This window comes from Xyrauchen texanus, chromosome 11 (genome assembly GCF_025860055.1).
Source record: "Xyrauchen texanus isolate HMW12.3.18 chromosome 11, RBS_HiC_50CHRs, whole genome shotgun sequence".
Lineage (NCBI taxonomy): Eukaryota > Metazoa > Chordata > Actinopteri > Cypriniformes > Catostomidae > Xyrauchen > Xyrauchen texanus.
Window position 1 is genome coordinate 15,745,082 of NC_068286.1, and position 266,808 is coordinate 16,011,889.

Consider the following 266,808-nt stretch of genomic DNA (forward strand, 5'->3'; position numbering starts at 1 on the left):
CCAGGGCCAAAAACTTGGTTCTGCACAGGCCCCAAAAGTTTGCTGGTCTCTACGCAGTAATTGATTATGTCAGGGGATGAGGGAGGGATAATGTTTCGTCACCATGGTAAAGTTTACCAAACAACAACAGTAGCTACCCTCTATAACAACAATACATAAACAATAAATTATCAGACATCAAAAGCACAACGAAACAAGCGCTCTACTTGCGATGTGGTATTTACGAAGATCCGAGATAAACTTGAGAGATTGCAAAGGAAAAAATACTCTACGAGAATTAACTCTACAGCAAAAAATTATGCACGTTGTCTTCAATTGACCAAATCATAAACAAATTGAAAAACACATAACTGAGTACAGGGACCATAAGAAGGACATAAGCAAAAGCAACAGTGGACGGATCAACAATGTTTTGGACTCGGACACCGACCAGGTCGAGATAAACAGTGATTTGCCGGTGTCCTCAGCGGATCTCAGTAAGTTGTTATATTTCCCAACTTTGTTAGCTTTTCTAACACTGTTTTCATCTTATTTTGTGCATTGTTTTTTTCTGTAAGGGGATTTTTGACCAGCTACTCACTAAGCAAATTAAGCCATAGTTCATACAATAAAATGTAATTACATTATCTGTCGTCTTTAGCATTGATGTCGTCTCTGACAATCTTGTTGAGCAATGTAATAACACTGGATTGCATTAATCCGTTTTTTTAAAAGTGTCCTCAAAAACAAGAGGAAAAGCTGTATGCATACACACTGTGAAGCACCATATTTGTTTATGTTTGTGGTTGTCACGTGAAACTAATATTGAGATAGTAACCCGTTACATCACCGAAAACGGCACGAGAACCATCACTACTTTGCTGGAAAATGGCTATCAGTGTACTGTTGAGCTGAGAACCAAAAGAGACTGTTCTCAGTTCAGTGTACTGTTTGGAGAGCTGTCACTACTCACAACTGAGTAACTGTACTGTTGAGCTGAGAACCGATGTGACCAGATCGTCATACATTGATAAGACGGTCATCATACAATTAAGTTATAAACATATTTCCAGTATGTTTTTTTTAATACTTTTTGCTGCTCAACAAAATACATCAGTAACACACATTTTGCTCCCATTAATCACATGGCTCACGCATGCTCCATTTATTTTTTCCACTCAGTGTTGACTCGAGACGCGAAATGATTCAGTCAGATTTGGTGAACTGGTTCAACTCATTCACTGAAAAGAACCGGTTCAAATGAGAGATTCGTTCACGAACTAGACATCACTAAACAGTAGGGATGGGTGATACCACTTATTTTCTTTTCGATCCAATACCAAGTACTTTTAGGCCAGTATCGCCGATATTGATACCAATAGCAATACCTCTAATAAATAAAATTGTTATGAAATTTTTGGATAAAATTAGTAACTTCAATTATTATTTTTATTATTTTTTATATTTATAGGCCTAAACAGAACATTAATAGGCTACTTTATAAGTCTCATATAAAAACTTAAAATTGACCATAGATATTATTATATGGTTACTATTACTAAAACCAATTTACAATATGGATACTACAGTAATGCTGTAGCAAAACCAAGGTTAACTACGGTGGCCCAGTAGTGCACAACACAACGAAATTCAAAAAGCAAACATAAGTTCACAACACAACGGAAACAAGCCACAACACAACGCAAAAAAGCCGCAACACAACGAAATAGCCACAACACAATGGAAATGATCCCGACAACTAGGGGGCAGCGTCGGCACTAAAAAGCCGATATTTCCTCAGGAGATTTTATTTTCAAATTATTATATAGGCCTAAAGGCGCACACATTCATTTTGACTGTCTGATCAGCCTCACGTTCTGTTCCTGTCAATCATACACAAGGTGTCAACCAATTATACGGCATGAGGGAGGGGCCGAGCCATCACACACTCACACACACACACACACACACACACACACACACACACACACACACACACACACACACACACACACAGCGTCAAACTCGGAGGAGAGGAGAGGAAAAACACATGTGAAAACAAAGCAAAAGCAGGAAAATGAGTCGGAAGCACAGCAGCATTTGGAACCACTTTAATGATGTGGACAATGTTAAAGCACAGTGTAGAATTTGCCAAAACAAAATATCGCGATAAAGCCGGTTCTACGTACAACCTACACCGGCATATGCTGAACTGTGCACCCAACTGTGAAGCTAGCGGAGCTTCGAGAAACAGCTTTTTCTTTAATATGGGTTCTATTATGTTCAGATTGTATTTGTTTTGAATGTTGTTTCTATACATTAAAAAGTTCTAATGCAAATGCTTAATAGTATTATTTTTTCATAACAAATCAATGCATTTTTAAAGAAATTGTGATACATTGCGAATATGATTTCATTTAATAATTGAATTAGAATTGTTTTCACACCTATCATAGAGAAAACATTTTTTTTTTAAAGAGCCGTTTGTGAGCCAAAAGAGCCGGCTCTTTTCAGTGAGCTGAGTCAAACGAGCCGACTCACGAAAAAGAGCCGGATTACCCATCACTAATCCAGACCGCCAGCGATAACGCATGGGAGATTGAGAGCAATTTACCGTTTCCGGAGACCACCTGTCCCCCTAGTGGTCGGGAGCATTTCCGTTGTGTTGTGGCTATTCCGTTGTGTTGTGGCTATTCCGTTGTGTTGTGGCTATTTCGTTGTGTTGTGGCTTGTTTCCGTTGTGTTGCGGCTTTTTTGCGTTGTGTTGTGGCTTGTTTCCATTGTGTTGTGAACTTATGTTTGCTTTTTGAATTTCGTTGTGTTGTGCACTACTGGGCCACCGTAGTTAACTATATCAAAACCTTGCTTTCTGCCAAAAAGCAAAGAAAAAACATGGTTACTACAGTCATGGTTAATACAATGTTACTACAGTAAATCCATGAGCAGTTTTATTTAGGGTATCATTTATTAACGAGGATTACAAATCATTATCAATGTTTTAATCACTCTGAATTTAAATAAACCTGTAATAATGGTCACACAAGTCCATTATAATACATGCCATGTCGAGGTTTGTCATCACTTGGTGTGAATAACTCCAGATGCTGTTTTTCTGTCATTATCTCAGGAAAGCACTGCTCCCTCTTTGAACGAGCATGACTGAAAGGGTTGGAGCTGTCAAACTGCATGTGAAAATGAGCGGAAGAAAATATTGTTCCCGTGTCATGCAACAATTCGCTCATAAAATTATTATTTTCCACTTCGACACTTATGAGATGCATTAATATTAATGTTATCTGAATAATAAGATTACTAGTTAAAAAAAAAACCTTCAGAATCTATATAGTTTTTATAACTATTATAAAAAGTCCTCAGAAATAATAAACAATTGTGATTGTCCCATCCTGGCCAGCACTGAGAAAAGTAACATGTACAACATGATACCATTGTCTACTTGAGGGGATTGTGCAAAATTAGCTGGGTGACACCACCTCGTATAATGGAGGGGAACTATATTTATATATACACTATACTATATATATATATATATATATATATATATATATATATATATATATATATATATATATATATATATATATATACAAGAACAGACACAAGATTGGGGGGACAAGTGGCCCCCTTCATACATTGGGTGTCCACCCCCTCCACCCCAATTCTATGCCAATGCATAGAAGGAATCATGATACTGAATATTGACAGGAAATGCAATTTCTCTTTCACTCTCTTTTTCTCTCTCATTCCTTTCAAACCGCAGAGTTAACAGATGCCCACGGTTGGCAGTGGCTCTCTTGATGCTTGTAAATAGACTCAACCCATCTGCACTGTGCATAAGCACCAGCAACAATCAGCCCTCTGCAGATACAAGATCAGCTCTGGGTTTAGGAACCAGCAATGAGAATTAATGCTTTTTCTGACTGGTGCAAATCAGTAATTAACTGTAGCGAGCATGTGGTGCAGCTGGATCTTTCCCTTTACAGCCAGAAATAATGTGAAAACAGATCAATTATGTCAGCTCTGTTGACCCAGGTTAAAATATTTGAAAACAGAAGTCAGTCCTACTGCAAAAACCAGTAGCATGCTAGTTAGCAGTGGCATCATGAACCAATTTTATGAATATATATATACATATATATATATATATATTTTTTTTTTAAGAGGGCACCAAGTTCAGCCACCGCAAACCCCCAAACCTCCAGCTCTCCAGAAACAGTATCACACTCACTTTTAATAAAAACAAAGGGGCCAGCATAAACACAACTATGCCCACAACTGCTTCAGCTCAACATAGAGTGATAACATGTAGCCTATCTCTGAATGAGGCAAATACTGTAAATATTGTATTCTGTGTTCAGTGAAAGTAATAGCTAATAAAACTATGATTTAACTGTATAAAATGGTGTGTAATTTCTCCATAAAATTGATTAATCGTGAATAGAACTAAACGTGAAAAGCCTTAATGTGAAATCACTCACTTATTCCCTATTCCCTATATAGTGATAGATTGCCACACAACGTACTATATAGGGAACAGGTAGCAGACCAGCCCAGACTGTGCTTAGGGGCACTGAATAAATAAAAACTACTGTAAATGAAGACTGATTAAATTTATCATTGTGAGATGGTCAATGGCACGCAGCACCCGCGAAAAGATAAAATATTTTCTTCTTTCGCAGTGTGTGCCGTAAGCATTCATGCAGGACTAAGCGGCTGAGGTCTTGTGAATGAGCTAGAAAAGTGCCGCCACCTTGATCAACAGACATTCTTTTTTACATACAATAGTTATTTAATTTAATTACCGAAGGTACAAAAATGTATGTGCCCCCTCAGTGTTAACTGGCATGAGTCATTTTCTAGTTAGTGCTGGTTTAATGCAGGTCTAGCTGCTGGACAAGCTTAGCCATGCATTTCACAAGCAAAACCAGGACTGTTCAGCAAACCTGTTTGGAAACAAGTGTTATGACACTTCACCTTTAAAAAATGTACCATGCAGTACAATATAAAATTAAAGAGTCCCTATAAGAGGACAGGGAGGGAATTGTTTTCTGCAACAAATTTGAATTCCCACACATTCGTTTTGCATTCCCTTGCAATTGTTTGTATTCCCTTACAAAAAGTGTTGAGCTCCCTAACAATATTTCCCGTTCCCTCACAATAAGTTCTAGGTTCTGTCAGAATTATTTTGGGCACCATCGCAACAGCTTTATCATCTCTTTAACAATGGAATTACTAGGGAGACCGGGTTGCTCAGCAAGTATTGACGCTGACTACCACACCTGGAACCGCAAGTTCAAATCCAGGGCATGCTGAGTGACTCCAGCCAGGTCTCCTAAGCAAACAAATTGCCCCAGTTGCTAGGGAGGGTAGAGTCACAAGGAGTAACCTCCTCGTGGTTGCTATAATGTGGTTCTCACTATCGGTGGGGCACGTGGTGAGTAGTGCATGGATGCTGTGGAATATAGTGTGAAGCCACCACACACGCTATGTCTTCACGGTAACGTGCTCAACAAGCCACGTAATAAGATGCAGAGGCAACTGAGGTTCGTCCTCTGCCACCCGGATTGAGGTGTCACTACGCCACCACAAACTATTAGAAACCATGTTATTTTGGTAGGAACTATGGTTTTAACCAGTACATGTACCAAAAATTAACCATGGTCTTAATTTATTAAATCTGTATTAACAATGGTTCCCCTTCTGTCACTCACTCGACGCTGTGTCGATTGTAGTGACACAAGGGGCTTCTTTTGGAGCCTCGGATACCTCTGAATATGAAAAAGGCCAATGCCGCCTTTGCGTTGTCCTTGATGCGGCAGATATCTCTCCTCTTCTGACAGCCATAGGCGCTGTCTTGTGTGTCTGGGTCGCAATCACACCAAGGCAGCATTTGTGGATTGTTCATGTACTCATTGCGAGAACCTGACCATGGCCTTGTTGCGGTCGCGGCTTTCCTTTCTTAAAGAAAATGCCACTCCAGCCCGGTTTCGGCGAGTAAATGCCACTCCGCCCCCCCCAGCATGCTCGATTGCATCCATTCGGGCTCGCCTTTAGACCGGCCCGCCTTACGGCCAGTCTGACCATTGTGTCCTTGAGCAAGGCACTTTACTCCAGGTTGCTCCAGGGGGATTGTCCCTGTAATTAGGGCTCTGTAAGTTGCTTTGGATAAAAGCGTCTGCCAAATGCATAAATGTAAATGTAAAGTGGCACCTGTTCGCAAATTGGTGTTCTTCCCGATTTGAAGACCTGCAGAGTTGCGCAGTCGGATCAGTGCTCTCATTCCTACAGGGAAAGCAGGAGGGGCGGCTGTCCCCCTCCACCTTGAAGGTATATGTTGCCACTATAGCGGCCCACCGTAATGCGGTGGACGGTAAGTCCCTAGGAAAGCACAACCTGATCATCAGGTTTAAGAGGCGCCCGGAGGCTGAACCCTACCAGGCCATGCCTGTTCCCCTCATGGGATCTCTCCATGGTCCTTACGGGCCTTCAGTGAACCCACTTAGAGCCTATAGAATCAGTTGAGCTAAGTGCCCTCTCCCAGAAGACGGCCCTCCTGATTGCGTTCACTTCCATCAAGAGGGTTGGAGACCTGCAAGCATTCTCTGTCAGTGACACTTGACTGGAGTTTGGTCCGGCAGATACTCATGTCATCCTAAGACCACGACCGGGCTACATGCCCAAGGTTCCTACGACCCCCTTTAGGAACCAGGTAGTGAACTTGCAAGCGCTGCCCAGGGAGGAGGCAGACCCAGCATTATCATTGCTATGTCCAGTATGTGTTTTGTGTACCTATTTGGACCACACACAGAGCTTTAGACCCTCTATGCAGCTCTTTGTTTGCTTTGGTGGACAATGGAAAGGGAACGCTGTCTCATAACAGAGACTTGCCCACTGGGTAGTCGACGCCATCGCATTGGCCTATCAGACCCAGGCCATGCCCACCCCCTTGCGGGTTTGAGCACATTCTAAAAGAAGTGTGGCATCCTCGTTGGCACTGACCAACGGCACCTCTCTAGCAGACATCTGAAGAGCAGCAGGCTGGGCGAAGCCCAATACCTTTGCGAGATTCTACAATCTCTGGGTTGAGTCGGTCTTGACCCATGTTTTGTCAGGCCAAGCATGTAGAACTCGGTAACACAGGACAACTGACCGGGTGTACCGCTTGCTCTAGCACCTTTCCCTTCACTGAGGTGATCACGTGCGCTGTTTCTCCCAGGAGAGTCCACTAAACTCGCGCTCCCTGGATGTCTTTTCCTCCCTAGCCCTCTGGTCTGTGAATTCAGCAGATGAATTCCTGACCAGACCCACTACGGGTACTAATTACTCTGTACTGGAATAGGTGCTCCACAGGGTTCGCCTTCATGGATTAATCCCCCCTTGTGTATTTTTTGCGGTACGGTTCCCCTACCGGCGGACCTGCTTCTTCCTTGGGCAATCCCCTCTGTCCCCCGGTGGCTGTGTTTGTAGCAACTCCTCCCTCTCAGAAGGTAGCATCTACCACCGCGCCACTTCCACATGTGGCCTAAAAACCCATGTGAGGTATTCGCTACATTTAACCTCCCTCCAGCCTGGGCAGGTGGTGGTCTCCGCGGGGTCTTTTCCCCCTGAAAGAATAGGAGTCGGAAAAGAACGCCTTCCCCAATGTGTGTTATAGCTACATGGCCCCAGCCTCATCTAACACTTAGGGATGCACCGAAATGAAAATTCTGGGCCGAAACCGAAACCGAAAATCCAGGATGCACTTGGCCGAAAACCGAAACCGAAATTTTTATCTATTTAAAAAAAAAAACAATTCATGAAATTAATGAAAAAGTATAAATTAATACAATTATACACAACATTTTGTGTATAATTGTATTAATTTTATACTTTTTCATTAATTTCATGAATTTAATTAATCTGAATTGAAAAACTACAAACCAATAAAATAAATCACACTTTTATTGAAAGTAGCACACCAAAATTGGACAAAAAATATATTAAAACTATATTAAATATTCTTCTTCTTTCAGTTCTGTAAAAATCTAATTTTACAGATTTTATTAACAATTATCCAAATAATTTAAAGTTTTAGAAAACTATTTTATGCAAAACAAGAGTCAAGAAATGAACTTAGCTAACATCTTTCAAAACGTTTAAATATGCAACAGTAATTTGAATTAAAACAACAGGCAGAACACAGAATAGAGCATTGATCTATATATATAATTATATATTATAGATATATATCGATCAGTGGAATAGAGGCCCTCTGCCATTCTGTTTATGTAAACGTATGTACACTTTAAGTGAAAATGATTGTGCAAAACAACAGTGCAAAACAGCAGTAATTGAACTAAATCCAACCTCAACTGTAAACGACAGATGTATCCTCAAGTGAAGAACAAGTGTAATGTAATTGCTATTCACATCTTATTGGACCGCTTTCTATTTAACTACAAGTGACAGGTTTCTCTTCAAGAACAAAAGTTGCTAAACGTTCTGACAGTCTCTCCTGTCAGAAAGCTCATCAAGAACATGAGATGCTGCACTGAACAGTCTCTCACTCTCTGTGCTGGTGCTTGGGCAGATAAATACCTGTGCGCAATCCGCGCAAGCAATGGAAAGCCGTCTTTGTTTATGCGCCCGTAGTCAAGGGGATTGTCGCTTCTGGCGTAGTTCAGCTATTTTCCTGTAGAATCTCTTGCTGTATTCTGTATATATATATAGGCCTATCTTGAAAGTTCTGCTGAATAAACACTGCAGATCGCAAATTTGATGTCCTTATCAGAAACTTTGAAGAATTTCCACACCGCTGACATGATCGGCCTTTGTTTGGTAGCGCTGTGATAAGGGCTAGATCGATCCAGATTGAAATCTGAGCACTGAGGGGCGGGGCGAGGAGGTATATATTTTCGGCTCATATTTTCAGCCTTTTTTCTCTTTCAGCCGAAAACCGAAAGTGCTGAAAGTGCCATTTTCGGCCGAAAATTTTCGGTGGCCGAAATTTCGGTGCATCCCTACTAACACTCTATGAGGAGAAACATAGAGAAAAGGAAAACCCCCTGTTCCCTGATGGAGGGAACAGACATTGTGTCCCCCTTGCCACAATACTATACCAAGCCGCTGTAATGGCCGAACCTTGTTCTCGGCTCCTCAGTGCAGAACCTGACTGAACAGAGGCACATCCCACCTATTATATCCGTATGTCTGGGGGCAGACCATGCAAATTCTGTTTGCCAATTTGGCATTGACCTTTTTCATATTCCTCTCTCCCGGATGAGCTTAATACATTTTATGCTCATTCGAGGACAATAACACCGTCCTCGTGGAGAGAGCACTCATGGCTGATGCTACAGATGATGTTCACTCTCCGTCTCTGTTGCGGATGTAACCTGATCCTTCCGACGGGTGAACATCCATAAAGCCACGGGTCCAGACGGCATTCCGGGCCACGTCATCAGAGCATGCGCGAACCAGCTGGCTGGTGTTTTTACGGACATTTTCAACCTGTCCCTCTCCCTGTCTGTAGTCCCCAGATGCTTCAAAACATCAACCATTGTGCCTGTACCGAAGACTGGTGCCCTGTTGCTCTGACCCCCATCATCAGCAAATGCTTTGATAGGCTAATCATAGATCACATCTGCTCTGTATTGCCCACGTCTTTGGAACCATTGCAGTTTGGCTACCGCAACAACCACTCCACTGATGATGCCATTGCATCTATAATAAACACTGCTCTCTCCCACTTGGAAAAAAGGAACACATATGTGAGAATGCTGTTTGTAGACTACAGCTCAGCATTCAACACCATAGTGCCCTCCAAGCTTGATGTGAAACTCCGGCCTCTGGGCTTAAACAGCTCGCTGTGCAGCTGGATCCTGGACTTCCTGTCAGGCAGATGTCAGGTGGTTAGAATGGGCAGCAACATCTCCTCATCACTGCCCCTTAACTCCGGAGCCCCGCAGGGCTGTGTTCTCAGCCCACTCCTCTATTCCCTGTACACACATGACTGTGGCAACACATAGCTCCAATGCCATCATTAAGTTTGCTGATGATATGACGGTGGTAGGTCTGATCACTGACAATGATGAAAGCCTACAGAGAGGAGGTGCACACTCTGACACACTGGTGTCAGGAGCACAACCTCTCCCTCAACGTCAGTAAAACCAAGGAGCTTGTGATGGACTTCAGGAAGAAAGACAGAGAACACAGCCCCATCACCATTAATGGGGCACAGGTGGAGAGAGTCAGCAGTTTCAAGTTCCTCGGTGTCCACATCACTGAGGCACTCTCATGGTCCGTCCACACTGAGCCCATTGTGAAGAAGGCTCACCAGCGCCTCTTCTTCCTGAGACGGATGAGGAAGTTTGGAATGAATCACCACATCCTCACACGGTTCTACACCAGTACTGTAGATAGCATCCTGACTGGCTGCATCACTGCCTGGTATGGCAATAGCACCACCCACAACCGCAAAGCCCTGCAAAGGGTGGTGCGAACTGCCAGACACATCATCAGAGGTGAGCTTCCCTCCCTCCAGGACATATATAACAGGCTGTGTGTGAAAAAAGCTCAGAGGATCATCAGAGACTCCAGCCACCCGATTCATGGGCTGCTCTCACTGCTACCATCAGGCAGGCGGTATCGCAGCATCAGGACCGCACCAGCCAACTACATGACAGCTTTTCACCCAAGCAATCAGACTTTTGAACATTTGATCTCTCACGATCAATAACCAGCACTGCACTTTATTAATCTTATATCTCACACTGGACTGTCAAATATATTCTCTTCAACACAACTACTGTATATATATTTTTTATAAACTCTTTAATTATTTTTGTATATAATACTATAATACTGTATATATACTATATATATTTATTTTTTATTGTATGTTTATTCTATATTGTGTGTATTGTTTACTGTACATTGTATATAATTATTGTGTTGTGTAAGTATGTGTACATTTGATATGTAAATTGTGTTGTGTAAATATGTTGTTTATTGTAATTGGTATATGTCTCATCACTGTCATGACTGCTATGTTGCTCAGAACTGCACACAAGACTTTCTACTACTGTTGCAATTGTGTACATGGTAGTGTGACAATAAAGTGATTTGATTTGATTTGAAACATGAGGGTTTAAATACATGGACAAGTGTAACAAGAAAACCAATGAACAGACAGAACTTTAAACAAGATAACTAGACTTATGAATTTAAACCAATGACAAACTAGAACCAATAAAGAGTTAACAAGACAATAAACCAATGAAAACAAGACACATGAACATGATGATATCACATGACCAGGTAACACATGACTATAAAACAGGAAATCATCTGATATGAAACACAATACTTGAACAAAATCAAATTAAATAATGTTGCAGGCCACCACACTAGCAATAATATGCTAACATAGTGAATCCAGACTGAAGGGCACATCAGGGAGTCAAGGTGCCGCCATGCCCACGTTTTGGTCACCAAGCCAGGGGAAGAGGAGGAAGCACTGAACCTGGCTCCAGTACTTTGAGGCGTGACATCCAGCCGAGGTACAATCTGCCTACACTGCAAAACGATGCAGTAGAAGTACACTCAATACACAGAGGACATGTTCCAAATGACTTCCCTTCTGTGTAGTGCACAAAATCTCTCTAGATGGTTAACTGAAGATTCCGAGACAAGAATCGCAAATCGGTAAATGGGCTGCTTTCTTGCACGATGACACACACAAATGCACAAAAGGCCAGTTATTAGTCAGATGAAGTGATGTAAGAGTCTTTCAAGCTCCCTTAATCTCTCAGAACATAAATATGACTGGGTTATTTTCTGCCATCATAAAAACTCCAATGAAGAGCACCTGCCTGATATCCCCTCAAATGGACTCCTACTGCATTTTTTTACTGGTGGTAAAAAGGTTGGACAGAGACTATTACAGAGAGGGAGCCAACATAACTGTCTATTTGGATTGATAATGTGTTTAGTTTAATGATACTAGTACCTCTTCAAACTAACAGGTAAAAAAATTACATTTCACTATTTGTTCTGCACTAAAGAAAGAAAGTCATATGGGTTTGGAACAACAAAATTGTGAGTAATTGATGACATACTGTAATTTTTGGCTGAACTATCCCTTTAAGGATTGGATTTATGGTGAAACTAGTTCCTAATCACTTGAGAATAGCCTACTTACAGTAGGTCATCAATCACCCAAGCTACACAATACACTAAATGTACATAAATGGCCCCCTGAGTCTGATGATATTTTAGTAAATTTAGTGAATTTAGTGTATTTATATTCTCATGATATGAACATTATATTTTTATATGAATGTGTGAGAGAGAATTTGGGAGGATTGGCCCTGGAGAGGCTTCAGGAAGGGGAGTGTTAGGCGTTGTTGTGGCGACTCTACAGGAAGAAGCTGTCGTCTTGGTGGAGTGCCAGGTCAGTCTATGCAGATGGTCGTTATGGCATCATGACGTCATCTTCTTCTACCGACAGGACCTCCACCCATAACTTCACATGCAATACACAAATATAAACACAGACACATACACAATAAGAGCTCTAAAAGGATAGTTCACCCAAAAGTGATTTATTTACTCACCCTAATGCAAGGTGTGTATGACCTTCTTCCTTCAGCAGAACACATTTAAAATGTGCATTTGTATGCTTATCCTGGATGTATCAACCAAAAGAAAAACATACGATTACATCCGTAACATGCCAATGCAAATTCGTCACACAAGAGCCTAATTGAACTTAGCGCTCTCGTGAATGCGTACACTGCTGATGACTGGAAGCAAAGGTTTATAGTTAAAAGTACTTTTTTCGCACCAAAAGTGATCGTAATGCTTTAGAAGACATTAATTTAACCACTTAACCGAGTCTTATGGATGACATTTATGCTGACTGTTTGTGATTTTTGGAGCATCAAAGCTCTGATCACTATCCACTTGCAATATAAGGACCTTCTGAGCTAAGACATTTTTCTGCTTTTCTTCAAATGTGTTCTTCTGAAGAAAGAAAGTCATATAAACCTGGGATGGCATGAGGGTGAGTTACATAACCAGTTACATCTACATGCTTGTTCTAGTGTGATCAAATTGTGCGGTAGCTCAACTGATTGAGCGTTGCAATTGTGATGCAAAGGCACAAATCCTAAAGAGCATGTGTGTCGGCACGTGAGCCAAAAGTGCCATAGAAGCTTCACAAAATGCCTTTTCTTATTTCAGCAATTGTGTTTTTCATCTCACATTTGCTATTAAGACACTATCAGTTAAGGTAAGGTTTAAGGTGTAAGGTTTAGGTTAGGTAGGCATTAACCTTTAAAATCTCACTTGTTTGGGAGAACATTTAACTCGCTTTAAGCACCACAATGTGGACATTTCACCTAAGAACTGCTGCGATACATGCTCCACTTCTGTCCCTCACTCGACGTTGTGTCAATGTAGTGACACTATGGGTCACTCTTGGGAACCCCAAACACATCCAATCTTTGAAAAAAGGCCAATGAGAATTGGAGAGTGGAATTTGCATGCCAATTCTCTTACAGGTATAAAAGGAGCTGGAATGCGGCCACTCATTCAGATTTTTTCTTTGGAGCCAAGCGGTTGTGTGTCAGCGAGTTGAATCCCACTGCCGGTCCATTCACCTCTAAACGAAGAAGCGTATGCTGCTGGATATAAGGCGCATTCCAGCAGCTTTCTCTCCTGGGTGCATCGACAGCACTAAGAGAGTATATAATCCTGACAAAAGAGTATATTTTCTCTATAAGAGCAAAACACATTGATCATCTTTTTAAAGATGCCTTTCTTTGTGTAGTTCCTGGATGCGGTCGTTATCTCTCCGACTGCAACGGGCGCTGCTTCACGTGTCTGGGCAGTGATCATGTTGAGGCAGCATTCGTAGATGGTTCATGTTCTCATTGCGAGAACATGACCATGGCAATGTTGCGGTTGCAGCTTTCCTTCCACGGGAAAGCCACTCCAGACGCCCTCACACGACGCACCTTCTACCTACGGGTACAAGGCCGTCTCGGCTGGTGCTGGAGGCCGCGGTCTCACCGGGTAAACCCCTGCGGACCTCCCATTCCCTAGTATGCTCGTTTTCTGGTACGCTCGGCTGGTTCAATGGCCGCGGTCTCACCGGGTAAACCCTGGTACGGGTTTGCTGGTACGCTGGGCTGGTTCAATGACCGCGGTCTCACCGGGTAAACCCCTGCAGACCTCCCATTCCCTAGTACACTCATTTGCCCCCGTTGAGCTCCGAGATGAGACCAGCTCGTCTCACGACCAGCTTAACGTCAAGCTTAAGAAGCAGATGGAGGCGATACAAAGCATCTTGCCTTGGCAAGGCGCAAGATTCCATACACCGTCTGCTCGTCGAGGGCATCCCCCTGTGGCCGGTCGAAAGCCCAGGCGGCTCTGAAACAGCCTGAGCTCAGTCCTTGGCCCCAGCGTAGAGCGCCCCCACAGGACGCGGACTTCCCCTGCCTCAAGGCCTGGCACTAGGACCCCAAGGAAGCTTCCTAAGCAGCCCTGAGATGGATGACCCAGACAGCGAGATGTTCACCGGAACCCTGGTGCTGGTATCCAGACCACTCCATTCCCAGCTGGAGGGCCGGGAGGGAAATCATGTGTTCCCTTTTGTTTTGTGTTCTCTGCATCCCGAACAGGCTGTGGTACACAAATTTTCAAAGAACGGTTTCTTCACAGCCACTGGTTAGGAACGCTGTTATCACGGCAACCGGCACCAAGCACCTGCGGCCTGGACGCCATGAATGCGTGCCCCCCCGCCTTCGTGCAGCCACCTGCACCACACACTTGGTTCGTGGCGGTAGACCTGAAGGATGCATACTTTCACATCTCGGTTTTACCTCGTCATAGATCCTTCCTACGGTTTGCTTTCGATGGTCGGGCATACCAGTACAAGGTCCTCCCCTTCAGCCTGTCCCCTCGTGTCTTCATGAAAGTCGCAGAGGCAGCTCTTGCCCTGTTAAGGGAAGTGGGCATCCACATACTCAAATAGATTTAGTCTCCATGATAGTGCACCTCACGAGTGAGTGCATGCAGTCGGTGCTGAACTGCCTGAAGTCAAAATGGTTTCAGAGGCTCCTGGGACATATGACGTCCTCGGCAACGGCCGCACCGCTCGGGTTCATGCATATGAGACCACTCCAGCACTGGCTTCAGACTCGAGTCATGAGATGGCACGGCGCCACGGCACACATCACGTAGCCATCGCGCCAATCAGCCGCCACTTCTTCAGCTATTACAGTAAGTGTCCAGCCACATTGTGGTTATGACAGACGCCTCCAATCTAGGCTAGGGCACCGTGTGCAATGGGAACACAGCTGCTGGTTCCTGGACAGGACCACGATTGTATTAGCACATCAACAGCCTCATGTTGTTGGAGGTACTGCTTGCCCTGTGGAGGCTTTTGCCATTGATCCAAGGTAAGCGCGTGTTGGTCTGGCCGGACTATGAGCGAACCCTGACGGCCTGTTTATTGTTGCCAGAGATTTCAACCATGCGAATCTCAAGACAGTGCTCCCTAAATTCCATCAGTATGTGGACTTTGCAACGAGAGGGGCGAACATGCTTGATCTTGTTTACACAATCATCCCAGGCACGTACCTGGTGGAGCCCCGCCCCCACCTCGGCTACTCAGACCACATCTCTGTTATGCTAATACTGTTTTGAGTGTACTGACTGGCAAATGTTCAGGGAGGCTGCAACATATGATGACTCTACCAACTTGGAGGAATACACAGCATCAGTGACCAGCTACATCAGCAAGTGCATTGATGATGTCACCTTCTCCAAGACCATCACCACACGCTCCAACCAGAAACCGTAGATGACTGTGGAGGTGCGTGTGCTGCTGAGGTCCCGAGACTCTGACTTCAGTGCAGGCGACAAGGCTGCCCTAAGAACAGCGAGGGCCAAACTGTCCCGAGCCATCAGACAGGCAAAGCGCGCACACGCCCAGAGAATCCACAGTCACTTACAGGACAGCATTGACACACGGCGCATGTGGCAGGACATCCAGGCCATCACCAACAACAGGACAACATCAGTTGCCTGTGACAAAAATGCCTCCCTTCCAGATGTGCTGAATGACTTCTACGCTAGGTTTGAAGCACAGAACAACGTGGTGGCGAGGAAGACCACCCCTCCTCCCAACGACCAGGTGCTCTGTCTTACCACGGCTGATGTGAGGAAAACTCTACATAGACTCAACCCACGGAAGGCTGCTGGACCAGACAACATTCCTGGCAGAGTGCTCAGAGGATGTGCAGACCAGCTGGCAGATGTTCTTACTGACATCTTCAAGATCTCTCTGAGCAGCGCCGTCATTCCAACGTGCTTCAAGGCAACCCCATGCCAAAGAATTCTTCAGTGTCCTGCCTCAATGACTACCGCCCCGTCGCACTCACACCCATCATCATGAAGTGCTTCGAGAGGCTCATCATGAGGCACATTAAGACCCAGCTGCCCCCCTCACTAGACCCACTGCAGTTCACGCATCGTCCAAACCGTTCTACAGACGACGCCATCGCCAACACCCTCCATCTGGCCCTCACCCACCTAGATAAAAAGGACTCATACATTCGAATGCTGTTCATAGACTTCAGCTCAGCATTCAATACAATAATTCAACCTTTGAACCCTGGATGCCTTCTACCTATCCCTGTGGCTCATGAATTCAGCAGGGTTCACAGCCAGAGCCACTATGGGTACTAATATGTCCTCTAATAGGATAAGTGCTACACAGGTGTCGACTACTCCGGTAACCCCCTGTGATGTATTTCCTGCGGTATGGACTCCCTGTCAGCAGACCCGCATCTCCCTTGGGCAGAGCTTTCTTTGCTATGGTCGCTGTGTTTGTAGAGCTCCTCCCCTTCGAGGCAGAACCTACCACCTCTTCCATGTGCGGCAGGTTAGCCCACATGTCATATTGCCCTTTGGGCAGGATGTGGTCTCCACAGGTCTTTCCCCCTGAAAGAATAGGAAAGGAAATTAATCCACACCAGTCAGAAAACCGATTGGAGGGGGGCCTGCTGGATATGTTCTGTACTGGGCCCAATAATTTCTAACTGCAGCCCTGCTCACAGGAAATGAACTCAATAGGGAAAATCAAGAACAGTTGAAATACTCTTAGGTATCTGTCAAAATAGTGCAGAGTTGCAGAGCTGGTGAAAACTAAAGTCTACAAAAGTCTATAAAATACAATAAGAGATGGCCACTGTGCCTTTTATGGCCACATAACGTGTTAGCTTTAGCAGTTACATATGCATTTAGCACCATCAATGCAGAATCTAAACAAATCAAATTACACATTATCTTCTATATATTACTTTTAATAACCATAGAGTTAAAAAAGCTTATTTTACTGATCTCATATAGATTCTATTATGAGGAATGTAGTCATTAATAATGTATTTTAATTAATAATGTATCTCATTGGTCAATGTTTTACATGGAGTAGCCTGCATCTCATATTTAAATAATCCCCTAAATATCAGCCCCAGTGGATTGGGAGGTTTCTAAATGTTCGTGAACAACATAGGCCTGCTGTTGCTCAGTTGTTTCAACCTTCCTTCTAGTTCTGAGGGTTAGATTTAGGAGGTTATCAATGTACTTAATCAGATATGCTGTGCATTTCATGTCACATCCATTCAAAGAATTATGTGTAAGAACGCAGTTGCAAAGTTGCTCACACACGGCTGTAGTTTCTGCTTCAGCCTCTGGTGTCTGGAAATTTGGAAATAATAGACTGATTTCAGCAGACAAAACATTCAACCTCATGCCACCGATTTGGTTCAGCTTAAACAGCAAGACTTCTGTAGTCAACCAGCTTCACAAAAAAAAAAAAGAGCATGCTGGTGAACAACATGGCTATGCTGGTACACCAACTAGACCAGCACTAACCAGCATAAACCAGCCTGAACATTCATGGAAATCCAAGCTGGTATATGCTGGTTACTTTTTGAAGAGAACCTTACACATCAGAGCAGTTTAGCTATATCTAAACCTACCCACTAATCAGTCAATGTAGCTTTAGTGAGCTCTATAAATTACATTCTTAGAAGTTAATCTTTGCTTAATTACCTGTAGTTTCACATTCCATAGTACAATTAATTCTTCTCACCTCATCTCTTGTCCAACATTCTTTCTGTCTAAACTCCCAGTTTCTCCAGTTCACCTTGTTCCATTCTTTTATTTTCATTTGCAGACTCCAGTCTATCTTTCCTAGCTTTTTTTCTTTAGTTCCTTAATCTTCATTCTTTTAGTATCTATCTAGTCTCAATCCATCTGTCTGTGCTCACTCATCATTTGGCTTAATCCAGCAGGTGTGCTGTAATGAGCAAAGCCCTTTAAAACACACAGACAAATGTACAAGCACACATTGCTTGTTTTAACCCAGAGAGTGATGATGCTGTAAATATCCCAGAACATTGACAGAGGAAGACCCAAAAGCGTATTTAATTTAACATTGATTTGAAGATAAATTAGAGCTAAGAAAATGTTTTGAAATCTTATTTTGCACATGATTTCATAATGAACACATGCACACACACTCTTAGAAATATACAAATACCATATACATCATAAGTCAGATTTAGTAGACACATTGAAATAAATCGTTACTAGTCTAGATGTTAGAAAACTAAAACGTCTCTGTCATTAGGAACATCTTCGGGTTCCATCTGTACATACTGTGAAACATTCACAGGAGCTAACCCAAGATTGTATTCAATTTCAAAGAGTGATCTGAAGATGAATTATAATGAAAAAAGATTTGCATTATGCTTTCACAAAGCGTACCGTGCACATGCAAAACCTTTTTGGCACTTTGTTTTTATCTCCATATAATAATTTCACAAAGACACACACAGAAACATATACATAACCAGATACATCCTTAGTAAGTTGTCATTTAGTAGATACTTTAAGAGAAAACTAGTCTAGACTAGAATAATCTAGATCTAACCTTATAATTGGCTCTTGTTTGATCTTCAATTGATTTGATCTCTTAGAGTTCAGTTGGGCATATGACCCACATGCGTTTGCTATGTGCTTCTAACAAAATAGTGTTTACATCAGACAAGTGGTTGCTGTTATCAAAAGTATCTCAACTATTCACTTGTTGTGAACTATTGTGTTCACGCTAAAAAAAAAATGCATGGATTACAACTGATCCTGAGCAAATGTGGACACACTTGCATTCGTTGGGGAAATTTAATCTGAGCAGAATGTGCTTGTGTGAGTCCTGACTGCAATTTTCCATCTTCTAAAATGATCGACTAATCACAAGGGTTTTCACTGCTTATCACTAATCAGTAACCTTGGCACAGTCTTGCTATTGTGTGTTTACATATATTTGAATGAGAATTGTATGTGTACACATAGGGTATACTTATACTCTTATACTTATATGTACACATAATTATTATTATTTATTTTTTGTGGTCGTAAATCGAACAAATAATTTTACATATAGAAATGCATGAATAGATTGTGTGGAAATTAATAGTTGTGAGTGAGTCTGTGTCTTTCTTACTGTGAATTTCATGTTGCTAATGGAATTGGCTTTAAAATATTTAACAGATCCCCACTGGTCTAAGTATGTGTGTGAAAGTGAGTGTGTTGTGTGTTTAGTTACATATTTTCCCATATTTTGAAAAATTATGTTGGATCTTTTGACTTGATTGAGATTTATTCAAAGCAAAATTCTTGGTTTGAGTCCAGTAAAATCTCATAAAAAAGTAATTTAAGCTACCCTCTTCTGGCATGGTCAAACGTCTGCAATGCTTGGTGGGGGTTGGTGTCAGGCACTCCATTTCATGTTTTAGGAAGAACTAAAAGTGTTACAGTGTTACAGCTTTACATAGAGTTTCTGTTCCATCCACCTTAAATTTCTGTCACTCTTTTACCATTTAATTCAATATGTCAATATAAACCTGCAAAGTTCTTTTTCCAATAAACTGGCACTTAAAGGTTGTACATTGCTCAAAATATATAGGGCCCATTGAATGTCTGAACAAATCAAACTTCAATGATTTCACAGAACTGATGAATTGTATAATGTAATATGCAAACTTCTTAAAATAAAGCAATATAATGCTTGATCATTGGGTATCCAAAAGGTAGTCCAAGACCCTGAAAATTGTTACTCAGCATGACTAGGCAAAAGTAAATAACAGTAATCAAGGACTGGGTGTATAAACAAACAGTGAGATCATGTTCTTGTAAACTGTTTGGTGTGCCTATGTTACATATAATACCATCAGCTTAGACACCTAAAGACAGAACATTTAAATCTCTGTGAGCACCTGGTGTACACAAAACACCTGGTTGCTACATAACAATGCTAATTGCACCAGACTGACCAAACTGCTATTAGTGGTTTGGACAGTCATTACTGTGATTGCAGACATAGTTGTGACACGAACAAGTAAACACATTTGTCAAATTTATGTAATTTTGTGCAGGTTTTCAAAATTAGATTTTAATAGCTTTCATTAAGATTTGTGAGTGGAAGTCTTTGGTACAGATCTGCTATTTTTTCAAATCTGGGAAGCTCTTGTTTTGACCATTCTATCACAGAGTTATATGCATGTGGGGAAATTGGGTTCATGGGACCTGTTTCGCGCATTTCATTCTCTTTAATTAGTATGATTAGCACAAGCATGCTTGAGTTCCTTTGTCAGGGTGACAAAAAGATGCATAAATCTGTTCTTTTGGGAAAAAAGGAATGCCTCTGTTTGTGTGTTTCGAGGAAAGGTTGTCGTTCCTGTAATCAAACTATGGCAAAAACCCTAGACAGATACAGAAGAGCTCATATGTCTCATGTGAGCTTTCTCCTTTTCATACTGTACATGATAATTGTAGGAGAAATGCAAGCTCAGAAAGTCATCCTGAGCTTTAGTAAAAATATACAGTATGATTTCTTCTTCATATCTGCTAACTATAGCAGTATTGCACTATATACTATACTGTATATATTTGCTACATGGATCTATGCATTCCTATGATTAAAGAACTTAGCACCTAGGGTTGTGTTAAAAGTAAATGCAGAATTATTTTAATTAAAGTCTTCTTAAAGGTACAGAATTTTCTTGTTAGGTGACTGCATTCTTTGAAACTTCATACACAGTAAGGCCTGTGTAGCCTTATTTTTCCAAAGTCTTTGAAATGAATTTCCATGTGACCAACAGGAGACCACAGTAATAAAAAGCAGTAATAAAATAAAGATTTATGGTACATTTAAAATTAAACTATGCTTATACATTTGTTAGAAAATGTAAAAAATAACTTAACAAAATTACTTTTTATGGTTTAAAGTACCTTATTTTACCATTCACTTTACCTCGTCAACAATAACACCATTCAGATGAGCCAGAAACCTTGGAGTTATTTTGACGATCAGTTGAACTTCACAGAACACATTGCAAGAACAACCCATTCATGCACATTTGCTCTGTACAACATCAGCGAGATCCTTGCAATCTGAGCATGCTACACAACTCCTTGTCCAGGCTCTTGTTATATCTAGCCTGGACTACTGCAATGCTCTTCTGGCAGGACTTCCTACATGTACAGTCAAACCTCTGCAGCTGATCCAGAACTTGGCAGCACAAGTGGTCTTCAACAAGTCCAAGAGAGCACGTCTTGCCTCTCTTTATCAAACTGTACTGGTTGCCAATTGTTGCTTGCATCAAGTTCAAAGCATTGATGCCCACTTACAGAACAACCACTGGCTTCGCATTCCACTATTTTTGCTCGATACTTCAAAGTCTATGTCTTATGTCTACGTGCCCTCCAGAAGCTTCAATTGGCGGATGAGCGGTGCCTCATGGTGCCATCTCACAGAGGCACAAAATCACTTTCCCAGACCTTCACTTCAACTTTTCCTCACTGGTGGAACAGCCTGCCAATCCCCACCTGAGCAGCTGATTCTCTAGCCACCATCAAGAGGCATCTCTTTCACAAGCACTTGACCCAATCCTAGTAATATAATAACTATCTTCTTTCTTCTCAAAAAATTCTCAATTCATTCTTTCACCACTGTCTTTCTCCTTCTCTAACTCTGAGCAATTTGCAGCTTTGTATTATAGCACTTCTCTTATTACTACCTCCTTAGGATGAATTGCTTCTGTTGTAGAGTTCCTAATTTGAACCTATTTTAAACTCAAAAGAGGCTTCAAATGTATGGAATTGTTCAAATGGGTGAACCTGAAGCACTTTGCCTTCACAATGCATGTGAACCATTCAGAGACTGCTGATATCAGCATATCATGAGCCCTGTATGTTAACACAGAACAACCCTTCACCCCTTTAGCATTTTTCCATCTGGCCAGTTTTAATTTCATGTTGACTTAAAAGATCATTCTGAGTTTTGGAGGATCGATTAGTCAATCATTTCCATTTTGGTTTCCTATGCAAAACAGAATAATTGAGAGCTAAGAAAAGAGCGGTTTAGAGCACAGGCCAATCGTGTGCTTAACTCATTCAGCCTCTGTTCAGCAATGTTTGTTGCAGCCTGCTCTTCTGCCATTGATTCTTCAGCCATGATAATTGAGCAGAGTAATGTGTGTCTTCAAAACTACAGGTCAGAAAATATATACATGCGTTGTCTTTATTTCACTCTAACATTACTTGGTTGTAGAAAAGTTATTGGATACTTAATGCTTACATAACACAATGTAATTTCTTCAATAAATCTATTTTTTTTTTAACATACATTTAACAAAACTGCAATCATTGACAAGGTAACCAGCAATACTTCATTGGTTAACCAGCATAAACCAGCCTGAAATAGATGCATACAGGTCTTAGTTGGTGTTTTGTACAAGGATGACTTAATGTGTGATTTTGTGCTAATTGTCATTCACGGTTATAGTTTGAAGAGCTAGTTTGATGGTCTTAGCTTGTCTCCCAGTCTGGTCACACTGTTCCCCTTCTGTCACTCACTCGACGTTTTGTCAATATAGTGACACTAGCAGTCGCTCTTGGGAGCCCGATTCACTTTCAGATCTTTGAGAAAAGGCCAATGAGAAATTGGCGAGTTGAATTTGCATGCCACTCCTCCCGATAAACGGGTATAAAGGGGAGACCTGTATGCGGATACATTCAGACTTTTTCTTCGGAGCCGAGCGGTTGTATTGACAGCAAGCTGAATACCACTGCCATTCCATTCACCAACTCTATAAGCATTGCTGTTGGATATACGGTGCATTCCTGTGGTACTGTGGTTGTGCTGTTTCATATTGGGACCCCTAGTGCCACTACATCGACACAATGTCGAGTGAGTGACAGAAGGGGAAAATCTCGGGTACTGTCGTAACCTCCGTTCCTGATGGAGGAAACGAGACATTGTGTCACTCTTGCCACAGGCTAAACTGCACCACTGTAATGTACCTTGTATTGGCTCCTCAGTGCAAAACCTGAATGAATCCGCATACTGGTCTCCCTTTTATACCCGTATGTCGGGAGGAATGGCATGCAAATTCAACTAACCAATTTCTCTTTGGCCTTTTTCAAAGATCTGAAGGTGAATTGGGCTCCCAAGAACGACCCCTTGTGTCACTACATCGACACAACGTCTCGTTCCCTCCACCAGGGAATGGAGGTTACAACAGTTTTGGGTTATTTTTCTGCTGCTGAGGCTGGGAGACTAACTAAACTAGATTGGCCTGGCTGGAAGTCTGGCTTAAATCAGCAAAGACCAGCAAACAGCTAAGCCTGTTTTAAGCTTTTTTCCAGTAGGGTATATACTGATTGTATCTTTGCAGATTTAAAGACCTCTGTGAATTGTCCAGATATAGTACCCTTGCAGTTTGAATTTAAGGTTGATGCTAAAGGATGAGAAGAGGCAGAGCAGACCTACAGAGTGCAGTCATGACTGTGCAGAAATGAGGAAACCTACACACCTCCCTCTGTCTTTATGTTAAGAGACTGTGCATGTTAGATGCGTGACTGGGAGTATTTCCATTGATCTAAGGCAAGCCACACACTGCCAGCTCACCTGTCAGGGCTTCTCTACTCTCTTTCTCGTATCTCCCCAGCACTTATGTCTTTCTCGTCTTTTCTCCTCCAACCTATTGTCCTCAAAACTCTCATTAATTCTTCTTGAGAGATCAGGTCCTTTTTTTTAAATACCAAGGGAATGAGTCAGAGATCCCCCACACTTCTTACATGCACACACTGAAACACTCACACAAATGTCAATTACTACACACAGAATTCAGTCAGGAATTCAGTGCAGAGCAGCCTGCAAAAAACACACACAAATCCTACTCAGAGGATGTTTATATACAAATGCCCATATACACAAAACTGTTGTCACATTTTGCTACTCCATGGCTATTCCTCAACAACATATAAACATATTAAAACAGTCAGTATGCAAGTCCACCTTTAACCGCTGTAGATAGTGAGCAAGCAAAAACACTACATTAAACAGCTAGAATGTTCCAATCCACTGCCTCTTGTCTCTGCTCCATTTTTCTTTTTCTCTCTCTTCATGGATAGTCAATCTATCAGCTCCACTGATTATGTGTATCAGCCCGCTAACGGATGGGTGAGCACATAATATATTTACAATGTCTCGCAACATCCCAACATCATAGCAAAGGCAGACTACAACTTCTTTCTCTGTTTTATGGCCCCCTTACATACACATATAATATTTTTATTTTTGCACGTTTTTTATTTATTGGCATAACCATTTCTCCAATTCATTTCTCTAACCTATTCATTCCCAGGAATAAAGAAAAGTAGACAATGCAAGACAAGAAAAGACAATGAGATGAAAATCTTTTCAGTTATAATAGAAATCTTTAGATAAGAGACTCAATAATAGGTTATGAACACACATTGTGGGAATTAGGATCACATTTTATATTTGACAGGTGATTCAAAAATGCTACAGCTGGCAACACATTAGAGGTTGTAAAATAAGCATATGCTTCAAAATGACAACATTAGTCCTCTGTATTTCTAAATATTCCAAATGAATTACTCCATCTCAATTGACATAGTGTACTGTATTTATAATTCTGTGTATGGAGTAACTTTTGGTAATTGGAGTTGAATTGTAAGCTGAATTGTAAGTAAGAATCTACTTTTTAAATGTATGCTTACAGTATACACTTTAGAGTGTCCTTTTAAATGAGTGTTTTGGGGGTAACACAAGATGAGCGCAATCAACAGCATTTGTGGCATAATAATATTTTTTTCCCCCGAATCTATCCATCATTTATTTATTTAAAAAAGAAATAGCACTTTCAATGGAAGTGAACATCAACATTATGCTACAAATACTGTCGTCTGAGATTAACTTGTATTGAACTTGGAACATTCCTTTAAAGGCATTAAAGTAAAGGACATTGCAGAAAGTTCACTTGTTTGACAAACCAAGGCATTTGCTTACATATGGTACAGTTTTATTACTGTGAATCAATTAAAACAAACCAGAGGAATAACAGACTAATAATGAAAAAGAAAAAAAGAGTTGTGCACATAGGCTAAAGGGCAGTTCAATACCAACTACTAGTTGCAGTATTAACCATTCCAGAAAGTACAGAGAGTCCCAGACATTGGTGGACAGGCTATTTATATTCCTAAAAGTTTGAAAGCAATACTTTATTCATTTTTGTCTTAGAATTGCACTGTGGGGCAGAGGTTTACACCAAAGGCATTTCACTCACTCGTTTCTTTGATGATACAAGAGGGCAAATAAACAATTTTCTTGGACACAAGAATATCAAAACTGTTAAGAACTTGTGTGAGATTGAGATTGTAGAAATATTTTATATTTTATAATATTTAATAATCTACAGTGTTTACATAATATATAGTATGAGTCATGCATGTTACAATAGAACAAATTATACTGTATTATGACTTTACTAACAATTTAGAAAACCTTGACTTAATAATGTATCTATGATCAGCCAATTAAAATGCCTTCTAGAGTTATAACAAGGATACGAAGTTCTTGGCGTATTATACAAATAATAAAAGACAGACAGTGTAGAACAATTAATTATATACAATACAAACATGAGAAATTCTGATCTAGATGGCCCAGAGAATCAGGTTTAGAACAGTCTAAGTATTGTTATATAGGGTGTTCACACATATTTTGCCATGACTATATCTAGAGAGAGAGAGAGAGAGAGAGAATAGTGTAAGAATGTATGTGCTTGCAATTCATTTTAGTCACACTCAGCAAACCAGAATGGGCAGCAGCACTTTTTCACAATTACTCTCTCTCTCTCTCTCTCTCTCACACACACACACACACACACACACACACAAGGCCAGACTCCTTATCATCACTTACAGACTGCAGTCAGTACTTCAAGGCCTCACCTGATCCTGTTATTTCTTGGGTCAATGTTAAAGAAGGTCCTCTGTCTGCACACACAAACGCACATGTTTGCTATGGTGTACCTTTCCATCTCTTTCACTGATAAATGTTGCAAGAAAAGAGTGAACAATCTGTGAAAATAAAGCAAGTACAAGTAAGCACAAATGTACACAAAGGATGCTCAGAAACATTTCCTGTACAACAGAGCGCAACAGTGTGTGCCCACTTTTTAGCCACTTTTGTTCTGGAAGTATTTTCCCCATTCATTTCTTCTATAGGGATTTCGTAAAGTACTTCAGAAAGGAGTTCTAAGCTATCAACCCATCCAACCAGGTGAATCACATTACAAACTTTGATTTGAAGCAAAAAAGTTTACATACACCTTAGCCAAATATATTTAAACTTAGTTTTTCACAATTCCTGACATTTAATTGTACAAAACATTCCCTGTCTTAGGTCAGTTAGGATCACTACTTAATTTTAAGAATGTGAAATGTCAGAATAATAGTAGAGAGAATTATTTATTTAAGCTTTTATTTCTTTGATCACATTCCCAGTGGGTCAGAAGTTTACACACACTTTGTTAGTATTTGGTAACATTTCCTTTAAATTGTTTAACTTGGGTCAAATATTTTGGGTAGCCTTCCACAAGCTTCTCACAATAAGTTCCTGGAATTTTGGCCCATTCCTCCAGACAGAACTGGTGTAACTGATTCAGGTTTGTAGGCCTCCTTGCCCGCACATGCTTTTCAGTACTGCCCACAAATTTACTATCAGATTGAGGTCAGGGCTTTGTGAAAGCCACTCCAATACCTTGACTTTGTTGTCCTTAAGCCATTTTGCCACATCTTTGGAGGTATGCTTGGGGGTCATTGTCCATTTGGAAGACCCATTTGCGACCAATCTGTAACTTCCTGGCTGATGTCTTGAAATGTTGCTTCAATATATCCACATAATTTTCTTTCCTCATGATGCCATCTATTTTGAGAAGAGCACCAATCCCTTCTGCAGCAGAGCACCCCTATAACATGTTGCTGCCCCCCCACCCATGCTTCACAGTTGGTGTTCTTCGGCATGCAAGCCTCACCATTTTTTCTCCAAACATAATGATGGTCATTATGGCCAAACAGTTGTTTCATCAGACCAGAGGACATTTCTCAAAGTAAATTCTTTGTCCCCATGTGCACTTGCAAAATGTAGTCTTATGGCAGTTTTGGAGCAGTGGCTTAGGTTATCAATGCTGGGACTTAATCAGGTTAAGAGTCAGGTTAAGTCAATATAGAACTTGTTTTACTGTGGATATAGATACTTGTCTACCGGTTTCCTCCAGCATCTTCACAAGGTCCATTGCTGTTGTTGTCCTAGGGTTGATTAGCACTTGTCGTGCCAAACTACATTCATCTCTAGGAGATGTAGGAGGCATCTGCTTCCTTGAGTGGTATGATGGCTGCATGGTCCCATGGTGTTTATACTTGGATACTATTGTTTGTACAGATGAATATGGTTCCTTCAGGCATTAAAATGCACAGGTACACCTCCAATTGACTCCAATTAGCCTATCAGAAGCTTATTGTCTAATTGCCTAAATACTTCACATCATTTTCTGGAATTTTCCAAGTAACTTAGAAGCACAGTTACCTTTAGTGTATGTAAACTTCTGATCTAATAGAATTGTAATATAGTTAATTAAAAGTTAAACAATCGGTCTGTAAACAATTGTTGGTAAAATTACACAAAGCTCATCATGCACAAAGTAGATGTCCTAAACGACTTGCCAAAACTATAGTTTGCTAATATAAAGTGTATGTAAACTGGCTTCAACTGTATATACTTATAATGCATTTATTTGTTCTTTGGAAAGAACAACACAATAGAAAACAATACAGTATGTAACAAAAATGCTTTAATAACATTTTCCAAACTCCACAGTCTAAAGATTCACTAAAATAGCTCCAATTTGAGTTACATTTTTTCTGATTACCATTTTTTATTGATTAATAGATAACAAAGAAATGCTAAACATATGTACACAGAATCGACATTTAACCCCAACTATTAGCCCTCCCCCTCCCAATCCCCAACCCCACCCTGACCCTCAACAACATCCCTGTGGTCACACATGATTATAGACACACACAAAAAAACAACAACATAAAAACAAAACAAAAATATATAATAATCACACACATTTAAAGCTAAACGTCTCTCTCCACTGCCCCTCCACAAGAGCCCTTCAAAAATGCCAAATAGCTGCCCCATTTCCCGTCAAACGAATCCCAACTCCTCAGCCTTCTACATGACGCTTCCTCGAAAGTCGCCTCCCTCCCCATCTCCATGCACCATTTTTTAAATGAGGGCGCTCCAGCCGACTTCCATCCCCTTAAAACAATTTGTCTGCTGATCATGACACTGGTTATTAGAACCCATTTTTTTTATGTGTTTATCCCTTATATTGATGACCATCCCATCTCCTAAATTACAGAGTCTGGGGCAAAATTTAATTTGAGTGCCCAAACCCTTACACAAAGAACTCTGAACATTCAACCAAAATTCATGAATCTTAACATACCACCAAAAAACTTGGGTTCCATCTTCTGATCGGCATTGCCAGCAGGTGGGTGTGTCTTTAAGACCAAGCCTATACAATCTAGAGGGGGTCCAATAGAATCTATGTAAAATCTTGAATTGCATAAGGCGGACCCTTGCATCTCTAGATGCAGACATCACGTATTTTAGAATCCTAGCCCACACTACCTCATTCAGTACCAAGTTTAAATCTTTCTCCCATAATCTCTTGAGAGAAGTTGAAGCTCCATCCCCCAGACTCTGAATTAACAGGGAGTAATACACTTCTGCCTCATGACCTTTTCCAAAAGTAGTAATCACCACTCCCAGAGTATCTGCCACTTTAGAGAGGTGTATGCTACTTCCAAAAATAATACAGAGCAGGTGGCACAGATGTAAACTGAGATCTGGGAATCCCAAAATGTTGAACCAACTTTTCAAAGGATCTCAACACTCCACTCTCATATAGGTCACAGAGCGTATTAACCTCCCTCACTCCACTCTGACCAGCAGAAAGTGGACTTATTAATACATAATTTTGGGTTCAGCCATATGCTCGAGGCAACATTTAAATAAATGTCCGAATTAAACACTCTGGACACTTTTGCCCATATCGAGTGCAAATGTGAGAAAATGCGGTGCAACTTAACTTTTCCGATTAGTTGGATAGAAAGGCTTTGCGATGACGAAATGGGGGCAAGAACTTGCTGTTCAATACAAAACCAAGGAGCGGCTCTCTCAGGTGGAAGCAACCAATGAGCCAAATGTCTAAGACTGCATGCATAATAATAAAAACAAATCTTCGGTAGGCCTAGCCCACCTTTGTCAATCAGCCTATGCAATTTACTGAAATGTAATCTGGGACGTTTACTGTTCCAAATGAAGGATTTCGCTATGCTATCAAATTGCTTGAAATAAGAGAGGGGTCATCTATATGGAGAGATGGTTGCAGGTAGTTGAATTTTGCAATACAATTGTGGTAGCGGGGGTGTGGTCAAGTGCCCGTCCGGAGAGAGAAGGGGTAAGGGCACTTACACCTGAGCTAAATTATGACCATCACCTGTCTTTCACTCCAGTGAGTATGGGGAGAGCAGATAAAAAAACCACCCTCGCCACCTGCAGAGGGGAAGGAGAGAACGAGTCTAGTGTACAGCGTTGAAATGGGTCGATATTGTGTATTCTGCTGAGTGTTTGCGGAAACTTATGTTTATTTTGAGTGTCATTGGACTGAGTAAAAGCACAGGAAAAGTGAATATGCTGTAACAGGCAGAGGAAATAAACGGCCTTACCTGTCTCACTGTTCCATCTCCTGATTTAAACTTTACACTGGTGCCGAAACCCAGGAACCGTAGTACGCCCCATGGAGTCCTCGCAGTTCTCCGAGATCCTCCAGTCCCTAGCCAGCCTTCACCAGTCTCACCAACAATCCCTGCTTGAGCTTCGCCTGGACCAGGATCGGCACTTCTTCGAGATCCTGCGAGCTCAAACAGAGGAGTGGCATGCGATCCGGAGATTGCTTGGCCAAGAGAGAGCCCCGGCCATGGCCCTGGACGACCGCAGCCCCCTGCCTCCACCCACTCTTCACAAGATGGGGGCGGATGACGACATGGAATCATTCGTAGACCTCTTTGAACGGTCGACTGAGGTCTGGAGCTGGCCGCGTGATCAATGGGTGGCCAAGCTCCTCCCGCTCTTGTCCAGGGAAGCCCAACTTGCTGCCCAACAACTGCCAACTGCTAACCTCCTGGCCTATGACGATTTGAAGAAGGCCATCCTGCAGCGGGTGGGTCGAAGCCTGGAGCAATACCGGCAGCTCTTCCACTCCCTGAAGATGGGGAGGTCCAACCACCCGTTTGCATTTTCCCAGCGGCTCCGATAAGTGTGCCGGAAATGGGAGTGCTAGACCTGGTGTTACTGGTATCTTAGAGCAAAACTCCACACACTGGGGCAACTAACACCGTCGACTGTATGACAGGGGTACTCAGCTAAGGGAATTTACACCGGGAGCTAAGGTACTCGGTATAACTCCCAACATCGAGCTCCAAATTACTCACCAAGTGGCAAGGACCCTTTGGGGTCACACGACGAGTCGGGGAACTCGATTATGAGGTAAAGCGAACCGATAGAGGGGGAGCACGTCAAATATATCACTTCAACCTCCTGAAATTATTGAGGGAGGCGGTACCTGTGACGTTGGCTATGGTAGTTCCGGAGAGGGCGGAGGCAAACACAAAACCTATTCATAACACTCCGGTCACTTGTGGAGACCACCTCTCACCTTATCAGCTCGCAGAGGTTGCCAAGTAGCAACAAGAATTTGCGGATGTGTTCTCCCCTCTACCGGGTCGTACGAACCTCATTCAGCACCACATTGAGACCGAACCGGGAGTGGTGGTATGTAGCCGTCCCTATCGCTTGACCGAGCACAAAAATAAAACCGGAAAGTGCCCCGGCCTGACTTGGGCGGTGGGGGTATGTGGCACTTATAAACTTATGTTTATTTTGAGTTTCATTGGACTGAGTAAAAGCACAGGAAAAGTGCATATGCTGTATCAAGCAGAGGAAATAAATGGCCTTACCTGTCTCACTGTTCCCATCTCCTGATTTAACCTTTACAACTATTTATTTTAATAACATCAACCTTCCCAATCATAGACAAATGTAATGAAGCCCACCTGCCCACACTCCTTGAAAACCTTTAACCTCTAATTAAATCACACAAATACTTAATGCCATGTTTGGGCCACTGGAAGGCACCCAGCTGAAAAGCTGTTACCGGGCAGTATGCCGTCAGAGACAAAGCTTTGGATTTAGCCCAAATAACTCTGTATCCCGAGCAACTAGAAAAGGAATTAATAATACTGTGGAGTCAAGGCATAGATTTAGTAGGGTCGGAGACAAATAATAAAATATCATCTGCATATAGCAAAAGTTTCTGCGCCACACCTCCTGCCACCACCCATGCAAAATCATACTCCTTTCTTATCGCGGCTGCTAATCATTCCAGGGCAAGACAGAACAATTATGGTTAAAGAGGGCAACCATTCCGGGTGCCCCTATCCAGAGTAAATGGTTGGTGGAAGTTTCCCATTATTTAATGATTCCATATAAACTTCTAGCAAAAGTGTAGCAAACTCTGTAGCATAATATCTAAACTCAGTGGCAAAGCTATCTAGCCCTGGAGCTTTGCCTGTAGCCAAGGCCTTAATTACCTTGCCAAGCTCCTCCAAGGTTATCTCAGAATCAAGAGAATTGTTTTGCTCTGCCGTCAGTTTAGGAAGTTCTAATGGTTCCACAAAGTTTCTTATATCCTCATCAGTAGATGAAGACTTGGAACTATAGAGATCAAGATAGAATTCTTTAAAAGCGTTAATGGCTGAGGTAAATATTTCACCACCAGCAGATTTCACTGAGGGAATGGTAGAAAAAGACTCTCTCTGTTTTATATATCTAGCCAGAAGTTTTCCTGCTTTGTCCACAACTCAAAGTATGACTGTCTTGCACTGCATAGCCCAAACGCCACCTTCCGTGACAAAATAGTATTATATCTGTATTTCAAATGGGTCAATGCTCTGAGGCCATCAGACGGCATTCGTCGCTTCAGCTCTGCCTCTGCACTTTTAATATTCCCTTCCAGCTCCATGAGTTCTCATGCTTTGGATTTTTTGGTGAATGAGGCTGTGGCAGCGGGGGCGTGGTCAAGCACCCGTCCGAGAGAAAGCGGTAAGGGCGCTTACGCCTGAGCCAAATTATGTCTGACATGGAAAAGAGTCACCCTGTAGAGTCCTCCCAGTTGGCGGAGGTCCTCCAGTCCCTCGCTACATTACACCAGAACCACCAACAATCCCTGCTTGAGCTCCGGCAGGACCAGGATCGTCGCTTCTTTGAGATTATGCAGGCTCAAGCAGAGGACCAGCATGCCATACGGAGTCTCCTCAACCAGTAGGCCGCTTCAGCCACAGCCGCGACCCCGGACACCCGTTCCACGCTGCCCCCGCCCGTGTTACAGAAGATAGGGAACCCAGAAGCGTTCCTGGATCTTTTTGATCGCACCGCTGAAATTTGGGGCTGGCCACATGACCAATGGGCAGCTCGTCTAGTTCCGCTCTTGTCCGGGGAAGCTCAACTAGCGGCTCAACAACTGCCGGCCACAAACCTCCTGGCATATGCTGACCTCAAGAAGGTAACGGGTAGGTCGGAGCCCGGAAGAAAATCGCCAACTCTTCCGGGGTATGAAGCTGGAAAAGACTGACCACTCATTCACATTTGCCCAATGGCTCCGGGACGCCTGCCGGAGGTGGCTGCCACGACGTCGAGGGACTTATCAACCAGGTGGTACTGGAGCAGTTTATCCAGCACTTGCCCAGGAGAACGGCGGAGTGGGTCTAATGCCACCGCCCGACATCGCTGGAGGCAGCTGTCCAACTTGCGGAGGACCACATGGTGGTGATTCCGAAGGCGGATGAGCCCTCTCTCTCTCCCCTGCCCCTGTGTCTTCCCCTGTTCCCTCCCCCTCCCCTATGGCCTCTCACACTGCTCTCTCCCCAGGGCCTGTCCCTGCCCCGCGCAGGCGTGGAGTGTTCCAGAGACCAACTTCCCGGCCGTGAGAGAACACACCTACCCCTTCCCCATCCTTCAGCCGCTCTCCTCCTCAGGTGGGGGCGCCTGGGCTGGCCTGCTGGAGGTGTGAAGACCCGGACCACTTCCGGAATCAGTGTCCGCTGATGGAGGTGGAGACGGTGGTGCGGGTCTCCGATGTCCCGCAGACTGCCCCCGATTGGGCTGGAGCGTTCTGGATTCCGGTAAGGATTAAGGGGGGTACTTATCAAGCATTGTTGGATACAGGCTGTAATCAGACCACCATCCACCAATGCTTGGTTGAACCCGGGGCTTTGGGCTCAGCTAAAATGGTGAGGGTGAGGTGTGTGCACGGGGATGTTCACAAGTATCCCATGGTGACTTTGGCGATCAAATTCTGGGGAGGGGGGGACATAGTGTGGAGGCAAAGGTTAGTTCCCGCCTCACCCATCCGCTAATCTTGGGTACTGATTGGCCGAGTTTTAGAAATGTATTAGAGGGAATTTGCGTGGATGGGTACTGCATGAAAATGAAGAGATGTGTGATGTGCGACGCTTTTGCAGGGGAGGCGGAGCCGGGGCCATCCTCGGCTGCTCTGAATCGGAATGACGAGGGAAGGGGCGAGGCTATAATTCCCGGAGGGGGACTTCCCCTTGAAGCAGTCGCGGGATGAAACCCTTAAGCACGCTTTTGACCAAGTGAGAGTAATCGATGGTCAAAAACTCCGGCCAGGCATCGCCATTTCATACCCGTATTTTGCGGTTATCAAAGATCGGTTATACAGAGTGACGCAGGACGCTCAAACAAAGGAGGTGACGCAGTTGTTGATTCCACGGAACTGCCAGGAAATGATTTTCCAGGCGGCTCACAATAATCCTATGGCCGGTCACCTAGGGGAAAGGAAGACACTGCTCCGTCTAATAGCCCGTTTCTATTGGCGAGGGAGGAGGCGGCCTCTGTGACGTTGGCTACGGTAGTTCCGGAGAGGGCGGAGCTTGGACCAGAGGTAAACAAAAACTGCAATCTTAACACTCCGGTTACTTGTGGAGATCACCTCTCACCGCGTCAACTCAGAGGTTTCCGAATTACAAAAGGAATTTTCTGCCTGAAAACGGCCTTCTCTACGCCGTTCGGATTACACCAATTTGTGACACTTTCGGTTTGTTTGGGGCACCAGCCACGTCTCAGCACCTCATGGATAGGATCCTCAGACCACACACCACTTATGCTGCTGCCTACTTAGACGATATCATTATTTATAGCAATGATTGGCAGCGGCGCATGCAACATCTGAGGGCCATCCTGAGATCGCTGCGGCGGGTTGGCGCTCATGGCAAACCCTAAGAAGTGCGTGATTGGGCGTGTGGAGGTACGGTATCTGGGGTTCCACTTGGGTCATGGCCAGGTGCGTCCCCAAATTTATAAGACCGCGGCGATTGCGACTTGATCTAGACCCAAGACCAAAAAGGAGGTGAGGCATTTCCTGGGGCTGGCTGGCTATTATAGAAGGTTTGTGCTTAATTTTTCGGATGTCACCAGCCCGCTGACTGACCTCACTAAAAAGGGGGCTCCAGATCCGGTCCAATGGTCGGAGCAGTGCCAACAGGCGTTTACGCGGGTTAAAGCCGCACTTTGTGGGGGGCCACTTCTACATGCACACATGCAATACAAACGGACGCTTCAGACAGAGGGCTGGGGGCCGTACTCTAGCAGGTGGTGGAGGGGGAGGAGCCCCTGGTGCTGTACATCAGCCGGAAGCTCTCCTTGAGGGAGACTAAGTACAGCACCGTAGAGAAGGAGTGTCTGGCCATCAAGTGGGCGGTCCTCACGCTCCGATATTACCTGCTGGGGCGGGCCTTCACCCTCTGCTCTGATCACGCCCCACTCCAATGGCTCCACCGCATGAAGGATACTAACGCCCGGATCACACGTTGGTATCTGGCCCTCCAGCCCTTTAAGTTCAAGGTGGTCCACAGACCGGGGGTGCAGATGGCTGTCGCCGACTTCCTCTCCAGAAATGGGGGGGGGGGTGGTGGGCAGGCCGGATGACGCCCCGGCCTGAGTTGGGTGGTGGGGGTATGTGGCAGCGGGGGCGTGGTCAAGCGCCTGTCTGGGAGAGAAATCGGTGAGGGTGCTTACACCTGAGCCAAATTATGTCTAACATCAGTGTCTAATTTCAGTAAGCATGGGGAGAATGGCATAAAAAGGCAGCAGCCACAGAGCCTCGGGAGAGAGAGCCTTACACCAAAGCCACCAGAAGAAGTTGATGAACTTTTGTATTATAAATTCTAAAAGTGTTTAAATTAAAAGCCTTACCTTGAAGTCAAGAACGCTGTTTCACATGTCATCCTCAGTGGAGATCGTTACAGAGGCATACTGTATGATCCAGCCCCTAAGAACTGCCTTAAGTGCTTCCCAAACCATGCCCAGAGGATACTGAGGACCAGTTGGTCTCCTTATAAACATTGATTTCAGCCTTTAACATTTATTGCAATTCAGGATTTTGCTAAAGGGATATATTAAAGTGCCAGCTATATGATTTTCTTATCTTCAAATGTGGGAACACCTCTAAACTCTCCGGGGTGTGATCTGAGACTAAAATATTTCCAATTGAGCAATCAACAACAGATGAAATGAGGGACTTAGATATATATAAAAAATCTATTCTAAAGTAAATCTTATGGACTGATAAAAAAAATATATAGTCCCTACCAAATGAGTTCAAAAGTCTCCAAATATCTGTAAGACCAAGATTTTTACACATCCTGTGAAGTGTCAATGTTGCTCCAGGGGGCTTGCACAGTTTTGCTTCACTATGATCAAGGACTGAGTTAAAAGATTTTAGTCTCCTCCCAATATTTTATCACGAGGGGTGCCAGCGGCTGACAACATACCTTCAAGATCTCTAAAAAAGCCCTAATCACCAGTGTTATGTGCGTAATTATTAGCCAAAATAAGACTTTGCCCCTGAATTTCTGCAATTGACTTGCTAATTTATCTTTAATCATTTTGAGAGATTTAAATTGTAGATGTTTACTTCCCCACAGGAAGCTGAAAAGAATGGGAAGATATGGGGTGGACATGTTTTCTTTAGTGCTGCTTCAAGTAAGAGCAGGGGAGTCATTACACTAAGAAGTAAACATCTACAATTTAAATCTCTCAAAATGATTAAAGATAAATGTATTTCTTGAAGAAACACTATATCATATTTCTTACGCTTAAGAAGAGAAATAACCTTCGTTCTTTTCATGGGTTGCCCCAACTCATTCACATTCCACATGGAGAGAGAGAGACAATCTGCTCATATTAACATTTGACATTATACACATATGAGAGAAAATTGATTGTACATCAAAAATAAAATTACAAAGAGCATATTCTAACATTAGTGCAACAATCAAACCCCGAACTCCCCCCAGAAGCAAACAAACAGAAAAAAGAAAAATGTGCGCATTAACCCTGCACATGACAGCGTCAACTGGAGTCCATCCCTCTAAACTCAAACAGTCCATGCATGCCTACGAGAGCCCCCACTACAACTTTGTTGTCAGATTGCTCAAGTCCAGTGTTTCTATACAAACTTTGTGTGACAAAGTTACAAAACAACAGATAATCTATATAACAAACTCAAGCCAATAGGCAGAATAAACACAAAGAATGTGTAGATTCATCCACATAACTGTCCTGAAGGTGCGTTATTCCACAAAACAAACTCCAGCTGCTAGGTGGAACCAGCACATAAAACAGAAAGAAATAAAGGAGCTCAGTTTCCTCAGATAATCAAACGAATGCTCAGTGAGCCGGCCTATTCGTCTGCCACATGAGTGCAACAAATGACCTAATCACTCCAATGTCTTTCAAGAAATACTCCACAAAACAAACTCCAGTCAATAGGATGCATAAGCACAAAGAACATGCAGATTCATCCACTAAACAGTCCCAAAGGAGTGTGTGGAGCGGAGAGGGGCGGGACCGGGTCGGAATATCACCCGCCCAGTCCCCAATCGGCCTGATGAGGTGCGAGAGAGAATTACGGGCATGTCCGTCGTGTGTTTATGTTTGAGTTTAATTAAATTATCATTTATATTGACAAGCCGGTTCTCGCCGCCTCCTTGCCCATCCTTATCTGTGTTACATTGGTGCCGAAAGCCCGGGAAGGAGGAGGGATGCCCGTTGCAGATTCCTCGACACTGCCATCCACCCAGGGGAGCACCGCTGCCATCTGCCGGGTGACGGAGTAGGCTGACTGCCCGGATGCGGGGCAAGTGGGGACTGGATACCCCGACCGCCTGGAGCGAGGGAGCCGCTGCCGGGGGCGGAGGAGTGCGCTGCTTTCACCAGAAACGCGGAGGGGTCGAGGGAGACCGCCGTCCGCGAGGGGAGGAGGGAAGAAACTCTCCGACCGCCCGGAGCGGTAGGGCCGCTGCCAGGGGCGGAGGAGTGTCCCCATTTGCTGCCAGAAAAGCAGAGGGCGTTCTGTCCACTGGGGGGGTCGAAGGTTTGACTTCGGTTCGCCCGGGGTTGGAACGGTTGTCGTCCACCTGAGTGTAGAGGAGTGTTCGAGGACCACATGACGGACATGCCCGTAATTCTCTCTCCCTCGAACCATCGTCACCGGCCACCTTTATCCCTTGCGCGCCTCATCAGGCCGATTAGGGACCGGGCGTGCGATATTCCGGCCCCGCCCCCCTCCGCTCCACAGAGTGTTACTCCACAAAACAAACTCCAGCCACTAGATGGAACCAGCACAAAATAAAACAAAAAAGGCACTCAGTTCCTCGAACAGTCAAGTGAATGTTCAGTGAGATGGTCCATTCGGCTACAACGTGAGTACCACAAAATAACTTACTCAGTCCATTGACTTTATAAAGGACATCACTAGCTGGGGACATGTAAATGTTTTAAGGTCATCCTTATTATCTATTATCAATTTGGCCAGGAACGTCAGTGCAAAAGTGACCTTCCATTGATGTAAGTGTTTCTTGCATTACTTGAATCGATCACATTTCTCTCTTGTTGAATTCGCAATGTCTGAGAACAAGAAAATGCTGTGGTTCTTCCAAAAAAGCCTTCCTTTAATCCTCGCCTTGCACAACACAAGATCTTTATCGGATGATCTCAGAAATTTGGCCAGAACTGATCATGGCCTGTCTCCCTCAGTGGATCGCCGAGCCGGAACCCTGCGAGCTTGTTCTATTTCCAGCTTATGGCCTGTTATGTCAAGCAGATTGGCATAGAGCCCATCCAGGAAATTCACCATATCCTGACCCACTTCGGCTTCAGGAATTCCGAAAAATCGGATGTTATTCCGCCGGTTACGGTTCTCCGTGTCCTCCCATTTCTCTCATATACGCTCCAATTCCACCTTTGTCACTAGTGGATTAGCAGGCTGTCTTTTCTCTTAAGATTTGGAATACACATGATTCATGTCAGGGCATCCAGCGCTGCATTGAAAGGCATATGAAAAGCGCATCTTGTTATGCTTTTAGCAGTGGCACCTCCAATGTAAATTGAATTAATCCGAACTGTCCGGTGATCATTAGCTTCAAAAGCTTGGTGGCAATGGGTACAAAGTTGAAATTATATGAAATTATAGTGGAGACATTCAGTCTCCATCCGCCTTGCCGCTGATAATGTAAATTATGCTTACGCCCGTTTCACACATACTCCGTTTGCAGTGCGTATGCGGTGTGTGTATACGGTGTGTGTATACGGTAAAGGAGCAGCACGCGCTATATTGCTTTCACATATGCTGCGTTTGCAGTGCGCTACTGATCCGCAGTTTCTGTGTGCCACAAAATCAAAAATGTGTAAGTCATTTTGATTTTAAATCCAAATGTTAACTTTGACAATGTTTAAGACATTGAAACAGTATGAAAATTAATTTTAATCATTGTGATTCTTTGTTTTACATGTAGTACGAGTTGTTGACAGAAGAAAAGCTATCGCGCTATATCTGTTGCTAAGAAGGAGAAGAATGAGACGCATTTGGGTTCACTCTGTCTTTTTATAGGGTAAAAAAATCATATATGATGGCATTTTGCAACTTTTGGGACTATAATCATACTTTTTTATTTTTCTTGACCCTGTAATTTAGTACGGAGCCCCCGAAGTGACCTGTGCAAAAAAAAATCTAAGAGACTTTCGCGTGCGCACGAGAAACTATCGCGTGCGCACGCGTTACAGTTTCCGGTGTGTGTATAGCTCTTTTCCGATTGTGTCATTGCCATCATTCATTTACTCAAAGATACTGAGAGCATGGATGCGCATGAATTTATAGAGATATATTTTAAACTTGGCCTTCAATACAAAGACATTACTGTCTATGACATTTGTAATACTGTCATGGCTGAGACACGCTTTGATCTTCCAAAGGACACAAATCAAGCAATAGACTTGTACTTGCATTTAACACAAGAACTATCGGAATTCTATAACTACTAGAATGGCCATAGCGGTCATTCTGACCGTTCATACTAGACTGTACCAAATGTCATTTACATTCGAAACTTCTATTGAGGTTTTAGAATGAAGCTTCTAATGTCTGTCGTCATATTTAATGTGTGTCGTCATATTTTATACACACCGGAAACTTGCTGTACACAAAGCAAGGCACGCACATTCTGGGGCAGTCTAGCAGCTAATATATAATATATATAGGCATATGTATTTGTATAGTCTAGCACTATTATATATTACAAAAAAGATTGTATTATGTAGGACTATCTCATGTTCAGCTTAGCTCCATTTGATCCATATTATTCTATTTTATTCAATACATTTTTAGGGTGATGACGCCATAAAATATGACGACAGACATTAGAAGCTTCAATCTAAAACCTCAATAGAAGTTTCGAATGTAAATATGACATGACATTTGGTACAGTCTAGTATGAACGGTCAGAATGACCGCTATGGCCATTCTAGTAGTTATAGAATTCCGGTAGTTCTCGTGTTAAATGCAAGTACAAGTCTATTGCTTGATTAGTGTCCTTTGGAAGATCAAAGCGTGTCTCAGCCATGACAGTATTACAAATGTCATAGACAGTAATGTCTTTGTATTGAAGGCCAAGTTTAAAATATATCTCTATAAAGTCATGCGCATCCATGCTCTCAGTATCTTTGAGTAAATGAATGATGGCAATGACACAATCGGAAAAGAGCTATACACACACCGGGAAACTGTAACGCGTGCGCCACGCGATAGTTTCTCGTGCGCACGCGAAAGTATCTTAGATTTTTTTTTTGCACAGGTTACTTCGGGGGCTCCGTAATTTAGTAACTGTAGAACACATTAACTGAAATGATGCGTATATGATTAAATTATTACAGTTTCTTGTCAATCTATGTCTATTTTAATGTGAACAATGCGCTGCCACTTTAATTCAGCGCGTGCAGTTTGAAAGCTCTAACCTGTTAACATGGGTACGGAAAAAAATACGCACTGCAAACGGAGTATGTGAAACGGGCGTTACACCTGAAAATCACTGGAAAAATTGGCTAGTGTGGCGCCTGCATAAAGTGCCTTTTTTAATAAGGAGTAAAACACACACACACACACACACACACACACACACACACACACACACACAGTCATATCAGTGATCCTTAAAGGTAGCTTTCTTCAAGGTATTTAAGCAACATTGTCAAAATTGTACCATCTGAAATGCATGTGACATCAAATAAACAAGAATGAATTCAGAATTAACCTGAAAGTAATCCAAAAGCAATCAGATTAGATGACTTTATAAAATTATTCAAAGAGATTACATTATTGACTACAATTTCATCATGTAATTTGTAATTTTACCAGATTACATTTTAGAAGCAATCTACCCAACATTACTTCTTTTTTTGCTATATTCTTTTGGAAAGAAAAAGGCATAATGCATCTAAAAAGTGTTAAAAAACAGATAAAAACAAAGGTTAATGATTTTTTTTTTTTTTTTTAACTTTTCCCATTAATTAAATTGTCCTCTACAGTAGCAAAAGCATCTAGTTTGCTTTTGCTATGTTTACTAAAGGAAGTCTGCAATTAGTCCATTAAAACCACAGTTGTGTTCGTTTCTCTAACCTATAATACGCTATTTTAATAGCCACCTCACGCTCCCTTTAGCTCTATACTCTAATAAACGCCGAGTTTCAGATGCAGTACCCTATCCCGCCGGTAAAGCATTATACCGCTCTATCTACAGTACACTACCATCCAGCCCATGTGAAGTCAATTTCGACTCCGCGTCCAGCGGACTAGACTCCGCGCCGTGTTTTCCGCGGAGCTGACGTGCCGCTCGCAGCCTGGTGGCTGCTCTTCGCTCGGCTGTTGTCCTGATATCACTCCGCTAGCATGGAGGAGGGGAGCGCTTGATTATTGTGATGGTGGCAGCTGCTGTACACATCGGCGACAGTAGGATTTCCTCTCCAGTGATCAGGACTTTAAGAAACTGCTCACCTTGTTCGCGCTGTGGGGAGGGTTTCACCGGCCCAGCTAATGAAATGCAAGTTCACGAAACAACTCCGGAGCCTGTTCGCAGCACACGGCAAAACTTTTTTCAAAAGGACAACACAATAAAACGACGGGCTCGCGGCAGCGGTGGTTATGCGTGATGGTTGCGAGTAACATCCGGATGTTTGATGGTGCTCCAGTAGAGGCGAGAGAGTAACAGAGGAAGACAAGCGGGGTGACCCCGTTCGCCTCTCTCGCTCCTACACGGGTCCCGTACGGTTGTTTATAGGTTTGCAAACGGTTGAGACATTATTGAATGGTCGACACGGTGAGCCTCCCGGAGGAGGGAACCCGCCACCGCCGAGTATTTACACTCCTTTAAAAGCTCCTTTCCTACCTATTTTACTCTATCCGTCTCACTGGCGAAGCGGACTCGCGCCCCGATTTGGAGAGGGGAGAGCGCGAGAGACAGGGGGCTTGACAAAGTTCTTCCCAAAGAACCCTGTGTATTCAGGCACAGATGATGGGGGATTTTGCCAGCCCCGCCGCCGTACCAACCGGCGGCGGCATTTGCATTAACAACAGTAACATGAACTTAAACTCTGCCATTAATGCGACGAACAGCAGCAGCACCGGCGGAGGTAACGTGGGCATACCGAAGCACAGCACGGTGGTGGAGCGGCTCCGGCAGCGGATCGAGGGCTGCCGGCGGCACCACGTCAACTGCGAGAGCCGATACCAGCAAGCGCACGCCGAGCAGCTGGAGCTGGACCGCCGGGAGACGGTGAGTCTGTACCATCGGAGTTTAGACCAGCGGGCCAAGAAATCCAACAGCAGCAAACAGCAGAGCAAGCATCAAGACCCCGATTCAACAGCGACCACCGAGCAGAGGAACAGCACTCTGATCGCGGTATGTAGTATTGACCCATCTTTCGTAGTATTGACCCATCTTTCGCCTGCAGTACGCATATAAGTGCCTAGTGTTTTGAGTGAGCACAGCTTATTTAGGTTGCGATCCAAACTTTCGCTCGGCTTATGTGGGTTTGCACTTTCGGAAAAGCATGTCGGAACTGAGACTTTGGTACAATCATAACATGCATAACTTTAGGCCCGCATCCAACGCGAACTTTTGCACGTCCTGTGCGAGAGTGCATTTCGAGTAACTTTGGAGGTGTTAGTTACTTTGCAGCAGTTCAGCCTTTATAAAGTTATGTAGTTGCAAATAGTTGATGTCATTTGATCTCCACCTTCTTTATTAGCCTACTTGTACGTCATGTTTAGAGAACAGTGGTCATGTTCAAGATTAAAGTGTTGTGTAAAGAATCTGAATAGGCATTTATGTTTTGTATTGCGTGATTTAGCAGTTTAACACTGACTTGAATTTCGTCCAACTAGTTTGTTTCTTTACTGAGGCGCTCTGTTTAAACTTTAAAACCCGTATATAAACCGGAGGGTAATAGTGGGGACATTCTTAGTATTACGATATGCATTTCAGGAAGGCACACATATCCCGCCTCCTAGCACTTATTATATCCACACAGAATGTTGTTGATTTGAGAGTTCAAATACCCCAATCGAAAAGTTACTGTCACTGGAATGGACCTGTTCTTGTGTTGTAGATTTAGCCTTTTGTGTCAGGGCGCTTAAATCCTCGTAAAAATGCTAAGTGACTCTAATTTTTAAGTAATGCTCAAAGCTTTAATGGCCGGTGCCGGAGACCTCTCTCTGTGCTATGTGAACATTACTTTCAGCCAGTATATACAGGCAACAAACGCTTTATATCGAAGGCGTTGCGATTTAAAGAGACCGCAGCCCCAGTGCTTTGCTTTCTCTTCCCCACACTAAGCACTGTACTGCAGCTAGGTGGCTGTATCAAGTCGAGTTAGGGTCTGCGTTAAGACCCCACACAACGGCTGTGTCTCAAACATTAGCGAGCTGCCTGCCTATACAGCCTTTTTGTTTTGTTTTTGTCCGAATTTTTAGCGCGAACATAAGCAAATGCTGTCACGGTAGGTAGCTCATTAGGATTTTAGTTGCAGCCAGTTCGCCCAAAAATGAAAATGTTCTCATGACCATTTACTCACCCTCATGCCATCCCATAAGTGTATGACTGACTTCTGCTGAACACAAACAAAGATTTTTAGAAGATATCATCTCTGTTGGTCTATTCAATACAAGTGAATGGTGGCAAGAAATTTGAAGTGCCACTAAGGCAGCATTAAAAGTAACCCGTAAGACTCCAGTGGAGTGGGTGAGAAACATATCAGTATTTAAGTCCTTTTTTACTATAAATTCTCCTCTTTGCCAGTAGGTGGGGATATGCACAACGAAAGCGAATTGCCAAAAACAAAAGAAGAATGTGAAAGTGGATATTGATAGTAAATGGGATTTCAATGTCACCTTCACTTGCCATATCACTTCTTTGGATATAGATAAAACCACCAGAGTCTTATGGATCACGTTTATGCTGCCTTTTTTGAGCTTCAAAATGTTGGTACCCATTCACTTGCATTGAATATACCAGATCTGAGATGTTCTAAAAATCTTAGTTTGTGTTCAGAGGAATAAAGTAAGTCGTACACATCTGGAATGTCATGAGGGTGAGTAAACATTGAAAGCATATTTATTTTAGGTGAACTATTCCTTTCACTAGATCGTCTTAAATGAAAATGAGATATCAATTAAAAACAATGAACACAACAAGAGTTTCAGTCATATATAGGTCTTATTGTAATATTGATTTAAAGTGTGTTATGGCCTGTATATGTTTGAGGTTTTTTGTTTGACCTCATGTCTCATTTTGTATATATAGGCTACATCTACATTAATCTGGATACATATGAAAATTGTGTTTTTGTTTTTGAAACACTCCAGTCACACTGCTGTTTTCAAGCATTTTCTAGATGTTGCTTGTTCACGCTGAAATGTATGAATATGCTTAAGTCCCCTTACTGCGCATGCGAGAAATCACCTGAAATGCAATTGACCTCGTGTTCTGTCTCCGGACTCCAATTCCGAGTGAACTTCCCAGTGCTTTTGAAGGAATGCAATGTGAATGTTGTACAAAGTAGCATTAATCTTTAACAACGCTATCAAAGTGAATATCAGGCACAATAGTGCAGCTATAACACAGGCTGCCATCTTGATTGTTTTGGTTGAATGGATCACATGACTGCATCACATGACAACAAATACATAATCGTTTTCAGATCTGTCTGATTTCACAGTCCACACATGAAGATGGCATTTTCAAATGTATTCACTTGGAGAGCGTTTTCAAAAAGCTCAGTTTTCGCTGACAAAAATTGAGTTTTAGTGTGGACAGAAGGCCAAAACATAGAGAAAAAGATACATTTTCTAACACAAATGTATTAGTATGGACATGGCTATAGATGGGATACAATGAGGTAAAAGGCACTTTTGATTAGCAATTATTTCTACCTCAGGACTTTCCTAAACACCTGTTTGTCACCATGCATGGCAAAACTTTCCTGATACATCTTAATGTCTTTACCTGCAATTTCTAAAATTTGATTGAGATAATAAAATTTAGTAACTTTTAAAATGTTATCTATAGAATCTTTAATAAGTATCTGTACTATATCACTATAAACCTCCAAGTGTTGGGTTAAAGGCCTCTTCGCCACCTTTATTTAAGCAAATAAATATTAATATATATATATATAGTGCTATAATCCTATTATGACATCATTGGAGCATGCAGAACATTGGAACCCCCACCACCCAAATACTGATGTTTATTGGGAGGAAAAAAGGAGTTGTATCCCATAGATTAAATCTTTTTGTTGTCTTTTGTTCCAAATTGCATGTAGGCTGCGTATACAACTGTTTTACCATTAGCTGCAAATCCAGTAATGTGACACACTCCCATTATTTGAGTGGGAAGTAGTTTTTGGAGAAACACTATTTTAGTCTTAGCTTAAAATTTTGTCAATTTGGCAAAATTCAACAATAAATGTTGCTTTGATGCTCTTTAATTCTATGTGTGACAGATCACGTTAGCTACCCATTCACAAGTAGCTGGGTGCAATGCTTACAAAAAAACATGAATGAACATCAGAGGGCATGTTGTAATCATCCAATGTTGAAATTACATGATAAAAATGAATGGGAAATATCTTGTGCTTTGGATCTGCGCCTTTGCACATAAACACACACAAAGTGAAAGGTTTCCTAAGCCACCAATTGGGCCGGTTGCTAGGGTGGGTAGAGTAGTGTTGGGAACCTCATCATGGTCGCTATAATGTGGTTTTTCACTCTCGGTGGGTGTGCGTGGTGAGATGTGCGTGGATGCCGAAGAGAAAAGCGTAAGCCTCAACACGCGCTACGTCTCTGCAGTAATGCGCTCAACAAGCCACGTGATAAAATGCGCAGATTGACGGTCTCTGATGCGGAGGCAACTGAGATTCGTCCTCCGCCACCCGATTTGAGGCAAATCACTAAGCCACCACGAGGACCTATAGCGCATTGGGAATTAGGCATTCCAAATTGGGGAGTAAAAAAACAAGTTGTAAACTTGCAATATTTCGTTAAATGCGATATTTTGTGCAGCCCTATTTTTTTTTTACCAACCTTCATACACTTTGCAACCAGAAAAAGTGTCACATTTAGTCCCATTGTGGCTCCACTCTTTCCTACTACATCATGGTCTAAATCAGTTATTCCAAACCAGGAGTATGTGGGTGCTTGGGAAGATTTCAGTTTTGCTTTGTTAAACTTTTTTAAATAAATAGCAACTTAAATATTTGGGCTGTCAAAGATTAAAATGACTTCTTAAACTACTCGCAAAATTACTAATGACTTAAAGTGAAAACAACATGTCGAAACAAAATAATGTGTGAAATGTGTGGCAGTTTTTTTTTGTTTTTGTGTGGATGAAATTTGTAGCAGCAGGTTATGTGTGTAGATAATGTTTTTCACCACCAGTATAGGTTGTTTGTTTAAAAGTCACTTTAATTGAATTGAAAATAAAAATTCTTAAAATCATATCCTATATAATAAGAGTTAAAAGAAAATGGTTTGAAGTTGAATTGGGACTTATTGATTGGCCTGTGGGAGAACAAAAGACGAAAAAGGTTTGGAAACATTGGTTTAGAGTTTTTGTGGTTGGTGTGTGGGTCGTCACTAAGAGTTTAGGAGGATGTGTGTTTGTCAATTTAGAAGTCAGCTCTCTCCGATAAATGTTTGTCTGCAGGTTTTTGCGGAAATGTGTGTCATGGCAGTGCAGTTCGAAACCCAAGGTGTTGCCAGCTTATTTTAAAGAGATAAAGCAAGGTGCAGCCTTGTAGCTGACTTAAGGTTCAAGACACCGTTTAATGTGCTGATGTAGGGCCACTGGTGTCTCTCTTTGACTATATTACAAGGTCAAAAGAACACATGCAGGATGGATTCCTGCATGGTGGCCCCTGACAGTCTTTTGGTCCATTTATAGCCCTTTCCACCGACATGGTTCAGTGGAAAACTGTCCCTTCCTGGGCCGGTGCGAATTCTCAAACTGTTCTGTGCATTTCCACTGCAGAAAAGGCCATTAAAACCTGGTTACGCACTGGCCCCAAAAGCTTTCTGGTCTCTACGCAGGAACCAGAGGTTTCACGGTATATCACGGTATGAAAATTGACGGTTATAATACTATGCAAATTAGCTTATCTATGGTACTGAGAAATATGCAACAGAGAATATGTACAGAGAATCTCACCTGCGCGTGCACATCTCCTTTCCTTGACAGTCTGTCAGACTCGTCAACTTGCGCCACACACACACACACACATACAGAGAAAATGTCAGAAAAGCGAGGCGAGGGGTCTGACATAAGTGAGTGTGTGTGTGAGTTAAAGCAGTGTCTGTCAATTTGTGGGTCGCAGGTCTATTCGGACTGGGTCGTGGACAGCAGGGAACGAAAAATGACATGGTTCGCTCATTGAAGATATTTCGGCGGCCGCCCAAGTGATAGTCTGTTTAAGACTGCCAAGACATCTAATGATAATCTTGCAATCAGCTAAACGCTTCTCATCTGCACTTTCAAACGAGAGTAACGGAACCAGCTCGCGCTAATGATGTGCTCTTTTCTCTGGCACGTGCGTGCAACAACCTGGCTTGCTTCTTTTTTTTATAATTTTTTTATAAAATCATCAAATTGGTCTCATTAGATTCTTTGGGGTATAGTGAGTCCAACGATATGAAAAATATTGGACGTCTGCCATTTTGAATTTAGTCATAAAATGCTGTATTTTACCAACGACATGGTGTATCGTTACGAAACTCGGTATGTGTCTTTGGCACCATGCTCTGAAGGGACTCCAAACGTTTGGGAACAAATTATAATGCTATTTCTAAAAATGCTAATAGCTAATGACTCCTTTTGCCTACTGTCATGAGACTGTTCTTGATAGATTCCATGGTTCATGCCGAGAACAATGATACAAATTATGTCACGATCAAGCAAACTTCCTGTCTGATGGGAAGTTCGATGAAGTACACACAAGCGAGAGAAAGCGCGGGAGAGAGAACTTCCAGTCGCTTTTGTTGTTGATGTCATCGACTAAAATAATGTCACTTGATGTATGTCCTTGTACTCAAAAACCATGAACAAAACTATGCAACTTAAAAGGAAATGCAACCCAAGATACATTAAATACAGGTTATGGTTTTACTATGGTGGGTTGCCACTTAATTTACAATGTAAATCTGGGTCCTGAAGCAAAACCAGTTGAGAACCACTGAGTTAAAGGTACAGACAGGAGCAGTCTGGCCTCGCTGTTTTGGTTTTTTTACACATACTACCATTAAAAAATGGTTTCAATTATAATAAAGTATGTTTTCAAACAAAATAATAATAATAATTGTGTAATACCATATACCGTGATACAATGAAACCGTGATATTTTCTGAGACCGTTATCGTACCATGAATATTTCATACCGTTGCAACCCTATTCGTCACCGTGGTAAAGTTGACCAAATCATAAACAAATTGAAAAACACTTAAGGGAGTACAAGGACCATAAGAAGGACATAGGCAAAAGCAACAGTGGATGGAGCAATGATGTTTTGGACTCGGACACCGACCAGCCTGCTAACAAACCAGGGCATTGAATTCAGCGAGTATCGCTTGTGATAAGCAGTGAATCGCCGGTGTCCTCAGCAGATCTCAGTAAGTTGTTATATTTACCAACTTTGTTAGCTTTTCTATCACTGTTGTCATCTTATTTTGTGCATTGTTTTGTTCTGTAAGGGGATTTTTGACCAGCTGCTCACTAAGTTTGGAAGATCGTGGCTATCTGTTAAGTAAAACGGTGGGATTCTCAATCAATAATATTATATACTATTGCAAAAATCCAAATAAAGTCATCTGCTACACCAGAGTTAATGATTCAAATGTAACAGTTTACAGAATTTAGCAAGCTAAGCCATAGTTCATACATTATAATATAATTACATTACCTGTCGTCTTTAGCATAGATGTCGCCTCTTAAAATCTTGTTGAGCAATGTAATAACACTGGATTGCATTAATCCGTATGTTTAAATACGTCCTCAAAAACAAGAGGAAAAGCTGTATACAAACACACTGACGCGCCGTGTTTGTTTATGTTTGAGGTAGTTACGTGAAACTACCACGTAAACAGTAACCCATTACGTCACCGTTCGGCTCTCAGGTCAGCGTGGCAGGTTTCCGATAGACTCCAGATTTTCCCGGCCGTGAACCAGCAGAGCACAGGGTCATCACAAGAACCTTCACAATTTCGGTGGAAAAGGGCTATTAGACTTCTCTGTCTGAAAGCTTGATTTTCAGCACAAACTCACTTCTGGACCAAGCTGCAGTTCCTAAAACGTCTTTATATTTTCCTTTTGAGTGTGTTTAGTGCATATGTGTGCACAGTTGAGAAATTTTGAAGGCCAGTCCAGAAGCTGCGTCTATGTTTCAGCTAAGCCGTGCTTGTGGTATCGCATTGTTTTGCAGTGTCTGGGACCAGTGCTCAAGATCTAAATTTAACTCCTGAGTTGGCAGGGTTGCACGAGGTTTGTGACGTCAGACACACCAAGAGCACGGTTCCCACTGTGTAACTTTCTTTCCTTCTGGATGCTATACACAGCTTTGACAGTGTATGATGCATCTTAACTGTGTGTTTGTGTGCAAACATTTCAGTGGTCAGAAAAGCTGCAGTCATTTATTAAAGTAATTTTTTTACATCAAGGAGTTAACTGAAAGCTTGGTATTCTTTTGTGACCCTAGACTTGCCTTAAACAACAAAATCTCCCCTTTTCTAAAGACCTTTTGGAATTATGTTTTAAACCCATAAATTAAGTATTTCTCAGTTTTATTTTACAATAATATTTTTGGCAGATAAACAAGTCCCTCTCTCTGTTGCATGTCATCGTGACTTTCGGTTCCTTTAACGGTTTTCCAGTGTGCAAATTTCTGCCAATGCGGCAGGAACACTGTTCTGAAAGTGTCCTGAAACTGTCCCACTTCTGACTGTACAGCGTAAAACACACAGCTCTACCGGCTGTTTTGAATCTACAGCTCAAAACATACACTCTTCCGGTATAGTTCGATTCCCGAAATAATTATTCGAAGGAGCCGGTTCCTTTGAATTAACAGCGCAAAACATACACTCTTCCGGTATAGTTCGATTCCCGAAATAATTATTCGAAGGAGCCGGTTCCTTTGAATTAACAGCACGAAACATACAGCACTTCCATTTATAGTCTGGTATGTAAAGTAATCTTATACTTATGTGCAAGTTATGAATGTCCAACTCTAAAATAAATAAGAACTGTTGAAATCTCACATGCCTGAAGTACAGCTTGGGCTCCATGACACCGTCTAAACTGTCTCTGGAACTGTTACTGTTTATTAAATGACCTGTGTCTCTATCAAATCAAGCACTACAGTTACTGACTGGTTGTTCCTATGACAATGTATAGTTAAAGATACACGAGTTTTGTTGTAATAAGTGGAACGTTATTAATAATAAATTAATGAAATATTCCAGCACATTTCTTGTTGGTTTAGATTTTATTTAAACTACAGTAGGATCTAATGTTGGATTGTATTTATGTCTCTAACGTCTGTAAAAACACCTTTTACAAGAACTGTATTGAATTTATTTCTGATTTGTTATATCTGCTATGTGGAAATTTGAAATGAGCTCATTATTTGGTAACAGACAGAAGATGGTAGTAAATGCAATAAGAATCACATTTCTCATTTTCAAATAATTATTTAAAAAAAGGTACTAAAAGAATTACTGAAATTATTACTGTAACCGCAAGGAACCATAATCATTAACAGGAATCAGAACCGCAATCGTAAAATTCCTCATGATTCCCCACCCAAATGTTTATTATCGTTTACTCAACCTTATACCATCCCAGGTGTGTGTGACTTTCTTTCATCTGCAGAACATAAATGAAGATTTTTAGAAGAATTTCTCAGCTCTTTTGGTCCATACAATGCAAATGAATGGGTGCCAACATTTTTAAACTCTGCAGGTCCGCACAATGCAAGTGAATAGGTGCCAAAATGTTGACACTAAAAATCATACAAGTCAGCATATAAGTAGTCCATATGACTCCAGTGGTTAAATCAATGTCTCCAGATGTGATTTGATAGGTGTGGGTGAGAAAGAGGTCAATATTTAAGTTTCTGCTCAGTTAGGCTGCACTTCAACTTTCACCACCTTTTTCTGTTTTTGGTGTTTCACATCCTTCTTGCCCTACTGGGCAGGAAGAAGAATTTATAGCAAAAATGACTTTAAATATTAATCTGTCTCTCACCCACACCTATGATATCACTTCAGAAGACATTGATTTAATCCCTGGAGTCATATGGATTACTTTTATGATGCTTTTATGTGCTTTTTGAAGTGTCCATTTGTATTGTATGGACCTACAGAGCTGAAATATTCTTCTAAAAAGTCATACACATCTGGGATGGCATAAGGGTGAGTAAATGATGAGAGAATTTTCATTTTTGGGTGAACTATTCCTTTAAGTACAATTCATTTTAAGGTGCTGCTTTCATTTCAGGCTTCTAAACAATCATAAAAACACATTGTAGTTGTATGTCTGAGATGAATTTCCTACTCAAAAACAATGTCAGACTTGGAGGCACCATTTTTTTTTCTTCTGGTTTTGTCCTTTAACTAACTGCATTTGATATTTGTTTAATCATGAGTGACAAACAGAAACTGATCCAAGACAAATAGATGGGGAAAGTAATGTTGCTTGGTCAGAATGTGGAGTTATATTAAATATACAAATATATACAAAAGAAAATATATATGGCCTCAAGGTCTTAAATTACACCGTTTATAGTTTGCGGAACGTTTGTGCTTAGATTGACTACTCCAAATACATCTCTTCACTACAATGTTGTCCTACCACCGTTACTGGTATTATGACCTCCCATGATCGTTGTTCACACTCTCTGCTGTGTTGTCATTGCAGCACACATGTTCATGCTGGTATGCATGTACACATGTTTGACTGGAATATAGGACAAGGTGTATGTCAACACTGCAGCACACAGTCCACGCAGTGAAATCAATATCGCTGCAAGTGTGATTCCTCGTCACCATCTCTTTTACCCACAAACGCACCACACGGGGTAACTGTAAGAGAGATGATATGCTCAATGGTTGGCTTTAGGTGCTTTTAAAGAGATGGTTTACCCAAAAAATCTAATTCTCTCATAATTTTCTCACCCCAAGTGTGTATGAATTTTCTTTTGCAGAATGCAAACACAGATTTTTAGAAGAATATCTCAGCTCTGTTGGTCCATTCAATTCAAGTGAATGGTGGACAAAACTTTGAAGCTCCAAAATGCACACAAAGGCAGCGTAAAAGTAATCCATACTCAGGTGGATAAATCATATCTTCAGAAATGTTATGATAGGTGTGGGTGAAAAACAGATCGATATTTAAGTCTTGAAGTTTTTCTGTAAAACTTATTTCAAACAGCCCCTCTATGCACGCTTACGAGAGTTATTTTTCTTCTGTATTTTTGCAGATTTGCTTTCTACTTGCTTATCGCCACTTACTGGGCTGTTATGCAAATTTAACTTATTCTTTTCCTTTGCTTTATCCCTCCCTTTTTTCTTTCTCCTCCTTGCCCAGTAGGGGGACGAAGAATGCGAATTGCTAAACAAAACAGAAGAAGAACTCTGTTCTCTTGTTGAACTCTCATAGGAGGGCTGGTGAAGTGCAGACTTATAGTAAAAAAATACAAGGACTTAAATATTTTCAACAGCAAGCCTGATTATTTTTTGAAATCAAGGTCAGATTATGAAAAATGCAACCATTTTCAGCAAAACTAACCATGTTTTTATTTTAATAAATACTACAAATGTAATAGCTATAATGTATTCCCATTCATCCATGTTTTTTTGTTGTGTGCTAGTCATCTCAGCTGTTCAGATGTAAAGACTGATCATGGAAAACTGAAGCCCTTTTTCCTCCTATGTTCCTTATTCTGGGGGAAAAACAGTGATTCATGACTCACTTGACCATCTCTCTTGACCATCTCACGTGACCGTCTTTTATGCTGGATCTCTGAGGACTGATGACACATCATCTTTTCTAAGCTAATTTGAGAGGCCATTCTTTGAGCATCCTATATAAGGTCATGTGATGTGTGCTGGCTCTAGTGTACATTTAACCAGGAAACTGAGGTGAAACGTAGAATGCGGCATGCAAAAATGCATTCTATATAATTTGGTTGAGTTTTCTTTGTGTGCCCGTTCTTGCCAAAAAATGTTTCCTATATTCGCCTTTTTAAGGTGAAGTGAGCTGTTTTTGTTGTTCTAGCATCACCAAACAGCTTCAATTCGGCTTTGTGAAACCTCCCCAATCTGCTATTGGTTAGACAAACTGATAGTCCTGCTCATATCTCATGCCATTGGTTTAACCAGTGTTGCTGTGTCAGGCTTGTCATACAAACAGCAATTATTTGATAGTGCCAATGTTTACACTTTTCAACCTACGAATGGTTTACTTAAAGTTGTTAATGCATATTCAGCTGGGAATGGTGGTAGGATTTTAATATAAAACATGTTTTATTAAGACTTCACCTTTAACAGTGGTTGATCATTGAAGAGAATAGAAAGCCAAATTACCTGTGGTGCAGCTTTGTATGTTTGTGTCTGTTTGAGGACAAACCACTTCATTATTAATGCTTGGAAGTCAGTCTGTGCCTCTGTTTTTCTTTCATACCATATGACAGCGCCAGTTAAATATGGATGAGTGTCATCAGACACACACACGGCTCCTCCGTGGCAAGGTTTCCCACTGCTTTGGCCTTGAGTCACACAGAAACTGGTGCACAGACTCAACGTACACATGGTTAAAATGCATGAATAGATCATCTGCTGTCCTCTGTCTGTGACGTTAGTTTGGAGTTGACCAGGCCGAAACACTCATCAGGAGTCATGAGATGAGTGGCTAGATAGTGTCAGACTTGATCATGATCTTTTACTCAGAATGCCAACACAGAATCTACTATGCATTTGTGTTGAAAGCAACCGTTGGAAGTTATTCATGTTCAGTGGAAGGGAGCTATATGTAGGTGTGGCCAATGAGGGGAGGAAGACCACTTGAAATATGCAGTTTTGTGCCAGTGTCTTGCATGCATTGAAGCCAGTCAATTGCTTAATTTGAATGATCATTCAGACCTATCAGCAGCTCAGCAAGGAAAAATATCGGAATTAAGCAGTGTATGTGGAGGTGGGCATGTGCAAGGAACTGCGTAATGGGTCAGTTATATTGATTGCAGGTGAAAGCAGACAAGTCAAGACAAAGTTTTCGGAGCAGTTTATTGCCGAAAAGACTAGCTTGAACCAGAATAAGGTGGTTTGCTGGTCTTCGCTGGTTTAGCTTATCTACCAGCCTGGCCAGCTGATAAAGCCTAAAGTATACTGTACTTCATTCAGATGTGAACACTAGTAATCTGCATACAGGACATGTGATGCAATTTCGTTATAAGCAGAATTCTCAAGCACTGAAAGTGTTCGGACAGATTTGTCTAACTGCGCATGCGCCTTGACTTATTTGCGCTAATTAGTGGGTCCACAAGGTGGCAACACTCACAATTGAGCCGTTGCTGTCATGGAGAAGCGATAAAAGAGGATCTAATTGCTGCTAAACAACAGGAGACAAAGGTGGAAACAACAACAGTGGATGTGCACGTCAAGAACGCATTTGTGAGGAGGTCAAGAGTTACCTGCATTTGTATAATTTGAGTCCGAAGGAACAAAGACATCTCTATGTCTCTAAACAACTCCCCAAAAAATAGTCAAGTATCTAATTTCAATCATAGCGCGTACATGCTAACTGCCTGTTTAAGCGTGCACAGTCAAATCAAGCATATTTTAAAAAGGTACTGTTCGACTGTACGCCAAGTGTCCGCATCAAAACTGAAGCATACTTTCGGTTAAAGCATCCGAAACCCCTCTTAAACTAGCAAACTAGACGGGGCTGAGCAGTGTAAACCAGCCAACCGTGACCAGCGAAACACCTTAAGGCCCCAAAATGCAGAAAAATGGCCTCTTACATTGAAAGCAAAGTGAATACTCTGTTAGCACCTAAACAATAGGCGGCACTTATCGACAGTCAATTTTTCTCCTGAACAGTAAATGGTGAAACGCACCTTTCAGCTGGTCTGCCCTCTGCCTTTCACTGATCGTTAGAAGAACTACTGATAGTTACTGATAGTTTTAGAACAAATTCTGTAGTGATCAAATCAAAAACGAAAGGAAATTTAAGATGATGTAATGTAAATGTGCTTCTACAAAAAATAATAATTGAAATTTCAAAGCATATGTATAAAATCATGACCCCTCACATTCTTACTATTCCAATCAGTTATCTGAAAGCCACCATGTTAAAATTGCATAACCAGCCATAGACTACTCTGTTAACGTTCTGTTATGTAGAAAATATGTTTTTGAGACATTTGATGCCAAAAAAAAAAAAAAAAAAACATTCTCACTGACTGTTCATTAAACTTCAGCGTTTAATGTCGGTGGGCTAAACAGCTTTCTGTGCTTTTGATAACCAGTGAGAAATAGTGATGAAATTTCACATTTGGTGTGAAAGAGCCTTTAGGCTGGTTTTAACAGGGTTCCAAGCTCAGCCTGTAAACAGCCAACAATCAAAAAACTAAAAGACCAGAATGGTAAGGTTCTTTTGGTGTAAAATCAGCCTACAGGAATAAAGTGGAGTGGGTCTAAATTATGCAAGTGAGTAGATTTTTTAACTCAGTTGAGAGACTCATTACAGCCATGCTCTATTCAGTGAAAATAGTCTTTATTTAGGCAATTGATGTTGAATTTTTTCACTTAGAAAATGAATGGATGTATAAACACACACCCACAAATGCACGTTCTTTGTAGAAACATTTTTGTAAATACTTCTCTTGGAGCTCATACCTATCCATGTACTGTGCAAGCAAGAAAACACACACACACACACACACACTCCACTGTGCATTTAAATGTTCATACTGTTCTATAGATACTGTAAGAACCATTTGTATATGTAAAATGTACAATTGCAGAATTTAGCATACCAGCTTCGACCACCTCAAAATGAACTTTTGCACTGACAGGATTATCTGTAATAGGCTATCTGTACAAAATTAGCTTAGTTCTTGTTGTGTTAGCATTTCACTTCTGCTTAAACCAGACAAAACCACTGTTACATGCTGGACACTACAAAATCAGTTGCTAGCTATATTGATTGAGAACATTGCAAATACAGATTTTTTTGGGGGGAATTCTGCTATTTGTAAAAAGAGTAATATGAGCTGAAAATCATCTTGTTTTACATTCTTACACATTGTTTTTTGTATTGTTTCAGTTTGTGTAATATTCAGCTGTGGTGGTGACAAAAAAAATGCAATGTTTATTATATTTGACTAAAGCCATCTAAGGCACAATTTGGAGATTGTGCAAGTTTGTTCTTGCTTTTTATTTATTGCTTTCTTTTCCAAAGTCTTTCAAACAAACGGATGGAAAAAAATGCTCTGTGTTCTTATTTGACATTTTAGCAGGACCTTTAGACCTTTATCTGACCATTCATGGGCCATCCTTCATTATTCATATAATAAGAGAACATGCAATGTGTGTTTTTCTTTTGAACACATTTGTTTCTTAACCCGTTTCCTTCCTTCCTCTGCCTCTTCCCCATTTTAGAGACCTTCAACATGAATCAGAAACTGAGCACAATCTACGTCTAAAATAACACACTGCAGGTTGTAACTTTTCTAAAGGTTTGGAAAATAGTTTTTTGGATGCAGTGTGTAGAGAGACCATAGATTTAGTTTGAACACATCATGGATCAATAAGTATTATCACGGATGACAAATCTCACAAATTTAATAAACACACACAGACACACAAATGTACTTTAGATGAACTTGTGGCATGGAACAGGCAGATGTTTGCATTATTTGTTACTCAAAAGCTTAATGGACTGTGGTTTGCCCTCTTGCCTCTGTGTTGTCTGGGCCTAATTATCTAATAATCGTAGATGTGCATGTTTGCATGCAGCCGTGCATGCTATTTTATTATGAAATGTTGAATATTGTCCAGCTCTGCAGTCTTTTTATGTAGGTGGTCCAGTATTAGGCTTCAGCTATGTTTTCGATTTATATCCTATCCTCTTGAAGTCATCATCAGAATATGTAACTATCTTTCACCATAATTGAAGTTTGTTGCCCAGAAATTGTTTAAAGTCAGTTTAGCAGCACATAAAAGAAGCAAACACTAATAATTAAGAATTCAATCTGATGCTTGTACATTTTAATGCTTAATACGCTTGGTCAACTGTAAGAGATTTTTATATTGATTTCATTTAAAAGTTTAGCTCTGTGGCACTATCAAACATAGTTCTGTTAGTTTGAGAGGCACGACCACCTCGACACAATACAGGTGAAACCCGAAAAATTTGAATATCGTGCAAAAGTTCATTAATTTCAGTAATTCAACTTAAAAGGTGAAACTAATATATTATATAGACTCATTACAAGCAAAGATATTTCAAGCTTTTATTTGATATAATTTTGATGATTATGGCTTACAGCTTATGAAAACCCCAAATTCAGAATCTCAGAAAATTAGAATATTGTGAAAAGGTTCAGTATTGTAGGCTCAAAGTGTCAAACTCTAATCAGCTAAACACCTGCAAAGGGTTCCTGAGCCTTTAAATGGTCTCTCAGTCTGGTTCAGTTGAATTCACAATCATGGGGAAGACTGCTGACTTGACAGTTGTGCAGAAAACCATCATTGACACCCTCCACAAGGAGGGAAAGCCTCAAAAGGTAATTGCAAAAGAAGTTGGATGTTCTCAAAGTGCTGTATCAAAGCACATTAATAGAAAGTTAAGTGGAAGGGAAAAGTGTGGAAGAAAAAGGTGCACAAGCAGCAGGGATGACCGTAGCCTGGAGAGGATTGTCAGGAAAAGGCCATTCAAATGTGTGGGGAGCTTCACAAGGAGTGGACTGAGGCTGGAGTTACTGCATCAAGAGCCACCACACACAGACGGGTCCTGGACATGGGCTTCAAATGTCAAATGTCTTACCTGGGCTAAAGAAAAAAAGAACTGGTCTGTTGCTCAGTGGTCCAAAGTCCTCTTTTCTGATGAGAGCAAATTTTGCATCTCATTTGGAAACCAAGGTCCCAGAGTCTGGAGGAAGAATGGAGAGGCACACAATCCAAGATGCTTGAAGTCCAGTGTGAAGTTTCCACAGTCTGTGTTGGTTTGGGGAGCCATGTCATCGGCTGGTGTTGGTCCACTGTGCTTTATTAAGTCCAGAGTCAACACAGCCGTCTACCGGGACATTTTAGAGCACTTCATGCTTCCTTCAGCAGACAAGCTTTATGGAGATGCTGACTTCATTTTCCAGCAGGACTTGGCACCTGCCCACACTGCCAAAAGTACCAAAATCTGGTTCAGTGACCATGGTATTACTGTGCTTGATTGGCCAGCAAACTCGCCTGACCTGAACCCCATAGAGAATCTATGGGGCATTGCCAAGAGAAAGATGAGAGACATGAGACCAAACAATGCAGAAGAGCTGAAGGCCGCTATTGAAGCATCTTGATCTTCCATAACACCTCAGCAGTGCCACAGGCTGATAGCATCCATGCCACGCCGCATTGAGGCAGTAATTAATGCAAAAGGGGCCCAACCCAAGTACGGAGTACATATGCATGATTATACTTTTCAGAGGGCCGACATTTCTGTATTTAAAATCCTTTTTTTTTTTATTGATTTCATGTAATATTCAAATTTTCTGACATTCTGAATTTGGGGTTTTCATAAGCTGTAAGTCATAATCATCAAAATTATATCAAATAAAGGCTTGAAATATCTTTGCTTGTAATGAGTCTATATAATATATTAGTTTCACCTTTTAAGTTGAATTACTGAAATTAATGAACTTTTGCACGATATTCACATTTTTCGAGTTTCACCTGTATATTGACTAGTGGTCTACAAATAATGGATTTTGCCGATACCGAAAACTAAGGTGGTAGAAAACGCAGATAACCGATTAATCGGCCGATATTGTTTAAAATTGATCCAGAAATTCGAATAGTAATGAGAAAAAAAAATTACGATTAGTTATAAACAAGCCTGAAGTACATCTCACACAAACACACAAGGGAAAAAACCTACACATTTTTCTAATCATCTAGCCTACAATGCATTGCAATAGTCACTATAAAGTAGACATTGTCATAGAGGTGGGTGATTTGACTGAAATCAGTCTATATATTGGGTAATTCTGTCAGTGAATTAAGTACTTTCAAATATTTCCTCATATATCTTTTTCTCTTTATTTGTAGCTTAATAATAGTCAAAGTACATAAATGCAAAATTTCACATTATGCCAAATTTCAGTCTGATATGTTGTTATTAGAAATTTTCCTTTAGAAATGCGAGATCTTCCCAAAGCAATACAACATATAGAATAATACAGAAGTATAATGATAATAATAATATTAATTCAACTAAAATAAATACTACTTGCAGAAAATAAATATCAAGATTATATGATCACTTCTTGCAAAAAATAATATACAATTATTGCCGAATTAATGCAGAGCGCATTTTTGGCTTTCATAGTATTTTTTGCATGCTTAATTTTGTGATAAAACAAGTTGCTTTAATTACGGGTGATTATCGTTGTGCGACACAGTTTGAATAAAATATTTTTCTGCTCTGTGTTGGGGTTTTGTGAACCTACACCACAGATATCACACTTGTTTTAATAACAAGCTCCTCTTCATTTTGTTGACTTGTTTGGGAGTAGGGCTGGGATAAACGATTATTTTTTAAACGATTAATCTAGCGATTATTTTTTCGATGCATCGATTAATCTAACGATTCATTGTTTCAGTCCGATTCGATTTTGATTAATCGACTTGTGCCAACACCGGTAATACCGGTTTCATCGGGGGTGGGGGTGTATAAAATGTGAAAAAAAAAAAAAAAAACATTTGCCGGGAGTTTGATTGACAGGCGATCTGATCAATCAATCATAATACGCCATTTTTGTCCGACAAAGTAGTCAGGAGAGAGAAGATTAACGTCGGTGGATTTGAATAATGGATTGTAGGCTACTGTACTGACATCTTTCCGCGGTTAAAACAACAGTCCTTCTGATGTAGGCTACATTCATGTTTAGCCTATTTGATGCTATAAATTAACCAAGGAAAAGATGATCGGTTCACGAGCAGCTTTATCTGAGGCAATCTGTCACGACACATTAAAGAGCCACAAAATAGTAGGCCTATTTATGGTTTAATTTTCTTTGAATGGCCAAATTTGAAAGTTGAGACTTTATTAAATGTTACCTGCTTGGTCCTGTCTGTCACGCGTTGTCAGTGTCCTCTATGTATTTTTCACGACATTCATAGCTATAAGCGCATTATTAATAGCTATAAGCGAAAACTTTAGGTGTCGACAACGTATTATAGCCTACTCCAACATCGAGTGCAAAGTGGGGAGTTGAAAAAAAACTTACGGTGCTCTGTCATCTGCAGCTGCTCCCGGGTGGCGCTAGAATGGAAGGCCATCTCCATTTTGCAAAGATGACATATCACGGAATTTTTTCCTTTTAAATTAAATAATTCCCATACTTTAGAGGAACGAGTGCATGCTGCCTTGCACTTCTGATAGTCTGAGGAGCCACTCGTGTTGGCGCCGGCGCCGCCATCTTTGTTTTGGTCTGACGAATCGACGCGCATATTTTGCGTCGACGTATTTTTTGCGTCGACGTCATCGATTACGTCGACGCGTCGTCCCAGCCCTATTTGGGAGTCATCCCGTTCTATGGAGAAGTTTTTTTCCTGGGTCAAAAATGATTAAGTACTGCACGTAATCCCGCTCTGCGCTCTCCTGTAAATGTCAGGAATCCTGCTGGACGCGTTTGCGTACTACAGAGACAGCGCACGTGACGCACAAATGAAACGCATCCAATGAGAAGCATAATAAGCGCTTATAAAATTTTGAAAGCAAGATGAATGTAGTTGAATTTGCTTGGCTGGCCGCTGAATATTTTTTTTTAACTCTGTCCATGTTTCTTAAATTCTTCTTGAATTCTCACTTGAAACCCTGCCCACTGATAGATAAGTCCATGCTGCGCACATGGATATTTACATATCGCAATATACACCATCCATCCAGCCATCCATCTTCAACCGCTTATCCAAAGTCGGGTCGCGGGGGCAGCTGCTCCAGCAGGGGCCCCCAAACTTCCCTATCCCGAGCCACATGAACCAGCTCTGACTGGGGGACCCTGAGGCATTCCCAGGCCAGTGTGGAGATGTAATCTCTCCACCTAGTCCTGGGTCTTCACCGAGGCCTCCTCCCAGCTGGACGTGCCTGAAACACCTCCCTAGGGAGGCGGCCAGGGGGCATCCTTACCAGATGCCCAAACCACCTCAACTGACTCCTTTCAACGCAAAGGAGCAGCGGCTCTACTTCCGAGCTCCTCACGGATGACTGAGCTCCTCACCCTATCTCTAAGGGAGAAGCCCGCCACCCTTCTGAGGAATCCCATTTCGGCCGCTTGTACTCGCGACCTAGTTCTTTCGGTCATGACCCAACCTTCATGACCATAGGTGAGGGTAGGAACAAAGATTGACCAGATCGAGAGCTTTGCCTTTCGACTCAGCTCTCTTTTCGTGACAACAGTGCGATAGAGCGAGTGCAATACCGCCCCCGCTGCCCTGATTCTCCGGCCAACCTCCCGCTCCATTGTCTCCTCACTCGTGAACAAGACCCCGAGGTACTTGAACTCCTTCACTTGGGGCAAAACCTCATTCCCTACCTGGAGTACGCACTCCATCGGTTTCCTGCTGAGAACCATGGCCTCAGATTTAGAGGTGCTAATCCTCATCCCAGCTGCTTCACACTCGACTGCTAAGCGATCCAGTGAGAGCTGAAGGTCATGGGCCGATGATGACATGAAGACAACATCATCTGCAAAAAGCAGCAATGAGATCCCCAACCCACCGAACCGCACACCTTCACCACCCCGACTACGCCTTGATATCCTGTCCATGAATATCACAAACAGGATTGGTGACAAAGCGCAGCCTTGGCGGAGACCAACCCCCACATGGAATGAACTCGACTTCGTGCCGAGGACCCGGACACAGCTCTCGCTTTAGACGTACAGGGATTGGATCGCCCTAAAAAGGGACCCCCCCCCCCCCACCCCGTACTCCCGCAGCACCTCCCACAGTCTCTCCCGAGGGACCCGGTCATACGCCTTCTCCAGATCCACAAAACACATGTAGACCGGATGGGCATACTCCCAGGCCCCCTCCAGGATCCTTGCGAGAGTAAAGATCTGGTCCGTCGTTCCACGGCCAGGACGAAAACCGCATTGTTCCTCTTCAATCCGAGGTTCGACAATCGGCCGAACCCTCCTCTCCAGCACCTTGGAGTAAACTTTACCAGGGAGGCTGAGAAGTGTGATACCCCTGTAGTCTGCACACTCTGATCCCCCTTTTTGAAGAGGGGAACCACCACCCCGTTCTGCCACTCCTTAGGCACTGTCCCAGATTTCCACGCAATGTTGAAGAGGCGTGTCATCCATAACACCCCCTCCACATCCAAAGCTTTCAGCATTTCTGGTCGGATCTCATCAATCCCCGGGGCTTTGCCACTGCGGAGTTGTTTGACTACCTCAGTGACCTCCCCCAGGGAAATAGAATCTGATCCCCCATCATCCTCCGGCTCTGCCTCTACCATAGAGGGCGTGTTGGGAATTAGGAGTTCTTCAAAGTGTTCCATCCCTCGCCCAATAACCTCCTCGGTTGAGGTCAACAGCGTCCCATCTTTGCTGTATACTGCTTGGATGGTTCCCCATTTCCCCCTCCTAAGGTGGCGGACGGTTTTCCAGAAGCACTTTGGATACACAATATAGCAATTTCTCTATCGATTCACACTTTATATCGTTGCCGTGATATATACATTGTCATATCGGCTAATGGATGAGTGGTTATTAACAAAATTTTTGTGTATAGAATCATAATGTGTCTTTTTTATATATATATATATATACACAGCCATTGACCAGCAAAAAAAATAAAAATGGCACTCCATGTCAAAAAAGTTGTCGACCCTTGCTGTACATTGTAAGCAGAATACCTGTATGCTAGTAGTATTTTATTCCAAAAATAGTGATAGTCTGTGCTTGTGTGTCTTGTGTTTTTTTTTATGTTTGTGTCTTTGTCTCAGGGTTTTATAGCTGAACAGTCTAGCTCTGTGGATAAGCTGTGTTGGTTCACATATTGCAATTATACATGTAAGTGGTGCTGATCGTAACATCAGAAACCAGCCTTTCTTTAAATCTGATTTTTTTTTTGTTGCCCTGGTGTGACATCCTAAAACTGAATCAAAGTAAAAAAGTTTTCTCATTTTAAGAGCAAACTGTAGTGTCCCATGGGCTGTGTCGTCTTGTATCTTTGCATGATGCATTGACCCTTTGTGATGCAGGTTACGCTGCACTCGCGGTGCGCCACTGTTGCTGTGCTAGAGGTTTGCTCTTCAGGGAACAGAGCTGCTTTCCAAGCATGCAGAAAAGAGAAAAGTGAAACTGAGCTCACTGCCACTCACACTCATGCATATTTCAAAGCAGTTGCTCCCTTAGAGAAACAAACTACTACACTCCTCCCTCTTTCTCTCATGTTGCCAGGATACAGCTGAGTCTCACACACGTACACATATGTATACACACAAATATACATGTGTGCACAATTGTAGAAGTTAAAATGGGCAAATTCTCTGTCAGGCTTGGTCTATTTTACTGTAACTGATATATCATTTGTTTTAATTATTTTGAACAACCACAAAACTTTAGTACTCATCTTTGGCACATAACTCATCCTGATCCTGAAAGGTGTATTAATTCTGTGTATTGAAACTTAGATTTTTTTCATACAAAACATTCCACAAACTTGCATTGAATGACAAACCCAAGTAGGGGTGGGCGATATGACCAAAACCTTGTATCACAATACATCAAGAATGAAAAAGTTGATTTAAAATTGGTTTATATATTAAATAACCATATTATAATGGCTATTTTTTTTTAAAATCCAGTCATTGAATTAAATACTTTGTAAATGAAAACTACTTCCTTGTATAGGTTTCTCTTTATTTGGAACTTGACAAACATAGTCCGAGAAATTTCTTTTTGTTGGTATTAAAAAGGGGTAATCAACCTTACCACAAGGCAAAATTTCACATTTCAGTCTGAAGTTGACTAGTATTATTATTATAAATTAGGGTTGGGCGATGTCCCATAAATTGGCAGTTGACGATGTTGACAGTAAAACATCGCGATGGACGATGATATCGTCGGTGGGGGGCGGGGGGGGGGCGGGCGAACGACAAAAGGACGACAAAAGGTTTCAGTTCATGGCAAGATTAGCACGGAAATATCTGTGCATATGTGCTACCAGTACTCCATCAGAGCGGGTCTTCAGCACAGCGGGTAGTGTAGTTACTCCAATCCGCAGCTTATTAAAACCAGATAAAGTGAATATGTTGGTATTTCTGGCCAGAAACATCGAAATTTAAACATGGTCTATGGTGAAAGATATTAGATTCTTTACGCATTTTTCGCCATCCGTTGCGGAGCTATTCGATTTTGCATATTATTTTTTAAACGTTCATTTGTGTAGTTCATATGACCACTTTACAATATTTCAATAACATAATTTATTTTGTAGCCTGTGATGAAGTTAATTGTGCTGCTAAGTATAAGTGAAATGTTAATGCCGAGTTTCGGTCTGAGTGTTGTTCCCGTTTTCTTGTTGTTCTTCTATGTTTTAAAAAATGTGTGTTATTCATATTCACCTTGTTTCTTTCATTTGATTTGACATTATGGATTTATGGCCAAGGAAATTTTTCTTTAAAAGTATTAACCAGACAAAAGTTATTTGACGTTCTCTGGTCTGGGTTTATCTTAAACTGCCGCTTCAGTGTATACAAGAGCTATGTGACAATGAGCAAGATTTTCTGAGACACTACAACTACTAATAATTAATTAATAAAGGCTATTTTCTTGTAGCCTACAACATAAAATATTTTAATCTAAATGTACAGTGACATGTAAAAAAAAGACAAGAAGCTAACAATGTCAAGATCAATATTTGTGTAGCCTGCCTGACACGGTATTTTCACAGACTAACACGTCACGTCTCTGGCATATACTACAGTATTTAAAATAGCATATATGCATTAGTTATATTCTCAATTTAATTTACAGAGCAATCCCTGCAAAGTTTTTAGGTTAACTATAGAAGAGACTAGGATTAGTGAGTCACACTAGCAAGACTCGCAAAAGGGGGCGTGGCATCACGATGGTGGCTCTACATCGTGATGTTGGTGAGCCATCACGATGGACGATGATATCGTCCATCGGCACAACCCTATTATAAATCACTTCATTAGGCTCTTAATGGTTTAAGTAATCTCTGTTGCCAATATGTAAATATCTGAAAGCAAAGCCGGTTTGTTTTTTTTTATATCTAACATAATTCAAACTGAATTTTATTAAGGGTGATGTATAGTTTAAAAAAATCTGCATGAGAGATGACACATAATTGTTGGCGCATATCACATTGTTTTAGTTGTTTTCCTCGTCAGTGTTGGTGAGAATGTCTGGCTCTCTTGCCGTTTGAGATGTTTGACTTCCTCAGGTTAAAGGCTTTAAGGTAAAAAAAACTCACGCAAATTTTGAAGTTTGTGCCTCGGTGAAACCGGGTTTAGTGGCGCATGTTGGGCTGCGCTCCATTTCAAATTTGTATCCCCTTTCCTCGGAAACTTCACTCCGTCTTATGGACTCGGAACTCGTCACTGTTTACGGTTGCGCAAGTGTCCACTACTGGTGGAGGATGTGCTTTGTGTTTAACTGGAACACTCTTAACCCTTGATCACTTGGAGCATGTTGAGGGCTGATGCCAATTTGTGGAATTATTTAGTGATATTTGCTCCTGAGAAAACAATGTTTTCAGAGATTGATTTCAGAGGCTTATGTATAAATCTGGTATGTTTAATATTTTTTTCATTAGAATGAATTATTAGAAAGGATTAATCAAGATTTACACAAATGAAAATTTTAACATGACAATGAACACTGTGTAACAATAACTGTGTGATAAACAGTTTAAGGTAGCTGCAAGTGTTATGCTGTTAAATCTCAATGTAACTTTTTTCTAAACTGCTTAATTTACCTCTTCCATCATACAGTAAAGTTGTGTGGGGCTGGGGTTTATGTAGTGCAATTTGCTGTCATGTAACAGTCGAGTTGCATTGTGGGATATGGAGCTGCCTGAAGCATACATCAGAGTAGGCTTGCTCCCTCGGTCAAAATCGAAGGGTTATGGGTCTGTCAACACAAACTTCCCTTGCTCACTTAACAAAGTGGATCGGACTTCCAAAATGGCATTGGGGATTTCCCAGAGGGGATGTGCTTAGGGAAGTTAGCGAGTGGATGTTAAAAGTGAAGTGGAACGGAGTCCTGGACTCAGAGATTGCGTGCAAAAATCACTTGAAACACAGCCGTGTGTGTCTGATGACAAGCATGTTCAGAACGCGAGATTAATGTCACTGAATTTGCTTCAGCGGCCCAAGACTTAGCTTGGGTGGCTGCCAAAAAATAGTTAGTACCTCAAAAGCCCTGTTTCTTAAATTCTCTGTCACACATAAAGACACTTCGCCTTCCTCCATTTCTCAGACAGAGTGTGCACCACGTACATGTGACGTGAAAAGAATAAAGTGCACATTTCTTGCACGGGGTGGCAGTTATTCATAACGCGATACAGATGATAATCCAAAATGTGTTCCGTTTGCCAAATTTGCCCAAAAAAATACACGCATCTCCTTTAACCAATAAATTGGTGGAGTTTTAAAGTGATAGTTCACTCCAAAAGGAAAATTCTGTCATCATTTACTCATCCTCATGTTGTTCCAAACAAATATGGCTTTATTATTTTTGTGGAACACAGAAGGAAATGTTAGGTAGAAGGGATGTCAAATGTACTCGTACTTCGGTACAAATGGATGCTAATATAAAAAAGATGTCACAAGACCAGTGTTTGGCAGCACTAGTTGTACCGACTGGTTGTAGTTCGATACCTACATGGTGTCACAAGTTTCCAAATGCTCACACACTAATTTGATATTTGGGGAAAATATTTAGGTATGATTAATCAAAATATAATTGTGACATGTCCTAGTGTAATTTTTAAACCACGAAAGGCTAGTGTGCATGAGCTGCATGCTTTAAAGGGATAGTTCACACAAAAATGAAAACTCATCATTTACTCACCCTCATGCCATACAAGATTTGTATGACTTTCTTCTGATGAACAAAAATGAAGATTTTTAGAAGAATATCTTAGCTCTGTAGGTCCACACAATGCAAGTAAATGTTGACCAGAACTCCAAAAATGACCAAAAGGCAGCAGTGGTTCAATCCATATCTTCTGAAGCAATATTGTGGGTGCAGGCCCAGACTAAAAAAAATAACATGGGAGCCATTGGCTCATAAATTGAATCATTAAGGACCCAAATGGCTGATTGATTTTCAGATACAAGATAGAAAGCCAAAGAAAATGAAGTCAGCTGATAACCCATCCATCAAAGGTTTAATAAACCCTAAACTTTTCACTATCAATCTCCACCTTTGACCAGCCCAAACCTGTAGGTGGCTGAATGTGAAAGTCACTTCCACGCCAGAATGTGGAAGTGAAAGTGTAGATTTACAGTTAAAAAGTACTTTAATATTGATTTGTTTCTCACCCACACCTATCATATCACTTCAGAAAATATGGATTTAAATGCTAGAGTCTTTTGGATTACTTTTATACTGCCTTTTGAGCCTTCAAAATTCTAGTCACCATTTACTTGGATTGTGAGAATCAACAGAGCTGGAATCTTCTTCTAAAAATCTTAATTTCAGTTCAGCAGAAGAAAGTCATACACATCTGGGATGGCATGAAGATGAGAATTTTCATTTTTCTCTTTAAAAGCATGCAGCAGATGTAGACTAAATATTAATATAATTAAATCTCAGCATTTGCGCATTAATAATAACAATGGGCCAGTTAGCAAAACGTGTGACATGCAAAAATATACGTCAAAATAAAAGCTTGATTCAAAATAAAAGCTATATACCTGAATTTGCAACATATATTACAAATGCATAGTTAAATGTACTATTCACTAATAATAATAATAATAATTGTAATAATATAATTATGATAATTGTAACAACAATAATAATAAATCAATATATAACAAGCATGATTGTTGTTTTACTGAGTAAAAGTTTCTTAAAAGATGTATTGAAGAGAAATTATATTAATTTAAGTTTTAGAAATTAATTTGATTGGACACCATTTTGTTGATGAAAGTAAATTAAAGTAGAATGTAGAACATGGAATTCTAAAAATGGAGTGGTTAAATCCATGTGTTCTGTAGCTTAGCGAGTATTGACGATGACAACCACCCCTGGAGTCGTGAGTTCGAATCCAGGGTGTGCTGAGTGATTCCAGCCAGGTCTCCTAAGCAACCAAATTGGCCTGGTTGCTAGGGAGGGTAGAGTCACATAGGGTAACCACCTCGTTGTTGCTGTAATGTGGTTCTCACTCTCTGTGGGGCTCGTGGTGAGTTGTGCGTGGATGCCGCGATGAATAGCGTGAAGCCTCCACACATGCCATGTCTCCGCGGTAACGCGCTCAACAAGCCACTTGACAAGATGCCCGGATTGACAGTCTCAGATGCAGAGGCAACTGAGAGTCATCCTCCGCCAGCCAGATAGAGGCAAGTCACTACTTGAGCATTCCAAATTGGTGAGAAAATGGAAAAAAAAATCCATGTGTTCAGACACTATATGATACTGTAGGTGTGGGTTAAAAACAGATCAATATTTAAGTAAAAATTTTTTATCATAAATTGTCCTCCCTGCCCATTAGAGGGTGAAATGCATGAAGAATTTGAATCTCCAAAAACAGAAGGTGGAGAAAGTGAAGGAAAATGGACTTAAATATGTATCTGTTTCTCACTCACACATATCCTATCGCTTCAGAAGATATGGATGTAACCACAAGAATCGTCTGGAGTACTTTTGTGTTGCCCTTTTGTGGATTTTGGAGCTTACAAATTTTGGCACCCATTCATTTGCATTGTATTTTTTGGTGATCTAACCCTTTAAAAAGATTACAGTAGGACCTTACTTAAATTTAAGCAATGCATACTTAATTGAGAAAAGAAACGTGCATTTGTTTAATTTATTATTTACACGAATTGTCACTTTTTAAATAGGCTAAAGAGGTCTTTTCAGTTGCACATTACCAAATTAGCATGTCTCTGCTGTGGTAACGAAACTGATATCAAGAATCGTGAAGTTTTTCTGTTATTGTGTAAATTTTGTTATTGTGTCATCACTATTAGGTAAAATGTAGTCCTAGTCATTTTTCACTTTCATATTATGACAAGAAGATGCAATTAAAGTGAATGGTGAAAGAGACTGAACATTGTCCTAACATCTCCTTTTGTGTTAGACAGAAGAAAGTATTATGAGTTTGGAACAATATAAGGGTGATAAAATTTGTTTTTTGGGTGAAATATCTCTTTAAAATGACACCTGCTATGTGGTTTGTGCCATCTTATCCGTCCACAAGTATTTAATGGTTCTCATACTACATTCACTTTGCTGAATTAGTATGTGACATTTTGATATGATTGTTGTTGGATTTCAGGGGATCTTCTTGCAGTTAAAGGCTGATCTCGAGTGTGTTTGTTTATGTTGTGCTCAATGAAAGCCTCTCTTAACTGGTAATGTAACCTTTTGTGCATGTTAGAGACCTTGCATCCTGGTTTTGGTCTAGCTTATCAGCTAAACACTGTAGCCTCTCTCACTCTCTCGCTCATTTTCTCTTTCTGTCTTTCTATCTCATGGAGTTGTCATGGTGACAGTGATGCAGACAGCCGGGAACAACCTGGCTGTCATCTCAGATCTGTCAGTGTGTGTTTTGTAAAAAAGACTAGACTGCTCATTTTAGAGAGAAAATTATGTAATGTCTTCTCTTAAAAAAGAGATCGAGAGAGAGCAAGATCGCAGATTTTTTTTCTGTATGAAAATAAAGTGCCCTTTGTAGAGCTTATGCTGTCATCTGTAGCATTAGGAGGGAGGAAAGGAAATTACTTGTGAAATTTGATTGTGATTATCAATCAAGTAGTGTTGAATATCCCTTGTTGGTGTATATTAAATATATACCCTGGCAGCCAAAAGTTTGGAATAATGTACAGCTCTTATGGAAAGAAATTGGTACTTTTATTTCCAAAGTGACATTCAACTGATCACAATGTATAGTCAGGACATTAATAAGTGGTGGTGGCGTAGTGGGCTAAAGCACATAACTGTTAATCAGAAGGTCGCTGGTTCGATCCCCACGGCCACCACCATTGTGTCCTTGAGTATGGCACTTAACTCCAGGTTGCTCCGGGGAGGATTGTCCCTGTAATAAGTGCACTGTAAGTCGCTTTGGATAAAAGCATCTGCCAAATACATAAATGTAAATGTAATAAGGGGAAAAATTACCATTACAATTTGAAAATAATTTCAGGCTACTTCAAAGATTTCTCATAAAAAAAATCCTCCACATGCAGCAATGACAGCTTTGCAGATCTTTGGCATTCTAGCTTTCAGTTTGTTCAGATACTCGGGTGACATTTCACCCCACACTTTCTGTAGCACTTACCATAGGTGTGGCTGTCTTGTCGGGCATTTCTCACGCACCTTACAGTCTAGATAACCCACAAAAGCTCAATGGGGTTAAGATCCATAACACTCTTTTCCAATTATCTGTTGTGCAATGTCTGTTTCTTTGCCCACTCGAACCTTTTCTTTTTGTTTTTCTATTTCAAAAGAGGCGTCTATTTCTCAAACCAGAGAGTCTGATGTACTTATCCTCTTGTTTAGTTGTATCTGGGCCTTCCACATCTCTTTCAGTCCTTGTTAGAGCCAGTTTTCCTTTGTTTTTGAAGACTGTAGTTTACACCTTTGTATGAAATATTACAATTTTTGGGCAGTTTCAAGCATTGTATAGCCTTCATTCCTCAAAATTGACTGACAAGTTTCTACAGAGAGCTGTTTCTTTTTTTTTTTTGCCATTTTTGACCTAATATTGACCTTAAGACATGCCAGTCTATTGCTTACTGTGGCAACTCAAAAACTAACACAAGGACAATGGTAAGCTTCATTTAATGAACCACATAGCTTTCAACTGTGTTTGATATAATAAGTGATTTTCTAGTACCGAATTTGCAATTTAGCATGATTACTCAAGGAGAAGTGGAGTGATAGCTACTGCCTGTCTAGATTTGATCAAAATTACTTTTTTCAAATAGTGATGGTGGTGTTTTTTTAACATCAGTAATGTCCTGACTTGTGATCAGTTGAATGCCATTTTGGTGAATTAAATACCAATTTCCTTCCGAAACGGCAAAAACTGTACATTTATTACAAACTTTTGGCCACCAGTGTGTACATACATGCATGTAAACATACAGTATATGTACAGTTGAAGTCAGACGTTTACTGTGTCTTTAAGCAGAGTGGAAAATTCCAGAAAATGATGTCAAACCAGAGGATCTTGTTTCTCACAGTCTGAGAGTCCTTTATGTGCTTTTCTGCAAATTCCAAGCAGGCTTTCATGTGTCTTGCACTGAGGAGAGGCTTCTGTCACTCTGCCATAAAGCCCAGATTGGTGGAGTGTTGCATTGATGATTGTCCTTCTGCAAGTTTCTCCCATCACCACACATGATATCTGGATGTGACCATTGGGTTCTTGGTCACCTCTCTTACCAAAGCCCTTCTCCCCTGACTGCTCAGTTTGTCCGGGCGGCCAGCTCTAGGAAGAGTCTTGATTGTTCCAAACTTCCATTTTAGAATTATGGAGGCCACTGTGCTCTTGGGAACCTTCAATGCAACGGAATTAGATCTGTGCCTCGACACAATCCTGTCTCTGAGCTCTGCTGGCAGTTCCTTTGACCTCATGGCTTGGTTTTTGCTCTGATATGCATTTTTAGCTGTGAGAATTTATATAGAGAGGTGTGTGCCTTTCCAAATCAGGTCCAATCAATTGAATTTGCCACAGGTGGACTCCAATCAAAGTGTATAAACATCTCAAAGATGATCCAGAGAAATGAGATTCACCTGAGCTAAATTTCAAGTGTCATAGCAAAGGGTCTGAATACTTATGTCAATGTGATTTTTCATTTTATTATTTTTAATAAATTTGTGATGTTATCAAAAATTTTGTTTTTGCTTTGTCATTATGTGGTATGGAGTGTAGACTGATGTGAAAAAATATTAAAGCATTTTATCATTAAAGCTTGCAACATAACAAAATGTGAAAAACATTTAAGATGTCCAAATACTCTCTGAATGCACTGTATACTGTGTGTATATATATATATAATGTATATGTGTGTATATGTGTGTGTGTGTGTTTTTCTCTTTTTATCACTAACTTACTGTAACACCACTGTGTTTTTATTTACTGTAAGCCTAACCTCTTGCCTTTCATGCTCTCTCTCTCAGAACTGAAATGTTCACTTTGGGGTGGGAAGTAATAAGCAGTAATAAGTCAGCCCCTTTGACGTGTGTGTGTGTGTGTAGGAGGGGGTGTGCTATTGGATAACACTGTCTAAAAATACTTGGCTAATCTGCAAACACGAGGCTAAAAATACATCCTCGGCTAGCTTACGCTCTCAACAGTGTAATAAGGGAAGGCCTTCCTGAAGGAAAGGGAGAGGGGTAGGTTCGGCATAAAGAGAGAGAGTTAGTGAGAGCAGGAAAGATGCTAGATGGGGAGATTTTTTAGAAACCAGAGTGATTTGTGCTTGCTTGTTTGCCTGAGGTGTCATTGCTGTGAGTGGTGGAATAGGCACTTGTTACATTCTAGATGACTTTACTGTAATTCTACACCATGATGTGTAGTCTCTCTTTTAATATAAGGTTGTAATAAACTTGATGTATGATAATATGCCTTTTTATATAAGAAAAATCTTGTTTTAAAATGGTATTAGGTGTATAACATGTCACACTGCAGTGCACTGCTGCCACTGCTTGACGTTTCATGCCAACTATTCTCTTGCAGACCTCAATCTATAGAGAAAAATATGTAAAGCCAAATGGGTTAAGTGATACGTAACTTTTAAACAACCCCACAAACCGTAAAAAATTATGGCTTGAGGGACCACAAAAATGCTTGTCAACTTCCTAGTGTTTTCAGCTGCAATGCAGCTACAGCTAGTAGTCTGGTGCTATTATGTACTTTTAAATAGGGATCAGTAGTGTCTAACGAAATTGTATTAATTTGAACCCAATTCATATTAAGTGTCTTTAACTACATAATTAAATATTTGACTCAATTTCCGTTTTTTTTTTTTTTTTGTTTTTGTTTACATAAATGTTGTTGAATTGTACTTGCGGTACCTGCATTTAATTTCATCTGTAGTTACACTGTTAACCTTACCCCTAAATCTAAATATAACCCTCCCTAATGTGTAACCCTAATCCTTTTCCTAAACCTACCCGTACCTCAAACTCTGTGGCATCAAATGAGACTCTTGTGAGTATTTTGAAGAACATAATGTAGTTACAATAAATGCATTGTATTGTATGCATTTTAATGTTAGTACATACTAGTTAAAGACACTACAGGTTGACCGATAACTAAGGTGGTGGAAAAGGCTGATAACCATTTAATTGGCTGATCATTTTTCAAATTGATTTATACAGTTTATAGAATGTAAAAATGTTGAAGTCTTTCCTTATTATGATGGGCACAGACATTGAGGCTACAATAGTCCGAAATGAAAAAATCCCTGCAGTTAATTGTGCAACCAAAATTGCAATAATAACCAGAACAAAATGAAGATTTTGTGCATAACTCTGGACTTGTATAAACAAGACCCTGGAATACACTTCCTTATTTTAAAATAACGGAGACTTGTTTTTGTTGCAATCCTCTGCATTGAAATACCAATTTTCTTTTATAGCCAACATGCACTAGATTGGCAACTATCAGCATATGTTTTTGCAGATAACTGATAGTTTCAAAAGCAACTATCGGCACCGATTAATCTATAAAACCTATGTATTGGTCTCCCTCTAAAAGACACCTTATATAAAGTGAGACTTTTAAAGACAAAGTGTATTTACTTGGGCCCTGTTTCCAACTGGTTTTAAGATGTGTTTTTAAGATCCAATCACATGTGGTCGGCCAAGACACATTGCTGTTTTCACCTGGTATTACTATGAGTCTCAAACGTATCTCCTTTGATGACTGGATTGGATCCACTTGTGATTTGGATTTCGAGTGGAGGGTCTCGAAATCCAATCACAAGTGCATCCAATCAAGGTCCTTTTAAAGCCACACATAACCGGCAAAGTTTAAACTCTTGTTTTAGCACAGCGGTTGATTGTCTGGTGAGGGGTGACACTTCACGGTTGTCCGGGACGCATACAGGATAGATTACTGTTTACACCTCAAATACGATGTGGTGATTCTGGTCACATGCATTTTTAAGTACATCCAAAATGTGGTTAAAGTGTTCCGATCACAAAACGTTTTGTACCCCTTTTCCACCTGTATTTAGAGTTGACCGCTTGTGATTGGATAAACCAAAAATGCATTTTAATACCAAGATGGAAACAGGGCCATGATTGTGACCTCTCTATATTCCAGTTTAATTATATACATTGCTCAGACTCGTATCCTTGTGAAAGGCCTGAGTGTTTAGTAAATGTGATGTCAATGTTTACTCATACACAAGTTCAGTCAGTTTTGATTGGTTGAGAGCTGTGAAGGTGAGAAAAGGAAATAGATCTCATGGAAAGAGAATGCAGTTGCAAAAGTCATGATTTTGGCATGCTAAAATTCCTAATTATTTCATCATTAAGCACATGGTTTGCTTGTTGCTCAGAGGACGTGTGAGAGAGTGATAGTATGAAGAGGGAAATGGGAGCTATTTAGTTTCCCCCTCAAAAATACTGTATGATTTGACACAATAACAGACCATTAGAACATATTTGGGGCACTATTTTTGTGAGCACTATGCGTAACGACCGTTCGCAACGTCTTATCCAATTTTTGTGAGAAAGCTAATTCTAATCACAATTTTTGTGCCTGCACAAAGCACAAGTGGGCTTGGGTGGGAGTGTTTTTACTATTATGGTTGTATGCATGCAAACTGTGGGTGTATTTTACTGTATGGTAATAAAGGGCACAAATGTACTATTTTCCTGAGAAATAGGTCATAGCGCTAAGAAGTTTGAAAACTATGTCTTAACTCGTTTAAACTCAGTTCCACAATTTGCAGTTTGGAGATTCCACCAGCAGGTGGTAATAAACGTCATGTCCAAACTCTAAAAATATATTGGAATATCAAATTACGTCTGTTATGATCAGAGATGTAGCTGTCTTCTATGAAACAAAAATACATTAGATTTGTGTTAATCTATCAATAGTTCATGGTTTATTTTTCAATTCTTATTATGTCAAACTCAAAATTTACTGGAAGTGCCTGCCGATATATAAACACTGTTAATACTAGCCCTGATTTGTGTGTCAGTAGATAAAAATGATTAATAATAGGCCTACCGGTACTTACATTCTCTGTAATTTAATGGAATGTACATCCAAATCCTGACAAGAATCACATTTTCCATGCGTATAAAATGAGTCATAAAAATATGCCAGACGATCATCAAGGATGCAATTAATGCACAAAAGCACGTCATTTTCAATTCTTCTAAATCATTGCATACAGTTTACATTTACAGTCCTCTTCAAACTTACAAATGTGCTGTCGTCGTTTTTTATCGCTGGTGCTTGAGGGAATTAATTATATATAGGATGCAGATGGTAGAATAACTGGAGAAAACCACCAAAATAAATGGCACTTTGTCCAGCCCATTTGCACGTTGCACGGATTGCGCCTACAGTTAGTGCATGATTTGCACGAAAATACCAAAACTTCTTGGCCATGCCCACTGACTTTGCACTTATGACTTATGGAATAGTGCCGCGCTTAACACTAGAGCTTTTCAAAGCATCAGAAATAGAAATCAAGCAAGCAAAAAAATTTCCTTTTGCTTGCCACGTTTGTGATTGGTTAAGATCTAAAAATGACATGGATGAGATGGCTTTTATATTGCTTTGAGTAACGACACTGTGTTATGCATTTTTTGTCTGTTCGCTTCTTGTTTTGTTTTGTTTGTGCTGTTATCTCTAAAGAAGAGTGGGCGAGAAGTCCCCTTGGCACTTTTCATAAAAAGTTCTTGTCCTTACACTATCTCTTCTAATTACTGTGATGGCGTTAATCCCAGAGAAGGAGGCTGAACTGGGCAACAGGAGTGGCTCCAGGGAAAACATACCTCTGCTTGTATTGCTCTTGAACTGTGGTCAAGTACTAGAGATTTGGTGCTGTCTCCAGCAGTATTTGCAAACTTCTTTGTGAACACTGTATTTATTATAACATTTAAACTGGCCAAATGTGTGATCAGACAGCAGGGCAAGCCAGAAAGCTAATGGGACAGAAGAAATGGCAGACGGTCTAACTTTTTTTCTTTCTAAGACCGACCTCCCAGATGCAGGAAAAAGGACTATATTCCTGCCGCTCATACAGTATGCTCTGGTTAAAACATGCGCGGTAGAGTACATCTGCTAATTAAACTTTTCTTAATACCAGCCTGCTTATGAACTAAATTGCATTTTCATCTATTAATCTGTGGGAAACCTCATCACATTATATAAGTCCTTTATATCTGATCACTTTATATCTGATCACAACATTTATATCAAAATCACTAGTGATTTTGTCTCTGGTTACAGTGTGTTTGGGAAGATGCAAATGACTGTTACATAGCCTTTTGTTTCAAATATGCATATTGCTGTTATAAAGTAGCAATAACAAGAATATAAGAGGCTGTCAATTTTAATTTATTTTGTTATATATGTTAAAGGTGCTATAAGGGATTTCAGCCAGTTTGCTAACTTCTGCCAGACTTATAGGCCCAAACTTCATCCACACACCCTCTGTTCTAAAACACCTCCTTCTAAAGACAAGTAAACAACCCTATGACAGCAAATTGAACACGCAAAGTGACCCTCAGGCGGAAAAGCTTTTTCCTAGAGCCTAGGACTGTCACAGACTCTCATGACATCTATTACAGTGAAATCTCTTGGATTGAAGGGACATTTTATTCATGGTATCCAAAGTATTGCTTAGGACTGGGTATTGATACAGATTTCCCGATTCGATTTTGATTCACAAGATCTCAATTTCCGATTTCAATTTGATTCTATTAAATATCTGCCAATCACAGACTTGAGATGAAGATCAGTCGATTTAGATCGGTGGCCGATCGATCGGTGCTCCCCTAGAATTTATAGTAAAAAAGGACTAGAATATTGATCTGTTTCTCACCGACACCTATCATATTGCTTCTGAAGTCATTGATTTAACCACTGGAGTCTTATGAATTCTGCCTTTTTGTGCTTTTTGGAGCTTCAAAGTCCAAGAAATCATTCACTTGCATTGAATTGATCTACATAGCTGAAATATTCTTCTAGAACTCTTCGTTTGTGTTCAGTTTAAGAAAGAAATACGCATCTGTGTTGCATGTGTGAGTAAATGATGAGGGCATTTTCAATTTTCGGTCAACTATTTCTTTAAGTAAATCTGCAGAAAGTGTGACTCGCTTAACATTTACATTTAATTTGGCAGATGCTTTTATCCACAGCGACTTACAAAAGAGCAAAACATAAGCGAATCATAAGGAGACAGTGGTATGAAAAGTGCCATACTACAAAGTTTCACTATCATCAGATAGTATACAAAACAGATTTAAGCGCAACAAGAATTGTAAAAAAAATTAGTGACTGGTTAAGTGCTCTTGGAAAAGATGTGTTTTTAGCCGGTTTTTTTTAAGATCGAGAGTGAGTCAGCTTCACGGATTGAGTTGGGAAGGTCATTCCACCAACGTGGTATGATGAAACTGAAAGTCCGGGAAAGTGTTTTGGTGCCTCCTCTGTTTTGGTACGACAAGGCGACGTTCCTTAGCCGACCGCAGGCTTCTGGTGGGAACGTAGCTCTGCATACATGTTTTTAGGTATGCTGGAGCAGATCCAGTGACTGTTTTGTATGCCAGCATCAGGGCCTTGAATTTAGTATGTGCATGAACCGGCAGCCAGTGGAGAGAGAAAAAGAGTGGTGTAACATGTGCTCTCTTTGGTTCATTAAAGACCAGATGTGCTGCTGCATTCTGAATCATTTGCAGAGGTCTAATAGCACATGCAGGAAGGCCTGCAATGAGAGCGTTACAGTAGTCCAGTCTAGTTATGACAAGTGACTGAGCGAGCATTTGTGTGGCATGTTCAGAGAGGAAAGGTCTTATCTTCCTGATATGGTAGAGTGTAAATCTACATGATCTTGTAGTCTTTGAGATGTGGTCTGTGAAATTTAGCTCATCATCAATGGTTACCCCTAGATTTCTGACTGTTTTGGAAGGCCACATTTGGAAGGCCACATTAACACATTTTGTGAATGGGTCATATCTTACACAAACGCAAAAACAAAATTAAGCTAAATTATCAAAGATACAAATAATTTTATTTGGAAGTTGCATTAAAAATCCACTTGGATGCAAAATCTGTGGGGAACAGCCCCCATTGTAAAGCAGTGGATTTCTCCACAAATTCTAATCCAGACCAAATATACAACCTCTTTAGCCTTTATTACAGTTAAGATTGCCCCATTTCTCACACTTCCTACAAACATAGCCCACAATTATTGCCTCAGTTTGATGAAATAAAAATGAGCATAGATATGTTTCAAAATGATAGGTTTGTCATCTTGCAGTACCATTAAGTTCTATTTAACAGGAATAGAGTTTTTAGTGCTCTCAATGAGAGGGATGGAGACGGTCTTATTACCAGCAGCTCAGCCGAGCTGAGAACACTTGAGGGCAGTTCAGTTCACGTTTGTTCTTGGGATTCAGTCTTTAATGATGCTTGGTCCTGAGTGGTCTCGTAAGCACAGAAAACCCTCCTTTACGCAAATAGGTGTTAGCAAAGGATTATCAACACTTTATGCTCACTTGAGTGTACAAACTGAATGAAATGCATGCAGTCATGGAAATAACTGAAAGGCAGCTGCACTGAAGGGAAAACCTTATCTGTTCGGCTGAAATTTCAATTGGCCATGAAATTTTAATTGGAAATAAAATATAAAAAATATACAATAAAAATACAATGGCAAACCAACAAAACGAGAACAATAACAACCGTTAACATTGACTGCACATTCATTTTGTGACCAATTTTTTTTGTAACCATCAGTACTTGACACCACTCTCACATACAGTAGATCCAGTGAGATTCTCAAAATGCTCTTGGATTTTCCATTTCTTGCAGAAGGGCCTGGCGACATTACCGACTGGTCATCTTTTTCAAAGAACAAAACTTGGCACTCTTGTATTCCTGTTCCAGAAAAAACATAGCTTGTTCATCTTAGTATGTTTGTGGATTCATTCCCCTGTCAAGCCACGTGGATCTCAAGTTGACCTCATATTCCATCATAACTTTTTCAGGTAGACCCTCACAGAAACAATTACACATCAGCCAGTGACTGAACATGTTACAGAATTAAGTTCCATCAAAACACTCAGGACAATAGTGCTACTTAAAGGAAGATCAATGTGGAACGCATTTATTTAAACTTAGGCAAAATCATCCCCCTTTCATGCCGAATGCAGTGCGAAATTTCCGACAAATGGCTCCTTCACACCAAAAGGGATGTGAATTCTAACCCATAGCACATTCACGCCTTTACAATAGGTGGTGCTGATCAACAGTCATTTTGACTCTGGTACAGCTCAGAATGTAAATTCCTTGCTTGTGTAAATGGTCATAGCATTTCAGCCATAAAAACTCATACATTCTGAAAAAACAAGTATCATTCCAGACATGCCATAGATTGGAAAGAGAGACATATTAAAACTATAAGATGTACTACAATATATTACAAAACATATTAATCCTATATCCATTAAGAACTGCTTCTAACTTGAAGCGCTGACATTTCAATATTTAAAAAGTGGATCTCTCTCTCTTCTCAAATATGCAAAACGTGGAACTGGCTTTTTATGAGTGTACTGTTTTTGTCATGGATCTTACCTACTGTAGGTTAAAGTAGCCTCAGTTGGTTGCCATTTCACAATTAAGGTTACAATTAAGCACTGCTGCCATGGGAAAACTTGGAAACAGTTGGAAATTGTTAATATACAAATTTTTGGTGTATTATTCTTTTTAATATTCTTGGTTTAAAACAAGTTAAGCTTATTTGACAGTATTTGTGTCTATGTTGATTACCACAAAAAATAATTTAGACTCATCCCTCATTTTTATTTATTTATTTATAAAAATATAGAAAGCGAGAATCGAGGTTACAGTGAGGCACTTACAATGGAGGTGAATGGGGCCAATTTTGGAGGGATTAAAGACAGAAATTTGTTGCTTATAGTTTTTTAAAAGCACATATTATTTACATAAATTCTTCTGTTAAAAGTTGTTTATTATTGGATTAGTTAAAAGTTATAATTGGATATAACTTTACACATAACAATTTAGTTAGCGATTGTATCGCGTTAAAATACTTTTAACATATTTTTGCGTCTTGTGGGTTTACTTTTGAAACCGTGAGTATTTTAACATTTACAGATTAGCTCCATTCACATCCATTTTAAGTGCCTCACTGTAAAACAGATTTTGTTTTAATAAAATTCGATATTATTGTTTATGGAATCAATATTATGCCGCAAAATACAGTTGATTGAGTTTAACTTGTTTCAACCTAGAATATTCCTTAAATTCTAAATTTGTCTGCTCCTCCAAAAACTTTTGCAACCTCTGTATGTTACATTTGTCGATGTGCTTTATTGGCAAATTTTTCTGTTGTCAGCATCCATCAGACAATTATTATATGTCCTTTTGTCTTTAGTATATGAACTCTTGGGAAAATGTGTAAAAACTAATTTAAAGGAATATCAGTGTTCAATATAAGCTAAGCTCAATCGACAGCATTTGTGGTATAATGTTGATTACCACAAAAAATTATTTAGCTGGTCACAACTTTTCTTAAAAAAAAAAAAAAAAAAAAAGCTAAACTCGACATGTTTTCATTAATTCGGATACATTTGAAAACAGCGTTTTCATCTCAAAGTGCTCTGTCCACACTAGCATTTTCAAGCATTTCCAAAAGTTGCTCGTTCACACTGAAACGTATGAAAATGCTTAAATCGCGTTACTGCGCATGCAGAAAATCCCCGTTGCATGTATGGTCTGAAACACAATTGTCCTTGTGTACTGCGACGGAACACCAATTCCCAGTAAACTTCCCTTTGCCTTTGAAGGAACGCAATATTCTTTGATCTGTTGACATATAGTAAGTGGTTATTGTACTATAAAAACATATTGTACGTTTCATAACCCAAAACTTAATCCTCACTGCAAAAAGACCATTTGTTGAAACCAAGCTGCCAAAACGACTCGTTCTCTACTTCCTCTTCATTGTGATGTCACAATGTGGTAGACGTTTCCATCTGACTCCATCTGAACACATCAAAGCCTACTTTACCTTGTTACATCCATAGCCCCACCCAGTAAAGTCAAGAGCCAATCATAACAGTGGTCATTAACTGTCAAGTCTTAAAGGAGAAGCAGCACAAAAACAGAGGATTTATGACAGAGGGTCAGAATGAGGCTGGAAAATTATCATGTTTTGCAAATATATGAATATATATTTAAAAAAAACAAAAATTCTCAAATTATAAGTGGACCTTAAGGAACATATTAAAATAACAAAATTGTCTTGTCATGACCCCTTTAAGATTTTAATTTCCATATGGAATATTCGTATCATTCATTAAGTTGTGTAATGTTCAACTAATGACAGTTTGTCCTGACAGAAGCTCAGGACAAACCGAGACCAATGCTAAGGAGATTGAGATCCCTCTCCTTTTGATTCCACGTGTGTACATCTGTGACCTGCACCGTGTGCATGTGTAAGTGTCTGAGGGGTCAGAGAGTGGCATGGCTTGACTGTTGCTGTTTTGTGTGTTTGGAATAGCAGTTATATAATGGGAGTGAGCTTGCACCCACAGACAGTAAGAAGATTACATTGCATGTGTCTCAGACACAGGTCCACTGCTACACACACACACTCTGCCTTCTACTCTAACTGTTTGCAGTCCCAACTCTTGTGCACTGATGCATCACACTTGGACTAGCACTAAAACACTTGTGCGTGCATGCACAAAGTCTGAGTTTATGTAACTCACAAGCCGAATGATCTGCTTCATCTCTCTCATCTCCTCACCTTTACATAGCTTTGAAACTACCAAACACTCTCTTCTCTGATCTCTCATCTCTCTGCATCTTTCTCCCTCAAATCTTCAGCTTGTCCACTTCTCTTTCCACCCTCTTCACTCGATTGTTTTGTAAGTCTGCAGTGTTATGGTGCATTGTTGCACACTTTCTCTTAGCATTATGAACTGTAGACTTTGTGAAGTTTTAAGAGCCACTATGCACTGTTTTTCAGGGCACACATGTGAGGTAAAGAATGAGTGCATTTACATGCATAACAATATACTGATAATGATAAATAAATTCTGCACAAATCCAAACCATGAAAGAAAATCAAGATTGGTGTTTCCAAACCACAACCATGACCAAACAAGCCTGGTCCCATGAACTAGAGGTAGATTGATATATAGGGTACAATGGGGATAAAGGCAGGCACCCCACTTTTGCTTTTTTCTGATCACAAAATGTATCAAGGTTAAAAAAAATATTTATTTGTATTGAAAATGGATGGAGCATCATAATTTGTGAGAACATGAGGTTGTTTAGATTAAAAATCAGTAAAAAAATAAATAAAATATATAGCAGTGAGGGAGCCTCACTTGGGGTAAAAAACTCCCTCACATTGGGTAAAAGGCACCTAGGTGTTTTAAAGTGATATTGTGTGTATAGATACAGGGGCAATAGCTATAGGGCACAATTTGTCAAATAATGCAAATCATTTTGATACAGATTAGTCAATGTGAGCCCACTTTGAACATTTTTCATGACAAATCTGTTCCAACCCACAATAATAGGGGCCCTTTGCCCCTGCAACATGGAGGCTTTTTACCCCAAATGCTATCATTTCACTTATTAGACAGTTGTTGAAAATGTTTTGATTTAATGACCCTAAACAAAACTGAGTAAATCTGAGTATAGTAACTACATATTTTGTCTCAAAAGAAATTTGTTATTTTGAGGGATTTTTATTAGCTACATAAATTTGCAGCATTGTAAACAATAATAAAAATGTGATAAATTTGCCTAACAATAAACCTTTAGACATTGACAATGATTCACAATGATCTCATGGAACAGAAATATTTCCCAATGTATAGTGACAAACGGGTGTTTAGGAAAGTGCTGTAGTAGTGTTTGTTGCTATTTGGTGTTTTGTGAGAAAATAAAATCAATGGAGCCTTTTAACCCCACGGAGACTTTAACCCCATTGTACCCTATCAGTTTGACCAATTAATCAGTGCTAATAGTTGCTTTTGGAACTATCGTTTTTGGCTACAATCTATAGCGATTAGTTTTTTTTCCTCATTTCAAAATAAGAGTCCCATGTGTGTTTTCAAGCTGGTTTATACTTAAATGTCCAGCATTATGCACCACATTTTGTCTGCATATTTTGGGGATTTTGGTTGAACAATAAACTGCATCTGGTACTTTATTCAGTTTAGGACTCTTTGTCTTTGCCCATCATAGTAAGGAAAGAATAAGCAATATTTTTGACCTTCTAGAAATCAGCCTTTTCCACCACCTTAGTTATTTGTATCAGCAAAATCCACTGTCGGTCAACCTCTACCTTGAACATTAAATGACCATGACAAAGTTTTTTCAAAACGAAATTACGTACCTTATTACACGTTTTGCTGCAGTTTCCCAGTGAAATGTCCAGCAGGGGGCACCAAAAGCGACTGGAATTGTTTCGTAATCAGATGAGGTTTTTTATAAAATAAATATTGAATGAAGGTTTTAATGAGTAAAACGTACCTACCCAACCTTAACCAATAGTGTCCTAAAAGCCAACGAAAGGTGAACAAAACATAATAAAACACACATTTGCTGTAGCACCTCTAGTATTAATTTCACCTACAAACTTCTACGAAACAGAATTCAGCATGTGAAAGTGAGTTTGCAATTTTTTTTTTAATACCAATGTTCATTCTATGAGACTATGTTGGACTAAACAGCCATTCACATTGAATAAGCTGCCAGAATGCACCAGTAAAGGCGTTTACATGCAGAATTAAATTGTTGCAAACATTCTTTGTGTGGTGATGGGTTTTGTTTAATATTGTGTTAGTGGCCGCTAATGGTCTGGAGGACAGATATGTGCAACACCTTTGCAAAGGTGTGATCTGGTTTCTGTTGTAGGAATGCAAAACTCTCTGTGGATGTGTGGACAAGACCATCATTTCCATCTCTGTTTGTGTTTGCTGTTCAAGAAGTATTTATCTAGGCCTATATGTGAACGTGCTTGTATGTGATATGTGTTTGTTTGTAGAATAAGCATGTTGCTCCAATTACTTATATAAAAAAATATGGTTTCTTTAATCTTGCTGAGAATAAATACAAAAAATAAAATAGGGTTTAGGGTCTGTGTTTTTAAAAAAAAAAATTTATTCAAAACCCCCAAACTGCTTTGAACGTAGTTACATATCATGCTTAATTTACAAAAACTGGACTTGAAACATGTTTTAAGTAAAAAATAAATGTTTTGTTCTACAAATTGTTGATACTGGAATGTTGTGGTTTATTCTCTAAGGTTTTAGAAGTAGAATGTATAATTTGGGTCTTAAATTATTGAGCAGAAAACACATATTAACATCAGTGCTGGATATATTTTTGTGTTGCATTGCACAAAGATTATAAACCCGACTGTGAAAGTATACTGTACACACTCACACTTCTCTCTCTCTCTTTTCTATGTTATTCCTGGCATTCTTTCCTGCACTGCTGCATTATGGGTACAGGTAAGAGTCACACTGGTTTTACATGTTTTCTTGAACCTAGATGCTCCACCATCTTTTAATTTTGTGCTATTTCAGAAGGTTGGTTTCCAGCATTGTGACAGTGATGAAAATGCTGTACAGATCTGAACTGGGCTGTTTGGTATGAAAGCCTTGGATTCAGTTTGCTCTGTGAACTGAATTAGTTTATTCTGGGCAATTTTCAGAGCAATTACTTATGACAAATTACATTCTATGAGGCTCAGCCTTACAAGCATATTTAGCTAGTGTTTTTTCACTAACTAAAACTAAAACATTTCTCTAGATTATTTTCACAACTTGAGAATTCTTAAACTGCATTACATTTTGGCACCGCTACATAAATGGCATACCTATTTACAGAAACTGGAGATAATGTCTTTGTATTCTACCTGTGGTTAAGTTTGTCTTGCACCGTGCACAAATTTAGTAGTTTTATGGTGCACTACAGTTGCTATTGACTTTTTTCTGGACTCCTGATCTCCTTAGATATTTTCAGGAGATTTCTAAAGTGTTTTATGTTAATTGTCCACTATAAGAATAGTGTGCCAAATTTTGCAGTGAGTAAAAGGTTTTGCTTTTTATCCAATTTATTCACAGGAAATTGTTTTTTAGTTGACCAATGGCACATCCCCCAAGTGCTCAGGAAACCTGTTTGAAACTGTTCTTATTACACTACAACTTTAAGTAGTTTTTTTTAATGCAATTGTTTTTTCAAAAGTAGACTTTTATCGTTTGCAAGTTTGTGTCACCAAATAAAAGACACAAGAACATTTTTACACCATAGAACTGCTATTTTGTTACTGTTTCTAGCCTTGAATTCAAAAACGAGGCTCATCCCAAATATTTTAAAACTACCTTTATCTTGGTGTCTTCAGTTTGTGTAGCTGTCAGATTCTAACTGCAAGCCTCTTTATGCATGAATGTGTATAGCTTGTCTTGATGATATCAGTAATCCTTTTGTCATGATACACAATCTGGTATCACTTCTCATCTGTACTCTGTCCTTGAGTATTTTTTTCTGTGCGTGTCTGAATTGTGACATTTAGCAGTGTTTGTGTGAGGTTAAGGTTTGTCATGAAACAAGATCTGGGGTTTCCTAGGATCATTCCAGTTCTACATCTTCAAGTAACGAAACCCAGGTTCACTGTGGTTTTTAGAACGTTATTTTTATTATTTAAAGACTAAGGTTGGGTATTGATACAGATTTTTCAATTCGATTCCAATTCACAAGCTTTAGATTCAATTTGGATTTGATTCGATTCAATATTGATTCATATGAGTATATTTCAGTTACAATGTCTATTTTGTTGACACATGATAAATACTCATATAAATGTAATTTATCTTTCTGCTAATGGTGTTAATTATTCAGGAGTCCTTATAACTTAGTGTATTATGAAATTACACATTTTATTTCACCATTACTTTAACATAATTTTGGTTACATTAAAAAAACACATTCCATGTATTCCATTTAATAAATATGCTGTCTTAATGTATTTTATGATAAAATTGCAAACATTATATAGTATACTGTGTATTTTGTTACAAGTTTATCGTCAACATGCATCATTTGTACAATTTGCATAATCTAAGCATCTGTAAAAGTTTGAATGCAACACTGAATTTATACTTTAAGATACTATGTGAATTCAAACTAAATTTAAATAACACCTTATTTCTATATGACTAGTTATTATATTACCGAGTTGAGACTGTGCTAGTGAAAATGTTTGGCACTTGCAGAGTGTTGTCTCTTTCTCGTCACTGCTAAATAGAATGTCAGGGCTGTCCAGCTGTTTGAGTGGTTTAACTTCCTCGATGGTGCTTTAAACTAGTATTTTTCAGAATTAAAATGAGTCTTTGAAGTCTGTGCCATGATATCAAGGTAAGCCTTATGATCATCAAGGGAAGCCACCACAATATCAAGTGATCAGCTCTGCACTATCCCATCTTTGGAGCACTTATAACGAGGAAAGCCTGGTTAAAGCGCAAGCTCCAGAAATACCTTAGGATAGAGCAAAACGCACCATTTGTGCAATCTTCTGTGATGTCTCACGCCACACTCACATGAAAAGCAGGCTTCAATTGCACTGTGCAAATGTGTTTAAAGCATATCATGCATCGGAAGCCATCTTTATCTTGTATTCAAAATTTGGTCTCATATGTGATTTTATTGATCTTGGGATTTAAGAATCGATATCGGGATCATTTAAATGAAGATCGCAATGCATCAGGAAATCTATATTTTTACCCAGTCCTATTATAGACGATCAGGAATACAATGTATGATCAATAGGAATTGCAAGATTAGACAGCATGGTGGTTGTCAAGTGATGCCAAGTGTTCTGAGGTCCGTTGCAGTCAATAAAACACTTTAGAATTTGAAAATGGTTTGAATTCCGGAGTATTGACATACCCAATGTTCTAAGCACTATCCTGCTCTGAGTCAAAGGAGAGGCTTCCTTCCATTTTGCGACACACTGTTTACTTGCGCAGTTATAATCAAGCTACAGCAGGTTTTTGTGTAGTCGAGCTGCAGTCTTCATCTGTCTGACAAAATTTGTAATGGAATATTTGAAGGAATGATGTCAGCTGAGGAAGTGTTACATACACGCCACACATCTCCTCTATCTATATGTATGCATGCTGCAAAACCAAAGTTTTATGTGTTTATCCCCTATATTGATGAACGCCCCATCGATTAAAATACAGAGTTTGGGGCAAAATAAAAATGTTAGTGCCCAATACGTCACACATAAAACTCTGAACCTTCAACTAAAATTCTTAGATCTTAACACACCACCAAAAAACATGGGTTGTGTCTCCGTCTTCTGATTGGCATCACCAGCAGATGGGTGTGTTTTTAAGACCAAGTCTATACAATCTAGAGGGTGTCCAATATAATTATGTAATTGGCATAAGGCGCACCCTTGCATTCCTATATACAGACTTGACATTTGTTAGAATCCTAGCCCACAATCCCCCTCCAATACCAAGTTTAAATCTTTCTCCCATAATCTCTTGATAGAAGTTAAAGCTCCATCCTTCAGACTCTGAAGTACCAGAGAGTAATACACTGATGCCTCGTGACCTTTTCCAAAAGCAGTAATCACCACCATCTGCTGCTTTAGGGGGGTGTAAGGGACTCCCAAAATTAGTACAGAGCAGGTGGCGCAGCTGTAAATACCTAAAGAACTGAGATCTGGGAATCCCAAAATGTTGAACCAAATTTTCAAAGAATCTCTACACTCCACACTCATATTCTGTAGGTCAATAGGAGTGCAGGGTGTCCGCGGGGTTTTAAAAAGTATTAAAAAGTGATAAATCAAAAGTGTCAAATTTAAGGCCATTAAAAGTGTTAAATGTGGTCTCAGAGGTATTATTTTTTCCAAATTAGGTATTCTTTTTTTTCAGACTATCAGGTGTCCTAATTCTGATTGAAATTATATCTACGTTCGCGTTATTTCATTTAAATATGGGCTTTAGCATATCTCCGCACATAATCAAAGATCTTTCGTCTCCGTCTCAACTTATGTTTGACGCTGACGTCATATTCAGTGGTCATTCGGCATCATCTCAGAACACTGCGCGCTCAACAGAAGTGGCTGGCTTACGTTTTATTTAAGACTTGCTTCAAGGCATATCTTCAACGACTGGACAACCATCGCCGTCTTCATGGGCAAATGCAAGTTTTCTGGTAGCTGGGTGAACGACCCAGCGTTTAAGGACTGGCTCAGGCCTGTAGTAGGGAATAACAGGCAGGCTTATTGTTCGGTGTGTAAAAAAAACATCAATGTCAACTGGATGGGAGCTAACGCTCTTCGGTCACATATGCAATCCACTAAACATAAAAATGGAATGCGTTCTCGGAGAGAGCAGTTAATTCTACCAATCTCAGCTGTCTGTGCGGCTGCACCTCCACCACCACCGCCGCAAATTAGTGCCACTGTTGGCCTACTGGCCAACGCCACGGCTCTAGCAACGCCTGACCTCCGGTGGCCATGGGCGCCACACCAACACTGCGCGCGGAGGCTCTGTGGTGTCTGAACACTGCAGTTAAACACCACTCATTGAACTCCAATGAAGGAATTTCGGAGCTGTTTAAAGAAATGTTTCCCGACTCTGACATCGCGAAGTCATTCACTTGTGGTAAAGACAAAACCGGGTACATCATCAGATTTGGATTAGCATCGTTCTTCAAAAAACAGCTTGTTGATGGCATCAACATCATTCGTGTTGATGTTTGATGAGAGCCTCAATCAGGCGTCAAAGAAAAAACAGCTTGACATCCATGTTCGATACTGGGAGGATGACCGTGTCCAATCCAGATATTTTGGATCTCAGTTTTTGGACATGGAAGGGCCGAAGATTTGTTGCATCACATAAAGGTAAGTTATTTTTTATATAGCCCTACTTACGCTCTATCCTGTGATCACTCATTTGAAGAGTTATTTATTCACAAAGATTTTGTATATTATAGGATGATGTTGGCTAATTTACTGTTGGTTACACAAAATAATAAAATTGGCCAAAGTCCTGCAGTTACTTGAATGAAACATGTAGGCCCACCTGCATTTATTGACCTGTGGGGTATAGCTCAAGGTACAAGAAAATTATGTTTTTAGTATTTTGTTAAATTCAACAACTTATCACAGTTATGTAAGGGATAATGTATAGCAGGCGGTTGTTATAACGAATGCTACCACCCGACAGGATGACTAGGAGCCCGAGCGGAGGGATCTTAATCAGCCTGAAGGGGTGGTATTCGCTATAACGACCGCCTCGCTATACATTATCCCGCTTATTACATGGCTACCTACCAAATAAATCAATAATTTCACTCAAAATATTGATTTAAAAAGGAGTTTATTGATTTAAAAACGATTGTTTTGCTTCCGCTATAGAAAATAGTCCGTTCTGTCTCTGAACTGCGTCCATGGCAACGCTCTGTTTTTCATGGCAACGCTCTGTTATACTAAGCAGTGTCTGTTATCAAGAAATAATAGACCGCATTCTACATTGGAATTCTACCAAGCCATGTAATAAAGAAATTTAATATTTGGCTCAGGTTTTGTTGTTGGAAAAAAAACACTAAATAATTTAATTGCTGAATTACCAATTATTAATTGAAATCAAATGTGTATGCAGTAATGCTTCTCCTTAATCAACCTTTGTGAATGTTGAGATCTATTTGAGATCCTGTTGAGATTCTGCCAGAGCGTTTTACTTCTTTCACATGGACAAGCCACCGTGGAGAGGGGCTTCTCCATTAACAAGGAGAAACCTGTAACCTTCTAGTTGAATCCTTGGAGGCACTGAGGTTAATCTGTGACAATGTCAGTAGCTGTGGTGGTGTCCTCAAGGTGCCTTTAACCAAGGAACTGCTGGCTTCTGTGGCCTCAGCAAGGTCCCAGTACAGGCTCTACCTGGAGCAAGAGCGTAAAAAGAGGGAGAGTGATACTCAAACACAGAAAAGGAAGGCCGCGAGAGGATCTAACTACAGGAGCTCAAGCAGCAACGCAGAGTCCTGGACGAAGTCTGTGCCATCCTTGAAAATGATGCCAACAAATTGGCCGAGGAGGCAGAGGGGAAAGCTGGGTCAAAAATGGCCCAGCTAATCACCAAATCAAACACACTTAGACACAAGGAGAAAAAAGAGGAACTGGTCAAAATGGACAAATCTATTGAGGAAAAGGCCATGGAATTAAGGCACTTTCCATAGGATTTTATGCCCACAAGTTCATATTAGGGCTATAGCACAAGTGCAAACAATAGTTCACCAGTTCATGTAGTGGATGCCAGTTTGTGAATCAGCAACAGTTCATAGAAGATGCCAGTGTGTAATGCACCAACTTGCAGTGAATGCCAGCCAGTGTGCTGGAACTATCCATTCTCTCCATTGCACATTTTATGTAGTTTGTTTTATTTTTATTTACTAAGTGAAATAAATATGTGCAGTATGTTGTCAACATCAGTCTCTAAATCTATTCTTTTTTGTATGTTATATGTCAAAATCTGTGTAAATAATAGAAAGGTCGCTGATTAACACTTGCAATTCAGTGTCGTGATGGTTTTAAAAAAAATTCTGAAGGTAGTAAAAAAGGTATTAAAAAGTAGTAAATTTTACTGAAGGATTGCTGTATATACCCTGGAGTGTATTATCCTCCCTCACAATCCACTCTGACCAGCAGAAAGGGGACTTATACACAATTTTGGGTATAGCCATATGCTCGAGGCAACATTTAAATACATTTATGAATTAAACACTTACCGAGTGCAAATGCGAGATAATGGTGTGTAGCTTAACTTCTCAGAATAGTTTGATAGGCTTTGCGATGGCGAAATAGGGGCAAGAACTTCCTGTTCAATACAGAACCAGGGAGGGGCTCTCTCAGGTGGAAGCGACTAATGAGCCAAATGTCTGAGACCGAATACCTAATAATAAAACAAAATCTTGGGTAGGTCTAGCCCACCTTTGTCAATCGGCCTATGCAATTTACTGAAATGTAATCTGGGACATTTATCATTCTAAATGAAGGACTTCTCTATGCTATCAAATTGCTTGAAATAAGAGAGGGGGACATCAATAGGGAGAGACTGTAGCAGGTAGTTGAATTTTGGAATACAATTCATTTTAATAACATTAACCTTCCCAATCATAGATGAATGTATTGAAGCTCACCTGCCCACATTGCTTGAAAACCTTTTTATTAAAGGGTCAAAATTAACTAAATACCCAAATAAAATAAAATACCCAAATACTTCATGCCCTGTTTGGACCACTTGAAGGAACCAGGCTTAAATGCCATTATCGGGCTGTCTAGTGTCCGAGACAAAGCTTCGGATTTTTTCCAATTAACTCTGTATCTAACAGAGAATTTAAAGGAATTAATAATTCTGTGGAGGCGAAGCATAGATCTAGAAGGTTTGGAGATGAATAATAAGATATCATCTGATTAAAGCAAAAGCACCACCCCTGCAAAATCATCCTCCTTTCTTATCGTTAATGGTTCCAGGGCAAGACAGAACAATAATGGGGAAAGAGAGCAACCCTGCTCGGTGCCCAAATCCAGAGTAAAATAGTCTGAAATTAATCCATTTGTTTGTACCGCTGCTAACGGGTGTCTATAAAGTATCTTAATCCAAACAATAAAAGTATTCCTGAAGCTGTACATTTCCAAAATCTTTAAAAGATTATCCCATTCTACCATATCAAAAGCCTTATCAGCATCAAGTGAGATGGCAGCGACCAGAGTCTGATCATTCGCCAGTGACCACATGTGATGAAACGCCTTATGTTATCAGAAAAGCAATGGCCCAGAATAAACCCCACCTGATTTATATGTATAAGAGGTGTCATAACCGGTTAGCCACAATTTTTGACAATATTTTAACATCTAGCTGGATCAGAGAAATTGGACAGTAACTCTTACACTCGCTTGGATCTTTGTCCTTTTTAAGAATCAGACTGATCCGGGCTTGCGTCATGGTTGGCAGAAGTTTTCCATTCTTTAATGATTCCATGTAAACTTCTAGAAAAAGTCAATTCTGTAGCATAAGATCTAAAAAAACTCTGCGGCAAAGCCATCTGGCCCCGGAGCCTTGCATGTTGGCAAGGCCTTAATTACCTTGCCAATCTCAGAATTGACAATTTGTTTGCTCAGACGTCAGTTTAGGAAGTTCTAATGATTCCAAAAAGTTTCTAAAATCCTCTTCAGTAAACGAAGATGTGAAACTATAGAGATCAAGATAGAATTCTTTAAAAGCATTATTAATATCAATGGTAAATGTTTCACCACCAGCAGATTTCACTGAGGGAATGGTACAAAAAGACTCTGTTTTATATATCTAGCCAGAAGTTTTCCTGCCTTGTCCCCTGACTCAAAGTATGACTCTCTTGCCCTGAATTGCCAGAACTTCACCTTCCCCGCCACAAAATAGTATTTGTGGCAGGGCGAGGCCAGGTCACACTGCGGTCTCCGGGCAGCCTTTATCCCTCTTGGAGGCTTGATTAGCCTGATTAGGGGCCAGGTGTGTAGCATCATGACCCGGCCACGTCCTCCGCCTTGCCACAGTATTATATCTGTATTTCAAGCGGGTCAATTCCCTGAGGCCATCAGATGACATTCGGCGCCTCAGCTCTGCCTCTGCACTTTTAATATTCACTTCCAACTCCACGAGTTCTCGTGCTTTACATTTTTTGGTGAATGAGGCATACTGTAAGATCCGGCCCCTAAGAACCAACTTAAGTGCCTCCCAAGCCATGCCCACAGAGATACTGAGGACCAGTTGGTCTCCATATAAACATTGATTTCATCCTTTAATATTTGCTGGAATTCAGGATTTTCTCCATATTTGGCAACGCCTCTAAACTCTCCGGGGCGTGATATGAGACTAACATTTTTCCAAATGAGCAATCAACAACATATGAAATGAGGGACTTGGATATATATATACAAAATCCTATGGACTGATGAAAAAAATGTATAGTTCCTACCAGATGGGTTCAAAAGTCTCGAAATATCTGTAAGACCATGATTTTAACACATCCTGTGAAGCGTCAATGTTGCACTAGGGGGCTTGCACACTTTTGCTTCACTATTATCAAGGACTGAGTCCATCAAAAGATTAAAGTCACCTCCCAATATTATATCATGAGGGGTGCCATTGGCTTGCAACATCCATTCAAAAAAGCCCTGATCATCAACTTTAGGTGCGTAAATATTAGCCAAAATAAGGTGCCAACTGGCATCCTTTCCTCTAAACTCAAACAGTCTATGTACGCCTACGAGTGTTCCCGTGACAACTTTGCTATAGGATTGCTCATGTCAAGTGTTTCTATACAAATTTTGTGAGACAGAGTTACACAACAAAAGATAATCTATAAAACAAACTCCAGCCAATAGGCGGAATAGACACAAAGAACGTGTATATTCCTCCACATAACTGTCCTGAAGGTGTTTTATTCCACAAAACAAACTCCAGCTACTAGGTGGAACTAACACACAAAAAAAGGTGCTCCGTTTCCTCAGACAGTCAAACTAATGTTCAGTGAACCGGCCTATTTGGCTGCTACATGAGTGAAAAACAAATTACCTAATCAGTCCAATCTCTTGCAAGAAATACTCCACAATATCAATTCCAGCCAATAGGATGCATAAGCACAAAGAACGTGCAGATTCATCCACATAACAGTCCCAAAGGAGTGTTACTCCACAAAACATAATCCAGCCACTAGGCGGAACCATATAATGCACTACATTTCCTCAAATTAGTCAAGTGAATGGCTTGCTGGAGCCATGTGAATATTTTAAGGCCATCCTTAGTATCTATTCTCAATTTGGCCAGGAACAATTCTTGCATTCTTTGAATCGGTCACGTTTCTCTCTTGTTAAATTCCCAATGTCTGGGAACAAGAAAATGCTGTGTTTCTTCCAACTATTCCTTCCTTTACTCCTCGCATAACACCAGATCTTTATCAGATGATCTAAAAAAATTGGCTAGAATTGATCAGGGCCTGTCTCCCTCAGTGAATCTCCATGGCAGAACCCTGTTAGCTCGCTCCATTTCCAGCTTATGGCCTGTTATATCGAGCAGACTCGGAAAGAGCCCTTCCAGGAATTTCACTATACCCTCACCACCTTCTGCTTCAGGAATTGCGACCATTCAGATGTTATTCCACCAGGTACTGTTCTCCAAATCTACCAACTTCTCCAAGACACGCTCCAAATCCACCTTGGTCGCTAGCGGATAGCAGCTAATTCCTTCTCCGATGTCTCCAGATAATCGATCCGTTTCTCGACATCCCCCACTCTAGTAACCACCTCAGAGAATTGGTCTCCGTGGCAGAGATCGATCGACGTATTACAGCAAGATCCTCCAAGTCAGCAAAGACCTACTTCAGCATTGCCATCATTAAACTTATTTTCCAAAACTCTCAGACCAAATGGGCTCCCTGGTCCGCAGTTTTTTCAGGGGTATCAGCCCGAGCATGTAAGATTCTTTTAATGTCTCCAGAGCCCGAGGATTTTTACTTCGACATGTTGTCCTCCTAGAACAGTTATGGAACAGAGTGTATCGAATCTCACTGGTTTATGCCATTTAATAGTGTTAAAACTAGCAAAGTGCGCATAGCTTGCCATTCGCACGTCCAAATCTCGCATGGTGCAACGTGACTCTCAATAATTCCCATTTTTAAAATTAAATTTGAATGTGCTAGTCTGACCAAAATCGTATCAGTTCAGTTTTCAACCTAACATACCTAGATAATGCGATTGTTGTACAGTTCTGTCCAGCATGTATACATGTCAATCAGTCCACAATGCGCTTGGTATTATGTGCATACTCGGCGTAATAGTGGTGCTGTGCAACATGTATTTAGCCTGAAAGCTAGTTATCTAACTTCTTCGACATGCTACTACGGCGTAAAATGTAAACTGGAAAACTTAAATGTCTCCCTCAGGTGACACCTTTTCTTCAGCTATTCGATTATGCATCGTCATGTATACTTGGACAGGGACACTGTAGGTGCGGAATCTCGATTATAACTGCCCATGTAAACGTCCTCAATGGCTTATTATGAGAGAAGCTGTTTTGTTGCCATATTAGATTAAGTATTGGAAATATTCGATTTTTGTGCTGTTTTTCTGAACACATCTGACACATGGCACACACTTAGTTCATTAATTTCTTGCCTAACACACACACACACACACACACACACACACACTGCACCCCAAGCAGCCACAGGAATGTGTGTGGAGGAAGAACTGGCAAGAGAACTGCCTTGAACTTGTTTCATCCAGTACTCTCTGAATATCTCTCTCTCTCTCTTACCCTGTCCATCTCTATCATGCCCTCTCCGTCTCTTTCTCTCATTCCCCTTATATTCTGTCTCATAATTTCTCTACGTCTTTCTCTCATATAGTATTACTTTCGCTCTTTCCCTCTTTCTTGTTTGAAGACAAAGGACATTTGAATGACATGGAGGAAGAGGAAGCCAGCAGACCCCCAGGGAGCAACGATGGTGTGGGGGGTGGTTTAAAAGATGCTTTGTTTGCATTTATTTGTGTGTATTAATCCAGCCATCCTCAGTGTTTTGTTTCAGAAGTGTGCCTGGGAGGTGTTCGTGTTCAATGGAAGGGGTCAGAGAGAGAGAGTGTTTGTTTGTGTGGATGCGTGTCTTTTCCTGTCATGATAACTAGCCCCCCCCCGTACGTTCTAATGGCTCGCCGCTCATTGACACAGCTTCTCTCATCAAACTCACTCCCGCCTTCCCACTAATCATCTGATCTCAGTGGCTGAGCCTCTTGTCTGTCCGGCAGACAGCTGCCCTAATTGGCAGCTGGCAGTGTTTGTGTCGATGATGCTCTGTGTCTGGTGACGTGGTTACAGAATGCCATCGGGCAGCTTCTCAAATGCCAAGCGGAGCAGAGTGAGAGGGAGTGCTTCTCTATTCTTTTTCCTGGCACAAAGGACAGCTTTGTGCATGTGGGTATGTATGTATGTGGGTGTTCGAAGGTCCTACTGTATTGCATTTATTACCATCTAAAAACTTTGTCATTTAACAATGATTTTTCCTAGGAACATAATAAAGTTGTGTTAAAATCACTGTGATCTCATACTGCAGGTTCCCAATTGGGGTGTTCGCAAATCTCTAAGAATAAATGAAGGAAATGTGGGGGATTATGAGATTGTGATAGAAATGCCTATGCTGAATTGAATAAAAAAAAAAAAGGTATTAAGTTAAAACTAAACAACAATTTTGTGATCTTATAAAATTGATTAGTTATTTTATATATATATATATATATATATATATATATATATATATATATATATATATATGGTGCAGTATGTAAGATTCAGAAACCCTTGTTATTAATTACACCTGTGGCCGTTAAGTGAACTGCAGCCAGCTGCCTGATGCTTGTTATCGCGTGCACACACTCCATAGGCTAGAGACTGAACGTGATTCACCGGCATCATGCTGACAGATGAAGTAGCATAATTCAAACTCTTACTCTTATGAATGGAGCTTTTTGCACCATCTTGAACATTGTCTAGCGTTCATTTCACGTGTTTATGTAGTTTACTTGCCTGAATAATTACAGATTAACATTGACATTATTAACTTGACATTTAGCATAAAGAAAAGATCGTTTAAACTATTTGAAAGTTACAAAGCAAGGTTGCTTGCAATTCATCAGCATTCGCAGGCAATATCAAGTTACACAGATCAATTCTTATGGCACTATATTTCACATGCTTTGCAATTATGTAATAAGATGAATGCCAATTCAGGGTCTGTTTTGATCCCCAAAACCGAACAGAGGTCCCACCAGGAATCAAATGCCCTGCCGATGTTCACTCTCGTTTTGCTCGACTACGATCATGTTCCCGATTAACCAGACGGGATTCAGTAGATACATTTTTTTATAATTTTTTTTACTTTTGCTGGATTCCATCTCTAATATAACGTTACCTAGTGTTGCAATCTGTCTGTTGTCGCTGTTTAATAGCGGAAGGACTGAGGCAAGGCTCTCGGAAGTGCACATAAACGACAAATCCTTTGGATTTTCCCGGCAAAAGGGACACATGAAAATCAGCATGAAAATCAGTCTACAGGCAACCTAGGAAGTCTGGGAAGGGCTCATTTTTTAAGTTGCGTTACAAGCCGTTCACACATTTGCAAAAAATAAGGCGAATATTACATGAAAGATGTTACATACTGCACTTTTAATGATTTGCAAATAACGTGAAGATGTTGTGAAATTCGTTTTTATGCCAAGGTTAGCATTACTTGAAACCCCAAGATACTTCAAGTAAATATCTTGGTAAAGGGTCAATTTATTTTATTTACATTTAAGGTAAATATATAACATCTAGTCTAAAGGGAACCTTACATGATCTTATAAAAATGATAACATTAGTTATTTAACCAAAATACAATTATTAAATCATTTGAAAATAACTTGATGTTGTGAAAAGCATTTAATGTCTGGGGTACTTAAAGTAAATATTTTACGTCATCTGGGTTATTTTTTTTGTTTGTTTGTTTTTTACATTTTAGGTCAATGAATAATATTTAATTACAACTAAATAGAACACCAACATAATATTTTTAAAAATATATATTAAATTAGTTACTTAATAAAAAAGTAATTTATTGAATGATTTGCAAATAACAACATGATGTTGAAAGGTTAGCATTGTGTATTATGAAGGCAATAACAAAATTGTGCTTTTGCTTTAAGAGAGACTGTGGTGATCAGGAAGTAGCAGCTTAGCACCTGATTGGCGGCAGGAGGCAGAAGGGGAAAGTGCACTCCGGGTGTTTGTGTGTGTGTGTGTGTGTGTGTGTGTGTGTGTGTGTGTGTGTGTGTGTGTGTGTGTGTGTGTGTGTGGCTATATTTGCAATGGCTGAAACATCTCTGGTGTTGGCTGTTTTAAGAGCCCAAAGCCAGATGGGCTGTAGTCTGTCATCTCACTACATCGGAACAATCAACTATACGCTCACACACTCCACTATACAGTAAACACACAGGTGAAACACTTCTCAATTTGAGAGTGTGCAAACGGTATCCTTAACGCTCTCATAATCATTAATGCGTCAAAATGATGCTGATTACAGGGTTGATGATAAACCAGACACAGATGTGAGCGTGTCCCTACCCCCAGTCAAGACCTACCAGCCCCCATCGCATGATTACACACTTCAGAGTGAGAAAGTGAGAGCACATGAAAGGATGGATGGGAGTGTGTTATAGGAGAGAGATTGCAACGCAGGATATGAGCTGGAAGAGTGAGTGTAACACACAGACAGAAAAGAGATAAAGAGCAGGGAAGAGACGTGAAGTGGACAATTGCTATGTTCGTATGCTAGTTTGGGGAACATGCACATCCAGTTCATGTTCCCCATGAACATTCAGTTTTGTCAGACTTTTGACGATATTGAACATACAGTATATCTCTGAAATGGAAATGGCCGGAGGAACAGATAAACAGTGGAACCATCGTTCATTAAAACAGCCATTGTATCCAAGTAGATTCAAAATGTTTAATGTATGAAGTAAAAATCTAGTTAAAATAATGAAGGCATGTTTTGCTGTTTTTCACTAAATGAACACAAGAAAGAAGGATATATAGTTGTTTTTTCATATACATGTACCTTTTTACAGTGATATAAAGTAGCCTAATAAAAAGCATGATTTACCTACATATATTTGTACTAAAGCATTTTTGTGAATGAACAAGGTGTGCAAAAACTACAACTTTACAACCCATCAAGTTTAACATACTATAAACACTGAATTATTGCAAACCCAATTCCAAAAAAGTTGGGACAGTATGAAAAATGCTCATAAAAACAAAAATGTGTGATTTGTAAATTATATTCACCCTTTGCTATATTGAAAGCTCTACAACTACACATTATCGGTTCCGGCAGCCATATCACCCTGCATCTCTTTCCTGGTTGCCCACTAAAGCTAAGCAGGTCTCCCATCCTGGCCAGTACCTGGATGGGAGACCTCCTGGGGAAAACCAAGGTTGCTGCTGGAAGTGGTATTAGGGAGTCCAGCAGGGGGTGCTCTCCCTACAGTCTGTGTGGGTCCTAATGCCCCAGTATAGTGACGGGGACACTATATTGTAAAAAAGGCACCATCCTTCGGAGGAGATGTTAAACCGAGGTCCTGACTCTCTGTGGTCATTAAAAATCCCAGGACACTTCTCGTAAAGAGTAGGGGGGTGTAACCCTCGTGTCCTGGCCAAATACCCCCCATTGGCCCCTATCTACCATGGCATCGTATTAATCTCCATCCCTGAATTGGCTACATAACTATCTCCTCTCCACCAATAGCTGGTGGGTGTTCTGGCGCACTATGGCTGCCGTCGCATCATCCAGGTGGATGCTGCACACTGGTGGTGGTTGAGGAGATTCCCCCTATACTATGTAAAGCGCTTTGAGTGCCTAGAAAAGCGCTATATAAATGCAAATTATTATTATATGATGTGTTTTACCATGCGAATTTCATTATTTAATTTCAAATCAGATCATTGCAACACACTCCCAAAAAGTTGGGACAGTCGAGTGTTTACCACTGTGAAACATCATCATTTCTTCTAATAATACTTATTAAGCGTTTTGGCACACAAGACGCAAGTTTAGAAAGTGGAATTTTCCCCCATTCATCCATTATGTAGGTCTTTGGCTGCACAATTGTACGGGGTCTTCATTGCCATCTAATGCGCCTCATAATGCGCTACACATTCTCAAGTGAAGACAGGTCAGGACTGCTGGCAGGACAATCTAGCACCCACACTCTCTGCTTACACATTCAGGCACTTAAAATCCAGGCAGTATGTGGTATGAAGTTGTCCTGCTGAGAAACTGCAAGGACGTCCCTAGAAAAGACTGTGCTGGATGGCAGTACATGTTGCTCCAAAATGTGTACATATCTGTCTGCATTCATGTTGTTCTCACAAATGTGCGAGTTACCCATGCCATGGGCACTGACATACCCCTGGCCCATACAGACACTGGCTTTTGGACCTGATGCTAATAACAGCTTGGATGGTCTTTTTCGGCCCAGAGAACACAATGGTGTTTTTCAAAAAAACGTTTTAAAATGTGGACTCTTAAGACCAAAAAACACAGTTCCACTGTTCTACTTTCCAACAAAGATGAGACCGAGCCCAGAGAAGTTGGCAGCGCTTCAGGACAGTGTTGATGTAGGGCTTCTGCTTTGCATAGTAAAGTCTTAACTAGAGGTCGACCGATTAATCGGCCGATTTTTTGCATTTTTTACATAATCGGCATCGGCCAATATCCACGCATATCAAGCCGATTATTAGGCAGGCGCATCTGTGGGCAGCCTAGTGTTGTTGTGGAACACGTGTTCGATGCACACTGCCCCTAGAGTCATTTTCCAGCAGAGTGAGCAGACCTCATCCAGTGCCTAAGGAAGGAGCTAAGTTCCTTGGAGAAAACAGTAAGGGTTAAATTTGTATAACTTCTTTTGATTTAATTAAAAACTTTTGATACGTTACTGCCAACTTCAAGAAAAAAACGTGACAAACGCGATAGTTGACATGACGTTCGGCTACTTTGGATATTGATCAGCGTAGTTGAAGTTGCATTATCACAGCAGAAGGGTTGCTATCATGTCACAATAAGCAAGCAAGAATTTTGCAATTACAGACAGTGAATCTGGTTCATGTTACCGGTTCTGCTGTCGGTACTGGAGAAATTAAGAAAATACATTATTTATTGCTATAAAGAGAAAGTTATTTTATATCGCCAGCCATTTCTATGTATTATAATATGAAACCATTTGTCTGTGATGCAATTTAGCTATTCGCAGTCAGAGAGAGAGAACTCGCTCACGCGGTGCCACAGCGAGCACAAAACGAGCCCAACACGAGCACAGCTTAATGAGTGACAGAACTAAACATTCAAACATAGCCTGGTTTAGATATGTGATTATTAGTCTGATTTTATTTTCGATTTCGCCTTCCAAAGATTATAAAAAGAATATTTATACATAAGCCGCATTCTGTCTAGCACAACATCCTTCCCTTCACAGCGGTGCACTGACATTTCTCCCTAAAACTCAAACTTAACGTCAGAATCAGCACGATCGGTGATTGTTGTAAAATGCAGTCTAGCTACTGTTGCTAAATTGCAGGACGCGTTTAATAATAAAAAGAGCGCAAGAGATACCGTTCCCAAGGCGGCGCGCGCTCCGAAACACACCGCAAAGAGACAAGCAAAGTATAGGCTACTTTGGGTTTCATGCGTCTAAACGATCAAATATACACAAAAATATGTCTAAACGACCGGCTTGGAGATTCACTTAAACACAGTTTATGAAATAGCTGGGGAGAAAATATGTTGCATCAGGAGCCTATTAGATCTGAACTCGGTCTTAAAGGGGAAGCTGTCTATTAAACGTGTGACGATTGAGCCACTGCGAATCAAACAACAAAAGGCAAAGAGAAAATCACTTACAGCTCTTGAATGAATAACTTCTGCATTAATAAGGATTAATCTATCTATGATAAACTATGCAGTGTTATTTTACAATTGATTACTTTATTAGATTTCTTTTTAGACCACACCTGAACAGTAATGTTAGTAGACCTTCCTGAAATAAAATTTTAAATATATATATATATAACAAAAAGAAAGGTTAAGAATACCGTTAAAGTACCGGATTGATAAACAGTATCGGTAAGATTGTAATACCATTAAAACCTTAATGATAACCATCCCTAGTTATGCCTGTGCTTCTCTTGGATGCTCTGAATATTGGATTACGTGTCTGGATTGCCCCTTAATTAAAGCTGCATTTGGATCTCAACCTTCGTGTCTCGGAGCAGTTCGTAACACCTGCTTTGTTTATTTAATATGTTTATTATACATTATTTATACAATATGTTTTTACATTATACATTTTTAATTTAAGTGTACAAGTGCAGATTGGTCAAGTGTTCAATAAATGTATTTGTTGAGAAATGTTGTCTATCTTAAGTAATTATTTGTGTTACATTTTATCTTTCAAATAAAAGGTTCAAATAAGAGGTTAAAAACAAGCACATATCGGCCAAAATAAATCGGCAGCATTAATCGGCCATCGGCTGACCCGGATTTCAAAAGATCGGCATCGGCCTGAAAAAACCAATATCGGTCGACCTCTAGTCTTAACTTGCATCTGTGGATGCAGTGGCTAATGGTGTTGTCTAACAAAGGTTTACTAAAGTAATCCCAAGCCCATGTTCATAATATCCATTACAGATGAATTGTGTTTAAGATAGTGATGTCTGAGGGATCAGAGATAATGTTTTTTGTCTTGCCCTTTACGCACCAAGATTTGACCAGATTCCTTGAATCTTTTAACAATATTGTGTACTGTAGAGGGTGAAATGCCCCAAATCCTTCCAATTAGCCTCTGGGGAACATTGTTCTTAAAGTGCTGGATTATTTGCTGAGGCATCTGTTGGCAAATTGACAAGTCTTGAATGATCCATGCTCTTGAAGGACTAGGCCCTTAAATTGCCCGTCTCAACTTTTTTGGAGCGTGTTTCAATCATGCATTTTCAAAAAATTCACAAGGTAAAACATATTTTGTGTAGTTGTGGTGCTTTCAATATACCAAAGGGTAAATATAATTTACATATCACTCCTTTTTGTTTTTATTAGCATTTTTCACACTGTCCCAACTTTTTGGGAATTGGGGTTGAATTATTATGATTTTGAGGATTTGGCTTATTTACTTAAGCTTCACCAGGAGCTTTAATTTTGGCACAACACTGAAAGTACAGTGTGTATTTGTGTCAATGTTCCTCATCACAAATCTGGTGAAATGCTGCCATCTCCTCTTTTTCTTGATAATCTTTCACATTTTTTTGATTTGTATAATAACTTGTAGTGTCAAATATTTGAATTTGCTCACATATGTGTATCTGCAGCGCTTTGCTTTTACAATCCACGTGAACCGCTAAAAACAGGGTATCAGGAGCCACGCACGTGCACACAAAGTGTCACCCTTTTGCTCTGAAGCGCACGGACCTTGTATTTATTTAATTAAAACACAGGCATTTAGCTGTCCGGAAGATTTAGAAATTAGTCTGATGATGCACTCTTTAGGAAATGCCGACAAATAAAAAGCAGCTTAAATCAATGTGATATTCATGATATTGCTTAGTTTTATATCATCATTAAATTTGTTAAGGGATTTTGTGTGTGTATGTAAGTTTATTGTTTTACCAGCGAGAAATACGATATTAAAGTTTGCTAAAAAGAAAATAATGGCAATTATTTTTGGACTATTGAGATTTTTCTGCATTTTGAGTGACACCCCAAAATTAGATGAGATAAATAAAATAGTATTTTAAAGATTTTTTTTTTTTAAATAGACTTTAATGTCTTTTTTTACATTGCTATAATAAAAAGATAAATCAATTAAACAGATTAATCTCATTCTCATGACTGCAATGTAAAAACAAGATACATACATACACTCACACACACATATATAAATATATATATTATACACTCACAAATTGCATACATTTTAAATATTGTGCATGTTAGTATTTGTTGTTCTGCATGCCTTTGTTTAAATTTTCATTAATTAAAAAGTTAAAATGGTATTATGACAATATAACGGTGAGTAGTAGGGCTGGGTATCAATACAGATTTTTCAATTTGATTTTGATTCATTTGGGTATATTTCTATTATAATGTCCATTTTGCTTAAGTATGAAAGACATTCACTCCGATTATGCTGCAAATTATACAGGGAACCTTTTAACTTGGTTTGAAAAAATAATGTAAAAAATAAAATAAATAACAGGGTCCAAACTATTTATTTCAGTTGCCATTTATTTAACAAATACAACAAACACAAACAGAACTGAAGAAATCTTTAAAGTAAAATATCAATCTTGGGATTTTAGTACTTGATATTGGGATTTTTTAAATGATCATGATTAATGAGAAAATAAATCTTTTTTTTTTTTTTTTTTGTCCATCCTTGTGAAAGTGTGCTTAATTATCATGAAAATAGTGTCACAAAGTAAAAAATCTTAATGGTAATAAACAATAGGCTTTACTTTCTTTCTCCTGGTTTTGAGGTGAAATGTAACCTGTCATTTTGAGATTCACCTGTGTTTGTTTTCACACAGTTTTGCCATCTTTGTGTCTGAGTGAATGTGCAGACAGCTGCTCTGAAGTGTGTGTTCAGTGTCACATTTGTGGTTAATATTGTAAGACCTCGCACTGTTATCCAATCCATCTGACACGCTTTTCCCTTCCTTTTCTCTGTTGTGCCACCCCCATACACGCAAACACTTATTCTAGATCATTTATTGTTCGAAAACCCTGAGTATTAATCACTGTTTCCAATCTGCTCGTTACATCAAACAATCAGCAAATGAGAGAATGATCATTCATGCTAATCGATGGAGAGGGGAGAGGATGACCTTTCGTCATCTATAATTGATGCTAAGGCTTCCCAAGGACCCCTCCCCTTAGAAATCCCTTTAATTCCCTAACGCTCTCGAGACAGCCTCTTTGTTTCTGCTAGGGGACAGTTACGGTGAGCAATAATAACCGGCCCTTTAAGGATCCCGACCGTAATGCCCACCCCTTAAAGAGAACCTGCACCACTATGTACCAATTACACCGTGTCAATCAAAAGGCTCGCCATGGTGAACGATTCAACACCAGTCGTGAGAAGGCAAGAGTGTGCTTTACAGAGAGAGAGAGAGAGAGAGAGCGCTCATGAATAAGTGATGAAGGAGGGTGCATGAAGAGATCGCATGCAACAGTGCAGGGAAAGACGGATGGGTTAGTGAGGCGAGAGCGAAACGAAGAGACAGCTAGGCTTTAGAAACATAGTTTGGGAAGGAACATGATTGGTCGAAAGGAAATGGGTGGTGTTTGGTGTATGTGGAAAGAGAGAGAGAGAGAGATATATAGAGAGAGAGAGCATGAACTCAGGCTTGAGAGCGCAAGTGAGTAAACAGCTCTTACAGCTTTGGAACAAAGCCCACACACACACACACACACACACACTTCTCTCTGTGCGGCCAGGCTCTGTGACGTGTGTCGGGCTTGATGCCCGGAGGCGCTCTGAGGGAAAGAGGGAGAGAGAGAGGGTAAAAGCAAGGGAATAGACACTGAAAGCTAAAGGGAAAGAAAGAAAGAAACGGGGAAGAAGAGAGGCTTCAGGCAACTGCTTCTCGCCTTTTGTTGCCTTCACGCTCTTTTTGTTTCAGACTGGTTGCCATCTAAAAGCATTTTTTCACAGCTGAAATACAATAATGCGGAGTAAAGAAGCTGTTGCTTTTGACTGCTGTACTAAGATCAGTAGTGTTTTGTCATGTTGTGGTTTATTTAAATGTTACAATGATAACGCTGTCCACAGATCAGTATGATTTAGGATATTATGTTATTTCCCAACCAGTGGTGTTGGTGTAGTAGTGTCTGAAGAGGTGGGCATACTGCGAATTTATGAAGGGCCCCCCAAATAAAACATGTACCGGTCTCTAAAATGCATATTGTGTGTGTGTATATATGTATATATATGTATGTGTATGTATATATGTATGTGTAGTAATAAACTAGTTCTCTGTACTATGTACTTGTTCATTGAACTGTTGTATATAAGCAATATCACACTCGTAATCATGCTATATGGCCCTACATCAGCACTGCTGTAATTCGGCCGCAGGCCGAGTGCCATATATAATTACAGCAGTGCTGATGTAGGGCCATATAGCATGATTACGAGTGTGATATTGCTTATATACAACAGCTCAATGAACAAGTACATTTTAAAAAAATGAGGAAAAACTGTGTACGGTATTAAAAACGCATTTGTGCTTAGAACTAGAACTGCCGTTGCTGGTTCAAAACAAATGATGTTCTGTTAATAATTCAAAATGTTCACTTCAGAAATAGCATCAGGGCTTGTGCTGTTTCTAACAAGTCATTGGATAAACAAGGATAGATGGATGTGTGTGTGTGTGTGTGTGTGAATAATAATAATAATACATTTTATTTATAATGCACTTTACATTTCAACTAAATCTCAAAGTGCTAAAAGTGTGTTTGTCTCTCTCTCTCTCTCTCTCTCTCTCTCTCTCTCTCTGTGTGTGTGTGCGTGCGTGTGAGAAAGGGAGAGAGATGGAGCGTGTGCGATCACCTGTTGCCACACTCAATCAGAGATGCTTACAGCTTTCTGAAGGTCAGCTTTCTCAATGGAATATAGACGTCCAAGAGGGGTATTCCTCTCTATTTCGGGGTAGCCGGTGCGCAAATGCTTGTGGTCACTATAATGTGGTTTGCTTTCGGTGGTGCACGTGGGGAGTTGTGCGTGGATGCCGTGGAGGATGGAGTGAAGCCTCCACACATGCTATGTCTCCGCGGTAACACGCTCAAGCCAGTTAGCACTGTGTCAGACATGGAGGCAACTGAGATTTGAGTCACTACGACACCACGATGACACAGAGCGCTTTGGGAATTGGGCATTCCAAATTGGGGAGATTTGTTTTTACTTACCTAGCTCAAAATTTTGTCAAATTCTGAAAAATGATGCTCCATGCAAAAAAAAGAATGTTATATGGGTTTGAAACACTACGAGGGTGAGTAAATGAGAACAGAGTAGGGCTGTCGATTTTACGCATTAATACAGTGCGGTTAATTATAATGACTCATTTTATCACAAGTACAGATTTTCCTACCTTATAAGCAAATCAAGCTTGAAGCACATCTGTTTTAACTAGCCTCGTTTCAATGGTTTCACTAGTTTTAACTTGACACAGCATCCCAAAAGTGTGGCGTTTATGATGCTGAATACCATTGAGACGCTCCAAATGCATCCATCTGAGACAGGCACATGTACACACAGAGCATCAAATAAAAATAGCACAGACTCATTGACGATTGAAGAACTCAGTGCAAAACAGAGTCCTGTCAACTGTAGGCTTGTTCAATGATATGATAATAAAACAAACATTTACATTTATGCATTTGGCAGACGCTTTTATCCAAAGCGACTTACAGTGCAATTATTACAGGGACAATCCCCCCGGAACAACCTGGAGTTAAGTGCCTTGCTCAAGAACACAATGGTGGTGGCCGTGGGGTTAGAACCAGCGACCTTCTGATTAACAGCCCTGTGCTTTAGCCACTACACCGCCACCACCACAACAAACAATATTTTGAGTTCTTAAGCCACTTTTTGTATTGTCTAATCAATGCTTTGTTCCTCTGCCACAATAATACAAATTATTTCAAACTGAATTTCAATCCATATTATATATTTGTTATAGGCCCTACATATTTTACATGAATTATCTTTATTTGTGGGCCTTTCTCAGAAAAATTATGCATGTGATTAATTGCGATTTAACTTTATTGACAGCCCTATAACAGATTTCATTTTTGGTTGAACTATCTCTTTAAAGCTACAACAAAGCTTCTCTCTGTGGCGTCACTGAGCGCCAAGCACAGAAACAGACAAGACACACAATCCTCTTCCTGTCTCAGGGGGCAATCGGGACATGCTGTTTCCTGTCCAAACCAGTCTCGCTCCTGACACACTCCGAGCGTGAGGGTGTGTGCGCGCGGCTGGGTGTGTTTAAGCGACATGATGATAGTGACATTGGACGATCATTGCAGTGAGCCAGAGCTCACACGCACACAACACCCACGGGCCTCGTCAGTAAACAAGAGCAGCCAGTGTTTCCATGCACACACGCCCTTGTCTATGCTATGACAGTCACATTTAGACAAGAATCGAGAATATACAGTCATATTGTGTGTGTGTGTGTGTGTGTGTGTGTGTGTGTGTGTGTGTGTGTGTGTGTGTGTGTGTGTCGCTGGCACTAACCACACATTAGCAGATGTGTTTGGTAGGAAGTCATTTATATGTTAATGTTGTCATTTGCCATCGTAATACATTCGCTCAAGCCTGCCATTACTCTTCTACCCAACCAAATGTGAATTCAGAGCCATCGCTTGGCATTGTGGGTAAGCAGTGGGCGGGCACCCACCTGAGTACAGTCCCTGTCATCTGTGTGTGTGTGTGTGTACCCCTGGAATTGAGTTTTTTGTACTCTGTAAATGAGATGGATTTCTTTTTGGACATTGTGATTAGGTTGTAGATCGGAGCCCATTGGATTTGTCATTTATCAGGCATGGGAGAGCCATGTGTGTGCTCACAGACACTCTTAAGCCGTTTCTCCACAGCACCAATTTGCATTGCTTTGAATTTAGTTTTTTAGAAAAATTATTGTTTCTTTTTTGCTCTCTCTCTGTTCCCCCTGATATAGTGCCAACTATGTAATACAATTTAATGACAGCAAATAAGATTTTAAAATAGATTTTAAAATACTTTTTCAGTGTTAAAATTAGGGATGTCCCGATCAGCTTTTTTGGCTCCCGATCCAATATTTAAATATCTGCCGATACCAAGTCCCGATCCAATAATTGTATTTTCCTAGATAATAGAGCTACAGACTGTTTTTTTGTTTGTTTACAAAAATAACAAAGTAATCTAAGTAACTAAAAGATGTCTTTAGCTTAATGCATTTAACTTAGTGCAGCTAGCATTTTTATAAAATTCACATATAAAATCAACTTCTACTTAGAATGGTGTAATAGCTTATTTTAACTTTAATATTCAGGTACGATCTACTGAGTTCTGTATGGCTGAATAGAAATCTTACATACACTTACAAATGGTGTAAACAGCTTGACTTGAATAGTCACAACAAAAAATGTATTCTATAAAAACTCATTCAAAATTTCTCAATTCCACTTAAAAGTTGCGTAAACATTTACATTGAACAGGCCCTAGTTCAACAATAATGAAACTTATTATTATTAATAGTTATGTTGTCAATATCAAAATGCAATTATGACATACTGACAACCACTAAAAACCATGAAAGCATCATCACCGCAGAGATACATTCAAAAATAAGAAAAATACATTCATAACAAGCTCTAAAACGGCTCCAGTGAGAAATCATTAAAATCTATGGTCTGTTTACTGTCTTTGAGTTGTGCTGTAACACAAATCACTTATTATTAAGCAAATGCATGAAGACGCGGTGTCGTTATTGAATGATAAACAGCTATATTTATTATTAGTGGTATTGTGACCAACATTAATCACACAGAGCGCTCATGTTAAAGAGAGTAAAGCTAAAAGCGCTGATGATTGCTCAAACAGTCCCTATCAGTCAACACAACGTCTGATTGTCACAACTTGTATCATTTGTTTTCATGTTTATTTGTTGTTTCATTTGTTTTTAAACCTGTTAGCAGCCTCTATATCCTCTTCCTGTTCACTGTGCAACGAGTCTGAATAACTACCATACCGACTCTAGAAAATGGTGAAAGTAATATTCATACACATGTAATTCTTACACATTTTTAAAATCAAACTGGCATATTCATCTCAATTACATCATGTCTGAAAGTTTAAATTTGTGAATGCTTAGAATTGCCAACAACTCCATAGGCCATTCTGTCATGCTTCAAGGGCTGAGAAAGCACTCATTCATTAGAGGAGCAGTGTATGTGTGATTGCCTGCATGCTGCAAAAAAGATCGGCCCTAAAACTAGGCACGATAGCCGAGCATGGATTTAAGAGGAATATCGGGCGATTTTGATCGGCGGCCAATGGATCGGGACATCTCTAGATAAAATACTTTCTCCTATCCCCTCTTAATAGGGAAAGACAAATGATTCAAAGTTTAGCCATGAAACTCTGTATGGTGCAAGCGGACTGGTGTTTTTATTTTTATTTTTTTTTATCTTTTTTTTTTTTACATGTAGTCTGTTAGCCAATAGGTTCACATACTCTTTGGTCTAAGCTGATAGATCTTTGTCTAATATTTTAATTGCCTAAGTGTTTGCAGGTAAGCTGGTTTCACTACAGCGTGCTTTGAGAATGTTGCCTCTGAAACCCTCCTCCTCCCGAGCACCACAGGTCAAGATCTGCTTTAAGAGGATTGTACACAACAATTGACTTATTAATTAACTATAACAGCATAAATAAAGTCAAACAGCAAAGAATAAGCATAATAACTGCATAATTGTTTCATGTTGCAATGCATGCTGGGAACTTGCAAATCAGCAACATTGTTTCATATGAAATTGCTCATTTAGACTACTCTGTTAGGCTAGTTAGGACAACGTTAAGGGGAATATTGTTGGTCTAACATATGTTTTTATGTAGATGCAAAGTAATTAACATTTTGTTGTGTGACTCAAAAACCAGCATAAGTGGATAAAGTGTTTTATTCTTTTTTAATTATTTTTTTACGAGTGATTTGTAATTGTGCAGCAGCATTATAGAACAACTGTGCTTAACACAGCATTTATATGTATGTTCTAGCAGTAGCAAGCTTTCACACTTGCTTTGCTGCAGCAGCAGCAGCAGCAACTTAAGCAGATCTAGTTCGCCAAGACCAACCCTAACAACTATCATATCCATTATAACATTTTACATTTATTCTGAGAGTTATCATTACTGAACTACAAGTAAGCCATTCATGGGTTAATTCCCAAGAAAAAGATTAGGGGAGGTTTCTGGAAATCTGTTTGAAAACCGTAATTATCTTTGCAGTTGGATGCAGAAATGACACGCATCTAAGTGTAAAAAAAAAAAAAAAATTAATTCACAAGGCTTTTGGTAAATTGTTTTAATTGAAACTAGGTGTAATGGCCACATCTCTTATTGGGCCAAACAGGCATTGGCAAATACTGATAATGTCGAAAATTGATGAATGATCGACCAGGTCAATAAATCAGTCAATTAAAGCTTGTAACATTTGGAAGATTATCTTTTAGGTTTTTGTTTGTGTTTGTGTGGGTGGCCTTTCACACCTTTGATCTTTAAACACAGTCACCAGCACAGTGATAAATGGTGATTCTATAGATTACAGACTGTGGTGTTTTTGGAGTGTGCACAAACACATATTCACATAAAAAACACACTCAGGAGTGAGAATCAATAGTATCATGCTGACTTGAGTTCTCTTGATGTAGAAACTCTCTTCTCCTCTGTGTTCAATATTTTGCTCTTCAGCATTTTAGCAGCGTTTAGGCCTCATTGCTCACTTTTATCTGCCACAACCCACACAAGCACACTTCTCTGTCACAAAGTCTCTCTAATTCAACATATTCAGCTGCAGTCTAATTACTTGTTCTATTTGTGGCACACTTGATGAATGGTAGTTGCTGATAGCTATTGCGCTTTTTCTTGCACCACTTTCTTGCGTGTGTATTTGTTCCTGAACATGTGTGTAATTGTCATTTAGTAAAAGAGCATCTGTTTTTTCCCTCAGAGAAAAGGTTTGAAATAGACATTTTAATTGCAGTTAAACTACATGTATGTTGAGCCACCTGCTTGAAATGGTTCAAACGACCATGACCTGAGTCACCATTAAAACGTGACTTTGCAGTATAGAATGAACTCAACTCCAAACAGTTGTTGTCACATTCATTTTTGTTTTATACATTTTTCTACTATTGCTCATACTAGGGGTTAATAAAACATGCAGTGAGAAGCATACAGCACGATTGGTGGAGTTCGATTCCCGGGCAAATGATTGTAAGTTGGTACAGCTATTACTATCGAACAAATTACTCTTATCAGTCAGTTCTGTTTAGTAAATCAAAAACGTACTGTACTGGAAGTCATTAATTTTGACATGTTTGACTTGAAATGAGTCAATAATTGTTTATGTGTTGGCTTGTAGCCTTACACTGGTGGCCAAAAATGTAGAAAAATGTACAGAGTTTGCTCTTATGGAAAGAAATTGGTACTTTTATTTGCCAAAGTGACATTCAACTGATCACAATGCATAGTCAGGACATTAATAATATGAAAAATTACTTTTACAATTTGAAATCTTAAACAACTTCAAAGAGTTCTCATCAAAAAACCCTCCAAGTGCAGCAATGACAGCTTTGCAGATCCTTGGCATTCTAGCTGTCAGTTTGTCCAGATACTCAGGTGACATTTCACCCCACACTTCCTGTAACACTTGCCATAGATGTTGGGCGCTTCTCATGCACCTAACAGTCTAGTTGATCCCACAGAAGCTCAATGGGGTTAAGATCCATAACACTCTTTTTCCAATTATCTGTTGTCCAATGTCTGTGTTTCCACTCTGACCTTTTTGTTTTTCTGTTTCAAAAGTGGATTTTTCTTTGCAATTCTTCCCATAATGCACCCCTGAGTCTTCACTTAACTGGTGTTGAACGGGTAGAATTAAATGAAGCTGTCAGCTGAGGACATTTGAGGTGTCTATTTTCAAACTATACACTCTGAAGTACTTATCCTCTTGTTTAGTTGTACATCTGTTCTTCCACATCTCTTTCTGTCCTTGTTAGAGCCAGTTGTCCTTTGTCTTTGAAGATTGTAGTGTACACCTTTTGTATGAAACCTTCAGGTTTTTTTGGCCATTTCAAGCATTATATAGCCTTCATTCTTCAAAGCAATGATTGACTGAGTTTCTAGAGAAAACTATTTATTTTTTTTGATATGTTTTCTCTACTATTGACATTAAGACATGCCAGTCTATTGCAAACTGTGGCAACTCAAAAACAAACATAAAGACAATATTAAGCTTAATTTAATGAAACCAAATAGCTTTCTATGGAGCTAAAAGAGTCTCAATAAAGATAAATGCACACACTACATTCACATATGCACACACATGATTTATACATGCACACACAGGATACACAAATGTGCACAAAATTCACAAATGCACGCACAAAATTTAAAAAGCACAGGAGATTCACAAATGCATAAAAAAATCATAAATGCACACAAAATTCATAAATACACACACAATTCAGAAATGCAAACAAAATTTACAAATGCACACAAGATTAAGAAATGCACAGGACAAGATTCAGAAATGTATTTCTGATGCACGCACATATATCTTGATTTACAAACTTTTTGCGGTCTGTGAACTTCACTGCATTTGTGTGTGAATTCTGAGACTCCCCTGACTTGGCTCGACACACAAATGCCTTTTTTTAAACAAGGAATGATCTGGAACCAATCAGATATCTCCCTTGTTTTAGCCAATCACGAGAACGCACCCCACGTGGGGGATTGAGCCAATCACATGAACGCGTTCACACAGCGCGTGCATGTGGCGCGGGCGCGTTCACGGTCAGTATCACTCAGTTGAGACCTCAACATGGCTTCTGGCAACGACAGGGGAGCGGTAAGTATAACTTAACGTGTTTAGCTAGTTATAGCCCTGTTATGAGATGTTGTTTAATTGTTAATGTTAACCAGTTTATTTGTGCAACTATCAGCATAAGCTAGCGAGCTGAGCTAGCGAACTACGCTAGCGCGTCTGCATGCTAATAGGGTCAGGCTAACGTTAGTATCTTTCCATAAAGTTGAAATTCTTGTGAATTAAGTGACTGTTTGACAGGGTCTGTCTCCCCAAGCCGAGGTAGCAGCTCGGGCTTTTGTGCAGTTATTGGCCCGGGAGCTGTCCTCGGCTCCAAACGCACCGAGAGAGAGTACAGCAGCAGTCAGGGCTGGAGGCAGTGCTCCTCTGCCGGTTAGCGATGGTAGGGTGAGACAGGCTATGAGAAGGTGATCCATTTAACTTAGTATTTCTACATTTGCTAGTAAAGTATAAAGAGAGACCATAGTCCCTCATCTAACTATTCTTATTGCCCTCTGTCTGGTAGGGTTGGGAATCTATTATTTAGATTATTTGGAAAATAATTATTTAAATTATTGAAATTATTTTAATTATTTATTATTTAAATTAAACGAAACACAAAAATATCTGGTTTCCCTACAAATCTTTTTGTCTTTCCCACATCAGGCAGTTCCCGAGTATGTTTAATACTGATCACCTCATTGTGTTTCAAGTGGTCTGGTATACTTAACATCCTCTTCCCAAGGCCAGCATGGGCAAGTTCTAGCTCTTCTGAGCCCTTTGGTGTTAACTGACTGGGTTCCGAAAGGACATAAATATGAAAGTCTGTCCTTTTCACAATGCAAGGGGCAGGGGTCGAGAATCCTTGTTTTCCTCTTGGCTGATCAGTATTAAACATACTCGGGAACTGCCTGATGTGGGAAAGACAAAAAGATTTGTAGGGAAACCAGATATTTTTGTGTTTCGTTTAATTTAAATAATAAATAATTAAAATAATTTCAATAATTTAAATAATGTCTCAATAACAGTATAAAATACACTAACGCTATTCATTACTGTTCCAGACACCAATATTAAATGTGTCAGAATAATATTATTCACTGTTAGTAAAGTAAACATGTGTCACTTAATAAACAATACATAATGCTTTATCTATGTACCAAAAACTTTGGAGGACTGATTAATCTTTTCTTAAGCACCAAATGTAAATTTGTATGTGAATTTCTGCTTTAGCAACATTCTTCACCTAAACTTTCATGCCAATTAAGCTATTTGAAATAAAGTTTGGGACAAGTTCAGCACCTGCATGGAACACCCCCCAAAATGAAATTAGATTTTGAGTTCAGATTCCCAACCCTACCAGACAGAGGGCAATAAGAATAGTTAGATGAGGGACTATGGTCTCTCTTTATACTTGACTAGCAAATGTAGAAATACTAAGTTAAATGGATCACCTTCTCATAGCCTGTCTCACCCTACCATCGCTAACCGGCAGAGGAGCACTGCCTCCAGCCCTGACTGCTGCTGTACTCTCTCGGTGCGTTTGGAGCCGAGGACAGCTCCGGGCCAATAACTGCACAAAAGCCCGAGCTGCTACCTCGGCTTGGGGCGACAGACCCTGTCAAACAGTCACTTAATTCACAAGAATTTCAACTTTATGGAAAGATACTAACGTTAGCCTGACCCTATTAGCATGCAGACGCGCTAGCGTAGTTCGCTAGCTCAGCTCGCTAGCTTATGTTGATAGTTGCACAAATAAACCGGTTAACATTAACAATTAAACAACATCTCATAACAGGGCTATAACTAGCTAAACACGCTAAGTTATACTTACCGCTCCCCTGTCGTTGCCAGAAGCCATGTTGAGGTCTCAACTGAGTGACAATGACCGTGAACGCGCCCGCACCACATGCACGCGCTGTGTGAACGCGTTCATGTGACTGGCTCAATCCCCACGTGGGTGCGTTCTCGTGATTGGCTAAAACAAGGGAGATATCTGATTGGTTCCAGATCATTCCTTGTTTAAAAAAAGGCATTTGTGTGTCGAGCCAAGTCAGGGGAGTCTCAGAATTCACACACAAATGCAGTGAAGTTCACAGACCGCAAAAAGTTTGTAAATCAAGATATATTTGTGCGTGCATCAGAAATACATTTCTGAATCTTGTCCTGTGCATTTCTTAATCTTGTGTGCATTTGTAAATTTTGTTTGCATTTCTGAATTGTGTGTGTATTTATGAATTTTGTGTGCATTTATGATTTTTATATGCATTTCTGAATCTTCTGTGCTTTTTAAATTTTGTGCGTGCATTTGTGAATTTTGTGCGCATTTGTGTATCCTGTGTGTGCATGTATGAATCCTGTGTGTGCATGTATGAATCATGTGTGTGCATATGTGAATGTAGTGTGTGCATTTATCTTTATTGAGACTCTTTTAGCTCCATAGCTTTCAACTGCGTTTGATATAATGGCAAGTGATTTTCTAATACCAAATTAGCAATTTAGCAATTTATCCTTTACTCAAGGATAAGGTTGGAATCCAAAATTTTGAATTATGTACAGATTTTGCTGTTTCGGAAGGAAATTGGTAATTTAATTCACCAAAGTGGCATCAACTGATCACAAAGAATAGTCGGGACATTACTGATGTAAAAAAAAACAGCACCGTCACTACTTGGAAAAAGTCATTTTTGATCAAATCTAGAGAGGCCACATTTCCAGCAGCCATCACTCCAACGGAGTGTTTGTGAATGTAAAAAAAGTCTGCAAAGTTTCAAAAATCAAAGTGCATGACAAATGAAGTTATTGACTCCCAAAAGAATGAACCGATTCTGAACACCTGAAATTAGTTGTTAGTAATTCCAGACAGACTTCCTGTAATAACCTACGTATTTTGGCAACAAAAAACTCGCCTCTGGTCTTCATTGGCCGATTGCAAACAGCTTTGACCTGCCCTCAAACACTACACTAAGCGGTAGACCAATCACAACAGACTGGGACATCTGACCAATCAGAGCAGAGTAGGATCTCTGAAAGGAGTAATTTAGAATGAATGCTTTTGAATGGATCATTGAACGAGTAATTTTTGATACTGGGGGGAAAAAAGGTAATGCTGCAATTTAAATTATGTGCAAGTTATTTTTTGACCTTGGATGCAAGTACACCCATGGCCAAAAGTATTGGCAATGACATAAATTTTGAGTTTTGCAAAGTTTTCTTCTTCAGTTGATGTGGTGTTGATTCACATTGTTTCTAGGTTATTGTGCAGAGTGATCAGATGCATTTTAAATAATTGCAAAAAGCTTTATTGTCCAACAAAAATGAACTATCACAAAACATTTTTTTGGCCATGGTACAAAATTACCAACTAACATAATTTCACTAATCATATCAGCAGCACCTGGGAAAGTGTGAACAAGTTCTAGTCAGGTGAAATTACTCTATCATTCTGATTGGATTATAAGATTGCTATTATAATTGGATTGCTATAAAAGGAGGGAAGAAGTGCTTCCGATCATTGTGGTGTTCTTAGCAATGGTTACCTCTAAAGAAAGATGTACAGCCATCATCGCTTTGCATCAAATCGCCTCACATGCAAGGAAATTGCTGCAAAGAATATTGCACCTGAAAGAACCATTTACCAGATCATCAAGAACTTCAAGGAGAGAGGTTCAACTGCAGTGAAGAAGGTTTCAGGATGTCTCAGTGTCCATCAAACACATTCTCCTCCTGAGGAGTCAGCTATGGAATCGTGTCACCACCAGTGCAGAACTTGCTCAATATTGGCAGCAGGCTGTGTGAGTGCATCTGCACGCACAGTGAGGCGAAGACTTTTGGACAATGGCCTGGTGTTAAGAAGGGCAGCATAGAAGCCACTTCTAACCATCAAGGACAGACTAAAATTCTGCATGAAGTACAAGGATTGGACAGCAGAAGACTGGTGCAAAGTTAATTTCTCTGATGAAGCCTCTTTCCGACTGTTTGGTACATCTGGACATTCGATAGTCTGGAGAATAAAAGGTGAACGCTACCATGAGTCCTGTGTCGTGCCAACAGTGTAGCATCCTGAGACCATCCATGTGTGGGGTTGCTTTTCATCCAAGGGAGTGGGCTCGCACAATTCTTCCCAAAACACTGCCATGAATAAAGAATGGTATCAAAACGTCCTGCAAGAGCAACTTCTCCAAACGATTCAGAAGAAATTTGGTGATGATCCGTGCATTTTCCAGCATGATAGAACACCATGTCATAAGGCAAGAGTGATAATAAAGTGGCTCAGAGATCATTACATTGAAATTTTGGATTTGTGGCCAGCCAACATGTGAAAAAATTTCTAAAAATACTGAAGCAGCAAACTTTGCAAAACACGACGTTTTTGTCACTGCCAATACTTTTGGCCACAGCTGTAAATCTATTGTATGAGACCTGGTATTAGGCATGTTTAAAAACCATTATAGGTGCACTTTAAGAAATGTTATTATTTGGTAAAATACTGCTGAGGGCAGTATATCCAATAAGAATTGCACCTCTTATCTACAAATATTCTTCCTCAAAAGTATTAAAAGTACTGGTAATGAAACTATCAATGAACTGCAAACCTTTAGAGAAATGGAACTGGAATCATTAAATTCCTTGCAATTCCCATCCCTGTAAACTGGTCCAGTGTATCAAGATAAAAAGGGGGATTGATGGAGCAACATAATTTATGTGAAAAGAAATAATCACACAAGTTTTTTTTATTTAAAATTATTATTATAATTTTCTAATGGAGGAGAGTGGGTATTTAACCCTACTCTTGGGGTCAAAGGCCCCCAGTGTGTTTATAGCGATAAATAAAATGTATATATCACTTTGAGTTGACAAATTTATAGGGTAAATTTGTCAACTTATTCAAGATGCTTTTTAGTAAAGATTGTTTTAGTAAAAAGTTAATGCTTATTCAAAATAAACACTTTAGAAAAGGGTTAACCATTTCCTTTTAATTTCAATCACACTTGGCATTTACTCATATCAAATAAACAATTGAGACTCTGTTGTGATTTGATCAAATCTATTTCCCTCACTTAAGACAAACAATGTGCTTGAAGGGGGCCTTTAGCCCCTTTTTTACCACAAATACTATGTTTTTATGTATTGGAAAGTTATTGAAAATCTTTTGATTTAATCACGTTTTACAAAAAACTAAAAAAATAAGACATTTGTCTAAAAAATTATGTGATCATTTCGGGGATTCTCATCCACTGCATAGATTTGTAACATTTAAAAAATTATTTAATATTTTTAAAAAAATAGATATTACCCATATCACCAAACTCAGGTCATGGCTCTCAAAACAAGTAACATGTCCATCTGAACACTTTGTAATTGTCCTAAACAGATTGTACATTCTTCTTGATTTTCATAATTTTCTCAAAATACTACACTCAATCATGTGGCGTGATGCGACAAAAGCAAATCAGAAGCGTTTCTACTCCTGCCAACAAGACAAATAAATGGTTTAGAACGTTCGCTTTGCCGTTCAGTGTAGACAGCTTCAAAGCATTATGACGCAATGCAACATCGTTCGCTTCTGGTGTAGACAGGCTGTAAGTAGTAAACAGTTACACAACGTATTAAGAATGTGGTTTGACAGTCATAAAAAAAAAACATGAAATGCATGAATGAATCGACTGAATTGACCAATGAAGGTGTTTGAACCGGAAGGGTCCATTCATGGAGGTCGTATGCCTCAGTGTGTGTTTAAACAGCAGCTGGGTCCGCCTCTGTGATTAGATTAGCACTCCTTAATTGGTCCAACAAACAGAGATGCAATCTGGGATACAACTCTGTCCTTTCATCTCTTTCTCTCTCTCTCTCTCTCTCTCTCTGTCTGTCACACTCACTAACAAACACACACACACACACACACACACACACACACCTTCTTACCCAGCTTCCCTTTACTTGTTTCATTTGATCACTTCCTTTCTCCAGTAGAAAATTCATGTTGATCAGGAGTTTATTTTTACACATTCATGCTGTCAGTTGCTTGTCCCTCAAGCACCTTTTGAAATTGAATGTGTTTATCTAAAGTTTGCTTTAATGTCCTTATTTAGTGTGTATGTAATGATTTCTGATATTGTAGTTTTGAGCAGTGCATTCAAACACCCTTTTATCTCTTGTAGACTACATGGAATAGGTCCAAAACTTGTGATATTATAAAGAAAACAAAGCTCCTTGCATGAAGAGCTGGGGCTGGTTGCACCAACTGTATGTAATTTACAACTTAGCCGAGTTGTGGCGTAAATTGGCAAAAAAAGTTTAGAGGTTGTATACGCACATCTAAAAGAATGCAGGTGCACAGCTTCAAATTGGCGTGCTTAAACATGAGTAGAGACGCTGGCACACTGCTAAACGTTCCAGTTTATTGACAATGTTTCGACTGAAATTTGGTCTTCGTCAGGTCAAACACACTGATTATCTTTTCCCGTCTAAGTTATATACACTTTTTTATTGGAGGAGATAAAAAGTAGGTGGAGTATACATCACCGGATATAGTGAAAAACATTCACAAAGGAACACCCAGTGTTGTCAACTTAGTGACTTTGCCACTAGATTTAGCAACTTTTCAGACCCCTTTAGCGACTTTTCTTTTCTAAAAAGCACTTCACACATCTACTGGCTTTTTGGACAAATTTTAGCTGCTTTCTGTAGAAGAGTCGCCAGTACTGCTGTGTGAGCGCGAGGTCTTGCTTTCCGCTGCTGGCATACCTCTCTCTGCATCTACACTTTTCAGTGAGTGGCAGACAGAGGAGCAGCACATTCAATTCACCGCACGGCAGCTGAAACAGACGTGAAAGAGCTGCATATGTGCAAACCGAGTTGCCAAGGACCAATCAATGATCTGCATAGTTTGCTCCTCCTTTGTTTTAATTTAAACATTTTAATTTGACCATTATTTTTCTTGCTTATGTTACACAGACGGAGGCTGTGCGCTGTGTGAGAGAAAAAATAAGACATTCTGTCGCATCTACATTTTTTTGATCATTTTACATTTAAATATAGCCACAGCGCACCCGTTGTCTTTAACATTTGTTATAAAATCAGGATTTTAGCAGTGCAGAGCAGCAGCTTGGAAATTATTTGGATGTGACTACTGGTTAACATGTAGTCTTAATGGGCAATGTTTCAGTCACTATTTCATACTCGTTCCATTGTCTGACAACAGAAACAGAACAAATATGTTCATGAGAACAGCTTTATTGGGAATTCGGCAGGGAGCACAGAAAGGAGGAGAGAAGCAAACAGATGTAAAGGGCTGACACAAGGAAGAATGCAAATATGACGTGATGACATCATGAATATGCTAATTAACGCATGATGTCATCTTGCGACTTTAGGGACTTTTTTTTGCAGGCTTTAGCTACTTTTCATTGAAAGTAGTTGGCAACACTGGGAACACCACATTTTTCAAGAAACAGGAAAAATATACTTATATTCTTAAGTTGATAAAGGCGTGTTAGATTAGGAAGCCAGCCAAAATACATCTCAAAAGTCTGCTATTCACCTTGTTAATTTGTAAATGTACTGTACACGAATGCACTGTACAGTCTAGCTAAAACCTGTGTTTCCTGATCAAAGCGTAGGCCTCAAGTATAATAGTAAATCCGCCACACTCAAGATTTATTTCGTACACATGCAGTCATGACTTGTGTATTACTATTTTAGAGCTGTATTTTTTGTTGTCTGACTGGTTGTGTTTAAATTGATATTTGAACTCTGGGCTGACCTCGGAGATGGTACTTCAGAGTAATTAGCCGAGGTGTGTGCATGCGTGCGTACAAGCCCTCTTTTGTTTAAGATCTGTGTGAGGAAAGTCTTGAAATGGCAGTTAAACCTATACTAGAAGGCACAATGCATGTTCAGGCAAAATGCTGCTGTGACAGAGCAGATGATTGACCACAGCTTATTTTAACATCCAGGGTAATTTAATTTAATTTCAATACATAACAAATAAAATTAAAAGTAATCCGTATACTGTATATTTATTAATAAAGTTATTCTATTTCAGCCGGATGGGGAAAATTAAGTAATTGTCATCATGTGACAAAGGAAAGAACGGGGGTGCCTGTCAACTGTGTGAATTCACATCATGTTGCAGAATTGTGCTCTTGAATTGTAGACAGATTTATTGATTATAATGGGGGTGAACTAGTTTTCCACAGTCTAGTTTTGTTTTGGGTTTTAAATTGTGCTGCTTGTTGTTTTGAATACTATACTTTGTGAGGACATAATCCCACCACCCATTATTAGCCCTTGTTCGAGACCAAAAGGTCTCCTCTTGGTGGAAATGAGTAGAATTGTTCCTGACTGGACACCAACACCAGCACCATGTTGCTGAAAAACACATTGTATGGGAGCCATATTAGATGTAAGACACTTATGAATGTTATTACTGTTTTATAACAATGTAATAAAAGTATTATAGGCTTGTAATAGCGTGTTTTAATGGAGGTGACTTTTTTTGTAAGACAGGACAAAGGCAGGGAAGCGGGCAGGTCCTGCTGTGAATCTACGATCTGCACGCATGGTTATAAGTTTGTGTGCGAGCGTTCACGTGAGCAGCAGCACCTTGCGTGTTTATCCGCACCACTGAACAGGAAAATGGTAACCGTACCATCCACATGTGCATTAACACATGCACAGACATTCTCAGAAAAAGAGAGATTCCTCAAATAAGTCTGAGTGCATCTTGGCAGGAAATAAAACATTTATTCATGTTGCGCTTTCTTGACACATACACGCACACATACGCACACATACGTCTCTTGGTATGTCTGCTGCAGCTTTCCAGGTCCTTGAGCAGAAACACACAAGTTTGGGAGATGCGATTGTTCTTTTCCCTGTATTTCTCTTATATGGTCTTCCTCTGTTCTCTTCCTCCCCCTCCTCATTATAGTGTACTTAGTCACTCAATAATATTTAAATTGCCCTCCGCCTGAGAGCCTACACTGGGGCCAATTACAAGAGAGCAGCTCTGTGTGTACAGAAACATACACTCTCATACAATCTTGCTCATTCGAAAACCTTTGTTCATAGTATACTGAACAACCCAGCACATCCTCTGTTACACATCATACCACAACACACACACGCTCACTCAAAGTGAGGCCAGTGGGACACAGTTATTGCCTTGCCTGTGCGCCGCCAGGGATGCTCATATTGGTGATGTGCTTTGTTTCCATGGTAGCCTCTCTGTCTCTCCTCCAACAGAACCCCCACCAACCCCTGATGAAAAATGGGAACTGCTTTGTAGAAAAGAAAATGGAAAAAGTGGTACATTCAAAAAGAAAAAGTAGCTGGATTGAAAAAATATGCCATTGATTCTTGATTGAGCCAATGTATCTGCATCTCTCTTTAAAAGTGTCAGCCAAAAATTGAAGTTGGGTCATTTACTCACCCTTGTGTCATTCCATATCCATTCGAATTTCTTCTGTAGAACACAAAAGGAAATATTTACCAGAATGTCCATGTTGCTCTTTTTCCATACAGTGAAAGTGAATGTTGACGTTGACCATGGCTGAAACTGGTCCCCATCTACTTTCATCAAATAGAAATAAAGTAGCATGGACATTCTGCTAAATATCTCCTTATGTGTTTCAAGCAAAAACTAATATCATACAGGTGAGTAAATAATGACACAATTTCCATTTTGTGGCAAACTGTCCCTTTAAGGCTTTCTCTGTTTTTCTCTCTCATTATCTCTTTTTCTGTCTCTCAGATGCTCGATTGGCTCAGCTGTACTCAGCCAACCACTGCCTGTGAACCTGTGAGGAAAGACAGACAGATAGACACACACACACACACACACACACACACACACACACAGACACACTGACTTAATCATGCACAGGTGCACAATCTCATCCACCTATTCAGACACATACACACACTCCAGACATACTGAACAAACACACACACCCATTTAAAGTAAGCAGCAGGTGTCTTATTCACCATTAAATCTGAAAAGATTGTTGTCTGTCCAGTTGTGTGTGTTTTTAAAGAAGTTTATTCATTAGAACAGGATGATGTCACTGGCTGCCTCAACGTCCTGGTGCCTTTGAAAGCATCTGGATAAACAAACTCTCCTCCTTTTCTATAGTATCGTCACTGATCCTCTTTTTCCCTCTTTGTTTATTTTTATTTAATTTTTTTATAGCTCTTTAATTGGTTGTGTAAGGATGACTGTATAACAGGTGTACTATCCAGGGTCCAACAATAATAATTTTTTTCTGCTGGCCTAGTTGGGCAAGTAGTTCAGGTATTTACTTGACCTGCCAACATTTCCTTTTGCAACACCGCTAAAACTTTATATATTTGATGTTTAAAATGTACACATCATCCTGTTCAAAAGTTTACATGCCGTTGGTTAATAATATATTGTGTTGCGTTGCCTTTTTGAGCATCAATAAATGTTTGCACCATTTGTAAAAGTGCTTGTGCCCCTCAAGTGTCAAAAGCTGAATGTTATCATCATATAGCCACTGTTGGGAAGAACTCAAATGTGCAGAAGATTCTGAGAAACTGAAGACTGTGCAGTAGATTTTTCATAAGAACAGTGGGCTACTTCAATATTCATGTATTGCTGGGACTTGTGCACAACTGTTACAAAACATACAAACATTCATTGAGCAACACACCATATTAAGAACCAAGTTGATGTAATCTTTTTAACATGATAATTAGTGTAACTCTATGTAATTAAAGGGATAGTTCACCCCAAAATGAATATTCTCTCATTATTTACTCACCCTCATGATATCACAGGTGTGTATGACTTCACCAGAACACATTTGAAGAAAAATAGAAAAGTATCTTAGCTCAGTAGGTCCTTAAAATGCAAGTGAATGGAGATTTCTCTTTTGAAGCTCCAAAAATCACAGACAGTCAGCATAAACATCATTGATATGACTCCAGTGGTTAAATTAATGTTTTCTAAACTGAAATGATCATGTTTGGTTTGAAAAAAAAAAATACATCAAGATTTTAGTACTTTTTAACTATAAACCATCGCTTAATATGGTGGAGTGGATCACGCAGTATCTCGTGTGATGTGATACGGACATAATCTCACGTTCTCCTCTCGGTTGAGACATCCAGGATGAGCACACAAACGCACCATTGTGAGTAAAGAAACTGATAAATACAGACCTAAACCAAATCTACCAAGCGTTCCTCCTCCCTTGTAAACAGTGCTGCTCTTCCATCAGTTTCCGCTGCAGAACGGAAGCATGATTTAGAGTTAAAAAAAAAGTACTTAAATATGTTTCTTTTTTGCCCCAAAAGCGATCGTGTCGCTTTAGAAGACATTTATGTATGGGTGAGGTTTATGCTGACTGTCTGTGATTTTTGGAGCTTCAAAAGAGAAATCTCCATTCACTTGTTTTTTAAGGACCTGCTGAGCTATTTTTCTTCAAATGTGTTATGGTGTAGAAAGAAAGTTATTCACACCTGGGGTATCATGAGGGTGAGTAAATAATGAGAACATTTAAATTTTGTAGGTGAACTATCCCTTTAATGTAAATATCTGTTAAATCAATAGCTTCATCATGGCAGTGCTAAATAATAATACAAAATAAATAAATAAAAAAATTATTGAGGCGAGTCACTATGCTTCTAAATTTACTCTAAAACCAAGGAACTTTGAAGCCGTTTCCTCAGTTTCACTGTTGGTGAAGTTACTGCATTTAATCATTGTTGTGCTGTTTACAGCTATAATGTAACTCCATAACTATTTAAAAAAAAAAACATTTTAATTAGAAAACCATACAAAACAAGATTTGTCATATTTAGAGCCTCAAAACCCAGTTTTATAATCAGCTTTTAATATTTGTATAATTTAATATTACAGAAAATGTCAATAAAAATGTGGAAAGATATTCAAATATGTATTGATAATAGGGTTTGTAGTCATTCCAGATCTTCGTTTTGTGGTTCAAATGGATAGAAACAGAACTGGAAAACAACACACATTTCTGATTCAATTTTGTAAAAAAACAAAAACTGCGACCTGAATGAAATCAGTTTTTCCTTATAATTACCCATTCAGTTATATTCACAAACACACTTTTGCTGGAAACTGATGGCATATGGTGATTTGTTATAACTTTCAAGTAATTTCTACTGATGCTTCTAAGGCTGTCACATGTCAATCTTGCAATTTCGCCAAAATTTCATATGTTAGCCAGGCATATAATGTTTACTAAATTCAGAACATCACAGAATACCTTTTTTTTTTTTTTTTTGGCCTAAATGGCTTAATAATACATGTAGATGATGAGTGCATGTACAATCCAAAACACCACACCTAGTCCCTGGTCAATGAACCGTCCTTATTTTCCCCGTTTCCACCTGGTATTAAGATGCATTTTTGGTGTTCCGATCATATGTTGTCAGCGCCACGTACAGGTCTAAACGGTGTCTAAAACGTTTTGTGATCGGATTACACAAAACACTTTGTGACCACATCACATTTGAGGTGCAAATGCTAATCAATCCTCTGTGCATCCCTGACGGCAGTTAAGCGTCATCCCTCACCTGTCAATCCGCCGCTGTGCTGAAACAGTGTGTAAACTTTGCCAGTCACAAGCAGCTTAAAATGGAAGTAAACGTCTGATTGGAAAATAAAAAAAAAGCGGCTGCATACTCAAATACGAGATCTTCTCTGATCTTCTTCAGTGTGTTTGATAACAGTGCAGATGAGAAGCTTGAACATCTGAAGCTCCTTTATTATAGGTATTCCACTAAAATAATGGACAATTCTGCTAAAATGTTGCATTTGAGCTTAGATTAATTTTCAGATGCATTCCGGAGAAACGGCATGCCGGTTTTTCATGCTTTCTTTGTCTTTTATGACTTTGTTGCGCTTTAATGTCTTGCAATAACACACTGGCATAGTCATAAAACGACATACATATCCTCCCTCTGAAATCTGAACACATGTGGTCACAGGAGACTCATTTAAGTGACCAGGTAAACAGCGATGTGTCTCGTCTGACCACATGTGATCGGATCACCCAAGATGCATCTTAATACCAGGTGTAAATGGGGTCATTGTTAAGCCCTGGGCACACATGGGCTTACACATATATAACAAATTATTTTGCTCTGTAAAGACAGGGATTTTTATGGAAACAAAAAATGTCTACATGTATAACATAGAAAGGCATTGTACATGTGCACACAGACACACAAACTCCAGTATCAAAGCACCTTCTGGCGAGGACAACGCCATCGTGGTGACCAGACCATCTGGCTGGCGAGTCGAGTAGGGACACCCTCCTTTCTCTCTCTGTCTTTTTCTCACTCTCCCCCTTTGCCCCTGGTCTGAATGGCACAAAGTCAAAACCACCCTGTGCCACCCTGAGGGGGAAAACCCAGATACCACCCTCAAATAAGCCCCATCTGCAGCTGGCTTAATTAAGCCATGGATTCAAACATGATACATTTGTACAGAGTTATAAAAAATGAATCAATATTTAAATACATTTTGTGCATTAGATAGGAATATGTGAGGTTTTATAAGAGTCAATGAGCATGTTTACATGCACAATCTTACACCGATTATGCTTTGAAAACCTGTAAGGTCAGTCAAATGCCTTAAACTGTTTCACTTATGTAAGTGTGAAAAAATGTTTAAGCAAAAACAGATTTTTGTCCATTTTTGTTTGCATATAAACACCTTTTACTGGCGTACTTACTGGCTTATCCAATGTGCACAAGTGCTGTGTGCATGCTTGTTTTTATGTCAAAAGCAGAGAATAATTCAAATTATCATTTCAAATCTCATATAAACCTGGTTTTCTTGCATTTTCTGAATTTTATTTTTTTAATAAGCTGATTTTTGGTAGTTATCGTTGGTCATTGTCATATTATTGGTGTGCACGTAAACAGGCTCATTTTACAACACATTTTATTTACATAATTGAACTTAACACAAGTGAAACGGAGTAATCAATGAGAAAATAAGTGGCCAGGACTTGCGTTTATCCATCGAGAATTGATTGCATTGTGAAAACTCTCTGTTTGAGGTGGAGGTTGAACCATTTCTGGCGTACCATGTCACATGACACAACAGCAGACATACAGCACAATGGTGGTTGTCATTCACTAAATAGGGAGCAAGGGTGCATCCTTTCTATGCAGCTATGTGCATTCACTCCTAAAATCTAATCAAAAGTTCAGTTTCAGGCTGCAGATGATGCTTGGACCTCTCGACATGTTTGGCAGACATGGGACAATGATAATCAGTACATAGATTCAGAATTTTATAATGCAAAATGTTATTTTAACATGGTTGGCAGTGTTTGGATTACGCTAGCCATTACTTTTAACCTGAATTATTTATTCAGCTTTATGAAAATCAGTTGTAATGTCTATAACGTCTCAAAAACATGAATAACCAGCACTCCTGGACACAAAATAAACAATTTGATGAAAAAGAAATTTCTATAGCTTGGTATTACTTTCACAACATTTCACAACTTCCCGCTGTCTAAATATGTTGACATGAATTTCTAGGATTTTTTAATTATTTATTGATTTTTTTGCTTGTCCTACTAGTTACAAATCAAAAAGGGAAATGGAAAATGCGCACCGCAGTCACACGGGGGTCTCACGTCTTAGGAGGTTAGCAACAATATTTAAGGAATATTCCGGGTTCAGTGCAAGTTAAGCTCAATCAACAGCATTTGTGGCATAATGTTGATTACCACTAAAACTAATTTCGACTCATACCTCCTTTTCTTAAATTTTCTTACAAAATGAAAAGCAAAACTCGAGTTACAGTGAGGCACTTACAATGAAAGTGAATGGGGCCAAGTTTTGGAGGGTTTAAAGGCAGTAATGTGAAGCTTATAATTTTAAGAAAGCACTTACAATCATTGTTCTGTTAAAACTCATGTATTATTTGAGCTGTCATTTTAGGGTTTGTTGACATTAAATCGTCGTGGCAACAGAGTTATAAAATTGGCTATAACTTTACAGAAAAGGTTAGTATGTGAGTAAGTCTTGTGGCTATACTTCGAAAAAGTGTTTTAACATTCAAAAATTGGCCCCCATTCACTTCCATTGTAAGTACCTCACTCACCCAGATTTAATTTTTTATTTTTTTAAAGAAAAGTAGGGGCAAGTCCAAATAATTTTGTATGGTAATCAATATTATGCCACAAATGAAAACAACTCGGCATACTTAATTTCTTTCTTTATTACTGACTGTTTGCTTAAATAATTATCTGTACTTGAAAAACACAAACAAGGTTAACTTGATTGAGAAATGCTTGAAGGCTTCATGCCATTATATCAATATGTAAATTCTTTTAAATAAAGGAGTGTGTTCAATTGCTTTTTATCTGTGGTGAAATTGGTCATGGCATTTCTGGTATTAACTACTGAAATTTCAGTGTAATTTTTATCATAATTTTTTTGTATAACATTAATGTGCACTGCTGAATCATTTACAATAAGAAAAAGAGTGTGTGAAGAAAGTAAATTGGATAATTTGTGGTTATGAAAATGTACGTATTTTTATTTAATGTTGACTTCAATATGTTTTCTTTATTTTAATTCCTCAGAGATGGAAATAAAATACAATTCATTTTATCCCCTTTTTTCTTGTGATGCACCTTAACTTCAACAATATTGGTGTACCCTGCCCTTTCTTCCCTCCCTTTATTTTCTATCGCTTTTTCCTCTGTCTCTCTCACCATTCTCCCCTGTTTTATGACTTTCCTCCAGCTTTGAGCCTGATGTCCATGTGAGAGGAGAGATGGAGAGAGAGGGTGGTGAAAAAGGACAGGCAAATGGCCGGCTTGATTTACAGAGGACTGAGGACAGCAGACACATGCCCCTCCTCTCCTCACTTCCTTTCTTCCTCCACCCATCCACATTTTTTCTTTCTCTTTCTCCCCCCTCCCCCTTGCTGTGGTACAGCTCCAAGAACAGGAAGCAGTGGAACACTAAAAATAGAGAGAGACAGACAGGGAAAAGAGCATTTGGAGGAGGCGGCATGGCAAAAGTGGATGGAAACATATAAACAGTGAAATACTTGAGTAAACAGATGGGTCATTTGAAGGAAGGGGAGAATCAACTCGTCAAATGATAATTTAACAACTAACTAGTCTATTTGTGAGGTCAATGTGTGCTTCCTTAAGAAAAATTAGTTAAGTGGTTTGGGAAAATATAGGAAAAAAGAAGATTTGGGAAAAAATGCAGTTTAACACATCCCTAATAACATTGTAGTCAAAAAAGATAAGAACTTGCTAAAGTGAGGCATCTTTAATTTTCTGCCTTCATTAGAGGAAGGCAAATGGGGGGCGTGGGAGGGGCGATAGAGAAATAAAGAGTAATTGTGGGCTGCTGGCCTGCCTCTTTTATGTGAGGATTTGTACCTGTAGCAGGGTTTACCTGAGCTAGGTTGCTTTTGTGGGTGATGCAGGTTCACATACGGCCAGCAATGTCTCGATCCCATTCCTCTTTTCTCTCCAAAATGATTTCCTGTCCCCTTTCCTGCTTGATCTCATACATGTTTTTTACTGTGGTAGCATTTTTGAAAAATGAAATTACGTAATATATAACACATTTTGCTGCATCATCCCAGTGAAATGTCCAGCGGTGTGTTGCCAAAAGTGAGTGAAATGGTGTCGTAATCAGAACCAAGCATAAACAATAGTGTCCTAAAAGCAAATTGGAGGTTAACAAAACAGACATCCTTAAGCTAGTCCTAAAACAACACCTAAACCTAACTGATAGTGTCCTAAAAGGAAATGTCATATGAAAAGCACACTTTCTGAAGCAACAATTTAATTTTGAGTTGCTTCTATGACACTTTTCTCTCACGTGTCAACTTGTGTGCCTGGCTGGGCTCAAACTGCAACCTTCCGAGTTCCGAGTACAACACTATATGAGGTTAGCTACCGCGCAAGCTAATCACGTTGGAATAGCTAAGTGTTGGTGGGTCTTTAATGCAAGCATTAAAATGTATAGTTTTCAAATTATGCATTATAGTAAAAGTGTTTAGATATGATAGAATATTAGTTTGCAAGTAACAGAGCAAAAAACATGTGTTTATAAAGTCATAATCAGCCATTGTTCTCAAGATTTGTGTGAAAGTTAATTAAACACAGTTGCTGTACCGTCATGTTAATTTCACCAGAAAACTGGCGAAACGAAGAACGTGGAACATAAATCTCAGTTTGCAAGAATGCAGTCCACAGTGTAGGTTTCAGCAAAAGAGAGCCATGAGAGGGCATCGCTGCCACAAAGCCACTGACATAATTTTCTGGGTGAAATGTCCACAGATGATGTAAATGTAAGAAGTTTTATTAACCCTACATACAACCCCCAATCCTAAACCCAACTGGCAGTAGAGTAAAAAAATTTGACCTGAACCTGTGTCTCAGAGGTAATGCCAGGAGAATGTCAAAACATTTGAACTGATGCATAAATTATGGAAAAGGTTTGATTTCATGATACATGAACTTTTGGAAGCAACATGTTGACATCTGCTATGATCATCTTGGTCAGTAATTAGTCAGTTTTGTTTTAAAGAGGCTTAATATGGCTAGTTTCAACCTCTTGAGCCCTTGGCAATTTAGGAATTTATAATTTGTTGTCTGCTGTCTGCAAGAATATGAATGTTGTGTGACATTATCCATGATTATGTATTCAGTCGATAAAAGTGTTATGAAATCTGTAGTCTGGATAATGCATCCATGTTCATCGGATCAGCCAAGACCTGGTTTCAAATTGATATTAGCACAGATTCATTATGTACCCTCAATTCAGGACATTCTTACAATCATTCAGCAAAATCTTTCCACGAATGGCTTGGAAGAGCAGCGCCTAGTTTAACATGCCAGTGAACTTCTAAATGAGGGCCAGCCTTGTTATGCAGGCCAATGATGAGCTTCTCCAAGATACAGTATTTAAACAATTTTATGTGATTGAGACTTTACGAATGGTCTATTCTTCTTTCAAACACTTTATACCTTGGTTAAAATTGGCAGCAATGCATTCAATGATCTGAATCGGGTGTAAATGTACATGTACAAGACTTGATATAGAAACAGTGTATTCCATTGGACACTATCCACTTTGGGATGAAAATACATCCTACGTGAAATGAAGACAGACAAATAAGATATAAGCTTTTGGGTCATTCTTTTATTTGGCAAGTTAACAAACCTTTATTTAGATCTTCACTTGTCATTTTTTTTTTGTTTTATGGCTGTTTAGCTTTTTTCATCTAATCTGTGGTATATTCCACCTATTGTACCAGAGCAAATTTCCTTTTTGATCAGCCTTATGTATATTTTGTTTTGGTCTAGGTGTGAATAGATTTAAGTATTTAAATTTGGCCTTACTTTTTCATTACTTTCTTGGTGTGAAAATGTCTTTAGTTTACCATTTCCTTTTAAACACATTTGTTTCCTTTCAAACACAAAGGCTGTTTATAGCCACCTGTCTACATAATTGTAAAATTGCAAGACATACTGCACAGGTCAAACTAGTTACCTTCAGACTATTATTATAGAGTGATGGATGGATGGAGGGATGACTAAAACTGGATTAATAATGTGACAAATGCAATGAGTGGGCGGAGTTTAGCCTGAAGACAACATGGCTAATGAACAGATGATTATGATAATTTTATTATTATATGTGTTTGCTCTTTGTCTTACCTCTGTCATTCTCCATACTTCCTGTTCACTCTTTTTTCCTCTCTCTGTCATGTCTCTCTCTCTCTGTTTCTCTTTGGGTGAGGTGCAGTAATTGTCTCTGCTGGCAGGGCTGCTGAAGGCTTTATTGGATTGGAGTAGGATTTCAGGGACTGTGTTTAACATGCACCCAGGCGCTACAGTGCACACACACACATTCACCCAGCCAGTGTTTAAACAGGCTGCCATTAACTGTGTGTGTGTGAGAGAGAGAGAGAGAGAGTATTTAGCAGCATTTAGGAGGAGGCGGTGTTGCTCAACAGCAGAAGCCTCATGTGCTGACTCTCCATGCCCCCTCTTTCTCCTCCCTCATTTCTTGTGCTCCTGTACTCCCCCTCCTGTTTCTCTCTCTCTCTCTCTTTCTCATTAATATCTTATTATATTATTGTTAGCCAGTGGGTGCTCCTTCCATCTTCACACTTACTGGCACCACACACACTCACAGAAACACTGTACTGGGCTGCGAGTTATTTTTAATCCTCTGTATCCCACAGACAGGAACCCATGAGGGAGAGAAAGTGAGAAAGAGGTAGAAGAGAGTGAGAGGAGTGAGGTAATGCATTTTTCCAGCTAATCGCAACATTCCAAAATTTCTCTACAGCATTGTTTCAAGCATGTACAGCATGTACTGTATATAATGCTAACACAATAACTGCTTTTGACAAGCTAAAGTCAACTGTAGGCTAGTTATTAAGGTACATACAAGGCAGCATTAAAGGGATAGTTCAACCAAAAATTTGCATCATTTACTCACCTTATGCCATCTCAGATGTGTATGACTTTCTTTCTTCTGCAGAACACAAATTAAGATTTCTAGAAGAATATTTCAGCTCTGTTGGTCCTCACAATGCAAATGAATGGTGACCAGAACTCAGAAGGTCCAATAATGACATAAAGGAGGCATAAAAGTGATCAATATGACACCAGTAGTTAAATCCATATCTTCTACAACAGTATGATTTGTGTGGGTCAGAAACAGATCCATATTGATGTCCTTTTTTACCACCTTTGACCAGCCCCAACCAATAGGTGGCTGGATGTGAAAGTGAAAGTCAATTCCACACCAGAATGTGGAAGTGAATGTGTAGATTTAAAGTTAAAAAAGGACTTAAATATTGATCTTTTTCTCACCCACACCTATCATATCACTCCAGAAGACATGGAAGACTGTACTTCAAACATTCTGGTAAGGGATTTTTAAAAAACCCTGCCCAAAGTAAATTCTGTATTTACGAACAATCAAACTCCATTGAAACTTTGTTTTGTAGATTACACCTTAGGTGTGCTATTTATTTTTATCGTTTGCAAAATTTTAATGAAGATAAGCGACAGCATTTTCATTAACAATTTGTCGGATATGTGTGGTGTGCACTGAGAAAATCCATCTATATACAATATAGGCCTATACAATCATTTTTTTTAATTTTTTATAAATGAATTTGAATAAAATACAGGATATATATATATTATTATCCACTTAATCATTTGAGCTTCGATTATTTCTTCCATTAATTGATTTTCCAAAAAACATTTAGTTGCTGCACTACACAATTTAGACTAGATTTTTTTTTTTACATTTTAAGGTAAGAAAATCTCCCATTGACTTGCACTGATAGAATGTACGGCATTCAAAATCAAACCCACAGCAATGGCGTCACTGCAATATTTGCATGCTGAATTATGATTGGAATCATACATCTGCATCTATTTAACCATATAGACACTTTTATACTTCAAAGTCATTGAGTTGTGTGTTCATTCTCATACACAGGCAACAGAAATAGTGTCATAATGCAAAGCAGCTCAGATGCAGTATTGATGTTTAACAAAAAAAAAAAAAGCCTAAAACTTCAGCTAAATCCATAACATTGTTCTTTTGTTGCCTTGCTGTTGTTTCAAAATTGTAAATTCAGTTGTGTTAGTACAAATTACTGTGTGTATTTTGTGCATTTATCACATACTACCTGAACTGCCTGTGTCATAGGTCTTTTTTTCACCTCTTAAATGAAAGGGTTGTGGACATGATCAGCTCATTTCACAGTCTGATGAGTTACACTAAGGGCACACATGCACATTCACACCCCACACAAGTCTGTTTAGCTGTGTTATTAGTTGTCAAAGTTTGATCTGCCATTATTGTACAATGCACATTCAAGAGCTCAGTTTAAAGATGTGGATTAAACACACACACACACTCACGTTTGGATTAGCCTCCAACACATGCACTACACACAAGCCTTGCAGAGCCTGAGGCATGTGTTTCGAGGTCAGCTAAGACCTGTTGTTGTCTAAATGTGTGGCTCTGCCTGTCTGTGTTTGTACATATGACTGTAGTTCATAGCATGGAAATCCACAGTCAAATCTCTGCGAATATAAGTTAATCTTTTTTGACCAGTAATGAAATATTGAACCCTTGTTCAGTGGGTTCTACTAGTGTTCGGCTGAAATGATGTTTTCAAAAGACGATGTTGAACCCAATATTTAGTGAGCATAGTAGATGATTAGAAAGTAAAACATGCACAAAATTGTAGCAATTAAGTTATTTGATGCAATATTTAGTCAATTCACAGTTTTTGAAAACGGACAAATTTGCATTGGACAAGGCTGTTGGTACATTTTAAAATTGACACAAGGGAGAAATTTTTTACACTCCATGGGCACAATAAGTTGATATGGTCATCATGTAGGGTGTCAAATATGTTGTTACTCATTTTCGTTAAAATCCTGTATTGAAAGCCGGTATAATTACATTTTCGTGTTTATTTTCTTTTACAATACTGGCCCATGAGGAGGTGATTGATATAGGGGAAGATACTGCATGGCTAATCCACACAAAACCGGTCTAGAAAATGTCCTGGTCCAATTTTACTCCAAAATCAAAAGAAACAAATAAGAAATTATATTATATTTGTTATCAATTGTAGCATTATTTTCATGACAGTTGACATTTTTCACCCCCAGTTCTCATTATTTCTCAAAAAATATTATTTAAGAATAATCATTCCAAAAAAATGGGAGTAGTAAAAGTAAAATGTCCTGACACGTTGGGAGGTAAAATGTGCTTAAGTGTCCTGAAAATAATGTCACAATGCAAAAAATGTTAATGGGCCTAAATATAGGCTTCATTTTCTTTATGCAAAACACTATTATTATTATTATTGATTTGGGGTTAAATTTGATCAGAAAATGTTTTGACAGGTTTTGTTGCAATCACTCGCATACGAGTTGAGAAAGAAGAGTGCACAGAGATATACAAATGAGGAACAGGACGAGAAGATGCGCTAGAATGACAAAAGATGAGCGAAAAGCATAGGGTAAGTAGAGAACATGAAAAAGGAAAGAAAACATTAGGGCGGGAGACCACTAGAGAGAGAGAGCGCAAGATTATTGGCAGAAGTGTCCAATGCACTCAGCCCAAGAGCTGGGGGGAGGGGCTTCAGGATCAGGAGGTTGCTATAACAACTGCACCTTGGTGGCTCTCTCCCCCCATGTTCTCTCTCTCTAGTCACATGAAAGCTTTACAGCCTGTCTGAAGAGCTCTTGTGTCTTTCCCTCCCTCCCTCTTGTATTTCTCTCCCTCCCCTCATCCGTGTGCTCTGCTCTCCCACATGGTGACCGTGAAGAGAGCAGGAGAGAGGGAGTGTGTTTGTGTGAGCCACTGAACAATTTAATAGGCAGTGAAATGGAGAAAAACAAACACCAACCTCCCCCTCTACAAATGTACTTTATCTGTCTTTTCTCCCTCTCTTCCTTTATTTCTACCCCTGCTGCATGTTTTCTTTACCTTGTCATGCTAGTTTAGGCTTGGGTAAGGTTTTCTTACCGTTGTGATCCTATTACAGTATTTTTTTAGTCTAACTCTGCTAGCTAACTTGGTTTCTCTGTCTGTGGCTTTGCGTGCTGGTAATTACGGTGCTCATACCGTGCGTGTGCTCGACAACGGTAAAGATGACTGCGTGCGGGGGTTGGTGCTAAACATACCTAATTACGCCTCACTTAGCATGCAGAGCCTTTCAGGAAGATGATCGTTATTGATATCAATCATGTGCCACTCTGAGGGGGGAAATCACACACAAATACAGATAGGGTGCAGTAGTGCAGTGAGGGAAAGCTAAACCAAGTCATCAACAAAAATACGAGGCAATGAAAAGGCCACATCCACACTATTCATTTTTCGAAGTATGCGGCAATGGAGAGTGTTTTCGAAATGACCAGTCATTTCAACAGACATTTCATTTTATGTTTTTCTATTGCAGGTTAATTACATTTTAGCCTACTTCATCTTACATCAATGGATCCGTCCATTCGCTCAAAGAACTTTGATTTTGATTAACAGTGACTAGTCTTTTGAATCTGTTCACCAAAAAGATTCGTTCAGATTAATTCATAGATTTTGTTCATCGTACACTTTTGCACATTACGCATTTGCGCCATTAGATGGTGCCAAATGACCATTTTTAACTATTTGAACAAGGAAAAAGATTATTCAGTTATTCACTATAGGAAAAAGTAAAATAATCATTTATTAAAAGGGGGACTAGCTCAGCCAGTATTGACGCCTACTACCACCCCTGGAGTCACAAGTTCAAATCCAGGGTGTGCTGTGTTACTCCAGCCAGGTCTCCTAACCAACCAAATTGGCCAGGTTGCTAAGGAGGGTAGAGTCACATGGGGTAACCTCCTCGTGGTCGAGATTAGTGGTTCTCATTCTCAATGGGTCGCATGGTAAGTTGTGCATGGATTGAGTCTTCGCGGTGTCACGTGATTAGATGCACGTATTGACTGTCTCGGAAGGAGGCAACTGAGACTTGCCTTCCGCCACCCGGATTGAGGTGAGTAACCCTGCCACCATGAGGACCTAGTAAGTAGTGGGGACTGGACATGCCAAATAACCATAAGCATTTCCCCACAATTGTCAACAAAGCATTTCTATCGTACTATGAACTGCTGTCAAGGATGACGTTTATCAAGCTTTACAAAAATAGACAATACTGGCCTAAAAAATTATTATGTGTTTCAATATAGTCCGTATTTCATTGTTACAAGTTGTTTATCACTCCATTGTATTCATAATTCATCCGGCCCATTTTCTTGTTGAATGAGATTGCCGAATTGAACAAATGACTTGCTGCCTCCTCATTTAGTTTTTCAGCAGATCCTCGTTAATTATGACTGATTCATGCATTTCATTTGCGAGCAAGTGTTCCAGTACATTCAGTTCCTTCATGAATGAGATGTCTTCTCGTTCAGACTCAAACAACTGAGTCATGCTTCAGTAAAGAGGCATATTCGTTCAGCGGGTGAAACCAATAATATGCTCCTTTACAGCCTGCACTCAAATGCTATATGTTGACGTTTTAGTCAGTCTTACAGGCTTGACAAGCCACCAAAGCAGTCTGACGCTTCCAGTGTGGGCCGGTCAAAGCATATGACAGGGATGGTTCCGCAGGCCTGGCCAAAACATTTCGAGGGCTGTGTCTGACCCGTAAGCTGTAGATTGAGGACATCTGTGCTAAAGCCAAGTGCACACTACAAGACTTATCGCAGACTGTGTGTATTGTAATGGTGGTGCACCCAACCTTTAATTTAAATTACAAAAACATTCATATATTCGGGTGCCAGAGAGGTTTAAGCCTGTCAAAATCACTTTATACCCTGGATAGCTTTCATAAACCACCAGTCACAGCAATATTATAAATCTTTTTACAGTACTAGGGAATTACCACCAGACAAAAAAATCTCTTTAAATATTTTATATTGAAACAATAATGACAATTTTAATCTTACAATTCAATGAAAATCAAACAAACAGTCTGTTAAATAAAACAAACAATAAACACCATTAAAACATCAAATGACTGAAATGAACAAACACATGTCTGTGTGTATGTATGTATGTTTGTGTACAGGGTGTATGTGGGTGTAAGGGAGAGAGGTCAGACTCTCTGGGGTATGTGAACAATTGTGTGCTGGGTCAGTAGGTTACATGTACCTTGCAGTGTGTGAGGCACTGGTTTGCAGGAATGCAGAGGGAGAGTCACAAATGAGGGGATGGCAGACCAGAACACCAAAGCAATCACCTTTAGCTTTAGACGCTAGGATCGGTCACACCTCCATTGCAGAGCACTTCAGTGGGTCAGCAGAGTCTTTGTAGTTCCCCATTACTCATCCCCATTACTCATGCCACTTCACATTTAACAACTAGTGTTATCTGTTTAATGGCAAACACTTTTTTGGCAAACACGGAGCACATTTTATCAGTTTTCACAGATTTTCTCTCACCTCCATTCACGTTCTGTTTCTCACAGCACAAGTACATAGAGGCTTTTTCTCCTTGACCGTCTCTGCAAAATTCTGTTTCACTCAACACTTGTCACATCCCAGGTGCACTATGTTGAGCGGCCATTTTATACACTCTCATATTAGGGATTGGTGGAGGATCCTTAAAGCGACAAGGTGGATTTTCTCTCCACCACAGTATCAACGACACGACCATTCGTCCTCAACTGAAACTACAATCCCAAAACTCATTCACAAACTCCCATCCATTGCACGAGAGTTTATTCGCATTATCAATAAACAACATGAAAGATGTTTCTGCACTTGGCTGCTGAATATAATAATGAGAAAGTGGTTCGGGAGACGAGGATGTTGTTTTTATTTTGAAAAGATTTTCTCCTTCCCGATGCGCTCTCTCTCTCTGATGCTTATTGCCGGTATCTCGTTTGTCGGGACAGTGCACATATGAAATACTTGATAGATTTCTTAAGCTATTTGTATCACTTTACTATCCCCTGTGAAGTGGAAAGGAGAAGCTCATGTAGCAAGCCTGGACCTGCAACCTCTAGTTTTGGTTATAGTTTAAAAATGAATAGGCTTGGGGTAGATTTATTCTAATTAGGACTGGGGAATTTAAAGCATTAATTTCTGCAATTAATATTTGGCAGATGCTTTTTGTGCCCTTGTGCAAATAATGGTATTTGCTATTGACACACCAGTGCAAATAGTGGCAGATATTATTTGCACCCCAACCCTGGTGCAAATAAATATAGATTCTAATTACACACAGGTGCAAATAGTGTCAGATAGTGTTTGCACCATATTTAAATGCTAACATACAGTATGTAGGCATCACTGCAGTGTGTTTATTGTGTTTATTTAGAGTCCCACAGACACACTACATTAATCCCTAAACCTAGCCTTACCTTAGAAAAAATAATCTTGATTTTACTACAGGTTTCTGACAAAAACATTGTCACTACAATATTACTATAGTAATACTGTGATGCAATCTATACATAAGCGAGCCGCGGGAATGAGTGTGATAAATCAACATTTATATTCACTTTTATCTATTATTTTTAGTAGTATTAAAGGAAATATTAAGGGTGGAATCAGGAAATCAATTGGGAAAAAGTGTGGGACAAGTTTCGATCCAGTGTCGCTAGGACAACAGTACACATTAACACCGTCTTACAACCCACGCCACTGCACCTATTTTCTAGTTTGTCATATATTCCTGTGGTTTCACCAGACTATTGGGGTGCAAATACCTGCACTGTGTGACAGATGCTATTTACACTGGGGTGCAAATAGTCATTCCGTTCATATTTTTTGTTTATCCGCAATTAATGCGGTTTCCTCCCTTTTTTTTTTTTTTGTACTTCTTGAAACTTCACCCGATCGTAGAAATGTGTTCAGAGTTGTTTCTGGCAGGCTACTCAGACTTACATGCTCGGATGAGGGTGTGGGTGGGGTTAGGACATCTTCTGCCTACCAGGAACAAACCCAGGTACTTTTGTACAATGGGCGAAACTTCACTAATGTTTTTCCTTACTCCACATCCTGCCACAGAAACTGATTGTGTGGAGCAGTGTTTCTATTCGCATTGCCTTTAAATGTGCTACTGTCGTCTGAACCACTGTCAAAAGTGAAACCGTGAAAGAGAAACCTAGAGACTGAGAAGGACCTGGACGCTCAGGAAGCTGCAGCTTGTAAACACTTAACGGCAGCCAGAGGAAATAATAGTTTTGAGATTTTAAACTTAGACAAATTAAATTTCAGCATTGCATATATTTTCTAACTTTTTGTATCGTGTCTAATAATGCATTGGCAATGTACACTTGAGTTTCTCATGCCAATAAAGTTTGATATCAATTGAATCTGTCTAATAAATTCACTGTAAAATGGCAGAAGATTGGTGTCACGTATACATACTTGTATTAAAGATTAATACTTGTAAAAATGTGTCTAATTAACTTTTATCTTTTTTCCCTGGGCAGTGAAAAAAGTTCACTTTTGACATGCACTTCAGAACACAGCGTCTTGTTGTCGACAGTCGACATGATGTTTTCAAGTTTTCCCTGGTGTCTGCACGCGCCCACTGCACGCGCGGACAATTTGATAATTTTTCGTCTTGACGTCACAACGAAAAGGATAATGACTCGTTGGAAAAACGATTCATTACATTGACTCAGAGTCGACTCTTTTGAGAGACAATAACTTTTTTTACGGTGAACTTTCATATATAAAACTTTGCAGGATGTTTTTGTTCACTTAAATCTATGTTACACACTACATGAAAGGTAATTTTCAAAATTCCATAATAGGTGCCCTTTAATTGATTTTTGTCTGGTTATTGTTGAGCCAGACCTGTCTGTCTCTGGACAACTTGCAGTCGAAGAAATTAGATTTCAGTCAAAATGTGAAGTTACTGCATGTTGTCCTTTGCAAAGCAGAATCATCAATAAAACAATATATTGATGTATCAGTTTTCGTTTTGTATTGGACCATGACTCACAGAATCGGACTGAATCAGGAGGCGCCTAAAGATTCCACACCTAAAACCTTATTAATGTGGATGTAGCCTAAATTTGCAGTCACGCATACCTTCATGTGCCGAAATACAGTCATCTCAGTGGGAATCCGTGCAACTTAAAATTTTGCATGATGGACTTCCAGTGGCGATTGGCGAATAACACTGAAATCCTCACACTGATTTCACCTAGAGTTCATGTTTGGTGCAAAATCACTGCGTTGACCATATGAAGTTGTTTTCTTTGGTGTACAGGTACAATGCATATTAACAATAGACATGGATATCTTTTTATCAGTGAGTTTCTTTCTAACTTAAGTCTCACTGAGTATAAAGTGTAGCATTAAAAAAAGGCTGCTTGACAGTTATATATTTGCTGGTTTCACAACCATTCAACGTCCACCCATGCCATCTTAACCCGTGGAATTTTGCCATGAGAAGGTATGCGTGACCGCACCTCAAGGCTATGTTCGGAATGGAATATTAGCTTAGTTATAAACTCTTAGTTATAATAAGCTTAGTTATAAGTTTTTTTTTTTTTTTCTTTTCTAAAAATCACAGCTGTAATAACTTCCGGTTCATCACACTGGAAATAGAAGGTCATATGACAGTTATATTTTCATTCTGCTCTCTTGTATACTTCATATGTACTACACTTGCAGGAAATTTGCATACTGTGCACAGTTTACATACTATATACAAAAATGTATGACAAAATACAAAAAAAGTAGTATGACAGTATGCTATTCTGAATGTAGCATTATGTTTTGTCTGAGACACATTGTTCCCTCACACTCTCTTTATTTCTGAGTGACAGTCAGCCTAATCGTCTTTATGGCATGATAAACGGCACGAATATTGACAGGCATCGTGATGGCGGTTGCCTTGACAACCCCCTTAGCGGTTGCACACAGCAGAGGTGTAACAATGAAAAATGAGACCCTGCACAGATCTACAGTCAACATGAATGTGATGTGCTCATGTCATATTGCTTTAGCAATTGCTAGGCTTTTATTCATCTCGGTTAATGTGTCTGCTAAGCATAGCCAGACAGTTTAACAGTCTTAGGGGCCGTTCATACAGTATGTGTTCTTGTGTCCCTCTGAGCTGTATCCTTGTGTTAGTGTTCTATGTGAACATGCACTAGATTGATGTTTTAGACCATTGCAACACCCGCTGTATTTTTCAGCATCTTGATAAGAGTGGCAACTTTTGAAAATCTAGAGATGCCTGCATTTTTTTCTATTCTGTTTCACTCCGTCTAGCCTTTTTTTAATTTGTTTTTTTATACAAATGCATACTGTATGAATGGCACGGCCCCTTAAAGGTGCACGACAACAGACGGTGTTTTGTTTGAATGCCCCATTTAATCATGCTTATCTCCTTCATTTGCATAAAGTTAGCCAGCAAGCATCGTTCTTTCTTGTTTGCCATCATGATCTTGCAGTTCTTGTGGTCATGTAGAGAAAGAAAGAAAGAGAGAGAGGTGGAGGGAGGAATGCAGAGAGAGAGAGACAGAGAGAGAGGGAGGGGGAGTAGATGTATTGCCTCAGAGGAGAGGAATAGTTCCATGAATCTTGTTGTTTCAGAATCTCATTTGACATGTTTTGGGTGGAGTGTCGTATGTGTGTGGTGTGTGAGATTTCTTACACTTGCGCACACACAGATACACACACATTGACATCCACTGGGATAAGCAAAGAAGGTGGGATCCTGCTGTTGTGTATGGGGGAAATGTTCATGTTCTTACAGTTCATCTACGTTCTGTGTTTAACGCACACGCAGCACACACACACAATTCACCTCTGTAATTAACACACTGTTAAATGTGTTCACTGTGAGAGTCATTAGCACAAACGGAAAGATAAGGAGAGATGACGAGAAGCTTTTTGCCTTCTTTTCTATCCTCACCTCTGTGAAAGCATCTATCACTTTTTTCCTTGTCAATATTTACTGTTATTCATTCCCTACTATGCTGCCCTGCAACAGCAGCAAGGAAAGGGATCATCTGCAAAGTGGCTGAATGGAATTTTAAAGGAATTATTTGTGGAACAACGTTTGGAACAATTAATTCGCAGTTTCGTAAACGTATCATTATGGAGAATAGTTACGAATGGTTGTGGTTCTTATTCCACTCTATTTGTGGTATATTATGTATCAGAGTGTACAGTAATACTTAGATTTTTAACACTTGTCGCCCATCCCTAACCTTTGTTGGCATGTATCTGTGTAGTCTCTAACATGCTTTTGAGTTGCAGCTTAGATGCAGTTTAATGGAGAGTGTTGCAGGATGATTGTGCCCATGTGTGAACAATTAAACTTTGTCAACTCTCAGTTCATTTTTGCAACCGATTCCCTCCCCTCCATGCTCTTCTTTCTCTCTCTCTCTCTCTCTCTCTCTCTCTCTCTCTCTCTCTCTCTCTCTCTGGTGAAAAGTGATAACTGAATTTTGTCACCCTTTTCCGCTCTATCAGAGATTCTCAATGAAGTGACAAAGTTTGTGGAATAGGAAGTTGTAAAACTATTTATGTCAGTCTTAAGAAGGCACTGGCTTAATGAATTGTAACCTGCTTAATGGTGGGTTACAATCCACCAGACCCTGATGAGATGTGTTTCTTAGGGGGTGTTCCTAAATTAAGCATTCATATGATCAAAAACAGATAGGCAGATTGCAACAGAATAAAGATGTGTGGATCTCGACATGTGTTTTACTACTCATACATTATTTAAATATGTAATGCCCATTGCATTAGATGCTGAATGATCACACTAATACCCTGTCTGAGAAGTTGTCCCTTAATTAATTCCTTTTAAAGCACCACTGCTCAGAATTATTAAAGCTCAAGGAAAATTAAATGTGAAGGACCTTCTGTAGAGTGCTTTCAGTCAGATAAACAAAAAATAACTAGATGCTTCCAGTATTATCTTGAGAATGGCTAGTTTTTAATGTTTGCTGAATACGGTTACATGAAATGGAAGTTATGTGATGATCATTAGCTCCAAACATGCATCATTATCAATAAAATATTACCAATGTAACTTTTGCTTTCTGGACTAAAAAACTATTTACATGCCTCTTCTATGAATAGTTTAAATACCACCATACCTGGCTGTTTTATATTCAGAAACCGCTTCACTAGGTAACCTTACAGGATGTTCTAGGACAACAAACTTTATAAAATGTATCGTTCTTCATATAATCTTAAATAAACCTGAGGTAACCTAACTTTTCTTGTATCTTTTTTTCCTTCTCTCTCATAGCTCCAGGAAACAGTAAAAAGGAAATTGGACAGTGCCCGGTCTCCATTAAATGGTGACCAAAATGGGCTCAGTGATGGGAGCTACTCTCCTACTACAAAGAGACTCCGTAAGGAAGGGTGCACTGGAATGGACTCTCTGGGAAGCCTTCCTCCCATTTCCCCACTTCATCAAATGGACATCAAACCCACCTTGCCCTTGGGCAACAACAGTGCCTCCTCAAACAATGGAACCAGCAATGGGAATGTTGGTACCAACCATATTACTGGAGGATCTGAGGATTTAGGCAAGAACGGTGGTATACCCGACATTAAACTGAATGGTTCATTGGATTTAGACGATGGCTTTGGTTTATTGAAGGATATGAAACAAGAGCCTTTGGACGATGCTGGTGGAATTGAATCCTCAGATACATCACTTTCAAATCAGAACAAGCTATTTTCTGACATCAATCTGAATGACCAGGAATGGCAAGAACTGATTGATGAGCTGGCAAACACGGTGCCTGAAGATGACATGCATGACCTCTTCAATGAGGACTTCGAGGAGAAGAAGGAGGTCAGTGACTTCACACGGGCCATGACGGAACAAACGCAGCTTGCACAAGACCCAGCACCAAACCCTGTAGCTTCTGCACCCAACAGTACACCGCAACCACAGAGTGGCCAGATACCTATGGGCTCACCTCAGGTGCGGCCATCTTCCTCTGGTCCCCCTTTTGCAACTGCTGCCAATGGCACACCACCCCAGCAACCCTTGCAGCAGTCACCAGCAGTTGGAATGCCATTAGGATCACCCGCAAACTGTGTGGCCCGCTCACCACAAACGCCCACTCAGGCTCAGACACAGGCCCAGAGACCTGGGAATGGATATATGATGAATGCAGTTCCTGGTGTTGGTCCTGTGGGATCAACACCAGGAGCAGCAGTGGGCCCTGGAGGAGGAACCGCAGGTGGAAGTGGGTCCGTTGCAGTCCCACCAACCTCTGACCTTTCCCCGGCCGAGCAGCTAAAGCAAATGGCTGCCCAACAGCAGCAACGTGCCAAACTCATCCAACAGAAGCACCAACAGCAGTCCCAGGCAGCAAGCTGGTCACCTGCAGGAGCACCAACAAGCCCGTACAGTGGACCCTTTAACCCAGACAAACCAAATAGCCCCATGATGTATCCACAGGCTTTCAATGCTAACAGCACGATGGGGCCAAAAACACCAGGCATGAACAACTACCTCCCACAGAACCACATGAATATGCTCAACCAGCAGCCGCAGCAGCAATCTAATAACTTGGCTGCCCAAAACAACCTCAGTAAGCAGCTCTCTTATAGCAACACCAAGCCGCTGACTCATTTCAGTGGAGTAGACCACATGAGTCAGCGGATGACGCCGCCCATGGCCAATCAACCTAAAAACCCGATGATGCCCTATATGCAGGGTGCCGCAGGGCAAGGGGGTGGCCCACCACAAGCTCCAGGTCCATTGCAGACCCAGACAGCCCATCTAAGTGAAGAACAGAAGAGGATGATGTTGATCAAGCAAAAAGTGCTGAGTCAAGGCTTACCATACGGCTCTATGCAGCAGCATGTACAGGTAAGATCCTTGCATTATATTTGTTCCATTTTGTGGCAAGATAAGGCTTAGAACAAGCTTTACATTTTCATTAGTATTTGGACAGAATATTTTGTGCGCCCAGGCTACAATTGTGGGTTCTCTTCAAGAAATTTGCAGTCCTCTGGTTATTGAGTTGTTATTTGACCTGTATAGTGCATGTCCGTTTTAGGGCAACAATTCTAAGTTGACTTTCTTTGTTAGGCTGTGTTAATATCACATTTTTTAAATTGTCTTGACCGGCTTGAAGGTTCATTTTATGCTGGCCATCATTTTACAAAACTGATTTTCAGATCCAAATATTTTGGATCAAGCCTTTCATTTTGTTTGTACCATTTTAATTTGGATCAGTCCAGAAACTTTGAGGCAAGATAACACTTCAGCATTGGACTGTTTGCCTAGAGACTTGCTATAAGTCAAACTGATAATTCCTCACCCATAATGTTTGATTTTATGTCCATGTTGAGCAGTGGGGCAGTAATGGTGCCTGTTGCCCTGAGCAACAGCTAGCTCTTGAAATAGGAAATCGACACTCTAATATATTTAGGCTTACGCACGAGAGCCTGATGTCCATGTGGCCACCAAAATCCCTTTCTGTCACCTAACCATCTCGTGGAAAAAGGATATTTCCTCTCTTCTTTCAGTTTTTGGGATTGAGGATTTAAAAATTATTATAACTGATCACTCAAATTGAATTGCCATGCAACCAATGGTTAACCACTGGCCTTCAATCCACAGCTAATAAAGGTGTGCAATTTGGAAACTTAATGATTCCAAATTGCAAAATATACTATTTGTTGCATGATTATCATATCATCTAACACATTTTCTTACTGTAGCTACTATTTGCTTAAAGATTTCACTGTATCTCAGCCCAAGAGTCTTTTGTTACTGGATGGGTGATGGTGGTGGTCTCAGTTACTGAGAGTTATCGAGTCAGCTAGCTTCTGAACTGTAAATTATTCTCATTAATGGTGACATACTCAGCTCTTCCCAGACACCCTTTCTGTCCTCATTTTATTTAAAACATCTGTTCATTGGGGCTGTTGCTCTGTGATGAGATATTCCTCCACCCCTTTTCTCCTTTATTTTTTTATTTTCCTGCATCTCCTCCTCCCTTCCCTCTCTTCCTCACTCTCTTCTCAAAAGCAATAAAGGGGCATATTTATGATGGCTGCTGCTTTTTCAGCCTGAGAAAAATGCTGCAGAAAAGTGAAGAGTAGTAGAGATTAAGAAAAAGAAAGAATGAGAGAAAAAGAAGAATGAAGAACCTAAGTAAAAGATTGTTTGATTTATGGAAAATTTCAACTATGCAATGACGGAAATTGGTTATAAAGAAGATGAATGAAGTATGAGGAGAAATGTCTGCTCATTTGTCATTTTGCCTCCTCCTTAATGCACTTTATTAATGTTACAATACAAACCCCTGCAAATACATTTCATTAGAGGCATAGATTTAGGTAGGAATGAAGGTGGCCTGTCCCTATCAGGGGACAGCTCTGGGTGCGCAAATTCTCATTTGGAGTTAAGGAATGGCAAGTTTTTGATTGGATATAAAGCATTTTGAGTTTAGAAACATATCAGGCAATACAACTGTGATGCTCTTTGTAAAACAGTGCGCTTGTCATATCTTGCTCTACATACTTTCCCAATACCAAACAAAATGTAATTTTCATAGCTTTGAATGTTGCTGGTGTGATTGTGCCAAAAAATGGCTAATTCATCACATCACGATTCCTCATCCACTTCATACCACCCTGAGTGGTGTCTTCTTTGCTAATGCTTCCATAGCCTGAGGTCTGCAAATCAGAATCATTCCATTGCATCCTTTGAGTGCAGCACCTTCCATGTGGTTATTAGTGGTAAATGCGGTTTCACACAAATTAGAACAATAATAGCCTTAAAAAATGGCTGTAGCTTACAAAATACTAGAGGTTTGTGTCAGTAAACCAAAAGCAAGCATGTGGTACTAGTTTAGCTCAAGGGCTACATTCAGATGATTTGGATGCAATGCCTATGCTTCACACAAAATGACATGTACATTTCTCATGTCCCTTTTGTCCATAGGGTACAGTGTTCGCTGTTATAAGACCTTCATGCTATATGCAGTGGAAAATCAATAACAAACCCCAGCGATTGTATTACATAATTAAGTAGCTTAAAGGCATAGTTAATCTAAAAATGAAAATTCTGTCATCATTTTGTCACTCTATGTTAGGCAGAATGTTTGCCTTAGTCAGTATTCACTTTCATTGCATTTTTTTTTCTTTGATTCAATGAATTTGAATAATGATCTTGTGTTCCATGGAAGTAAGAAGATCTTATGGTTTTAGAACACATAGTAAATGTTGACTGGATTTAAATTTTTGGATATACTAACCTTTATATTCATGAAATGTTTTAAACCAAATCAATAAGCTTTTTAAAATTAATCATCATGTCAAATTATGGGCTACTTGTTTTCAGAATTATTATAGTTGTTTGTCTTGATACTCTGGCTGTGCCGACTCTCATTTGAAGTTGAGGTATGGCAAGATTTTGATTGGATAATACATTTTGAAGTTAGCATCTTATAAGATGTTTCAGGTAGATAAAAGACAGACCATCAGGTTATTGATTAAAGAGGGGGTCTGGGGATGGGGGTTTGATTTGCAGTTAGCAATATTTATGGTTGCTTATGAAGGTAAACAGTAAATGCTTTCTCATTTTGGCTTCATTGGACACACATATCATATAGATCACAGTACATCCAGTGGTTTTATTTTATTTCTTTTTTTCTAGTTTTCCTTTTTTTTCAGACACTGGGGCCAGAATGGGCAAGTTTGCGTAACTTTATTAATGTGAATTATAAAATGTTTGCATGGTTTTTAAAAGCTTGTTTGTCAGGTTTTAATTGTCACTCCATGCCATTTTGAATAGTGCTGTGACGGCTGTAGTTTATTTGTGGGTAATCAAAGGGAGAGAGGGGGAAACAGTATGGTGAGTGTGTAAGGCTAATGTCATCAAATAATTCATATTTAAACTAATACATGTTTTTTGGGATGGTCTTTGGATATGAATGGTGAAGTGTTGCTTTATGAAAAGTCAGTCTAAAGTAGTCTGGTATCACTCTCACAACATTACGATATAGCTTAATTTAAAAATTGTATAAAGAGAATTTGAGCTATGTTTAACCGTGAAAAATCCACTGCTGAAGTTCTAATGTGTTTTGGGTGATTTCCTGAATGTTGCTTTGCAGTTGCTAAGGTGTTCTGGGGTGATTTTTGTGAAAACTGACGAAACCAGTTACTTACATTTTATCTCCCAATTCTCATATATATATATATATATATATATATATATATATATATATATATATATATATATATATATATATATATATACAGAACATTTTCTCGACAGGTTTTGTGAGAATCTCTCTCTGAATTGTTTCTAGTATATTGACAAGTAGCCTTGGGATTGAGTAGCCTTATTCACGCATTGTAGGGCTGGGATAAACGATTATTTTTTAAGCGATTACTCTAGCGATTATTTTTTCGATGCATCGATTAATCTAACGATTAATTTTTTTTTCAGTCCGATTCGATTTCGATTAATCGACTTGTGACAACACCGGTAATACCGGTTTCATCGGGGGTGTATAAAATGTAAAAAAAAAAAAAACATTTGCCGGGAGTTTGATTGACTGGCGATCTGATCAATCAATCATAATACGCCATTTTTGTCCGACAAAGTAGTCAGGAGAGAGAAGATTAACGTCGGTGGATTTGAATAATGGATTGTAGGCTACTGTACTGACATCTTTCCGCAGTTAAAACAACAGTCCTTCTCATGTAGGCTACATTCATGTTTAGCCTATTTGATGCTATAAATTAACCAAGGAAAAGATGATCGGTTCACGAGCAGCTTTAACTGAGGCAATCTGTCAAGACACATTAAAGAGCCACAAAATAGTAGGCCTATTTATGGTTTAATTTTCTTTGAATGACCAAATTTGAAAGTTGAGACTTTATTAAATGTTACCTGCTTGGTCCTGTCTGTCAGCGCGTTGTCAGTGTCCTCTATGTATTTTTCACGACATTCATAGCTATAAGCGAAAACTTTAGGTGTCAACAACGTATTATAGCCTACTCCAACATCGAGTGCAAAGTGGGGAGTTGAAAAAAAAACTTACGGCGCTCTGTCATCTGCAGCAACCGGGTGGCGCCTCTTAAGGTGCTGGTGTATTGCCGTGGTGCTAGAATGGAAGGCCATCTCCATTTTGCAAAGACGACATATCACAGAATTGTTTCCTTTTAAATTAAAGAATTCCCATACTTTAGAGGAACGAGTGCATGCCGCCTTGCACTTCTGATAGTCTGAGGAGCCACTCGTGTTTCTACTACTCCACGGCGCCGCCATCTTTGTTTTGGGTCCGACGAATCGACACGCATATTTTGCGTCGACGTATCGTTGTCCCAGCCCTAACGCATTGATATTTAAAACAATTTCCAGATGATAATCAAATTATCTATGTTTATATATATATATATATATATATATATATATATATATATATATATATATATATATATATAGGTCTAATTATTGCACATTTTTGTCTCTTTGTACACATTTCTCAACACAGCTTTGGTATAGTGTGAGTGGCATGGTAATATAAAGGGGGGGTCACACACCGGATGCGTCTGTTGGACAACATAGCGTGTTCTAAAATTAGAAACAATTATTTTTCTTAAAGATATGCACACCTCCACCACCGCTCGGCATCTGATGTTGGAGCCCAGCTACGACTCCAGAGGCTGCTCAAAATTCTGTAGCACCATGCAGAGAAACATCCTTTTCCCTTCGTTTTCCATTAAATTCAATCCAAATCATTATCAAAGGACATATGTTATTTACTCTTGCAATCACTGGATGAAATTGTGTGTATATGAATCTTTTTAAAATAGATTACACAATGTATTTTCGGTTCGACAGCTTGAATGAGACCTATTCAAGGCTAAATACAGAGAAATTGCATTATAAACGTCGCCATTTTAAATTGTTCAGTTTGCACAGTTACACCAGGTCGTACACTAACCTACAAACTGGTCAACACCACTTAGTTAATTCTTGAAAAAGAACAATATCATTCATAACTTCTGTGTCAATGGTGACTAGATTCAGTACAGTAAATGATACAGCCCCTTGTGGTCTCCCAAAGCTGTTACACCAGACTACATTAAACAGAAGGTCAACTGACAGTGAATTGGAAAGCACACAAATTAGGCTTATAAATTTAAATGTCGGCTAATGTTAATATATTAATGCCTCAGAAACGTATCAAGAAAATAATGTGCCAATCAATAATTGATGTAGCAATATTTTGTGAGATTCCTATTACTTAGGGGTTCTTAGGTTGTCTTGGGTAGTTGCTAGGTGGTCACTTCCTGGCCCAAGTGAAAGAGCACACCCCCAAGTGAAAAGAACACACCTACATGTTTCTCTAATATTCTAGTGATATCGATGATAAAATCCCTAGATATGGCCCAAAGTCCCTAACAATCCCTTAACCCTATATAGCATTTAGCAAATAAACCACTAATTAAGGCACGTTGTGGTTATGTTTTTGTCATATTGATGTGGAGTCATGGTATTTAGATCTCTGTCTCTCACCTCCTGAATACATAATGACCACCATATGCTGACCCATACATGAGTTCTCCCTATATTATGTTCATCTTTCCTATGCCATGGAAGTTCCGAGTCTTGTGGAATAAACCTTTTCAGAGAAATCATAAAAAGACCACCCCACTGCTCCTGTCCTCTCCCCTTCCCCCACCTCCCTTTATTCACAGGAAGGAGAGGTATTGATTTCCTTCAAACCCCCCCATCTGACACACACATACGCACACATCAGGTTTTGAGCCGAGCTGCTCTCAGATCCTGCAGAAGTGAGGAAGGAGAGGAGAAGGGGGGCCTGAAGCACACTGCACACTCCGTTGTATCCTTGACAACACAGACACCAGACAAATCCACCACCAACCCTCACTGCACCGCCTAAACAAAGGCATTTGTGTGCACTTGTGTGTCGACAAGGAATGAGGGTAGATAGAGCAATGCTTTAGCAACTAGTTGTATAGAATTTGTAAACCCACACATGCTCAATTCCCAGTTGTAACAATATTTTCTCCACTTGATATCCCATAATGATGTATGTTTATCTGTTGTGTATTCACAGGGGGTGTCTAGTCAACATCTCTTCACTGAGCTATATTGACACAGCCGTGAATGAGCTCACAGAAACAGTGTCAGAATTGAGAGTATAGTGGTGGTTTTTGGACTAAATCTAATGGCTTGGTAGTAATGTTTAGAGAGACACTCAAGCTGGTTGGTGTCCTTACCAGACCTGCAGCCTAGAGCATTTAAATATAAACATTGCAACAAGCTATATTGATTTTTTTACAAAATGTTTGTATGTTTGGGGGAGGGGAGGTTGTTTACCTTCCCATTTTACATGTCCACTGAGTGGTGCTAAAAGCAAGTTTCTTTTTTTTTTCAAACACATTTTTAAGGTTTTTAAGGTCAATGCTCTGTCGATTTTTAAATCACCAAAAGTAACCTCCGTACCCTAAATTTTAAACCCAAATCTAAACAGTAGTGTCATAAAAAATCAATTTGAGATGCAAGCGCAACTGCTGAAGTAACCAAGTCACTTTGTGGTGCTTCTATGTCACCTTCGATTCATGTGTGTATTCAAAAAGTGATTTTGTAACTTTCCATAATATTTTTTCGCATTCAATATGGAAATTGTTTGTCGCTGAAATCTTATCGCATTGTGTCTGGTTAGGATATGGTATTAGTGATCGCTTAATTGTTGTTATTTTGTATTTCAAGCTTTTGATGGAATGTTTGCTTTCATTCGATATGTGAAACAATTTTGAATGTTCACACAGCTACTCTAGTTTGAGATTGGTGACCATCCCAGCCACACATACAGATTAAGTGTGTGGGTTCACTTTGGTTTTAATAGCATTCAAGTGAAAATTGAGGATATAGAAGATGTAATATATGGTACAATAATGATTCCCACACCAACTATAGTGTCTCAAGAGGCGTGTAGACCATCGCATTATTTCAGTGTGCCACAATTTGAATGTGTTGCAGGGTATATGCAGACCTGCAGTGAATAAGAATCAAGCTGCAGGTGCTGGTGATATCACACTGTGATACCTGTGTGCAGTGCATCATCTGATGGTGTGACTAGCGTGTGTGTGAGTGCTGCCGCTGCTGCACTCTTCTCTTTGTCCAAACGCTCACACTGACAGATGGAGAGACCACATGGATCATGGCAGCAGAGAGAGGGAGGGAGGAGAGAGAGAGAGAGAAAGCAGAGGAGATGGAAAGAGGATGGGCGGGGGGTGTTAGTGCATAAGTCAGTAGGAAGTGTGTGTGCAGGGGCATATGGTGTCCAGGAAAAGAGCGGACTGCTGTGGGAGTCTGCCTGCCTTGTATGCTTTATCATATACTCACCCTTATTTTGTTCCAAACTCGTATGACTTCCTTCCTTCTGTGGAACACAAAAGGTGATGTTAGGCTGAAGGTTAGTCTCAGCCACATTCACTTTCATTGCATCTTCTTTTCATACAGTGAAAGTGATTGGCCTTTCATATGTGCCCATATGCAAGATGTGTGTTTGTGTGCTGTATAAAATTGCATGAAGATTAAATAATGTTCACATTTGTGTGAGTGTGTATCCTTGTATGACAGAGCTCTGTTTAGTATGCAGGGTCCAGGTTGCTGTTGCTGCCAGTCTGCTATGAAGCCAACACTGTGGCCTGTAGCACAGAATAAGAATGATGCCTTCCCTATCCCCCCAGTGAGGATACCTCACCAATGAGAGGGAGACAAACTTTGGCCGTCTCAGCCACTCTGTGTTGCCATAGATACCATGGCTCATAGCGCTTTACTTCCGAAATCAATGGCAGTCTCAAAATGGGGAAAGGTGGGAGTTTTGTGTGTGTGCATGAGCTTGCACATGTGTGTTTGTCTGTAGGGGTATGAGTGTGTTCATATGGAAATGTTTGACACCTGTCAACATAAGATGCAGGAAGGGTAGTTATTTTGTCTTTAGTGTCTACTGTTGATGTGAACTTGCAGTGGGGAGTATTTTCAAGAATCCGCCATGCTTACACACACACAATGGTTGGCTCAGAACCAAAATTACTATATCAATACCTCGATACAAACAGTATGTAGACTGTTGAATATGTGTGATAGATTTGCATATCAGGTAACTAGGACATTCAATAAAATAAAAATATATATATCCTGTACAAGCAGATAAGGCCCATCTTTAAATTAGGTAGCATCATATACTTAAGTAATAATGTTTATCAAAATTATGAAAAATAATCAAGCATATATCTAAGCAATTTGTCCAGAGCATAAACATACAGTAACACATACAGTAATTAAATAAGACAATAAAAGAGAGCTATGACACAGAAAGCTGAACTTGATAGCGTAACCTTTCTTAAAGTGCACCTTTATTGGGGGGTTAGTCTCGCATGCTTGGCGTCTGTTGCGAGAGCGCAATGTGTAATCAGATAGCCATTTTCCACCGAAATTGCGATGGTTCAAGTGCCTAGCCTGTGCTCTGCTGGTTCACGGCCGGGGCAATCTGGAGCCTATCGTTAAGCGGCCGTGCTTTTCCACTGACATGAGAGCTAAACGGTGATGTAATGGGTTACTGTCTACATAGTAGTTTCAAGTGACTACCTCAAACATAAACAAACATGGCGCGTCAGTGTGTTTGTATACAGCTTTTCCTCTTGTTTTTGAGGACATATTTAAACATACGGATTAATGCAATCCAGTGTTATTACATTGCTCAACAAGATTGTCAGAAGCGACATCTATGCTAAAGATGACAGTTAATGTAATTATATTATATTGTATGAACTATGGCTTAGCTTGCTAAATTCTGTAAACTGTTACATTTGAATCATTATTAACTCTGGTGTAGCAGATGACTTAATTTGGATTTTTGCAATAGTATATAATATTATTGATTGAGAATCCCACCGTTTTACTTAACAGATAGCCACGATCTTCCAAACTTAGTGAGCAGCTGGTCAAAAATCCCCTTACAGAACAAAACAATGCACAAAATAAGATGACAACAGTGTTAGAAAAGCTAACAAGTTGGCAAATATAACAACTTACTGAGATCAGCTGAGGACACCGGCGATTCACTGTTTATCACAAGCGTTACTCGCTGAATTCAATGCCCTGGTAAGTTAGCAGCCTGGTCGGTGTCAAAGTCCAAAACATTGTTGCTTCGTCCACTGTTGCTATTGTTTATGGCATTTTTATGGTCCCTGTACTCGCTTAAGTGTTTTTCAGTTGTCCGATTGAAGGCGGCATGCATCATTTCGTGCTGTATCTTCATAGAGATTTTTTCCTTTGCGATCTCTCTAGTTTATCTCGGATCTTTGTAAATACCACATCGCAAGTAGAGCACTCGTTTCGTCATGTTACCTGAATGCTTTTGATGTCTGATCATTTTGTGGGTTTGTTATTGTTGTTATAGAGCGAAGAAATACTCTTGCTGCAGATGGTAGCTACTGTTGTTGTTTGGGAAAACTTTACCATAGAGACGAAACATTATCCCATCCTCTGTCCCCTGATGTAATCGTTTCCTGCGTAGAGACCAGCAAGCTTTTGGGGCCGCTGTGGAATAGGGCTGAAACGAATGATTATTAGAACGATTAGTTGACTATTCAGGTGATTATTGCAACGATTAATCATTAGTTCTTAACTGAATATTCAGCTTTTGCCTCGACTTAAAATGTTGTATTAAACATGTTTACAAAAAATCATCTTTTAAAAATATCTCTAAATGTCATTCAGTGAATTACAAGGGACAAAATACTTGGACTTTTATTGGTTAATTCATGAAAACATTCAATGCAAAAAATCCTCTTGTTATCAAGTGTTTTTGTCTTTTTTCCCATTTGAAATTATCTAAAAATCCTTAAAGCAAAATACATTTACTTGAGAAGCAACATCTAAGATATTTAGACTTGCTTTTAGAGAATGTATCTTGAATATAAGTGTATTTTGTATACAATTGTATTTTTGGTTATAATTCTGTGAGTGCAGTAAAGACCAAATATACTTATATTCAAGATATGCTCTCTGAAAGCAAGTCTAAATATCTTATATGCTGCTTCTCAGGTAAATGTATCTTGTTTTAAGAATTGTTAGCTATTTAAAAATATTTAAATATTAAATATTATATTGAACATTCTTCGATAAAAAAAAATTCTTCTGCAATATCGCTCCTAAGTAAATGTACGTAAGGAGTTTTAGATATTTATATTGGAAAACAAATCCAAAAAAGTCAAATCTAAAATATTTTTATTTTTTTATATATTGTATAGTGGGCCAAGACTACACTCTCTCACCTTTTTGGTCACTTTGACTCATTAACTCACAAAAAACAAACTCCCTATTCTTCATAGAGCTTGAATCCCCGATTTTCTTCACGATAAGATACACACTGTGACACATATATTATGATGAAGTCGCGAGCCATCGCGTCTAACTGCTGCAAGCGCGTGAGGGATGAGTGTCTCCTCGTGAGACAGTGTATCGGCCGGGAGAAGTTTGAAACACACTCACGCTTTTTTCATGCGAGTCTGACCGCACATGCCAGTTTCGGAGTGTGTGCTTATTTATACAACCAGCTTCCTTTTTTATACTGAAAATGCGTGAAACAATTTCAGAATTCCCAGGAACCCGAACCATGTCAGTGGAAAAGGGCTACAAGACTGCCTCCATAATATTGGGTATTATAGTAATGAGAATTAGTTATTAAATGATGTAATACATTGAATTTATCGTGTTGCATAGATGCGTGTTTACACTGTAAAGTGTCAACTACGCTTTCATGCTTAACGTCACACTGCCTGCCTGAACTCAGCTATGCCAAAACAATCAAATGGCACTATCACGATTCTTTTGCTTCTATACTTGAGATCCTATATTAGTAAATATATGTGTAAACAGTCTGGCCATTCTCTGTTGACCTCTCTCATCAACAAGGCATTTCTGTCCACCGAACTGTTGCTCACTGGTTTTTTTGTTGTTGTTTTGGCACCATTCAGAGTAAATTCTAGTGACTGTTGTGTGTGAAAATCCAAGGAGATCAGCAGAGTTACAGAAATACTCAAACCAGCCCATCTGGCACCATCTTATCTTTCATTACTTTTTCTATATCTGAATAATTTACACTGCTTTTATAAACTTTGAGCATTGTTAGTCTGTGTCTGTTTTATTGTTTTTATTTGTTATATTGCTTGTAATTTATTTATTTTTCCTTATTTTATTTATGACTATTTACTTATCTTGAAGGAGACCTATTATGCCCCTTTTTACAAGATATATTATTAGACTCTGGTATCCCCAGAATGTTTCTGTGAAGTTTCAGCTCAAAATACCCCATGGATAATTTATTACACCATGTTGTAAATGCCTCTTTTTGGGTGGAATCAAAAACACGCTGTTTTTGTGTGTCTTTTTAAATGCAAATGAGCTGCTGCCGCCCCGACATAGCTCTGGTCTCCATGAATAGAATCAGAGACAATGGTTACTTAAGCTGCATTAGCCGTGAAATCAGCTAACAAGCACATTCGGAAAGGCGATTTGCAAACATTCACAAAATATAAAGTGCGATACTTACATCTTCAGGATATAAAACTGGAACACAAACAGTTGGTTCTGATCATGCTTGAGAATAAAACAATTTGAAAACCCTGCTTTATATTGACACTCATTCACAAAGCAGTCTGGTGTCAAATGATTTGCACAAACCTCCACACATTTTTGTATGTTTTGTGGCACATTTCCTTCAAAAACCAAACTTGTCCACTGCGTCTTCAGTGTCTCTGATGCCGGGAGTACATGAAGACTCTTATGTTCACTTTCACAGCCAACAACAGAACACTTATGACGCTTATGAATCTGAGACATTATTCTTCTCACTGTATCTGCTCCAGCGCAGAAAAAATGGCGGACTGCGTGTAGATCACTCAGGGGAGGATCTATGATAATAGGGTGGAGTCCGTCACCAGTTGTGGGCGAGGCCTGCTTTAACGTGATGTCACTTTAGAGCAGAAATGAAAACCATTCATTTTGACACACTGTTTTTGATTAATAGAAATATAAGAAAGAGGAGTGGATTTTTAACATTGTAGGGTGGATGTGTATACACACTGCCGACTCACATTTATGAACACCATGTAAAAGTGAATTTTGCATAATAGGTTAATAACTTCAAACAATGTTTACTTAAGTTATTTAGTGTTTTGTTGTGGTTTTGAAATTGGTATTGAGAATTGTCAACTTGCTTTCATATGTAAGCAAAATGGGCATTATGACTGAAATATACCCAAATTATTTAGAATCTAACCAAATCTAAACAAACTCTGAATTGAATCAGCTTGTGAATCTGAATTGAATCAGGTAATCTGTATTGCGTGGTCAGAGTTGCTTATTTTCTGTACTGGACAAAAGCGAACCGCTCAAGAGATATTAAAGCGGATCCTTAAGATGCATTTTCATTTGACACAGTTTAAATTGCAATCGAATTCGTAGATGTCTTGGTGCATCGCAATGTATTGAATCATGACACGTGCATCATCTTTGAGGTTGTTACCAAAACCTAGCCTTCGCCTGAACTGCCAAACTGTGCTGAAAAGAAGAACATTGTCATATACCGAAATTTGCTAAATACTGGGATCTTACCAGTACACTTGCAATCCTAACACACACTCACACAAGCTATGTGTTTATGTAAGAGAACTAGAAAGATCTCAGTGACTATCCTCATTCCTCAGGCTTTATCGCTTGTTTTCCTGCACAACTGAAGGAGAGAAACAGGAAGATAAAGAGGGAGGAACACCTGGGTCACACACCCCCACATACACAAAAAGAGAAAGACAGCTGCCTCTTTCCATATGGCAAAGTCATGGATATGACATCTGAATCACTCGCACACACAGTATCAACACATGCTGCTCCACTCTCTCCTGAAAGACCTTCACCATTTCACGCTTTAAACTGAAGTGAACCGCGGTACGGCAGACACGCTCTTGCACGCTCTGATCCGCGGAGTGACACGTTGCCTTCATTTTAATAGTAGAGCATTAAAGCAGAACTTTTGTCACTATGTTCCGTCGGCTCCCTCTGCCTCCATGTAGAAAAATGCATTGTGGCATTATACATCTGCCAGTTGAGCAGTCGAGTCATTATTTTATATTTAGCATAATATAGCACATCATACTGCAGTCGCGGGCTGTTTTAACTTTTAGAAAGTGCTTCCAAACCATCATATCCCAAAAGAAAGTCGGAGGAAGGTTTGGCGAATTGTCTTAAAAACGCGGCAGCTCTCAAAATGCTCACTGACAATTTTAGAGAGTAAGAAGGTGAGAGAGAGAGAGTTAGAGAGTTAAGGAGCTTTGAATAGGATTAGGTGCAGAATTTAACTTTTTTGTAGCCAGAGATGCCTTCTTAGAGCAATTTGCCTTGAACGCTGAAACATGGTTAATCCCTTCTTAAAAGAGCATAATCCAAGCAACCCTGCTACCTGATCCACACTGCAAAGAGACTGAGAGCTATGGAGCTCCACTCCACCTAAACGAACACACTTTAAAAACACACCAGAGAAAGTCCTACATACACACTTGGACATGAACTCAAACAGTCATTCACAAATTTGAACCTTCACATTCAAGCAGACACAAAGCATCCTTAGAGTTTTTGACATGCTAGTTTGGAAATCATGTGCTAAAGAGAGTATTTCATCAGTATTGCAGACACAGAAATCAAGATTTTTCAGAATTTACAGATCGAAGAGGAAATAAAATAAAAAAATGTATACCTACATATTTCAATTAAAATGTTTAATTACACATTAATTTGATACCGAGATGAGATGGTGTAGGGTATTGATGAGTCTGTATAATTTTTTTAATTGTTATATTTATTGTAAATATGTTTTTATCTTTGAGGTTTTTTTGTTAAATCTTGTAATGTATTTGTAGCGTGGAATGGTGGTATTATTGTTTTATTTTGTTTGTTATTTATTATTGGATGGAACGTCAAGTCATTGTGAATGTGAACACACCTTGAGTTCAAGACAAATTTTCCTTTGGGGACAATAAAATGTATTTCAATTTAAATTTTATTTCAAATATCTGGGAAGGAGGTATCCTGCAGTGTGACATGCTATATTACCAAAGTATTTTAAACAGCTTTTTTCTTTTTTTTTATATATATGCATGCAGTTTTTATGACATGAGACTACAATTAATATTTGTACCAAAAACAAATTACGTGATAAAAAAATTGCGAAAAACTTAAAAAAAGGAAAAGTGAGCAGTCACAGCATCTAAAAATATAAACTGCCCCTTTTAATTTGCATTTGAATAAAATAAAACAGTAATGTCTTTTCCATTTCCATGCTATTTGTCAGCTACCCATTTGGAGTTACTAGGTTAAACTGTGTATTGCTGTAGATTAAAAAAAAAATGGGTTCATTATTTGACCCATACTGGCTTTTGTGTGGAGAGAGAAACCAAGTGGTTACCTGAGTCTTGTTGAAGGACAGAAAAAGTATATTTCCAGGTTGAAAGTAAACCATGTGTGTGACATTTATAGTATGTCTATGATTTAAAACTCTGAACTTCTTCAGTGGTGTGCATATAGAAAGAGCACCAATAGATAAAATCTGTCAACACCAGGACTCAACGACACTTAAGAGTTTGATTTTCCAGGATTAACTGTCTGTGTGTGGACATATGTCTATACAAGTCTGTATATTTTGATAGGCAATTGTTAAATGTATTTGTCAAGCAGTTATAAGAAAGCTACCTTGAAACGCTACTGTCAAGCTACCTCACAAGCTACTTAAAAAGTGGCTAACTAAATTGAAGCTATTTTAGGGGGCAGTATCTTTTAAATGCATAATACATACTGTACATAGATTAAATTTTTTTGTAATCAGAGCAGTATGTATTAGGTTGATTGCATTTAACAGCCTTTGAAATGAGAAATTTACACTAAATACAACCAATAAAACTAGAAACCCCATAAACAGTGATGAACAGCAGATTAAAAAAACTAAATTGCTACAAAAAAGACAATGTAAAATTATTTTAATTTAAGTGCATTTACGTGAAAAGTTGCGTTGTGACGCTACGCCACTACTAGTTGGGAAAAGAAAATATTTATACAAAAAATACCTGAATGTATTGGAAAATAATTATTTGTCTGGAAAATATTTCAGTTGAATAAAATGGTTTGACTGTGTTGCTAGCAAGGTTTCCATTACATGTACAAAAACATTGTGAAACAACACCAGAGGTTAAGGGCACTTACACCCTCATGATTGATTACAGCAGCAGCCAATCGTGTGTTTGTCAATCGCTGTACAACCAAGGCAGATCGCTTGATTGGTTACAACTTGCTTGGCTACAGCAGCGTGTGCACAATGAGAAGCGGCATTCATGAAACTTCTCATTCATAAGTGCACTGTAAGTCGCTTTGGATAGAAGCGTCTGCCAAATGCATAAATGTAAATGTAAATGTATATTTGCTAGAAAAAAAAAACTTTTAAAAGAAAAAAATAAAAATAAATGCTGAATCAACCAAATTCGAGGACAAACATAAATATGCAAATAACAGAAACTTGTACAGTGTTTTGATCTGTGCTGATGTCATTTGAATGCGACAGATTCCAGATTCAAACCCCCTTTATGTATACAACTTTTAAGTAAAACTAAGCATATCTGTCATGTTCACTGTTGTCTTTTGTTTTGTGCTTTTATGTTGAAGCTTAGTTTAGTTCCTGTTTTGGTTTTTGTAGTCCTTTGTAGTTTCTTCTATTACCTTGTCTTGTTTCACTGTTGCCCTTTGTTTGTCATTTTTGTCACTTTTGTAATTCCTCAGTTTTTCACTTTTGTCACCCTTGTACTTCCATAGTTCTCTTACGAGAGGTTCTCTCATATTGCGTAAGCTAGCTTACGCTACGGGAAAGATTCATCTTTTTTGAGATATTGAAGCCAAAAAATTATCCTTAATTTTTGTATCCATTGTCAACGCAGTGCGGCAGCTGCAGACCTTGAGTGGGCTAGCTAGCGAGCTCATAGGTTGCTCTGTGGCAACTGCTGCAGCCTATAGACGAGCTTGGGCGAACTCGCATCCAATGAGAGGCGTCCGCGCGCTCAATGCATCAAAGCCCGCCAAAATGGGCGTGACTAGAGTGCATATAAGCGTGGTTCGTAGGCTGGAACCCTGATTTTCATCTCTTCAGCGAAGCTCTTCGCATCGCTGACCTGGAAGCCGCATCGCCGTTCGAGGGGCATCAAGCAAGCGTGGACAGCGCTAGAAGAAGCCGGCCGTCTCAGCCACCTTCAGCCATCCTGCGAGCTACGCCATCCGACGGCGTATCCTTTTATTCAGCAAGCTAGTTCTCACGAACTATTCACAAAAAGTACTGGCGTCTTTTTCAAGATGCCTCGCTCCACTTGCGCCTCATGTCGCGCCCTTCTCAGCACAGGAGACCGCCACATCATCTGCGCTCTCTGCCTGGGACTGGGGCATGCAGAGCTGCGCCCTCACCGAGGCGGATCGCATTCTGCGAGGAGCTACCGATGTCGACCCTGCGGGCTCGACTCGAGCGCTCAAAGCAGAACCGCCGCGCCTCCTTACCTTCAGCCGTGCAGGAAGAAGCGCCCGCTCACAAAGGCTGCGGAAACTGTGGTTGAAGCGACTGCCTCGCCGGAGCCTCTCCCTCGAGCATCGCTTTCACCCTCCCGCCCCGGGGCCGCGCAGTTGCCACCGGCGGCCGCACTGCTGCCATCTCGGATGGCGAGGCGGAGGATAAGGGCCGCTGTTCCATCATGGCTCGGACAGCGAGAGTGGTCAGGCTCCCAAGCCTCCTCCTCGGCCCAGGAATCCAGCAGGACCAGCGCCCGAGTCGAAGGGAGTTAACACGCCTCCTCACACAGGCCGTCGACCGCCTCGGGCTCAGTGGTCACCGCCCCTGAGCAGGCACCCAACAGACTCGGCGGCTGCTTTCTTCAAAGCCATCGCCGCTCTACACCCGCGGCCGGGCGCTCCCTTCCTGCGGAATTACATACGGAGCTTGCAAAGTCGTGGAGCGCTCCTTTTTCAGCCAGGACCCGTTCCCGTCTCCACCTCTCTGCGTCGGTGGGCGGCGCCACTGAAGAGGCTACTCCTCCATCCCCGGTCGAGGACTTCGGTAGCAGCACACCTTTGTCCGCCCTCCGCGAGATGGCGTTCCAAGCCTGTGCTCCCGTCTAAGGCCTGCAGGCGACTTCCGCCTATGTTGGCGCGCCTATTCCGCCGCCCGGCCAAGCGCATCTGCTCTGCACTCAATGGCGTTTTACAGATCCTACAAGCAGACCTTCTTCCGGAGTGGGATGAGAAAGGCAGGCACCCAGAGGCTGTTACTGATCTCGGCGCGACAGACCTGCGCCCTTCGCGCTACCAAAGCTGCAGCCCAAGCTCTAGGGAAGTGCATGGCCTCGCTGACTGTGACCGAGAGACACTTATGGCTAACACTAGCCGACATGGGAGAAGCAGAAGCTCCACGTTCCTCAACGCTCCGCTCTCTCCGACCGGTCTCTTCGGCTCCGCGGTGAGTGGCATTGTTGACCGCTTCTCAGAAGTCCAGAAAGCCACCCAAGCCATGAACCTCTTCCTGCGGCGTCGCGCTAAGCTCCTCTGCAGGCCGCTCACGTGATCAGCCTCCTGCACGAGCCTCTTCACAGCGCCCAGTTCAACAAACTCAGACTTCTCAGCGTCGACAGGGCGGCCGCCCTCGATCAGCGCTCAGACAGCCGCCGCAGACCGCCGCCCCAGCGGGCCTCGATTTAAGGTAGCGCTGAAACCAGAGCAACCGAAGTCTTCCTAACTTTGTTGAACAAGCGGCGGCTCAGTCCGCCGCGGCGGACCACCGTCAAAGCTTTGCCCCTGTCAGTCCCCTTCTCTCAGGCTACTACAGTGGTGAATTTTGCAGCCAACAAGCCGGTGACACTGCCCGCTTGCCTGCACTCAAGCGCCGTTTTCACGGCGACCCAAATAAATCTTGTAAAGAGCAAACATGTCTTATGTGTAGAAAAAGTGCCCACAACCCAGTGTTAGCCCCTACACACAAGCATAACACATCCCGTGCCCCTATCAGAGCACGCTCTCATCAAGCGATTCACGAACTGCTTCGGCGTCAGAGTCAATGAAAGCCCACAAATGTGTCTGCGCTCCCATTCTCTGCCCGCTTTGTCACACGACCAGCCCTATGTGTAGAAAATGTGCCCACAATCCAGTGTTCACTTCTGCACACAAGCACTGCATGTCTCGTGTCCCCACCAGAGCACACTCACATAAAGCGATTACTGAACCGCTCGGCGTCAGAGTCAATGAAGGCGCCCACAAATGCGTGCGCGCGCCCATTCTCTGCCCGCTCTGTTACACGGCCAGCAAACATTCCTCTGTGTGTAAGTCCTGTGCCCATGACTATGCTTGAGCATCACGTAACAGATGTGACTCTTTCCCCATTCATTCCAATCGGGAAGTCACTCACAAAACAGCCTGTTCATGCTGTCTGCGAGCAATCATGCATGAACACACTAAACTCGCTCACACATTTTGTTCAGTGCTCTGTGTGCGGCAATCAGAGCGAATTGTCCATTCACCCTCTAGCGTTACGCTTCAAAGCGTGGGAAGCTATTCCAGGGATATCCAAGTGGGTGTTAAGCACAATACAACAGGGCTATTTGCTACAGTTCGATCGCCGCCCTCCTCGCTTCAGAGCGCGGCTCGAAACCACTGTGAACACGGAAGCAGCGTGCATGCTTCGTTCAGAAATAACAAGCCTTCTGTGCAAAAGGGCCATAGAAAAAGTGCCACCCTCTCTGAGCAAGTCGGGGCTTTACAGCCGTTATTTTCTTGTTCCCAAGAAAGACGGCGGCCTCAGACCCATATTAGATCTCAGGGTTTTGAACAAGGTGCTTGCAAAAAGACCGTTCAAAATGCTTACAATCAGGAAACTCCTCGCGCATGTGCGCCAGAGGGACTGGTTTATTTCTCTCGATCTGAAAGATGCATACTTTCAGATTCAGATAAATCCCCGTCACAGGCCATTCTTGAGATTCGCCTTCAACGGCCAGGTTTATCAATACACCGTCCTTCCATTCGGCCTGTCCTTAGCACCCCGTACTTTCACGAAGTGCATGGATGCGGCGCTCGCACCCCTGCGGAGTCAGGGTTTGCGAATTCTGAACTATTTGGACGACTGGCTGATTATGGCTCAGTCACATACGGAGCTTCTGTCTCACAGAGCAGTTCTCCTCAGCCATCTGAACAGTTTGGGTCTTGCAGTCAATTGGACCAAGAGCTCACTACAGCCCAGTCAGACCATTTCCTTCCTGGGAATAGAACTAGACTCCATGGCAATGACGGCTCGCTTATCTACACAGTGCTCACGCCGTGTTCAGCAACTAGCCGCATCTTTTCAGATGAACAGCCTCACGCCTCTGAAGAAATTCCAGAGAGTGCTAGGTTACATGGCCTCAGCCGCAGCAGTACTTCAGCTGGGTTTACTGCACATGCGCCCGCTTCAGCATTGGCTAAACATCCGCGCGTCTCGCCGGGCTTGGGCCACAGGCCGCCAGCCCATCAAGGTGACTCAGACCTGTATATCAGCTCTGCAGCCCTGGACAGTGGCCGAATGGTATCAGCGGGGAGTGACAATGGGAGCTGTATCTCGCCGAAAAGTCATCTCGACAGACGCGTCCAACACGGGTTGGGGCGCGGTCTCGCGAGGGCTCTCCGGTTTTCGGCCTATGGTCAGTTCAGGAAAAGCTCCTTCACATAAATTGTCTGGAAATGATAGCGGTCGAGTGCGCGCTCGTCGCTTTCTCCCGGTCATTCAGGGTCACCACGTCCTGGTCCGTTCGGACAACAGATCTGTGGTATCCTACCTAAACCGTCAGGGCGGTGTCAGATCCAGGAACCTCTTCCATCTGGCCGAAACGCATACTGAGTTGGTCCCAGTGCCACCTGCGCTCGCTGAGGGCAGCGCGCGTGCCAGGCCACCTGAGCGGCGGCCCGGACAGACTGTCCAGAGACAATATTCCCCCAGGGGAATGGTCCTGCACGCTCAAACAGTCCAGGCGTTATGGCACCTGTTCGGCAGAGCAGAGATAGACCTCTTTGTGTCCAAAGAGAACTCTCACTGCCCAATATTTTTCTCGAGCGAGGGCGCGCTGGCCCAGGACTGGCCCAGGCGCCCGCTTACGCCTTCCCTCCCGTCTCGCTATTGCCACAGGTAATGCAGAGGATCAGGAAGCGGCGTCACTCGGTGCTCCTCATAGCCCCGCGTTGGGAGAATCAGACATGGTTCCCGGAGCTTACGCAGCTGTCACTGACAGTGCCGTGGCCCATCTTAGTGAGAGCAGATCTCCTCTCTCAAGCTCGCGGCACAATCTGGCATCCCCACCCAGAGCGCTGGGCACTGCATGCGTGGGTGATCAACGACTACCCGTCGCTCTGCCAGAAGGAGTAATAAACACCATCATACACGCTAGAGCCCCTTCCACGAGAAGACTCTATGCGTCAGAATGGTCTGTGTTCTCAAAATGGTGCACCGACAGAGACCTGGACCCGCGGACATGTGGGGTGTCGTCGCTGCTTGTATTTCTACAAGAGCTGCTGGATAAGGGCAGATCCCCATCCACGCTCAAAGTGTATGTGGCGGCCGTTGCGGCGTTCAGCTGAACCCCTGCACGGCCAGTCATGGGGTAAAAGCGAGCTGGTCATCCGGCTTCCTCAGGGGAGCTAGAAGGATGAACCCCCGCACCCCATCGGTTCCTATCTGGGATCTTTCTATAGTTCTCGAAACTATGAAAGCCCCCTTTCGAACCACTTCAATCCGTGGATTTGAAATACCTTTCATTCAAAACCGTTTTCTGACTGCCCTGTCATCAGTCAAGCGTGTGGGAGACCTTCACGCGCTGTCTGTCAGCGCTGCGTGTCTTGAGTTTGGACCAAGTGTCTCCAAGGTCATTTTAAAGCCTAGACATGGCTATGTTCCCAAGGTGATCGGTACTCCTTTCAGAGCACAGGTCATTTCCCTGTCGGCGCTGCCAGCATCCGATAGCTGACGCGACGCCAATCTCCTTTGCCCGGTCAGAGCACTGAGATTGTATACTGCGCGCTCCGCCGCTTTCAGACGCTCTGAGCAGCTTTTAGTTTCGTTCGAGGGCGCACCAAAGGTCTCGCCGCCTCGAAACAGACACTATCTAGATGGATAGTGGACGCTATTGCTGCTGCATACGGCGTCAAAAGACCTGCCATGCCCATTGGGCATTAGGGCTCACTCCACTAGAGGCATGGCATCCTCGTGGGCATGGTCCAGCGGGATTTCCATTCACGACATATGTGTGGCAGCGGGATGGACTTCCCCCTCCACCTTTGTCAGATTTTACAATATGGAAGTGCCCGCTCTGCAGGCAAAACTACTAGCGGTTTAATATGCTACAGCTCCCCTGGTGAGCTGCACTGATGGGACACATTCCACACAGACCGGCACCGCCGCTCTGTCATTCCCTTCCCACTATGTGCTTATGTTTTACACAATCAATGACCCGCATTCTTGCCGGCCAAATATTATTTCCCCACTCATAAGAGCTCCCCCGGGTCCCCCCTTCATTCCCTGGGGCTCATACAGTGGATGCTTGGCGAGCACGGCGTTGACAATGGGTTCCCGTAGCGTAAGCTAGCTTACACAATACGAGAGACCCTCTCGTAAGAGAACGTATCGGTTACCTAACGTAACCTCGGTTCTCTCTAGATGAGGGAACGAGTATTGCGTAGCCGGCCGTGCTTAGCGCCACGAGCAACTTTTCAGCTTCAGTCAATGAAAACCAGGGTTCCAGCCTACGAACTACGCTTATATGCACTCTAGTCACGCCCATTTTGGCGGGCTTTGATGCAGTGGCGCTGGACACCTCTCATTGGATGCGAGTTCGCCCAAGCTCATCTATAGGCTGCAGCAGTTGCCACAGAGCAACCTATGAGCTCGCTAGCTAGCCCGCTCAAGGTCTGCAGCTGCCGCACTGCGTTGACAATGGATACAAAAATTAAGGATAATTTTTTGGCTTCAATATCTCAGAAAAGATGAATCTTTCCTGTAGCGTAAGCTAGCTTACGCAATACTCGTTCCCTCATCTAGAGAGAACCGAGGTTACGTTAGGTAACCGATACGTTTTCTTGTTAGCGTTCGTGTTCTCCGTTCATTGTTTTCACCTGCCCTCGTTAATTTGCCATTGGTTTCTGTTCATCACCTTGTTACCTTGTTTAAGTTCTGTTTGTTCATTGGCCCCTTTTTCCCTTGTTCATGTATTTAACCCTGTCTGTTTGTTCAGTCTCTGTCGGTCGTTGTTTGTGAATGATGTTGATTTCGTGTTCGTCCGAGGTTCCCTTTCCCCTTCATGGATGTTCGTTTCTTGGATGTTGTCAAGCCTGGTCTGTGTTCACTACCCGAGTTCTGAGTTTTGTTTCATCGTGTTTAAATCTGTTTTGTTGTGTTTTAGTTTCCTGTTTTCTCATCGTGGACTTTTCTTTGTGTTTACCTTTTGTTTCTTATGTGTACATTCATTAATAAAAACCGCGTTTGGATCCGCATCTACCGTCTGGCTTGTCCTGCTTCCCTCACACAATCGTGACAATATCAGTGGATTGAAGATTGCATATTACGCAATTTCTTTGGTACAGAGTGCGGGACGTGCGTCAGAATGCGGGGACGCATTGCCTCATGCTGCTCTCGTATTCTGCCTCTACCAGCGTCTGCAACTGATTAGAGCAAAGCATAATGAACTTGAAATACTTTTGACCATGTACACTCGCTAAATAGAGACGGAATGTGTCAAATCTATCAAACAAAAACCGCATCGGAGAATACAAGAAATGGAATTGATTGACAAACAAGCAAAGGTGCCGGAATGCCGATCCAGACAGTACCGTCCCAATTTAACCCCTGCACACACGCAACAAAAAATAAATAGATAGATAGATCGAAATATACCTGCCCCATTTCTCCATGAACAGGCTATACTTCCCTATTCTTCTAAATGACCCCTTTTCAAAGGCCACCACCCTTCCCATCTCTGAGCACCACTCCTGAAAAGAGGGTGCTCCAGCCGACCTCCTGCCCTTTAAAATTATCTGCCTGGCTATCATGACACTGGTTAAGACCCAACACTCTATGTGTCTGTTTTCAATATCAATGACTTCCCCATCGCCCAAAATCTCCCCAATACATCGCACACCAAACTCCTGGATCTTACACACGCCCAAAAGATATGGGTTACGTCTCTATCCTATGATTGGTATTGCCAGCAGGTGGGTGTATCTTTAAGACCAAGCCTAAACAATCTGGAGGGGTTCAATAGAACCGATGTAAAATTTTTAATTGCATAAGGCACACCCTTGCATCTCTAGATGCAGACTTGATGTTTTTTTTTATCCTAGCCCACAATCCCTCCTCCAATACCAAGTTTAATCTTTTTCCCTTAATCAGTGGTTGAGGCTCCATCCCCCAGACTCTGAATTAACAGGAAGTAAAACACTGATGCCTCATGACCTTTTCCAAAAGCAGCAGTCACCATTCTCATAGTATCTGCCACATTAGGGGGTTGTATGCTCTTCCCAAAAATAGTACATAGCAAGTACAAGTAAAAAAAAACTGAGATCTGAGGATCCCAAATTGATGAACCAAATCAAATTTAAAAGGATCTCAACTCTCCACTCTCATATAGGTCACAGAGTGTAGTAACCTCCCTCACAATCCACTCTGACCAGCATTAAGGGGACTTCAGCCATAAGTTTGAGGCAACATTTAGATAAATATCTGAATTAAACACTGGACACTTTTGTCCATACCAAGTGCAAATGCGAGATAACGGGGTGTAACGTAACTTCTCCAGTTAGTTTGATAGAATGGCTTTGCAATGGCAAGAACTTCCTGTTCAATACAAAACCAGGGAGGGGCTCTTTCAAGTGGAAGTGACCAATGAGCCAAATGTCTGAGACAGAATGCATAATAATAAAACAAAATCTTGGGTAGGCCTAGCCCAACTTTGTCAATCGGCCTATGTAGATTACTGAAATGTAATCTGGGACTCTTACTATTTCAAATGAAGAACTTCGCTATGCTATCAAATTGCTTGAAATAAGAGAGGGGGACATCTATAGGGAGTGACTATAGCAGGTAGTTGAATTTTGGAATACAATTCATTTTAGTAAAATTAACCTTCCCAATCACCGATAAATGTAATGAAGTCCACCTGCCCACATCGCTTGAAAAACTTATATTTAAGAATTTTTTTAAATATACAAGATCGCTTCCAGTCAGGCATTGACTAATGGCCAAATTTACCTGATTGCTCTCGTGACGTAAGCGCAATGGCATGTGAAATGACGCATGACCGACACACTACCAATGAGTCGAAGGAATGTGCCAACGTGCTTGCATCGCAGGAGCACTTGGGTAAATTCGGCCATTTGTCAACACCTGACTGGAAGTGATCTAAAAGTGCTAAAATATCATTCTTTTGTGATCCATTTGCTTTAGAAGACATTAATGTAACTGCTGGAGATTATTCCTCTTATGCTGACTTTTTGTGCTTTTTGGACCTACAAATTTCTACTCACCATAATCTCACATTCTAAGGACCTGCTGAGCATGGATCTTTTTTCTTTTTTTTTTTTTTTTTTTTACAAATCTTCAAGTGTTTTGCAGAAGAAAAAAAGTCATAAACATCTCGATTGGCATGAGGGTGAGCAAATTATCAGAGAATTTTCATTTTTGGGTGAAATATCTGAATAAAAGTCAACCACTGATTAAAAGTTTTCTCCAATAATTTCATTAATACTGTGATGCTCTGCTTTGCAGCACTGTATATGACCAATAAAAAATATTAAAAAATCTAATGTTTTTTTTAACTGTGCAGTGAGGATGTGTATTAATTTGATACAAAATAATGCAATGTTGAAAAGTAATTGTTCTGTTTTCCTCTTAACATTTTTTATTATGACATGATTGTTCAATTAATTGATCAAACTTTAAAACAGAATTCAGATTCCCCGATTTAATAGGGCCCTGAATTTAAAATTATTTATCAAATTAATCACACGATATGCCAATTATTTAATAGAATTAATTGCAAATATCTATGCTTGTTGAGAAAGGCCCCCCAAATAGAAAAATAAATCAATATATAATAATTAAATAATCATAAATAATTGTATTTAAATAATTAAACATATAGTAATTCAGATAATTAAAATACATGACATTGTTTTGGCAGACGAGTAAAGCATCAATTAGACAAAACAAAACTTGGCTTTAGAATATTCTAAATATTATAAATAATATTTTAAGAAATGAGTCTACATGTATGTAGAATATTCTTTCCATATTATTGAACACAAGCCTATCTTTGGTCTACAGTCCACATAAATCTATTTTACAATTAAACTCATCAATATGTCCGAGGTAGACTTTTTTTTAAACAAGTATTTATTTTTTAAGGAGGCATTTTGTACACATGCATCTGATGGACACTTTTGAAGGATCTCACTTTGGTTGAGTTGTGGCATAAACAGTGTTTTTAGGACGCTATCAATTCAAATGTAATTTGAAACTTTGAAAAGCATGTCTAGAGACACATGCATTCAGATTTGTGCTCAATCCACCTTTGAACACAAAAATGCATCCTCAGCTTGTGCTATCTGCTGCCAGTGTGTTTTTTTGCCTGTACAGCTGGAGTTGCGCTTACTGCCCCCTGCTGACTAAAACCATAAGGTGGCGCTTCAAGTTTATATTGCTCTAATGGTACTAAAATTCCTTATTATGGTCGGGGGCATGATTAATTGCGTAATTTATTTATTTCATTTTTTCCTCTTCATTTTATATATAATTAATCACACTGAAGTAATGTGTTAAATCAGGGGTTCTCAACCTTTTGCAAGCTGGGCCCCCCCAAAGCTGGTTCATTGCAGTTGGGGCCCCAGTGCCCCCGCCCCATGCTTTATTGTTGTTATTATTATTATTATTATTATTATTATTGGCAGTAGCACCAGACTTCTAATGTGAGCTTGCAGGCATTATTATTATTATTATGAGTACTAGTAGGCCTATCATCATTACTAGGCTATTGCTATATAATTATATGAGGTTACATGCTTTATTGTTGTTATTATTATTATTATTATTATTATTATCATCATCAGTAGGCCTATTATCATTACTAGGCTATTGCTATAATTGAGAATTGGCACCAGACCTCTGATATTAATTTATGCTTTATTATTGTTATTATTACTAGGCCTAATAGTTGGCATCATCTGCATTTTGTACAGAAGCTTGCTAGTAGGTGATGTTAATGTGAGACCTGAGCCTGCTTTGCCTTGCAAAGATCCTCAATTCTTGGCTCAATGTTTGATAAACATAGCCTCAAATCATCCTCGATTTGTGCACGATTGCGGTATTTCGTTTTGAGTGCAGTCATTTTTGAGAATCCTGCCTCACACAAATATGTCGACGCGAAAGGAAGGAGAATCTTCAAGGCGACGTCACAGAGTTCAGGGTATTCCTGCATCAATGCTGCCCAGAATGGCGAAAGAGGGCAGGAGCTAAAGAGTTCCTTCAGTCTACTGTCACTCTTCAGCTCAATAAGCTGTTCCTGCATATCAATTGATAGCTTGTTTGCTGTGCACACAAACGGATCTCGAACCCACGCAAAGAGCGATAATCCTCTTTAAAGTACGTCGCAAATTGTTTTCTCATTGCTGACAGGTGCTCAGACACTGATTGAAATAGGGAGGAGAAATGCGTGTGGCGTGCCTGCATCAGTGATAAAGTCTGCAAGGCTGGGGAACATGTCGCAGTTCCCTCGACTGATCGCGGCCATGCCAGAGGTCTAGTTTTTGTGTGAAGGCGTGCACTTTGTCTGCAAGGAGCAAAATATGAGTTTCGCGGCCTTGCAAAGACAGGTTGAGGCCATTCAAGCGGTCAAATATATCAACCAAATAGGACAGAGACGCAAGCCACATAGTGTCATCCAGATGCTTCGCCAGATCTGATTTGATTTCTGTCAAAAACCACTTCACCTCCTCTCGCAGCTCATACAACCGCTGTAACACCCGCCCCCTGGAGAGCCAGCGAACTTCAGTGTGCAGAAGCAGCTGTTCGTGCCCTGACCCCATCTCCTGGCAGAGGACCCCAAACAAGCGAGAGTTTAGCGGCAGTGATTTGATGAGATTTATTATTTTCACGGATTGGTTCAGCGCGGAGTCAAAGAGAACCGGCATTTTTTTAGCAGCTAGTGCTTCGCGATGGACCATGCAATGTGTCCATTTCACAAGTGGGGCTACTTGCTGAACGCGAGCAGCTAGGCCACGCTCACGCCCCGTCATTGCCTGTGCACCATCCGTGCATAGGCCAACGCATCGGTCCCAAGCCAAACAATTTTGGATAAAAATATCAAGGACATTGAAAATGGCTTCTCCTGTAGTGTGCGACTGAAGAGGCCGGCAAAACAGGACATCCTCCTCAATCGCCTTGTCCCGCAGATACCTGACATAGGTGAGGAGCTGTGCCTGCCCAGCAATATCAGTGGATTCGTCCAGCTGCAGCGCGTAGTAAGGACTCTTTTTTACGAACTCTATCAGTTGCTCTCTGATATCATTGGACATGTCTACAATTCTCCTAGCGACTGTGTCATTGGACAGTGGTACTGCACCGAGTTTGGCTGCTGCACTATCGCCTATCATTATTCTGCACATGTCTTGCGCTGCCGACAAAATGAGAGTCTCTGCGATTGTATGCGGTTTACCCAGTTTACCGATCCTTTTGGCCACTACATACGATGCTTTAAACACTGTTTAGACACAGTGCTGTGCACTGAAATGGTTGCATGTTGCTGATGGAGGCCATCAAGCTTTCTTTTAAAATATTCAGCTGGTTTATTTTTTTAGCTTTGTTTCGAGGTGCCTTTTTAATTTGCAGGGCTTCATACTGTTGTTTGCCAGCACCTCGGCACACACGACACACTGAGGTCTCAGATCAGCCGTGACTGTAAACCCAAATTGCAGGTATGCTTCATCGTACCTTCGAAGCTTTTTTGCAGCTGGTGGTGCGTCGGTTGGCTTGTTGGTCCTCACAAGAAATTTCTCCATTTTGATGTGTTTTCAATAAAGTTTAGGCAATATGTAACTGTGTGTGTGGTGTATGTTGAGAGACGTATCAGGGGCTAATCAGTCGGGACTTAGGCACAATCTTTAATTAAACAAACAATATAATTAAAATAAATAATTATTTTGCAGACAGTTCAGATTTTATTTGAATACTTAACGATTGAAGTCCTCATCAGTGTGTGTGTGTGTGTGTGTGTGTGTGTGTGTGTGTGTGTGTGTGTGTGTGTCTTAGTCGTGTGGGTAGTTTTAGCTAAGTGTAGCTACTGCCTAGCAGTTAAAAAAAATACTGGCTAGGGCTGAGATTTGATCTAATCTTAAAAAGAATGTTTGTGGGTTTAGTCTTTAAAAAGACTGTTGGGGTTTTGTAGTAAAGGCCTATGTAAATCGAGATTGATAAGACTAGCGAGAGCTGGCACAAGCGAACTTGGCAAGAGACTAGACTAGAGTGAATGGAAAGCTATGTCGTGAGTCAATTTAAATGCAGTGATTTATTTTTGTGTGAGAGTGAGTGAACATTTACATTTATACCCCGCTCTGTAAGCCAGGGCGCGAACGGCGGCGGCCATGCGCATGCGCGATTCATTTGCAGCCTGGACGCGGAGGGGTGTGTGTCTCCTCTCCGCTCCTCTCCTCTCCGCTCCTCTCCGCTCTGACTGCTGCGCGAGGCTACTGAGAGACTGACCGCCTGTGAGTGCTTTTGGACGGGAGAGGGGCTCACGGCAGCACCCGCTGTTCGTTGAGCACAGTAGGCCTAACTGCAGAGTGATTCGTGCTTTCGAGTCTCCAAACACCACAAAAGTCTCCAAAAACACCAGTAAAAGTCGCTGGATTTGTCGCTTTTGACAAAAAACAAAAGCCGCCAGGAGGATGATTTGTTTGTGTTATAATCAGTGCTTGAAGTGGGGGGAAAAGGTGGCGGCACTCTCTTTGCATTGTCAAATCATGACATTTTTACAGTGAAAAACAAAACTTGGAGATATTGCTGTTACAACAATGTATTGTTATTTATTTAGCATAGCGCATCTCAATCGTGTTTTGAATGATTCAGTGTTGTGAACGAATCGGTTGAGTCAAAGATTCAATGACCCATTCACAAACATCTGTCTCATTCTTGATGAATCGGCCGTTTGAACGAATCGTTTGAATGACTCGCTTAATGAAACCGCTTATGCATTTGCGCTCACTATCGACAAACCAATCAAATTTGTTCAAAACGTTTTTTTTTAAATCAGTCCAAACACATTTTAATTTTTATTCAGGAGTTATGTATATACAAGACTATAACTTTTTATGACAGTAGTTTAGTGATAAAAAAAATTTGCCCCCCAAAATGTTTTTTCCAGTTTTTTTCCCTTCCATCGTAGCCTAATCTCCTAAACTGAAACATTAAGGAGTCAAATTGTTATTTTTTTGTGACCAAATCAGAATAGCTTAATTTAGATAGAAAGAAAACGAAGACAGCTGATAACAGTATATATAGTTGAGAAGATAAGTTTGCATTGCCTTTTGTCTCATAAATGTTCAAAGCCCTTTTATTATTTATACAAATATAAGAGATAAAATATTTTTTTATTTAATACTGCTCTTCACAATTTACTTTAACATAATTATCATAATTTAACATATAGTATGCATATATTAGTGAGTTATCTTTAGCATCAGTGAATGTTTGCACTTTGTTTAATAGTTGTGAAAAAGTCCCTCAATTGTCATATGTGTAAAAAGCTTGATCTCACACATATATAAGTGTGTGTTTGTTTTTGTGACACACACACAGTATATAAATTGCTTTATAATATTTATATTTACATATAATATATGCAGTTTATTGTGCTACTCCAATCCCAATCAATAATTACCAAAAGAAAAAAATATGGAACACATTACGGGACTTTTAATTGTAAAGAAGCCCGAAATACGCAAGGGACTCTTAATTTGAAATATTTGAACTCCCAGTTGTGATTTCACTAACGGATGATTCGCTGAAAAGTTTAATCTGATTCAAACTGAATCAGATGAATAACTTAAGCCGTAGCTCCTGAGTTGAAATCATCTGTTCTTTAAGGGGTGATTCATGAAAAAGATCCGGTTGAAAAGAATCATTTGGTCGCGACTCTCTCGCGCTGGGTTTGTTGTTGTTGCGTGCGGTGATCGAGCTCGTTGTCGCAACAGAACGTGTGGAAAGAGGCACGAGACACACTGGTGTGCGCTCTATAGATGTATTCAATAACTCAGAAAATTATATCTTATGAAACCGCATATGAACGCACACAACCCGACTGTCGCCAATGGCGAATATATTTTAAATTGTAGTCGCTATAAATTATTTTTGGTCGCATTTGCGAGCATTTTATTTGCAGTCTGGAGCACCCATTCTCTATTGCCTGTGGACTCACACACAGAGAGAGGGCTGTGTGCATGTTATTTGGGAGGAGTGGCTGCTGTTGCTCTCCTCTCTCATTAGGGAATGCTGCAGCGACCACACTGGTTATTTCTCATATCAAGTCCACCAGCCCTTTCATTCACTGTTTGGAAAAGAAACAAATACCTTTTTACTCCCACATGAATGTTTGCACACTCTGCAGTAGTACATCCTGTACACTCTTTATTCAATTTCAGTTACAGAGTACATACAGTATGGCCAATGCATCAATACACAATTCATTTGTCGATTTTTATTTTTTTTAATTTGTCCTTTGGGGGATTATTATTATTACTGCAATAAAAATGTATATTAATGCAATATAAAATATACAATTAAATAGAATAAAATAAACTGAACATTTAACACAAGATTAATTAAAATATATAGAACATGCTATTCTATTGTACATATCAAAAATGAATTTTGCTGCAACATATGTAAAACTGTCATCAGTAACACCTGCATTTGATCTCTCTCTGCCCACACTCTATTTCCTTACTCTTAAATCCTCTGTCTTGATCCAGGGTCTTGTTGTGTTTTCAAATTTTGAGTCGAATAGCACTGACGTCACTATTGTTAGGGCATTTTATCATGTTTATGGACAGTTTGATCGAAGCCAGCTTTCCTATCAGGCACTGCAGCAGTCACCTATCAGAAGGAACCCATTGTCCCCTTGGCAGTGATAAGAATTCTTCAGGCTGACTATGTGGAGTTTATCTGTTGGCCGCACTATGTTTGTCTAAACCAATGAGAAGTAATGAAGGGAAGGGTTCGACTGACAAAGTGAGGGTGTACACACAGTGTGAGCGTTCTGCTCCAGCAGGTGTGGAAGTTTGGATCTCATTGTTTTAGGTTGTTATATGACAGAGTATCTGTCCATTGTTTGACAGGATGACAAGGTAATTGTCATGATTTTGCTGTGAAGCTAACATTTATGTTAGGCCTAATATACGTATATATTGTTGTGCGAGGGCTATTGGGCTCTTGTCTCTATAATGTGGAGTTTTGTCTACATAAAAATAGCCAGAACTGTACATTGTTAAAGTACATTTCTTAAGTTGTATGGAAGGAATGTTTGAGAATGATACGACTAAAAGGTGTTCGCAAAAGTTTAACTCCTAAAGTAATTTTGTTGTGTGATTCCATCCAAAGCATTGAAAATGAGAATGATTTTAAAGGGTTAGTTCACCGAAAATTTCTAATTCTCATCATTTGCTAACCCTCATGCCATCCCATCTTACTTTCTTCTGAGAACACAAAGGTTTTTAGAAGAATATCACTTTGTAGGTCTTTTGTAATTTATAGTAATAAAGAACTTAAATAAAAACCAACATCACCAACTCTCCAGCATCTATCATATCTCTTCCAAAGATATAGATTTAACAACTGGAATCTTATGACTACTTTTATTGCCTTTGTCCATTGTGGAGAATCACAATTTTGGTACCCATTCACTTGTATTGTATGGACCTACAGAGCTGAGATATTCTTCAAAAAAATCTTTGTTTGTGTTCAACAGAAGAAAGTCATACACATCTGAGATGGCATGAGGGTAAATGATGAAAGAATTAACATTTTTGGGTGAATAATCACTTTAAAATTATTCTGAAGGATTGGCTCACAGGGGAGTAGAGTCACTCCAATTGGCTTGTATGATTCTGTGCTGTGTGTGTATGTGGTTCTCTCTATGTATATCTCTGCCTGGCTTTGCAGCCTTACTATATAATTATTTGTCAAGCTTCCTGGCTTTTACCTGCGCACACGCACACACACTCACCTTCTAGCCAGTGGAGCTCAACGAAGCCAAAGATAATTCACTCTGCACACTAACTTTCAATTTGGTCCCTGCTTCCTCCTGCAAAACGCTCAACTCTGCCTATCACAGGCTGCTTCTGGATGGATTTGAAATCATTCTCTTACTGTGTGTGTGTTTGCGTGTGTGCTGCTCAACCACATGGCATGCAATGGCAAAGCTTCAGCACCCTGGCCTAGTTACCAAAGATGAGAGCAACCCCCCCCACCACCCCACACTTTTATTTCTCTCAACATGAATTGGCTTTTCTCTGATAGATAAATTACTCCATTATGCCCAATTTAATCAATTCATTAGTGGTAATGGATAGTTTCTGCCCATTTCCATTGAAATGAATGGAGATGAGCGGAGTGAGAATCAGAGAAGAGTATACTGCAGGTACAGTCCATAATATTGCAGGGATGGAGAAAGAAGAAAGAGAATGGGGAAGGTGTTTGATGGAGGAGATATTGGAGATCTAAAATTATTTCTCTTCTTGAGTGTCTGATTTTGTCCAGGTTGTGTGCAGATGAAGAATAGAAGAAAACATCTAAATACTGAAGAAAAAGGAACCACATTTTCCCTTTGTCTCAATATTTTCTCAAAATGTTCCCCTTTCTTTAATGTAATCTATATCACTTTCAGATGTTTTCTTTTCTTTTTTTATTTAGTGGCTTATCTCAGATCACTCCTTGAGTGTGATAATATAGTATAGCGATTTATTTACCTTTTAATTAGCATTTAGCTATTAGCAGTTAGCATGTAGCAATTAACATTTTACCTTTAACTAGCATTTAGCAATAGACCTTTTTCACAGTGTGATGATGTGTTTCTGAATTAATTATCAGCTTAAATCTAGCAAACTGTTTTGTATGAATTTTTTCTTTAAATATTGAGTGCAAGTTTATAACATTATGCCTTGCTATATTACCCTAGAATAAGTTTTAAAAAATGTATTTCCACAGCTGCGAGGGGTTTTTGATTTCAGCTGCTAAGAGAGTGACAGTAAATTTAGCATCTTCTCCCATCTGACTTGCTTAATCCACTGCTCTCTATTTTTTATTTTTCTTCTGGAAAGTCATTCAAATGGACTAGTGGATTTTGTCTTTTGCTCGTGGAGCAAATGGTTAAGTGAAAATAATATTCGCTGTGGTCTCCCATTCACTCCCATTCTCCGCTGTCGAAGTTTAGCCTGCAATCGTTTACTTTCGCGTTCCAAAACCCGGAGTGTGAAAAAGGTCTATTAATATGCATCTTTACTTAGCCTTTAGCAAATACAATACCTTGTATTATTACATGTTATCAAGTGTCTGACAACACAATTGTCTTTGGGTAACAAATTGAATTAATCTGTGTATTAAACTTCACATGACAAATACAGAAATGTCACTTATAAATTCAACTAATTATATTCGTAATCTAAATTATTTGGCTTGCTTTTTTTATTTATTGGCTTATCTCAAGGTCAGATCACTTCTGATGTGTATTAATATACACTGGCAGCCAAAATATTGCAATAATGTACAGATTTAGCTGTTTTGGAAGGAAATTGGTACTTTAATTCACCAAATTGGCATTCAACTGATCATAATGTATAGTAAGGACATAACTGATGTAAAACAGCACCATCACTACTTGAAAAAGTCATTTTTTTTAATCAAATGTAGACAGACCCATTTCCAGTAGCCATCACTCCAACACCTTATCCTTGAGTAATCATGCTAAATTGCAAATTTACTTGCCATTATATCAAACACAGTTGAAAGCTATTTGGTTCGTTAAATGAAGCTTAAAATTGTCATTGTGTTTATTTTTGAGTTGCCACACTATGCAATAGACTGGCATGTCTTAAGGTCAATATTAGGTCAAAAACAGCAAAAAAGAAACCGTTTTCTCTAGGAACTCATCAATCAATAATTGTTTTGAGGAATGAAGGCTATACAATGCTTGACATTTCCAAAAAACTGAAGATTTCATACAAAGGTGTACACTACAATCTTCAAAGAAAAAGGACAACTGGCTCTAACAAGGCCAGAAAGAGATGTCGAAGGCCCAGATGTACAACTAAACAAGAGGATAAGTACATCAGAGTCTCTAGTTTGAGAAATAGATGCCTCACATGTCTTCAGCTGACAGCTTCATTGAATTCTACCCGTTCAACACAGAAACACAGACATTGAACAACAGATAATTGGAAAAGAGTGTAATGGATCTTAGCCCCATTGTGCTTTTGTGTGATCAGCTAGAATTTAAGGTGCGTGAGAAGTGCCCAACAAGACTGCCACATCTATGGCAAGTGCTACAGGAAGCATGGGGTGAAATGTCACCTGAGTATCTAGACAAACTGACAGCTAGAATGTCAAGGATCTGCAAAGCTGTCACTGCTGCGTGTGGAGGATTTCTTTTTACAAACACTTTGAAGTAGTTTAAGAAGTACTAAAATTTTTTTTCAAATTGTAATAGTAATTTTTCATGTTATTAATGTCCTGACTATACATTGTGATCAGTTAAATGCCACTTTGGTGAATAAAAGTACCAATATCTTTCCATAAGAGTAAAATCTGTACATTATTCCAAACTTTTGGCCGCCATTGTATTATCTCTGTATTAATATTATAATTTAGTAATTAGCAATTTGCATCTATATCTTGCATTGTTACGTGTTATTAGGTGTGTAACACATGCATTTTTATAAACAAATGTAATTTATCCACACAGTAAACTTCATATATCGTGAAAAATATACCATGACAGATGCCAAACTGTCACCGTGAATTAGCTAAGTTATATTGCGTTGCACTATGCATTCCTTGTCCCCAGATAATAGAAGGAAAATACTGATTTTCAACCCCCGTCCTCTTGTGTAGCACGATATTTGAGGCCACTGCCGTCCACTGCACTGATAGTGTCAGTTCAACAACACTCACAAATACGGGCATGCACACAAAGACTCTCCGTCTATTTCCCCCTCTCTTCCTCTGTCTCTCTACCTCCTTCCTCAGGCACTTCCTCCAACCATAACCAGCATATCTGTCTCTTTAGCCTGTAATAAAATAACCCCATTTTACCCCACCTCCTCTCCATCCAAACCTCCTCCCCCTCCTCTGAACAGCCCAGCCCCTGGCTGCGCTGCCCCCTCTCGACACCTGAAGCTCTTTGTTTGCCTGTGTGTGTGGTGGGCTGGAGCAGACCGATAAGCAAGGCAAAGGGGAGTGAGATAGCTCTCCAAAGGGGAGTGATAACACAGAGAGGTGAAGAAAGTGAGGGTAGAGAGAGTGAAAGGCAGAGATGGGACAGTGGTGTTATGCGATGAGTGAGTCACACGCTGGGGGAATGTTAAAATGCTGGACATGGTCCGTATGGGTTTGATACTCTAGACAGACTGTGAGGGAGAGAGGGAGGGAAAAGGTTAGAAATAAAGAATATCAATGCCAGGTCTGGATTCTGCCCTCCTTTACATTTCACCAGCATTCAGTGATCATTGGTTGGATTTGAGTAGTCTCAAATTCACACCCAATGGTCAGGATAGTCCTTTAAGTCCCTTTTAGGAAAGTGTGTCCACTCGGTGGCTATCTTGTTTACACATTGTCAAGATTAAGTTTGAGTAACTATGACAAATCAGTGATAAAAACTTTTTTATCCAAAGCGACTTACAGTGCACTTATTACAGGGACAATCCCCCGGAGCAACCTGAAGTAAAGTGCCTTGCTCAAGGACACAAAGGTGGTGCCTGTGGGGATCAAACCAGTGACCTAACAGTTATGTGCATTAGAACACTATGCCACCACCACTCCCAATCTGACAATCTTATTATATCATTTTTGCTTTTTTAGCAAAAAATGTGCTTAAACAATTTTTCAGGCTGGTTTCGTTCATGCGTGAGCTTCCCATACTACACAAGCTGTCAGAAAGGCAATTCACTCTTTTAACTGAAAGTTGGAACTTCCATTCCTATATATAACTTTTCTGTGAGTGCCCTTCTCCCTGGATACCATCTCTGGTGTTGCACCTTAGATACATTTGCATTTGAAGATGTTTACAACCAAAGAGTCCCTTCTAGAGTACAAAAGAAAACATTTTTAAATGTGTATTTTCCCAAATCAGTCGGTATCTGAACATTTAGCCAACTTGTCATGCTTAAAGAAACCATGTATAATTATGATTGTTGAAATTATGTATTCATAACATTCTAAAAGTTACTGTTAAAACACAAGCACGTTGTGACCAATGTTTAAGCTGTGTAACCTACAGAGAGGGATGAGTACAGCCATATAAAGAAGGGATGTAGATAGAATGAGCTAGTCCAAAACAAATATGAGAAAGATGAACAATAATACAGATTGTAAAGGAAGCATGATAGGAGAATATGTGTGTGTGTGAGATGGAGCGAATGTCTAATCCAGTGGCAGTGTCTGGTTTGGGGTCATTGCGGAGTGACTAGGCTTGAAATTGTCCCTCCACGCTGCTAAGCTCTGCACATGAACCTGTGTGTGTGTAAGCTGGTGGGAGGGCTAAATCAAGAGAGTCATGGGATGGATACTATGCACATGGAGTAGAGGACACACTTCCTAAGAGATAGAATGAAAAAAGAATAGTCAGAATAAACTGAAAAGCTCATTCTTATTTAGAATCTGTCTCGATCGTGTTCAGAAGGCCTTTTAGTCTCTTGACAACACCTATCAAATTTACAGTAAGGAATAATGGTAGTCAGCCGCTTTGTGGTCCTGATCACTCTGTATGAATTTATTTTGTAATTAAAGTCAAGCTGACTATTGCCTACATGATCACTGCACATATTACACAGCTATTTACCAAATTAGTAAATGGACATTAAATATTGCTTTGAGTTGAAATTATATAATGTAAGAAAAAGAGATCTGATATGTGGTGTGATATGAAAAACATGAAACTAGAACAGTTATTTAGGAATTCATTTGCCAAAGAATGCACAATTGACGTATCAGAATCAAGTATTTCTGAGAGCTGTTTGATAATGACAGGAGTTTGTTAATTTTGTTAATTATTTTAATTTCATATAACTCAGGATTTTAAACATTTTTTTTGAGTATTATTTCCAAACTGTAGCTTCATTGCCTGTTTTTTTAACCTAAAAATGGTAAGTTACATTTTACCTCAGTGTGACCTGAGATCTACGCTATATTTGTTGACATATTCAGTCAGATTTGTATTGTAAGAATATAGAATTTCCAGTTCAGCCTGCTCTGAAGTGGTTATTTATATTTGCCTTTCCTCACCATTTTAACAAGAAACCATTTTTAAACTCCTATTTTTTTTTCAATCACTCATCTGGGATTTGCAGCTTGCTATGAAAAACGCTATCTTTGTGCTCGCTGCGGCGGTAAGAATGCTAAAATAGCAGGCACAGAAGGCATCCAGGAATTCTAAACCTGATCTCATTTGGGAACATTATGGCCTGCAGACCCCAGGAGGAGTCAAAAGACAAAAAACTGGCATTCCCGAGAGGACGCCCCTGCTGCGAAGAGGCCCATTTATCACCAGAGCGACCAGCTTCGGTTTCACTGTCAAGGGGAGGGAATTTGCAGTCACTCTTAGCAAAGCCTACCTGCCGCTGGCAGCATCCGTGGCACGTGATTGAGACCCTTGTCTGCCTTTCGCTACGGTTTCATTTCTTTCGGCCATAAACACCTTCACCTTCACAGCCTCATTAGCATCCCCAGCCCTTACCAGTTATTTTATAGTCCACACTCAGTAAAGACATTGGTTGTAATTCAATCATTTATTTGTATTTGTCTGCTTTAACCTTGACAAGGAGAAGCACGTGGTGGTGTGTGTTTGCACAGGTCTTTGTGAGGCGAGACCTTGCATTGTCAGGGCTGTTAAAGGCAATCATGGTAGCTCTGGTCATAAATCAGTGTGGATGAAATGGAAGGAGACTGTATTGCTTCATTGACACCATTAGAGTTATGGTTTAAAATCAAGACATCAAATAACTTTAAACCCAACCGTGGGTGGGTAATGGAAACACAATAGCCAAGGCATTATGGTTTCTCCTAAACTGATTGAAAGAATTTCTGGCTGTATATTGAAATCATATTATTAATTGCTTCCTTTTCCAGGCATTTCAGCTTCTAGCAACAATAAATGACAAGTTTTGTCTTGTCCTGCCAGACATATTTTGTAATTTTGACCCATTTTATATAAGATACAGGGCCTTTTGACAATACTTACAAACCATCTTCAACAGATATGTGCAACATATAGGCACTTTTTAAGTTTTTAAGCCAGTCACCTGAGCCATATATGAGAAATGTTACGTTGGTGCCACATGAAATTGTGGCACCAACAATGTGATTTGCTACACAAGAAGGAATAAAGTAGATAATCACACACTCTACAGTTTATCTTTGTGTCCATGTCTAAATAACCACAAGAGGTAAAGGAGCTGCATTCCAGCAGAAAGAGAATTGATCCTCCCTTGAAGATCAACTTTTGTGCTGGCTTTGCCTCAGGAATGTCTGGCATCCTCTCAGAGCCTCTAAAGTCTCATGTAGAGTAGAGAACATTGGTGAAGGAGCGTATGCCTCTGTTTTTTTTTTTTTTTTTGCAGTGGTGAGAAATGGCTTTATTATCTGTGACTGGAGCAGGTCAAATAAGTAGCATTTCCATGTTTGGGCAGTGTATGATACTTCAGTTCTCATTTACACAACAGAAAATGAAGCTAATTCATATTTTTTGATGTGTAGTGCCAGTGACAACTCAACTCTTGTGTGTCTCAGCCAAATATATATGTAAAGCATAGTACTCCAGTTCAAAGTATCGTAACCAGAACTGTCTGGATTAATCAATCCCTCTCTCTCTTTTGATCTCTTGTTTGTTTCATTGCACTCTTGTATTTTCAGTCTTTCTTCTTTTTCCCCTTCTCAACTGCTGATAGTTTCCTCGTAGTCCTTGTACTATTTTTTTATCTTACATTTTTTTCGTTCTTGATCTTGTTTTCCTTGGCTTAACAGTACTCAATCCCATGTTCTTTGCTTCTCTTTTTTTCTTTGCCAGTTCTCTTTCTTTTTCCTACATTTTTTAGCATGTGGCCATAAAATCTTCCCTCCCTCTTCCTCTCTCTTCCCTCATTTACTCTTTCCCTTCCACCATAATCTTCCCTCTCCAACTCTTGCTCCTATCAGCAGTGTGATTATGTTACATCAAACACTAATCTGGCAGTAGAAAATGTATCTTTTACTGTAGTTTTCAGCTTTTTATGCTAAACCATCCTCTCTGTATTCTTTTCTCTGTCATTGTGAAAGTGTGCTATAGTCAGTCCTAATGAAGTGTGTGTGGGGGTGTGGTCTCTAAAAATGATGAATCAGCAAAACTCTTTTCCTGCTGACCTGTGATCCCATACACTCTCTCTCTCTCTCTCTCTCTCTCTCTCTCTCTCTCTCTCTCTCTCTTGTTCTAAATCACTTCCTGTCTTTTCTGATGCCTGCCATTAAACTGGATGGATTTGCTCGTCAGTCTCTGGGTGTGATTGGTTTGAATGTCCCATCTTCATCTTATCTCTGTGCTTCTGTGCTCTTGAGCATTTGATTATGTCTGCCCCCTCCTTACCACATGTCACCCTTGGATTGGAATAGCACAAATAGTTCCTGCTGAACTGGCAGAAAATGCTCCCTCGCCTTTTTTTTTCTTCCTTATGTTATATTGCCCCCCACACTCACTTCTGTCTTTCTAATGTAAAAGGACAGGCTGTTTGCTTTACACCAGAAGTAAGTAAATCAAAACATCCTAGCCAATGTACAGTTCATCATATCTTGTGTCTAAAAGCATATACTACTACACATATAACCATCCAAAGAAACAAGTAAGAGTATCTGAAGCAGGAAGCCAAAGGAAATCCAAGTAAGATGTTTTATTAAAATGCATTTTAGATTTACACACTTTATTCTTAAAGTAAAATTTGACACTATTGACCCTATTAATCGTTCATAAAAATATACAATTCGGTTTACTCAATTTACTTTTCATCTGAAGTCATCAATACCTCTTACTTTTTTAACTTTCCTGTCCAACCATCTTCCTCCAGTCTGGTATGTAATACCAGTTTTTCTCGATCCAATCCATTTAAAATGTCCTGCCCTACATCTTTTTTTCTTATTGTAATACTGTTTCACTGAAAAGTACATCAAGTTAAAGAAGTAAAATGGGTAGATTTAAAATGTTGCTTTTTATTAATGTGTGTGTGTTAAAAACAGAATACCTTGACTGATATTGACACTGACCAAGTTTACCTGCACTTAAGAAAATGGTTTATTCCAGAGTTTTTGCCATGTAAACGAGAACGTTGTTTACTTTACGATTTTTAAGGTATTAAGAGAAAGCATGTACTCAAAAAGATACAAATTTAAGTAGTTCAGCCTTTGAAACCATTCAAATACAATTTTTTAAGATTCTTAAGGACACCATCTAAGCAGTTATAACTTGCTCTCTGCACTCTCTTTGCTCTCTCAATCTGTGGTCAAACTGCAGGAGAGAGTATTATTCTCTTCTGGAATGTCGCATTGGACTATATTTAGACTCTTGTTTCCGTTCCTCCTTTTCCGTTTCTTTTCTCTCCTTTTTTTCAGATGGGTCAAAAATAGCCATGGTTATGTCTTCCGACTCACCTGGGAATTCATGCTATGGAGAGACCAGCAATTTCACTACTTTGTGTGTGTGTTTGTGTATTTAACATACTTTCCTAACCAATTTCTATTAATTTATCTTTAGACATTTACAGCATTTCATTCTCTTCTTTAATACAGGATCATTTTCTATGGTTGTATTAGATAATGCAAAAGAGTGTCCTGTTAGACTGTCACACGTGAGCTTTTCAGATTTTTTGGACTTAACAAGTTCAGACTTGAACATTCATTAACCCTAGTTCGAAAATCATATTTGCGCTCCTTTAACAGCTTTTAGAGAGCTAAAAGATGCTGGCAAACTTATTCTCATGTTACATTTTCTCTCATTGCAATTAGGCTGGTCTTCATCTGGTCACACGTACCCATTATTTAGCTGAAAACATGACTTTACTGAAAACGATTGCCAAGATGTAGGACTCTTTCTCACTTAAACTCCCACCCAACTCTGCTCACATCACCGGGACAAAGTGACGATTTAAATTGAAACAGTTTAGACTCTTCAAGCAGGGGCATTGTGGCTGAAAATTGGCTAATACACAGGCACCAAGTGTTTATTGAAATAGAGGGAAGCAGTTATTTTTTATCATGACCATTAGGCTGAAAAGCCTGAGTTAGTGTAGTACTGACACTAAAAGCTTTATTTCACAGCAGGTGGTATGGCCTTCGTGTACAATTGTGTGAGTGTGGGGTTTTCTCTTCTCCATGTTTACTATATTTACTGTATAAAATAGGGCATTACTCAGTGAAAACCACTGATCATCTGTTTTGCTTCAGCACTCGCACACTTTCTTTTTACTTCTCTCTCTCTGTCTGTCTCAGACCGAAATCCCAGTGATATTTAAGGGTCTTAACCCATGTCTTTCATCCTTCCATTGCAGAGCGTGTGCAAGATCTAGCGTTAACCCCCGTTGCTACGCGCTACGCTAACTAATGCAGACGGGCACGCTCGGAGCGTGTGCGAAACTCATGACCCTCTCCACCAAGACAGACTGCAAATGAGCTGCTTTCTTTTTCTCCTCTATCTTGATCTTTACTTCTCCGCTGGTGTCAGCATTCCCCTATTCCCTTTCTCTTGTCTCTCCCTCTCTTTTCTCCCTCTTTCTGTCACACCCTCTCTCTCGTTCAGTCCCTTGCTCTGTCTCTTTATCTAAGTTATTACCACTCCCCTCCGACATCTCTGCTGCTATCATATTCTTTCACTCTCATGTCTCTCTTTCTGTGTCTCTTTCTCACAGCGTTTTCTCTTCTTAGCAGTTAGATAGGAGATCAATATAGCCATGACCCACTCAGGAGCCATAATATCACATTTGGGTGTGGTGGTTGTCGCGACAGCAAATGTGCCGCAAGGGCCCTTGAAAATCTTTTTCAGTGGAGCCGGTTGTTTCCATAGTAACCACTTAGTAACAAAACCTGATAACCCCTAGTAACCTATGACCAAATGCATCCCACAGTAGCACAAAGACTTTATGAAAGCCATTCTGATGTTGAGCAATGTGAGAACTAGGTTTTTTCATGTGTTTAAATTTTTAAGCAGTTAACATTGCTGACAATGAAATTGTTTATATGCAAAAAACTAAAATTGTATATGCTAATATTCATTTAAGAAAAAAAACATGACAAATGGAGCCCCCTGTAAACACTTTAAAGGAATATTCCCAGCTCAATTCAATTTAAGCTCAATCGACAGCATTTGTGGCATGTTGATTACCACAACAACAACCACAACAGCACCAAAAAAATCAACTCAACCCTTCTTGTCTTTTTTTTTTTTTTTAAAAGAGCAAAAATCGAGGTTACAGTACTGCACAACAATGAAAGTCTGGGCAAATTTTTAGAGGGTGTAAAGGCTGAAATATGATTCTTATAAATGTATAAAAGCACTTACATTAATTCTTCTGTTAAAATGTTGTATTATTTGAGCTGTAAAGTTGTTTAAATTGTAATATTTACTGTCATTTTAGGGTTTGTTAACATTACACCGTCGTTGCAAAAATTGGCTATAACTTTACACAGAAAATGTTAGTAAAATTGTGTTAACATTCATATTGTTTATGCCTTGTGGCTATACTTTTGAAAAAGTGAGCCCTATTCATTTCCATTGTAAGTTTTCAGCAGGTTATATTTATAGATAGATTTATACACTAATATTCGTTCAAGAACAAAAATGCAACAAATTGGCTTGTAGCCCCACATTAAACAAAGCTAAAAATGAAACTGAGCGTAGAAGTAATTGTGATGTTGTGAAGTATGAGGATCAAGTTTTTTTTTTTTTTTTTTTTGTCTGTTTATTATTCAAGTTTTCCAGCGGGTTTATTTGATTTAGAAAAATTTGACAAGTGGGGCTTGCAGCCCACCACTAAACACAGCTAACAATGAAACTGAGCAGCAATCGCAGTGTTGTGAAATGTGAATAAAGTCTTTATGATGTCATAAAGAACATTTCTATCAGACTGCTGTTCTTTTTCTCTCCTATTATTTCATGACAGCAGTGGAGATGCTCACTTAGCAGCTCACTCTACGTCGTCTCGTACACTAAGTAATTATTGAATTAGCCAGTAATTAATTTGCTTCATGTCTGGTAATTCCCCCTCATTGCCCACAATGACACCCAGCCGTCAACAGTCATGCTGTAAAAAAGACAACTCGTCTGTACCTCTCAGCCTTCCCATCTCCTTGTTGAACGAGTTTGTTTCAGAGTCTCGCCCACGAACAGCTCTTTTGAGGCTGTGCTTCGTGTGTCTTGTGTGTGTGTGTGTGTGTGTGTGTGTTCTTAAACACATTTACCCATCCTCTCCATTTCCCCTCTGCGCTCTATAAGTGTGCCGGATTGTTTAACTCCCTCATTCACCCCCTCTCTCTTTCTCTCCACCTCTCTCTCTCTCTCTCCCTCCCTCCCTCTCTCTCTAGGATCGGAAGTCCCCTGAGGCTGTGCATTCTTCAGCCCCTCCCCACCCTTTTCTCACTATAGACCGAACACGAAAGGCAGAGAGAGAGTGTGTGGTGCCCTCCGCATTAACATACAACAAGTCACATACATGCTTATGTACATCTGTACGCAGAAACTACACTCTTAGATACTTAAATGATTTCATCCTGTCCCTAGAGGATGAGTCTTTCTCTTAAAGATTTCATTGAATGTGTGTGATATCTGATGAGGTCTGTCTCAGGGGTGGCTGCGGTGCTGTTAGAGAGTGACTTGCTGATAAAAAGAATTTGAGAGAGGGAGGAAGAGAGAGAAGGGGGAGAAGGCTTCTTTGACTGGACACATAAATCAAGGCCCTGGTAATTGCTGCTCAGGAGAAAAAGTGCTTGGGAGAGGATGGTTGTGAAACTGAACTCTACAAGCGCACTAACACACACCCATGCACATCACGCACACAAATATAAAACAGATATATTTTAAAATAATTTATCAAAGAGAAAGACTATGTGAGCTAAAACCTTGTGAGTTGCCTGCTGGCTATGTAGGATACTACTTTTAAAGGCAGCATTATAATAATTTACCCTCACAAGCAAGTGATTTGGAACATTCTTTCATGGACAGCAACTCCACGTGCACACAAAGCATACTAAAGACCCTCACAGTTTATTCCAGTGGAGTTTGATGTTAGCACATTGCAACACTTATGACACGATACTAATTTACTCAAGATAATCAAAATAATGTATAGCATTCATGCATAGCAACACTGGTGGCAGTGCATTGGCTTCTCCGTGAGGTATACATTCAAAGCTTTAAATTGACGAAAACACGGTTTCTTAGGAGGCGTATAGTTGCAGCCTTGAATTTTTGGAATACTTATTTCATGTTGGGTGTCCAGATGATGCATGAAAAATCTGTCTATGTAGGCAGCTCACTAGGTTTTGTAACGTAGCTTAAATATTGTTTTCACACACTCTGCTTCCCACTTTACACACTCAGATTAACAGAGCCTGAGCTCATCTGTCTGTGTTGGAATGTTGGACTGTAAAGAAAGGAGATCTGAGGCCGTGATTGGTTGTTTTATCTTCCCTCTTGAGAGGAGCCATGATTGGTTCACTCATCCTAGGAAAGTGAGACCATAAAAGATGACAATTAATCTGTCACAGACGCACTCAAAAACCCTTCACCAATCAACCAGCGTTTTAATAGCTTAACCCCCCTCCACACACACACATACCTTTTTGCTCACTCTCTCGCTCACTCAGACAATAAAGTTCATCATAATTTTTGCTTCTGTTGAGTCTTGAATAATTAGTCATGATCGCTTTCAACAAGGCACAGCTGCGAGAGACAAAGGAGAGATAGGAGAAGAGAAAGAACGAGGGAAGATTTTGAAACAGACACGCACAAGCACCTGTTGTGACATACAACTGAGATTTGTTGTATGTTTTAAGGGTAAATCTGCATTTCCTGAGACATATGTAGGAGATTCTTTTAATATTAAAGCATACATACACTCACACATATTAGCCATCAAAATGGACTTCTGTTGTTTTATATAAAGGGAATTATAATTACAGTAGACTAGGGCTGAAACGATTAGTAGACGTTATCGACAACGTCGACAATGAAAATTTGTAAATAAATTGTAGAATAATCGTTTCATCTCATTTACTTATATTTAAGAGTCAATCTCTTAAATCAAGTCTAAATATCTTATATGTTGCTTCTCAAGTAAATTTATCTTGTTTTAAGGATTTTTAGACAAATTTAAATGGAAAACAAGACAAAAACACTTGATAACAATACATTTTTAAAAAATGTTACAGTGAATTTCTTAACTGAATTAAATAAAAAGTATTTTTCCCCCTTTAATTCAGTGAATGTCATTTAGAGGTGTTTTTAAAAGATGATTTTGTCTGCTTGATTGTCAGAAAGCATGTTTAATACAACATTTTAAGCCAGGGCACAAGCTGAATAATCGGTTAAGTGCTAATGATTAATCGTTGCAATAATCTTTCTAATAATCGTTAGATTAATCGATTATCAAAATAATCCTTAGTTGCAGCCCTACAGTAGACTAACCTTAACCCTCCCCTTATCCCACCCTAAAATAAAACTTTAAGCATATTTAGAATAATAATAATAAAAACAGTATTTGCTTTATTTATGAATCAATTTTACAATAGTGGGCATCCCTAAATGTCCCCGGTGGGAGGTTTCGTTAGATTAAGCTCACTTTTGTGGACAGTTTTGTTTGCAAACTATTGCTAAGTATGTGTACAGACTCATAGCATTCCATGCATTTCAACTATAAAAGCACAACAGAATCTTGTAGTTTTTGGCAAATGCAATATTTTATTCTCAAAGAGAAGAGTAGACAGGAAAAGTGAGTATAATGAAAATAGAGTGAGAGAGAGCGTGACCATTTACCTCAGTGAGCTAGGCTTAAATGTTTGCTTAAAAACCTGCTTGAAAACTTCTGATACTTTAAACACAAGACAAAAACCATGTTCTCACATTGCGCAACATCAGAATGGCTTTCATGCAGTCTTTGTGCTACTGTGGGATGCATCTGGTCAAAGGTTACTGGGGGTTATCAGGTTTTGTTAGGCAGTGAATTATCTTTCCTTTCTCATCCTTACATCAGATTTCATCACTAATCCCTCTTACCTCTACCTGCACATCCACACAGAGACAATGTCTGTGTTTAATTGAGCTCTGTTTGTGTGCTTGGTATTTATTTCTGAAAGTTTGAGGCACAGCCAGTGAACAATGCACAATTTAAGGCGCTAGCTTGTCCAAACAAAGGAAAACAAGTAGCCTCATTTAGAGTCACTATCTGTTGAATTTGAATGCATGTCTGTCTGTTACAACGATCGTTTAATTTTGTTTCATGCAATTTCTGATTTGATTAGGGACGGTAGGTCAACTGATTGTAGTTGTGATCTAAAGAACAGGTGTACGAGTCCTGAAGACTCTACATGCATGTAGACATGTGAGCCGAACGTGTCATAGAAGCACCTCAAATGTTGCTTCAGCAATTGTGTTTTTCATCTCGCATCTGCTTTGACATTATCGGTTAAGTTTAGGTTTAAGGGTTAGGGTAGGGACGTAAGTTTTCAACTCACATTTACTGTTATGACACTTTTGGTTAGGTTTAGGGTAGGAAGGCAAAACGTAATCTGCAGCTGTGGCTCAGGTGGTAGAGCGGGTCGGCCACTAATCGCAGGGTTGGCGGTTCGATTCCCGGCCCACATGACTCCACATGTGTCACCACAGTCACGTAATTGAGTAAAAGAAAAACACAAGTTTTTAAAAAAATCCAAATCAGCTATTGCACTCGTGATTTGTGTGACAATGATTAAACAACACAGTTGTTGTTGCACCTCTAGTGTTAATTTCACCAAGAAACTGCAGCGAAACATAGAAAGCGGCACATACTTATAAGACAAGTCAGTTTGCAAAAATTTACACAGTAACTCATTCTATGAGACCAGTTTGGAATAGAGGGGACATTGTGCAAGACTGTGCAAAACAAACATTTGACATTGACAAGGATTTGTGTAAAGAAATCAGTGTTTAGAGCCATGGATGAATTTCTATTCATAATGCTCAATGAACTGTCACTGAACCTATGCGTTCATGTGCATGCGTGTGTGTGTGTGGTAATTGTGCTGTAGACAGAAATATGGCTTTACGACCACCACTAATGGCTTCTGTGCAGAGAGGAATAGAGGGAGGGAGAGGAGGAATATAAAAGCCGAGAGAGATAGCAAAACACGGGGAGGGTTAGGTGGGCAAAAGGTTGGAGATATACAGCATGTGCAAAACAGGAGAGGGATGGAAGAGTGGGAAATAAGGGGGTGGGCTACAGTAACAGATGAGCACTATCAGTCCTATCTTGCAACAGGTGTGTTATATAGATTCTGACACATTTTAATGAAAGCCAACAAAAAAGAATGAACTTTGTTGAGAATTTATTGTAGATATAGAATGGTTACACATCCAAAAGCATCACACACTCTCGTTATTTGCAAAGCATACTGGGAAAAGGATTGTGTGCTTTTGTTAGTGGTAAATTTGGTATGTAGATTTCTTGGTTTCGGATTTGGGTTTGTTTGACTCTCTTCTACCAGTGTGTGTGTCTCTGCCTGCTGGGCTCTCATTTGTTAGTGGGAACACTCTCAGTAGATTTTGGCATGATTGATATGCTTGCAAGTAATTGGATAAAGCGGGCAGCAGCTCCTGATAGTTTTTATAGCACCCCCTTGACACTTTAGTGTTTATTGTTCTTTCAATTCATCAGTCAGTTTAAAAATGTCTGCCTTACATCAATGCTTATGCCATGATCAGGGGAATTAACATGCCACCTCAATTACTAACGATTCTAGACACTATTTAGAGGGCCTAAAAATCTGTGGTTATGTCACCTGTTAACACCTTTAAATCTGATGTGATATCTCCTATTGTTTACTGAAAATAATTAGGCTAATTTGGAGTTCCACCACCTTCAATTCAAATAAAATAATTGGTTGTTTGTTTGTCATTGCATTCCATATTTAAGTGTTCTATTGAACCGGTACTGACATGCCGAGGTATGGACTCTACAAGACTCCTGAAGGTGTCCTGTGGTATCTGACACAAAGATATCTGGTCCAGCACATCCCACAGATGCTCTATCGGATTTAGATCTGGGGAATTTGGAGGCCAGGGCAACATCTTGAACTCTTCATCATGTTCCTCAAACCATTCCCAAACAAGGTGTGCCAGTGTGGCAGGGTACATTATCCTGCTGTAAGAGGCCACTGCCACCAGGGAATGCCATTGCCATGAAGGGGTGTACCTGGTCTGCAACCATGTTTAGGTAGGTGGCACGTATCAAATTGAAGTCCATATGAAGGACCTGGACCCAGTGTTTCCCATCAGAACATTGCCATAAGCATCACACTCCCTCCACCTTGTCGTCTTCCCACAGTGCATCCTAGTGCCATCACTTCCCCATGTAAATGGCACACATGTACACGCCCAACCACGTGATTTAAAAGAAAAAGGGACTCATCTGGCCAGATGACCTTCTTCCACTACTCATTCGTACATGCCCATCGTAAGCACTTTTGATGATGGACAGGAATCATCATGGACACTCTGACCGTACCATCCTCCTGTAACCATCATTAAAATTTTCTATGACTTGTGCCATAGTAGACCTTCTGTCAATTTGGAACAGACAGGATAGCTTTCGTTGCCCTTGCACATCGATGAGCCTTGGGCCCCCAACACCTTCTAGCCGGTTTGTGGTTTGTCCCTTCTCGGACCACTGTCGGTACTCATCACTGCTGACCAGGAGCACCCCACAAGCCTTGCTGTTTCAGAAATCCTCTGACCCAGTCGTCTGATGAAAGCAATTTGGCCCTTGTCAAAGTCACTCTGGTCTGTACTCCTGCCCCATTTCTCCTGCATTCAACACGTTGACTACGAGAACTGATTGTTCGCCTGCTATATATCTACCTACACCTTGACATGTGGCCTGTTAAAAGACGATCAACATTAATTGCTTTACTTTTGAGTGGTCATAATGCTTAGGCTCATCATTGTAAATGAGGCCTCAACCCCGCAAAAGCTGAAAACCTACAATCATCCCAGGCCTCAACATTTACTGAGAGAAGCTAACCTGTTCTGTCAAACATTTTATTGTGCATTGAGCTTCATCCAGCAAATTATTTTTGAGAAATTTGGACATCCTCTTTGGGTGTGTAAAGTGGGTGTTCGAAAATCCACGTCATCATTCATTATTCAGCTCTGATTTGCTGAATTGTCCAGTCACTGTGCCACCCTACCACCACCACACACACACACACACAAACACAAACACCCCTCTAAAAACTGTGTGTTGGCACGTGTTGTTTTATTAGAGGGGATGATGTGAGCAAGCCCCTCAGATTAGTGTCTGATCTGGGCCAAGACTGACTACTAGTAATCAATGTGTGTTTGTGTGCGTATACATGAGATCAATGAAAGCAATCAGTCCAGCTATCTGTTTTGCACTGCACATTGCATTGTGCAAACAGCAGATTTCTTTCCTTAACCTACTGAAAAAATACTGAACTTTGGGACATAACCCTTATGTTGTGTCTGTTTTGAACATTTTGTGTTCCTGGTCAAAAATGCCCACAAAGATAGTTTATAAATAGCTCCACCCCTGCCTACAATAAACAATATATTCTAAACAAGACATGCGCACAGAATAAAAGAGAGTTTAACCCGTTAAGCAGTCGGCACCTCATTGAAAATAGCCCTCTTAATCAGCAGATTAAAAAAAATGGCATTCTTTGTCTAAAACATAAATTTTCTAGGCTAATTATTCAAAAGCATACATTTTTTGATGAGCAAAATTAACATGATGACATGGCCAAGTGAAAGACATTGACATGGTCCAGCGGCTATCCTGTGCTGAAAAAGCCAGCTTGGCGGAAAAATAACTTAAAATGATACACAGATTTTAAGAAGACTCAAATGTGAAAACATCCGACTTTCAACATTTCGGAAATCCACTTCTCGAAGTGAATTTATATCTAATTTGCTGGTCTTGTTAGAGGACTGTGTGTGCCACGCAGTAAGAGAGGGAAGAAGTGCACGCAGCCTGCGGTAAAATGAAACTACGTATCTTCTCAAGATATCCTCTTTTTTTTATTCAAATTTGTATTATTAAATTAGATTTCAAATACGCAACATTAATATGACAGTAATTTAAGTAAATATATAAAGCCAAACTTATATGTGTAAAAATGTTGAAAAGTTTAATGGCGAAAAATATTAACCTTAAAAACTTTGTCTGTTTGGGGGAAAATTTCAATGACTTTTATTGCCCACACAGTAGACATTTCACCTTGGAACTGCCGCAATATGTGTAATTAGCCAGGTAATGTAATTTTGCAAAAATGGTGGCACAGTCATGTAATTTTCATGAGATCAGGCTCGGTGTACTGAAAGGAATCCATTCAACATTGCCGACAGAGCAACATTATCTCAACCGATGGTGTGAATTTAGGCAGGGCGTATCAGTTTGATGGGGGGATGGGGTCAGAAGGGGCTAAATGAAACCTGTTTGAATATCATTATTTTTGCTATTCTTTTTGGTGCCATTAGTTGTATGTGAATATAATATAAGGACTCGTGACCATTTAGTTTAAGAGGAAGAAGAACAGTATGATCAAGAGTGGTTTACACAAGAAATGTGCACGAAGGAGAAAAAATGGAGATGGAATGGGTGATGGAGACGGAAAGAGGGGGAAGAGAGGATAAAAGAGAGACTTAATTTACACTGCTCTCTTTTTCTCTCTCTCTCTCTCGGCTACTGCCCGCTGTTGTCCATCATGGCTCCTATGAGCACCATCTGCTCAACATTACAGCCACTGTTGCCTGGCTACCTGCTCTCTCGTGCTCTCTCTATCACTCTGTCTGGCTCTCTTTCCTGTTTTTCTCTTTTCCTCCCTCTCTTTAATGTTTTTCTGTCATTTGTGTTATTTTCTCTCACCCCTCATCTCGCTTTCTCTCTCTCTCTCTCTCTCTCTCTCTCTCTCTCTCTCTCTCTCTCTCTCTCTCTCTCTCTCTCTCAACGCTTGGTTGAAAAGCCTTTGGCTCATACACATTATCCGGCAGGAAGGAGGAGACACATCTTTTACACCACTCATGATTAAGCCATCTGCAGAGAGCCAAGGGGGGGGGTTCATAGAGGAAGGAGGGAAGAACAGAGGGAAGACATGGGCACAGAGGTGGAAGAAATAGAGATAGATGATTATACAAAGAGAGAGGGAGAGGAAGCAACAGAAAGAGAGAAAACAGATCAACACTGCCCCCATTTGGCCTCTCTTGCCTCAACACTGAGACATACGTGTTGATTGGAGCTGGTTTGGTCAAAAGAGATCTAAAAACAGAGGTTTGCAAACAGATTTGTGCTCATTGACCGGTCTGTTCTAGATATATCTCAACAGTTTCCTGTGGTATGTGCATGTTGCTTGTGGTTCATAATTTGTGGTTCTAACAGGCCTGTCTTTGTCTTAAAGTTTTGTTCCTGGTCTTGTGGGTTATTTTTCTTGGTGTAGTGTGCCTGGTATTGCTCTAGGTCTTAGTGCATTAAGTGAATCCAACTCTGGTACAGAAACATTAATTTGGCCAAAATGTATTTTAAATGGGCTGGATTTGCACATACATGGAAAGAACATGTGCATTTACTTGAATATTACACAAAATATGTCTGTACATTATCTAGTATTGATGAAATTCCCAGTAGAAATTCTTCTTAATGATTCCGGATCCTTAACAGTTCCATTAACGATTCTTTTATAGTATTAGTATTAGTATAGCGATACTGTCTTAGTACAGTTTATGGCAGGCGCATCCACTGTCGACGCACACAGACAAGTACTAGGGACAGGGAAGTGTGAACTAATGACGAAATTTGCATCATGCATACTTTGTGCACCTGTGCAGAGTGATCACTAATGTGGACAACAGAAATATACTTTGGCATTAACACTGGATGATTTGCACAGTAGATTTAAAAGAACCCATAAGAGTAATTCATTCAGAAATTGGACTACACTGTTCGCACTTTACTTCACTCTTCGCTCTGGATGTTTCGCACTGCTGATTCAGCAGTAGCAGTTTTGCTGGAAACACTGTCAGAGTATTTTAGTATGGCATCCCTTTGGCATTGGCAGAACAATGCACATTTAAAAACTGTTAACGCAACCGAAAGTCATACAATTTATTTAGTTCCGGCATCTTTTAAATAATAGAAGTGGTTCTAAACAAGACACGTGACAGTTCACCCTGAGCATAATCTCCTATTTACAGGCAAGATGTAAAAATTAGAACCATATTGTGTGCTTTGAGTAATTCCTGTAGTGTCAGTAATGTAACTGCTGAAGTACAGTAAGTCAATTAATCTCTATAGTCTCTGATCGTCTCTCTTTTCTTGTGCTTTTAGGATCAAGGTGTTGTTGGAATGCCGCGGCAAGCAGGAGTCCAGCCACCTCATGGTGGACCAGGTGCCGTGGCCCCTGCAGGGCCTAACGGTGCTGGGCCTGGCGGTTATATGGGTAATCCACAGCAACAACAGCAGGCAGCAATGATGAAGCAGATGATTGCTATGGAGCAGGAGAAGAGAGTTCAACTACATCTGATGGAGCAGAAGAAAGCACAGCTCCTGAGAGAGCAGAGACAACAGCAGCAGCAACAGCATATGCTGGCAGAACAGGTGAGGGCTTTTGATGCCATAGCACAATGCTTAACTTTTCTTACACTCGTAATATCACAGCTGAACCTTTCTGCAATGAGTAAGATTCCCATTGCCTAATATGTAGATGTTGTTATACAATAATGGACTAAACTTGAAAGGGGGTGTAATAGCTTTTTCTGATACATATTATTACTTGTCTATGGTATAGTATGGTGAACTCTTGCAATGTGCAATGATATGAGGGAATTTTTGTGCAAGTGTGCAGAGTATAGCCACTCCCTATACACAAATTACACAATCTGCATAGGGCACCAACTCCCTAGGGGGGCACCACCATACCCTAGGAGGGCACCAGAAACTCCACTGGCTGCTGTTACTCGCACATTATACGTTATTCATGGACCCGGTATCAGATCGCCTCTCTCTTGCACTTTCTAACCATGCCTCGCAACTCCTACCACCCCCTGAGTAGTTACCGTAAAATATATTATTTTATATATATATATATATATATATATATATATATATATATATATATATATATATATAAAGACAATGCATGTAGTTTTAAGGTAAAATGATGTAAAACAAAATACATGTTTTAGATGTAAAAAGTATGATTTTCCCATATAATTAATGGTTAAATGTTATATTATGTTTAACAAGAAAGTACATGTATTTTTTATGATAAACTATTGTTAAAATTACAGTAAAAAACAGCAATCGGGTGTTCCCAGAATTCCCTGCATGAACAATTACATTGCATTATATTTTATGGGAATAGAAATGTTTCTTCATATTATTAATATTAGTTATGTACTTCTGGGTTTTTTGTGTTATATTTGATGTAGTTTAGTTCATGTTTATTACATTATTTTAATTTCACATGTGTTACCCTGATGGTGTTTAGTGTTTGTGTGAGTGCAACATGTGTCTCTATGTGTTTATTGGTCATTGCTCTTGGAAGGGCCTCTATTGGTGAACTTCATGTCATCATGTGCTCTTCTGAAATTACTATGGTGATTAACAATACATTATAAAGTGAAAAGCAGATATGTATAGTTTCAGAAGGTTCATATATTAAGTTAATCATTTAATTATATAAACAACAGTGCTGCACCATAAAATATACTAGAAAAACCACAGATTTAAACTGTAAAATTACATGTTGTTCTATAAAGTTTTTTTTTTATTTTACTGTACTTTTTACATAATTATTCTGACAACCACAGCTGCCAGTTTATTTTAGTTTTTTATGAAAACAACAGCATTTTTTTATCATTGCACGTTATACTCCACCTAAAACAGATTTTTTTTTTTTATTATTTTACAGTTATAATGCATGCTGCTTTTATGACCGTTTAAATTGATAGACTACATAAAAAACCCATTATGACTCCTACAAACTACACGACTTTCAAAGACCTCGGATCGTGGTACCGTTCGTATTATACGTCTGTCTGTCTTGTCATGGAAGCCGTAACGGTTTCAAATTACACAACAAATCCGCGACAGGTGTGAACACACTACAAAACATTTCATTATTGACGACTCTGCCTGGACTCCAAATTACATTTCACAACAGAGTACATGAGAAGTGATACGAGATATGAAAACAAATGCATGACCATATGATATCAATATATAGATACAGTATCTCACTGACATCAGCGACACATCAGCACTTCTCTCAAATAGCATCTTTGGTAGTTCAAACATTGCGATTGTCGCTCACCGGAGTGAGCTCCGATGTGCCTACGATGTCAGGCTTTTGTCTGCGATCTCCACAATACTGTCGGCGAGCGAAAATCGGGCTTAATATCATGTTGTGTAAAATCGGCATTAGTAAAAATTCAGGACCATTTAAAATGAATGATTGAAGGTTAAAAGGGTGTTTAATTTTTTTTTAAAAAACAGTTACAGGACTTGAAATGCCAAATTTTCCTCACACATTTTTAACCTAAAATCTTGATGTTGATCAAACAAAAGGTTTATGCTTCAACTACCCATGTACGAATCTGTCAAACCGAAACTGGCCTCACATTCATTTTATTTATGATTGTGACCTGTGGAAGCAGCTGTTACTTTATTAGCGGTGCTTTTTGTTCAGTTGTTTGTTTATTGATAGGAAATTTTTATCTTCATGTAGTTTTCTGCTTTGATTTCCTTTTATCCAGTTACAACAGCAGCAGCAGCATCTCCCCAGACAGATGAGTCAGGCACAGAGGAATCCATACCCACTCCAGCAGTTTCAAGGCAAGGCACACACACACTTACAGAGAAAGAAAAGTGGTTAACATCCCCACCCAAACTGTTTCAGAATAAAATACTAAAACACTTTGCCTCTAGATGTGATGTAATGACCATATTACTTGATGTGACCAAAGGGCTTATAGTGTTGTATAATCACTGTGAGGTCCTGCAGCGGGTGGTAAACATCGGATGATGTCAACTTAAAAAGATCTAAACTCCTTTTTTCAACCTCTAAGGGCAACTTGTTCATTTCAGACTGAAAAGAAATAATTTTCTCTTTGACACCTCAAATAACCACTTACACCCCCATGCATCTGCCGGTATTGAAACTAATGAGGCAGGATTAGATGCGTACACATACATTCACTCCAACACATACACTGCACTAGTAGAACTGATTTTCTGAACCTGACAGCGAACCAATCTATTGATAATTTTGTTTTATTAATGATTGAATTTTATTAAACGTAAGTTCAGAGGGAATTTAGACTCTTAGAGGCATCAATGGACATAATATTTGTGTCCCTACTCTCTTAGCTGGTTTCTCTATGCTAAATTCAATCTAAGCAATCTTTGGTTAACAAGACAGTTGACTTCATATGTCAAAGGTGATGTTAATGGTGACCAATGGAACAAAGCGAAGGTGTCTCAGGATACTTTTTAAAAGTTTAAGTTATTTTTAACTTGACACGGTGTCTACAAAAACTTGGCTCACCAGCGTGAAACGTGCAACAGTAAAAAGACATCTGTCTATTGCATGTTTACATAGAAAAACAATTGAAAAACAGCGTAGATTGGTGAAGAAACATGTTTATCTGAATGGTCCCTAAGGTGAGCATAGAATCCTTAATCGAACATAGAATCATTCATTTTTATGGCACACAGACATTTGCAAATCAGTGTTTGTTCAATTTATGCTATAATATACAATTGACAGAAATTTGCTCTGCTTTAAGTGTGTGTTTATGCTAATTGAGTTTAATTGTAATAAGTCTGTCATGTACAGGCAATGTAATGAGAACAGCAGATCTCAGCTAATATGATTTAATCTGATATTATTTTAGGCACGCCCCAGGAGATTGCAGCAAGGAACCAGACTCTACAGAACATGCGGAACGCTCGACTTCTTCAGCAGCAGCAGCAGCAACAACAGAACCCGGGGATCCTGCAGATGACGCCCGTCCAGAATTCTGCCGCCATGCCTTCACAGGGAGACATGAGCATGGTTTATGGAGGCCAGACAGGTGCACAACCTGGCATGTACCAGGGTATGAACCCAGGCATGGGCCAAATGCTCCAGCAGCAACAGCAGCACCATCCCAACCAAAGTGGTATGACGATAGCACAGAGACAAGCGGGCGCCGGCGGGCAGGTAATGGTCGGCGGAGGAGTGGGAAGTGGGTATGGGCAAGGAATGCTCATGAACCCGGCCCTCTCGCAGCAGCAAATTAAATCAGGCGTCGTTGCCCCTGGTGGGCAGCCAATGGTCAAAGCCCAGGTTCAGAGACTGCAAACCATGATGGGAGGTGGAGGCCAGTCGTGGCCACAGCAACAGCAGCAAAATATACAGGCCCTGGGTGGCAGGACTTCAAACGACATGGTGGCTTTTAACAGTAATCCTGCATACGCCATGCAAGGTGGGCAGCCTCCTAGGATGGCCAAGCAACATTTTGCCCAAGCGATGGGTGGACAGACAATGGTGGACCCACGTTCTATAAATCCAGCAGCAATGGGTGGGCCAATGATGCCTCATATGGCAGGGCAGCCAAGGACCAATCAGCCAAGGGGTATTGTGATGCAAGGTATGAACCAGGGTGTGCCCAACTTGGCTGTTTACGGACAGGCCTCTGCTCAGGGTATGCCAGGGTCATCAGGAGGGGGAGGGCCATATATGCCAGGCGGTCAGCCTCAGGGCTACCAGAGGACGTCCAATCAGGACCTGGCATATGGTTACGGCAGCCAATCAGGGGCTGGGCCTGGGGTTTCTTTCGGTTTATCAGATGGAACAGATTTGGATCCAACGGAAGGTTGGATGGAAGAGTTTTTCCCCAACCAATAGCCTAAGGTTTTTTTTTTTTTTTTTTTAAAGAACAATTTTATGGAAAATGTGATTGCTTTTTTTATTATTATTATTATTATTATTATTATTATTATTATTATTATTATTATTACATGGTTGACAAATCTAAAAATATATTACATGTTGTGTATTACATGTGTGTACTGTCACAATATTTAAACAAACTGCTCGCTATTTGGGTTGCTTCTCGAGTAAGCATCTGTGCGATTTTGATATTTTTTTTTTTTAAGAAATACCATTCTCCAGCATTTTCATTTATATTTTATATATTTTTGTATTTTTTCTCCTTTACGCTGTTCTAAAGGCAAGAGGCACTGAAAATCTGCAAAAATCCTAAATTAAATTTGGAATTATTATCATTATATTTTTGGGATTAGTTTTTATGTATTGATTTTATTTCTTAACCTTTATCATGACACACCTGTTCATGTAGTGTATGAAAGTATATGTGTTGAAATCTGAGGTGGGCCTTTATCAACATAGGATCCTTTTCCCAAACTAAATTCAATACACCTCCTCCTCTCTTCGGTCTTACATACTCTCTCTCTCTCTCTCTCTCTCTCTCTCTCTCTCTCTCTCAGCTCTTGACATGTGTTGTGATCCTTTGCATTTGCTCTGCTTTGTGTGTGTTTATTTGCACTACGAGCATCACAACAAAACTCATCAGACTTTGTTTGCTCATAGTGCATGCAAGATGGATGCTCTGCTGTCGCCAGGTGTTTGTTAACATTGCTTGAAGAGATTTGGCAGCTACACACTTCTCTTTTCCCTCTCTAAAACTGTGAGAAAGAGATGTTGTCTTTAGTCATGATAATGGCAGCTAGAAAGGAGTCCAATTATGACAAAAACTGACATTTCACCAAGTAAAGAATAAGGTGTATTGATGTGTTTTAAAATAACACTCCGCAGACATTTGCAAAGGTAATTGAAAAATCTGAGACACATACAGATTTTTTATTTAACGTCACAAATATCTATTTTTAAAATCAATACTTGACCTTTAAATGCTTTGCGACATTAAGAATTAACATAATTGCCCGTGTACACTGGTTTGAGATATTTAGTATACTGGTTTTCCGCTGATGGGTCATGCCACTTTTCCCCTTTCGTTTGACCGGGCAAATGACAGAAATGTATTATTTGCTTCCAGAGCACACTCTTGTGTAACACACTGACACTCCTCTATCCACCAATCCACTAAATGCCTGAAAAAGGAAAGATGAGAACATCAAAAGAACCTGGCAATCAGTGTATAATCCAGACAACCTTCTCTGTCACTTTCTCTCTGTCAAATTGCAACAAAAGTATTGGGGAGTTTCATTTCATGATCCATGTCTGATATATCCACCAGTTTGTGTTCATTGTGTTCAGAACATTTTTCCACATGAAGAATGGTTTGTTAGAGGTGTTCCTTACATGAGTTTTGACCTGTTGTGATTTCAAATGACAACCTAAAATGACAAGCCTTATCTTACTGCTAAGTTCTTGGCTTGTAATTTACCTTGAAATGTCACATAAATAAGAATTATCACTCTTTTCTCTGTTGTGTGTTGCTTTATGGTGTCATAGTCATAGCCATGATGTCTATAGGTCTCTGTGGTCGAACTCTATTTTAAGTCTAGTTTGATTGTTTCAGCTCTCTGAGGAATGTAACAGGAATGTAACATGACTGACTTCCCCCTCATATTTTTATTTAACATTTTTACAAAAACAAATTAATTTTTGTCTTAATGGGAGATGAATGCATTCACATCTTCAGTGTTTTACAATAGTGTTATATTGTTGCCCTGACATGAGGTCCATGTTCACCAGCTGTCTCACCAAATATCAACAATCTGGGACCAAGTTTTTGATTTCTGTTGAAGTCATTGATCTTACTATTTTTCCCTCCTTTTTTATTTTGGACTGTTGCTGACATATATGTGATGGAAAAGTATATATATAAATCAGATGCAGTTATTTGTAAATATGTTTTTACAATTTTAAATGCATCAGATGATACGTCTCACTGTAAAGATATTGCTGTTTAAGATAGAGAAGTATTTTTATTTTATCTGTTTTCCACTTTTAAACTCATCTGAGCTCTCCCATTGCACTTCAGACAATGTCTTACTACTAATTTGTTATGTAAACCTCCTCTAATTTTTATTTTGAAGGTTTTTTCTAGTTTAAAATTTTTACTCTGTATCTAAAGCAGTTCTCTTTTTTTTTTCTTTTTCCATGTACAGAATTATGTAAATGGTTATGCCAGAGTTACAAAAATAATTTGTTTTTCAGAAAAAAAACATTAAAGAGATTGATCATTAAAAAAAAAAATCTCACTGATTGTATATTAAATTGCGTCTCTGCAGGTTATTTGACTTTTTAATGCCAAGTTATAAAACACTGGAAGAGTAGAACAAGTTTGTGACCTGATTATTTATCAGTTTAAAATATAAAGGGATAAAGAAAGTGCTGAAAAAGAGAACAAAGGATAGCAAAAAAGATGAAGGATTAACCCGAAAACTGTGTGTACATACAAATGCCTATAGCTCCAGGACATTATGTATAGTCTATCTTACAATACTGGCAAGATATGTGTATTGAGGGTAAGCAGTGTATATATTTCATGATAACACTAGTTTGAATAGAAATCCAGGAGGAAAATAAAGAGCTAGATAACAGAGAGAGACTGAGGGCAGTCTCCCAATCTTAGTCACATATGCTAAAAAGCGGTATTTAATATCTTACCATAATTAATCGCTCCCTTTTTCTCTGTCTGCTCCCTATATCTTTCTCTTTCACTATACTGCTCTCTTGCACTCCTGATTATGATGAATGGAGAGGTGTCACTATGACAATGCCATTACTCATCTTCATGGATGAGACAACCTCGCAGAGACTAATTTGGGGGATTCAAGAGGACAGAGGTTTGTTTGGGTGTGCTGAAGAGGAGTTGAGATGGAGCGTAAACACAGCCTGCCCTTCCCCAAGAGGTTTCCTTCTAAATGGGGTCATCTAGTCCCACTGCACTTTGTCCATTAGTTAAATAACATTCTGCTTAAATCTGATCTACTAAAAACAGCTAGTGCTTTGAATCAACCTACAACCATCTGGAAAATCAAATCACAGGTGAGAGCATCTCATTTAGTGTTCCACAGAAGAAAGTCATATGGGTTTGGCACAACATGAAGGTGATTATATGATGACAGAATTTTCTTTTTTGGGGTGAGCTATACCTTTAATATGAAAATGCTTTCTACAGCTCTGTTTGAGTGTGTAACATTGTTTGCTGGTCATTGTACAAAACTTTTTTAATAAAGTCAAGTGTTCGCTTAGGTTAATTGTTGGCCCTGTTCTGTTGCTGCTGATGGTAAAGGCCCAATGGATATTTATCATATGGTAAAGCAAACACTGGAAGAAAAAACATTTTCGTTCAAGGGTAATTATTTGTGATTAACCCATTTTCCATGTTAGGTTACCAATAATGTTGTTCTTGTAAACTTGGAAGTCCTCATGCTCTAACACTGTCTAATAATGGTGGGTATTGAGATTATCCGAATAGTATTTTTCTGGTCATGTGAGCCTAACATGGCAGCCCCCATGAGGGGACCATCTCCATGTAGATTAAAAATGTTTTTATTAGCTACTGATATGTGAATCTTCATTTCATGTGAATGAATAAAAAATAAAATTGATGTTGAGTACGCAATACAGCCGGAGACAGAGTATAGTAGATGCGTCAAACAAAGTTATGAAGTTAAAATATGAATATTATGGATTCACATCTAAATATATATATATATTTAGATGTGAATTTATTTGAGTACTTAAAATACTCAACAAAATCAAACAAATATTTTCAGCTGGGAGATATGATGCAGAACCTGCTCACTCGACAGTTAAGACAGGCTCAAGCTTCACAAGCTTTACCCTCAATCACATCGAATGCTTGTAAACTTTTAACTGACCTGATAAAAAACAAATATGGCGCTTTGCTAAATTTTATATATCAAACACAGTAGCCATTTTGAACCTCCCAAAATTAAATAAAGATGCTGGTATTAAGACCTGATATTAAAGGGATAGTTCAACCAAACATGAAAATTCTCTCATCATTTACTCACCCTCATGTAATGCCAGATGTGTTTGACTTTCTTTCTTCTGCAGAACACAATAAAATATTTTTAGAAGTATTTCTCAGCTCTTTTGGACCATACAACGTAAGTGAATGGGTGCCCACATTTTGAAGCTCTGAAATCTGCATACGGGCAAAAAAAAAAGTACTCCAGACGACGCTTGTGGTTAAATCATTATATTCTGAAGTGATTTGATAGGTATGGTTGAGAAACAGGTCAATGTAAGGTCCTTTGGGTTAATTATTGTGATTTGTGTGTGTGTGTGTGTGTATGTGTGTATGTGTCAGGGTTTCCGCGGGGTCTTAAAAAGTCTTAAAAAGTCTAAAATTTCAAAATCACAATTTAAGGCCTTAAAAAGTCTTAAATTTGCTGAAGTATTGTGTTCTAAGTCTTAAATAATTTTTAACAGGTCTTAATTTTCCTACGTCCATGTAAATCTCATTTAAATGCTCCCGCAGCGCTTTGGAATGTTTTTTTTTTTTAATTCCGTGGTGTTGTAGTTTCTTATTTCGCTAGTCCAAATATAATTCGCTGTATTATGACTACAAAATAGACCAACATGCAACAGCCAATCAGCTTTGAGCTTTCGTGTTATTGGCGCGAGTCTCTCGGATACCACAGAAAGACGTTAAACGGATTTTATTCAGCTATGAGGAAGTGCAAGTTTAGCGATACTTGGCTTGAAAAATCTGAATTTCGTGCTTGGTTAAATGCCAGTTGCAAATAACGCATTTGAAGCCTACTGCTTCTTATGCAAGAAAGCTATTAAATTGGGAATGTTGGGTGTACGGGCGCTGGAATCTCTTTCAAAAAGTGAAAAACATCTAACTGCTGTGAAGGGTCTCCAGCAAACGACAGCCATCAGCCAGTTCTGGCAAGTATCTGGCGGCTCCAGCACTACTTCTACACTGCCTAGGCTAGGCCCACACAGTAGCTCCGCAACTCCCGCAGTCGACCTCCGTGTTGCTTTTGGATCAGAGCCAACACTAAAAGCGGAGGTGCTCTGGGTTCCCTTATCGAGAGGTCTCTCCTATTGCGTAAGTAGCTTACGCTATGGGAAAACTCCGTTTCTCGAGAAATATTGAAGTCTTTATGTAAAACGCATTGCAGCTGCACAGCAGACAGTGATGAGCGAAGCAGCTCGGTCATTGGCTGTGCTGCGGCAACTGCTCGAACCAATGACGGGCGATTTAGAACGCGCCACCAATGGGGCGCCCGCTTCGCCAGCTCATAGCCTGCTGAAATTAGCATATGAGGGCTATATAATGAGCATCCCGTCATTCCAGTTCTTTAGATTTAATCTCCTTCAGCGAAGACCTTCTCTTCGCTGGATCCTCCGGATTATTGGAGTCTTTCGCCGCCGTTGACACGCATACAGCGGGACTGCTGAGAGGACGCCGGCACCTTCAGCCGCCTTCAAAGCCTTCTGCTACGCCATCCGGCGCGCATCGCATATCCTTTTTCTTCTGCAAGTGTTCGCCCCCGCGACGCTTTTTAGAATTAAAAGAGTGATTTTCCAAGGCGTTGTTGCAAATGCCTTCAGCCTGCGCCTCGTGCAGAGGCCCTCTTCACAACGGAGATCGGCATGTCCTCTGCACTCGCTGCCTGGGTCTGGACCATGCAGAAGCTGCACTCATTCAGGGCGGATGTCCTGAATGCGACTCCTTGGGCCTCGCCGAGCTGCGCGCTCGCTTTGCCGTTTTCACCGCAAGCGAGCCAGCTGCCCCCGTGCTGCCACCTCTCTTCGAGCCGCGCAAGAAAAAGCGCCACTCACAGAGGCTGCCAGAGCACCCCGACTTCGGTGATGTCACGCCGGCTCAGTCCCCGCGTGCATCGCCGTTACTAGATGTCTCCCCGCAGCCGGTCCATTTCACGAGAGCGGGCCTGCACCCCTCCAACGAAGCGGTGGGTCTCGTCTCGTTCGGCGCATCGGGGGACGACGATCGAAAGGATGACAGCCTCTCTCTTGACGCTGCATCTGACGACTGGCCGGGCTCGTTCGACCCCGCGCCATCTACAACAGCGGACACGAGCGCGGGCACCGGTATGGACTCGGAGATCGTCCGTATCCTGTCCAAGGCCGTGGAAGACCTCGGGCTCGATTGGTCTTCTCCGGAAGAACCCACCCGCAGCCGGCTGGACGAGTGGTTCCTGCAGGGCGCCGGCAGGCCCCGACAGAGACCCTCTCCTTTCTTCCCTGAGGTGCACGACGAGCTCACAAAGTCGTGGAAAGCCCCGCACTCGGCTCGCCTAAAGCCTTCTTTCTCTTCCTCGCTCTCCTCAGTGGACGGCGCGAGAGAAAGAGGCTACGAGGCAACTCCGCCCCTAGAGGAGACTGTGGCCAACCATCTATGCCCACCCTCCACCGCTGGATGGAAGACCAGAGCTTCTCACCCATCGAAGCCGTGCAGAACCACATCAGCTCTCACCGGTCGCGCATACGCCGCCGCCGGTCAAGCTGCGTCAGCGCTGCATTCGATGGCGGTTCTACAAGTGTTTCAAGCCAAACTTCTCCGTTCTATGGATGAGTCTGGACCTGAACCTGATGCTTTTAAGGACCTGCGCACCGCTACGGACGTAGCTTTGCGAGCCACAAAGGCCACCGCCCAATCCATTGGCCAGGCCATGGCTAACTTGGTCGTCCTTGAGCGCCACCTGTGGCTAACGCTAACGGAGATGAAGGACGCGGATAAAGCACCCTTCCTTGACGCGCCTGTCACACCGAGCGGCCTGTTCGGATCTACGGTGAGAGATTTCACGGAGCGCTTCACTGCGGCACGAAAAGATTTGCAAGCTATGCATCACTTCCTGCCTAAGCGCTCCAGCTCATCTCAAAAACCGCCCCAGCAGCAGCAGCGAGCCAGGGCAGAGCCACCCGTCTCCCAGCCTAAGAGCAGACCGGAGAAGGACGCTCGACGCCGCTCACGTTCCGCTGGCCGAAGAAAGCCGCAGGAGCAACGAGGCCCTCGACCCAGAATCACCCTGAATTCGGAGCCTCGTAAGTCTTCCTAGCAGCAGGAAGGAAAAGAGGAAGTACGTGTCTCGCAGATGCCGGACTGCTTCCTCTCAAACATTCAAAACATTACCCAGTCCCCTTACAGGCGGCTGGAAATGTCTATACAGCAGTCAATGGGCCAGTCATAAAACTCGCTCACATGCAATCAAACGCCGTTTTTACGGCGACACACAGAAATCACCAAAAGAGTCATTTTCTGCCTGTGTCACTAGGGGTTCACATGTCCACACTAAAGTGCGCATTCCCACATATCAATACTGTCCAAACAGTGCCAAACACCTCCCCAGCTCAGGCTGGATATCCCAAACATGTAGATCGTGTGCCTATTGTCATGTATGCACCGCTACACACAAGCACTGTTCCCACAGTTATAAACACTTCCCCAGTAAAAACGGGAAGTGCTATAAGTGTAGCGCGTGTGCCTGCTGCATTGCACGCACCCCTACACACAGCTACTCACACAGTTTCAAACAGCTATGCCGCAAACATCACAGATGTAATGCGCGAGCTAAGAAACTCCCCGCTAAATGCGGAAAGCTTTATGAACGTGGCGCGCGTGCCCATAATGATGAATGCACCCCCACTTCAAAACACTGTTCATACAGTTTCAAGCACTCATGCTGTCGGCATTTCTGAAATAGCGCATGTGCCTGTACTCTCACACGCACCTCTGCACTCGGCACTCAATACAGCTGCTCAGCGCGCACCTGCACCTCTGAGAGCTGTAGATTCTGTGTTAGCACAAAGCGATTTGCCGGCGGGGCCCATACGTCACTACGACACACCCCCAGCCGGCATTCAGCCCATATCTGTGCGAGCAGAAGCCTGGGAAAAAATCCCTGACATGCCGAAATGGGTTTTGAACATAATAAAACACGGATACTCACTTCAATTCGCTCGCAGACCACCCCGATTTTCAGCGGTGGTCGAGACGAAAGTGAGGAAAGATGTGTGACATGTTCTACGCACCGAGGTGCTCAAACTGATAGAGAAGGGCGCTATAGAAACTGTTCCTCCCTCTTTGAGCGAGGCGGGTTTCTACAGCCGCTATTTTCTCTTCCCGAAAAAGGATGGTGGCCTTCGCCCCATCCTGGATCTCAGACATCTGAACAAAGCGTTAATGATTCGCTCGTTCAGAATGTTAACAACCAAACATATCCTCGCGCAAGTTCGCCCCGGGGATTGGTTTCTATCAGTGGATCTGAAAGATGCTTACTTTCACATCCCGATAGCGCCTCATCACAGGCCTTTTCTGAGATTCAGCTTCGAGGACAGTCATACCAGTACACAGTACTACCATTCGACCTATCATTGGCCCCCGTACATTCACGAAATGTATGGACGCAGCACTTTCCCCCCTGAGACAGCGGGGAGTGCGGATACTGAATTACCTCGACGATTGGCTAATCATAGCACAATCAGAGGTTCAGTTAATGACACACAGATCTTGGACTATCAGCCATTTACAATGCCTGGGTCTGAGAATAAATTTTGCAAAAAGCGTGCTATCCCCCAGCCAGAATATTTATTTTCTTGGAATAGTGCTAGACTCAGTGCAGATGACAGCGCGCCTCTCATCAGAGCGCGCGCTCTCTATTCGACGCCTTGCAACATCGTTCAAAACGGGCGTGCACGCCCCCGTCAAACGATTTCAAAGAATGCTCGGCCTCATGGCCTCGGCATCAGCTGTACTCCAGCTAGGATTGTTGCACATGCGTCCTCTCCAGCGCTGGCTCAAGAGCCGAGTCCCCACTCACGCGTGGCGCTCAGGCCACTTTTTGATCAGAGCGAATCACGGCTGTATAAAAGCCCTGACGCCCTGGAAAGCCATAAAATGGTATCAAACCGGCGTGAGTCTGGGCGTGAATACGCGGAGAAAAATGATCACGACAGATGCCTCCAAAATAGGATGGGGGGCCCTTTACGAGGGCAGGCCTGTTTCCGGTTTTTGGTCAAACCCGGAAAAGCGCCTACATATAAACTGTCTGGAAATGAAAGCGGTCGCCTTGGCTCTCAGAGCCCTGCTTCCGTACCTGCAAAACGAACACGTCCTGGTCCGAACGGACAACATGACGGTATTTTCGTATATCGTGCAGGGAGCTCAGGTCGAGCTCCCTGCACTCTATGGCCAGGGAGCTCATCCTATGGTCACAACACCACCTGCGCTCGCTAAGAGCAGCGCACGTGCCAGGCGTCCTGAACCAAGGAGCGGACATGCTATCCAGAGACAAAGTTCTCCCAGGAGAATGGTCTCTCCACCCTCAGACGGTTCAGTGGTTATGGCGAACCTTTGGCGAGGCAGAGGTCGACCTCTTCGCCTCCAAGGAAAACGCCAGACTGCCCTCTCTTCTTCTCAAAAGCACGGACGCGCTCGCCCAAATCTGGCCGAGCCGCCCTTGTATGCTTTTCCCCGATCACGATGCTGCCTCAGGTCATCAGTCGGAACAGGGAGGTGAAATGTGCAGTGCTCCTGGTAGCCCCACTCTGGAAAAACCAGACGTGGTTTCCAGAGCTGGTACAGATGATGCAATCTGCCCCATGGCCGATTCCGCTTAGGCAAGACCTCCTCGGACAGGCCAGCGGGATGATTCTTCATCCCCGCCCCGATCTGTGGGCCCTCCATGCATGGCCCCTCAACGGGTTCCCGAGAACCTCCCCAGTGGAGTTCTGAAAACCATTGCTGAGGCACGAGCCCCCTCTACGAGGCGCTTGTATGCCCAAAAGTGGAAAGTGTTCAGTGACTGGTGTGATACCAAGAGCTTGAACCCCAAAACGTGCAAGATACCGAGTGTACTTGCCTTTTTGCAGGAGCTGCTGGAGGCGGGCCGCACACCCTCCACGATCAAAGTCTATGTGGCTGCCATAGCAGCATCACACAATCCTGATAAAGGACATTCATTGGGAAAGAACGATCTGATTGTTCGTTTCCTAAGAGGCGCTAGGAGGATGAACCCTCCTCGCCCACCTTCGGTGCCGATCTGGGACCTGGCCACGGTCCTGGACGCACTCAAAGGTGCCCCGTTCGAACCTCTCCGAGCCGTGCACCTCAAGCAGCTCTCGCTCAAAACCACGCTCTTGCTGGCACTCGCTTCAGTTAAAAGAGTAGGCTGACCTGCACACGCTGTCATCAAGCTGCTTGCCTGGAATTTGGACCTAACGACTGCAGAGTTGTCCTTAGGCCAAAGCACGGGTACATTCCTAAGGTGCTCTCTACACCCTTCAGAGCACAGGTGATATCTCTGGCAGCGCTATCGTCTTCAGCAGACGAGGACGACGCAAACTTACTCTGCCCGGTCAGGGCGCTCAGAGTATATTTGGAACATTCTGCCCTGTTCAGACAGACGGAACAATTATTCGTATGCTTTGGCGGCCGAACTAAGGGTCTCGCTGTCTCAAAGCAACGAATATCGCGCTGGATAGTGGATGCTATAGCTCTAGCTTATGAGGCCAAGGGCCTTCAATGCCCCTTAGGCGTCAGAGCTCACTCTACGAGGAGCATGGCCTCCTCGTGGGCATGGTCGAGTGGGATACCCATTCAAGATATTTGTGCGGCGGCATGCTGGGCCTCGCCTTCGACATTTATCAGGTTTTATAACCTACAGGTCCCCTCACTACATTCCAACATTCTATCAGTCTGACTGTGGAATGAACTGGAGTATGTACATGCTGGGCATTATCTCCTCCCTTATAAGGTCCGTCTCTGACCGGCTTAGAGGGTTTATTATGCGTACCAGTACATAAAAACTCAGTACATAAGATATGTGTTTGTGTTTGTACAAGGAGCACCCCACCTTGTAGGTAAGGGCCCTGTCATACCCCACTAAATAGCTCGCCTCTGGCCGGCTCGTGGAACATCACTTTGCTTTAAGGCTCAGGCACCGCCTCTGGCTTTATACAGCGAAGTCAGCACGCCGGCGCTTTACATGGGGTTCCCATAGCGTAAGCTACTTACGCAATAGGAGAGACCTCTCGATAAGGGAACGACTCGGTTACTAACGTAACCTCGGTTCCCTGAGAGAGGGAACGACTATTGCGTAAGCTGCCGTGCCTGTGCTTGGTCAGTCGCTTCAGTCGATTGAACCTAAAGAACCGGAATGACAGGATGCTCATTATATAGCCCTCATATGCTAATTTCAGCAGGCTATGAGCGCGCGATTTAGAAAGTTCTAAATCGCCCCGTCATTGGTTCGAGCAGTTCCCGCAGCACAGCCAATGACCGAGCTGCTTCGCTCATCACTGTCTGCTGTGCAGCTGCAATGCGTTTTACATAAAGACTTCAATATTTCTCGAGAAACGGAGTTTTCCCATAGCGTAAGCTACTTACGCAATAGTCGTTCCCTCTCTCAGGGAACCGAGGTTACGTTAGTAACCGAGTCGTTCTCCACACGGTGACAAGACACCAGTCCTACAGTGCGAATGAGGAATTCGGGGAATTGTTTCAAACAATGTTTCCAGACTCTGATATAGCTAAATCCTTCAGATGCGGGAAAGATAAAACGTCCTACATTACGCGCTTTGGAATAGCGGATTTTATAAAAATAGAACTAATTTCCAAAATCACGGGACCGTTCGTGCTGATGTTCGATGAAAGTCTTAATCGCACCACCAAAACGAAACAGCTGGACCTGCACGTACGTTTTTGGGAGGGCGGGCAGGTGCAGTCAAGATACCTGGGATCCCAGTTCATGGGTCATGCAACTGCCGAGGACTTAATGAAACATGTGAAAGTAAGTAAATGTTTTATTTTAGCAAATAAATAAATTTGAGCTAAAATTATTTTAGCTGTTACGACTTTGTTTATAGATTATTATTTTTTTCATTAGCAAAAGGGTGATTAGAGTGGTATTTTCTGTTGGATTAAAGGAGAACTGCGGTCAATTTTGACATTGAGCTCATTTTTTTGTAAATTTGGAGTGCTGTCAGTACAGAGATCAATGACAAAAATCGGTGTTGCCTACACCGTGTTATCCTCTTTTTAAAATTTGCACCCTGTTGACTTAAATGGGGCACGTTCTCTTGAATTGCTTAGTTACCAATGATCGCGCGCGTGAACTCGACAATCGACTACTGTGGACTTCGACCGAAAACAGGAAGGCCCTGTCCCAATATGCACACTATGCCCTAAGGCCTTCCTCGAAGTGGACACTTGTTGAAAGTGCACTTAGCGGAGTAAGTGCGCAAGGGCCCGAAGCTGTGAAAAGCAGAATTGGGACAGTTTTGCACACGTCACTATCTACGTCACTTCTCTTGTGATCAGGAGAGCAAACACTCTGCTTATAATAGCTGTAACATGACACAATCCTTTGAATGAAAAAATTAATATATTTTTTTATGTCGTGATATAGGTCTTAAATTTCATTCATAATGGTCTTAAAAAGGTCTTAAAAAGTCTTAAATTTGACTTTCTGAAACCTGCAGAAACCCTGTGTGTGTGTGTGTGTGTATATATATATACAATAAATCTGGCTCTGGGGCTCAGTAAATTTCCACTTTACTTTCATTTTCTCATTCTTCTGTTTTTGGTTGATCCTTCTTGCATATGGCCTCCTAATGGGCAAGGAGGAGAATTTGTGACAACAACAAAGAAAATACTTAAATATTGATCTTTTTCTCATCCACACCTATAATATTTCATCTGAACACACAGATTTAACCACTGGACTCTTATGAATGACTTTTATGCTCCCTTTATGTGATTTTGGAGTTTCAAAGTTTACAGAGCTGAAATATTCTTCTAAAAATCTTAATTTGTGTTTGCATATCTGGGATGGCATGACGGTGAGTAAATGGTGAGAGAATTTTCATTTTTGGGTAAACTATCCCTTTAATTCCTCTCCTGATTCTGCAAATGTTTCTGTTTACAAAATGTTTTTGTAGCTTTTGAGTGTCCAATCTTATACAATAAGCAATAAAGCAGCAATGGCGAATCAGTATTGCTTAAAATAGTGTATAGTCCTTTCGTGAATGACAACCAATTCTATGTGCAAATTTTAAATAATCTGATGCCCAGATGCTTTCTTTTGTTTTCACATCTGTTTGTGGCGACAAACAGAATTTAATGCTGAAGAAACATCACGTGACACTCGAAAAGAACCTTTAGAACAAAGGAAAAATGCATAGTGGATCTTTTGGAATAATGAAAAAATTTGTAAGAATTCGACAGCTCACTTGCAGTGTGGACAGTATACATGTTTCAAATGAGCAACACGACAAAACGTGCTCCCACTATAATCAACAAGGTGTAGATAATGTAAATAGGCCTAATAGATTTTAGAATTATCTTAATTATCTATGAATACATTTTTGAGTTTATACCAAGCAATATACTTTATAAAAACTGTTATTATAATTACTGCATGAAAATGTCTGGGGACATTTTAAATAGACAAGAAAACATTTGTATTAAAGGAATATCTGATATTCCAGACTTTTTTATTTGCACTTTGGTTGGGAGTGAAAAGGGACTCTGGGACCAGGACAGATGAAACAGAGGTGGGTTTTGAAAATTCAGCGACAAGAACCTTTGGGGCCACTATGACGGGAACATCTGGGGCTGCAGAAACAGGTGCCTTTTAACAGGGAGCTCTCTGGGAAGTCTTGGGCACAAGCTCTAGAATAGGAACCACTGTGGCAGCTGTGAAGAAATCCTCTGGGGCAGCAAAGACAGGACCACCACAGAGTTTTCTGATGATGCACACTATTCTGGACCAGGTATGACTGGAACCTCTGGGCTGTCCATGAAAGTGTGGTGCACCAGAGACCGGGAGCTTTTTTGCTCTGGGGCTGCAGCCAGTTTGGAAGTGGCCAAGACAGACATCTCTGTAGTGGCCGTGACAAGAACCCCTGGAGAAATGGATCTCGAGGATCAGGTTCGGCACAATCTCTGGAATTCCCATGACAGGAACCTCTGGGGTAGCCATGAATGGAAAAACCTGGAACGATCATTACAGTAAACTTTGGGGTAGCCATTATTGGAACATCTGGGGCGGCTGTGACAGGTAGTTTTGGGGCAGCAACAAAAGGGAGCTCTGGGACCAGGCAGCCTTGGGTGCCATCTTTGCAATGGGTTCTGGGGCAGCAGCTAGCTTGGGCCCGCACGCAAGACAGAAACCTGTGGGCAGCCATGACAGAATCCTCTGGGTCTGTTGAGGCAGGGAGCTTTTCATATTGCAGTGGGTTGTGGGGCAGCAGCTGGCTCTTTGTGACCAAGACATCTGGGGTGGCCATGACTGCTACACCTGGGGCAACCATGACAGAAACGTCTTCAGTGGAGACAGGGAGTATCGCAGTGGGTTCTGAGGTTGAAGCTGGAACATATACCCCATATGGGCCATGATAGGAACCTCATGACCAGGGGTGGAAAGAGTATTGAAAAATCATACTCAAGTAGAAGTACTGTTACTTCCCAAAAATGTAGAGTGAGTAGAGTAAAAGTAGCTGTCCTAAAACTACTCAAGACAAGAGTAAAAGTGTTGCTCATTTAAAAGTACTCATGAGTAGTTAGTATTGAGTACCGAGTTGCAAAACCTATGCCCCATTATTATGAAAACTGTATGCCACATTTTTAAATACATGACTTATCTATGATAAACACTACATGAATCTGATTCCAAAAAATAAAAGGGAGACATGATGACAGAAATGAAAATATTAAAAAGTTATTTTCAATACACTGATCACCATTTTAAATCGTAATGTAAGAAACAATTACATTAAAATAAATTTAGACCCTACACATAAACTGATTTTAATGCCAACAGATCATTATTGTTGTGCATAAAACATGTATAACACAAAACAAATTTAAATAAGCCGGAGCACTTGGCATGTCATGTCCTGCACAATAGTGGAGGTAGAGCAGGCAAGTTGTTTGGTACAGGGGCTACATCACGCTTAAAAAGGAATAATTCACATTCTCATCATTTACTCACCCTCATGCCATCCTGGATGTGTATGACTTTCTATTGTCTGCAGAACACAAATTAAAATTTTTAGAAGAATATCTCCATACAATGAAAGTCAATCGGTGCTAAAATATTGAAGCTCCACAAATCACATAAATCAGCATAAAAGTAGTCTAATCCATGTGCCTCCAGTGTTTTAATCCATGTCTTCAGAAGCGATATGACAGATGTGGTGAGAAAAAGATCACCCACACCTGTCATATCGATTCTGAAGTCATGGATTAAACCACTGGAGTTGTATGTATTACCTTTATGCTGCTTTTATGTGCTTTTTGGAGCATCAAATTGTTGGCACCCCTTCACTTACATTGAATAGACCTACAGAGCTGAAATATTATTCTACAAATCTTAAGTTGTATTCTGCAGAAAGAAAGTCATAGACTGATGGCATGAGAGTGAGTAAATGATAAGAGAATTTTCATTTGTGTGTGAATTATTTCTTTAAGTAGCACATGGGGGGCCACATTGTCCTCCTTTTGAGATACAATGTTCAACATTTATTTAGCTCTTGTATGTTTTAAGCCAAGAAATAGTTCTCATTCTCATGCATGATGCACAATTTTCTGAAGTTTGTGACTGGTGGAATGTTCTACTGAAGTATTGCTCTGCAAAGGTTGATCATTTTCTATCCTTATAAAGGCTAAGCATAAATATAAATTATTTTATCATCTCTACTTTCCTGGTCATTTTTTATACCAAATAACACACTCTCTACATCAAGGGGTCAGAATTATTAAAAAACTAACAATATTTAAAAAATATATTATTAGTAAAAATGTCACTGTGTTATTCTATTACATTAATAGCTTTAAAACTACTCAAGTTATTCAGCCAAAAGTAGTGAGTGGTTTTCTCGTTTCCTTGTTAATATTGTTTGATTAATAACCTTTATAGCCTACTAGACAGGGCTCGATTCGGTTACAAGTACACTTCAAGTGTAACATTTTGATGCAAATACTCTTTTTGTCCCACTGTTTAAATTAATAGACATAAACGACTGCGTTTAGATTAATGCCTCATCAAGACAATCATTTAGGCGCATTAGCGCTCAAACATTTGCCGCCTGTCAATCAAACAGCACACAGCTACAGACATCAGGAAATAAAAAGTTAATATTTTATATTTCATCTAGATCAACCAACCAGTGGTGCTCTTGCTATCACGATTGATGTAATGAACACCCCTATTCTAGATGTAAAACATAGGCTAAATATAGAAAACTACTCAAAAGTTTGATCGTGTACATCTCTCTTTTTTCTTATAAACATCTAGATCATTTTATTGCCCAGCCCTATTGATAGCATTGCCTTAATCTCTCACAGCAGCCCAATAATCTCAGTGATAGATAGTTAAATTACAGGCTACGTTATAGACACACAGAATCTAGTAAAGAGAAATATGAAATTTACCTCGATAAGTTTCTTAAAATTAGAGGCAGGATTAATGCTGATATCTGGCTTGAGCAAGTTAAACTCACATGACACAATCAAGCAATTGTCCTTTTTCACTGCGAAAAGCCTTTTCAGATGTAGCCAAGATGTTCAGCTGTAAACTGTGCTTGAGGCACCTCCTCAGTTGTTTTTTTACTGTGATTTGATTTGAAGGGAGTCATGAGACTCTCCCTAGCCAATCACATTGATAAATAAAAATACAATTATGGCAGGGAAGTAGTGAACACAGACGGTGGGAAAATAGTGCAGTAAAAGTATAGTTACAGCACTTAAAATATACTCAAGTAAAAGTAAAAGTATAAAATTTTTACACTACTTAAAAAAGAAAAAGTTGTTAAATACAGTAACGTGAGTATTTGTAATTCGTTACTTTACACCCTTGCTCATGACTGGAACACCTGGGGCAGCAGAGACAGGGAGATCTGGGACCATGTGGCCTTGGATGCCAGCGCTGAGGTGGCCATGAGAGGAACCTCTACAATATCGCCAGATGTAAACATTTCTGCCTCAATCCAAGATGACAGACGCAACCAGGGTCTGCCAACCCTGCAAGATGCTGAAGATGGAAGGATAGAAAGGTCAGTCATGTCAGCCCACCACACACAAAGCCGACTGGGCTGTCAGTCGATTAAAACTTTAATAGGATTAATAACATATTCTGATTAATTGAATTAATCACATTTATCAATACTTGCTGACTAAAGGAATATAGGAAAATAGGAAATTTATTATTACACAGTTTATCCGTGCATCAGAAGTGTGATTATTTGCTTAGATTTTTTTGGTGTAATTTCTTTATAATTAATTGCATTAAACTAACCTTAAATTGGCAGGCCTTAAAAAGATTTTCAAAATCTTCAAAATACACCCCCAATTCTGAAACAGTTGGGACAGTATGGAAAATGATAATATTGAGTGTAACTTCGTTTAACCATTTCTTCTAATAACTAATAAAGAAGAAAACTATTCAAGTTTGATAAGTTTAGCAAGCTGAATTTCCCCCCATTAATCCATTATGCAGGTCTTCAGCTGCGCAATTGGATGGGCCTTGTTGCCATATTATGTGCTTCATAATGCATCACACATTCACAATTGGAGATGGATTTTTTTCTTAACACATTAGTGGGGTCAGCTGTAACTGCTACAATTGACCCCATGCTGTCTGCCATGATGAAACTGGATATGCTAGCTACAAACTTACTGCACACTTACACATGTCAATCATGCTTACTGCCAACTAGACAGTTTATTGCCAACTAGACTGTGATCAAAAGAAGATTTTAAAATGTACATTGTTGTGAAGACGTTGCCGATCTTCAGAATGCAGAAAGGCGTTCTAACTGTGTATTTGCATGTGCAGTGGCATCACTTGGTCCTTATTGGAGTAATAGCAGTGTTACGGCTGTCCACTGTTAAAGCAACCCCCAGTCTCCTCTATGTAACCTTTTGAGTTTTCATATGTTTTTATTATTATTATTATCATCAGTGAAAACCATATATGAACATTTTGTATACTTAATGTGTTTTGCTTTTAAGTTCATATTTCAGATTTCTTTATATGCCCCAACTTGACCTGACATGAAAAATACTAGTTCTGAGAACAGTTCAACCTTTCAGTTCAAATCTACATTTATTACAGTTGACTCTTTCTTGAATGTATGCCAGTGTGATTTTATTGCATTTTACCCAACACCTATAGCAATAAACGAATAAATAAATCTAAATCAAAATAAATATATTAGATATTACAATTATAGTTTGGAAGATATAATTCACAAAGTTAGCCAAATTTAAGAACTCTTTAGTGTTTGAAATCAACATACCAAACCACTGCTAGAGAAAACACACATTTAATTGGGCTTTTGACTCAAAACCTTACTGTTTCGAAGACATAGCTCTTGAGACAACTTAGCAAGTAGCCCTGGCCCTATAATATTATATATATTTTTTGTTTTTTGTTTTGTAGACTCTTATGGGGTTCTTCCTCTCACAGCCACATGAGGGCAGCAGACATCTATTGTTATCTGTCCTGGTTGTAAATTTAACCAACGGGTTTTAGGTTTAAAGGAATAGTTCACCCAAAAACTATAATTTAAAACATTAAAAATGACAATTTACACATACTCATGTTGTTCCTAACCTATATGACTTTTTTCCAAGGTCTGGGGCTGTGACGCTACAAAATGACAAAAAAACGTTTGTCTTTATCATAAAAGCAGTGTAGTATTGCTTAAATAATCCTTTATTTCTCATAAATGTGTTCTATAAGATTTGAAAAGAACATATAAGTTTACATAAGTGCATATAGCGTATAAGTTTGAGATGGCCTTTAGTACATCAAGAGTAGCAGTGCAATTAATACAGCAATCATAAAGGTGGACAGAATCAGCGGAATAGCATTGCATGTATGTAAAAGATTATCAGGGGACCACGTTTTATCTTCATTCTTGCCTCAACACCAACCCAGTCTAATACAAACATGAGTCTTTTCTTATTTGACCAACCCCTATCCTCTTTACATGCTGTGGCTTCATGAATCCAACCTTTATAACTAATGAATGCAGTGTTTTAGTTTTAATAAAAGCCATGGACATGGGACGTGGGCAGTGGTGGAAAAAGTACTCAAGTTCCATACTTAAATAAAAGTACAGATGCCTTACCAATATAGAAGTCATCCATGGTTTCTGTCACGATTCCCTGTTGTCTGCTCAGTTTTTTACTTGTCAACTGTCTTAAAACTACACTTCCCATAGTTCCCTGCCCTCATCACTGCCAGCAGGCACTCATTGTTCTCACCTGTGTCCTGTTTGATCATCACTCTCCCTGTGTATTTAAACCCTGTTTGTTCCCCAGTCATTGTCGATCGATGTTTGTGGATGTCTGAAGTAGATGCTTCACCCTGTTCACCCTGTTCACCCTGTTCACCCTGTTCACCCTGTTCACCCTGTTCGTGGTCCCTTGATGTTTTCATGTTTTGGTTTCATTTTTCCCCTCGTGGATGTTTCCTTTGTTCCTATCTTGTTTATTTAAATTTTGTTCAATAAAGAACCCGCGTTTAGATCCCCACTCCTCGTCTGCCTCTCCTACTTTCGTAACAGTTTCAATGTTCCTTCTTGGGTTTGTACATTTTGATGAAAACATTTAGAACCTCCTGTAGTAACTTTCTCAAAAGAGGACAGGAAAACAGGTCTCCGGCACAAGGTAGGCCTTTTTAATTGTCTCTTATAATGTGCACACACACACACACGTCAACACAGAAACGCTGGGTTGCTGTAGGTCGGTCTCCCTCTGCTCTGTGGCTGCTGGCTTTTTATCCGCTCTCCTCGCTCTACTGCAATTAGAGACAGGTGTTAGACATAATTTAGCTCAGGTGTGAGCGCCCTTACCGCTTTTCTCTCCGGACGGGCGCTTGACCACGCCCCGCTGCCACATACCCCCACCGCCCGACTCAGGCCGGGCGTCATCCGGCCTGCCTACCACTCCCCATTTCTGGAGAGGAAGTCAGCGGCAGCCATCTGCACCCCGGTCTGTGGACCACCTTGAACTTAAAAGGCTGGAGGGCCAGATACCAACGGGTGATCCGGGCGTTAGTATCTTTCATGCGGTGGAGCCACTGCAGTGGGGCATGATCCGAGCAGAGGGTGAAGGCCCGCCCCAGCAGGTAGTATCGGAGGGTGAGGACCGCCCACTTGATGGCCAGACACTCCTTCTCTATGGTGCTGTACTTAGTCTCCCTTAAGGAGAGCTTCCGGCTAATGTACAGCACGGACGTCCTCTCCCTCCACCACCTCGTAGAGTACGGCCCCCAGCCCTCTGTCTGAAGCGTCCGTCTGCAATACAAAGGGAGAGAGAAGTCAGGTGCATGCAAAAGCGGCCCCCACAAAGTGCAGCTTTAACCTGCGTAACGCCTGTTGGCACTGCTCTGACCATTGGACCGGATCTGGAGCCCCTTTTTAGTGAGGTCAGTCAGCGGGCTGGTGACGTCCGAATAATTGGGTACAAATCTTCTGTAATAGCCAGCCAGCCCCAGGAAATGCCTCACCCCCTTTTTGGTCTTAGGTCTAGGGCAAGTCGCAATCGCCGCGGTCTTATCAATTTGGGGACGCACCTGGCCATGACCCGAGTGGAACCCCAGATACCGTACCTCCACCGCCCAACCGCGCACTTCTTGGGGTTTGCGGTGAGCCCGCCCGCCGTAGCGATCTCAGGGCGGCCCTCAGATGTTGCATGTGCGCTGCCAATCATTGCTGTAAATGATAATATCATCTAAATAGGCAGCGGCGACGCGGTGTGCGGTCTGAGGATCCGATCCATGAGTCGCTGAAAGCGTGGCTGGTGCCCCAAACAAACCGAAAGGAAGCGTCACAAATTGGTGTAATCCAAACGGCGTAGTGAAGGCTGTTTTCTCCACGGGACATTGGTGTCAAGGGGATCTGCCAATAACCCTTCGTTAAATCCAAGGTCGAATAAAATCGAGCAGTACCTAACCGATCGAGCAGTTCATCAACACGGGGCATTGGGTACGCGTCAAATTTAGACACAGCGTTGACTTTTCTGTAATCCACACAGAATCGAACAGACCCATCACTCTTGGGAACAAGAACAACCGGGCTGGACCAATCACTGTGGGATTCCTCTATTACGCCCATATCAAGCATCGCATCTAATTCTTCCCGTACTATTTTCTTTTTATGTTCGGGTTAGCGATAGAGGCGACAACGCACCACAGCGCCGGCTCGGTCTCGATGTGGTGCTGTATGATGTTTGTGCGGCCCGGTAGAGGGAAAACACGTCCGCAAATTCTTTTTGTAATTCAGAAACCTCTGTGAGCTGCCGCGGTGAGAGTTGGTCTCCACAAGGAACCGGAGTGTTGAGATTGTAGTTTTGTTTATCTCCGGTCCGAGCTCCGCCCTCTCGGAACTACCGTGGCCAGCGTCACAGAGGCGCCTCCTCCCTCCATAATTTCAGGAGGTTGAGGTGATAAATTTGGCAGCGCCCCTCTATCGGTACGTCTAACCTCATAATCGAGATCCCCCACTGCGTCGTGTGACCTCAAAGGGTCCTTGCCACTTGGCGAGTAATTTAGAGCTTCGATGTTGGGAGTAATCACGAGTACCTTATCTCCCGGTGCAAATTCCGTAGCCGAGCACCCCTGTCATACAGCCGGCATTGGCGTTCTTGAGCTTGGAGCAAATTCTCCTGTGTTAGTTGCCCCAATGTCTGGAGTTTTGCTCTAAGATCGAGAACGAACTGAATTTCATTTTTACTGTTAGAAGGTCCCTCCTCCCGCGCCGCGGATGACGTCAAGGACACCGCGGGCGTCGCCCGTACAGCAGCTCAAGCGGGGAGAACCCGGTGGAGGCTTGCGGGACCTCTCGTACTGCAAACAACAGGGGTCTAGCCACTTATCCCAATTCCTAAGCGTCATCGGTAATGCAATTTACTGAATCATGTTCTTGAGCGTTTTATTAAATCGCTCCACTAGGCCATCTGTCTGAGGATGGTAAGCGCTAGTCTTGAATCGATTTGATGCCCAAGAGCTCGTAAAGTTCGCGAAGTGTTACGTGACATAAAAGTCGTGCCTTGATCGGGTGAGGATTTCTTTCGGAATCCCCACCGGGAGATTATCTTGAAGAGTGCCCCTGCAACACTACGTCGCGGAGATGTTGCTCAGAGGCACTGCTTCCGGATATCGCGTCAGCGTAATCCACTAGGACTAACACAGGCGATGTCCGCGTGCTGACCATTCTAATGGCCCGGCGAGGTCCATCCCAATTCTTTCGAAGGGGACCTCGATTAGCGGTAGAGAGCGCAATGGCGCTTTTGGGGTGGCTGGTGGGTTTACCAGCTGACATTCACGACACGCCGCACACCACCTGCGGAGCGTCACCGCCAATGCCCGGCCAATAGAAGCGGGCTATTAGGCGGAGAAGTGTTTTCCATTCCCCTAGGTGACCGGCCATGGGATTATAGTGAGCTGCCTGGAAAACCATTTCCGGCGGCTCCGTGGAATCAATAATTGCGTTACTTCCTCCTTTGTTTGGGTGTCCTGCGTCACCCTGTATAGCGATCTTTAATAAGCGAAAAATCACGGATATGAAACGGCGACACCCAGCGGAGTTGTTGACCATCGATTACTCTCACTTGGTCAAAAGCGTGCTTAAGGGTTTCATCTCGCGACTGCTCCAAGGGAAGTCCCCTCTGGGAATTCCGGAGAGGAGGAGCGACAACCTCGCCCTTCCCACGTCATTCGAGCAGCCGAGGGCGGCCCGGCTCCGCCTCCCGCCAAAGCATCGCACATCACACATCCCTTTACTTCCATGCAGGACCCATCCGCACAAACCCCCTCCAATAATTTTCTAAAATTCGGCCAATCAGTACCCAAGATTAGCGGATGGGTGAGGCGGAACTAACCGCTGCCTCCACACTATGTCTTTCTCCCGAATTTGATCGCCAGAGTCACCACGGGATACTTGTGAATATCCCCATGCACACACCTCACCCTCACCAGTTTAGCTGAGCCCAGAGCCCGGGTTGAACCAAGCGTTGGTGGATGGTGGTCTGGTTACAGCCGGTATCCAACAAAGCTTGGTATGTACCCCTGGATTCTTACCGAATCCGATGCGCTCCAACCCGATCGGGGCAGCCTGCGGAACATCGGAGACCCGCACCACTGCCCCGATTTCCATCAGCGGACACTGATCCTGGAAGTGGTCCGGGTCTCCGCACCTCCAGCAGACCGGCCCAGGCGCTGCGGCCGCACCCGTGCTGGCGGGTGCCCCCACCTGAGGAGGAGGCGGCTGAAGGGCGGGGAAGGGCTAGGCGGGTGTTCCCAAGTCCGGGAGGCTGGTCTCACAAGCGCTCAGCGCCTGCGGGGCAGGAACGGACCCTGGGGAGAGAGCAGAGCGAGAGGGAAGAGGGGAGGGAAAAAAACAGGGGAAGACACAGGGGAAGGGGAGGGAGAGAGAGAGGGCTCATCCGCCCTGGGAATCGCCGCCATGTGGTCCTCCAGCGAGTCGGACGGCTTCCTCCAGCGGCGCCGGGCGGTGGCACTGGACCCACTCCGCCCGTCTTCGGGGCAAACGCTGGACAAACTGTTCCAGTACCACCTGGTCGACTAGCTCCTCGGCGTCGCGGTCCACGCGAGCAGCCACCTCCGACAGGCATCCACGGAGCCGCTGGGCTGAACGCAAGCGGGCGGTCGGATTTATCGAGCTTCAAGGCCCGGAAGAGCTGGCGGCTTTCTTCCGGACTCCGACCAACCCGTTGCAAGATGGCTCTCCTCAGATCGGGGTAAGCCAGGAGGCTTGTTGCCGGCAGCTGTTGCGCCCGTGAGCTGTGCTTCCCGGACAAGAGAGGGACTAGGCGGGCTGCCCACTGGTCTTGGGGCCACCCCAAATTTCCGCCGTTCGTTCAAACAGATCGATGAACGCCTCTGGATCATCTGCCGGCCCCATCTTCTGTAACGCGGGTGGGGGCAATGTGGCGCTGGTGTCGGGGTCGCGGCTGCGGCTGGAGCGGCCTCCTGGCTGAGGAGGCTCCGGATGGCGTGCCGGTCTTCTGCTTGAGCCCGCATGATCTCGAAGAACCGACGATCCTGGTCTTGCCGGAGCTCAAGCAGGGATTGTTGGTGGCTCTGATGGAGTGTCGCGAGGGACTGGAGGACTTCCGCCAGCTGGGAGGACTCTATGGGGCGACTCTGTTCCATTATCAAATTCCCGGGTTTCGGCACCAGTGTAGTAACTTTCTCAAAAGAGGACAGGAAAACAGGTCTCCGGCACAAGGTAGGCCTTTTTAATTGTCTCTTATAATGTGCACACACACACAAACGTCAACACAGAAACGCTGGGTTGCTGTAGGTCGGTCTCCCTCTGCTCTGTGGCTGCTGGCTTTTTATCCGCTCTCCTCGCTCTACTGCAATTAGAGACAGGTGTTAGACATAATTTAGCTCAGGTGTGAGCGCCCTTACCGCTTTTCTCTCCCGGACGGGCGCTTGACCACGCCCCCGCTGCCACACCTCCAGTTTGAATACAGTTAGGGTAAACTGCACCTTATCTGTGTGTTTGGAAGTGCGTTTAGGCTTTAAGTTCAAACCTTGTTCTCTGTAATCCTTCATAAAAACACAGCAATGGTCAGATTGTCCATAAGTGTCTGTGCGCACTGGACTTTTGAGTGAGCTTGTGTGCTGCGTACATAATTTGACCATCATTTTGGTGTCTACAATCTGCTTATATCTTGGGTTTTTTACTGCAGCAAATAAAACCCCATATTAAGACATAATGATGGGTATTATATACAAATAATACTTTAATACAAAAAATGTATTCAATTAAATAAATCCAGCTGGAATTTGAAAAACGACTTACAAAAATGTAAATTTACTTATTATAGTACTAGTAATGTTGGGTAGATGTCCTCGTGCTTTCCTGAGTAGTGGAGACAAAATAATTTCAATTAACAAATATTTATGACTGTACCTTGATGAGCTACCTGCCTGCTCAGCATTTAATAGCTGAATAAAATTAAGCAGATAACATTCTGGGAGTAATTCTGGGAATAACATATGGCTGATCATTCTGTTCACTGTGGGACTGTAGGTGGTAAAGAATGACCCCAGTGATACAGTTACATTTGACAGAGACTCATCCAAAACAAAAGAAAAGTTTTCTGCCTTTGCAAGATTTCTCACTACCTGAAGAACAGTCACCTTTAAGAATAAAAGCAATATATCGTTACATTTATTCAGCCTAATTTGAGAAAATGCTGCAATTTGAATGGAAAGGGCAGAATTTCCCAAAATATTTGTGGTACATATTTCTCAAATAATACATTGCAAAATATAATCTAGGACAGTGTTTCCCAACCTTTTTTCTGCTACGGCACACATTCAAGGACTGAAAAATTATACTGCATATAATTATACCATCCCACATAGGCTAACCATCATCAATATTTTTCCTTTTCAAGAACTTGTCCAAGTTTTCTGTCCATCTTAGTAGCGTGTTTACTTGTAATGTTTGAAATTCGGCTATGCAAAAAAAAAACAAGTCACATAGGTAGGCTAGGCTGTGTGAGGTCACAGGTGGCAAGAGCGTTAAATGGGTAATGAAAAAAACAACATATTTGCTTGTTTTCTCATTTGTAGATTTGTTCTTGCAGTGCCACAGCAAATTACAGGGATGCAAACTCATGAGGGGCGAAAAATGTAAGAGAATCACTGGTCCACAAAATGTTAAGCTAAAAGCACCAATTCCAGCTATTTTAGTGAATTAAGTTTACAATTGTGCAGAATTAGCTGCAAAATAAAGAGTATTTTGGTGTGGCTTGCTTGTGTTTCACAAATTTGTTCAATTTCATTAACTGATTAGTTCAGTGACCCCTTCTAGAAATATCACTAGGTGGCAACAAATGAGTGTCTTATGTGCTATGAGTGAGTCAGTGAATCATTTTGAGTCGTTCATGACCGAAATCTAACTTTGGCATCTTATTAGTTAGATCTTATATAGCCCATCAAGTCATTTCCTTGAGCTAAATTAAGGTTTACAACACTTTTCCAAATTAAATACATTTACACATACACACAGTCATGCATACACCAGCAGTCCTGATAAGCACATCTTGGAAGGTCTCTACAAGATGCTGAAAGAGAACTTAATCTCTCTTGGAAAATATCTGCATTCTCAGTCCTTAATAGAGGTCCAAAATCTGAAGTCATAAGACACACGTAACTACCGAACACTACTGGAAGAGGAATATCCACGGTCTACTTTGAACTTGTAAAGGCTATGTAAGGACTAAAAGCAATAGGTCTACATGGGTCATTAAATGGGACTATAATATATCCTGAAGATTATTTTGGTGTTCCTCTTCTGCTATCTATGATACTGAAGGACATTCTCTTGGCTTCTTCAACGTCATCAGACATTACTGTCTGTGGTGTCAATCCCAAAAGCCAGCACTAATGTCTGAAAGAAAGAAATCTCAAGGGAATTATATCTTGTATAATTCCATATAAATTTAATAAGTAATTCAGTAATAACTTTAATATGTGTTTAGGAATCAGGCAATATAATTAAAATTTACCTGGACAAAAGCTTAAAGGAAACCCAAAACAAATGTTTTTGTTAATAGTAATGTACACTCGGCACAACATTGCAAAAAAGAAAAGATCTCCCATCGGGGGGCAAAAAAAAATAAATGGGTGGAATGCCCCCAGACCATCCAGATATAATGCATGAGATCACATATCAGCATTGAATTCAAAATCACTCGTAGACTGAATTTGACAGCAGTTCTGGCACAATTTCAACAGCATTCATGGAAAAGATAAAATAGTGGACTTCTGCACTGAACTGTGATGAGATCAAAATCACTTGTCAGAATTGACCACAGTCCATAACCTGAGCAAGCATTTTTTTTGGCCGTTGTTAAGCACCTACTCTAATGTTCTGAACTTAAGCACTGTTTAGACGCACAATCAATTGTGTCTTCTTTGTATGTCTGATCATGGACAGGACAACACAATGGCTAGTTAAAAAAACAGTAGACAATGATACAAATTTTGAAGTAATGTAAACACTATTTATGATATCCTTTACTTCATGTGAAAGTTACTGGGATTTAGGCCTACAGATTTTACTGGCGTAATGTCATCATGACAACGAAGTTAAAATGCTGGATAACTTTACACAAATATCCAGTATTTCAACTTTTTTCATGAAGACATTATACCAGTCAAAATTATTTCAAATACTGTACACAGATGGAATGTGACTTATCTGGTGGGGAAGGAATCGGAATAGGTGTGTGAGGTGGAGAGATACCAGCTAGAAATAGTTTGAACTCACCTCTACGCTTTGCACTGGAAATCAGAAATCAAACTCCTGGCTAAGGGTTGGACTCACTCTTTCTCCGGAGTTGGACAGGGTGCAAAGCGGGTGTGGGAATACTCACAAGTCCTTGGCTTGGCACTACGATCCTGGAGTTTTGCCAGTAGATGAGAGGGTCGCCTCAATGCGACTTTGTGTTACTTTGGCTGCGCCTCAAGCACCTTCTGGCAAACCATAAGATGCCTCAAGCATGGAAAGCAGGCCATTTTCCAGGCCATAGTTGGATAGGGCTGGAAACTGCTGACCTTACCTGGCAATATAGTTAAGCAGTGGAAGTAATACTTTGAGGAACTCCTAAACCTACCTATGGTGGTTGATGCCCATTTCCCTGGCAGATGTCACTGAGGTGGTCAAAGAGTTCCAAAGTGGCAAGGTGCCAGGGGTGTATGAGATTTGACCTGATATGCTGAAGGCCTTGGATATTGTTGGGCTATCATAGCTGACACACCTTTTCAACATTGTGTGGAGCTCAGCGGCAGTACCTGGGGATTGCCAGACAGGCGTGGTGGTTCCCATCTTTAAAAAGGGTAGTGTAGCATAGGGTGTGTTCCAGCTATCAAGAAATCACACTTCTCAGCCTAGCTGGGAAAGCTTATGTCAGGGTCATGTTAAGGAAACTCTGGCTGATTGTCAAACCTTGATTGAGGAGGAACAATGTGGATTCCGTCTACACTCTTTTCCTTATTGCAGGTCCCAGAGGAGGAGTGGAGTTTTCCCTTCCAGTTTACATGTGTTTTATGGACTTGGAGAAGGCACACAACTGTGTGCCCCTGGTGTCCTGTAGGGGATGCTGTGGGAGTATGAGGTACCATGGCCACTAATTTGTGCCATTCGATCATTTTATAATCATTGCGTGAGCTGTGTACGCATCCTCTGCATTTACTCAAGCTATTTCCCAGTGGCCATTGAACTCGGACAGGGCTGTCCCTGGTCACTTATCCTGTTTGTGATATTCATGACTGGATTTAAAGGGTGCAGCTGAGGTGTAGAGTGTGTACATTTTGGGGGTCTCAGGATTGTATCCCTGCTATTTGCGAAGATGTAGTCCAGTAGGTATTGTCATGCGGTGACCTCCAGCGCATACTTGGGATGTTTGTGGCTGAGTGTGAAGAGGTTGGGATGGGAGTCAGCACCTTCAAGACTGAGGCCATGGTTCTCAGCTGGAAAAGGGTGGATTGCCCTCTTAAGGTAGGAAGTGAGCAGCTGCCTGAAGTGAAGGAGTTCAAGTAAATCAGGGTATTGTTTGCAAGTAAGGGAAAGTTGGAGCATGAGATTTATAGATAGATTGGTGCAGCGGCTGCAGTAATGGGGTACTGTAGCTGTAACAGACTGTGGTGTTAAAGGAGCGGAGCCTATAGGCAAAGTTCTCAATTTACCAGTCGGTCTATGTTCCAACCCTCACCTGTGGTCATGAGCTTTGGGTGGGGACAGATAGAATAAGTCTGCAGAAACAAGAGGCTGAAATTAGCTTTCTTTGCAGGGTGGCAGGGCTTACTCGAAGGCTGTGGTTTTCAAACCTGTTGTGGAGGCCCCCCAACACTACACATTTGATAAAAGAGACCATTTTGGTCTCTTTTATCAAACACACCTGATTCAACTTATCAGCTCATTAGAGACTTACCGAGACTTAAATTGGGTGTATCAGAAAAGGGCAACATACAAAATGTGCAGTGCTGGGATGCCTACAGGACCAGATTGAGAACCTAAGGGATGGGGTGTGAAGCTCTGACATTCGAGAGGGGCTCGGTGTAGAGTTGTTGCTTCTCCTTATTGAAAGTACACAGTTGATGTGGTTCAGGCATCTGATTAGGATGACTCCTTGATGCCACATGCAGAGATGTTCAGGACATGTCCAATAGGGAGGAGGCCCAGATGAAGTCCCAGAACACGCTGGAGGGATTATATCTCTCAGCTTGCATGGAAACACCTTGGGATCCCTAAGGATGAGCTGGAGGATGTGGCCAGGGAAAAGGACATATGGGCTGCTTTGCTTAGTCTGCTGCCACCATGACCCGATCCCGGAGAAGCAGTTGAAGATGGATGGATGGAAATTTATACAGACAAGGCTAGATCAAGATTGAGACTCAGCCACTCAGTTACCTCCTCATCAATCTTAGGACTGTGCCATCACGCTCCAACCAGGCACATCCCCTCCCAAGAGCAGAGTATATCCTCTATCGACCCCTGAAACACAAGCCATAGAGGAATACCTCAATAAGGCTCTCAAGCTTGGTTTCATTCACCCCTTGACTTCACCGGCAGCCACCTGTTTCTTCTTTGTAGAGAAAAAGCATGTTTGTTTATGGACTTGTATTGATTACCACAATACCATCACAATGAAGTATCATTATTCCCTTTGCCTTTGTACTGGCAGCTCTAGAACAATTACACAATGCATGGTATTTCACCAAACTTCATCTCCGTAACACCTATATAGGCGAGCCGATGAATTGAAAATGGCATTTATGGACACTATGAATATCAGGTAATGCCCTTTGGCTTGATTAACTCACCTTCCATCTTCCAAGTATTTGTGAAAGAAGTGTTCCGAGACATGATTAACAAGTGGGTGATTATTTACATTGATGACATCCTAATCTACTCCCCCTCTCTTGAGTCCCACACACAGCATGTTTGACTTGAACTGCAACATTTCATTTATTATCAACTTTACGCCAAAGCCGAGTGTAAAGCGTTAAGAAGGGTAAGGAGGACACGAAGGTGAGTTGCCCCTCTCAAGGTAAGGATCTTTATTGGGGGCTTTGCAGTGCACACAGCTACACAATAATCTCACAGCTTATTTATAAATCAGTGTTACAATAATCAGTTCGTGTCCCAGACTCTCTCTCTCAAGTGCTGGTGGCGTGTGTGTTTTATCCGCTCTCCCCGTGCTCACTGGAATTAGAGACAGGTGTTAGACATAATTTAGGTGTAAGTGCCTTTACCGCTTCCCTCTCTTCGGACGGCACTTGACCACACCCCCGCTGCCACACCGAGAAATGTGAGTTTCACCGCACCACTATCTCCATTTTAGGATATGTTCTGAGTACACAGGGGGTAGCAATGGACAATACAAAGGTGAAAGCAGTGCTGAAGGAGCTACAACAATTTTTAGCCTTCTCTAATTTCTACAGGAGGTTAATTCGCAACTTCAGGACCATAGCCGCCCCTCTCACCTCTCTGTGGGGGTCAACATAAAAGACTACCATGGCCAGTACACAACTGTATACTTTTTTAAGGAATTACAGACCCGATTCATGAACGTTTCCATTCTCCACCATCCAGATCCCACCTTAGCATTCATTGTGGAGGTGGAAGCATTGGAATGCGGTCTTGGCAAAGTGCTTTCACAACTTCATGGAACACCCTTCATGGTCTTACAGACTTCACCTGCTGTCTCATTATCACACCTCTCCCACTTTCCATGTATTCCTGCTCAAACCGGCGCAACCTGCGAACAACTCCTCCCCCTTTGATTATTGATGGAGAGGAGGCTAATAGTGTCAGAACTCTTTTGGACTCACGGTGTCATGGCCACCAACTACTGTATCTCGTCGACTCAGAGGGCTATGGCCCAGAGGAAAGTTCCTGGTCCCAATTGAGGATATACTTGATCCTTTACTCACTGCTGAATTCCACTGAAATCATCCAACTTGCTCTGCTCCATGGCCCCGGGGCAGTCTTTGACATGTCCATGTCAAGAAAGTCCATCTGCATCGGATGCCACTCACAGGAGGGGGACTCTGTAACAGCCAGTGGTGCAATAACTCTGCACCACTGGCCAATAACCCACTACCCAAGGTTGACCTTCATGTGTATTGACACAGACTCTTTATAATACTTTATTCTAATTATATATTACTATAATTATATATATTATATACTCTGTATTACTTTAGTTTGAACATCATATTTTCAAGCAAATTGGCATAATTTCTTTCAGACAAATGATTTTCATTTCCAGTGAAGCAAAGAATTGTGGGTTGTGAGTGTCCACGAAGGGTACACCTCATGCATCCTCTGAATTCCCGTGAAATAAGGTTGCATTCGAAGGCTGCATTTGGGGTGTCCTACTTGCCTTTCTGAAACGAGACAGCCTTGATGACGTATGCAGCCTACAAATGCGACCTCCATAGGTCGCAGCCTTTGAAATTTGGATAGTATTTTGGATAGTAAATGGACAGTAAGTTTGATTGTGAATGTGAATGATTATTATGAAATATGGGCAACTGACTCTCACGTTGAAATCGTCAGGATTCGTAGAACTTTTCTAAATTTGGCTAATTTGTTTGATATTGTGTGTCTGCACTCATTTGAATTCCTACGACTTTCACTACAACCAATGACATAATTTTCATCTAATATGCATAATATTAATAAGTATGTGCTTAATGCCTTGTGCACGGAACTCATGCTTACTTCTACATTAGACATCCGTGAATTTGCACATGAAGTCGTACGAGTTTATGCGAACATCATCATGCAAGACTATATGAAATAGCCAATTTGTTAATTATTTACAACTTTTTGTGAGATCGGGTTGAATATGGGATAAATGTCCAGAGTGTCCTCAAAAGGCTGTGCCTTTGTGAGACTTTGTGAGAATTGTCCACAAGTGAATTGTGAAGTGAATTCATATTATTGCTTATAATATTTCAGGAATATGGGCTAAATAAGAATCTAGTCTTTGAGTGTGCTGAAATGTTGAGCTAATGACCAAAATTTGTTTTGAAAAAAAAAAGAAAGAAAAGAGTAAATAAGCACATCATAAAATTATACACATGCAGATTTAAAATAATATACTATTTTGATTTAAAAAAAACACATGAAAAAAAAGCTGACCCATTTTTTTCTCACCCACTGTCTCCACTTATAACATACAGGTGAAACTCGAAAAATTAGAATATCGTGCAAAAGTTCATTAATTTCAGTAATTCAACTTAAAAGGTGAAACTAATATATTATATAGATTCATTACAAGTAAAGTAAGATATTTCAAGCCTTTATTTGATATACTTTTGATGATTATGGCTTACAGCTTATGAAAACCCCAAATTCAGAATCTCATAAAATTAGAATATTGTGAAAAGGTTCAGTATTGTAGGCTCAAAGTGTCACACTCTAATCAGCTAAACACCTGCAAAGGGTTCCTGAGCCTTTAAATGGTCTCTCAGTCTGGTTCAGTTGAATTCACAATCATGGGGAAGACTGCTGACCTGACAGTTGTGCAGAAAACCATCATTGACACCCTCCACAAGGAGGGAAAGCCTCAAAAGGTAATTGCAAAAGAAGTTGGATGTTCTCAAAGTGCTGTATCAAAGCACATTAATAGAAAGTTAAGTGGAAGGGAAAAGTGTGGAAGAAAAAGGTGCACAAGCAGCAGGGATGACCGTAGCCTGGAGAGGATTGTCAGGAAAAGGCCATTCAAATGTGTGGGGGAGCTTCACAAGGAGTGGACTGAGGCTGGAGTTACTGCAGCAAGAGCCACCACACACAGACGGGTCCTCGACATGGGCTTCAAATGTCAAACATCTTACCTGGGCTAAAGAAAAAAAGAACTGGTCTGTTGCTCAGTGGTCCAAAGTCCTCTTTTCTGATGAGAGCAAATTTTGCATCTCATTTGGAAACCAAGGTCCCAGAGTCTGGAGGAAGAATGGAGAGGCACACAATCCAAGATGCTTGAAGTCCAGTGTGAAGTTTCCACAGTCTGTGTCATCGGCTGGTGTTGGTCCACTGTGCTTTATTAAGTCCAGAGTCAACGCAGCCGTCTACTGGGACATTTTAGAGCACCTCATGCTTCCTTCAGCAGACAAGCTTTATGGAGATGCTGACTTCATTTTCCAGCAGGACTTGGCACCTGCCCACACTGCCAAAAGTACCAAAACCTGGTTCAATGACCATGGTATTACTGTGCTTGATTGGCCAGCAAACTCGCCTGACCTGAACCCCATAGAGAATCTATGGGGCATTGCCAAGAGAAAGATGAGAGACATGAGACCAAACAATGCAGAAGAGCTGAAGGCCACTATTGAAGCATCTTGGTCTTCCATAACACCTCAGCAGTGCCACAGGCTGATAGCATCCATGCCACGCCGCATTGAGGCAGTAATTAATGCAAAAGGGGCCCAAACCAAGTACTGAGTACATATGCATGATTATACTTTTCAGAGGGCCGACATTTCTGTATTTAAAATCCTTTTTTTATTGATTTCATGTAATATTCTAATTTTCTGAGATTCTGAATTTGGGGTTTTCATAAGCTGTAAGCCATAATCATCAAAATTATATCAAATAAAGGCTTGAAATATCTTACTTTGCTTGTAATGAGTCTATATAATATATTAGTTTCACCTTTTAAGTTGAATTACTGAAATGAATGAACTTTTGCACGATATTCAAATTTTTCGAGTTTCACCTGTACCTTGAAAGTATGACATACAGCCACCAGTGTGATACGAGCAAAAATATAGATCCCCTGCTACATGCTGGATTTCACTGCAGCTACGCCACTAGTGATAAGGTCCCGCCGCTCTCTGAAAATCTCATTTACTATGTGATGATGTGCACTTAGTATGAACAGTAAATCCACGGCTGCGTTGCTTAGATACATCTCTAAAATAGCTGAATGATAACAGAGTGCAGAGAGAACAGAAGATGAAGCAGGTGAATTTGAACAGGCTCTTTTAACAGCAGATGCAGACAGTCTGTTGTCAATCTGGAAGCGAGGCACAGGAAGTGGAGATGAACAAATTAAGGATGGCATCACCAAACTTTACAAAATGTCATGTTTTTACTTTTGGATATTTTGTAACCCCATATATTTGGTTAAAGGGATAGTTCACCCAGAAATGAAATCCTGTCATAATTTACTCACCCTCAAACTTGTGCAAGTCTACAGTATACTGAAAATGAATTAAAAAACTGTCCTTAACTGGTTCACTATTTTTCTTACAGCAAGTGCGAAGTCTTACCCTTGACTTCTACAGGGTTGTGGAGGAAGGCCAATTGATTGATAACTCTGTGAGTGAATTAATCAGAATCGGGTTGCAAGAGGATCTTGGATGCTGTGGACCATTTACAGTGTGAGAATTCAACATCTGCAGATTAAGTCTTCTCTTACTGTATGATCAATGGTGTAACTTTTGTAATTTTGAAAAAATTTAAAGTGAGAGAGATCTATGATCAGCTCACATTGTGGCTAACAGAACTAAAAGCTTACTGAGAGATAACTTGCACAAAAAAAAACACAAGCATTTAATTAAATGTTTGATTAAACATTAATTAAATGTGTTCGTAGTATTATGCAGTGAATTTAGCAATTGTCTTTAACCTCATGAAATATTACACAATACACAATCACACAAACATTACAAATACAAAGTTTGCTCAAGTTCAAGAATAGATTACCTTTTCGAAGACTTTGTTTGTAGAATTTCTGCAATGCCTTTATCAGAATATTTATACTGCTGAATGTCACATCTTACATTTATTTGATGCATTCTACTTTATATGTTACATTGTACCTACAATAATTTCCTCCAGGCCAGCTGTGTGGCAATACAATTTTCTAATATCATTTTATCTAATCTTGTGACGTGACAAGGGATTGCATAAATGATAATCTCTGTGGTAAATGTGTGTGACTGCAAGAAAGACGGTATGAAGAAAGACAACTTCCTTATTAACCATCATTGTTGATTGTGGTCTTTACAATATCATGCACACCTTTTGTTTGGTGTAGCAATTACGAACATGATTCACCTCTGTTTCCTTGACAACAATTTAATAGCCCGTAACTATACTACTCTTACAATTTCTGTTATATCGGTGTTTAGCAAAAACAGTGAGAGACGTATACCATTATGAACACTGCCAAAGTGTACGGGGCGTGAAATAATCACTCTTTTGAGTTGGTTCTTCTTAAAGAATTTGTCTTACGCGCTGGCTGAATCATTTGAAGCGCTTTGTCACGCAGTAAAACGGGATGCTTTAGAAGACAGAGAACAAAAACAAGCTGAATGAAGTGGATAGTTACTTACAATACATTGAAACAAAACATGAAGAAGGTCATGTGCAAGTGCGAGTGCAGTGTATGCAGTCTAATCATTTTCAGACTAAAAGAGAATGAAAATACTAATATTACTTGAAAGCACTTCAAAGTTCCAAACCAAAACCATTTTTATTGGACATGTTCCTTGGAGTAGCCTAACATATAAATACCATGATATACTATATACAGTTGAAGTCAGAAGTTTACATACACTTATGTTGAACTCATATAACAAATTTTTTAACCACTCCACAGATTTAATATTAGTAAACTATAGTTTTGGCAAGTCGTTTAGGACATCTTCTTTGCGCATGACACAAGTAATTGTTCCAACAATTGTTTACAGACAGAGTGTTTCACTTTTAATTGACTATATCACAATTCCAGTTGTTCAGAAGTTTATATACACAAAGGTAACTGTGCCTTTAAGCAGCTTGAAAAATTCCAGAAAATGATATCAAGCCTTTAGACAATTCGCCATTTAAATTCTGATAGGACTAGTACTGAATTGCAGGTGTACCTGTGGATGTATTTTAGGGCCTACCTACTAATTCAGTGCCTCTTTGCTTGACAACATGGGACATTAAAAGAAATCAGCCAAGACCTCAGAAAAAAAATTTGTGGACCTCCACATGTCTGGGTCATCCTTGGTAGCAATTTCCAAATGCCTGAAGGTAACATGTTAATCTGTACAAACAATAGTACGCAAGAATAAACACCATGGGACAATGCAGCCATCATAACGCTCAGGAAGGAGACGTATTCTGTCTCCTAGAGATTAACATAGTTTGGTGCAAAAAGTGCAAATCAATCCAAGAACAACAGCAAAGGACCTTGTGAAGATGCTTGAGGAAACAGGTAGACAAGTATCTATATCCACAGTAAAACGAGTCCTGTATGGACCTGACAGGCTGCTTAGCAAGGAAGAAGCCACTACTCCAAAATCACCATAAAAAAGCTAGACTACAGTTTGCAAGTGCACATGGGGACAAAGATCTTACTTTTTGGAGAAATTACAACTGGTCTGATGAAGCAAATATTTAACTTTTTGGCCATAATGACCATCGTTATATTTGGAGGAAAAGTGTGAGGCCTACATGCTGAAGAACACCATCCCAACCGTGAAGCATGGGGTGGTAGCATCATGATGTGGGGGTGCTTTACTGCAGGAGGGACTGGTACACTTCATAAAGTAGATGGCATCATGAGGAAGTAAATTTATGTGGATATATTGAAGCAACATCTCAGCCATGATGTTATATCTCATCGCAAATGGGTCTTCCAAATTAACAATGACCCCAAGCATACCTCCAAAGTTGTGGCAAAATGGCTCAAGGACAACAAAATCAAGGTATTGGAGTGGCCATCACAAAGTCCTGACCTCAATTTGAAAATTTGTGGGCAGAACTGTTCTTACAATACATCTTGTAATTCAATGCATGTATGTATGTGGGTGTAAATGTGTGAGGGAGAATGTGAAAGAGTTCAAAGGTGCGTTGGTGAGTAGATTAATGGTGAACACTGGTCAGGAGAGTTTGCATGTACCTTCTTGTGTTTAGGGCAGTACTACAGGAGCACAGAGGGACAATTAGACATAAGAGAAATCGTCACCTTGGCTGTGGAGCTCTTTGCCGGGTCATCAGGCTGCTTGAAGCTCACGCCACACCTTTTAAACTCAAAGCTTTCGACAACTCTTTGATGCAGGCCACACATCAATCACTTTTAATCAATCCCTTTAAATCCCTCTCCTTAAATCACGTTCCTTTTTCCCAACACTGATACACAAAAGACAAACTTTCTTCTTAAACACTAGCTCGGCTCACGACTCTGCTTCACACATACCTGTGTCAACTTCACGTCAAACCTGTTTTTAGCACCGTTTTTCTCTTTTCTTGTGATGAGCAGCAATTTTACCCCCCTCTGTGTAATTAGGTGGTGGAGGATCCTTAAAGGAACAGTGCGTTGTTCCGCTCTGCCACAAAATGTAAACTTCTGACTTCAACTCTAATGGTTAATACAGGTATTTGCTGCAAAAGGCAACAAACAGGAACAACCAACAACTGCAGAAGTTTGAAGCCTTGGAAAAAAATATCAATTGATTTGCCACAGGCCAAGCTGCTAACAAATTGTGTAGTTAAGTTTATAGTCAATGATATGCAGCCACTTAACGTGGTGGAGAGTCCCTTTTTCCAAAATATGTTAGAGGAAATTAAACCGGAGCCTGCTGCTATTTATATCTGAAAATTGCTGATACAGATAGATAAAAAGCATTGATCCCAAACATACGGTACAGGTGTGCTCATTTCCAACACTTGGAAATGTACTCCTCTCATCTCTCTGCATTATCACTAGAATTTCAGGCAATTACTGGTACTTCTTCCTTATATAACATGATGCTCTTTTACACTGATGATGATAAATTGTGTGTGGAGTAGTGTATAAACGCAGTGGATGTATTTAATGTTAGTTAACCTTAATTATCTCAAAGATTACCTCCTCAACCAAATAACATTAGACGGATCCAGGAATACTCCAGTGCAGATATCTGTGAGTGTGTGTGAGTGCGTGAGTTTACAGCAGCGGTTAAGGAGCTGACTGGTGCGCGAGAGAGAGAGCGCAAAACACAACCTTTTATTTTATGTTATTATGAGACTGAGAAGTGCAAAAATATTTTAGATGAGAAGTGTAAAACTGCTTTTGGTTCATTTTGAGACCATGGCAGGGCAAATGAGACTGTGGTGGGCTGCCAGAGTGTAGTCAATTGTCACTTATTCATGTTTTTGTGCTATTATGTTGAAATTCTTGTTTAGTTCCCACATTCCTGTTTGATTTGTAGTCCTTTTGTGGTTTTATTTCACGATTGGTTCTCCCTGATTGTTTCCCCAGGTGTTCCTCATTCCCTGTTTGTTTCCTCAGGTGTTCCTTGTTCTCCCTTGTATATTTAAGCTCTTGTTTCCCCTGGTTTGTTTGTCAGTTTTTGCATGTATTGTCTATGTTCTGTGCTTGGTTCCCTGTGTTTTGCGTATCTTTTTATTCTGAGTTAGCATTTTTCTGTTAAATAAAGCTGCATTTAGATCCTCCTTCCTCGCCTGCCTCTTCACATAAATTAATGGGAAACTCTGAAGTACATGTGTTGTTCATTGGAAATTTCAATGTGTACCTCAAAAATGTCTAATCTGATTTATCATTAAATAGTAAAACAATTTATTTTGGTGTAACATTAGTTCACTCTAATATGAATATCTAAGTCAGTCAGTTGCTGGTTACTAGCATAAGTGGACTAGCAAACCCCGTGCAGACCATTTATAATAGGGTTCAAAACAGTGCTACTATGAATGCAAACTTTAATACAGTGAAAAAGACACTCTATTAGCATAACATAAATATATATAAATAAAATGTCCAACATTCTTTTGAATGTCCATGTACTGAAATAAAATAATTGATGCCATGTGTGTAGCTTCATTTACTATTACTATTATTTTGAATGGCCATGTAAAATGAAGCAATGCGATAACAAATTTACCCGGTCACAAAAAGTAGTCCGTTAATTTACCTGATGAACTTTCACCGTTAATTTACCTGATGAACTTTCACCATTTTGCAGAGCTAATTTGTGCTTCTAAATCGCTGGCACCTTTATTAGCAACTGACTCATAAGTGCCAGCTTTACATGTCATACATTCTGCTTCCCACGGATCTCCACCTGGACGAAAGCATGGGGATTAAAGCAACTGTTTGATGCTGAACACAACAGCGCTTCACGTGTTCGTGGAGAGATTGGCAGGCAGGAATTTTGCCAATAGTTGCGGCAAGCCTCTTATAATCCACCAATTGTTTGTTAAAACAATGCAAATATGCATGCAGTATTAGACCAGATGCACATCATAATGCAACTAAAGCCGACATTTTCACAAATTTAGAAATCCCGGCCGGACACTTATTTAAGGTCTGAAAATGAGGACATGTCTGGGAAAAAGAGGACGTATGGTCACCCTAAATTTGGACGTCCTTGACCTGCCCACAAGTTTAAAAACATTAAGCTAAACATGTGTGTAACATCAGTAAATCCTCACCATTACTCTTCTTTTCAATAAAGTCCAAAAGGCTGCCTTGCTTTTTTTCTTGACGTTTAATTTTTCTTATAGAGTGACACAAGCTGCCTCTCTCTAGTAGCGGGAGGCGGAGGGAGACGGTGTCACGTCAAGTGAACTTCAAACAAAATGTATCAATATTATTGCGAGTAGCCTACATTCTACGAAGACCTGCGTAACAGGTTGCGTCATGAAGATTATTGCATATTCATACAGAAATGTTTTTGTTGTTGTTGTTGTTGAGCTGCACCTAAACTTGTGTTGCCTACAGAATCTGCAGTTGCTGGTTCAAAACAAATGATGCGTCCAAGCCTCCATAAGTAATTAATGCAGCATAGTATTTGGTTATGCAAGGCTGGGGGCCTTGCATAACCAAACTTTAAATACTACCATTGGGCATTTATTTTGTGAACTCTCACAGTGTGGTTCGATCCTGGATCTCATGTTTCTTGGCAACCAGTTGAGCAGAATTTGGCATTCATAGATTACAAGATTTATTATATCGGAATATTGTCTTAAAGAGTGATAAGAGGCGGTTGGGCCCTATAATATCACATCTTTTCTATGTCTGGCACGCGGCATCTAAGCTTTCTCAAAATGAAGTGGCGTACTCACATTTTGACTGTTAGCTGCAAATCTAAAGGCCACCTAACGGATGCAAATAAATGGGCCAAAGCTTATTTGCTAATGTTAAACGATTACGTGAAACAATGTTTTATTTTGGTACTAATTATCGAGGGGCCCCACCTCCTCTCTTATGGGTTGGCCACAATTGTTTGCACCATGCTACTGCCTCACCCCCAGGAAATGTTATTTAATAAAACTTTCCCCATCACTTAATTGTGATCAAACAAAGGTTCCCCTTCTGTCGCTCTCTCCACGTTGTGTCAGAGAAGCGACACTAGGGGTCTCTCTTGAGCGCCGATATTCACCTCTGAACTATGAAAAAAGGCCAATGAGAGTTGGCAACCAGTATTTGCATGTCCCGCCCCGGACATACGGGTATTTAAGCGGCGCAAATACGGGAGTTCATTCAGAAAATTTCTTCGGAGCCGATGGTCGTGTCTGCAACTGCTGCGTGTACACACCGAGTTCCTGCTATCCCTCTGCTGCATGCTGTTGGATTCTACGGTGCACAACAGCGGCTTTCTCCTGTTTGCACGGCTGTGCATTCCTGCCCCTGGGCGCATCGACAGTGCAGATTCAAAAACTCTCACGAGTTTTTTCCCTAAAAGAGTGATTTTATTTAAAAGAGTAATTTCCTCTAAAAGAGCAAAACACAGCGGCGTTGAACGTCCTTTTAAGGACGCGTCTTCATAAAGATGCCTTTCTGCCCCTGTGTTGTTTCTGGATGCGGTAGAGTGCTCTCCGCTTCCGATGGCCACAGGCGCTGTCTCGTGTGTCTGGGTAGCGATCACACCGAGGCTGCGTTTGTGGATGGTTCATGTTCTCACTGCGAGAACATGACCATGACAACGTTGCGGTCGCGGCTTGCTTACAACCGTGAGCAAGCCACTCCAGCCACCCCCCGTGTCGCTCCTTCTTCCCACGGGATTGAGGAAGATGCGGCTGGCGATGGAGGTGATTTGGGGATGGCAGCGGGTGCAGCTCCGCCGGGTACGCCCCCTCGGACCACCCGCACCCCGGCACGCTCGTTGATTCCCGTCCGTGCTCGCGGCAGTGGTGACTCGCCTCACAGCCAGTCTGCCGACCCTCTTGCGATGGAAGCAGATGAGCTCGCTGCGGCATCGGAGGGCGTGATATCTGATGCTGAGGACTCCCCTGGGCTGCCGCTTTCGAGCCTGCACGCCCAGGCTGAGGCCGACGCACAGATGACCGACATGCTTTCCCGGGCAGCCAACAGCGTGGGCTTGGACTGGAACCCTCCATCCTTCCCACAGCCATCACGGCTGGACGACTGGTTCCTGGGGTCTGGGCGCCGCTCACAGCCTCGCCCCCCCTCCGGTTCCGTTTTTCCCGGAAGTGCATGACGAGCTGACGTCTTCGTGGAGAGCACCCCTCTCCACTCGTCACATCGCCACAGACTCGTCCGCCCTCGCCACCCTCGACGGCGGAGCACGCCATGGGTATGAGGTGATTCCCCAGGTGGATAGGGCGGTTGCGATCCATCTATGCCCCGGTACCCCTACCACCTGGCGAGGTCGCCCCGTACTCCCTTCCCGGACCTGTAGAGCAACCTCCTCGCTGACAGCGAAGGCCTACAGCACCGCCGGACGCGCCAACCGCGGGAAGCACACGCCCCCTGTCTCACAGACCCCCTCGAGGACCCGGAAGGCTCCCAGGCGCTCCTGAGACAACGCACCCAGAGCCCAAGACGTTAGCTCCGGAGGTGGTAAGACCGCTCCGTCCCCCGGTGGAGGGCCTGGAGGAGAATCCTTTGTTTTTTCATTTGCCGCACCCCTTAACACGGACTACGGTACCCAAATTCTCAATAAAAGAGCTATTTCCTTTGTCTCTGGGGCACATGGCCCGCAAATGCCGTTCTCACGGCACTCTGCTTTCAGGCCTCAACAGTCCCGGCTCCATGGACGCGGTGTTCCCGCCTTCAGTGCCACGACTGTTCCCCGGCCGGCCAGTTCAGACGAGTCCAGAGGACGCCAGCAGACCTCCTCCTCAGTCACGAACCCGCCCCCTGCCGGATGCGCGGAACAAGGTAAGTGCTTTGAGTTTATTCTCAGCACCAGAGCCTCGGGACGCCACGTTGCCTCCCGACGCCGCGTTACCTGTTCCGCACTGCTGCGAAGCCCCGCCGGGTATGTCCAAAAAACCCGTCCCCTTGGTGCCCCTAGCACAGAGTTTAGAGGCGTGGCTTTCACTGCCCAACCCGTCACGCTGGCTGCACCGGACCATTCGACTCGGTTACGCAATTCAGTTTGCAAGGTCTCCGCCCCCCTTCGTGGGCATACATTTTTCCACAGTACACGGCCAACATGCCCACTCCCTGCGCGAACAAATCGCCTCCCTTCTATTAAAGGACGCGATAGAGCCTGTCCCTCCAACCGAAACGAAGAAGGGTTTTTACAGCCCTTATTTCGTTGTACCAAAGAAAGGACCTGCGAGTTTTCAATCGGACCTTGTCCAAACTCCCGTTCAAAATGCTCACCCAGAAACAAATTCTATCTGGCGTCCGGCATCTAGATTGGTTCGCAGCGGTAGACCTGAAGGACGCGTACTTCCACGTCTCAATTCGCCCTCGACGGCCAGGTGTATCAGTACAAAGTCCTCCCCTTTGGCCTGTCTCTGTCCCCTCGCGTCTTCACGAAAGTCGCAGAGGCAGCTCTTGCCCCGCTCCGAGAAGCCGGCATACGCATACTCAATTACCTCGACGACTGGCTCATACTGGCCCACTCCCGAGAGTTACTATGCGCACACAGAGACCAGGTGCTCAGCCACCTCAGCCATTTGGGGTTTCAGGTCAACTGGGAAAAGAGCAAGCTCTCCCCGGTCCAGCATCTCTTTTCTCGGTCTGGAGTTAGACTCAGTCCCAATGACAGCACGTCTCTCCAACGAGCGTGCTCAGTCAGTGCTGAAATGCCTCGCTTCCTTCAAGCCAGGCGCCATGGTCCCGCTAAAACGTTTCCAACAGCTCCTGGGGCATATGGCATCCTCCGCGGCAGCCGCGCCGCTGGGGTTGATGAATATGAGACCACTTCAGCACTGGCTCCGGACTCGAGTCCCGAGACGAGCATGGCGCCGTGGCACACACAACAAAAAAGTTACCTCTGCCTGCCGCCAAACCTTCAAACCCTGGACAGACCTCTGCTTTCTAAGGGCAGGAGTACCCTTGCAGCAGGTGTCCCGACGCGTTCTGGTCACAACCAACGCCTCCAAATTGGGTTGGGGCGCCGAATGCAATGGGCGCGCAGCCGCAGGCCGGTGGAACCGAGGCCCGCTGCGCTGGCACATCAACTGCCTAGAGCTGCTGGCTGTTTTTCTGGCCCTGCAGAAGTTTCTCCCGTTAATTTGGAACAAACACGTCCTAGTCAGGACAGACAGCACCACGGTCGTAGCCTACATAAACCGCCAAGGCGGAGTACGCTCCCTCCACATGTCACAGCTCGCCCGTCGTCTCCTCCTTTGGAGTCAGCAGCGACTCAAGTCACTGCGCGCCACTCACATCCCCGGCAACCTCAATGTGATAGCGGATGCGCTGTCAAGACAAAGCTTGCCTGGCGGAGAGTGGAGGCTCCACCCCCAGTTGGTCCAGCTGATTTGGGACCAGTTCGGCAAGGCTCAGGTAGACCTGTTTGCCTCCCAAGAAACCTCCCACTGCCCGCTCTGGTATGCCCGGACAGAGGCTCCCTTCGGGGCAGACGCGTTGGCACACAGCTGGCCGGCGGGGCTGCGCAAGTACGCATTTCCCCCAGTGAGCCTTCTTGCACAGGTGCTATGCAAGTTCAGGGAGGACGAGGAGCAAGTCATTCTGGTAGCCCCTTACTGGCCCACCCGGACTTGGTTTTCGGACCTCACGCTCCTCACGACAGCCCCTCCCTGGCGAATTCCCCTGAGGAAGGACCTTCTTTCTCAGGGACGGAGCACGCTCTGGCACCCGCACCCAGACCTCTGGAACCTCCACGTCTGGCCCTTGGACGGGATGCGGAAGATCTAGCCGGCCTACCACCGACCGTCATAGATACAATCAATCAAGCCAGAGCCCTCTCTACCAGGCATCTCTACGCTCTAAAGTGGCATCTGTTCGCGGACTGGTGTTCTTCCAGAGCCAAAGACCCGCAGAAGTGTGCAGTTAGGTGAGTGCTCGTGTTTCTTCAGGAGAGGCTGGAGAGGCTGTCCCCCTCCACCCTCAAGGTATATGTCGCCGCTATCGCGGCCCACCACGACACAGTAGACGGCAAGTCTCTTGGTAAGCACGACTTAATCGTCAGGTTCCTAAAAGGTGCCCGGAGGATAACTCCCTCCCGGCCTAACCTATTCCCCTCCTGGGATCTCTCGGTCGTCCTTACGGGACTCCAGAGACCCCCCTTCGAGCTGCTTGACTCAGTTGGACTCAGGGCCCTCTCTCTCAAGACTGCCCTGCTGATCGCGCTCGCTTCCATCAAGAGGGTTGGGGACCTGCATGCGTTCTCTGTTAGCGACGCTTGCCTGGAGTTCGGTCCGGCAGATACTTTCGTGATCCTAAGACCGCGACCGGGCTATGTGCCCAAGGTTCCTACCATGCCCTTCAAGGATCAGGTGGTGAACCTGCAAGCGCTGCCCGGGAGGAGGCAGACCCAGCCCTTTCACTGCTGTGTCCAGTACGTGCTTTACTTATTTATCTGGACCACACACAGAGCAGCAGACGCTCTGAGCAGCTCTTCGTCTGCTTTGGGGACAGCAGAAAGGGAACGCTGTCTCCAAGCAGAGACTCGCCCACTGGGTTGTCGACGCCATTTCCCTGGCTTATCACACCCAGGCTGTGCCCCCCCCCTTGCGGGTCCGAGCTTACTCCACCAGGAGTGTTGCGTCCTCATGGGCACTGGCTAGGGGCATTGCCCTAGCAGACATTTGTAGAGCAGCGGGCTGGGCAACACCTAACACTTTTGCGAGATTCTACAATCTCTGAGTTGAGTCAGTATCGTCCCGTGTTTTCTCAGGTACTGAGCCTGTAGAACTCGGTGGCACGCCCACAATCTGACCAGGTGAATCGCTTGCACCTAGCGCCCTTCCTCCTAACCAGGGGAAACAGTGCACCTTCATTCCCAGGAGATCTCAGGTTTGGCACACTGGTTGATTCCTCCCTAGCCCTCGTGGGTCGCAGTTCAGCGGAGGAACTCGCTGACCCAAGCCACTGCGGGTACCGCAAGCTACCCTGTACTGGTATAGGTGCTCCACAGGTAAGGCCTCCTTCAGACTCCCCCTGTGTGTAACACCAAGGTTCTGTCCCCTCTGGCGAGCTGACTCCCGTGTTTCCCTTAGGCAGTCATGGCTGCCTCGGTTGCCGTGCTGTATGTTCCCCCCTCTATGAGGCTGGATCCACCACCGCACCAACTTTTCCACATAGGCCCTAAGCAGGCCTCTGATGGTTTTGCCACTTAAACTTGCCTCCCCTCTCGGGTAGGCGTGGCCTCCGCAGGGTCTTCTCCGCCCTGAATAAGGGCTAAGACCCCCTTCCCTCAATGCGTGTAAGGGCCCCAGCCTTAGTTGCTCTATGCGAGAAACATAGAGAGAAAAGAGGCCCGGCCAGGCTTGGCCCGTTCCCAGGTTGGCGGCCAGCACCTTGTTCCCCCCTCCAGGGTAACGATAAGGAATCCTGATGGCTTAAATGGGGCATTGGGGAAGGGTACGTGCAGCCTGATACAGTTGGTCTTCCTGCACGTAAGAATACCTGCTCGCTCCTGTATCAGCAGTTCACGTACACGGCTCAGTGCATGGCACTTTTATAAGTGGACCCCTAGTGTCGCTTCTCTGACACAACGTGGAGAGAGCGACAGAAGGGGAACGTCTAGGTTACGTATGTAACCTCCGTTCCCGATGGAGGAACGAGACGTTGTGTCTCCCCTGCCACGTCGCTGAGCCGAGCCACTGTTGTGGCCGGACCATTTCCGGCTCCTCAGAAAAATCCTGAATGAACTCCCGTATTTGCGCCGCTTAAATACCCGTATGTCCGGGGACGGGACATGCAAATACTGGTTGCCAACTCTCATTGGCCTTTTTTCATAGTTCAGAGGTGAATATCGGCGCTCAAGAGAGACCCCTAGTGTCGCTTCTCTGACACAACGTCTCGTTCCCTCCATCGGGGAACGGAGGTTACATACGTAACCTAGACGTTATGTAGGCACATCTTAACACATGTTTTGGGACTTTTAAATGACGATTCATCCTTCAGTACTTCAGAAAGGAATGGGGGGTCTGAGTGTTACTCTTGTTTTGTGTTATACAAATGTATGTGTACATTAAAACTGCAAGCAGTTTTTAATATATATTGAATATATTTGAATATTTGACATGAGGGTGAGCAAAATCATTTTAATTTTGTATTATATAATTGTATTTTTATTATACTGAACATACAGTATGTTTCAGTATTCAGAGTTCAGCTTCTAAATGTGCTGTGATAGAACACCAGTACACTAGCATTCATAATATTTTAATGAGTATGCTGGTTTAAAAATATATATATATATATATATATATATATATATATATATATATATATATATATATATATATATATATATATATTTCTTTGCATGAACTATTCCTTTAACTGTAAAATGTATTCCTGAACTTGATCTACACATACTAAAAAAATCTGTATTAATTCCATTGATTGTAGTCCAATGGTTTTTATTTCAATTCTGTTGTATTTATACAGGCTCTTTTCTCTGTCATAATTCAAGAGAAGTACAACGAACAATTGTTATTTGCTGTGGAAAAGTTAAGCAACAATTAATGTATTATGATAGAAGGCTGGATACTGCAATTTAGTATTCCTCTTTGAGCAACTTAATCATATAAACAGGAAACAAATAATGCCATGAGAGAAAGACACATGGAAAAGGACACAGAATACCATCTACTGGTTTCAACACTTGCAGCTGAGACAATGAACCACTGTGTAACAAAATTAAAGTCAGTGCCTCCTGGAGCTTGCGCCTCAATGGTGAGTGTGACATCCGTCCCAAACTCTGTGTTGGATGGTGCAGTAACTGTTACAGATCCCTGAGCACTGCCAAATATCCCCAGGCTCAGGGAGCCAGAAAAGGATAGTTTGAAGCCACGGTTAGTCCTGGCCCGTATAGTGTAGTTGCCAGCTGTAGTGGTAGAATTCACTGTAAAGATGAAACTGAAAGGGACTCCAGGCTCAATAAGGCTCTGTGTTTGGGACTGAGAAATAAACAGATATTGAGTTAATATATATATGCTACAGTATGTACAGTGCAATGGAATCTGACACATATTTGTAGGTTCTGGACAGTCCTTTCTTTAACAAACTCTGATTGTATATAACAGTATGTAGCATTTTTTGTTGTTGTAAATTACAGTATTTATATCTGTGTAATGACCCATTATCTGTTTACTCTGAGAAATGTTTGTCTGTCTTTAAGCTTACCATTATGATAATTCTAGAGCTTCTCTGCTGGGTGGGTGACTGCCTCTGGAATCGGGTAGACATTGAGGAGGCAATCAACAGACCATTTAGCTGGACCAGAAATGCCCCCTCTGGGATTCTGTCAAAGGTAACCAGATATTCTGTCCCTGCCACTGCTGTGATAGTTCCATTAACAGCACCAGATCCTGAAGCATTAACTAGAAGCACCTCTGTCACTGTGGCTCCTCCAGTTAGAGAGAGAAACAAAGTGGCATTCCCTCCTAAACAGCAAACACAGAAAGATAATAAATTATCAACACTTATCAAGCCCTAATATTGTTTCTCTATAGACCATTTATCATTCACAACACTGAAAATAGTGACTTCAACAATAGCTGAATCGAGATGGATCATCACATGATTTTCTGAATATGGATGCTTTCTTCAAAATGTCTAATTTGTGGAAACTCTTAGAAGTGAGCATAGAATTATGAATCCATGTGGTGGTCAAAAAACAAAGAAACTTAATTCTTACCTTTCAAAAAGACTTTATTTGCATAAATCTGTACCGATAGCAACATTCAGAATGTTTTAGAAAGTTGGCAATGGTGTCATACCAGTTAAAGGGCGACTGTCTTTTGGAATAAAGTCTCCACGATTTCCATCATATTCCACAAAGTTAAAATGGAAGTCCACAGAACTCTGACCTGTATTTACAATTAAAGTTAACAATGCAGGGAAACTTAATAAATTGAAACAAATGTTGAAATTGACACAAAGAATTGTAGTGAACTTTCCATATTTCAGTATCTTTAAAAAGCAATTTTATTGCTAAAATTCCAAGCATTGTGCAACTTTAGGGCAAGAAATGATCAAACTGGGATTAAAAAAATAAAAGCTGAACAAACAGATATCTACAACGATACTCAGAAACCATATTTAGTCAAATGCAGAAAAACTTTACCAAAGACTTTCAGGGTATAGAAGCTTGTAGCATTAATGCTTATTCTCCATTGCCCTGTCTAGTTGACAGAAATCTGTAACCTCCACCAATTTCCTGCATTCTGAGTGCTACCCAAAGCACCATTTCCCTCTGACACTGACTGAGACACACCTGAAAGGAAGGGGGAAAACATAAATGCAGTTATATTAACAGTGACTTACATTCAGAATATTAGCATACCATACCTATCATACCTGCCATCTCAACTTTAAAGATCTGTGAGGAGTTAAGAAGAGAACAGTCAGAGACTGATTTGTTTAGAGATATTCTGGCTCACCTGTAGGACTGTAGAGTGTAAAGACTGGAGAATCCCCAGTGACATACACGGTCACGTTTGACAGAGACTCATCCAACACAAAAGAGAAGTTCTCTGCCTTGGCTGGATTTCTCACCACCTGAAAAACGGTCACCTTCAAGAAACAGTGATGTATCAATGTTAGATTCAAATAAGAAATGAATAGTAAACTAGATAATGTAGATAAAGTATGTCAAGTAAACCCTAGATGTTTGCTTGAAAAAGCCTTGTCTGAAAGTTTAAATTAGTTTAAAATAAAAATCAAGTTTGATGGATATAAAGACATTACAGAAAGACAAGCAGCCAGCTAGCTGAATAGTCAGACAGACTGTTACATAGATATTCAGATAAGCCATCAGAGAGAGAGAGAGAGACACTAAAAGGAATAATATGGGTTAATTGTTTGGCCAATTGACAGCATTTGTGACATAATGTAGATTAACACAAAATTTATTTTGACTCGTCTGTCCTTTTCTTAAAAAAATAAATACAAATAAAAATTCTAGGTTATAGTGATGCACTTACTGTGCAATGGGAATGAAGGGGGGCAATTTTTTTAGGGTTTAAAGTCATAAATGTAAATCTTAAATTGTATAAAAGCATTCATTCTTCTGTCATAAATGTGCATTATTTGAGTTGTAAAGTTGTTTAAAATGTCATTTTTACAGTTGTCTTTAGTTTCAGTATTACGTCGTCATGGCAACGGAGTTGTAAAATTGGACATACTTTACACAGAATAGGTTAGTAAGAGATTTTATTAAACTAAAATCATATTAGCACGTGTAGTGTTTACGTCTTTTGGCTATAAAGAAAATGTGTATTTACTGTATCTACATTCTATGGATCTATTCTTGTGCATTAAGGCCTTTTTATGAAATTTGGTTGCCAGTGGTCACATTTCCAAATTACCTGAAAACTGACAATTGCACCATTTGGTCAGTGCGGCCAGTCACTATTACATTAAGGAGCCCCAAATTTTGCCCCCAAATTCATTCCAAAATTTTTATTTTTTTATTCTTATGGATCTAATCTTATATATTATCACTTATTTAAGGAATTTACTTGCTATTCATTTAGGGAAATCTGAGCTCTTCACTCGGCCAGCCAGTTAGAAATAAATATACCTATCATACTTGTAGATCTCAACCTGGTAAATATCAAGTAGGTTCCAAATAAAGGCCTTAATGCATATGAAAAGGTTAATAACCCTACATTTAAAAGGAAATGAAAAGCCATTTAGAAGAGATCAGCATAGTTTATTGTGAGCATGCTAAACTTAGAGGAAAAAAAGCATCGAAGTGGTAAGTGAACTGACACATGTAATCCGTCAGTTCTGCCAGCCAGCGAGACATCAAAGTCCTATCATCATCTCAACTGCAAGCAGAAAACAATGCAAGGCCATACCTTTTATATTTGCGCAACTCACTAAAAGTGTAGAGACGAGCTTAATGCTCTATGTGTAGCGCAATGGCTTGTCCACTCTCTCGCTATTGCACATATTGTACTAAAAGTGGCACGCATAGGTTTCCATCCCTTGGGCTACCCTTTTAAACAACTCCTCAACGTAATGCAGTAAGCAGTCTGTTCACAACCTACCGTTAATAGTAGCATACAGCGCAAATAGCCATACACAAAATTTAAAATTAGAAAATTGGTGAGAATTTGTTTATACATTTTTTTTTTTATTAAGTTACAATTTATAAAAATTTCAATTTAAGAAAAGAAGAGCAAATGTCAATAAACTATTCCTGAAGTAACCGGAATTAGATTGGCATAGTCTGAAAAATAAACTGTGAAGCATCACAGGGACCATTCGAGCATACCAGTGCAGAGGTAGATGTATCTGGAATGATTTTCGTGGCCTGAGGCAGTGTGGCCTTTGTGACTTCTATGACCTGTCCACCAGAAGCATGGGCCAGGTCTCTGTACAACTGTATCTCTGACTGAGACATTGCTCTTGATGAAGAACTCTGTCGTTCCGAGACGCTTCTTCTTTTACGGAATGAGGTAGAGTGTGTCAGCATAAAATTCACCTGGGTGGTGAGCAGAGAGACAGTATTATAAAAAATTCTAAATCCTAGATATTAAGACATCTGCAGCATCACTTAACCATTGAGCCAAATTAAACAAACAAATTCAGCAAGTGTCCAACAGTTACTCACTGTTGACTTGGTGCTTTCTATCAGGGCCTCAATTGTGCTTTTTAATTCTGAGTCCTTTGCTGCAGCATCAGTGAAAACAAAAATGTTTGAAGATGGAGGAGCTCCTGCAAGTGCCAACTAGAGAACCATGAATAACCAAAACAGAAAAGACTAGAATTTTTGAGATTCACATTCATTTACTTTCAGTGGCTTAAACTTCATTGTATCTTGTATGATTAAACACATATTTCACCATTGGGTTTTGAGAGTACAGATTTAAGTTTGAAATTTGTTATTATTTTCCCATGCCAAAAGAAGGTTTACAGTGGTGATGCACACACCAGCAGTCCTGATAAGCACATCTCTGGGGCGTCTCCTCCACCAGATGCTGTAAGGGAATTCATTTTCTCTTTGAAAATATCTGCATTCTCAGTCCTTATCAGAGGTCCAAAACCTGCAGTCGTAACACACACACAAAATCTTGTTTTTATATCATTGTGGGGACTCTCCATTAATTTCCATACATTTTATGGATTTTATATAGATTTAACGATAATTTGTATCCCCTAAACCTAACCCTACCCCTAAACCTAATCCTCACAGAAACCTTTTTGCATTTTTACATTTTCAAAAAATTAAAAATAAAACATAGTTTAGTATGTTTAATAAGCAATTTCCCTCATGGGGACCACTGGCAGAGCCTCACAAGATAGGTGATCTCAGTTTTTACTATCCTTGTTGGGACATTTGGTCCTCACAATGTAGTATAAACATGCACGCACACTCACAATTTGTACTAAAGTATAAGTACAATAATTTTTTTTTTAATTACTCAAGGAGAAGTAAATGTGCTAACATAAATAATTACTTGAGTAAGAGTAAGAAAGTAAAATCAAATTAAAAGTGTACTCAAGTAGTGAGTAAAACCTAGGTTACTGTTGTAACCTCCATTCCCTGATGGAGGGAACGAGACGTTGTGTCGAGTGAAGCGACACTAGGGGAATTCTTTGAAGGCCTTGGTTACATCTGAACTTGAGAAAAGGCCAATGAGAAATTAACAGAATTTGCATGTCCCACCCCCAGACATACGGGCATAAAAGGAGGAAATCGTGCTTCTGTCCATTCAGGTTTTGCATTGAGGAGCCAAGAGTAAGGTTCGGCCGTAGCAGTGGCTCGGTTCAGCATTGTGGCCAGGGGGACACAACTTCTCATTCCCTCCATCAGGGAACAGAGGTTGCAACAGTAACCTACACGTTCCCCGTCAGTCACTTACTTCGACGTTGTGTTGAGTGAAGCGACACTAGGGGTCCCTATTCCATCACGCCATGCGCTGAACCATGTACGTGTGCTGCTGATGCAGGTGCAGGCAGGCAGTTGCATGCCAAAGTGACAGGCTGCGTCAGACTGCATTTACCCTTCCACAACGCCCCATAAAATCGTCAGAAACTTTTTAGGTTCCCAGCACCCCGAAGTGGGGAACAAAGCAACATGCCAAGCATGGGAGCAGGTTTGGGCCATCTTAACGCTATCACACACATCGGGGAAGGCATTCTTTTCCAACTCCTATTCTTTCAGGGGGAAAAGACCCTGCGGAGACCACCACCTGCCCAGGCTGGGGGAGGTAAAGAGTGGCGAAATACGTCACATGGGTTTTCAGGCCACATGTGGGAATGGTGCGGTGGTAGATCCTACCTGCTGTGAGGGAGGATCTGCTACAAACATGGCGACCGGGGGGGAAGCGGGGACTGCTCAAGGGAGACGTGGGTCCGCCCGTTGGGGATACTGCCCCCTGCTCTGCATATGTCTGCTATGGAGGTGCCGTTGGCTGGTGCCCATGAGGATGCCACACTTCTGGTTGAGTGCGCTCGGACCCTCAAGGCGGGGGGCACGGCCTGGGTGTGATAAGCCAATGAAATGGCGTCGACAACCCAGTGGGCGAGCCTCTGTTTGGAGACAGCATTCCCTTTCTGCTGTCCCCCGAAGCAGACAAAGAGCTGCTCAGAACGTCTAGAGCTCTGCGTGCGGTCCAGGGGTATGCAAATCCTGTCTGCCAACTTCTCATTGGCCTTTTTACATAAGTCAGAGGCATATTTCGGCACTCAAGAGAGACCCCTAGTGTTGCTTCTCTGACACAACGTGGAGAGAGCGACAGAAGGGGAACAATGGTTTGATATTTTTTCTCTGATTGTATATATTTGTTGTCATTAATTGCTTTGTGCTTCATCTTTTAAATGTTGATGATTTTTGTTGAATTTTTTGTAGTCAACATTTCAAGGTATGTGTTAAATTGACTTTCAAATTGACCCCATGGATCACTTATATAGTTTTTTTCCAGTTCCAGTTTTCCGGTTGCTTTTAGGTTGCTCTTGAAAATCTGACAACACTGAACTATGCCTACCTGGATCATTAAAAGCAACTAGAATATATTCTGAAGGTTCCTCTGATGTTCCTTTCCTGCTGTCTATGATACTGAAGGACACTCTCTTGGCCTCTGCAATATCATCAGACATACTAGCTGTGGTGTCAATCACAAAAGCCATCACTGATGTCTGACTGAGCCCCATCAATCTGAGAGAGAAAGATGGCATCAATATATATATATACATGTATATACAATACAAAAATACCAATGAATCTGACTCAAACTTTCAGTTATAGGATCTGTTGCATTAAACTGTATGGTAGTGAACTGTGATTGTCCTGAATCATTTCAGCTGCATCAACTTTCAGCTGCTAATGAGTGATCATTAGCTGATCTTCATTATAGTATGTGAAGAGCCTTCCCAACCCCCATTACATGGTAAAATGGCAGAAATATTGAATTTTTGGTCTGTTGTATGCTGAGGCTGGTGTGAATGGGTACCTGTGTCAAAAGATTACCGCAAACTCTGCTGAATATGACCCTGTATGGCTAAATAAGTTGGTCCTGACAGGTACAATGCACCAGAGACCATAAGATTCAAAGCACACCACTGATGCATAGAAACTTGTGACAAAAATGTATTCATCATGTATTCAAAAATTTAATTCATCATAATGTTTAATAGGTAAGAGAAAATGTGTCTTTTCAAAAAGCTAGTGATCTGCCTCAGAAGGCAGCTTTTTAAGGCATCATAGCTGGGCTAAGTTGGCCAATACAGGTAGGCTGCTTCCTATGTACAGTAGGCAGGAGTGAAGCTAATTGGTGCATTTCTTTGTTTTTGTTAGGTATTTCTGAATTATAGATCAATTCTATTTATTTCTAAATCAAATTATTTAGAATTTCAACTCAGTCTTAATTACAGATTGGTCATTTGAGAAAACTTAATGCCATGGCACAAGAAAGTGCTCCAAAAACCAACAGTGTAAAAAGAGAGAAAAAATAAAAGTTTCCATACCGAAGAAAGGCTGTGTTGTTTGTGGCCAGTCGAATATCTTCCAGCACTTCCATGGTTGCGTTGATGGCCAGGTTAGCGGCTCTGTTGTGAAGAAAGCCATGTTGTGAGCTGATCGTATCCTTATTGATTCCTCCAGTGGGCTCTCTTCTACTTGTCAAGTCAAAAATGCCACCATGGCTACACTTGCCTGAGTGAGTGAAAAGGTTATAACTTTGTATAAAACAAGTGTTTTTGAGTACCGGTAATTTGTATAAGAAATTCAAATATTTATAAAAAATGGTCTCACAAATGTTATCAAAGTATATTACATTGAGTTCCAAAGTTCCAAAAATGTGCTCTCAATATCATGCAATGACCACAAAGCAGGGTGTCTGATCATATTCCTAACCACATATTCATTTTAACACATTTCACTTTTAGTTAAAGACAACCTTCTATAAGAAGATCCAGCTAAACTCTTGTCATGTGTTCAAGGTGTTGGGTTCCCAACTTTTGCCACATGAATATGGGACACTTGACCGTTTTCAGTGCTGAGGGGAACCAGGTCCCTCTGTATGGGATATTTTGAGCACTTGGAGCTCTAAAATATGGGATGGTGCCATCCATTGGAGGGAGGGTCTTCCTTGAAATACAGGATGTACAGTAATGGATGTCAAAATATGTTACGTCCCAGCTAATACAGGACAGTTGGCAACCCTATCAAATTTGAAGACTAGAATATGATTGCCTGAAAGCCAATGCTGCATTAAACCCTTCTGCTAAACTGCCATACCTGTAGGTTTGGAAAAGGAGAAAAGGCCAGTATATCCTGTAGTTAATATCTTCTGCTGCAGGATCTCTGGGAGAATGTTGTCACTGCAGTCATCTCCATTGCAGCTTTTGCATGTCGGTGTTTTGGGGCCTAGACATCATACATTAAATAACTGTGTGTGGAATTACATTATTTTTAAAGTGTGACCAAACTAAAAATGGTAAAATAAAGAAAGGTTGGCAATTGTCATGTTACAGCTGATTAGAGAATGTAGCTCTGAGGTAGAGATGAATGAAACCACTTCAAGACATTTCTAACATTGCGACTCTTGCTATACCTGCTAGGTTGTTGAGGGGAAGGTCAGATCTAGTCATGTTACGGAGAGGAGTGGTGAATCCTAATTCCACCCAGTTACTGTGGCTGTAGAAATCCTGCAAAACACATTCATTCTTTATATTTGTTTTGTCAAAAATTACCAAAATGTAAGCGCAGCATATAGTTCTAGCAGGAAGACTAGCAGGTGTAAATCATTACACCATTAACTAGGTAACCCCTAGTCAATCACAGGTAAGCCATTGCTTTATAAGTCTGCTCACAATCTATCACATTGCAGTTTCAGTGCACTAACACGGCAACCTCCAACACCACCACCAGTTGAGTCCCATCCTGCACGGGGGTAGGCTACTTGCCCCTGCCTCCTATCTCCAGCAGGATATGACGGTTCCGAGTACAACTTCTTCGGACCGCCAGTTGGGGCTTACGCCAAAGAGAGACATTTTATATTCATCAAAAAAATGTCATCTTAATTTCACTTAGTCTGGAGGTCTTCCTGATAGAAACTAATCCTTAATACAATGCTATAATGAAAAGCAGGAAAGAGTGAAACTGCCTCTTAGATTTTTTAAAAACAATGCTATGTTAATTAGATAAAAAAATAACACTTTGTACTTTAAAATTGCATAGAAGAAAGTCAGCTTACCTGTAAAGTATGGAAAAGAGCCCCCAGTCTGACACGCGCAGAATTGTAGTTCTCCTGTTTCATGCTGGCCTTCACTGCAGCCAGTCCTTGAGTAATAATATCCTGAGCCTCAATGAAAGCCTCATTATCAACATGAGGTGGATCAGTCAGTAAGTACACTATATCCACAGCTGCATTGCTTAGATAAATCTTTGCAACAGCCAAAGTAAAACTGAGCGTGGATAGGGCAGCATATGAATTTGAGCAGGCTGCTCGGACAGAAGCTACAGTCAGTTTGTTGTTGATCTGGTAAGCAGGTATAGAAATGGGAAACAGACAAAAAAAATATATTTTTTTTAATTCTTGGAAAATGTGACCTTTTAATGCCTAATAAAGGGATAATTCACCTAAAAAAAAAAGAAAATTGATTCCGCATAAATAATGATTTTTAGAAGAATATTTCATTTCTGTAGGTCCAGACAATGCAAGTGAATGTGCACCAAAATGTTGACGCATCAAAAAGCACATAAAGGCATCATAAAAATGTATCCATGTGACTCCAGTGTTTTAATTCATATTTTCAGAAGTGATATGATATGTGTGAGTGAGAAACAGATAAATATTTAAGTAATTATTGGTTATAAATTCTTATCACTGCCCAGTAGGTGGCGGTATGCATGAATAATTTGAATCACCCAAACCTTAAGAAGAAGAATGTGAAAGTGACTTAATTCTCACACACATCTATCATATCACTTCTGAAGATATTGGTTTTTACCACTGGAGTCTTATGGATTACTTTTATGCTGACTTTGTTTGGAGCTTCATAATTTTGGCACCCATTCACTTGTATTGTATGTTCAGCAGATGAAAGAACTCATACACATGGGATGGCATTAGGGTGAGTAAATGATTTTCATTTTTGGGTGAACTATTCCTTTAAGTGCATGGGTAATGTTCATGACATGGTAATCAATAGTAAATTATTATTAACCAATAATTCTTGTCATGCACTAATTTGTTTGAATGAATGTTTTTGTTTACTGAACTTGCTCTCTCTTACAAAGCCTCTAAAAAAAATAGATTGAAAGTTTTTTTTATTGTCCTCCCAAATGTGTCTCACTTTTTCTATAAATTTGAGCATATTTTCAAACATTTCAAATATTAGCTGCTGTCTAAAATCCTTAAATGAGTGGCACTTCTCCTAAAGACATTTTTATGGTTATCTGTGGAAGAAAACCTCTTGGAAAATGTAGGTGGCAATCAGGGTCAGACATTGACAGAGGCTTGGGGTAAAAAATTACACAGAAGCGCTCGCACTTGTTAAAGAGTGGCGTGCTGTCATAGCACATATATGCGTCAGAGACTATTTAACAGAGACAGGCCACTTCTGTTTTTAAATAGAATGGTTTAGGATGAAAAAAGTCTAAAAAAAGTCCACAGATGTAGAAAAGGCCCTGCTTTACAGATAAAAGAGCCAATCACCTTTTAGATACAGACATAGCCTGTCAATCTACTCAAAAACGTGTATGCATATTGGCTATGCAAGCCGGGAAAATTACGTGTTATTAGCATAATCTCAGGTAAAGAATAATTTATGATGCCAGTGTTGTAAAAATGTACTGCTGATTTGAAAAATGTTCTTTGATTGTAATCTTGACCAACCAGATAGACTTTTGCCATTCAAGTAGAAAGGAGCTGCATTGCATGCTGCTTGTTTACATAGAAAATGACCAGGAGCCTTCCAAAGATAGCCGCCGAGTTGACTGACTTTGCATACGTGCAGCAGACATCAAGATTTTCTCTGAATAATGACTTTGTTGATTTTGTTGTTTTTAAACAAAACCTATTGTATGCCTTTTTTACCTATTGTATGAAGATTTGGAAAATGATGCACAAGTCGCCTGTACTACTTTTTTATACTTTTGCATCCTTTTTTAAGCTTGAAAGCAAATCCACTATCCACTGACATTGTATTGAAAAAGGGGCAGGGACAATTCTTTAATAAAATTAATATTTTGTTCTGCAGAGGAACATTTTCTCTTTGGAATGTTGATAATGGAACAACATAAGGGTGAGTAAATGATGACAGAATTGCATTTTCATCTCAATTTCCATTTTAGGATGAACTTTTACATTTATCGAGTTGCCACCACGAGTGCATTGGGAATTGTGCATTCCAAATTGGAGAAAAAAACAACAACTTTAAAAGCATTTCATTCACCAGCAGCTGATTTTATAGTTTGTATTGAATATTATGAAAATAGTGAATATAGAAAATATTCAATATGAATATTAAAAAGTTTATTTGAATATCCTTAAACATGCTGCTTCTTCAGCAATATCCAGAGGTAGAAAGACTTCAAGGCATTTTTTAATCCATGTTTAAAAAACAATACAATAATTCTTGAAAAGATGTTACTTGTTACTTGAAAATATACTAGTATTTGAAAACAGTTGAGCTACTGTCACACACACAAAAAAAGAAGAAGATGATAAAGTTTCCATCGTTTCTTTACTGCTAAAGAATTAATCTTCTCTTACAGGTAGTGTGAATTCTCGCCCCTGGTCAACAGCGATGTCCCGGCATGCTTCTGCAGTCTTGCGGAGAATGGCGATCTGTGTGATTTCTCGGTGGGTGAGGGAGCCATCAGAATGGAGGGGTTTGAAGGCTGCAGCCTGGGGTGGTTGAAAGAGGGTCCCCAAAAGGAGAAACACAGCCACTGCAGCCAGCGAATCCATGACTGTCCACAATCATTGGTGCAATGAGGAAATTTATATATAATCAGAAAAACGTCACAATTATATTCAATTAGGAAAATAATTACCTTTAGCTGCCTTTGGAGCTTCAAACACTGCTTCTGTCAGCATATTTATATACTAGTACACATTTGAAGAATGTCACCAATCTTGTTACTGGCAGGTTTGAGAACTGTGCGTGAGTGCTGAATGAGAGCAAATAAAAAGCAAAACTAAAAAGTAACATGTACAATTGAGATTACACAGTATTACACACCTTTTGCAAACATAAAAAGGACCGTTTGGACTGGAATGATGATTGAACTCATTCCTGCACACTTCTGAACAAAGTGTGGACTTGAAAACTAATCTCAGACATAACCAGTTTACAGATCATTAAATGGTGTCAGCATTTTTGAGAGGAATATCTATTAGATTGAGAGTTTTTAATGGTATTTTATTAGTTGTCTGAGGTTGATTTGAAAATATCTGGATTTGGGTAGTCTCAAAAACCTTTCTCTTCTGTAATTCAGCATGTTTTTCCAAAAGTTCCTAAATGGTCAAAATTATCAATTGTAACTCCTAGAGCTTTCAAGCTTAATGCATCAAACTCGGCACAGACCTTCAGACTATTCTGACTTAGGGTGCAACGGGAAGGTTCTGCAGTGTAAAAGGCTCCATTGATTTTCACAGCACTTCCCTAAACACCTGTTTGTCGCTATACAATGCAAAACAAATGTCCTGTTCCATGAGATCTTTGCATTTAATGTCTAAAGGTTGATATTGATGCAATTTGGTCAAATTTGTATTCTTTTTTACAATGTTGCAAATTTATGTAGCTAATGAAAATCCGTGTAATTAATACATTAACACACAAGATAAAATAAATATGTATCATTTTCAGTTTTGTTTAAGGTCATTAAATCAATAAATTTCAATAACTGTACAATAACTGAAAGGATAGCATTTGGGGTAAAAAGCCCAGTTGGTGGGGCTAAAGGCCCTATAAAACACATTGTTTTTCTTAAGTGGGATGGAACAGATTTGTAATGAAAACTTTTCAAAGTTGGCTCACATTGACAAATACAATCATGATAGAGATTATTTTGTTAATAGAATACTTGAGATGTAACAAAATGCCAGATGTGTTGTAAATTAACAGAAAATGGTTGACTTTTTCTAAAGTAGTTATTTTGAGTAAGCCAAGGGCGTTGCTAGACATAAAGGTCTACTGAGGCCTTCAGAGGCCCCCAAATACTCATATCTCTTTTTCTTTTCTTTCTTGAAAGCCTGCTGCATGCAAGAAGTGTGCAACACAATGCACTATACAAAACCTTGCTTAAACCAGTATTCCTACACTGCAACAAGTTCTGGGAAAGGTGAACATGTAGAGATGTTAATCTTTATGAAAATATCTTCATAATATCTTTATAATAAGTATCTTCAACATAATGTACATGAACATTCTCAACATGTTTTATGGCATAAAAGGCATACACTGTATATGCAAATAACGAAACCGGAAAAACCTTTTTTTACATTTGCATTCTTCTATGTTACACATCAGGTAATCTTTTGTCAAGTAAGTCTATGGAATTGCATTATCCAACATCAGGCTAAACGGCCTCAGACGAAATGGCTTTAGACAAAATGTTTTCAGAATGAGCAGAGTTGGTCGCTAGCCAGAGTTGGTGGCTAAACTGGCTGAGTTTGGTTGCCAGCTTGTGAAACTATCGGAGCTATCTCTAACTTTATAAAATGCAGAAGTTTAATTTCTATAAATTAATAACTAGCTAGCTAACATAATTTGTGTAAGTTTAAACTGACGTTTGAAACTCATTAAGTTTACTTGCAACAACAACTCAAAACAAGCTAAACTATAGTCATTTTTAGTCGCATAGGTAATTAGCACACAGCAGCCATAGTTACTGCCATCTGTTTATGTAGTGTCCTAAACTAGCGCTAGTGAATTATATTATTAATTTCATATCTGAAAGATTGATTCAATGTTATCATAATCAAAGACAGTACTAAAGAACACAAAAATTTGTTTATTTTCTCTGCAATTCCATAGACTTGAAAGAGGTTTTCCTGAGACTTGATGCTTTTTCATCTGATGTCTGAAACCTGACTCTGACGGCTGAGGATGTAGTTTGTTTATCATGTAGTTTGTTTACCTCCCACAAACTCATATCTTCTTTCTTTTTCCTGTCCCTGCTTCGTCCAAATAATTTTCTGAAGTCCATCTGTATACAGGAGCCAATAATGTTTGTCCAAATAAGATCATCGGTATTATTTAGAAACTTACTTTATTTTCGTCATGTTTTCATAGCATACCTCAATTCTGACTTGTGTGCCGACATCTGGTTAGGGTTGCTTCTGGTGTGCATAAGTTCTCATGTAAGTTAGGAGGTAATGTTCACATTAAGGGCTTATTAGTTAGTTTGTAATTAATCAGAGCTTTATTTGGTTGCACCACCTGTTCTTAAGGCAAGACTTAACTAGTAGGTCATACTCTCCATAAAGTAATGCGTAGTTGCATAATATGACGTTTACCTGTATTGATCCAAAAAAAAGCCTTCAAATGTAACTATTGGGTTTTGCATCATACTACCAAAGGTTTGTAGAGGGGTTTGCTCGATATGCGGCACCTCTACACAGATTAGTGGGGGAGCTCCAAGGTAAGGGGAGGAAGCGGGGTTCAGGCACTAATATTCTGCTGGAAGAACGATGGACAGAAGTGGTGGAGAATGGCTTTGTGGCTTTGAAGAAGTCATTGGTAGTGGCCCCAGTTTTAGGCTATGCTGATTTCTCTAAGCCAATTGTGTTAGAGATAGATGCTAGTCAGGTCGGCCTTGGTGCAGTATTATCTCAAGAGCAGGAGGGTCAGCGGAGGCCTATCGCTTATGCCAGTCGGGGCTTGCGCCCTACAGAAAGAAACATGTCAAACTACAGTTCAATGAAGCTGGAGCTCTTGGCCCTAAAGTGGGCCGTCTCCGAGAAGTTTCGGGAATACTTGTTGGGTGTCAAGTTTGTGGTGTTCACGGATAATAATCCCTTGAGTTATCTGCAGACTGCCAAGTTGGCTGCCGTAGAGCAGCGGTGGGTGTCACAGTTGGCTTTGTTTGACTTTGAGCTGAAATATCATCCGGATACAGCCAATCGCAATGCGGATGCACTCTCCCGCCTGCCTGTAAATTCAGTTTCTAATGGTGTTAGGGAAATTGCTTCTGGTATAACTCTGCCTCAGGAACTTTCATTAGTTCAGTGCTTAAGTTCTGTTTCTACCTGTACCTTAGCTTAAGAAATAGCAGCTGTGCCCTCCCGAGGGAAGGCAGACATG

General features: G+C 40.7%; 2 protein-coding genes across 3 annotated transcripts; one reads left to right on the plus strand and one right to left on the minus strand.

Annotated features, from left to right (window-relative positions):
* Positions 1-41,841: 41,841 nt before the first annotated feature.
* Positions 41,842-204,568, plus strand: LOC127651211 (mastermind-like protein 3). 2 transcript variants are annotated; one of them, XM_052136940.1, is made up of 5 exons: positions 41,842-42,867; positions 145,262-146,845; positions 199,985-200,254; positions 202,414-202,492; positions 203,554-204,568. In XM_052136940.1, the coding sequence occupies exons 1-5, from the start codon at positions 42,478-42,480 to the stop codon at positions 204,546-204,548; spliced, it is 3,318 nt and encodes a 1,105-aa protein (XP_051992900.1). In that variant the 5' UTR covers positions 41,842-42,477; the 3' UTR covers positions 204,549-204,568. The 2 variants fall into 2 exon arrangements, with proteins under 2 accessions (XP_051992900.1, XP_051992901.1); XM_052136941.1 differs by having other exon boundaries at positions 41,842-42,741.
* A 28,498-nt stretch (positions 204,569-233,066) lies between these two features.
* On the minus strand, positions 233,067-263,468 carry LOC127651317 (von Willebrand factor A domain-containing protein 7-like). Its single transcript, XM_052137099.1, has 15 exons — positions 263,271-263,468; positions 260,748-261,032; positions 260,106-260,199; positions 259,790-259,918; positions 259,018-259,204; positions 258,039-258,208; positions 255,982-256,094; positions 255,662-255,778; positions 255,323-255,532; positions 253,482-253,614; positions 253,277-253,315; positions 252,819-252,908; positions 252,223-252,482; positions 251,683-251,996; positions 233,067-233,214 (listed from the first exon to the last, which is right to left on the minus strand). The coding sequence occupies exons 1-15, from the start codon at positions 263,466-263,468 to the stop codon at positions 233,067-233,069; spliced, it is 2,487 nt and encodes an 828-aa protein (XP_051993059.1).
* Positions 263,469-266,808: the final 3,340 nt, after the last annotated feature.

What these genes read in the sequence shown, in the direction of transcription:
- LOC127651211 (XM_052136940.1), top strand. Translation starts at nt 42,478, where the DNA reads ATGATGGGGGATTTTGCCAGCCCCGCCGCCGTACCAACCGGCGGCGGC. An exon ending in CTATGCAGCAGCATGTACAG is followed by an intron (nt 146,846 to 199,984) that starts GTAAGATCCTTG and finishes TTGTGCTTTTAG; the next exon opens with GATCAAGGTGTTGTTGGAAT. An exon ending in AGCATATGCTGGCAGAACAG is followed by an intron (nt 200,255 to 202,413) that starts GTGAGGGCTTTT and finishes CCTTTTATCCAG; the next exon opens with TTACAACAGCAGCAGCAGCA.
- LOC127651317 (XM_052137099.1), bottom strand. Translation starts at nt 263,468, where the DNA reads ATGGATTCGCTGGCTGCAGTGGCTGTGTTTCTCCTTTTGGGGACCCTC. An exon ending in AGACAGTCGCCCTTTAACTG is followed by an intron (nt 252,483 to 252,818) that starts GTATGACACCAT and finishes TTTGCTGTTTAG; the next exon opens with GAGGGAATGCCACTTTGTTT. An exon ending in AGTGTTGAAACCAGTAGATG is followed by an intron (nt 233,215 to 251,682) that starts GTATTCTGTGTC and finishes CCTTCACTTCAG; the next exon opens with GCAGCTGCTCACTTCCTACC.